The sequence below is a fragment of the Tauraco erythrolophus genome, chromosome 10 (genome assembly GCF_009769465.1).
Source record: "Tauraco erythrolophus isolate bTauEry1 chromosome 10, bTauEry1.pri, whole genome shotgun sequence".
NCBI classification, from domain to species: domain Eukaryota; kingdom Metazoa; phylum Chordata; class Aves; order Musophagiformes; family Musophagidae; genus Tauraco; species Tauraco erythrolophus.
In genome coordinates, this window is record NC_141474.1 from 8,982,399 (window position 1) to 9,270,756 (window position 288,358).

At 37.7% G+C, this 288,358-nt stretch overlaps 5 protein-coding genes and 1 pseudogene across 6 annotated transcripts; 3 read left to right on the plus strand and 3 right to left on the minus strand.

The window, feature by feature from the left end:
• Positions 1-23,045: 23,045 nt before the first annotated feature.
• UCHL5 (ubiquitin C-terminal hydrolase L5) lies at positions 23,046-43,304 on the minus strand. Of its 2 annotated transcripts, none has more exons than XM_086617069.1 (11): positions 43,217-43,304; positions 40,667-40,730; positions 38,817-38,922; positions 31,177-31,306; positions 31,034-31,094; positions 30,825-30,955; positions 29,348-29,411; positions 28,138-28,240; positions 27,563-27,673; positions 25,540-25,638; positions 23,046-23,655 (listed from the first exon to the last, which is right to left on the minus strand). In XM_086617069.1, the coding sequence occupies exons 1-11, from the start codon at positions 43,296-43,298 to the stop codon at positions 23,611-23,613; spliced, it is 996 nt and encodes a 331-aa protein (XP_086473195.1). In that variant the 5' UTR covers positions 43,299-43,304; the 3' UTR covers positions 23,046-23,610. The 2 variants fall into 2 exon arrangements, with proteins under 2 accessions (XP_086473195.1, XP_086473194.1); XM_086617068.1 differs by having other exon boundaries at positions 27,563-27,676.
• Positions 43,305-44,171: 867 nt separating this feature from the next.
• On the plus strand, positions 44,172-55,925 carry RO60 (Ro60, Y RNA binding protein). Its single transcript, XM_086617375.1, is given in 19 exon segments — positions 44,172-44,211; positions 49,297-49,443; positions 49,446-49,586; positions 49,589-49,749; positions 49,752-49,807; positions 49,809-49,848; positions 49,850-49,880; positions 49,883-49,894; positions 50,403-50,623; positions 50,876-50,918; positions 50,921-51,021; positions 52,453-52,590; positions 52,910-53,026; positions 53,719-53,790; positions 53,792-53,833; positions 54,269-54,299; positions 54,302-54,373; positions 54,376-54,413; positions 55,682-55,925. Coding segments are annotated over 18 exon segments (1,608 nt in total). The 5' UTR covers positions 44,172-44,211; positions 49,297-49,316; the 3' UTR covers positions 55,847-55,925.
• A 5,551-nt stretch (positions 55,926-61,476) lies between these two features.
• GLRX2 (glutaredoxin 2) lies at positions 61,477-66,159 on the minus strand. Its single transcript, XM_086617277.1, is given in 5 exon segments — positions 61,477-63,610; positions 64,146-64,252; positions 64,255-64,318; positions 65,531-65,609; positions 66,114-66,159. Coding segments are annotated over 5 exon segments (411 nt in total). The 5' UTR covers positions 66,143-66,159; the 3' UTR covers positions 61,477-63,478.
• Positions 66,160-69,874: 3,715 nt separating this feature from the next.
• On the plus strand, positions 69,875-178,444 carry CDC73 (cell division cycle 73). The gene is made up of 17 exons (XM_086617506.1): positions 69,875-70,030; positions 75,609-75,714; positions 76,714-76,783; positions 78,630-78,692; positions 78,781-78,833; positions 80,564-80,652; positions 83,292-83,508; positions 95,943-96,041; positions 97,302-97,380; positions 108,106-108,170; positions 160,122-160,179; positions 163,241-163,276; positions 163,668-163,755; positions 170,480-170,641; positions 172,485-172,585; positions 176,014-176,155; positions 177,414-178,444. The coding sequence occupies exons 1-17, from the start codon at positions 69,900-69,902 to the stop codon at positions 177,448-177,450; spliced, it is 1,596 nt and encodes a 531-aa protein (XP_086473632.1). The 5' UTR covers positions 69,875-69,899; the 3' UTR covers positions 177,451-178,444.
• Positions 75,764-76,194, plus strand: LOC147528171 (ubiquitin-conjugating enzyme E2 D2 pseudogene; annotated as a pseudogene).
• On the minus strand, positions 131,671-132,939 carry B3GALT2 (beta-1,3-galactosyltransferase 2). Its single transcript, XM_009993111.2, has one exon. The coding sequence runs from the start codon at positions 132,937-132,939 to the stop codon at positions 131,671-131,673; it is 1,269 nt and encodes a 422-aa protein (XP_009991413.1).
• Positions 178,445-288,358: the final 109,914 nt, after the last annotated feature.

Consider the following 288,358-nt stretch of genomic DNA (forward strand, 5'->3'; position numbering starts at 1 on the left):
TTTGATAGTTGCTAGAAGATTGCTAGCACCATCCCTCATCTCAGTGCTCTCATCTAGAAATCGTAAATCTGACATTTCCTTATTCAATGTATCATAAAGGAGCAATTACTACTTTTATAGTACTTTCACCTCATCCCATAAAAATCTGATCAAAATGAAATTTAAAAGATACTCCACAGTAACATAGCATCATTTTCTCTAGTCTCCAAACAGAAAGGAATGAAAGATTATTACACATCAGCAATGCAGACAATGGAAGCAGAGTGGAGAAAACAGATTTCTGCTCCCAAGTAGGGGACCAATCAACAAGCCCAAGGTTTTCAAGAGAACCTCATTCTCAAATGGGTGAAAAAATAGTTATGAGTTTCATTTCAGCCTTCTGAGTCTGGGCAGAGCATTTGAGGCAATCTGAATGCAACCTCTGCAGAGGCAAAGTGCATAGACGTGACTGTCTGCAGAAATGTATTACAAGGTCAGTTATATTTGCTTTTGCACACAAATGGAAATGATTCCCATATGTATTTACTGGGCTCTCTGACAATGTTATGGAATAGATTTGGTCAGTCAGAAGATCATTCAATGTGGTTCAGTGTATCATGTGCTTTCCTCAGATCCATTGCGAAACAGATAGATGTTTCTGGATGAAATATCTGAGACACAGTGAATTTCTTCAAAGAACCTTACTCCAGCAGCCCTTGGTGATCCCATCCTCCCTGCAGCTCTGGTCACTTTCCTCTCCTATCAGATCGGTATCGAAGATAAAACTGTGTCAAATCACGGAGTGATGATTATTTCAGACGCTGTTCACACAAAAGGAACAATATTGTTACAAACCTTAAAGCTATACAAGACCTGGTTCAATATCTAGACACATCCATTGAACTTCAGGTCTTTTGATACTTACACAGGACAGAAAAATGCCTGCAGCATGGGAAGGACCGAGTCCTGTTTTGGGTTACTCAAGAGAGGTACTTATTTGAAGAAGACGTTTACATAGGCAATGAACTGCACACATGGAAAAGCACTGTCTTTTCAGGTTTTGTAATAATTGGAATCCTGATTGGAATTTCCACATTCAGCAATTCTCATGCAAGAGAAACAAAATCTTAGATCAAAATGGTATAGAGATAGCTTATCTTGCTATTTGGCTCAAAGTTTTAAAATATAATCATGAGGATCAAACTCTTCTCTTTGTTGCCATGGATTTCCAAAGGATTAGGGAAGTGTAACAGAACAGGATTTGTGCCACTTGCAATAAATTATGGCCAAGTATCACTTCTTTTAAGCAGGCTTCATTTCAAGTAAATAATTAAAACCAAAACCAATCCTGGCAGTTATGCATTAAAGCCTGCAGTAAACACATTACCTCCAACACACCAACTGATGACACCAAGCAAATCCAAGAAATTTCTAGACAAAGATTTTTCGTCATTTGACCTGTAATGAGGCTTTCCTCCGCTCAGATCTGATAGCAACTTAGTTACCAAGGTGCTTCTTGAAGTAGGTTCAGCTGTTCATGTCAAAGTATTTTAAGAATCTGTCTTCAACTTATTGTTGGAAGAAGCAAAACTGTTAAACCTTAAGGCTTTTGCACATTGTGGGAACATATCAGGCCTTGAAAGCTTTGTCCACAGACCCCACAATAAGTATGACTCACAAAATGCTATTCTTTTCTCAGTATGCAAAAAAAAAAAAAAATTATTTATAGCATCATACAAACTATTAAGAAACTTTTTCTTTGAAGTTTAAGCATTGCAAGGGATTAATAATTAGGGCAAATTGTAGTATTTACTGTTTCTTTGAATTTGGGTCGCACATCGTATCTTGGTAAAACGTGGTTATGATGAAGGATCCAAATTCTTCAAAATAATCCTGACATTCACAAGTTTGTTGAGGTCTAATATCTGATTGTTTTTGGCTCAGAAGTGACTTGAGCACCAAAGTAACTTTAAGAACATGAATAGTGGAACAGTTTCCTTGCATTAGGGCTCTCGCTACCCATGCCTCATGCTCGATCTTTATGTATATCCTCAAAAAGGTCCTATAGTTCTCAAAAAATGCCCTGAGTAGGATTTGTCAGAAGCCTTCAGCACAGACTCATCTGTTCCCACTGAAGTTTGCGGCAAGAGCTTGGTAAAACCCTCTACAGCAGAGGGTTATAACAAGTTGTACGTTACATGACTGTTACTGCCGTTATCAGCTATGCACTGAGAACTTCAATCACGCAAGAAATAGCTCATCAGTGTTCATTTTGGCCCAGACTAAAAGAGATAAAAAACCCTCTTTCCAAAGACGACATCTGAGGCATAATCAGTTGTAACAAAATGTTCTAGAATGGCACTAGGTTTACGACAGATAGTTTTTCTCTGTACAAAATACACTTTTTCTGAAGCTGATTACAAGGCAGACCAGGAAGCATCATCTTTCTAAAAATGAGAGGGAACTGGTTGTTTCGCATATAGTGATCAGACAAGAAACGTACGTACAGTTCCAAATAACACAGCACCTTGTAACTTGGGCTGTAATAGGCAGCCAAAAATTTAGTAGTGTTTAAAGCCAGGCCCAAACCTTTTAGTTTCAAACCTAGTCTACTTAGGTTAAAGTCTGTTTCTCTTGCCTGCAGCCCAGTAACATTCTCAAGTCTAGTAATAGTTATGGAAGACTCATATAAGACAAAATCCTCAGTATGTGCAAAAACCTCACATCTGGTAAATTGGAACATGATGAAGCTCTATTCAGGAGCAGACATGACAAAACTGATGAGACATGACAGAACACAAGTGAAGAAGCTTGTACACCCTCTTTGGCACCATCTTCGTCTCCCAGGCTCTTGTAGTCACTATAAGAAGAGAGAAGTCTTGAACAGTAGTCCTGTTGTGGGAATAACACTAGTTCTACTCATGATGCAAAAAAGTATTCTCCTGCAGCTGTTCACGCTGCAAGACAACTTAAAAAAAGCAGTAAATGTTTAGATGAAAGATTTAAAAATACGAGTGATTTCGTTTTTGTCTTCCCGGCACAGCATGAATCCATACATCATTCATAGACCCTGACAACAGGTTACCTTTCCCCTTATAAACAGAACACTGCTATGAGATCTTTGTATTTCCCGTGTTTTCAATGCAGAGCAACGATACAGGAATCAAATGCAATAAAAAGCTGTTGCTAAAACATACACTGAAACATGACCTGGGCTGAAGGAACAACTGTCGCACTTTGCACACAATTCAGAAGGGCATTTGGGTTCCTGCTGTCACCAGAAGTTGTATTTTAATCACTACAGAACATGATATGCCCAAGATAAGCAGGCAAGAGCTGCACAACAGCCAGTATTTTTCCTCAGGTCATGTCAGGCAAAAAGTACCATAGTTTCTTTTCTCTATATCTGATTTTATGCCAACATGTACTCAGAAAGCTGTCGTCTGGCCTTTCGGTCCCTGTGATGTATTGCATCAATCTCCCAGTTCCCACAAGTTCCTTTTTAAAGAGCTTCTGTTCATTTATGTCTCCTCACCCCCTTCAAGAGTAATAAACATTCTGCTAAGAAAAGGCTTTAGCATCAATCAGATTTCATAGCTGATTAGACAGGAGATACTCTGGCTGCATTTGCAATGGGCCTCTTTCAACTGTTTTTGCTTCTAAAATTAGCTTAGCTATTTCCTGAGACGTCTCAGGATAGAAGTAGTGACACCCAGAGCGCAGTACATCTGAGCTGTGTCAGAAAGCACACTGAAAAGCTGGTCAGACCCTCCAAGGAAACTGAGAAACTGCTCACCTCCCCACCGCCAGCAGGCGCCTTGGAAGCCCCTGCCGCAAAACCCAGCCTGGAGGTCTGTCTGAAAGGCTGTACGTCGGATGCACCAAGGGAAAGCCAGAAACTGATGTCGAGGACAAAACACTGCGTGTTAAATTCATCCCCTGTACAATCAGAGCTGATGTCACTATTTATGCTGGGACTCGTTCTCACTTGGTTTGCTGCTGAGCAGCCAACACACCACCTCTGCCGACAGCAAGACCACATTTCCCGGAGATGCCCTGGGTGCAATACTGCAGCCACCTGAAAGGCAAAGGTAGCAATTCATAAAAATGTTCCCTGCCCTCATGCATAAAAAGATGCTCTACCCCGTTTTCCAGGAGTTGAATTCAACTAATTTATTCAGTTCTGTGAAACTCAGCAAATTCTGGAGCAAGGGATGAAAGTTCTGATACCCACGTTGTAAGTAATACATCCATATGCAGGCCCTATTTATATGAGTTTACATCCTTCTGACAGCAGGAAAAAGACAGGATCCTGATAAAGAGGTTACAGTTACTTTTGGAAGACACACACACCATCTCCCTTTGCTCAGACGTGCTTTCTCCCACCAGTCAGCCCATATTATGAAATATGAGACAAACATTTGCTTCAGGCCACGGTGCAGTGAGTCTCACACAAGACATTTAACATGAGACATTCCTTTTAAAATGAGGAACTGACAAAACTATGTCTTGTTATGGCCAGCTCCAAAAGGGCAGGCTGAGGATGGATATTATTGAGTTGGATGCAGTTTCTAAAAACAACTTATTAGAAGAACAAGAATAAGACACTGACTGCTTTTGAAGTTCTGCTCTAGCAGCACTTCAAGAGTAACCAAGCTGTAACAGAATGGGAGCTATGCCTAATACAAGCACATAGTTTCTTTATCTAAGATGTACTGTACAAACAGGAAAGATCCTCAGTACCTGAATGAAGCCAGCATTATAAAAAAAACAACAAACGAACAAACAAAAATATCAGTCACAGTCTAGGTTTTTAGGGAACCAATACTATACATCCTGAGCATCCCTTTCAAGTAGGATAACTTGGCAGCAATGTGAGTGGTAGTACCTTCAGGTTTTCAGACAAGGTTTGGGATGAAAGGAAAAAAGGAAAAGGCACAAGGAGATCTCTTGTTCCTTTGTTTGCTTCCTCTTTCTGACATCGTTATACCATAATTAAAAGATTGAGTTTTAACTTCCAGGGTTTTTTTTGTTGTTGCTTGTTTGTTGTTTTTTTTTAGTTCAAAACTAAGAATAGAAAAAGAGAAGGGAGCATCTCCTTGCAGCTGTCATTATTTCTACGCACCTGAGTTTCAATTTAGACAAACTAACATTGATGTGCAAGCACACGTAACAGTCAAAACTCGTTAAAAAAAAAAATCATTCACACCTACATATGCATGTAGGAATACACAATATGCACATTCATGCTAGAACTGTTTCTGTTGTTCTTCTGATTTGTTAACCCAAAACAGCAGAGGAGGAAACAAAAACCAACAGCAAACACTAAAACATTTCGCCTTCAGGAGCTTCATTAGATTTTATTCCTGCAGTTACATAAATATATGGGAACTAATGCTGCTGCAAATAAATTTTGTGTCACTGATTGCAGAAGTGATAAGCTAACTACTGCCATCTGAGATTCTTGCACTTTATTAACTTTTTTTGCTTTATGCTAGAATAGATATGGTAAAAAAGATACGGTACAACTGGAGTCTTTCAGAGACTCTTCTGCACCATCAGCTAGAGGCTAAGGATTCCTTTTCAATGTACTTATGCAAATTAATTTTTAAAAACTAGGTTTTTCCAGATTCTTCTTTTCAGAGAGGAGCTAAGTAATACTTCCAAATCAAAACATACATATTCATGACTCAGATAAAATTTTTCTGCTGAAATCAAATAAAAAAAATAAAAACAGAAGTTCTCATAACAGATTTCTGGCAGATGCACTAAGGATTAAGGGAGCAAGAACTGCCATTTCAGCAATGACATCTGTACATCAGGCTCTCGTGGCTAAACTTTTGTTTCCTATTAGTCAACAGCTCTAGGGTACGTGTTAACGTGAAGTCCATGAAGAGTGTTTGAAGCCTGTGTAGCTCTCTGTCTCCACAGCCAAACTTTACCAAAGGAATGCTACTTTGCACAGGAAACTATAACAAAATACCCTATGAGCTACGCGTATCAATACAAATAGAATATTGCACTTAAATTCCACTAAACAAAGGCATTATTCTGTTCAAGAGAGCAATGAAATAATGAAAGTTCTTCATATTTGTTGGGCACTTCACAAGTGCCCAAAACCAGTATGAATGTTGATAAACTTAATGCAGTCACTGATAAGCAAGAATGTTTTTCTGTGACAGTGGATATGTTACCTTGCTAGGAGACTATAGACTATTCTTTGCTGTTGTTGTTTGATTTTTTTTTTTTTGGTGGGAAGAACCACCTTTCAGAAGTGATAACAAAAGCATATCATTATTCATGTAAGATTTTGAACTCAAATAAAAGGTTGTTCAGAAAAAAACCCTATTTCATCAAAATGCTGAGATACTGATATTGACAATTTTAGGCCAACTTCCTCCTATCTATGGAAAGACACTAACATGACTACTTAAGAACATAAAACGTAACATGCTTGCTCACAAAGGTCATATATGATCCTTCAAATAAAATAAAATAAAAAAACCCCCAAAAACGTACAGAGAAAATTGCATTAAATAAACATAGCAAAACCAGAAAGTTGTTAGTTGCAAGTCCTGAGGCAAAATGAGATGCTGCTACAGGTTTTTTTCAGTCCTGTTAACAATTTAGGCAGTGTTTTAACTATAGGCATGACTGCTCTCTTGAATAATTAGTAACCGCCAAAGACTTGAAGGAAAGATAAAGATGCAAACAACGTGGATCATAAGAGATCTGACGCAACTGAACATAAGTGCAAACTTCCTTATTTAATGAATTTCCAAAATATAGTATAATGGTGATTTCAGCCTAATTGAGTTAATATTAACTTCTATGAGCTTGTAAGGATTTTAACATACACCCTTAGTCAGTTAAGACTTAAGACTTCTCTACAGCAGAACTAGTGCCAGCAACTCACTTCTTATGATTTGCTTGAACTGTATTAAAAAGCTCATTTTTCTTTGCATGCTTAAAGTCAAATCATGTTAGACTCCGTAAATCATAATGCAATTGTAAACAATGTTCAGTCTCATTTAGCCTACTCAGACGTCCTGCTGAAGTAGCCAGCACGGAATAGGCAAATCCAACACGCTACAGCAGTACTTCGCGGTGACTGCGTGTGAAAATATCAAGCCAAGAAGCCAGCATAGACCGAGTAGTAACTGAGTGTAGTCCCTGCACAACGCACAGCCAGTCCTCTGTTGACAATGCTGTGCGCTTTGATTCTCCTCGCTGCTGTTAATACAGATGCAGTTCCAAAAGTAGCGTATCATGGAAAACATACATTGCCAAAGAAGACATCCTAAGTGGCTGAGGGCAGTGATTTTTACAAACTCTTGGGATCCAACTCCATTAAGGAATACCAGGATTTAAGTCTATATCTTTTAGTTAGATGGTCTCTAAACTCCACAAAAGTGCCGTTCACTATGACAACATGGAGGGAGAACTCTGACAGCACCCAGACTAGCCAGGAAGACGGAGGCACCTACAAGTTGCCTATAGCAAACACCCAATGCAATGCTGTTGTAGATCCTCCCTCTCCCTCCTCTGCCAGAACAAACACTACGCTCAGGAGAACATGAGGGTGATGTGTGCAGAAAGCCCAGCACACACTTGATAAACATGTTCAAGACATTCCTTTCCAAGGAAGAACAGGATTCACGCTTTTCTTCTAAAGATGTGCAGAGGGTGACAGTGCTTACCTGCTCTGCAATGCCCTCGTGGTTAAGGCATTCCCCTAGGAGGAGAGCAGAAATTCTCTCCTTTTCCCCACAGCAAGGCCACTGGGTGTAGTGTAACTATAGGTGCAGATGTACTTTGATCTAGATAAAGCCAGAAAAATGAGAATACAATAAAAGCACAGAAACACTGTCCACTCTGCTAAGTAGCAAAGGGGCATCTACCTGTCTCTCTCCATCAGTCTCCACGTGTTTACTCCAATTAAGCATAATAAATAAGTGTGATACAGTAGCCAACTTTGGCTATGTAGATACAACCTGAAAACAAGAACAAACAGCTAGAAAGGATCCCAGGCTATCAGCTCTGTTTTCTCAGAGTTTAGGACAAAGTATACGAGGACAGGGTATTCTAAAGGTACTTACAAACCAGAAGTGGCTGCACTGCAGGAGGATCCCCAGCCTCGGTGCTCCCCCTGTCTGACTCATGCAGAAAGGAGAGTCTCATCTCTGCAGCAAGCTCATCCTCTCAAGTTCCTGACATGCGTTATCTTTGGAAAATAAAATATCCCACTTGACTAGTTCCACCTCCCATCAGTGTTGCAAGCCTTTCTGGACATGTCAGACATCATTAAGCCTGTGATGCGGTCTAAGAGACAAAAAGAATCAGTCAGTAAAACTAGTTGGCATCTATCAACACTAAACGTAGCTCCCAAAGACAGGCATGTCCAACCTTGACTTGGTCTTACACATCGTATCCTTGACACAGGAGAAGAGTTGGACTATTTGGTAAATCCTGAGGTATTTTTAACAGCAAAGCTAATACAAGTATAAACCTGATCAGCATTTATGGTTTATTAACTCTGTACATACTAACCACGTATGTGGTACATCACACACTTAAAAAGTAAAAATATACCTCAATGCTTCCAACATTTCCAAAGTCCATTGAGGAAGCTGGACAAAGAGATGAAACTATCTCTGAAAAAATGATCTTTGTCTCCCACTTCTATATAATAGTCAAAGAAATGAGGTTTTCAAATTAAAAATCTATTATTCTATGTTTTATCCTCAGAGATAAAAACACAAAAGCATACATTAGGACTGGATTAATTAATTACTACTTCATGCAAAGCAGACTAGTTTAATGTTTTGTAATTTCAAAGTAGTCTTTGCATCTACAAATATTAGTCAACTGTTTTTCTTCAACTTCGTTCTGCCATGAACTCATAAAATTAATGTATTTTTATTGATCATGATGCAAAAGAAACAAGGTCAGAAAAGCAATTACGAGAGTAACAAAGAATAAAGATAAGTTTAGGTAAAAATGAAGAACAGGGATAGTATGTAGAAGATTTTTTACTTTTCTTGTTCAATACATGGTTTAGCAGAAAGAAATAGTGACCTCAAACACTGAGCATTTATAAAGTTTGTAAATACAAAAGAGAACAGTAAAGCATAAAACCTCCTATAAATAATGGACTAAGAACAATATGGACTAAAGCCCAGCCTAAATTAAACATCTCATTTTTAATTCATCACTTTCTTAAAGCTGTTCTGAACTTAGTTTTACTTACAGCATGAGGTAACATTGGAGATATTTCCTATCTGCTGCAGTCAGATACTAGGATCTCTTAGATGAGAACCATTTAGAAATACAGCAAGTAGTTACTCAAAGATAGTGAACTAATCAAGTACATAAATTACATACGTAGACATAAGCCTTTCCACATGTCTACAGGAATTATTATGTAATAAATCTGACTTTAGTAGAACTCTTCATATGCATGTAAGTATTTGCAGAACTGGGAATCAGTCAAATGCTGGGAAAAAAAAATTATTCTTACTCCAAGAAAAAAGTATTGAATAGGTTGTGACAACATCTAAAAAAGTTGTGAAGCTCTTAAGCTCCACTGTTGATCATGACATCATCACAAGAAAGAGAAGGATAATTAAAAACTTCCTTACGTGTATACAAGACCTAAGTCCAAAACTAATTGAAACATGGAAACCATAACCAATTACACGGATCATCTTTAAAAATCCCATTAGTCCACAGTCTCACCAGTAAAACAGCAGACGCATTTGACATACTGTCTGATTTTCCTATTAAGTGTTTTTCTTTTTGTGGGGGAAGAAGTATATGAATGTATGATTTCAAAATGAAGGATTTGATATGGACACACAGCAAGCTTTTATATCAGAACAAAGATCTGGACTTTGGCTTCATCACAGTGAAGATTCCTATCTTTAGAGCTAGCCTTTGCCATATAGCAAGGGATTATATTTACCAATATATGAGGACTGTAAACTCAGGCTACCTAAAATAGAACCTGAAGCATACAATGTACCCTCTGTGTCTGCTGTGAGCGCAGTCATTAAGATTTTACAGCAGCTGAGAACTATAAACTTTATTTCCTGTACATTGTGTTTGTGTATGCGATAAAACATGCAGTAGATAGAAGTCACTGAATTCAGCTCTGCAGTGAAAGAGAAGCTGTCATCAACAGAAAGGACGCATGAATGGCTTCGTGTGCCCTTGTGTATCTTCAGCTGTTGCCTATGGTAACATATGGATACAGACGGAAAAGGAAGTTTGGTAACTACGTATTGCATGGCAGAAGAGAAGCCATCCATAACTGCTCAATGAAAAATAATCATTTCCAAGACACTAACGTTAACGAGAATTGCATGAGAGTTGTAAGAATAGCGAATGGTTCTTATTTCCTTACAACACAAAGAAACAGGGTTTGTCACTCCTCTTCCATCCAGCCAAAGCATATTTTCAAGTGTTTCTTCCACCTTCATTACAAATTTTCCAATCCCTGTCCCAGACTTCTGAGAACAAAAGTTGATGGTACTAACTTGCTTATCTCTTAGTATCTTGTATATCTAGTTGTACTCATTTGTTTTGGAAAGAACTATGGTGGAATGTATGATGCAATTATCCTGATGCAAACACTGCATGAATATTACTACAATACAGCTCCATCTAACGTGAAAAACAAGTAGCTCTAGCATCACATAAGTTCTTCCCCTTCACACTTTCTTTTAAGTCCCTTCCACTTCTGCAGAAGCTGCCAAGCAGTTGTCCGTGTGACAGAAAAGGCCGCTTTCCTTGATTTTCCAGTCTGAGTACTCTTTGTTGGATTTCAGCTCCATTTTTCAGCTCTTTGTTTTCAGTTTTCCAAAAACTCTCCAAGTAGTTTCAATTCCAGTCTTGCATACAAGCATTGCTAACTTTTCCCAAGACAGGAGAGCGTCCAGTTTCTGCAGTGCACTGAGCCCTTTCGGTTACACCTGGCTTCCTCTTAAGTGGTCACAACTTTTACCATTTTTGGTATCCTGAGTCTATGTCAAGCTCCATGCACACTTAGTCAGACTTCTGTTAAGTAACCCCGACAACGTTGCTAATGGTTTTTTGGTGGCTTCAAACTGTTAGCAGATGGCACAGCACGCAGCTTTGAGTGATTCATGAAATACAGAAAGGATAACAATCTACTGGAAGTGTCTCATCCCACTTCAAAGCCCCGAACTAAAATTCCAGCTGCACAGAGTTTAGATGCTGCTGCATCATTTCCAGGGAAAACAACATGAAAAAAATTTCATCCTCTCCTTTTCCTCACACACACACTGTTAGGGGCCAGGCCTCCAAAGTCAACCACAGATTACAGGGTCCCTTAGTGAATAAATAAAATATTTCTGAAATGGTCAGCCAAACATTCTCTTCCAGCTTTGACTTTTGTACTTGTATTTTACTGTAAAATTACATGTTTATAAAATATTTTATCAACTTACCATAAAACACCATTGCCAAGTCATATCCCATTTGGCAACTGACAAAGTAAAACCATTGAATTACTTTCCCACATATTGAAGGGGTTTGAGCACGTAAAGAAGATACAGAAAGAAGGGACATCCATGTAACACACTATTACCATGACGTTATTACAAATTTGACTTGAATGTTTTATCACTAGGACAGTTCATTTATGAAAACTACTGAGGATTGCTTTCTTGTTAAGGATATGTTACTGTATCTTGGCATTGCTTGCTAGGACGAAAGCAAAGGCTAGAAAAAGCAACATCTGCAGTACAGTGTGAGCACTGAATGGTCTCTCTAGAGTCACTGAATCTGATTGAGGTGAAGCATGAGGTGTAAGGCACCAAGTGAAGGAGAAGAAAAATCAAAATCTAGAAGCACATTAAGCTCTAGAGAGCCAGAATGACTTTGTGATTGCTATGAGAAACAGCCAACACAGAAGCAGTAATCAAAATATTAAGCTAAGAATCGGAGGACGGTGCTGTCAGAAAGCAATCTTAGTATTAAGCATATAAAGCCTATAAATACCCGAGGATTCTTTGAGACCTTATTTGATAAGCACAGATTTTTTAAAATTTTCTTTTAAAATTTGATTTAAAACCCACCAAGTCCTAGACATAGCTGTGATTTTGATGATATTCAGTATATTTAGTTTGGTCCAGGTCAACGCAGTAGGCTGTCACAGTCTGATCAGTGCTGGGTGCCGAGCAGGACGCAGCCAGGGAGCAGCGAGGGCAAGCTGCTCCGACCAGGAGGCTGGGCTGGACTAACAGCAAGGCGGGCAGGGCAGTGCCCTCACTGGCACCAGCGCACTCCCACCATACCTGGCCAAGGTGAGCAGAGCAGGTCCAGTGATGGGGGCCAGGCTCAGGCACTGTCCAGGTCTTCAGACAGGATATGAGGAAGGTCCAGTGTCAAGCCAAGAAGCTGAACCAGCAGGTAAGGGCCAGGATCAGATCTGCAGACAGTAACCAGGGTCAGGCACACGCAGGGAAATCCAGTGTGGAGCTAAGTCTGAAGTCAAGCTCTGAGTCAAAGCCAGGGGATAGATTAATGGGGTACACAGGCAGACATGAGCATGGCTGCAATGCAGGGACCTTAGATGTAGCAATGGGAGGGAAGAGGAAGGGGGAAGACACACCTGGGGCTTTGGTAAGGTCTTTTCTCAAGCCCAAACAGCCAGAGGCTTTTATTCTGGATCACGCATTAAGTGCAAGAGGTTCAGCCATCTTCACACTATTAAAACAGAAATATGGGACAGGAAGGCAGGAGGGTATGTTTCCTTTAGGAATGGAACAGACACAGTAATTTCTGTCCTCATTTGTCATGTTATTTTCCATGTTTGTTGTGCAACAACAGCAAGTCAAATGCTTTCATTTAAAATGCATGTAGAGAAATGATCTCAAAAGCAAAAATATATAATATCCTTCATAACTTGAACCATAAAGCAAAGACTAAAATTCTACACCCAAACGTTCTGCCTTTGACATTTTTCTTCTTAGTTGTAAGATTCAATTTTCAAATAACTTTGGTTATAAAGTTGGCATGTGCATAACACTTCTTACCCAGAATGCTTCCTACAATCATAAAAATCCTGAGAGCGAAAAAGAACTTGTTACACTACAAGTAAACTCAAATTCAGTTGCACTCGTCTCTTTCTTTCAAACTGCCCTCAATCATTTTCTTCAGTACTATTCCTTGCTTTAATTGATCCAACTTGTGGATGACATGTCTGGTATCTTAAGTATTAAACATTCATTCTGACCAGGAATTTGTAATGAAATTCTTATGGGAACTTCCACGAACAACTGGAATACCTTCAGTTAAGCAACTAGTGAAGAGATTCCCTAGGCAGAACCAAATCTCCCAGTTATTTTTATTGAACATCTCCATACTTTTTGCAATGGGAGGAAGACCGTTTCATGTTTAATCAATGATTTATTATGAGTCACACAAAGTGAATCAGGTTTGGTGCAACATGAATCACATACCACAGCATTACCTATTGCTACTTCCTCAGGCTAAATTTCTTGCTGCCTATGGAATTCACTGATGTCTTTATTGCCGTGTCTGACTCTCACATGTTTGAAACATACTAAGATGTTTAGATTCCTCATTACCTAACATCATGAACTTAACAGAAACAATTGCAGCAAATGCCAACAGAATTAACTTCCTCAAACAAACTGCAAGTCATTCACGTAACAGCATACTTCAGATAGGGAACTGCTTGACGCAAAACTAAAGAATGAATTTTTAAAGAGTCAAAGCTAAAGTCCAGGTTCAACATTCCCTAGACTCGAATCCATGTTACTAGATGCTCAATATCGTGGAAAAATGCAAAATAAAGTACTGAGAAGAGGCTCTATATATTGAAAAGCTACTCAAAGAAACAGCATAGTGGAATGCGTAGAAGTCTAAATACACCCAAAAGACACACACAGGATTCCTGTACTCTATAAGAAAAAGACTGAATATCTCAGGGATTAGCATTTGTAAATACTATGACAGATCAGTCAAAATTATTGCATAGATCTTCTGTTTACCATGAACAAAATTATTATCTAAGTCAAATATTTGCCTCAAAAAATATTTCAGGAAATTCACACACAAGATCAGAAAAAAAAAAATGTGAATAGCCTACATGGTTATTCCAATGTGCCAGGTATTGAATTGAAGGGTCATCCTGGTAGCTTTAAAGAGCAGCAAACGTCCTTCACCCCAAAACACTCTACATCCAAAGGCTTGACTTGCAACTGTACGCTTAGATTGCCAAGTAATTACTAATCACCTCCCGATGAGCAAAGAAAGTACCTTTCATTTAACTTTTTTCCCCTCTTCTGGGAAAAGAAAACACAACAAAAAAGAAACAACGAATGATTTCTCTGTATCTGTTCTCTCTCAGGCTTTCCCACTATTATTTCCAATTTGTTTTTATCATCTTATTCCTAATCTCCCTCACTCTCCTTTGCCAGAGCCTATAAATACTACACAACTTTTTGATGTTTTTTCCTTTTTGCCAAGGCAAACTCTGAGGCAGAAAGAGATAGTTCTCAAGATTCTTTGGCCAAGATACCAAGTTATGAAGCTGGAGATTCCAAGATCTAGCAAGGCTGCTCCTCAGCCTAAGCACACGCTGGAAGCCTGCCGTACTAGCATTTGGTGTACCAGCTGTTTCCACAAAGGGGAGACAGTTTGAGTGAGAATAATTCAACTTTCCAGAAAGAAGAATTTCTCTGTTTTCATATGGGGACATTCAAGCTCCTGTATTCATCACTGCATGCAGACGCATCTCATTTTTCTCTTAGAACTAATAAGCAACTCCATGCTTCAAGATAGGACTGTTGAACTTCAGAAAGACCTTAATCCCTGAACAGAATCCAAATTGTCTTAAAGGGGCCCAAAGTCAGTCCTGTAGTTATCGGAAAATGAGTTCTTACAAAGCATGGATTATAAGTACACAGATAGTTCTGAGATTTTAACAGTAAATACTTTACCCTTAATGGTACACAGGTAGCAGGAGAGATCTTTTCTTTAGAGAGCAATGAAAATTTCCAAGCATCTCACAGCATCCTTAGGTAATCACTACTTGTCGTCTGAAGAATAGTACTACAGAGGACTAACCCCTGGTCAATAAGGCCACACCAGCAAAACCTTTCTTCTGAATACACAGACAACTTGGACAAGCTAAGTCGGTGCATTCAGTTGTTGCATTTGTTTGCTTTTATAGGCTTACTAAACTAGATGACATGTTAGAGAGGCAGCTGCACAGACCTCCTTTCCTCCAGTGTTTTTTCCATGGCACATGTCATACTGTACAGAGACACACAGATGAGCTCTGGATAATGAGTCTCAGGTATCTGGGACAGCATAATCCTATGGTCCTTATCTCTCCATTTCTCAGCATAGTGTGAAACCTCCCCTCAGACAAGCTCTCTCTTTATCATCTGTCAAGCAGGCACGAAGTTTTCTCACTAGTATGTAGACAATGTTAAGTAATAGTCTCTGCTAGTTCCTGTCAAGTGGGACAGTAATGTCTGTCTCACTTCCATGTATCCACATTTAATTCTAATGACGTTTTTCCTTCATGTAATCAAGCAGGTAAGGCAGTGAGACACAGAAAACTCAGTACATCTCTCACTCTCCTTTTACTTTTTACCAGAGAGTTGAAAATGAGTTTAAGGGGCAGGGTGAAAGCCAAAGTGAAAAATCGATATATCTTCTTATGTTTGAACAGTTTAAATATTTTCTGAACTGAGAAAACAATGGTTTGGAGGAAGACAGGAGTTACTGTAAAGATACCACTTCTTCCCACACCACAGCTTCAAGTTAAAAGATCAGATATATGAACATAAATACTTTTGCCACCTCCAAGGCTACTGTAACAACCTACATTTCTCTTTTCCCTCCACTACTAGAGCATTTCCAGGATTCAAGTCACAGTCTGTTTGGCTAGTTGTGCCTTTCTGCTAAAATAAATATCACTCACGGACATAGTTCCTAAAAACTCATACCTCATGCTTCATCACTCTAGACAGCAAATCCCTGCTCTCCTATTATATGAGTAGGGATATGGATCTGGAAGTCAGGATGATATTTAAAAGACGGAACAGCAGAAATATAAATAAAAGCAGCTGAAGAAGCTTCACGTTTAAATCTCTTCTTTTTCTCCTTAAAACCAAACTGCATTTTCGAAAGTAATCTAGGAATCCGTATGCATGTTTAGATCAGCTCTTAGTGCTACCACATTTAGACTTCGAAGTAAACATCGAGTGCAAAACTTCCTGAAACACTCTGTAAATTTCTAAATGATTGAGAAATGACCAAAGCATTACTGGAAAAACAACAAGTGGAACAAAAAAGACACGGCACAAGAAAAACTTCATAATATTCTCTTCCACTCTTGGAAAACAATTTTTCTATTGAGAAACAAAATTCGTAAGCCATGATGCTGTTTTAGTTTTTGAAGCACACCACACAAAAACCATGAAGGGTCAAGTCAAATGCGTCTGAAATGTACAGATTATTTTAAATACTATCAGCAGAATTATGCACACGTTTTATTTCCTCAAGACTTACTCTTTGCTTTTTTATCAACAGTAAAAGCACAATAGCTTAATAATATCTTAACAGACTTGACAGGGAACATTGAACCACAAACTGTTTGGTCTTATGTAGTATAATACTGTCCATTAAGGTCAAGAAAATCTGACTTTTTACTACAAAAAACATTTTTTGGCATGTACTATGAAGAAATGGTAATTCACACAAACACTTGCGTGAACATTTATAGAAACTGTTTCAAATAAGAGGTGCCACTGGATGTTCAAGTCAGAAATTACTTTTATGAAAAATATCTTAGTTATTTCATGTTTTCTTGTTTAAACTGGGATACAGCAATTATCTTGGTACTAGACTACCATCAATAACATTAGCAGAAATTAATAAAAATATTTACTTAAAAGCATTCTTTATTTTTAATTCACTGAACTGTAAATACCAGATAAAGTTGCAGATGATTGCTTAGTTATTGTCAGAGACGTAACCCTAGCAATTAGCAATGTGTATAGTCAAAAAAAGAAGTCAAATATTAACATAATCTCCACTTGATGTAACTAGAGCATAAACAAACTGTACAAAATATGGAAAATACTTACTTATCATGGCAAAACATTTAACTAGACTAGCAAAGTGCCTTCAATATAACAAACTCTATTAGATCTTATTAGTAGAGGGAAGTGAGACTATCTAGATCAGACAAAAAGGCTCCATGGCTAAAGTGGTTTTTGCAACACTTGTGGCTGTTACATCTAACAGAGAAACCTACCTCAAGTTCACTTAACCTTTAAACGTAACTCTGTGACAACAACTTCGCATTCTCATCACTTTTGCTAAATAAGAGATTTCTTGAAGACGAGATTGTGAGTTCCTGTTACATTCTCAATGAGCTATGCTGCTATTTTTGATTCTATAGGACAAAAATACATTAAATGAAAAAAGCCAACACTGCATATAGATGACCGATTTAAATATCCCTATCGGGTGTCGCCAAAAAAAAACAACACCAAAACATCACCACCAAAAACCCCACCTATAACATATAACTATTTCCTCCATAGCTGTTTCCCTAAGGATGCATTTTATTTGTATTTTATTTGACAAGAATGCTCAGGGACCTCAGAGAAAATCCATATTTTATAATCCTGCATAGTTCCCATCTCAGAAATGCTTAAACTTTAAAAGAAAGAGGTTTCACTAGCAAGGCACAAAGTGATCAAGCCCATACATCCTTAGTGATCTAATTTTGACTTTTTTTTTTTCAACCTAAATAACTTTTTTGCTCCTTTTTTACAAAAACTATTATCTGTAACAGCTTTTGTTTTTATAATTATTCAAGGTTTTCCAAGCACTCTGCAAGGATTTACATTGGATACAGCCTCTTGGAGTAGCAAATCATGTTAAAATGCTTTTGCGGGAAAAGCAGCATACCACAGCGGTATGTAGTGAACACACGCCATAAATGTAACAATTCTTCACCCAACTCCTTTCCTATTATGCTTTTGAGGTTGAAAACAAATAAAGAAGTTCATCAAGGTTCCAAGAAACATTCTTGGTGGGCACATTTATGTTGGTCAAGGAGTAACTGCACTGTCAGTTTCACATGGCTTAGTCCTCATACTTACATCTACTGATTTTGAAGGGACGTCTTCATAGCCAAAATTCAGAAAACAGTCTGACAGTATATGCTTCAGCATCAACTCCAATTCTTCCAGAAACATCCTTGCCTTCAAGCTATTCAGGCTGATTAAGCAAGCACTATTGTCATTGAGTAGTGGAAAGAAAAGTTTCAGCTTTCTCAAGACAGGACTGAAGATGACTTCCAACTCTGAAGACGACTAAAACATTCTGTTTAACGTTCACCAGAAGCCAGAACGTTCCACATAGCTGCCTCACAAATCCCGTAAGGTTGGTTGTTTCCACTGCCATACTAAAACATGCTTTAACTTATGAAGATGTTGACCAGCCACTTGCTTACCAACAGAATAAACATGACTACGAAAGACAAAACACTGTGAGAAAGGTTTAGTACCTACCTAGTTAGGTTGGTAACACACGAGGCTTTGAAAATGCCTAGAACGTAGAATTGCTGCCCTTCAAACCCAGTAGTAAGCCAACTTTTAGGAAGCTACAGCATAATCTACTGAAAAGATTTCCACCATTACAGGAGTAGTTTGAGGGATGTGTAAGAACTATTTAATTTCTTTCCATCATCAGGTCTAATCACAGAAATCATGTTAAGAGGTAACATGAAACTGATTTACTGATACGATGTTGGGATAAAGGACATAAAGAGCTCAGTCTATGCTGTAAAATCTCACCTGAAGTCTGACAAACATGACATGCTCACTAACACATGCCCTGTCCTGCACAGGCAAACATTGTTATTCATCTCACCAATGAGTCCTGTATCACTGGCTAAAAAGACAGGATTTTTGTTTTCTGGCAAGTGAATATAACCTGAAGGCAACAGGTGATCTGGCATTTTGAAGTTTTTGTGCTAATTCTATTACTTGGTCAGGGAACAAGAGAAATACAGGTCTGCAGTTTCTCTGGATGCACTACACAAACCATGGTAAATGCTCTTAAAACAATGTGAGTTAACATAATTTTTCATGTCTATTTTCCTAAACTTGTAATAAACGCAAGGTAACAGCCTTTTACAAATTTCCTTAACAACGACAAATGCACCTATGCTTAAATATTTCATTACTGGCTGCAAGTAAAATATTGACTTGAACGTATCATCGCATTGTCAGTTGTACAAATCTTCTTACAAGACAAGAATATAATTTCAAACAGCTGCTTCACTTGCTGATAATGACCCATCTTATGTAGTGATATGACAAGATGGCCAAAGCCAACAGAAGGTATCAGGAGAAAAATACTTTTACAAATCTTAGGGATAAAAAATTACTTAGTTTAGTCCCATAGGGCTGAAATAAATACATGGTATCTATTCACCCTTTCCTATGTATTTTTCTGCTCTGTCTCCATTTATGTAGCTTTCATAACCCCACTGCCCAAAGGTCAGATCTTTGGAATATACACCACTATTACAACTAAAATAAATCAAAAACTTGTCTGTTGTTCATTCACTCTAAGTATGCCAATATTGCAGATTTAACTAAGTCACTAGGACCAAAAGTCTCAAAAAGATAAAAGACTTCTAGCACTTTAATAATCAATCGTGGAAACTCAAGGATAAATCCATTGCTAACTAACTGCTGACCTTCAATATTACCCTGCAAGGCAGTAAGGTAACACACACACAGCGTAAGTTGTGGGAAGGAAAGAAGGATAGCTTCCTACAGGAATGGTTTTGCGGAAGTATAGAGAGGATTTGTGATGATTATCTTAAAATGTAGCTTAATATAAGATTTTGTCAGTGAAATTATATATTCAAACATCATTAAAGATTTGTTTTAATTTTCCAAGTTGAAGTCAACTTCAGAAAACACTCCAGAAAGACATTCAAAAGGAGAATTTTGTACAAATAAGTGAATACAATATAATACATTTTCCACCTCCAAGAAATTTTTTTTCCAGTTCTCTCTTAGTAGTTGTGTGTGTCAGGGGGGAATTGTTCTCCCCTATTTTTTTATGGATGAATAAAAATTTCTCTATCAGAGGTTGACTTAAGTCATATCTCTTTCATCTCTAAGAGATGAAAGTCATTAAGCACTCACTTTCTGGAGTGATCCTGTTTTATTGATTACATTCAGATAAATTGTACAGGAGTATCCATAGACTTCATATCCTTCATTTTCTCTCTCTAATGCATGAGAATAAATAAATCTGCTATTCAATCTGACATTTAAGAAGTTGATATGCATCTGAACAGATAGCATGACTATTTTTCACGCAATACCCATTTATTAAAAAGAACGTCATGAACTTTAAAGAAAACCCAAATAAGCTCATTCATGCTACTAAATGAAAGAGCCAGCAGAAGTTTTCAATGTTGCAATTCAAATGGAAGAACTGCCAGTAAAAGGTTATTTTCACAAACAGATGTAAATAACTATAAACATCTATTCTAAAGATACAAAAACACTAGCCTTATATATGCCTACAAATTTTTACTTTTCAAAATCTCCCTGGCTCCTTCCACAGAGCAAGAGACCATGTCACCACTACCACAACCATCTGGATCCAGACTTTCCTCTAATATTTTGCTCCGCTTAGTGGTAACAAACTCTTCTGGTGCAAGTTCATTCTATCTGACTTTTCTCTGACCAAAATAAATTTTTTTTGAGTAATACATTTGCGGGGTGGGGGGGGAGGCAATTTCTCTGAAGCAAATACTTTATATGAGTCTAGTGGTATGTCTTACTTCTTTCTACTCGCCCTCTTAGCCAAAAACACAGAGTACTGCATTTTCATCATGCAAATTTGTATTTTAAATTTGTATCTGCATATCAAATTTATATTTTAAAACCATTCATGTACAAAATATAAAATGTTATCCAGTGAAGGAAGAAATCAGGCTACAGCAGGATTCTTAAATTTTTAGCTACTACGTTAAGACTGGCAGCCAGAGAACAACACTGCGAGATCCCACTGTAAACTTCCAGTGTGATTTTATGTTAACAAACTTTTAGCCAGTAGGAGACACACTGATCTCTTTTGCGCAACAGCAGACAGCAGTATGTATGGCAGAACTCTGCACAGAAACTAAACTTATTGTTTGTTTTCATTATAACCAAATTTCAGTTCCAATAGCTATATCACACTGTATGCTTATACCAGCAGAGAGCGGGAGCCCTTGAAATATATCAGAATACAAACCTTTCACCATCCTATACGCAACAAAATACAGTCCTTAAAACTGTAAGATGGATTAAGGCCCAAATCTCTATTTTGATTTTTTTTTTGGCACCTTTAATTTGGTAATTCATCAACTTCATATACAGCTTTATGTTCACATGACACTGTCCTAAAAGCAGCCAACATACAAATAATTGCCTTTAAACCCAGGATACATTATGAAACATGGTTTTACAAAGTTGGTGAAAACGGAAAAAAATTAGCATATGGTTTTTGATCACGAAAAAATAGATTCTATAATATCGTTTTGAGTTGTTCTACTTCTGCATTAAATACGTTTTTATAAATCCCATTTTTCACTCACACATTGGACTAACAAATTTTATTAAAACTAGATCTTTACATTCCTTTTTTTCATTCCACAAAACCAGAAAGTTTGCTTGCAACATAAGTTATTCTAATGTCTAAAAGAATTACTACTAAAATTTGTTGATAATTGCAAAAATAATTTGCTGCTTTAGCTTAATTCCTTTTCCTCTTGTACATGCCCAAGGATGCAAATAAAAGGAGAATGGAACGACTTCAGTAAAATTTAAGTTGACAAAATTTTATTGTAGAAAGTATCAAAATTCTCCAAGAATGTCAAGGTGCAGCAGAAATCATCAGGCTACCACTTAAAAAGATGAAACTTTTCATCAGGCTGCAATGGACTTTAGAGTGTAACTTTAAGATCAGAAATGCCTCTTACAGGGAAAGAGTCTTTCCCTTCCCCTAAACAATACTGCTGCAATGAATTACTGAAGCAGGAAACTCACACACATAGTTTACATTCTCAACCTGATCAATTTTGTACAAAACAAAGACATGGATCTTGCCTTCTTTTCTGAAGCAGATCTTACCTTTCCAGCCACAGCAATGACTCAAGTGGATCCTTTCAGCAGTAGGAGAGCACTGTATGTGTTTTACTTCTTCAGTCAAAATTTTATCCTGTCAATATATATGCAATACATATGAAGCACCAACAGAAAACAGAATTTGTTTCATATCAGGGTTTCAAAAAGTTCTCTAAATATGGTATATTCTCCTCATACAAGCCTACAAGACCAAAGGACCTCACAGTTCAATGAAGTATGCCTATAGGCAAAGTAAGTGAAACAAACATCATTTACTGGTTTTAAATGTCTTCCAAACAATTCAAGTTCTTTTGTTTGTTTTTCTTTCTATTTCTTGCCTGAGTCTTAAGAAAAAACTGGTAATTTTCCAAGCAAATTTATATACACTATACATTGACAGCATTTCAATAATTCAAATATTATGTGTTGTCACAATGGCCTGTTACTATTCTTACCAAAACAATTTGCCTATTCATAGTTCACATATAAGCAGCACTAAGAAGGCAGGAGACCATGTGAGCTCCATGCCCCAGAAATTGCCTTTGGTCCATGGAAGACAGTTGAACCATCTTCCATCACAATGTTGTTATCCACAAGAATCTTCCATGTATGTTTTTTCTTATATTAAATTACCTCCCAAGGTCAATTAAAAAGCATTGTTTTAAAGACTTAAATTTAACATCCTCTAGAACAGTACTACCTTATATCCAAGAACATTAACTCCCTAAAACAATAGCATGCCTTCTTTCTAACCCGAATTTAGAATGCTTATACTCAAAGGCTGGTAACTTCCGATACATCTCCTAAGCATCTTATCTAAAAATAAAATACCACAGAAGAAAGTTTGCCAAAATAAAAATGGGAATATTTATTATCTTTTCTACTAAAGCAATGCAGGTCTTTTGAGATTATACATTGGTTTTTGCAAATGTTTCTACAGCTGAATTCATACTTTTCGATTTTGTAAAAAAATTAGACACATACTTCATAAAAACAAAGACGCGGGGTATGTCACTGAACAATTGGATAGCATTATAATTGTTAGTAGGGATGAGCAAAGAAAGCTCGTGCTTATACTCAAACTCTGGCATTTGTATCATCATCCTATATCCGAGTGGGAGAAAATGGGTACATTTTCCTTGCACATTTTTAGGTCCACTTCTGAAGCTTTCAGAAACCAGACAGACTGTTAAATACTGAATTTGACCAAGAGAACCTAAACATTACTTAGCAGTACTACATGCACAAGATGCAGGGGAAGGAAGAAAATTAGACCCGTGCATACAGTACAAGACAAATCGTTACAATTGTCAAACGTGCGCTGGACAAAATTTAAAGTTTATGAAAAGTTTTATTTGTTGTCATGAAAATAGTTTCAGAAGCACATAATTGCACGTATTTTGCAAAGTCATCTTCACTTGGCGTCCTGAACTTTCTTGGCATTCTGTTTTTCTTTTGCCTAGAAAGCAAAGGGAAATGATGTTAAGCTCTAACAAGACAAAGATATTCTTTTTGGAGCTTTGAATGGCTCATTACGTTTTTGAAGATTCGACAAAACATGCTGTAGAAAGAGACATTTTAAATGTAAATCTAGACCCTTCAGAAGCATCCTACTACTATTTTACTAGGTTTATATACAAAAGCCTTTTAAGAAAATACGTAGGTTTAAATATATAAGATGAAAGAAACTCTAAGATTAGACAACTTCCATAGGGGAAAACGAGAGGTGAAAAAAAAGTATTATTTTTAAAACAATTTCATCTTCATCTTTTATACCTCCACATTCCTTTAATTAAACACAGAAATAACTCTTCATAATCAAAATATTTCATATCACAAGAAAACGCTGCATTCAAATATACTGGTTATCACAAACTAAACTCTAAAGCAACCAAGGCCTTAGTTTTTTAGATCTTTCAAAAGGACAGACTAGGAAAAAGACCCACAACAATTCCTACCAGATGTTTGAGAACAGATTCTCATAGAACTTGTATCAATTGACAGATAGTTCATATTGACAGGGAACTAGCATTTTCTTCCTTATGAATTTAGTGAAAAAAAGATTAGGCAAGAGGAGGGGACAATTCAAATGCAATACTAGCCATCTTTGCCAAAACATTTGTTCATTCTGAATCAGACTGCTGCTTGTTACCACTTATTACTGAACAGAACTGGATCTAATTCTGTGATTTAGAATTAAGATCTGTTATCACCAGCTCCTCAGGTCCATTGGAAATTTCCTTGTAAAAGCAGCTTTATGGTATTATAAATAAGTCTTATTAACATGAAATTGGATTAAAACTCTACAAGTTACCCAAATAAGGAAAAGATTAAAAACTGAATCCAAAAGTTATTGTCTTATAAACTACTGGCCTGCAAACATACTTTCCTAAGTAAATTCAGCTGAAGAACGTACTCACTAAATAATACTAACCTCTTTTCTCATTATGATAATGTAGAGATCCTTTTTCAGGGCGAGTTCAAAACTAGGGATACTGCCTATGGCACATGAGTAGATACGCAAGCCAGCACTGATCTTATAATTCAAGTACTTGACTAGCCATAGTCTGATAACCTCGCCAAAGTGACAGAAACTCTCTAACAAACAAACCTTAATAGTAAATCTGTGTTAATAGCTAGACACCTTAAAAAGGGGAAAACGATGAGCCAGGAAACCAGGGTAAGAACAGAGAAAATTAAGAGAGGAAATTTCAAGTTACCTAAATGACCAGAACCTCTGTGCAAAGGTTGCCATCTAGTGTTGACAACTGCATAAAGCAACAAAACTGAAAAGTCCAGGTCGGTAAAAGAGATTAATCTTGTACATGCACATCCGTGTACGCATGCATTTAAATAATCCTCAGTTCAAAAAGTGATATCAAAATAGCATGGGAAACTCTACCACATACTATCTGGAGCTACACGTCAAAATTTCAATAGGACTTTTAATTTCCTGTGTAGAAAAGCCCAAATCGTGTGTGTCTCATGGTATGGCATCTTACACTCTGTGATGTCATTGTGTAGCTGATACTGAATTGCCTCTTCTTGTATCACCATTAGAAAAATTTGTTTAGGTTATCAAAGAAGAGATACAGTTTGCCTTTGCAGAATAGTGCAAAGCTGGTTGGTCCCAAAATCTCCAATCTCTATTGGAATCGTGCCTCTTGGGAACCGCAAGGGACTATCAGGTAAACTAGCAATATATCTCAATGTAGAGTTTAAATAAACCAACCCATGCCATTTATGCTTCCAAGATATTTGACTGCGTTTTTAATTTTAAGTTGAAGGTATGAAGAATTATAGCATTATACCGTTCCTTAAAAGTCAGCTAGGAAATACTCACTTTTTCTACTAATGGTATTAACTGCTGGTGCTCTGCCAGAGTCTTTAATAATTCCATGATGAAAGGTAAGTAGTTATGTTTTCTTCTAATATTTTCAATCTAAAAATAAATTAAAAATATTAACAGAATTATTATATGGCTAAATGGAGATTTTTCCCATCTCCAAGAGCTGGAGTTTTTTTTAAATTTCAGCCAGCTAAAAATAAAGTTTAAGCAACAGAATTTTGAGCACATGGTGAGAAAATACATGCCACATAAATTTACTGCTTAAGGTACAAATTCTCCTTAAAGTCTTTTGTCATACTAGCTGAAAAACCCTCAATGACTAAGTAGGTTATACAGTTCAGATACTACTGTAACACTGAGAAGTATTATTATCTAAACTATTCACTTTTTTCCCCGTCTCAACTTAAATGGCAGTTTGACCTTGCACAGTTGTAGCCTCAGCCTAGGCTGAAAACGTAAACGTTTCTGTAATGCAAAAGCATAACTGGTTTTGTCACACTGAACACTTTGCAGCCTGGTTAAATGGTTCAATCCTTCAGAAAGGTAGGAGATGGATTGGTTTTTTAACTGAGATAAATAACTTCCATAGACCCCAAGTATATATCCTAAAGTAAAAATAAAAAAAAAAGAACTTTTAAGCAGTTTCCACAGTATTTCCACATAGTTAGAAATTTTAAGGTGTTTTGCCTCCCCTAATTTCATTTGTTTGCTTATACTCATGCTTGGTAAAGCATATCCTTCATGGGTTTTTTTGATTTTGTTTTGGAATTGTGGGGTTTTTTTGGTATAGTTTCTTGAATTGCATCCTAATGCTGTGGAACAGAAGGTAGAGACAATGCTTTACAGACAGATAATGAATACTTTACAATTTGAATTCAAATAGATTTCTACAGTACATGTGTTATCATTACAATTACTGAAGTCTTGGTTTGTACCTTCTAGAAACTGGTTAAAATATTTATTTTATTTTTAGTAAAAAAGCACAAAATCTAATGAAAACATTTCTTTCTCCTTTGATATATACAACTTTTATTTTAAAACTTATTTTTAATCTGGCCACTTTCTATATCCCCAAAAAACAGGTTAAGGGATTAAAAAAAAAAACTCAAACCATTTGGTTATCCCGCTTTCGTCCCCTCAAAACATTCCTTTAAAAGTAGTAGGGAATTATCAAAAAAAGTTGCAAGTGATAGTTTCAGAGAAACTTTCCCATTTTCATAAATACATGTCATTATAAAGAATGATATGCTTTCAGCACATAGACATAAAGTACTTATTTAGGAAAATGCAGAAGATGCCAATTGTGGCTTCACTGCTTCCCACACAGGAATAGACAGCGGATAAACAATAAGGAAAGAACAATTTTCTTAAAGTACCCCAAGAGAACTTCTTTACTAAAAGCTATGCAAGTGCCTATGTGTCAGATTAGAAGATGCATGTGCAAACACAGAATGAATCTATACACGAAGTTCACAGAATCTCCTGATGAGCCTCCACTATAAACTGATGCATAAACATTCTTCATCACTGACAATGACAGCTGGAAGAGCTTATATGAATGCTCTGCAGAAAAAAAGTTATGACTAACAGATCAGAGACCTTATACACAAATAATCCTACTTAGTAAGAGACCACTGTTACATATAGTCGTATAATTAGCCACTCCAGCAAGAAAAGGCTGATCAGCCCTCTAGGGCACACAGCGCAATTTCTTTGCAGGAGCTCCAGAAATCACTGTGCTTAAAAAAATATTTGAAAGTGAGAAAGATACAAAGAAGTGGCAAAGCAAAGGGAGCTATAGAGACCATTACAAACTGACTTGTAAGCCTTACGCTAAAAGAAAGCGAACTGCTAATTAACCTGCAATTCAAGAAGAGAACATGAATTTACGTAACATTGTCTGTTTAGTACTCATCCAGTTCCTTCAGATTAATTGCAACTGCCTCCCATATATATAAAACTGGCTTTTTCTTACATTTTTTCCAACAGTTTCATCAGAAAAGCAAAAGTTACATACCTTATATCTTTTTAATTTTTGGTTCTCTTCTTCAATTAACATCTGGTATTTTGCAACTTCAGACTGTATAGAACTTAACATATTACTACTTTGATCTGTATCCATAGGTTCCTCCTTCCACAAAACAGAAATGTTAAATGGATGATGTTATGGCACTTCGTTTATTTATTTAAAAAATAAATTAAGTCTTGTCCTTAGCGTATTTCTATCACAGAAAGATTCAGTTTTGTTTACAGTTATAGGAAAATTCAAGGAATTTATGCAGTTAGTTACAAGTAGATTAGATCAGGTACTAGGAAAAGAATAGCTCTATCAGCACATCAAATTAGTCAAGACAGAGTCATAATGACATGGTCATATTGCACCAAGTGCTCAAATTAGCTTACTCAGAACTAAGCTGAGCTGCATCAGCGCATCCACGCAGCACTGCACTGTGCTAAACAGATATGCAGTAATCCTTCCCTGCTCTTTTTAGTGATGCTCCATTTGGAGCAGGAGAAGGAGGTGAATGATAAAGCAGAGACACAGAACTATTATCAGAGAACTACTTCAGTAACTTAAATACCATGGCCTACCTCTGCAAGTTGCTGCTGTAATTCTGCAATCCTCTGCTCATATATCATCTTTCTGTCAGATACAATAGCCATCAAGTTAAACCTTATCTCACCTTCACTGTATCTAAATGAGGAACAAAAAAGAAAAAACCCTTTCAAAATTAATCTTTAAGGTGACAACTCAAAATCTTCCTCTACTATTTCCTTCATTATAAGGGAATACATTTTGTGGGGGAAAAAAACCACCCAAACAGATCTATTAAATTAAATTGTGATACAGATCCAATCCTGCTATGAAATAAAATCAGACCTCAGATAAGGACTATCCAGTACTCCTAATAACATGCTCTCCTAAGATGTTCCTGTCTGTGGGTACAGGAAATAGGTATTTGAAATTGTCCACAACAGAAAACAAAATATGACATAGCTAACAAAACATGCACAAGACTGTTGCACACAACAGTTTTTACTTTGTCATTACTGTTACTCGTTAGAAAATGTTGGAGACTTCTTCACACAATGTGAAAAGCACATTCACCAATTAGACTAGCAGGCTTTTCAGAGTTTAAATTCTCCAAATGGGATTTGGCAGTAATGCTTCACTTATCAAGTAAGTCTTCAAGTAAAAGACATTGAAAACTATTTTCTAAAAATGGTATAAAATCAACTTTGCTTCTAAGACGTTTGGAGCTGCAATTTGGGGCCAGGACTGAGAAGTAGAAAAACTTCTATAGTATGTTTGAAAAACTTCTATAGTATGTTTTTCTAGCTTAAATTTCTAAAACAAGCCACATCCCTAAGGAAAACCTGTTTTCTGTAAATACCAGCTACATGGATATAGTTATTATCTGGTATTTTCAATTGTAAGTACACACCTGAACTTTATCCATGGTAATGGCGCTATTAATATTCACTTGAAGACCCACAGCTGTCAAAGAGCTAATCTTGCTCTTCCTGTCTCAGAGTACGAGTGGGCTCTCTCTGTACTACATGGACATCTACTTTGATTAATCATACAGGAACACAGCATATTGGAGACTTATCTATCACCACATTTGGCTCATGTTTGGAAATAGGTTCTGAAGTCACACAGTGATACGCACATAAAAACAACGCATAAGTGTCATTCCCTAGAAATTCGGTTGAAAGCCTTTAATGGAAGGAAATCAAGAATAAGGAATTTTTACACGTATATAAGGTACTATATTTTAAAAGCATCATGAGCATTTACTTTTGTATACGTTTCTCTATGACAGGCCGTACAGCACTTATCCAGTCATCTTGATTGCATGCACCTAGAAAAAAACATAAAGAAAGAAATTAAGTTTATCTTTGCAAAATTTGTTGCAAATTCAAGACTCATAATTCAGGCTTATGAATAAGCATTTATTTTGTTGATAAAAAGAAACAATGGGGGGAAGCGTTATGTAAGATTTTTATGACACAAGAAATTAGTTGGTATGACAATATAAAAGTAGACAGCAAAAGAAAAAAGTATGGATAGCTACAGCTGTTCCATTTAGACAAAGAGTTAATACTATGTAGATGCAATACAATGTTAAAAAGTCAGACATGGAAAAAAAGAGTAAAGGATACATGATAGATAAACGAGAGAATAACTAAAGGTAACTTAAAGCTGATAATGCCTCTAACAATTTCAAGACCTTAAAGCCAATGAAAAGACTCATGATCTTGCGACCGTAAAAGATAAGTTACTAGAAGGTGTGCAGACTGTATAGTTTCCCTAGGCAGAGTAAAGATGAGATTTAGCAGCAAGCCATTATTCAGCCGAAAAGTAAACACAATTGTCAAGAAAATTGAGAAAACACTCTGGAAACACAGTGTGGAACATTTTGAGATTATGTCAGACTCAAAAGAAAGTGCAGACACATGATAGGCACTATAAAGCTTTTCATTACACAACCTGGCAAACGTATTGCAAGTTGAAAAAAATGACAAGACACGAAACAGGAACAAGTCTTACAGACACTAAAAGTATGTTAAAACTAGCTATTCTCTTTGAAATCATTGGGAACATATTTGCTAAGAAAAAGAGCAGTATGTAAGTGCCGGTCACATAATGTATAAAAAGAGTACGAGGTCAGCTGTATATATGCTCCCAACAGAAGAAACAGACAATAAAATAAAGAGACAGTTTATAATCTACCTGGAAAAAAAATAGCTTTGAAAACATGACATGGCAATTGTCTTGGGTGACAACACCACAAACGAAGACGTGGCAGAAAATACTGGCAAAAGGAATTGCACACATCCAGTAAGGGAAGCCAAAAAGATTACACAGTTCTACCATGTTTCTTTAGAGACAGCTCAGAACAATAACGTATTTCCACAGGTAAGGAGAGCAAACATCCATGAGAAGTGGGTTATATAAACTCCACTCTCGCAACAAAACTATTAAGGTTTTAGACGCCCCCTGGATTGCACAGCCTGTTCATTTCCTTACTGAATGAAAGGGGAGATAATCAGAAACCTGGAGGAAGCACGAAGAAAACTGCATTTTCAAGACGGATAAAAATAAAACACTACAAATGACCGCAAAGTATAAGCCTGAACAGTGTATTACGAAAACCTTAAAGATATGCTTTAGTTTAACAAATAACTTGGTTTGACCCTATAACATACAACCAATTTTTTGCAATAAGCTATTGTTAAAATGAGGTACATTCAGAAAAAACATACAATATTACCTAAATCAATTGGTCCTTCCCTTAAGCCATCTAGTTCATATAGCCGTCCGTTAACAGGAACGTAGCTTACAAAGTGAAACGCATCTTCTTCTTTTGCTGAAGACTTTGCATCAAATTCAAACATCTGTTGTCTGCAAAGAAAATTTAAAAAAAACCTGAGATGAAAGAGAATTTGTCTAAATTTTGCCTAGATTTAAAACATGTGTTACCTGGCAAAACTGTTGTGAACTTGTCGAATCACTTCTGAGTTGCTTAGTGCCAACCTTTCATCTGAAAGTCAATTACAGAATTAAACTGTAAGTTAATGTAGATACAACACTGTAATACTTAAAATACAGAAAACAGCAGGCACTCACCGCAGCATCAAAACTTTGTGAAAATTCTTTAAACTCTGACAAAGTCTCTCCTAGATGGATATCTTGATGAGCACAATTTAATAGCACACTTACTATGGCTTGAGTAGCACAAGCATTATTTATTACCTAGAAAAAAAACGCAAGTGTTGAGAATTTGTTCATTCAGTACTGCCTCACCACCTCCCTAAAGCAATTAATAAAGGACATAAAAGAAATATAGGGACTCTCTGATCTTAGTGGAAAGACAAATAAAGTACTATGCAAAGCAAGCTGCCCAATTTATGTTATTATATTTCCTTTAATAATAATAATAAAAGAAAAAGAAGTCAACTCCCTCAAAGAGGAGTCCTTCAAATAATCAGAATCCTACCAAGAGTAGAAGCTCAAAAAATAATCGTTTGGGGCAATAAAGCACATTATAGAACCTAGAATTTTTATTTAAAAGTTGCATTGGACGAAACATTTAAAATATCCTAGGGATAAACTAATAAAATTTCTAAATGTTCCAAGATGTAAAATTTTTTTTTTGGAAGATGGTTTGCTGAGTAATAAGCCATATAAAACTTTAAATTTTTAACTTCTTTCTTAATTTACAATAAACCTATCCTTTTCAACCTAACATTTCAGTTATTAGTTTGTATGAGACCGTTCCATAGACTTGTTAGAAAAAATAAACACAACCCTTCACATTACAGCCATGTCCTTCATGTTGCTTAGTGGTACCTAATCTAGAACACAGTATTTAGAGAACATGAGACACAGACTGTAAGGATTATTAAACATAACCTAAGATTGCATTAAAAGCACAGTAATCAAATGGTATAAGGACAATATACAAGAAAGATTTCATATTAGCAGTTTGTTCTCAGTGAGCTGTAAGCTAGGAAAAACAACGTATCTTGAATCTTTGAGACTATTTTACAACTGAAAGTGCTACTTAAACCTTAGGACTGGGAGAGAGGATGTTGATTTTGTATTAAAAAATGAAAGTTAGTTCAGGGCTATGAATGTGAAACCACTTCCAACAAGAAAAGAGAGAAAAAAAAAAAACAACTGAGAAAAAACCCAACCTGTTTTACAATCAAAGCTAGTCCCTAACAAAGGAAAACCTAGTATGTTAATATTATATACCACATCAGGTACTAGTTTTATATACTTCCAGGTGTTCTCAGTTCAGGTTATACCTGTATAGTGTAAATGATCAAGAAATAATACAGCACTTCTTAATTTAAGAAAAATACAATCTACTTGACTTAAATGGTAATCAAGGGAGTCACCTACACACGCAGAACAAATTATTAGCAACTGAAACTCAAACCAACTGCAACTATGTAAGCTAAAGGCTAGAGTTCACACGATCACAAAATAAAGGACATGGAAGGAAAATCCTTCAAGGGCAGTGAACTAATAAACAGCAGCAGGAAAACTAAAAACCACAGACTACTAGAATGACATAGTTCAACAGAATTAAAACTATAACATAGGAAAAGGAACCAAGAACTAACGATTCTCTGAGATACGACTAGGGAATGGTATTAGAGACAGTTGTAAAAGGATGAAAGAAGGAAGATCCTTAGTGGATTACAGCAGGCTAACCTGAAGCAGTGGTTACGAACATTGTAATTAAGCTGAAAGAGAAAGGAGAAAGAAGGTAGACACGCCTGTGGTGAAGAACTATTAGAATGATGCTATTAAAATGAAGGGAGGGATGTCACAGCAAACTGCACTTGTGAAATAACTAATACAGGAGATACTAGGGAGAGATAGCTCTACATGGCAACTATTCTTACTGAAAAATCAAGATGAAACAATCAGTTGCTCTGGCAGACCACTAAGCCGATAATGGCTTCAAAAAGGGAAGGCAAAATAAATACAGAGAGTTTCAGCCTAGAGGCAATATCAACACAGAAACTGTGTTGAACCAGCTGGATAATAACAGCAAAAATAGGAGGAAAAATTAAACTCGGCAGGGAATTTGTGGTCTCATCAAATATTTGTCTTTCTGCAAAAATATATTTCATATTCCAACCACAGTATAAGAAGAGTGTGTTTAAGTGTATAAAGACCAAGCTAAACTATCTTTTCTTACTGCTAGAAAACAATATGCAACAAAAGCAGACCTTAGACCAGCAGCTCCCAGGCGTTGAAATGGAAATATGTTACGGAACTACAGAAACTCTTCAGAAACTGCGAGGCAAGAAGTAAGGAAAAGGCAGCAAGAATAGTCCTGTAGCAGAGGAAAAGAAGGAAGTGCAGGTGATGGGTATAAAAACAGTGTGTTCCTGGATCTAGATGACATGAGAGAAGTGTCAAGATGGAAGAAGGAGGTACTTATCTAGTTGTAGTTCATGGGCAGGGGTAGAGCGAGGAGGTGGTGACTGCAGTACCAAACGTAGACAAGTACAAGGTCTTTTTGTCACATAGGCACAGCATCCTATCAATGCACACAGCCAGCCCAGCACTGCTATACGCACAGCTAACGAGCCATTCTAGAAAGAAATTGATCAGGACACCCACCTACCCTCATTTCCAGTGCGTCTGTCTCAACACTGTAGAAAACACTTGCTGCATTTAGATAGCATGACAATACATGCAGGTGTCCCAGAAAGGTATTTTTTTTTCCCCTTATGTTTTGACTTGAGGAAATGTAAGAGGGTTTTCTGTATTTGTCCAGAAATCCCAATGTTTCCCTGTATATTTCTGTCCAGGAAGTCCTGGTGAGATATTTGATTTATTAATATTCAGGACTCCCAACTTAAAGCAGATACCCATACTTGAAAGATTTTGCTAGCAAATCTACAAGGTGCATTTAATAATACTTGAAAGAAAATAATAATATATATACACACACACACATTAGTGAGATGATCTAAAAAAACTGAGAAAATTGCCTTTTCACCAAGTGAAGCTTAAATTAAAAGAAAACAAAAGAACCACCTGAATAGGCTACTCTGCCATACTCTTCAATTAAGATACATAAATTCATAAGCATATACCTTTCCTTAAGGATCCAATCTGAGTTTCTGGATCAACTTAAGGCTGAAGCACTGTAAGTCCTTGACTCACATCCTCTATCTGATGGATTATGCATTTTGTTTTTCAAAAAGCTGTGGACAACCCTGTCTGTAACTGGTAGTATACCCAGCAAATCTCTGGGATTAACTTACTAAGCATCTCAGTGTTACAGAACAGTTGGCTTTACAAAGCTCAACATGGAAAATTCAGCATTAAGACAAAGTTCTGAAACTTGTTCTTGTTTAAAAATCCTATCTAATTTTATTTGGTTAGATGTGTTGCAAGTTCATTTTACTTTGTAAGAAGTTAAGTTATCCCAAATGTAGCTTTAACGCAGGTATCTGGTCTATCTTAATGTTACCAAACCTGAAAACGTCAAAAATTTTGAGTTTGAAATCAAATTAAGTATTGGAAATATTAAAACAATATGCTTTCATTACTGGCACGAAGAAAAGACCAATGTTTTGTTAGTAACATTTTTTAGAAGATCCCCTTCTGAAGGTATATAGATTTTGTTCTCAACTAATGAAGTTAATGTTTTATTATCACAACTGTAATGCTCTATCATCACAATGCAGCATAAAATAAAAACAAAACAAAGAAATACCAATACTTCAGTAATAAAATCTGAAGAGGTTATAAAACTAAAAAAGTTTAGTACATAAGTCAGCAGCAATGGCATTCTTATTTGTCAGGAGACACTTCCACTTCTGCAGTGATCAGCACAGAACATAGCCATTCAAAACAGTGCTGAGGATAGCTGAATACATTGACTGGTGCAACTGCGTAGTCACTGTCTGTAAAAAGAGCAAGGGCCTACTTAAGCAACACGGAAATCAGGAAATTCAGAGTTAAGGCTGAAATTGTATCCTTAACTCACCTCATTGTGCCTAGGTATCCTAGCTCAAAGGGTATGTAAGATCATCCAGAGTTCTGTGGCCTCAGATAGAGGACCAAATCATACCTAGGCATAACAGGGAGGCCAAATTTAACATGAGTGCACATAAAAGTCACCATTAAAAAAATCCTTTAATAGGCATGCATATTAGACAGATTTCAAACTTCAACCCCCCAAAAATACTTGTGATTTAACTTTGAACAAGAGCGAGTTGTCATTTGGAATTCAACTACAGTATCACTATGAAAGTGGGTATAAGTAAAATGTGGGCATGCACGATCTCCTTACCAAAATTATGTTCCCTAATACTATTTCAAAAACATTTTGCTGGACAGTTTGAGAGCTGCAGCCTTTCACATCTAACCAGTTTCCCTCCGCAAAAAGAAAACAATTTTGAAGATGGAACATTTAATTAAATTTGAACAGAAACTGAGCCACACTGGAATAGCATCATTTATTACCCATACTAAATTGTTATTACATATTAACAGTTGCTTAGTCTTACTTATACAGGATTGAGAATGACATTTTAAAACTTCTCTGCAGTGAAACGGACTGTACCAGATCTCCTTCGACGCTAACATTCAAAAGAAGAAAATGTATGGAAAGGGCAAGAAAGTCAAAAGACTTTCTGAGACTTTTAGGGCTCCAGTGTCATGTCAGTTTTGAGGATACAGATCAACAGACCAGCAATCTTAAGTGTCGCAGAAATTTTGCTACCCCAGAAAACAAATCTATTTTTTCTGGGGTTCCAGTCTACAAATGAACATATGGTTATTTTGCTCATCACTTCTGTACTTTAAAAAAAAAGTCTTGACATCTGAAAAAAAATTCTTGAAAGGTAACAAAACTGCATCCTCAAAGCCACCATCAAAGTGGACTTAAAACATGCATAGAGAAAATAAGCAAAAGAGGCACATGAGCCCAGTTGCATGGTATCTGGGAGGAGCTGCTGCTTTTTTACAATAGAAATATTTAATATTAATGCTTGTCTTCCCTTGTGCTCCTGGGTGACTCAGAAGGATTCAGACTGAGGTTTCAAGAAACACAATAACCTCAGTACTACTACAAAGAAACTCCTGTTCTTGCTCACTTACCTTTTAACAACTTTGGCCCATATAGGCTCACTGAACAAATGCATATCAACGTGGCAGGACACCAACCCAGAAAATATCATGTAGTGATAGGACAAGGGGCAGTGGCTTTACACCGAAAGAGGGTAGATTTCAATTAGATATAAGGAAAAAATGTTTTACACTGAGGGTGGTGAGGCACTGGAACAGGTTGCCCAGAGGAGCTGTGGATGTCCCATCCCTGGAAGTGTTCAAGGTCAGGTTGGACGAGGCTTTGAACAACCTAGTCTAGTGGAAAGTGTCCCCGCCATGGCAGGGGGGTTGGAACTAGATGAATTTTAAGGTCCCTTCCACTGCAAACCATTCTATGACTCTATGAGACTAACTTCCTCCAACATGAAACTCACCAGAGCTAAACCAGTATTACAAATCCCCCCAAAATATCAAGATCAGTTTCTTTCATTACTTATAATTTTAATTTCTTTGTGAGCATTTTATTAGCTGTTCAGTCACACTACCTCAGTCCAGGCAAAACAGAACTGACAAGAAACACAAGTATAGGTATGTCTACAAAAAATGTTTTGATTTTGCTAAGCCACTACACTTGACTAACAGACAACACTGAAACATGACAAAGATACTCTAATCCTAAACTCCTTGCAACTTACTGTTGAAACATAACATTCCATGCCATCAAGTGGCATAGTTAGGTACTACTATTCTAAAAGAGTGACCACTTCTAGAAACTGCTTTCCATGCTGAAATGATGAATTCTTAGAGTCACTCTGGCACACACTCCTTAAAGGCAGCAAGTGAAGGAGGGGGAAGATTAGAAACCGTCTGCATCTCCACGAAGAGGTTTCAGGCTTCAGAAAACAGTAAAATATGAATGCTTCAAAGCAAGCTACAATATAAAGATGACTTTTCATCATTAGTATGTCTAACATTATCCACATTTTCTGACGTACACTCTCCAATCCCAACTTAAAGCTCAACAAAGCTTCTCTTAGCTACTTGTTTTTAAACACAGTGTCATGCTTCAGAAATGGAAATGGACAAAGGGGAAAAAAAAAAGCAAAGGAAACGGAGCAGGCAGACAAATGCTTTGGAACTTTTTAGTGTCCACAAGAACAGCAGTTCTGGAAGAATCTCATCTACTCAGATGAAACAAGAAAGACGAAATACCTCGAATGAGGGTATATCTGCCCTCATCTTAAAAAAAGTCTCTAGATTCATATCAGTGTTAAGTTTCTCAAGTAACTACCTTTTGAGAGTTATGTAAGGATTTTCCCTGAGGTTCTTCGCATCAACGCTATTCTGTAGCCACAGCCTACTGATCACTAACAGTGTGTTTGATTAGGTAGAAATCACAGCCTAAACAAGCACCTATCAGACCTGTCAACCTATAAAGACATTTGGCAAAATACTGGTGATGATTGTACCATAAGAATGGTGGACACTGCTTGGCAGGACTCAAGAACTGCAGCAGAGGAAGAACGAAGAAAACAGTATCGAAAAAGACCAAGGAACAAAGTCATCCACAATAGCATGAAACAGTAAGGTGATTATAAAAGAAACAAACTAAAGATGATTAACTGCCCAGCAGAACCACGTGTACAGAGCAGCCAGGAGAGCTATGGATACACCTAATGATTCCATTGTTTTCCATATTTCTATACTTTTAGCTAGAAGTGTATGCAGACTTCTTTACACCCTGAAATTTACATACAAAACACTTTTGCATTTGGGAAAAAAAAAAACCCACAAACAACCACCACCTAAAAAACCCCAAACTATAAACCAAAAAAACCCTCAAAACCAACAACCAATCTATGTGTCAGTCTACATAGAAAGACTAATAATTTGCCCTTTGACGTCAATGTTTTGTAATTAACACATGGAGGGTTACACCTCTTGTTGGACTGTTACATTTATGAGTGTTTGAGAAGCAGGTCCTTAAAAAGAGCTAAAAACATTTGTTAAATACTCATACTTTCATTCTGGTTACTTTCTCTTGCTTGCAAACAATAGGCACAACAGTCTATCAAAGCTAACACAGAGTTCCAGTACTACTCAGTATTTAATAAAACACAATGGATTACACTAACAAAAAACAATTTTTCCTGTAATTTCTAATTCAAACTCACCTATCTGATTTAAATACTCAAAATTTCCATGCCAAAACGGTCTGCAAACTCTTAAAGGAAAGTACTATCCTGCAATTATACTGCCCTGGCTGCAGAGCATTTGAAAAATGCAAGAAAAAAAAAACTGGACCAAAATAAAAATTTCTTCCTATAATTTGTTGAAAGTGGTTTCAAAAAAATAATTTGCTTATTCTGCTGAGAAGATTTACTAAGCAATTCTTTATTGCACAGAAGAGTTAACTTACTTTTATAGAAGAGGGCTGACAAATAAGAGCTTTCCTGTTCCATACCTAATGATATTTTGCCTAACTTAACAGATCAATCTGATCTACTTTGTTAATCATCTTTCAATGCACAGTTGCTAGCCTCACAGAATTTGTTAAAGTTATTTCACCTTTTAAAACATTAATTTTTGTGTACATATTAACAAAAGCTAGTTTATTTTTCAGTATTAAAATCTATGTTTCATGACATATATAGGAAAAATACTGAACTTGCCTTACCTGCTTAGCAAAAAATATTGTATCCAGTCTGGAATCCTGAACAACAGAACCTGCTGGTTCCTCTCCAGGCTGCCACTTGAAGAGGAAAATCAGCCCATGTACTGGCCTAAAAATAAAATTGATATGAAAAAAAAAATAATCACCTGTACTGATGAACAATACCAAAGCCAGCAACCTCTACTATCATTTAACTGTATGTTGGTACAGTAATTCTGTGAATTATTTCTTTCTAAACATAGGGAATTTGCACTGAAATTTTCAGATGTGGTCTTTTAAGTAGGCAGAACATACTTCAAGCTTCTTTCCACATACGCTAAACAATCCCAATCTGAATTAGCATTTAGTCAGTAATTTTTGTTAAGTCAGGACCAGTTTTCCTGGTTACTGTAACTTACAGCTGCACAACACTCTTGAATTTGTTAAAGAGCTATCAAAACATTTGCCAATCATATACAAGAGCTGGAATTAAAGTTTTGGTAATCCTTTTAGGCAAAAAAGAAGCACTCAAAGGTAAGAGGAGCTCTTGTGAAACTTCACGCTCTGAGTTACCTCTCTGAGAAGAAAGAAAAATCTATTTTTTTCTTTTACTAAATTGTGTCTTGCTCTTCAGACTGCATGTCTGGCAGTAAAAGCTGTTTACTATGCATGTTGCACTGTATTTAGTATTCTCATAAACCAAAAATTTATTAGTAAAGGAAACAATTCTTACAAAACCTACAGCTACAATTAAGCAAAAACTTAAATTCAGTTTGGTATGATGAATAAGATCATCGCCTCAAGATGCCACAAAAGGTTTATCTACAAGAGGTAAATGCACTACTGCACTGCATGAGAAATTTTTCCTGAGCTCAGACCAGAAGCCTGAGACATCTTTTTAAACAGCGGATCCATTGAGAGAACTTGAAAAATGCTACACGTTATTATATTCTTTAACTCTTAGCATTTGAGTTAAAATATTGTGTTCGTGGGAAGAAAGGAAGTTGGCCATCACTCAAGTCTAGAAAGATATACATCTGACAGTACAAGCAAGCAAAGTTGTTACTTCATGAACAAAAGAGGTAAAGCTCTGATGAAGTGTCATGAAGCACATAGTGCAGGCAGCAAATAAACCACTTCTCAAGTAAAATTTCTGCCATTCCAGTGTCACTTGTCAAATATCTTCAGTCAGACAAAAATTCTAAAACTACATCTTCTGGACTAATTGCTACATCATCTGAAAGATTAATTATAGAGGTGTAGGATATCCAACAGGAACAAAACATGGTCAGAGTCAGATGACCTTTTCCTCTTAAAATCTTGTATGTGAGCATGGATAACACTTAATGCACCATGGACAAAATGGTGAAAGAATTAATATTGCCTAATGAGGGCAGAACTGTTCCATATGATATCAGCCACTGTCAGTTATAACAAGACTATTTGCCTTCATATACATACAGAAGTGGTTCTGCAGGAAAAACAAGTTACAAGAGTATGTAAGTACAGTAAATTAAGGCAACAGATGCATGTTATGTGAGGAAGAAGGGAGATAAAGCAAGGAACAGAAGTTTGTCAAAGGATATAATGCAAGGCAAAAACATTAGAAATCTATTTTCACAATCCAGCTGCTGTTAGCATCTCTTTCCAAAACAAAAAAAACCACACTAGATTAAGTACCAAGGCATTAATAAAAAGTAATTTAATTGCCAGATATTCAATTAAATCCAAATCCTAATGAACTTCTGCAGAAACTGAAGAAAAAAACAACAAAATCAAAACCTGAACATCCATGAAAAAACACCTAAGTTTAGTACACATTCAGTGACTTCAGACAAATGTCAATAAAAAGCATGTACATTAAAGTGCCTTACTTCAACTTTTCAAAATTCTCTGGTTCCAAACTCCATATTTCTTCAACTTGTGCTCCTCTACAACCTGAAACAAGGAAAGATACAGGTTTCTTCAACTCCCCCATTTAAAAGGGACACAGCTAGTAAAGGCAGACATATGAAAGAATGTCATGGTTTTGATGCCCATCAGATGGTTCCCAAAGGACGGAGATAAAACCGGCACTGCCGCTCTGCTCTGCATCACCACTGAACACAGACACAAAATCGGTCCTGCTACCAATGATTTTATCATACCAGAAGCCAGTATCACAGAGCATAGCAAAGCAATACCCTTAACCTGCAAAATTACATCCATAATTCTAATCCAATGCCTACAGGTGGCAAACTGCGTTAAAATACTGGCAAACAGCACATACGGCAAGTAAGGTGCTACACAACACAAGTCTGAGAGCAAACAAAACAACAGTCTGGCCAGCAATGCCCAAGGCAGCATAATGAATGCTTACAGCAAATACATTTTAACACACTCTGGTTAAGTCTCACATTATCTCAATCCTTTGTGCCCCCCCACGTTGGGCACCAAAAAGGACTGCATGGCTTTAACCCAGTCAGCAAACAAACACCATGCAGCTGCTCTCTGACCCTCCCCTGCCCCCAGTGGATGGGGGAGAATCAAAAAGGTAAAAGGAGAATCATGGGTTGAGGAAAGAATAATTTAGTAACTGAAATAAAATTAGAAGTAATAATGACAAGAACAATGGTAAAAATAATAACAGACTACACAAATAAGCAATGCACAGTACAACTGCTCACCACCCACTGACCAATGCCCGGCCTGGCCCTGGCTAGCCATCCCAGAGCAGAGAAATCCTGAAAATGCAACCCCAGAAAACAAAGCGCAAACTTCCCAGCCAACCCTCATCTATACACTGAGCAGGATGTCACATGGTATGGAGTATCCCATTGGCCAATTTGGATCAGTTGCTCTGGCCATGTTCCCTCCCAGTTTCTTGTCCACCTGGACACTGGCAAAGCACAGGAAAAGCCCTTGATTTTGATGTTGAAAAAACATCAGTGTGTTAGTAACATTCTTCTCATATCAAACCCCAGACTAAATCCAAAACACAGCACTAGTCAAGCTACTAAGAAGAAAACAAACTCTATCCCAACAGAAACCAGGACAAAAAAACCCCTACGGTAACATTTACGATCTGCATGTCTGGGTCATGGAAAAGTCTATTTGCAGGATTTAACACATCTTCATTAAAAAACCAAACCAACTAAACAGGACAAGTCAAGAGAAATTATTTCAGGAATTTCTCCTGTGTATGGGGATGCTGTCTTTATAACACAGCTGCATTTAAAAAAGAAGTAGAGGAGATTAACATATCTTTGGTCACCTCATGTCCTTCGATGAACTGAAAATAATACTGTTTTTAAAGATATTGTCAGCTAATCCAAAGCAGAACTTAAACCACACATTTCCAGAGAAAGACTCATGGTAGCAGACTGGCAATACTGTAAACAATATGCTCAAGTAAGACGTTTGTGTAAGACATGATCCCAAAAGTCCAAACACTTAGTATCTGGACGATTAAATAGAAACACAAAAGGAGAAGCATGCCTGGGCTTCACTTGTGAGAAAAAGCCATGAAAAAATTACAAGTCGACGTAACCTAACATAAAATAATTTTGCTTCTATAGCCAAAATCGCGCATAGACGTACCCGTTGTTATAACCACAGTATTGTCAAAGATCTCAAACGCAACTCAACATGGAATTCAACATTCTAAAAGGCGAAGCAGCCCCTTGCAGGCTACCCAGCCCCCTGCCAAGCACTGCGGCTCAGCTTGGTCGCGTCCTCCCTCCTGAAGGCTCCGTCGCCGAACGGGCTGGCTCACGACCCGCGCACGTATCTAGCCCACGCAAACGCCGGTGCTCCCCCGTACGCGACGGGTGTTTATCGAGCTGCCCACCGGAAGCGCACGTGTGCCCGGGGCGATAGGACAGGCTCGGCCACCCCGCCGGCCCCGCCACTGGGCGCCCACCGCTCTCAAACCGGGAACACCTGGGCCGCAGCGGCGCAGCCCGACGCCGGGGCCCTCCCCGCCGCCCTCTGCGGGAGGTGGGCTGCTGCCGAGGGAGCGCGGCGCTAGGAAGCGGGAAGCGCCCGGCGCTGCGGGCACGGCGCGGGACCGGGAGCGCCATGCAGAGGTCACAGGAGACACGTTCGCTCCCGCTCGCGCCCCTTCCCCGCCTGGCCGCCAGCCCTCCCAGAAGCTCGCTCCGCCGCCGCGGGCTGGCGGGGCGCGCCAGGCCCCGGCCCGAACCTCCCCTCCGCCGTGCCCCGCGTCCCCTTCCCCGGCCGGCCGGGCCACAGCCGCGCCGCGGCCGAGCCCAGCCCACCGGGGCTGCGCACCCTTCGCCACGGAAACGGGCAGCGCCCCGCGCGCTCGGCGGGCGAGTCGGGCCCCCGCGCGGGAGCAGCCGCAGCCGGTAGCGGGGCCGCGGCCTCAGAGCCCCCGCCGCCCAGCGGTACGGCCCCAGCAGGCGCGCCCTCCTTCCCCTCACCGAAGCCCTTGATGAGCTCCGTGAAGACGCCCGGGTCGCTCTCCATGAGGCACCACTCGCCGGCGCTGCTCCCGCCCGACATGGCGGCGGCCCGCGCACTCCCTCGGGCTCGGCGCCGCCGCCGGCCGGTTAAGCTGCGAGGCCGCGGCACGCCGCTCTCTTCCCGGCAGGCCCCGCGCCCCACGCCGCGCCTGTCATCTCTATGGTGAGGCGGGGCGGGCGCAGGAAGCGGTGGCGCGGACTGGATCCGGGGCAGCCGCCCGCTACCGGCGATGGCACCGCCCCGCCCCGCCCGCGGAGGGGCCGCGCCTCCGCCCTGCGGCCCCGCTCCTCTGGTGGCGGAGGAAGCCCCCTGCGCCGCCGCGGTAGGAAGCGGTTCCGGCCCGGCGGCTCCATCCGGGCACTGGGGAGCGGTGGGCGCGGCCCCATCCGGGTCCCGGGGATGCTGTCAGGGCGCCGGCGGGGCGGGGCAGCGGGAGACGCGGCGCCTCCAGCAGCCGGAGTGGGGCCCGCCCTGCCTGCCCCCCGCGCCCGCAGCCGGCTGCGCCGCCGCCCGCCGTTCCGGTCGCCCTCCGCTCCCCACCGCCCGCTGCCCGGCAGCCGTCGCAGCTCCCCGGGGCGGCGCCACTGCTCGGCGTCGGAGGCCGCTCTGGCCCGGGCAGGCCCTGCCCTGCGGCCCCTCCCAGGCCGCGGCCTCGCAGGCAAGTCGCGCCTCCGCGGGGGCGCCGAGGGCGGCGGGGAGACGGGCCGGCCCGGCCCTGCCGGGTGGTCCGCGGCGCGGCGGGGGTGTGGGCTCCGGCTCTGTGTCAGCCCCGGCGGGGCTGGCGTGGATGGTGAAGGAATCCGAAGAAGCCGCCTCTGTAAATGGCCACCTCCCGCTCGGCACCCCCGGGAGGGGATTAAAGGGCGGGTCGTTCGCGGTTACTCGTCCGCTGCGCTGTCACTTGGCTTTATGGTCGCTAGAGAGACCGGCAGCTAAACTCACAGGTTTTCGGGTATCAGCTTTGGATGCTTTTTCCTCATGATTATGTTCTATGTCAGCTAAGCTACCTTTTCCCTCCAGTCAGTAATTTTTTTAAGCAAATAGATCTCTAAGCAAATTCTATAGCGGGAATTTTTGAGCAAACGTGTGGTTTATGTAGTCTGGCAGCTCTTGTACTGTCATCATACCGGTGATCATCCCATTTGTGATCTGGGAGATGTTCTCCTAGCATTCCTGTTTACACAGAGATCCTTATTTTCTAAAGTACGAGGACCTGAGTTGTTATCAGAGCTCTGCTGTAGTGCAGGTGTATTTTGTTACAACCGTAGCTCAGTGTGATGCTCTCTCTGCTCAAAAGCTAAAAGACATTCTTTATAATCTTCAGTTTAATGCTTATACAAAGTTTTGAGAGTAGGAGAATGCAATTTCTTGTAGAACAAAGCATATATGACTTTGAAGTATTTGAACACAATTTGAAGTGTTGTCTTGAAAATGTCAAGGCGGTTTTTTAATATAAGATCTGACTTGGCCAAAGTTTAATCCTATATGTTTTCACTACAAAGTTTGTTTCATCATAGTTAGCATAGCATAAAGAACTTAAGTTAGAAGATGTAGTTCTAGTAAAACTTTGTGCTTTTTGTATCTTTTTTTTTCATATGTGCCTGAAACTTGTACTGTAAGACATTTTATTTCTTAGGAAAACAGGGTGAATTTTAAAAGTCATAGAAAATAAAACAGAGGTTAATTTATGAAACTCAGGCATGTTATGATACAGCAACATAGAGATATTGACTTACCAATCAAGATGTAAGTGCTGTATAGGCTGTTTCAGGCCAGTCAAAGCCATATTTTACTTCTAGATTAATTTATACGGTCTTTGGAATATAAAAAACATTCCCTTACTGTTTTTTCTCTTTCATTGATAATGGTGGGCCACCATGAATTTTAGTTTAGCAGTTTTCATCATAAAGTATCTAGTCTGTGACTTTCAAGGCTTTCCATATTGCTGTTTGCATTTAAGTAGCTCAGAAATTGAAAATTCTTATGGAGCCGGAATATCGTTGAGAAATCCTCCATGAGTGTTTGAAATTCAAGCTCACTGCTGCAGCTCAGCGGATGAAGAGTAGGGTTATGGTAGAGTATACGTTAAGTGCGTGTTTGAGTTCATCCATCTGCCAGGGTGAAGGTTGTCTGTGTAGTGCAGGTGTTAAAGGAGAAAATAAGCTTGAGGTCTGGGCAGAAGAGAGGGGACTGGTGTGAGGGAGGGAATAGCTTTGAGAGCTTCTGAGGTTGAAATATAGAACAGGAGTTGGAAATGGCCAACATGATTCAAATAGTTAAACGCTGAATAACTGCTTTTCCAGCAGATCCTGGTGAAGTTTAAATTTGATACTTCTAGTGTGGCTGTTTAGTAGTGAAATTACTGGTTTGCATTGGCTATTGCGAATTTCAAGGTGATTTTTAAAATAGAAATTTATTTTTAAAGAATTTACAGCTTGTTTTAGGATCTAAAATATGATGCTGGTTTGAAGCTCTTTTTAAATCCCTGAAGCAGCAATAAGCCGTTTGAGATAAGTCTGTTTTGTATCCTACATTGTTTATCAGAGGGCATTAGTAAGTTCAATATTAAAGGTTTTAGAAGACCTGTCATAGGCATTTTTAGGGGATAAGTACTGCAGGTGTTTCGTTCCATTGTGAAATACTATGTTCCTTCCATCTGAGAAGACGACTTTGAGGGCTGAGGGAAAACAAAGCTTTACGAAAGATGGAAATTGTAACAGGATCTGTTTTAGTAGCTCATAGTGTATTCCTAAGAAGGCAAATTAAAGAGCTAGGCTTCAGAAAAACTAGAAATGTACATTTGCAACTATCTTTGGAGTATGAGTTTGTGTCAGAAGCCCATGGACGCCAGCACATACCTCTTTTCAGTGCTGTGAGTCTATACAAATGCCTAGTCCATACAAAAGTAAACATAAAAATTACGTATTAACGTGTGTGGGTTAGGTTCGTTATATGGTGTAATAGAGAAGTGCAGCAAGATAATTTTTTTCTCTGATGGTTAGCTCTAAACTTCTTTAATACAATATGATTAATATGACTCTGCGTATTCACACGTAACAATGAGGTATTGAACCATTTGCCTTTCGGGATGTTACCTTTGAAGGAAATACTGAACTTGTGTTACAGTATCTTATAAACAAATCTAGATTTCAAACCAGATAAATATTATTTGTAATTTTAGAAATGTTATAGAATCATAGGATGGTTTGGATTGGAAGGGACCTTCAAGATCATCTAGTTCCAACCCCCCTGCCATGGGCAGGGACACCCTCCACTACACCAGGTTGCTCAAAGCCTCATCCAACCTGGCCTTGAACACTTCCAGGGATGGGGCATCCACAGCTTCTCTGGGCAACCTGTTCCACTGCCTCACCACCCTCAGTGAAAAATTTCTTCCTTATATCTAATCTAAATCTGCCCTCTTTCAGTTTAAAGCTATTTCCTCTTGTCCTATCACTACACAAACTTGTAAAAAGTCCCTCTCCAGCTTTCCTGTAGGCCCCCTTTAGGTACTGAAAAGCTGCAATAAGATCACCCCGGAGCCTTCTCTTCTCCAGGCTGAACAGCCCCAACTCTCTCAGCCTGTAGGATTCATAGCAGAGGTGCTCCAGCCCTTGGATCATCTTCATGGTCCTCCTCTGGACTCGCTCCAGCAGCTCCATGTCCTTCTTGTGCTGGGGACTCCAGAGCTGAACACAGTATTCCGGGGGGGATCTCATGAGAGCAGAGTAGAGGGGCAGAATCACCACCCTCGACCTTTTATTTCCTTTAGGTTTTGCTCCCATTCTCAGGGTGGTGATGATAATGGTAGCTAATTTGTGTTAGTGAGTATGAAACTACGCGTGTGAGGACAAGTGAGACTCTCCAAGTGAGAATTAAAATAAAATGCACATATCAGATGGAACTAGTGCAAATTGAAAAACGTAGGAAAAACTCTAAAATACTCAGAGTAGTAATGGTATTTCTTAGTATAGTGAGATCATAAACGTTTTATTTAAATAAAGGCATGGTCCTTCCAGTTAAGTTTTCCCATTAGCCTCATTTTAATGTAGTAATATTTATTGTAGCAGAGGTATGAAAGATGCAACAAAAAATTATTCTCAAGATTTCATATATATGGAGATCTTGTTAATCATGCGTGATCCTTTATGCTTCCCATTCTTAATTTTACTTCAAGATAGTGGTGTTTTTCAGCATCTTTCCATGTACAATTTTTTTCTGATAAATAAACTGATGGATGGTGACTATAACTGCAGGATTTTTTGTTTGAGTTTTGTATGTTTATTATGAAACATTACCTACTGTTTCATGAAACCAGCTAATTGAAATGTATTGGAACAAAATGTATTTAGACATCAAAACCTACTGAGATGGTATTCATGCATTGCACATACCACTCTGTTATTTACAGTGTGTTTGCGTGCTTCAGATGTCAGCGAAAAAGTCGGCTCAACCATGATGTGTATTTAAATTGGTTTGGCAGGAAGCATGGTTAGAATATTAAAGCACTAAGAAAAATAGCTGAGTACTGATGCTCTGAATAATACAATGAAAGCTATTTCTTAGTTATTTTTTAACTGAAACGTGCATTTTTAAACCGAGCGTCAGCATATGGCTTCTATTTTTACAGTTTTAGCAGCACATACAATATAATGGGAGCACTGATGATTATTTATTATTTAATTCTGGATGCAGACAGCACATCACTGCAGATGGACAAGAACAGAGGAGGGGTGCACTTCTAATGTACTTCTAGTCCCTTGCAAAGAAAGGAGAATTCTGTGTCAAAGAGAAAGTAGGGAAGTTGTTTGCAAATCGGTGTGTTACCTAAACTGGGGTAAAAAAATCTGTGTACATTAGTGACATTTACTTAATGCTAGCTTATACTGGTAAATGAAGCAAAATGACTTTTGTCTTCATTAACAATCAAGCATGTTGAAAGTAGATATCTGCAGTACTTAAAAATTGTGACGTGGATTTCTTTGAATGTCATTTTGTGTGCCCAGACTTTGATGCATGCATATTTTAAGCTCTGTGTGCAATTTGATGGATTGGATTATTGGTGCTAGTTTTTGGCTTTTTGTCTAAAATAGGACCTCTTGGTGCTATTTAATGTCTTTTTATTGTTGGAGAGAACTGAGGAAACTGAATTTATTGTTGTCATATTAATGTTTTGGAGATAGTGATGATGATGAATTTTCTTTCCCTTACCCTGCAGACTTCATTTTACCTGCATTTATTTCAATTTAAATGTTATGGCTCGAATTTCACCATGCTCGTAGTTCTCCAAGTAAGAGCAGTGTTATTGCCTACAAATATTACAGCTGAACTCTCTTGCAACCCGGAGTGTATAAAGACCTGAAAGATGGTGAATTTTGTGCTGTTGCTTCTTAACCTCAAATGTAAAGCAGTACAAAATTTGTTGTTGTGTCTGTGTTTTCTTGGTTCCCACTTGAAACAGCCTATTTGACCTTATAATAAAGATAATTATTTTGAGCTACCATCAGTCATTAAAAAGCTGCTGTCTAAGCCTCACTGGTACCCAGCATATTTAAAATCTTACAAAGTCTTCTGATTAAACAGTTTTTCAGTATTTTAGTTCTTTATTTTAGCATCATGTTTCTTCAGTTGATCAGTATTACCAATTCTTCAGCAAAGTAGAGTGCAGCAAGATCTGAGTTTTCAGCAATTTAGCATGCAACCCAAAAACTTACGTATGGAAGTGGTGTCATATATTAGTGGCAAAAGGGCGTAACACCAGCCATGTTTTCTGTGCGCCACTAATTGGGGTTAAGTAGTTTCTAAGTTGGTTTTAAGGAAATAAATTTGTCATCATTGTAACTCAGAGATTTTTTTTGTTTCTTTTTCCCCTAACTGATGTGTATTTTTGCATACTTAGAGCATACTTTTACTAAATTTATGAAAGGAAAAATTGCAAGCATCTAGATAAGTGCTATTTAGTTTGCTAAGAAGCCAGAAAAGAGTCGGATCATCAGGTTTCGCAATGGTTCTTAATAAACCTCTGTTCTTTCAACAGACCTCTTGCCAGTGTAAACAATGGAGGACGAGGAAAACCAAGTGCAACTCCTGAATGAAAAGCAGGTGCCAAACTCTGAAAGTGGTTTTGTGTGGCATGTCACCGATATGAATCGACTGCAACGTTTCTTGTGTTTTGGTTCAGAAGGTGTACTTACTGCATCAAGGAGCAGAAGCTGAGCTTTGAAAATGCAGAATCTTTGATAAGACTGATTGAAGAAGGTAGAGGTTGTGAAGTTGTTCAAGAAATAAAGACGTTTAGTCAAGAAGGCAGGGCAGCAAAACAGGAGCCCCTGCTTTTGCTCTTGCAATTTGCTCTCAATGTTCTGATGCAAAAACAAAGCAAGCGGCATTTAAAGCGGTTCCTGAGGTGTGTTGCATACCAACCCATCTCTTTACTTTCATCCAATTTAAGAAAGATCTGAAGGAGGGCATGAAATGTGGCATGTGGGGGCCGGTGCACTGAGGAAAGCTGTTGCAGATTGGTACAATGGAAAGAATGGCTGGCTGTTGCTTAGCAGTTACAAAATATAAACAAAGAAGTGGTTGGTCCTCATAAAGATCTTCTGAGGTTGTCCCACCTAAAACTGCCAGTGAAGGTAATAAATTTTTATTTACCTGAAAATACTGTGTTTTAAACCTTCTGTATTTACTGTGGAACTATTTTGAAAACCCAAGTATCATTGTAGATTGATGATTTCTCACTGATGGTATCTTGTAAATTGTATCTTAAAAAACATTTTCAAATCAGAAATTGACCTGTTATCTTCAAGGTAAACAGAGTTTGTTCCTTTCTTTTTCTTCACTAATGTCAAGAGAAGATGAAATAATACAATTCCCTCCATTTGTTCCTAATTTGCTTACAAATGATGAAATAACACTTTTTTGTAATTTGGGAAGATGTGTTGGTTTCAAGTATGTTAGGGGTCCTTACTTCTAAGTAGAATAGTAATTAAAAACTACTGCTCTAAGTTTTGTGTGGCTAATCATTTTGTAGCTGGTTGGCAGTCCGAGAATGAAACCTGCTAATTCATTTGCTTGCGGGAATGATAAATGCCAGTAATAAAGACAGTAATCCTGCTTGGAAAATATTTTTCTTTTCCGTAGGAATTGCTATAGTCACTAAATATATTACCAAAGGGTGGAAAGATGTCCAAGAGGCTTATAAAGACAAAGCAGTTTCTGCCGATATTGAAGAACTTTTAAAATATCTGGAAGCTGTGGAGAAAGTAAAACGCACAAAAGATGAATTGGAAGTTACTCACTTAATAGAGGAATATGGTCTAGTTAGAGAGCATCTCCTGACAAACCATCTGAAATCTAAAGAGGTAAGTAAACTTCATTAGCTTGTATCTCTTTAGAGTAACACTTTTCAGAGTCTTAAGTCTGTATTTCCATAAAAAATAGCCCTTATGTAGTTTTTCAAGTTACTTTACCCAAGTAGCTAACTGGAAATAATGAAGTTCTTCATATAACGTGAACGTTATTTTAAAATGCACTTATTTAACTTGCAGATGTTAGTTTTTTTAGTTCGGAATCTCATCTTTTTTTTTTTTCCCCTTCTCTTTCTTTGATCATAGGTTTGGAAGGCATTGCGGAAGGAGATGTCCATATCTGTATTGTTGAGAATTTAGGAAAGCTTACAGCAAATTCAGTGCTTGAACCGCGAGGTTCAGAAGTGGCAATAGTGTGTGAAAGACTGAGAATGAGAAACTGGCTAAAAAAGGTAAGAAGCTTTTCCATAATCGCGTAGCCAGCCTTTGTCGTTTTCCAGTCTCGTCCTAAACTCTTATTTCTTCAGGCAACCTCTTACAAAATAAGAGAGATGTTCTTCGAGAGGAAACCATGTTAGTTTATTCTTTTAAAAAACTACAGTGCAGAATACCTGCACCTTTATTTTAAAACTTGTATTTATAATTTCTCATTTGACTTCTTCCCTCCACCAGTTTATGGAACTTTTGTACAAATAAGTATATTGACAGATCTTTCTTAAATTAGGGGCATGACAGGCTTTGCCTCTGGGGTTCATCCATTGCTTCTGAGTCTTGTAATTCAGAATCAGCCACATGAGCTTAAAAAGTGGGTCGAAGTCAATTGTGTAGGATCCTAGGAGGTGAATAAAGAAACTAGCATAGCAGCTGAAAGGAAAAGAAGACAGAACAAGGCAACTTTCTCCTTTTAGATTACTATCCATCAGAGGGAAGAAAATAAGAAGGAAAAGAGAGTTCTCCAAAGGGAGAATGAATTTAATGGGAGATAGAGAAGACAAGTAGCTTTTTCCAATCATTTGTGAGTTGGGGAGATCAAAATCAGGACACTTAAGTACTTGAAGACCATAGTTGAATTGAGAACAACAGTAAGTCCTTTTTTTCCCATCCCACTGCTCTTGCCTTTCTCTGCTTCTTCTTTAATCATGCATAGTTACTGAGGCACTGGAGAGGGGAAAGCAAAGACGGTGGCACAATACTTTGATGGAAGAAGAACAATGGGCAGGCATTCATATTTTCTACAGATTGCTGCTGGTAGTGATTAATGACTCAAACACCCCTTGAGGAAAAAGATAGCAAAATGTTGATAAATCCGTAAAGCAAAGATGTGATTTAGAATACTTAGCATGTGGCAGCTGCTGATTTGGTTTATATAGGGAAAGCAAAAACAGAGAAAACGTTTGGACTCTCGTCTTAAATAAGAGGAAAATGACTGCTGTGTTCTGAAAATAGTTCTTTGTCCAGTTTTACTGTCTCTGATACCAAACTGATTTAAGTTTGTTCTTTTTCCTAGCTTAACTCCTTTCCCCTCATCGGGACAGGGACTGTATCTTACTGTAAGCCTGTGATAGAAAATAGCACTGGACAATCAGAGGTAGAGGTCTGAAGTTTCACAAAAATTCTGGTGATGATGTAAGATAACATTTGGAATTCATTGGAGGATCCTGGAAAGGGGAATGAGGTCCACTACTAGTAACTGACAAGTATCAGTTCATGCAACAACTGAGTAAAAACTCCGTTAACTTTTCAAATTTAACAAATTTAAAGTAACAATATACTAAACCAGAGATTTTTGTGGTAGGATCTTATTTTTAGTTTGTTACTTTTTTCTCTTTGTTTTTTAAGCAGTTTAGATTTTCAAAACTTACTGTGATTTCTTCTGTCTGTAGGGTAGAATACATCCATTCCACATTTTGGTTGCATTAGAAACCTATAAAGCTGGACATGGAAGCAGAGGGAAGCTTTTGTGGCGTCCTGATGAAGACATTTTAGAAGCTTTAGATGCCTCGTTTTACAAAACTTTCAAGGTAATTTAGTTCTTCATTTTTTAAGCTTTGTAAGAATTCTCTGTTTTCTGAAAGCTTGTAAATGATATGGAAAAGTTTGTTTAGTGGATAACAATTTTGAAACTTTGTAACAAAAATCTTAGGACTTGTGATTTTATTAAACAAAGGATCAAAACTTCATGATATATTCATCTTTCAGCTGAATTTTCTGTCGTAGAGTTACCTGGAAAGAATTAAAAAAAGCCCCACGTCTAGAGTTGAAAGCAGAAGAAGGAAGAAGAAATTAATATATTAATTATGTGTACCTATTTTCTTTTTTATTTTTATTTTTTCCTTCTAGACGGTTGAACCAACAGGGAAAACGCTTCTTACTTGCCGTTGATGTCAGCGCATCATGACACAAAAAGTTTTGGGCAGTGTGCTCAATGCTAGCACCGTTGCAGCAGCAATGTGTATGGTGAGGCATTAAACTTCTTTTATTTATAACTATTTGCAGCTCAAACTGCTCTTTTAGTACAAAGGTGCTCTAAAGCTGGTAGAAGATGATGTGACCTTGTGCCCTCGCTGGTAGACCAAATGCTTAAGCTACTGGCAAACAAATCAGAAAGATCTATTGAAGAACTTGGTTTCCAGTATAAATCAAAGTGATCAAGGCTGCTTTTTCACTTATCTTAGCTGAAAATGCATTTTAATTTTTTTCAGAAGCATTCATAGAATAATGTAGATTGGATTAAGAAATTTTGGGATAATTCGTGTGTGCATTTCAATTACATTACGGGCTTTGTATCACAATCACTTTCCCCTCAATTTGATATTGTGAAGCTTCTTGTGTGTTTTATATAGAGAAGTTGAACTTTTGTTTGTGTTTAAAAATGTTTAGTGTTTATGTCAGAGGGGAGAGAAGAAATATGGAAGTATCTTTACTTACATTAATTAGAGCATTTCTTTAGCTCAGGTTTTTGCAATGTTTACTTGCAGTAATATAACAGTATATTTGTAGTGTAGAGTGAAGCAGTGCGTGTGAGGAGCCATGCTGACTTAAATACAAAAGGTTATGTCACGCCGTGTGTTTGGTAGGGAATGCCTTGATTCAGACCTAAAAAATTCTGAATGATGTAACTAAATTATTTTTGTCTTCCTCTTTCTCAGGTTGTAGCACGCACTGAGAAGGATTCCCATATTGTTGCCTTTTCACGTGAAATGGTCCCTTGCCCAGTGACGGGCTGATATGACGTTACCTCAAGTATTAGTGAAAATGTATGAAGTATGTAAAAAAAAAAAAATTAAAAAAAATTAAGGAAATAGCTGTTGATACGTCAGAGTTTAGAAGCCTCAGCAGTTACATTGCCTTTTCTTTGTAGTCAATTCTAGTGCTGTGTTTAGTCATTATCTGCATAGTAAAACACTGGATTTTTTTTCTCCCTCTGATTCAGAGATAGTCCAGCAAATGCCATCATTTCAACTGCCGAATATTAAACATTACAATTTAAAATGGCAGTGTTAGGTCACAAGGAGTTAGTTTGAAAGAATATTAAAAAAATCAAACAAAAAATGCTGGACAAAAATTAAATGAGTAAGTGAACTGTTGTTTAACAAAGAAGCCTCTGTGTGTAATGAACATGAAGCTTACATAATTTTTCAATGGTTTACTAATTTCTGTATTAATGTGTTCCATGTATAATTTTTTTTTTCCTGTAAGATTCCAATGGGTACCACTGATTGTTCCCTTCCAAGATATGGGCTCAAAAAACTCAGACAGCTGCTGATGTCTTCATTGTATTTACTGATAACGAGACCTTTGCTGGAATACTCATCCTGCAGCAGCTCTCAGAGAGTACAGAGAGGTAAACATGCTTCTGATTGTTTATAATTGAATAAAGCATAAAAAAAAATGCCAGTTCTAAAAGTGTTTTAGACACTGAACGAGTTGTGATTTTTTTCAGTAAATAATTCTATATTGTTAAAAACTGATATATTCTACAGTTAGACAGAATTAGTGCACATATTTAAAACTATTGAATTGCTCAAAGGATTTGTAATTATCTGACACTGCTCGTATTCAGGGAATATATTAATTTCTGCATTCTATATATAATGGATTGAATAAATTTTTTGTAGGAGGTTCTTAAAGAATGAAATCTGGCTCACAGAATTAAATTTAACTTTGATGTCTGCAGTAGATACCACAAAGTTTAGTTGAAGCAATGAAGATAAGTCTGGAGGGAAGCTGTCCATGTGATGATGGTGGTAGTATCTTGTGAAGAAAGATCATTATGTTTTAAAGGGGCTACTCTAAGCTGTACAGCTTCGTAATTTGGGATGAAGCTAAGAAAAATACTTTCTCCAAACATATTGCTGTTAGAAACTCTTATTTAATCAGCAAACAATTTTTTATGCTTTAAGGGAACTATTTTCTAAACTACAAAAAATACTTTTTGGCAAGCATGTATGTATGGACATTAGTCTTCATCTCATCCATGCAGTTGAAAATTAATACCAAAATCTGTACCTTTCCTACTGTGTTTTAGTTTTCTTAGTTGAAATTAGCTCCTGTTCCTAAATTTATGCTTTGAACAAGGAATTGCTGTACTTTGGCCTTCATGCCAGTTGCTTTGCTTTACCTTACAGCTGCAAATTCAGCTCGTTTAGCAGAATTGTCCGGGCTGCAGCTGTTGTATTTGCTCAGCCAACATTTGGAAAATCTTTGCCTCAGACAAAAACACGTCTTGAACTCCAATTAGATGATTTGATAATTATTATTAAAGTTAAAAGTTTTCTCTCAGAATGAACTGCAGAGCAGCAAACGCAATATTTACATTTGATGTAGTCTCTGAGTCTTAGTATTGCAGGAAAGTTGTGCTAATATACCTCATTGCAATTGTTTCCATTTATTTAATATATCTACTGCAGGTCAAATACAATGTTAATGGGCGTCTGCAATTTTGGTTATGGCATATCTAGTTTCTTATTAGTAGGTGTATTCAGACAGTGGTTTATGCAAGCAAGTTAGCAAGATTTGACCCTCGGCATGTTTAAGTTACTGTATATGCGTGTTCTGATTTTGGGTTTTTGGTTGTCTTTTTTTTTTTTTTTTTTTTTGTCCTTCCTCTAGAAAATGGATATTCCTGCTAAATTGATTGTTTGTGGAATGACCTCAAACGGTTTTACGATCGCAGATCCAGATGACAGAGGCATGTGTGATATATGTGGCTGTGATACAGGAGCTTTGGATGTTATTCGAAACTTCACTTTGGATTTGATTGATTTGATTTTCTAGGCATCTGCTTTTCCCAGTGGGTCCATTGCTGGCAACAGACTTCACCCTGGGAACTCCCAGCCAAATATACTTTATTAGAATATGGACATTGTATCATATCAGAATATTACCTTTCCATGAAGGGAAAATAAGAAAGCAGATGAGAAATCGCTTTCTCTTTTTTTCTGTTGCACAGAATTTAAAATAACAGTGGGAAGTTACTGAAAGTAGCTACAGGGTTACACAATACATAATTTAATTTCATTTATAATACATTATAATAACTGAGAGATTCTCCCTCACACCCCGTTGCTGTGGAATACTTGTTCGCAAGAATAATTGATGAGTGTACTCTTAGGATGGGGCAGGAAAAAAGTGGGTTTGGTGGTTTTAGTTATGTCAGTTTAACAGCAGCTTCGTTGAGAGAGATTTTTCTTTGGGCTTTTTTTTAACCTTTCTATTTTAAACTAATTATTAAGGTTCAACAGTTTCCATTGTTACGCTTCAAATCTACGAAAGAAGTATTTTCTGGCACATGTGATACCATGTGACTGTGATGCAGTATAAAAGTTACCCAGTGAGATTTTTATACTGATAAAGCTGAAAGTGGAAAACTCATGCTAATCTTTTTTCTATCTAGATGAACATCTGGGGTTTCGGGAGTAAAGTGTAATTCTCTTCAGATAAATTGAGGGGCAGTTTCTGTACAATGCCGTTTCAGGAGCACTGTTTTAGAATTAATACACTTTACAGGGAGTTCTAAAACCTGTTTTTAGTAGAGATCTTGGAAGTGGCTAGGAAGCCACTAGGCCACTTCAGTCCATGTTAGAACTTCAGGAAGCATCAGCACCCTTTCAGTGAGGAAGATCAACAAGTACATGTGTCTTGGCCTGATCTTGAAAGCTGAGTGGTAACAACCAGGAACAAATAGCTAAGTTTTCTTCAAAAGAATGTATTCAATGATACAGAAATAATCTTCCTAATAGGAGAGTATTTCATTTTTTAAAATCTTTTTGTAGATTAACGTTACTTCTGATTTCTTAAATTAATTCAAGCTAACATTTTTCAAAACTACCTCCAGTTTACAGTGACCAATTCTTAAAAATTTTTATGAAATGTACAGTTGCCTCCTTCATGTTCTCAAAATCTTGTTTAGGAAGTGATTGAAACTGGATTTTTTTTTAATTTTTATTTTTTTAGTCTGATAGTAGGAGAGTGAGTAAATAAGGAGAAAGCTAGTGAATATCTTATCACTTTGAACAGGAATTGATAGCAATTCATGTGTATATGTATTTAATTCTATATGTGTGGTTTTATATACGTGTGTATGGAGGGAAGTTAAAAGATCTCTTTAGTAGGTCGAAACCTTAGAAGATAGGAGTTTTTTTTAGTGATACTATTACAACTTCCCCTAAGACATATGTACGTCAGCCTCTTTTATACTAATTCTGGCTGTTTTAAACAGTGAATTTGATGTTAATTTGAAAATAATTATGATTTATAAAAATAACCCAATTGTGGTAAATGACGTGTAAGACTGTATTTTTCTGCCTAAAACTCAAGCTTTTAAATGTAAAATTCAAGTTCATATTATACTTTTGATACTTGTAACACTTTTCAGTATGCCTTGTACATACTGATTATACGTTCAAAGCTCGCATTCTGTAGGATGGATATCTCTTTTGGTGCTAAAATGTGAGGTTACATGTTACTGAAGGTATTCTGCTGCTCACTTATACTCTACCTTGATGAATAAATCGAAACAGTGAGAGAAGCCTGTTCTGACATGAAAACCACGGCTTAAAGAATGGATGGTAGAAATGTTATCTTTCAGTGGACGTGAATGTAGTTACTTCTGAATTATCACTGCTCTTACAATACACCTCTGACAGAATGCTTGAAGAATACAGGACGGCCACGTGATATCTAGAAAAAATGTATTCCTACAAAAGCTGAGACACAGCACTGAGTTTGAAAAGGAAAATTCGCCATTTCCTAAGGAAAAAAATCTCACCTCTTTTAGTCTCCTTTCTAAATAAACACCATGAATATGGGGAGTAAACTCATTTGCTCAGTACATGTTAATAATTATTTCAAGTAAATGCACTGATGTTTTGGGGTTGGTTTTGGTAGTAATGTGTTTTAAATTACACAGTAGTCAAACATCTGATTAGTGTTTCCTTCTAAGCTAGAGATGTGGAAAATAACTGATAGATAAGTATCTTTTGCAAGTACTTTTTCTTATTTGAAGTATTATTTGTGAAGTAATAGGCATTATTTTTGACTAATTATAAAGTGAGAACTTAAACAGGTATATCAAGTAACTTTGTGCAGTTAATTGCAGAAATTTACTGCAAGTAAAAGATTAGACTAGTTACTAACGGATTGAATGAATGGTTATAGTAGTGTTGCATCTTTGAAAGCAGTCCATTTTAAAATACAATTCCTTGAACTAGAGTGTAAGTGAAGGTGAACTTTTCAGTAGAACTTATAGAAAATGTAGCTCCCTGTATGTGAACACTGGATAGCTATGCGCGATGTTAAAGATCATCATCCATGCTGGAGTATGTAGTATGCTCCCAAATATTTACCGTATCTCTGCATTAAAAATCTTGTTAGAAATAGAATACTCGGAGTGGTTTGGTTATCCGATGTAAAACTAGCACCAGTGAGATCATGTTGTCACCTACTCCTCCTTTAAGATTTTCACAGAGAGGGGAAACTGAAGTAAATGCTGACAGCTGAAACTTTAGTGTGTGGACCTTTGTTTCTACTGTTTTCTGTCTGGTTTTGGTAGTATCTTGCAGTAAGGGGCATAGAAGAAAGGTGCTGCATGTTCCCTTTCCATAGACTGGATCTTTCTTCCCTGCCCAAATACTGAATTTTGGAGGACAGCGTAACTTGTTTGCCATAACATAAATTTGCCCTGATTTTAGTCTTTAGTTATTAACCTGATAATTTCCAAAACGATATCTGGACATGTAAAGAGGCAATAATTACTGTAATGTTTGGGGTGGGGGGAGGTGAGCTAAGACAACGTTGCTAAGCTTAAGCATTAGTTCAGCACGCAATAAATAACCTACTCTTTCACAAAAGAGCAGACACGGACTCTTTCAAGTTAATAGTGTTGTTTGCATTGGAGGAACACTCTGACTAACAAAACAAAAATGGGGCTATGATTGTGCACTGCAGATTACCAGCAAAAATTGAACAGGGACAAGTTTAAAGATAGTGAAGTTTATTCAATACATAAAAAAAAAGTCCAAATGCAGAGTGCAGCTGTAGACTGGGTGAATGCAGGTTTCCTGATATCTACCAGAATGAATAGGCTTTCAGTTTGACTGCCATTTCACTGTGACCCCTGTAGCAGTTCTCAAGTATTGGACTATTATGTCTAAGACTATAATGTTCAGGCACTTTAGCTTTAAGAAGGAAGAAAAGGATGTAATGGTTGGAAGCACAGCAGAGGTAAAACCTTCTGCAATGAAGGGCTGTGACAGGTGAACATCAAAGGTCAGTTTTTTTCATGGAAGGGATACAATCAAGGAAGTGGAGAGGGCAGAAGGCACTCAGGATTTCTCAGAAATCCTGCAATGCATACATCAGCATTGGGTAATAAATTCCATAAAGACAGTAATAATAATTTTGCCAAGAAACACAGTTTTCTTGTCAGGGATTTTAGACCTGTAGCAAGGAGGAGAGTTTGGGAAGCTGTAGAATTGGATTACAGGCCAAATATGGGGTCTTTACCTACACTTATGTGTTTGAAAAAGAGAAGTCTTTTAAAAGTAGGGTGTAGATGTGAGTCAGCAGGGCCATAATGCCCACTAGTGAGGGCCACTAATAACTGGCCCTAAAATATCTTGCTGCTTAAACCACTGTTAAACCTATTGGTTTAAACATCACTCATTAGAGGGGTTGTGTTGTTCTTCTTCATGTTTGTTGTTTAATTGGTAGGGGCTTTAAAAGCGTTGCAACAAAGGATTATTCGTGGCTTAACAAACACCAGCAGTTTCGGAAATGTATTTTTAATAATGGGTCTGTCTGTAAAAAAACACTGGAAAATAGGTTTCATCCCATTGCAAAATGCTGTGCTGCGTAATCACATGCCTAACTCCTAGCCACCGTACCAGACGCATTAGCATTGGTTCCATTTATTTTGTTTCTTTTGTTACCTTTTTGCTTTGCCTTCCTGTTCTCTGTTAACGTTGGCTTTTTTCCTCCTTTCCCATCTCCTTTCACCTCCGGCCTATACTTGTATCTCTTTTCACATACAAGCTCTCATCTTCCTTTTTTTTGCCTCTGTTCTTCTGCCTTCTTGCTGTCATTGAGTGTTCTAGCTTAGCTAAATAACTTATACCAGAACTGATGTCATAGTATTTATCTTAATTTAAAAAAAAAAAAGATAAATTTTTTCTTTCCGTTGATTATGTAAGTCTTTTATAAGACACTTAATTTGCTGTATCTATCAGATTTTTGGTAAAACTTTGTGTAAAGATCAGTGACAAAAGTATACTTTGTTTATTAACAAAAATCCAACATCTGCCTGTGAATGGCTTTGTTTTTATAAAATAACCGCTTAAAATTGGCTTTTGAAATGTAAAGCTTCTTTCTAGAGTTACTGCAGTGGGTTGGAGCTTTCCATTCTGCTAAATATTACCCAGCTGCTGTTATATGCAGAATTAGGGAAACATTTAAACTAACATTCTGGATAAATGGGCAGCTTCTTTGCGGTATTGATGAGAGAAAATCTTCAAAGAATAGGACGTAGAAGTAAACCTAAGCAAAGAATTATTTGTCTTGCTTGCGCTTCTAATTTTCTTTAAGCATTTCATCAGTTCATAGGTTTTATTTGGCTATTTGCAGTGGTTCACAGTGGACAAATATGCTGTAAGTAAGCGGTTTTAATGACTTTATTACTGGAACAGTAGAGATTTCATCTTGCCATGACCCAGGATCGTGTACAACATTGCTGAGTAGGAGTTACGGGGGGAAGGGTAGAAGGACAGTGCGTTATGTACGTGCTGCTCTGAGAGCCAGATTAAAGATGAGCTAATTTCAGCAGAAGGTATGGTGTCTTTAAATATGTGTGCTTACATTTGGATTTATAACTCTGATACTGTAAAGTGTGGTTTCTTTAGGTATTTCTGCATTCTGAATTTAAGTTTAAATTATATATATTTGCATATATATACGTGGTATGTTGAGAACTTTTACAAATGCTTCATTAACAAATAATGAATATGATAGCTGTTTTCCTAATGTTACCAGCTTCTTAGAGTTAAGCACAACTAGTTACAAATAAAATGTCTTTTCTATTACATTCTCCTATAAAAGTGCAGTTCTACTCCTTAAAATAATTCTGTGTAAAAAAAAAAAAAAAACAAAACAACAAACAGATGGACATTCACAGCTCTGTCTGCTTAGTTAAATAATTTGATGTTTGTTTCCAGTTTCTCACACTTCCTCAGGAGCACGGTGTTGAAGCTGGATGAGCAGGTATGTCTTAAGTACAGAATCTTTTAGTGGGTAATTTTTAAGGTTCAGATCCCAGGCCAAGGCGTTATTTTAAGATAAACAGCTTTGGCCTGGAGAGAATGCTAAGCAAAAAATATGGAAATTTTTAATGACTGTTTTTGAATCAGTTTTGGTTTTGTTTTTTTTTTTTTTCCTGGAGTAGAACCACACTTTAACCGCCATGTCATGTTTAAGTAACTTAAACGTAACATGGGTTTGTGCCATCCAATAATGAAGGCACTGTCTTGCTGCTACTTTCTATGAAATGATACAAAATTAATGAGAAACTATTTGGATGGGGAGCCTTAATATGGTTAAAAAGAAACAATTAACCCTTTGAGTGCCTTAAGACATACCTTCTTTAACAAACAGGCACTCGCTTGGATCTGCAGGCATGCAGTATGTTTTCTCAGCTGTTGGCATAGAATATTGCCTTAAGTGACAACGCCCTGGGATTTCTGAAACTGAGAACTCAAAGGGTTATTTTAGACTGCTGTTTTGGGACTTTTTTCAAAAACGGGGAACAAAATGAAAAGATCTTTGAAAAATTCCTTTGGATACCGCTATTATTTTTTACATGATGGATTTACCAGCTTTCAGGTTTAAAATTATTGTTAAATCTTCTGAGAAAACACGACTGGCCTAAGAATTCTATGGAGAGAAAAAGAATACTTAGTTACCACTATATGTGCAAAATAAATTGCTTTATTAAGTATAAATTTAGGGAGAAGTGCACATTTGCGTGTGTTTTACCTTGATGAGTGTGCCCTTGTAAACAAAATGTAAAAAAGGCAGTGGTGAAAATCACAAATACAGCAAACGGCAATAATAAAATGTAACAAGCTCAGTGTGTTTAATAGCTCATTACACATTAAAGATGCACAGTGCAGGCAACTGTATACTAAAGACTTTCTACAAATGATGTGGTTTAAACTTATTTCAAACTTGCATCACAAAAATGAAGCTGTTGAATTGAAATGATACTCTTACGAGTCCTAGTTATCTGGAGTTGGAGGATTAATGTGATGCTTTTTTCCCTTGAGGGGAAAAAAGTTCATGCAGTGCTGGAAGCAATGGAATACCAGGAGTCTTATTCACAACAAGGAAGTAAAACTTCATTGACTAATTTTTTTATTCTAAACTGTGCACCTTTAGTAGTGTAATGGTCCCTTTTACCGAAGAACGGGATATAATTTTCTACTTGCATATGAACTTTATGGAAATAACCAAGAGTCTTGGCATTGCCTGGTCTGACTTTGGATGTACATTGTACTCAAACTATTGAACTTCTTTTAGACGCTTAACTGCAAGTTAAATCGCTAGCAAACTGCATTCTGACTGTAGAATTTAAGTACGAAATAAACTCTATGCATATTAGACCCACTTTACTTGGTCTTAAGTTTCATAATAGCATTGGATCACAGCATAGGTTGTAGCTGCAGAGTTTAGTGACAGCAGCTGTCTGGCTCCTGCAGGATATTCCTGAATGACACTGTATAGACTGATACTTCATAGTGCAGAGTAAAGATGAAAGCAATTACCTACCCCTCTCAAGCTGCAAGAGTCTTTATTCCTTTTCTGTAGAAACTGGACATACAATTTGGTATCTAGCTGGCTAGGCACTGAAATGTAAGATAGGCAGACACGCACACAGCAGTATCACTACAAACTTGGTTTGCTTCATGCTTTCTTCATTATTACACTTGACATGCAGGTAAGAACGAAATTTAAAGGTACCATTAAATTAAACTAAACATTTATTGTAACTGTTGGAACAAAGCTAGAAAGCAGACTACTTTGCAGGAAAAAAAAAAGTTACAACAAAAAAAAAGTTACTCTTCTTGTACAGCCTGTACTTCTCCAAAGCATAGTATCAGGATGTAATAGCATAGAATGACATCACTATCTCACGCTTAGAGCCCCAAGTTACATAATGTTTTTCACCACCGCTTCAGTTGTGGTAAAGCTGAGGCAAGGACACCAACTAATTTGCCATGTCCGTGAAGCCTGTGTCAGAGAACGATCTGTAATTGAGGAATCTCATGGCCTGCAGTTGCTGAGTTCAGCTCGTGCTGCGTCTTTGTGATCTTTTAACTTGTCTGAAATTTTGTTTATTCCAAGGAAGACTGAGCTAAGCTAGATGGCTGCTGACGCATTTCTTTCCGTTTGACATTGAAGAACTAATGGAAGCAGTTTGCCTTCGTCGTGAAGCCTCTGGGTATCTGTAGCGCCTCCAATGAAAGTCCCATTGACAAACACTCTGGGGACCTATCAAGAAAATGAAAATTGCATTAGTTAGTTCCTTGAAAAAAGATAAAAATCTAAGCAAGCCCACATGGACTTTAGTATACAGACAATAGTTACATTCTTATATATGCGTATTTAATATTACTGTACAACCCATAAATTTCCGTAATATTTACAGAGATGGGGAACTTTGTTGCCCCTCAGAAGTGGGATAAAGTCACTGTATGGCAGAATGTAATAAAATAATTGAGTCAAGTGAGACTATATAAAATTCAGAAATTACAAGATGGGTGTTAAACACAATGGAGTACTGAAAACTGATACATCAAGTATCTTAGTAGCAGTATGGAAAAGATCACCTCAGAGGGACAGCCAGAGGGTCTCAAGAGAAACAGACTGTACAGAACCCTTCTGCAGTACCTTGTCTTTCATTTAGGAGCTTGTATCCCAAGTTTACTTGTCTCAAAAAAAATTAAGAACTTGATATGGTCATAACCCATGAGGAATGTGTCTAGTGTAAGTTCTTTGCTTGTTACATGTGAGAAAATGTACTTACTGTTCTGCCACCAGTCTTCTCTTCAAGAATGTCTTGGAACTGACTTCCATTTGGATTCAGGTCCAGTTCTACAGCTGTATAATTCACATTCATATCCTCAAAAATTTTTTTGCCATTTTGCAGTAGGAGCATGTTGTTTTAGAGAAAATCGCCACACAGTTGTCTGAAATAATCTCCTGTGTGTTCAAAAGAAACGTTCAATCAGCATGCTTTAAGTCGGTGTATTTTAACAGTATCAAACAGTCAAAGGAAAACAAATACAGAAGTTAAAATTCCGCTATTATGGTAACAAATACAGGAAATTACTCTCAGTAAGAGGTATTTTTAACAGGAACTGCTGAGGAGTTCCCAGCCATGCTACAGCAATGGCTTGCCACTTCTGAAGAATCCTCCAAAACACTGTACTTGATTCTCAGTTTTTTTAAGGTGAAGTGGAAAGCTAGTTTAGCTTCTAAATTTTCCCTACTTCTAATCTAGAACTACAAGACTCTTAAGGCAAGGAATGGACTACTTTTCTTTAAAAACAAGGAGCAGAACAGTGACTTCCATCAAGGCGTCTGTCAAGAAGGTACCATCACCTTACATGGTGAGTGCAAAACATCCGCCCCCACGTTTGTTCTGAAGACCTCTGTGTTGGCCTAGCACTTCCTTTAGGGATGCGTCCCGTGCTTTCACATCAGAATAAAAATTGCTTCCCACCTGACTACTGAGAAAATCAGACTCAACCTCAAAAAGTGCAGTTGCACTTGATCAGATCCCAAAGAGCATCTGCATGCAAGTGCAGTAGGCAGCAGGAACAACTTAAGCAGTTTGGAGAACTACATGGAAGATAAAAGTGATGACTCCTGCTCCACTTAAGCTTCAGTAAAAGGTACGCTGTATTCTTTGAGTAGAATACCTGGAATCAGTTAAAACTTAGCAGTATCTAACTTTTCAGGAATGCTGTGATTTTAGTACAGCTTTCCCTGTCTGTAAGGCAAATGGGATGTGCCACCAACAAAAAGGTTCTGAGTGGGAGAAAGAAATACTCCCATTACTTTACTGTAAATTCAAGGTGGTTCCAGGCTGTCATTTAGTATCAGTATGTTTACTTTAAAAAATAACTTTTAAAATATTTACTTTACTTGATACCAGTAACTTTACAAGGTTTAATCCCCAATAGTGAGAGCAGTACTGAATCTGAAAAGAGGTCTGAAAAAAACCATGAAATGGATGCAGCGTAAGGAAGATCAATTTCCAAGGCTGCGGATAAACGTTGCCAGTATTACAATAAACGTAAGAATCTGGTTCCACACGCAGAACTATTTACAGCATTTCTTTGCATAAACCAGGAGAGCTTTTAAGTAACTCTGGCTTTTAGAAATGTTGAAAGCAAGAAGAATTGCATCATGTTACCTGTATTGATTGACAACAGCATCATCAGACGACCCTGCGGAAGCAGGCAGACTGCTCCCCATTCTGGAACTAAACAGAAATTAAAGTCAGACACTCAAGCTTTCCAACAACGACACGTTTCACAGCTGACGAATTCAAGGTTGGCCTCACGCTGTTTTGAGTTTCATGTGCTTTCTCCATCACACGTAAGTTTGCTTAGGTGCAACACCTTGTCAGGAAGATGAAAATCGGGAGATGGAAGTTGCAGGCTGTGACACCTCCCCGACCGCCTGCCTTTGCGAGGGGAACACCCTTTTCCCCCGGGATAACACGGACACGAGTGTCAAACCTGCCCCCGCGCTGCGCTCCGCGCCACGGCCCGGCTCTACCGAAGGGAGCACGCGCTGCCCCGAGGCCTGCGCGCCCCCGCGCCGGCCGGGCACCCCCGCCCGCGGGCGGCCCCGGCACCTGCCGCTCCTCAGCGGCGACGGGGGTCGGCCCCGCCCCAAGGTCCTGGCGCCGGCGGAGAGGCCCCGCTCCCCGCCCCGCCCCGCCCGCGGCGCTCCGCAACGACCGACCGACCGACCGACCCACCCGCGCCGCGGCGCCCCCTGCCCGGCCATGGCTGCCGAGGGGAAGGGGCGGGGCTCCCCTGCAGTCCTCACGGCGGTCCGGCGCCGCTCGCAGGCCCCCGCTCCGCCTCTCAGCGGAGAGCGGGGCTGCCCGCCGCGCTGCCCGTGTCCCGAGGCGCCGTGTGCCCGTGTCGCGGGGCGGCGGCAGCGGCGGTGCCACGGGGAAGGGAGCGGAGCGGCGGCAGCTCCCGGGGGCGGCGGTGCGCGGCGAACGTCACCCCGCTGCGGGAGGCAGCCCTGGCCGGGGGCCGCCCGCAGCCGCGGCAGGGCGGTGCTACCCGTTAGGATGCAGCTGGCGACAGGCTGGTTTTTGAGGAAAAGCCGCTCTGGAATGCGGGGTGGGGTTAGCAAAGACGCTCCGAAGCGCTCCCGGCGGTGGGATGGCGGTTCGGAGAGGCGATAGGGAACGGGGTGGTTCGCCTGGAGACCCCGGAGCGGCCTCGGAGCCGCGGGGGGGCGGTGGTCGTGCTGGTCTCGCGCCTCTCGCGGCCGACCCCGGGCGCTCGTGTTCCGCCCGAGCCTTTGCTTCGTCAAGTGGGAAACTAATTGTCAATCTTCTCCGTCAGCGCTTCTGCCGCTCGGTTTTCTGTACGTGTCGCTCCTGCGTTGCAGGTTTCTAATCAGAAACTTCCCGTGAAACGGAGGGTTCCCGGCAGCAGACAACGTGTCAAGGGGTAACGGACTCGTCCTGCTTCCTGGGAATTAGTGCTCGCGGTGTGTTTGGGTAATCCTACAGTATGTGGAACTTTTTTAATGACTGCTGGAAAATTCATTTTCCCTTCCTAGAGAGTTAACGAATTCGGAGGGTTTACTTTACGTGGGGGTGTTGTTTTTCTTTTCTTTTTCTTTTCTTTTTCGTTCTTCTTTCTTTTTCTTCTTTTCCTTTTCTTCTTTTCTTTTTCTACCCTTCTTCCTTTCTTCTTCTTTTCCTTTTTTCTTCTTTTTTCCTTTCTTCTTCTTTTCCCTTTCTTCTTCTTTTTCTTCTTTTCTTTTTCTCTTCTTGTCTTCTTTTCCTTTTCTTTTCTTCTTTTCTTCTTTCTTTTTCTTCTTTTCTTTTCCTGTCCTTTTCCCTTCTCAGACGGTCTCGCAAGAGCTGTTCAGGAAGATGTTCATGCTTCAGCCCCACATAACTTACTACAGAGCCTGGATCACTGGTCAAACATGCCCGTCCTTGACAAGCATCCCTGTGGCACGTCCTCTGAGTCTCTCCCCTGGGCTGTAGGCAGGAATTCAGCACTGCAGAAACTTCCCTCTTTCTGTTGAGAGGATAGGTTTTGCAGAGTCGTGCTCTGGATCACTGTTCAGGAGTCGGTCTGATGTTTAAAAAGTAGTGCAAGGAAATTAACTAATAACTAATAATTATAAGCTAATAATAGTTTTGGTTTACTTGAGTATGTAAAAACGAATTCATGTGCATTCAGACATGTGTATTTTGCTCCTCTATTATAAGACTGGAACAATCCTTGATGCTCTTGATCTTAATGAATTTATCGATGATGTGAAGTTATCAACCTTGTTTTGCAACTTAATTTTGGTTTTATATAAAACGTTGCCATAACCTGTTAGACTACAGCTCTGTTAAACGAGTCATTAAAAAAAAAAAAAAAAAAAAAAAAAAAGAAAGAAACATTGTACCTATGTGACATACTTTCATTTTTCTAAACGGTAACATGTTTTCTCATTTCAGGTCGTGATTTTCTAAACTCTTGTGATAAAACTGATAAACTCTCAGGTATCTAATGCCACGTGAAAATAACTTCTTTGACGTCTCTTACCAAATCCTGATTTAGTGATAAAATAATGGTTATTTATCTCAGTATGATTCCCAGAGCAAACGGTGGGAACTATTTTGTGAACTCCTATTTAAAACTTCTAATGAAGGCGTCCTTAAACGAAAAAGTAAACCAGAACTACAACATTTTACTGAAACATGAAAATAACTTTCTTTGCAGCCGATTATATGTACAGCATAGAATCATAGAATGGTTTGGGTCGGAAGGGTCCCTTAAAGATCAACTAGTTCCAACCCCCCTGCCATGGGCAGAGAAAATCCTTCACTACACCAGGTTGCCCATCATGCTCTGCTTACTGAGCAACAGACCGCGGCATGGCTAAAATGAACGGCTTTTTGTGTCTTTGTAACATAACGACTTTGTATCTTGCTGAAGTATTATTCTTCTAATATAAAAAGGTCTAGCAAGTGCATGGGATGTGTCTCTTCACAGGTCACACTGGTTTAGGTGACGCAGTGGGGTTTTGAATGAGACATAGAAGCACAACTCGACCTGCTGGAAGCATTTCAAGTTCTATTCCATTTTGTTTTTCAGGAGAATTGTAGAACGGTTTGGGGTTGGAAGAGACCATAAAGATCATCTAGTTCCAACCCCCCTGCCATGGGCAGGACACCCTTCTACTACACCAGGTTGCTCAAAGCCTCATCCAACCTGGCCTTGAACACTTCCAGGGATGGGGCATCCACAGCTTCTCTGGGCAACCTGTTCCAGTGCCTCACCACCCTCATAGCTGTAGCTCCAGTAATTCAGAATCCAGTCCAAGAAATGACATTCTGTTCATCCATTATGGTTTTGCCTCCTAAGTACATGAAAGTTATTCTATGCCGATTGCAAAATAAATGTTGGAAGTAATTGGTATATTTCAGCGTGTTACTGGGTGTTGTAGTATATTTGTGTGTTAGACTATTCCGCTACCATATGTGAAATGTTACCCATATAGTTGCGATATTCTGCATCCGGTGCAAGTGTGACATCACACGTGGTGACATCATTGACATCTCAGAACAGGAAATGATAGACACTGTTGACTTTTAGTCTGTTTTGTAAGTCTTGATACCTGCTACTTCCAGGAAGAAAAATGACGCAGTTCTGCCTTTTGCAGATTTAACATGGGATAAGGTTTTCTGCCGATGTTGAAAAGCGTTACGAAAATTCTGAGCGTTAAAGGTCAGAATAAGCCATCACGAGAGCTTTCTTCCAGCCCTGCAATCCCAGAACTGGTATTCCCCGGGGGTTTCCAGTCTGTCGGGTTCTGCTGGGAAGCGCTGCGCCGCCGTTTTTGTGTGCTCAGCGGAAGAAGTTTCCCCGGAGCAGCGGGCGCGGGCCGGTGGCGGGGAGGGGGGCCCCTGCCGGCTGCAGCCGCGGTGGCCGCGGGGAGCGGCGGGCGCCCCGGGAGCCCTGCGGGGCGAAGCGGCGCTTGCTCGGCGGTGGTGCCGGCTTTTCTTCCTCCGGCGCGGGGCGGTAAACGTTTTCCTGATTGCTTCCTTGCTGTGGGCCTGTGGCGGATTGCTCTCGGCAGAATTCAATCGCGTTTCTGTGACTGGCGAGGCAGAGATTTTTTTTCTTTTTTTTCTCTTTTATCTTTCCTCCCCCTTTATTTCCAGGATCCAGAAGATTTTCTGGAGCTCCGGCGTTCCTCCCGGCGCGGCTGTGACGGGCCGGGCCGGGCCGGGGGGCGGCCGGTTGGCGGCGGCTCCGGGAGCGGCTGTGCCGGCGGTGTCTGTGACGCCCTCCTCGCCGCCCGAAGCCATGGCCGGAGCCCGCCCAGGCGGGGGCCGCCCTGAGGCGGGGCCGCGTCGCCCCCTGGAGGCGGCGGCGGCGAGGGCGGTGCCTCTGCTGCTCAGGCGTTCGCGGCGGGCAGCCCGGGCCTGGCGGCTGGCGGCGGGGTCCTCGCGCGGCTGGCAGAGGGGCCGGGCCGGAGCGAAGCAGCGGCGGCCGGCGGCTGCGGAGCGAAGATGGCGGACGTGCTGAGCGTGCTGCGGCAGTACAACACGCAGAAGAAGGAGATCGTGGTGAAGGGCGATGAGGTGATCTTCGGCGAGTTCTCCTGGCCCAAGAACGTCAAGACCAACTATGTCATCTGGGGGTGAGCGGCGGCGCCAGGGCGGGCGGCGGGCGGCTGCTCGCCCGCGGAGGGGACGGGCGCGGGGCGGAGGGAGAAGTTGCCCCGAAGTTGCGGGGGAGCTCCCGGGCGGCGGCACGGCGGGTCCCGCTGCCCTTCGCCTTGCGCTGCGTCGCGGGCAGAGGGGCGGGCGGGGCGGGCGGCCTGGCTGCCGGCAGGGCCCCCGCGGGAGCGCACCGGCGCGGCGAGGGGCCGCCTGCCCGCCGGGCGCCGCGTCCCGGGGCAGGGGGCGTCTGAGCGGCGCGGCGCGGCCCGCCCGGCGCTCTGCGGCCGGCACCCTTCGCGGCGGGGCGGGCGGTGCCCCCGTCCCCTGTGCCGCCGGCAGCCCGGGCGGGCAGGGAGGTCTGGCCGGCCCCTTCGGGAAGGTTCCCGGGACCGTGCCCGCTGAGCGGCCGGACGGCGCCTCGGCCCTGGGCCTGTCCGTGCGACCCGGCGGGGCTGGAGAGTCGCGGCGGGGCCGGATCTTGCAGGCTCCTGCGATGAGATGGCAGGAGGCAGCGTCTCGGAAGTTTTTCTGGGTTTCGCGTGAAAAACGGGCTTTACGTATTTACCGCCGTAGTTTATCTGGGCTGCTTGTCTTTTCCCGGTGTAGGAAAGTCGGTGGGTCCAAGGCGACGCTCCCTCTGCGGTCACCTGCGAGCCCCGCTGAACCGTGCAGGTGCTTTGCCCCTCCCCAGCCTGCCCCGAGCTGAGGCCTCTTCCTGGGCTGGACCCAACGCGGGCTGTTCCCTTCCTACCGTAACAATCGAGTGGAGAGAGTGTTCTTCTTTCCGCTTAAATGATTATATTAAGTGCTTATTCGTAGAAAACTGCTAGAAAACGTTTTGTACCTGTTGAATTTTCCAGTACGAAATGTGTTGGTTACAGTGCGAGGGAGTTAGGTCCTTCATGCTCCTCTCCTCTGAAGTTAGCGGCTGCTTGCTTTTAGTGCCCTAACCAAAAGGGCTTCAGTCGATCTCTTTTAAACCCAAAAGCAAATAATGCTTACCGTTGAATATGAGGTCGTGAACGTTTCAGGTAGTGATCAAAGAGAGTACAATAAGCTGTGAAGCTCGATGAAAAAACAGGAGAACTTCAGATTTCTCAAAAAAAAGCCCTTGTAATTCAATCTATGACCAGGAATTATTTTATTTTAAATTTTCATAATTATGATGTGAATATTAGCATTGATCCAAAATCCTGACTTCTAGTTTGAGAGAGAAAGAAACCTGTTTGTTTATGTTAACGTGTAGACAGATTGGGGTTTTTTAACTCATTTTACTTTGCACTGTGTTTAAAACTAGAAATGTGTTATTTCATTACCTATTTCAAGCTGTCAGAAACTCATTTAGGATTTATTTGCGCTTCCTGGCTGAGTGGGGGATACTGGTAGCTAGACTGAAAAGGAAGAAAAATATTTGCATAAGCAGTTAGGTTTTAAAGTTCTTGAAAAGTCTTATTTCTATTTTTGCTGAGCAACTCTGTAGACACTGGTGGTGGTTTTCTTGCTACAAGTTGCTTTTCCCAGGTAGTAATAAGTAAGGGTTAGCTAGACGGACAAGTTTAATTGCTGTTGTGCAGGGAACGGAGAAACTGATATGCTGGCCCGACTCTAATACTGCTTATGAGAGCTTGAATTAGGCCCAGGAATTGTTAACAGAAGACAAAAAGACAGTACCCTGCAGAGCAAAACTTTATTATGTACGTTCAGGCAACTTTATCTTCATGGTCGAGAAGGACCGTGGGCGAACAGAGGATACTCTGAGCAGAACAGCAGCAGTAACCTCATGATAGCTGTTTGTGTCCTCACCTCTTGCGATAGATGTGTTTTAGAATTTGGAGACTTTTTGTTTGTTTGAAGTAAGTTAGTAAATCTTGGTTTAGACCAGTGACTTCTAAAATTCTGGTAGGATCAGACACGTTCTAGTGAACCACCGTGGAATTCTGTATGTCTAATCTTCAAATTAAAGACACTGTGAAGATGAGACCAGTTCTGCAAGCTGCACTCAGTAGCTTTGACACCAGGGTTTAGGAGCAGTTAATTTGTGTAATTGCCAGATTTATGCAGAGACTTACGAGGAATGCTTTCAAAAACTTCTAAGACTTAAAACCTTTTATATTTAGGTCACTTGACAGGATCCAAACTGTGCTTGCACTCAGCAGTTGTTGGTGGCTTAGTCTTTCATGAAGCAAATCTCGAGTTCTGTTTTGGGTGTTCACAGCGTGGTTGCTGTAATTGCATCTCTGCTGCCAGTCTGGAGAGAGTAATGCCAGTCTGACCAGCAGTGGTGGCATTCTGTCCCTGCTAGAATTAGAAGTAGTCCCACTAGGCATTTAACACTCTGGCTCCTTGAGCAGCTAAGCTGGCAGGAGTCAGCGGTGCTGCCCTGCGCTGCTGCCTTCTCTCTGTGCTAGCACGAGCGTCAGCCAAACAGGGAACAGGTCTGAGGACCTAAGCCAAGTTCAAAGGAAGCTGGAGGGGGGGAAAATGAAGGGAAAAAAAAAAGGCAGAAATTAATTTTAAGCCAGGTTAGTTTCCAAATAATAGTTACATGAATACCCCTGCTGGCACATGAAGAAGGCTAGATGGCCTAAGGTTAAGTGCTTTGTGTATTTTGATCTGATGACTCTTCTGTGGCCCCTGAAGAGTGGTTACAGAATCTGTTTCAAAAGTGAAGGAAGGAATCAATCTAACAGAGAAACTTATTTGCTTTGTTTACCCAGCAGAGGGGCTTGTGTGCATAGCTGAGAAGTTTCTAAACAGTGAGCAGCTGGTCATGGTATTGTAATTTGTGTGATACTCTGCATGCCTAGTCTTGTGTTTTAAAGATTACTGCTTGCTTTTGTGGGTGAGACACAGGCCTTCAATACTGCTGTAAAAATTTGTGCTTTGAAGCATGAGAGAGGAAATAAAGCTGTTAAAATGAATAAACTCCTGAAGCCCACAGGTTGAAGGTGAAAGGATGAGCTGGAAATAAATTTCTGGTGTTAAAAACAAACAGGTGAAACTTTCACTCTTGCATTACGTAAACGTTTTCTCTAGTTTTTAAGCTGCAGTTTTATTTCAGTTAGAGATGCAACTCTTCACAGCCATTAAAGCAAAAATATAAGTTCTGGACTTTTGGAGGTCTGAATTGTAAGATTGTAATTTTTTATGAAGTAATTGATGCCATTACTAAAATGGAAAATAAGATAATTTATTTTGCTATTTTGGATGTTTGTAAATTGAGTGAAGTAAGCTGCCTTCAGATCAGCTTGCTTTTAGTTTTCTGTTTATCAAGCAGGTTCTTTCTGTCTGGAAAATCTGGCAGGAACACAAACTGATGCTGAAATGTCAGTTTAGACTTAGATTTTTTACTTGTGTACAACTGCTTGTCCAGCCGACACTTTCCCTTTTAAGTGCAATATCTTGTCCTCCTGATAACACATCCTCTTGCAACTGTAAGGAGCGTGAGGATTTCTCGTGTGTGTGTGGTTTAAGTGATGAAGTACCAGCTGTGCCCTGCTGAGCTTTGGCAATGCTTGTGGCTTTGTAATACTGTGTTTTCAAATTAATAGATAACCATTCATACTTGTTTCCTAAATTATGCCATTTATTGCTAAATAGTGTAAATAAAAGCTGGAGTAGATGACCAGCTGGACTTTTTGTATAACGTTCAGGGATATGACACACTTCAAAGAAATAATGAGTTATTCTGAAGTGAGATAATCTAAAATGTTTGTTTTAAAATGAAGTATCAACTGTATCGTGTGACGTTGACTTCACTTCAGAGCCAAGTCTATGTAGAGGAAGTTTTTGTTTCTACTAGTGCTCTAAGTATGTTTAGATACCTCCTTATCAAAGGCAGCAGCGAAACAGTAAAACACTCATACAGTTCCTTGCTGAGGAATCCAGTTCTGTTGGCTGTAGTTGTGAAGCCAGTTTTTGACTTCTTAGCAGCTGAAAGACACGTCGTCTCTCCCCTTTCCTCTCCAGCAGCAAAGCAAACATGCACACCCCAGCCCGTGCAGACTAAGTTTTTGGAAGGAAGGAGCAGTGATAGAAAGATCCTTTATTGTACTGTTCTCCTGGTATTTTGAATCACTTTTTTCTCTGCGTGAATAAAGGTATATTTGTTTTCTCAGGCATCGTTATGAAAGCAATGTTTCCAACCTTGCTGCTGGTAATGGTTCTGAACAGGTTATTAGATGCTTTCGGTCTAGATAATTCCAGAAAAACAACTGCAAGAAAAGCAGTAGTGGCTTTATATCCACAGTATGGAGAAAACAGACTTACACTTCTGTTGCGTTTAGTAGATGATTGTGTGGCTCTTTCAGGTTAAAGAATGTTATAGTTGAATATTTGTTATTTCTTCTCCCTTCCCCTGGTGAGGTTGGCACTTCGGCAGTGAATGTTTCAATGCTGGTGGTGAGCCGTGAGTAAAGCCACTGTGCTTGGAGGGAAAGCTCCTTCTGATGGTTTTAATGAAAGTATTTCTTCCTGAAGTCTCTGGTTTGATCAAAATTCTATGCCAGTCTTAAATTTTACAGTTTTGGCCAGATTTTCTGATGGGTCGTCTTCCTCAGGCTTCGAGGTGAGCTGGCTGGTTGGGGACGGGGACTGGGCAGTATGGGGGAGCCTTGTCCTGCTTGGAGCCAGCGTCTGGCAGGTGCCAGGTCTGGGCAGCGGAATCCCTGGTCTCTGTGATTTCCTCGTCCTGCTGGGGCTCTGAAACCGACGGAAAGATCCATTTCTCAAAGCAGTTGAAGTATGTAGGAAGCAGGTTTTGTTTTCAAACCGGGACAGGCATTGCTTCCCCTACAAAATCTTGTAATAACAGCATAAAGGGTGAACGTGTGTGTCGGGGAGTTATGTTTGATGCATATGGAGCCAAGCTGAAACTGCTTTTTTGTTTGGCCTTGGTTTGAGGGATGTTTTTTTTCAAATTGTTACACGGAACAGATTTCCTTTTATACTTAAAAGGCATCTCTTTCCAAGAAGCTGTTTTGAAACTGAAATTGAACTTGATGCTGTCACGTTGCTGTGAAGTGGTCTGACTCCAGTATGGGAGTTGGTTGTGATTTTGTGTTTCGTTTTGGTTTTGCTAGTTTTGTGTGCGGTTAGTTTCTAGTTGCTGCTTAGTTTTGAACCATTCCTCTGTAGACTTCATGGACTTTGTGTATTCTGAGTTCTTCACTGTGCTTTCTCTAGTGGTGAAAATTCTGTCCCATTACACAAGTTCCTTTGATAATCAGAATACGTATGTTTGAGATGGGGGAGGATGTGTTCTTACAGTTTCCCAAGTCTTGCTGCTTGTATATTTTAAAACTCATCCAGCTCTTACTGTGAATCATTTTGGGCAGTTTTTATAACTCGCTCAGTAAAGAGGCTGCAAGAACATATGTCCCTCACTCGTATTTGTCAGCACAATTGATGGTTCACTAGTTAGGAGACAGCCTGGTAACAATATTACTGCTTGTTTTTTGAACTGTCACCTGGAAAGAAGAGAGAACTTTGCTTAAAAAGTGTGTGCATGAGATGGAGAGGTTAAATTGTAAAAATTTTTGTTTTGTGATTTTACAGGACAGGGAAAGAGGGCCAACCCAGGGAATACTACACTTTGGATTCTATCTTGTTCCTGCTCAATAATGTGCACCTTTCGCATCCTGTTTATGTCCGCCGTGCTGCAGTAAGTAAACCATATAAAATTTTATTTTGTCTTGTTTGTGACGAGTAATATGTGTATAGTTGTTTTCAGGAAACGGTAGTAGCATTTAAGTGTATGAATTTGACTGCAGAAAGGGAAAAAGATATGCAACAAAGTGTGTGTGTGTTTAAAAAAGAACACCTCTACATGGGGATCAAATGACAGTCCTTACCAAGGTGGAATATTTGTCTTGACAATTCACTTCCCAACAGATTATCCCTTCAAACCACCAGATTGCATTTACAACAAGAGTCTGTCCCTCGAATAGTAACAGCATTTCTCTTGATATTCTACAGTTACAGTTGTCTCCAGCACTATTTCAAAAGTACTTTTGTCCATCTTTTCTCTGTTGTATGATCCCAATCTGGATGACCCTTTAGTGACTGAGGGGGCAAGGATCTACACAACAGAGAAAGGTAAAGCAGAGTAGCTTTGGAGTGGACTCAGAAGTATGCATGCTAATTAAAGAAATTGTTGGCTAAGCTCTACAAATAAAGATAGGGCAACTCTGAAAGAGAAAGTCCTTTTGATTTCCATTTGACTGCTTTCTCTGAGCCCACACTTCATCTTCCCCTGTGCCACATGGTTACCTGATACAGCAGTGCTGCATGTTGTATGTACTTGGAACATCAAAATTGAAATACTCTGGGTTTGCGTACCAGTGTTGACTCCTGGCAGAGAGGTGTGTGGGGGGGTGTGTGTGTGTGTTAAAAGCTAGTTCTTAATCTTACTTGCAAGTGAAGGAGGAAAAGGCTGTCCTCTCTTTCAGTTTTATAGCAGACAACATGCTTCATTTTGTGTAGTTGAACATCCTCCAGGAAGTAGTTTTGTTCTCAAGCTTGATAGTTATGCTTTCTTGGGAGGCAGGACACATGTTCCTGTCTTTGTGCGAATGAGTAGTTTTCACTAAAACTGAAAAATGTTCAGCAAGAGTCTTTATGAGGGAATAACAATTTAATGTCAAATCTTGTGTCTTTTCAGACTGAAAACATTCCTGTGGTAAGAAGACCTGATAGGAAAGACTTGCTTGCATACCTAAATGGGGAAACATGTGAGTGGTGCTTTCTTTTAACTTACACGCCTAGCGTGCTTTACTGCTTCATGTTTATGGGTCAAGTGAGGGGTAGAAGGGAAGGATGGTTAGCAATGGTCGGTTTGCAACTTGACTGAATATGTTCAAAATTCTTAAACGCAGTTAGGGTTTCTTTAATTTTTTAGTTTTGTTATGAACTTAACTGTTTTTGTGGCGCTTGGATAGGAACTGCATTCCTACATGCATGTTTAGAACTGAGCTACTTTTTTGTTATTAACATCCTTTGGTTAATAGTTATGTGTTAGAATGCTTAGTGTTTATATTTTTTCCTTCTCTAGACTGTGGGAAACTTTTGGTAGCACGTTGATCTTGATGTGATAAGCGTGTGAGATAAAATCTTCAGTACAGTAAATTATATCAAATCACTGCTTTGTCAGTCTGGCAGATTTGCCTAGTATTTCATCACCTTAAATTTTTCTTAAGAATAGTCAGAGAAAAATAAATGTGTCTTACTGTTGTAAGTTGATCTGTTTTGTAGGTGGTCTTAGAATTTTAAGTATACTGGAATATGAGATTATTTCTGTAATATGAGCAGTAAACCATTTTCTATATATATTTTAAAGGGACCAGCAGGTGGTCTGTATTCCAAAAACTAGACAAACTTGATTCCAGGCTGTAAAATAATTATCTTTGTGACTCTTGTTTTCTTTTATGTGGTATATGATATACAGATCATACAGTCATTGACTAATTTATGTTGGAAGGGACCACAGGAGGTCATCTGGTTCAGTCGTCTTTTCGAAGGAGGGCCAAGTGACCCTGGGCAACCTGTTCTAACTTTGTATTCAGTCAGGTTCTGAATCATAGAATCGTAGAATGGTTTTGGTTGGAGGAGACATTCAAGATCATCTCGTTCCAATCCCCCTGCCATAGGCAGGGACACCCTCCACTACACCAAGTTGCTCAAAGTCTTATCCCAACCTGGCCTTGAACACTTCCAGGGATGAGGCATCGACAGCTTCTTTGGGACAGGTTTCTGGTGCCTCACCACCCTCAGAGGGAAGAATTGCTTCCTTAATCTAAATCTGCCGCTATATTCAGTTTAAAGCTATTACTTCTTGGCTTATCACTACACACCCTTGTGAAAAGTCCCTCTCCAGCTTTCATGTAGGCCTCCTTTAGGTACTGGAAGGCTGCTAGAAAGTCTCCCCAGAGCCTTCTCTTCTCCAGGCTGAACAACCCCAACTTTCTGAGCCTGTCTTCATAGCAGAGGTGCTCCACCCCTCTGACTATCTTTGTGGGCCTCCTCCGGACTTGCTCCAACAGGTCCATGTCCTTCTGATGTTGGGGGTACAGCTGAACGCTGTACTGCAGGTGAGGTCTCACGAGAGTAGAGCAGAGGGGCAGAATCACCTCCCTGGACCTGCTGGCCATGCTTCTTTTGATGCAGCCCAGGATACGGTTGGCTTTCTGGGCTGCAAGTGCACATTGCTGGCTCATGTTGAGCTTCTCATCAACCAATCCCCCATAAGTTTTTCTCCTCAGGGCTCCTCTCAATCTGTTCTTCTCCCTGCCTGTACTTGTGCTTGGGATTGCCCTGACCCGTGTGCAGGACCTTAGACTTGGCCCTGTTGAACTTCATGAGCTTCTCACTGGCCCACTTCTCCAGCCTATCTTGTCCCTCTGGATGGCATCCCTTCCCGCCAGCGTGTTAATTGCACAGATCCAATGTTTGACCACCTTTGCTACCTAATGTTTAGTTAGAATTTCTGCTGTTGTAATTTGTCTGTTGTCTTTCTTCCTTTTGTACTTAAGTACTTTTGAAATATTTTGTACTTAAATTAAATGTTGTGTTTAATTACAGCAACCTCATCAAGCATAGACAGAAGTGCTCCACTTGAAATCGGTCTTCAACGGTCCACTCAAGGTACAGTTTAGCTGAAAAATAATTTTGATGTTTACTTTATGAAAGTCTACTACAATCTTACATTTTTAATATCCTCTTTTTCTCGTAGTTAAAAGAGCAGCAGATGAAATATTAGCAGAAGCAAAGAAACCAAGAATAGAGGTAATGACAGTAACGGTCATAAATACAAATTGAGGGTGGTGGTAAATTACAGCTTTTATCTGTTTTCGTAGCAATTCAAGGGCTAACTGTCCTCTGGGTGCACATGGTACTTCTGTTAATGTGAACATGAACTGGAAGGAGTTAGAATTTAAGCCTCTGATTTAAACTTGGAATTTTAGTTGCTAGGTGTGTGTTGTAGTATGAAAGGGGAAAGCTTGACCATGTATCTGTGAGCACCTGTTGCATTATAACCTTTCTGCTAAGAGCTGTGGGATTGGAATAAAAATGCTGTTTAATGACTGATTATTGTTTTTGCCATCCATGAGTTGGCATTATAACTTAAATGCCAGTCTTATCTCTGTCAATGGATAATTACTTGTTTTACCTGCTATTTTAGTCTCTTTATAGCAGTATATGAAACTGTCCCTGTGATTATTATTTTCTGAAACTGTCTTAGCTAATTAATTTAACAGTGTATTTTCACAAGTACCTCTTGAATAGAAGCAATGTGTCTAGTTATTACACACATTGTATTACTTAACTCTGCCTGATTTTAAAAACTGACTTACTGTTTTTTTTTTAACTGTGCTCATTCAATTTTCTCCTCTGTTAGTTATAAATCTGGCTGTATATATTTTCAGAGTAATGAGGCTTTAGATTTCTTTTTAGAAGAAGGGTTATCAAAATACATGAATTCCCTTAATCAAGAATTGGGTTTGAACATGGATTGTGCGTAGCTGTAACTGCATAAGAATCATAAAAACTTTGTGCATTCTTAATGGCGCATGAGCGCACGATTGCTATGAGATGACCTATTGGTGATGCATAGATTTTTATTCTGCGTTACCCTATGTGATTGTCATGCCAGTATGTTTTGAAACTGTAGATCTTCACCATCATAATTGGGAGAATCAAGAATTCTGCATATGAGCCTGATGAGCTTACAGCCATCTTCTCTTTTTTCCCTTGCTGCTTTGACAGCTCAGAGTTGTATAGTCTGCTTTAAGTTGTTCAGAGATCCTCTTGATATAGAGATTCCAGGTCTCTCCTGATACATGGGCATGACTGGTTTTGCTGTGCTTCAGCCTTTTAGCAATAGGACAGGCTTGATGCTGATTTGAGTTTTGTGGGGAAAGAAGATAGATTGAACGCAAGTGCTACCAGCATTAAGAAGCTGAAAAGTTGGCATAAAATTACATCTGTCTGCTGCTTTCTCAGATTACAAGTCTGTCTCAAACCTGACTTGAGTAACTAGAGGCTTCCTTACTCTGGACTTGTTTTTTATATTTATTAAGAATGCCATTTGTAAAAGTGCTGCGTCAAGATATAACAGTTTTGAGCAGTTCTTTTATTTGGAAGCGTCACTGGGCCAATTTGAATATCTGATAAATTTACCTTAAATCTTTATGTGTGTGTGTGTGTGTTGTCCTACCAGAATGTGTGCATTGTTTGTCAGCTTTAAGTTCTCTAACTCATTTTTCTATTGTTCTCAATTGTGGTCTGAGCAAGACTCTTTATGAGGAAATGGTAGTTTCCTTTTCATTATTCTAATTATACTTTGTGGTTCTTGACGAAATTTCCAATAGCTGTACAGTTAATGCTAGTGCATAGATCAGAAATGCAAATGGCAAAAAAAATTTCTGAATAGCTTTAGTTCTAGTTACATTTATTTTTTAAGGAGAATGCACAAGAAGTTAAACATTACAATTAATCATTACTGTTACTGCTAGGATGAAGAGTGTGTGCGCCTCGACAAGGAGCGATTGGCAGCTCGGTTGGAAGGACATAAAGAAGGTATCGTGCAAACGGAGCAGATCAGGTGGGAATACTTTTTCTTATGAGCAATGCTTAATTAAAGGACTGATAACAATTCTGGTGCTGTTCAAGGCAGCTAGTTTTACTTTTATTCAACAGCTCTCAGTGTGCATCTGAGCATCATTCTCCCTCATTTTGTTCTTAAAAATGCCAGGGCGCATCACCCTGTAAGACAGTGAGAAAAGAAATACAGTTTATGATGGCAACAAAACTAAAAGCAGTGCCATTGAGTAAAGCAAAACCAGGAAGAAAACTACATCCAACCTCCACAGCCTTTTTTTTAATTATTATTATTATTAGCATGTGGTGATGGAGGTAGCTCTTTACAGCAGCTCTTGGCAAGTGTTTTTTTGTAACACTAATCAAAAACACACAAAAAAAATTGAGTGTGAGATCCAGACATGACAACCCAAACAGAAATTCTTAAAAATGCTCAAAAATTCTGACCTCTCCAGAGGATTACTTCATGAAAATCTTCCACTTTCATGGGAATAGGATATGATTCACTCCCTCCCTTTGGTGCTATCATCAGTAATACTCGAGGAGGTGGAACCTCATGCCTGGTGAGACTTCTGTTCTTAAGTAGAAGTTCAGATGTCATGACATGGCATGAGATTTGGTTTGTCTTCAAAAGTGAGCGGACAGTTGTCTCTTCCTCCCACCAAATCTGCCAATTCTGCTTTCTTCTGCCATGTTGTTTATCTAAATAGTCCAATACAGTGAGCAGAACTGCAAGGGGAAGCTGATTATCTCTCTATTTCAAAGAAAAATAGCCTGTATTGAGGAATGTCTTGCATGCAAAAGGAGGAAAACATTGTGAGAACAGATCAAGGGGTAACATAACCTCTGTTTGACTCCCTACAGAGGTAAGCCTCTTGTGTCTAAAGAGGCAATAGGTTATCAGAGGATAATGCACTGTCATTGCCGCAACTAATAATCAGTATTCAAGTGCTTCAAAACTTGCCCATCATGTTTCCTGTTGTATTCACAAAATTCTGTTGTATCCATCCAGAATTTTGTGAAGAATAACAGCTGGTATTGAGTCTTACACCATATCTTCCTGAAGCTAAGCAGAGAGGAAAGGAAATTCTTGTAAAATCTTGTTGATGCTAAGGAACTTGGGCTTAGTAGGATACCAGACTCTAGTATTTCATTTTCAAATACCTGAGTTCAGAAGCCTTAAAGTAAAGGTAGCTGCTTAATTTCTTTAGTGTGTCAGCTCACGTACTGTAAAATGAGAGTCGCGCTTCCTACAGTTAAGGTGTATGACTATGAATTAATGTACTGCTTTGTCTGCATTGGATTTTGCAGAAAAGTCATTTTCACTTGATAAACCAACTACAGTCTTCAGAAATTTATCTTTTGAGCATAAACAATACTGTGAATGCTCATCTGTCCTTTACTGGGATCAAATTTACCAGTTAGTCTTGCAACAGTTAATACAGTAGAGTTGAGGCATTGATTGAATCCATAATTACACCTAACCACACGAAAAAGACATATTTTTTAAAGTCTTCTTCCTCTCCCTCTTGTATAGACATACTTAAAAGGAAATGACAGGGGTGGAAAAAAAAAGTAATTCTCATACCCGACTTAAAATCAGAGAATCTAAGGATCAGAAAATCAAAAAGTACACACATTTTGTATAAACTAATGGTTTGAATCCTAGCTAGAGTGTATCAGAACTTTGTTTTGGAGCTGTGAGACAATCCTGCAATGAGAATTACTGGGTATCATTTGTAGTTGCTTTATATTCTGTATTTACAAATTTTATTTTTTTAATACTGAATGTGAAAGACTGCTCTTTTAAAAAAAGTGCAAATAACATTTGTAGGCAGTGAGTTTGAACTCCATGCTTGTCACTGTTACCGCTTTGTTTAATAGCGACACAAAAAAGTTCCCTTTCCAATAGCTTAGTTGTAGAAGGACAATACTTCACAGCAAGTATTTGTTGTATTAATTTTTCAATGTAATCTCAAAAAAAATCACATGAAATTGAATTGGATATGTGCAGTTAAGATTGTGCAATTCAGTCCTTTTTTTTTTTTTTCTTATTCAACTTGTGCAAAACAATAGGGCTCACCATTTGGCAGCCAAATTCTGTGTTTACAATTAAAAGCAAACAGATAAAGTTGCTGCACTCTTGGACTGAACTGAGCTACCTCAAACACAGCTTAATGTGCACAAAGTTACTACCATCTGTTGTTTGTTTGGCATAACAGCACCTCAGCTGAAATTTAGATGAATGCTTTGAAAGCCTCAGAGCAGCCAGGGATTGATTGACTGGACACAAAATTGTAATCCACAAAAAGCAAGGGGGAGCTGAAATTCAGATGACCTTGTAAATGAAAGTGTTAGTCCTGGTGCTTTACACTTGAAATCTTTACTTGCACTTATTGTAGTTGGGGTTTTTTTGATGGTTTTTGTGCTAATACCAGATGGAGTCTTGTCAGAAGGTTGATTCTCATGCCCAAAACAGCAAAGCTAAGCTCATGTAATCTCCAAGTGTACGTAAGGTGACTGTTTTATGATTTATAGTATAGCTGTAAACTTTCAGCAGGATGAAGTTATTCATTCACAAATTCTTTCAGAAGAATTATTTGTGTAATTATTCAGTCTCTTCTGTTATTTTTGCTCATTTAGGTCCTTATCTGAAGCCATGTCGGTGGAAAAAATTGCTGCTATCAAAGCAAAAATCATGGCAAAGAAAAGATCCACTATCAAAACGGATCTGGATGATGACATAACTGCTCTTAAACAGAGAAGTTTTGTTGATGCTGAAGTGGATGTAACCAGAGATATCGTCAGCAGGGAGAGAGTATGGAGGACAAGAACTACCATCTTGCAAAGCACAGGCAAGGTAATGCTCTGGATACCAAGCTGGTTTTATGATCTAAAAGACAAACTGCGTTTTCTATTTTCTGTATCTCTAACTTGTTAGCTCTAGGTGACTGAGGGGATTATGCTTAGGGTTCTAGGTGGGGGGCTGTTGGCACAGTGACAGAAGAGTTAGTTCTTACCCGATTACAGTAAGCCTAAGATGTATCTCAAAATACTTGTTTCAGCCATTTAAATGATACCCAGTAATCACTTAAGTCCTCCTAAACAAAGCTGGTTTGAGCTCTATGGTTGGGAGGGCTGTATGGAAGTACCTGCAGGTCTGAAACAGACAAAAGTGAGAAGTAACTGATAGAAGTAGTAACATGTCTACTTTGAAAGTCCAAAGGCTGCCAAGATGTGGAAAACACCAAAGAAGTAAGGAGAGAAAATGCTAAAATGAACAAAACCAGAAAGTGTTACCATGAGGAGGCTTTTCTGTATAATTTTGTCCCTTCACGCTCCTTTAATCCGTGCCTTTAGCTGCACTTGGTTGTGCCATCCAGAACATGGTTGCAAGCACAGCTGACAGCTTGTTCTATTTGGACAGTTAGACTTTATTGCAGTGATACTTGGCACTAAATTTCTCAAGGAAATATTAAATCAATTTCTAAAAGATTGCAAATGTCTGTTTTCCTGAGTTTATTGTCAAATTGCATCCTTTGCCTTCACTTCTTTAAGTACTGTCACCGGAAAATAATGTTTAGAAGTAAATGAGGTCCTAGTTTTTATTAGTCTTAAGAATATTTTACCATAGTGCTCATTTTTGCAACCTAGTCTCATGGCATTAGTGGTAGAATAATTTGACTCATGAATTATGGGGTAATTCCTATGTATGTGGCACGTATCTGCATGCTACGTGCAGAGTGAGTTTGGCTTCCTTGAGTCTGAGAGATTCGTAGCAATAAATAGTTGATAAATTTGTAAAGGCCTTTAATGTCTTAGTGGAAATGTTGTACTGAAGGAATCTGGGTAGCTTTTCCTCCTTTAGCAATTCATTCATGGCATTTGTGCCTTTACATGTCTTCCAAGGGAAACTTGCAAAGATACTAGGGAAAGAGTTGAATGTTTTATTGTAGAATCCTTGTAATAATAGTGAGATGGCGTAGTGATTTTAAGCAAAATCTAACACAAGGAGAAAGACAAGAAACGAGATCAACTTTGTTCTTGGACCCAGCATGCAGTTACTTTGATGAGCCTGGTGGATGTGGTAGGCCTAATAGCAAGTCTTTATTCCTGTTTGTGCAGGATTGCAGGAGCATTCTTGATAACACTTGATGATTTTTGTTCATGCTAATATTTGTATTTTCAGACAAGTAACAGTGAGAGTAACAAGATGGGGAAACATCGCTTGTTACCCAAGGCTGTGATTTATTGCAGAACAGCTCAGGTTGTTTTGTTTGTTTGTTTGTTTTCTTTGTGATTTTGTTTGTTGTGTGGTTGTTTGGGTTTTTTTTTTGTTTCTTTTTTTTTTTTTTTTGAAAGAACATTCGTGAAGATCTTCTCAAAAGTTGTTAGGAAACTGGTATGTTCTCTCAAGCATATCATTCCTTATCTGCTTCCCTGTTCATTTAAAGAATTTTGATCAGGGAAGCATGATACCCCTCTGCGAATGCCTTTTTGACTTTTCTGTATGATACTTGAATTGCTAATGTGCCTGATAGTGAAAATCTACAATAAAAAGAATTATCTGCTTGGTATAGATATATCTGCAGTCTCTTGAATCCTCCTAGAATGTTTAAAACCAAAATTGACTTCAACAGTAGTTTACATACCATATAGTGTCTGACTTTTAAACATCTGAATTCCTTTAGAACTCCTGGGTGAACAGTAAGGAAGGGTGAGCACCCCAAAATGTCAATTTCATTGTTTCTTTCCAAAAATTGCTTCAGAGGCAGCTCCTCAAGCTCTCTTCTCCACAGAGGAAAACTCCAGTGTGTGAGCTTAACCAGTGTTTTCTGTAGTAAACAAAGATGCAGAGATAGTTTGAGATGCAAAAGGAAAACACTAGGAAGTGTAGGTCACAGTAAAAAGAAAATAATCTGTTGTCCTTATCAGCTTTCTAGCAGATTTCCTCTGTTTTTGATGTGTTAGAAAAAAGTACTGATTCCTCCAGCGAGATGCTCCTCAAGGTGTATGTAAATGATAATAATTGTAACTATATTTATGAAGCATTTACTGTTTCTGCTTTCGGACACATTTTCTGATTCTGAAGTTTGTTTTTTTACTTCAAATAGCCTTTTTTGCTGTAGAACTGTTCCATGTTTGTTTTTGGTTTTTTTTTTAAGTCTCCAGTGATGTAGTGTTCTATTTTAACATCTTTAAAAGTTTTCAAGATATTTGCATTCTGCCCTTTTAGGTGCTGCTTTTAATTATCTTTTTATAGCATATTCATTGTTACATAACTCCTCTTGCTGAAATTAAATAGTGGTGGATTCTTTTTTCCTGGCTGTAGGTTTGGTTTTTTTTGTTGGTTTGATGTGTTGTAGGGGTTTTTTTTGTTTGTTTACAAGAATGTTGAATTTGAGTGCATTGATACTGCTGTGTAGGATATTCTTCAGCAGCTACCTCACTACCTGTCGAAAGTAGGTACTATGGACTAAACCAAGAGATACTTTTCCTTTTGTGACTACTTTAGCTAGTTGGTCCAAGAAACAATTGCTTATCATAGCTAAAGAATTAATCGCTGCACCAGTTCCCTTCTTATTAACTGCAGTCTCTCATAATTACTTTTTCTTCTTCGGAAGTGTCTGTACTGTCCCATTCATATGGGCAATATAACTCTCAGACTCTGGTGATTTGGGGCAGGTTATCCTTCATTTACTGTCATGCATTGGTTGTCTTTCATAGTTTGTTTGACTGTAAACTTTCTGTAGTGCATGACACAGCTCTGTTACTTGTACAACCCCTCTGCTACCTTCTTGTAAGCAGATGTTGTGTTGATCCCTGCCTGTCTTTTTGCTGACTTTTGTGAGGTTCCTATTGTTTGTGAAATCAGACACTTCAGTTCACCTGTCCTCTTTCTGTTGTAAGGTTTCTAGAATTTTCATTTGCTTGCTTATTTTTGTTTTGCTTAGAACTTTTTGTTGAGGTGTTTTTCCTTAGTTTTCTGCCTGATTATTATGCAGTTCTACCTTGTTTTGGAAATAGTGTTTTAGTTGCTGGTAGATGAGTCATCCTGCACTGTCTGTTTTAAACATCTGTTGGCCTTCCCTAAGTCTGTAGTGTAGTCTTCTAGATTTTATGAATAATGTGACATTTTTATGTAATCGCTTTTCAGAGCCAAATTGCATCTGTTTAGTCTAAGGTTTTTTTCATCTCATAGTAGCTTAATTTTAGAACTATTTGAGAGGATATATTGTTTAAAGCAATTTAATTACAAGTTTGACTAAAGGCATGCAACATAACATTGCTGTTTTGGTGAGTCAACTGGCAGTCTAACCAGCTGAAAAATTAGTCAGATTTCAAAAGCAATAGAAGTACTAGAGCTGCTTCTGAATTCCTTTACCATTCTTTCCACAGCCACGATTGTTGGGGGCTTAAAGAAATTAATCTCTTCTGTTTGTCCTCGCTCTTCGTGCAGTCTAATTCTCATTCTTAATCTTCACAAACACACATAAAAATCAGGGTAAGGGAATTACTATCTTCAGAATGCTGGGGGAGAAAAGTTTAAAGAAGAAAAAGTGGAAATTACCTGTAGATTGATATTGGGACATGGTATCTTGCTGCTCTAAGTGTCTCACTTTTTTGGTGGCCTTTTTTGTACAAAGCAGGCATAATAATATTGGATGCTTACTTGCATCGTGTTAGAAGAGTGTGAATGAGTTCTTGATAATGCGGTCGTGCTGTTGACTATGGAACCTGTTTCTGGAGAACAGGTTAAGATTGTCAGATTCTCATATATGTTAAATCAGTTTGAACGGAAATAATGTCTGGTGAAGATATGTCAGAATTAATATTGGCAGTTTCAAAACTGCAAATCTTAGGGGAAAATGCTAGCAAAGTGCTACTTTTATAGCTTCTTTATTGAGAGAACCTGTGTATATAGAACTGGATATCTTCTCTGGTAGCTGAAGTTTTGAACCCGTACATAGAACGTTTACCATCATAAGTGCTTGGAGTGTTAAGTTTTGAATTACTGCTTTGCAGAGGTTTCAGTTATGTTGTGTGCATGTTTTTAGATAAATATCTGGCCATTTTGTAAAACAAAACATTGAGCACCAAGAGAAGACTGTTTAAGGTGAAATTGATTCCTTCCTTTTGTGTCCTTTCTCTTTCTTTTCTGAATAATCCTTTGATTTCTATAAGCTTCTGTAGCAGGCTTCAGCAATCTTCCCTGAAGGAAATACCTCCTTGTTCCATTTCTACTGTAAATGTGTTTCTGGCACTTGAATTCTTCCTATAGGGAACAAATTGAAGTAGCCTAAACAGGAGTTTCAGCATTCACAGTTGTATTTGGAGGGTGATTTTTGTTGGCAACTTCTGATGTTTTTGTTTTGGTAATTTTTTTTTAATCTCTCAGATTGCTCAGAAGTATTTCTTAGATAAGCAACATGGTAACTGGGTGGGCTGGGCTGAAGATGCTCTACTTCTGTGCAGAAAAATCTTAGAACTGGAATCTTGGAAATGCACTAGTTAATGCCTTGCGAATTTACAACTTTTTCAAATGAACCAGTGTTCTTATTGGAATAGTGAACTCTTAGCATTTCTGACATTTTTTAAAAGAATCTTTCATCCTTTTCTTTCTAGGAATAGGCTAGAGATTATTACTGGAACTTCAAGTTTTGGATAGCACTCTTCAGTGATATTTTCTTACAATTGCGAGTATTAGAATTACCTTTTCTTGAGTGGACTCTAACCCTGTGTACAGGAGAAATAACATAATCCATCCTGTCAAATATATGGGAAGGCTTAAAGGTTATACGACATAACCTTTCTAAATCACTTTGACTGAGAAGCTGGAACAATTGCTCTACATGCTTCGTGTGTGAGTCCATATGCAGACACATATTTATATATCCATTTGCAGCAACTGCATGGGGCTTGTCCAGCTGCTGGTTTTGTAGCTTGATTGACTACTTTTAACAGATCTGTAAACCCCTTCTTTACTGTCTTCCTTGAGCCTTGTGTGTCTTTTGAAGACTCTGCAAGGCACTCGGAGTCTAGAGTGACCTGTACGGTATCTTAACGTTACTGTGTGACTGGATATGTTCCAGGGAAAAGCACTGAAGTAGGGCCATATAAATTGGATGTGAGAAATCTGAATTTGAGGTAAACGTTTTTCTAATGGAACTAGCTGTGTATAAAACTGGAGAATGACCAGATGTGGGCTCCCTATGCAAGTGTCCGTTAATAACAGAAAACCTCTTTAGAGCATTGCAACTTGGAGTGGGATCAGAGTTATGTGAAACTCAGTCTCTCTAGCTTAGTTCATAACCTTTGAATCATGAAATTGTATCTTTTTGTCAATATGTTTCTTCATGTACATACTGCTTGCTAGGTCTAAGTTGAAATATTGAAGCAAAGGTCTCATTTATGTTGTACTTCTTGTTGCTTCCCTTCTGCAGACTGACCAATTTGGTTCTCACAATCTGGGTAGTTAGTCTTCCCCCTGCTTAATATTTACTGTACCAAGAAACTAACAGAAAATATTCTGAATTATGACTTTTAAAATATATATTCCTGTTTCCTTTCTAATAAAGCAGGAAGTAAGCCTGAATCAAATACAATGTTAGTTTTCTGCCTTAATTGTGATATTTTTATATTCTTTATTCTTATGTGAAAACTTTAGACTAGACTATCCAGCAGATATTTCTGTTAAGCTTTATGTTGAAAGCAAAGGTATCTTACTTTGTATAACAAGCAATTTGTTTAAATAAAGAACTCTCTATTTTCTTTTTAAAGCTTCATCCGTTTTCAGATTTGATATCTTTAGTTATTGAAGTCCTGTTGTAATGTTCTAGTTATCTGTACTTTGGGGAAAAAAGGTTGGTTGATGCCAATGTATTGTGTATCCATAAAAAGGATGTTAATACAGAAGGGACTGGACTCAGCTCTGACTTAATTTTATAGAACATGACTATGAGTTGTATGTATTAAATCCCATAATATTGATTTTTTTTTTTTTTTAATTTTATTTTATTTTATTTCTCCACTGCCCCCCTCCCAGCTTCTGGGTGTGTTTGTATGTGTGGTGATGAGAAGTCAAAACTGAGTAAGATGTCTGGGGTCTGTTTATAGCTGACCTAGCCATGTGGATTAGTGTTTTCTTGGTATGTGGCATTTGTCTTGGATGTAGCTTGCAATTGCAAATTTATCCAGTACAGTGTCTTGCTCTGAACTATTTCAGAATATTGTTCCTCTGCTTTTCTGTGTTTCTGTACATAAGTATTAAATAGCAAGACTTTTCGTATTCCCCAAGTGAATCTCATCTTTATGATGGTCAGTATTTTTAATTTCACGTTATGGCCTGGAAAATTCTACCACTGCAGTTAGTATTTACATACTTTATTTTTTGAATTAATGTCTTTTATTCGTGGAGTTGATCCTTTTAACAGTAACATATTTTAACTAAATGCTGTTAGAAATATTTTTCACTTACTTTCAGTTCATATTTTTGTTCCGATACCTTTTGAGCATTGTTACCACTGAAGTCACCTGTGAAGGGATTGTAACTACAGTTATAACGTAATTTCAGTAAAATCTTTAATGTGATCTTATAACTGGAAAATATTTCAATCAAAATAATTTTCTAGAAAGACTAATATATTTTAATCACTTTTGACAACTAAAAGCTCTGAGAGTAAAATGTTGGAAATTCTAAAAGAAATTATTTGATTGTAAAAGCAATTTTCTATATGGGCTCTAGGTGGCAGAATTGTTCTGTGTTCCTGCAATTCACAATAGTGCTGAATTTAATAGCAAAATTGAAAAGAGGAAGGTGTGCCAGGTTAATAGCAACTAGTATCCTCATTAGTGCTTTCAAATGGAACAACCGGATGGTTTTAGAATGGCTGTGCACAGCTATAATGGCATAGTACAGCTTAAGTTCCCAAACTCAGCTTTATCCTATATTAGCTTACATAGTAAAACTGGGAAGACCGTGACATTGGTACTGGGCATGAGTGCAGACATTTTAAATACTGCACATAAAGGAAAGATGGGACAGATTATAAAAATTGTGTTTCTACTGAGCAATACTGAATCTTGTTTTGTAAATAGGTACATTGAATTTGTCAGAAAACTGTAGGATAAATCATTGTTTCCTGAAAGAAAATTTAGGTCAGCTGTAAAGTAACTTCACCATTCTTAAGCACTACTTCTGTAACTGTTAAAAAAAAGTTTCCATATGCTGCATTCATAGCAGAAATAAACTCAGATTATGAGGGGGATTTTTGAGCAGATTTTATGCTGTGCTGTATCTTTAGGCTATTACAGTGTTGCTGCTCTTTTGTGCTTCTGAATCACCCTTTGTGCTATTTCAAATTAAATGTTTCAGTTGTCTTTCATATGATACTCTTGCTATAACAATTTAGCGAAGACAATATGGACAAGTGAGGAGTGGAACTTGTCACTGAAAACATAGTCCACAAATGCACAGGGCTGATGACTATGGTTTCAATTCAGTGCAGTAGACTATAGTAATACTTGAATGAACTTTTTGACTGAAACATAAAGAAATGTTATTTGATTCCCAGGGTAACTTTTTGTGAAAGGGAATGTCTGATCTTTATTCTTTTTCCCCAGCAGTTGGTAACAAGTTTAGTTTTGTTAATATTTTTTTTTAAACTGTCAGATTAGGGAACCTACAAAAACTAAGTCATATGCTCTGCTTCAGTTGCTTAGCTATATAAAAATTCAAGTACTGTATTGTGAATTTCTTAAACTATTTCCCTGATAACACAACTAAGATGACCTCTTTATTTAGGTGGTTCTTTTAAAATTGTCTGTGGGGTAGTATGCTTTTTGTATCACTCGTGCTGTGGTGTGACTTACTGTAGTATGGCACGTACAGGCCAAAAGGGCATGGAGAATGTTTGAGAGGTACCATGAGGTCTCCGCAAACATGCCTGTCAGTGCAGCTGAGCATCGTGTGCATTTTACCTGTTACTCAAATGAAAGCAAATAAGGAAAATGGGAGCAGTGCACGTGTACGTAATTCAAAAAGCATTTACTTCATCACAGCTGTGTCATTCATGATCATGTTTCCACCTGTGACCTTTATCTGAAAGGTTCTTATGTAAGGAGAGGAAAGATGCTGGGTCAGAAATCATGGAAATTTTTGTGGTCTGAATAAGCAGAAAATACCAATAGTTCTCACAGCCGTTCTACCAGTTTATTTGGATACTTGCAGTTGTTTGTGGCTGTCTCTTGAGTATCAATCTTGCAAATGTCTAGCCTTTAATTCTGAGGGCAACCTAGCTCAAGTATAAAATGCAGTGCTTTAGGACTATCTTTAAATTAGAACAGTAAGGAGGAGAGATGATCAGCTTCAATGTTGGTGATCAGTTTATGCATGGAAGATAGAGCTTCTTAAGCATAGGAGAGTGATACCTTAAATCGAGGACTCCAGATTTAAATATGTGCTTTCAATTTAAATGTGCAAAATATTTCTTGTAAATATATAGTTCATCAGTTCATGTTCCATATGAACAGTTTTATATTTCTGCTGTACTTTTTACGGGACCACCTGAATGCTATTTACATATTTTGTGTCATGTAGTACATTAGAACTGCTGGAAATTTGTGATGGGAATCTTGCATTTCTGGTACTGCATCATGCCTTACAGTCTGTCAGTGGCTGCAAAGGACTTAACAGTATGTCTGAGCCTATCAAGCAACGTGCAAGTTCTTTCTTCTTCAGCCCTACTATACATTTGGACAATATTTATAACATTCTAAAGTTCTTGATCATCCTTGGATACATGTCCAACAAGAAATCCTTATTGTCAGCTTAAATAAAAGTTTATTTGAGTTTAGAGGATTGTTCCTAGGTTCTTATCTCTCTGCAGTGAAATACAGAATGTAAAATCTGATTAAAAATTAGTTACAACTTCGCTATAGGAAAGTTTTGAAACCCTATAAGCCATGCTGTGTATATACTTCTAGTTGTATATGTTAGATGTAGTCTTTTATTTTTGTTCAGATGATTGAGATGAAGTATACTTTTTTTTCCTCAAGAATTGTTTTCTATGCAGTTGAAATCAATGTTTCTTCTTGATTGTTATTAGAGAAAAAATTGTGTTACTTTGCTAGGCTAATAAAGCTGCTATTGTGACTAGAAGCCTTTGCTAATGAGCATTAGGGTTATGTCTAGTTACAGAAATTAAATATAGGCTGCAGAATGAAGATAGCAATTTTTCAGAAAAAAAAATGATATATTTAAATGGAAGTATTCTTATTACAAAAGGATTTTTTGTTAGTGATGTAACTTCATTAAGTCTTCCTCAGCAGAGCAGGCTGATCTTACTTGCTCTGGTATTTCTCCTCAAACAGCTTGGTGTTAAATTAACAGCAGTGATAGTAACTTGACTTGGTGTATGTCAGTCGCTATGTTGGCAAGGGATAGAGCATCTGTGCCAGTAAATTTTGAGAATTTGCATACTGTTGCAGGCTTTCCTAAAGAACAAGTGTGACTTTTTCTGTAAGATGATTGACTGTTTATTTGACCGTAGTTGCTGTTATCGATCGTCTGTTGGCTACCATTGTTTTCCCTTCTGATTTACATCTAGTGCATGAGTCCTCTTTTTAGAGGCATGAGTGAGGATGGGCGGAAAAATCTATTATGATAGGACTTTATTTAAGAAAATATCAAAAGCCCAATTTGATAGTTGCTGAAACATTTTGCCTCTTCCGCCCCCTGCAATGTGATGAATTATTAGGTATAGATATGGTTGAAACCAACAGAGAGAGCTTCCATGGGAGTAGCAGCACTCTAGGCAGCAAGCAACAGGAATCAATGGAATTGTCCTTTTACATACTGAGGGTTTTCTTAAGCATCGTTTTTAATGCATGTTCAAATACTGTTACGACTTAGTGCAGAGACTCTGGTTTTCCCTGCTCTGTCCCCCAGATCAGAAGTTTTTGGTAGTGAAAACATTGCATTTGGTATTAAGTTTAACTAAATGTAGGGCAGAAGCTAGGGGACGTTCACATTCTGATCTCTGAAGGGACGAACGATGAGAACTTAGTGGTCTTGCAACTCTGCGGGGCTTTGCAAATCAGTCGGTACCTGCAGTGGACTTTCTGCTCGATCACTTTTCTGTCACAGTAATGTAATCTCGCATCCCTGACCAAGCCAATGAACAGCAAAATGATGGTATTATTTCGAGTGCTTGTTAAAACACTGCCCTTTTTTCCTCTTCCAAACAGATATTAGTTGTGGCCTTGGGGAACCTGCGTTTTTATGCTGTGGAAAAAAGACATCAGCAAGAACGCTTTGTAATTCCATGCTTATTAGTGACTTCTTTTCTGCAGATGCAAGAAAATCCTGTTGTTTTTTTTTTTTACCTGAAAGAATTCAAAATTTGGTCCAGGACATGCAATTTCAGGCTATTAAAATCTGAGATGCTAAAACGCCTTTGAAAAACTCGTGATTTGAGATTTAAGCTCACTTTAACAGTGCGTTAACTGTAGGTTTTATGAATGAAATATGATGTGAAAGCTGATTGTAGCTTCCTTGTGACTGAAAGAAGACTTGGCTTGTACATGGACAATCACTCTTTTAAAATTCCTCTTCTTGTTATTTAATTTGTTTCTCCTCCTCCTGAATTTTGGAAGACTGAGTAGCTTGTTGTTTCCAAGGGACAGCAGGTGATGAAGCACAGCAATGACAAGAATTGTGATTGATATGCTGCTGAGTCCACAGTTTGGGAGAAATCTCTGAATTTCTGGTAAAAGCATATAGTTAGCCTTATTTTCTGAAGCACAGAGCTGATGTTGAGTATCTTTGTATAATTGATACGGCTCACAGCTCTTCAAAGTATTTTGTTTGTGTTGTTTTGGGGTTTTTTTTCCCTCCAGGATTTTTCCAACTGAAAAAAACTTCAAATACAGTTTTGTGTGAGTTCTTTCAGTCTCTGTGAAAAGAACTGGGTTCACTCAAGGAATGGCTTTGCCTTTATAATTGGTTTCTGGTGGTCTTCCAGTTCCTGCCCCTCTGGCTTGGAGCAGATTGACAACATGCTGACTGAGGTCAAGCGAACAAGCTTAGAGAAGCTTTGCATTATAGCGCTCTCTAAAAGATTTCTACAAAATTCACCCCAGAAGTCTTTGTTCTGTAATTCATGCGTTTGTTTTGTAATTATAGTGGTGTTAATTAGCAACATTTAAGTGTTAGCATACAATACTCTGGAAGAATATAGGCGTTTGGTGAATACTTGAGACTGTTCTGAAATGGTAGAAAAACCCGCCTTCTTTAATGGATAGAAGGTTTCTTTTACTGTTGAACCATTACTGAAAATTGGCAGTGATGATGGACATTATGTACCCATATCTCCATGGCTTAAAACGCCTATTGAGTGGTAATGTAATAAGTATATGCCTTTCAAAAGTTTAATCAGTGTTTACTTTTTTGTTTATAAAAAAGCAATCCTACTAATATTACCAGGAGAAATGTATTTTTAAAACCTTGATCGATATAATTTGTTCAGTTGTGCTTCAGTGACTTTGCTCTCTGACAAAACACTGCGTGAAGTTATTAGAATTATCCTGGATCACTCTTGAAGGAAGGATTTGTGAATGTGATTTCTGTACGTGCTCCCTCCAATTTAAAAGAGAAGGCTCTACTGCTTGAATTACTTGGTGCCAAATAGAGTAAGGTCATAATTCAAAATAAGCATTAAAAGAACTGCACCATGATGTGAGAGGGCTGTGCCTAACCGTTAACAAGCAGGCGAAGCATGTTCTGCTCTGCTCAGGAGCCGTGCTGGAAGCCGCTGGCAGTGGCTGCCTGGCTGCCTTGCCTTGGGTGCTCTGTGTGAGATCTGGGAGAGCCTCCCAGGGAGTCATCAGGACTCTCCTCTAAAAGCAGCCGAGTGTGCTTGGGTGGAGGAAGACTTCTTGTAGCGCAAGGTGGGTCAGGCAGAGGGATTGTGCCTGACATCCGTCAGGAGGCCAGAAGCGAGCAGACAGCTCCCATTAGCAGATCCATTCCTTTACCTCAGAGATGGGGCTTGTCCTGGAAATCTTGGGTAAAAGATTTTCCTTCTTGCTACAGCACAAAGAGTTCCAGAGAGACCGTAAGGGCATGGTGGGCAAGAGGTTATAAAGAGATGACAAGTGCTTTGTGAAGGATTTGCTTTACCTTGTGCTTTAATGAAGCCACTTAGAGTTAGCAAGTTTGGACCTTAACAGTAGAGGGTAGCAATGATGCCTTAAAACTCTGTTTACGTTTGGATCTGTTTACGTGTTTTTCAGAACTTTGCCAAGAATATTTTTGCAATTCTTCAATCAGTAAAAGCCAGAGAAGAAGGCCGAGCACCTGAGCAAAGACCTGCACCAAATACAGCACCAACGGTAAGAGAAGCACTTTGATTAATGTGACACCAAAAGTGAGGGTAGAGCGTCTTGTCATTATTAAATACAAAGTTTGTTTTGGTTTAGTTCCAATGAACACACAACTTTCAAGCATAACTTCAGAGATATCCTTTGACTTAAATTACATTTATTGGTACTTAGAGTTGACTATGTTAGTTTAATTTGTTTAGTATGTTCTTGTTAGTTAGAGATTAAACTGCTAGTGTCAGCTTCTGCATCAATCAAATGCTAGCAACATCCTCCATCTACTGGCAAAAAATGTATTAGATGAGACTACTGCCACTTCAAACAAAATGTTTTGCTGTTTTTCTGACAGATAGGGTAGCAAATGCTTAAGAATCTGGAACATGACTCGTGAGTGGGAACAGCTTGAATCAGCTTTCTTTTGCCTGTAATAAATTAGGAGAACAGACTTAGAGCTTTATTGTTTAAGTTTATCTAGGTATTAGACAGGATTTGTTTTGTATTGTGGTGTTTACTGTTGAGTTCTATTAAATCTAATGTATTCTTGAACTCAGTGGCAGTCTACTCTAAAAGCTATTTAATCATACTTGGATTTGTTTTTGCTGCTACTGCATTTAACAAAGAACTAAATTTAAATAGCAAGATGAATTCCAACATTTAAATATTTGCTTTGTGTTGAATTTCGTAAATGTGCATGGGACTATTCATATGTCCCATTCAGAATAGTTGTGAATACATAACGAAGCGATCCACAAAAAAGATTGAATTGGTATTTTGTGTGCCTCTAGATTGGTGCTTTTTAAAAACTTTTTTCCCAGAATGCCTTTTTTTCCCTCTGAATTTGTTTTTATTCTGTAGATTTAGGAGAATTTCAGCTTAATCAGGCTGACAAGGAACATTTTGTGTGTGTGACTGAAGGTTTAATCATGAGTTGTCAGTTGATAGGTTTTTTTTCCCTGTTGATTCATGAGATATTACAAAAACTCAATGATTTGATAAAACTTACAGATTTTAGCTAACGTGGTTTGTTACTGATACTTTAGTCTTGGCTCAGGTTGTCGTCACTGCTCTTTCAGTATGTACTTCTAAACTCTGTTTCTGTAAGATTGTAAGTGGATATTGAAGGGTAACGTATCAGTTTTCAAATGCATTGAAAATACTACAAAAGTGAACTATTTTTATACTCTTGAGCAGTTCCATATAATACTTTATGAAGTTGAAAAACAATCAAATATCTTTTAGAATGTTTTACAAATCTTATTTAACCTGTTTTAGGATCCCACTTTACGAAATAAGCAACCTATTCCAGCTGCCTATAACAGATACGATCAGGAAAGATTCAAAGGCAAAGAGGGTAAGTTGACTGTAATGCTTCTTTTAAAAGAAATAAAAATAATTGGGTAATGAAACTGAAAAGTTGTAAAGTTCAGGTTAGGGGATTTTCTGTGCTGTTTCTTTTCAAATCTAAGCGAAGACCAAAAGCTGTAACTATGCCTAAAGATAGCGCTTCCAGGTAATAAAGTCTAAAAATATTATTTATTAGAAAATATTTCTACATCTTAAGAAGCAAATGGAAAGCTTAAAACTAGAACTTCTTTGGGGGAAAAAAAAAATTTGTTTGGGGAAGTTTCTATGCAATTAATAAAAAAGCAAAACTGCTAACATGACTGTCAGGTGCATAAAATGAAATAGGCTGCCTGCCTTCAAACAATCACAATTACTTCATAAGTTGCTTCTAGTAATTACAAGTAAATATTGTTAGCTTGTTATGTCTGTTTAAATTACAAAACAAAGTGGTAACAGCAGTGCAAAATATTAGCTCCTTTCAGGAGAGAAGATGGAAATAATCTACAGTATTTAAGGATTATCAGTTATTTTAAAACAGGGTGGAAGCTTGAGCTTGAATGATCATTTGTCTAAGTCAATTTTTCTTGTGCCACTTGCTTTTTTAATCTTCTGTTTTAGTACCAGTTCCACTTGTTTCATGTTTGTGTCTCGCTGTGCTTTTATTTGACAAATCTTGTGTGTGGTGTGACTGGATGTTTTTGTGTTTCTTGCAGAGGGCAAGGCAAATTTTGTTATGCCTCCTAGTTGCCTCTTCCTTCTAGTTCTCAGATAGAATCTTTGTCATCTTTAATGAAACTTCTGTGCATGCTTCTAAGGGTTTTCTTTTCTGGCTGCAAGAATTTACATGCTGCTAAATGCCATTTTAAACTGTAGGTGAGCAATTCAGCTTGTGTCTTTTAGAGTATTTGGCTTTGTCCAAGTTAATACTGTTTTTTGTTTGGAGAAACTATATACCATTCATATACTGTGTATGTGAATTCTCGGATTTTGTGGAAGTGCTGTACTGTAGCTGATGTGTTCAATTTTATATTGAAATGACATGATCGTTTTTGCTATATAAATAAATAAAAAGCAAGAGTATATTACAGTACTACTTGGATATTCAGTTTTGATTTTAACTGGGGAAAGAAGAGTGCAAAACATAACACCAAGGAGAATTTCATTATGTAAGAAATCTGTGAATGTTATGTTTTACATACACCTCATACTGGATAATGTACAAGAATTTCAAAATCTGGCTGTAGCCGTCTCTGAAGCTATTTAGGAAAAAAATTTTTGTAAATATGCATTTACTTGTGAGTACATCCTTTAAGTTTATGGGTTTGTGTGTGAACCTTACTATAGGAAATTTGGTCAGCTCTTATATTGTATCCTCTTGAAGTCTATTCCCTGTTGGCCTCAATATACTTTTATTTCAGTGCAGGGTTTTTTATTTATTTCTACTCATTGACAATTGCATGGGGGGGTAGGAGAAAAAAGCTGAAACAGGATATTTGTTAGCTTTTTTGTGCATTGAAAAATAATCTACAAATAGCATCTATGAAGAATTAATTGTTATAATAAGAGCCAAGGGAATTTGGGAAAGAAAGGAAGGGGGAGGATGAGACCAAACCAACCCTTCCATGAATATTTTTTACTAATATTTCTTCAGTTTGCTTCCGCTAATGCTTTAAATCATCAAGACTCGTGTTATCTTCCAAGTAGTTTTCCTTTTACCATTTCATATTAAGTTAAAAATAGTAAATATCTATACTGGATAGTATGAAATAAAAAGGTGGAGAAAGAAGTTAGCGGACAAGTGTAACAGTTCAAATGTACTAATATAATGTGTCCACAATGCGTATAATTAATTGTGGACTCTTTTAGAACAAGAAACTTAGGAAAAGCGATGGTCTGTGTCTTTCTAGATGACAAATTGCATAGTTCTAGTAAGCAACCAGTGTAACCAGTGTAGGCAACATCTGTACTAAACAGGTGAATGTATTTTATGATTTTACCACATGTATGTGGTTCAAGAGGGAACAGAAAATAACAGGTTTTGCATGGCAGGAAAAAGAACCCAGAAGATTTTGTCGTGCAGCTCGTCAGTGCAGGTTTAATGTAGAAATTTCTGAGCAGAAATCAAAGAAGAGATTAAATGATTGCCAGGAAAAAAAATGAATTGGTCTGTAATTAATATAAGTGAAAAATGTATTTGTATCTTACGTGATTCTGAGAATGTGGCATTGGGGTTTCTATCAGTGCTGGAATGGACTCGACAGCAGCCCTTGTTCCAGTTGAAAAGTTCGTTTGTGGTGTGGTAGTTAGGAAATGCCCAAAATGGTCATATTCTGCCTGGTAGTTATTATCACTCTGCTTCCTTCAAGGATGTGTGCCTTAACTTTCCAGTTTCTCCTACTTGATTTAGTCATGTACAGAATTAATTTTTTATGTTTCAGTTTTTTAGATGTGTTTTAAGAAATAGTACTTTAAGAATGGCACTGCTGTAATACCAAGCTAGGTAAGTGTAGGCTAGCATTGGAAATACAAACTTGAAGTGTTCAAAAGAATGTATTTCAAATACCAGATTGACTTAGGAAAGGTACTGATACAGCATTTACAGGAGTTACGTACAATTGGTAATTAACATCTGGATGTCTTAGGAGAGGACCTAGAGATATTCAAGGTATTGACCTCAGCTACAAATTAACTTTAAAAAATAGCAAATCTTATCTATTTCTGGAGTATTCTATTCTAAAACTATAACTTTAAAATTATAGTCTAACTGAAACTCATAGTGCAAGTAGTTTTCAAAAGCCATAATGAAGCATTAATGTTTTCCTATGCCATTCAGCACAAGAATGTGATGTGTGTTGGTTTTGTTGTTTGTTTTTTTTTCTTTACCTCAAGTATACACTTTACTTGCAACAGTATCACAAGTGAACTCTTTCCTTCATGGATTTTTAATTTAATTGCCCTCAAAATTAAGTTTTGGCCCCCAAATACTCAGTGCAGAAATGAGATTGCAAGCAGAAGTAGTCATTAATGTAAGTAAAATAAGGCAGTTTTTGTTCCTTAAAGACTATTTTTTTTTTACAGTCGATCTATTAAGAACTTGGAATTACATGTATTTTTGGAAAGCTTGCAGTGTTGGGGATTTTGGGAAAGGCGTCTGAAGGAAAAGAAGGATGATTACTTAAGTTCTAAATATAATAACTTTCAGTCTATACCATGGTATCTGTGTTTATTAGTAATGATGGATAACACCTGAGATCAACTTTATCTCTATAAATTTGTATGACTCTGAAGGATTCCCACATCTTATTCTCTATGACTGTATGTGTGGTTGGCTGGAGATTGTGGAAGGGAAGATTGTATCATGCATGGAGAGGCCAGGCTTTTGTCTCTGTCTCCTGTTTGCTCCTCCCTCATAGATATTGAAACTATAGGAAGGATTCACAGTAGTCCTTGCCTAGTTGCCTCATGATTGCCACTTATTGAATATCTGCAGTTTCCTCTAATACTACAGTATTCATGCAGATTTGAAGTTTAGGCGGCAAAGAGGTAAACTGGTTTTTCTTTGAATATTGGTGCGTTTTAGTACAGAATTTTTCCATTAACAGTTTTGTTCTTAGCTTAAATAATTCAATTCTCGTAGAGCTAAGATAGTAAATTCAGGAATTTTTAACACGAGATGCATTAAGTAAACTGCTGAGTTGCAGCCAAATTTCTCTGCTTCTTGTGATAGATCATTATTTCTGATGCAGTGTATCAGGGTGCCCCTCTGGTTGGCTGGCTTAAAATCTTCAGGCCCGATGGGTCAGGCTTTGCTGCTAGAATGGTTTGGATTGCTTTAATAGTAAATGTGAGGGGCTTGGTAATTGTGAGGTACTACTCTCGAGGAGCAAATAATCAGTGACACCTAGAGTCAGTGGAACTGCTTATGCAGCCCTGGGTCAGTGCTTGGGAGCTTTCTCTCAGATGGCTGTCTTGTTACTGCAGTTTTGGTTAGGCAGGAGAGAGAAATCTTTCCTTTGAAATTCTTGAACTTAAAGTTCTGTGCTATATTCCATCGGAAATGTATTAGAATAACTCTTGCAGTAAGACTCGTACGTCCTAGATGTTTCCGCAGTGGAAGAACATGTTACTTGGCAGTGTGCCCATCATGCTGAACTGCTCAAATGATTTTGAGGTGAGGAGGGGAGCACCCTGCAATTGCTTTCCTTGGCTGCTGATTCCTTCCTGTTGGTTTTGTTTCTTTCATGCTGGCAGTCAATGATGGTATCCTCTCTTCAACAACATAGAGCTCCATCTGTGCTAAACTTTATCTAATTTTCGCTTTGTAGTTTTATTCCTTTCTTTCATATTACTCCCGCTAGCTTTTTCCCCCCCACACACTTTATTAATGTAATTTATTAATATGTATTTTGGTCTGTGGTATGAATAAAATACCACTAGTAATCTTTTTCAAACTGCAGTCTGATATATCTTCTCAAGCAACATAACTTCAAAATCCTTTTCAGGATTTAAAAATCCTGTGCCCAAATGTCATTTGATGCCTAGGAAGGTATCTTGTGTTCTCTTCTGTGTGCCTCAGTGTTTGATTATTTAAATACATATTTATTGATGTATGTGGTTTGCAGCTCAGCCAGTGGTGTACCGAAACTCTGAGCTGATGGGATTGTTCTATAGGATGTTCTAGGCACTAAATCATTTTGGATGCTGTACCTTCTTTTTCCCCAGTTTTTTAGATGACCCTACCTGAGATCCTGCTTTTCAAATGCTGGTTTCTCTGATAATTTCAGAGTGTGAAATAGTACCAGGATGATGATCTTAAAGACCTAACATTTTCGTGACCCAGTGAGTGCATCTGTCACTATGGATGGCTAAAGTTTCTCTATGGTGTTGCAAGTGTTAGGTCTTTAAGACATGTTCCAGGAGCATTGTTCTTGTTTGCCTGCTGATGATGTTGTCCATTTCAACATAGCAGAGGGCAATCATAAAGAAAAAACAAACCAAACAAACAAAACCCCAACCAAATAACAACCCCCCCCCCCCAAAACAACTCAATTTTTAGCCCTATTTAGTGTAAATTGGAGAGGGTCTTAATGTACAGCCACAGGATTTCAGGCTGTAATCGTGAAAGGAATGTTGTTTACCACATCCAAGTATTTCCTTCCAGAAAGCCTGCTGTTGTCTTCCTGCTATTGTCATTTTATGTTTGAATTATTCTTGTAACTGTGTTGAATTTTCAAACATAGCTGCAGTTTTTCAGAAGTAGGTCTAGCTTTCAATCAGTTTTAAGTGTTAAGCCTAGGCAACAGAGGACTATGAAGTTTTTCAACTTGAGGTCACTCTGGACCATAAGTTATTTTTTTTTCTTCTCATGCATTGTTAAGAAAGTTTCTTTATGAAGTATTTCTCATAAGTGCTTTAAAATTGTGTGATTTCTATTTATACAAGGAGAACAGGAGAACTGGTAGCAGGAGACACAGAGTTCTGAAACTTGACTGCCTTGTTAGACTTTTATTTGTTGCATTCATTTTTCAGGATATGAGATTGTGCTGCTTTTCCTAGCAGAGAATATGTGCAAGAGATTCACATTTGGAAAAATGTTGTGGTGTATCTCTCTTTTTCCGGCTTGGTGTGACCAAGTCGTTTGATAACTTTCAGTACTGTACATTGACTTCAGTGCTGGAAAACACACGAGATTGATACTGTAATTTTTTTATTAGTACTGTGAGAAATTTTTTAAGAACTTGGTGTTAATTACTTGTGAGATTATTACTGAACTCTTACATATGAACTGTGCAGAGAAACTAATTAGTGTAGCTTGGAAATTTAGGCATGAAACTTTTTAACTTTTGCTTGTTAGGGTATAGTACTGAAAGGGAGTGTTCAGTAAACTCTTATGTAGAATGAAATCCGATGTCAGTGATTTAATTACCATGAGCGTGAAGTAGGGTAAATGAATCATTTCCAGGCAGTCTGCAGAGCTGTTGCTATCTGGGGTTTGAAGAGTATACAGCTGAAAAAAGAAGTGTGTATTCAATCTTATTCATGCACAATTCAAACAAATTTTTTAGGTTGAGCTCTCCAGTGTTTCAGAGACATGCTGCTTTATTCTGTTTCTCTTTTGCCTAGACTTCCTTCCAGAAATTCAGGTTAATTTGAGTCTTTTCAAAGCTATTATTATTTTGGTAATGTATCAGTGCTCAAGTTTGCACCCAGATTGGATGGATAGAGCTGCAGCAGGTGCAGAATCAAAATGCAGTGACCTAGATGGACGTAGAGCAGTGGGCTTTAAGCAAATGGAAAGCACTTTGAACATTAATTCTCACATGTGAGGAAATGGAACATATGCTCAAATGGTAGTGGAGAATATAATCAGTCTAATAAGCTGATGCATTAGGGTGCATATTTTCATTTCCAGGTCTAATTCTTTTAAATGAGAGGAGGCACTCAGATTGAGGCATGGTGATGCTGGAAACGTAACTAGTGATGAACTGCACTGGAAGAGTGTATGATTCTTTTGACAGTCTTTGGGACATTGAACTGTGAAATTGTGATCATAATACATGCATTGACTGGAGAAGAAAAGATATTCTTAATGTTAACTCTTGATAGCTTATGTTTTGGAGGCATTTCAGTACTAGTTACTGTGTTTAGTCTCTCAAGATGTAGTTTTTAAGACGTATGTTGATGTTTTTAACAATGCTTATACATTTATAAAACTGATTATATTTGGCAAATAGAAAAAGTTACAATATAATTTGTCACTGTACGTTAATATTGTGCTTTGCTTGCATTCTTCAGTCCTTAGTGTTAGACTTGGGTTTAAAGTGTTTAATATGGACTGCTTTTTGCCTAAAGGAAATGAGTATAACTTTGTTGTAATTTTATTGAAAAATCGCAATGTATTTAAGGCTGTCAAGTAAGTTGTGGGTTTTTTTAAGAGTTGTTCTGCATCTAATTCCAAATTTAAAAATAAGGGCCCAAAGTCTTGCCATCACGATTCTTTTATTTCAAGGGCTCTTTTCTTCTTAAATACCCTTTTCTTAGCAGATGGCTTATAATTTGAACTGCTTCCTGTATTACCGTCAGTGAAGCTGTGATTTTTGAAACTGGAGTTGCAAACTAATTCTTGGCCAGGCATTAATATTTCATCTCTGTGCTGGTGCATGACTCAGCAGCACAGGTTTGAGCTGGTTTGGGAGAGAGGGGAGAAACATACTGCTTTTGTGTTCTTAGTCAAAGGGTTTATGCTGATGTGTGCTGGGGGCATGTCCCCTGGTGCTCCAGGTTGCTCTGTGTTCTGCTCCTCTTTTCTGTGGCCAGTGGTTCCTTGCATATCCCAGGTCTGCTTTTGAGCAGCTGCATCAGGGTCAGCCACTGCCCTCGGAGAATGCTCTGGAAGAAGTGCCTCTCTGCTTTTTAGCCTGGTCCTTGAATGTCTTTTGCAACCAGCTGCATTAACCTGGCTAACACCCTCAGCAGTTTTTGAAGTGGGAATGCAGCTGTAAGTGTGGCGTCCCTGACCAGGACACGTTTGTTTTCTGCTCCACACAGGCTGTGCAGTGAGGGGGCTGAAGGTACTGCTGTATGTGGCCGAGTGTGCAGACTGTTCAGACCTTATAAAAAGGCACAGAAGTGCAAGTGGCAGGGCTTTCACTTGTAGCAGTGATTATTTCTGTAAGAAAAGTGGGTGGCTGACGTGGTGAATGTGAGAGGATCGGGTCAAAAAAGCTCTATTCTGAGAAAAGAGTGTCCGTGCTCTTAGCAGTTTAAGGAGAGGTGCTGTGGTTATCTGGAAGCTGGCAATCTCTCACTTTCTCACCAGTTGCTTGAGAGTTTGAGGCAGGAAGTTTGAGAGCTGGAGGGCAGTTTGGGAGGTGGTTTCTTTTACTCATCCCACCCTACCTGCAGGTAGCAGACACTGAGGTCTGCAGTAGACCTCATGGTGGCTGCAGTAACTGTTTGCAGGAATGTAAGTGGGTACCTAGGTTCTACTTTGACATTTAGCATCTCTTAGTTTTACATTAATAAGGAAAAGTACTATGCCATTATTTACAGCTTATCATAACTGTTTTATTTGCTACTTGAGTAGCTGCTGAGTAGCCTTGGAAGGCTTGTGTGGAACTGGAAATGTTGAGCAGGCGAGTGCCTGCTCTAATGCTTGAGGCAACAGGTGGCTAGTTGTTGGCTTCCCTGCCAGGAGGAAAGGTCAGCCCGAGGCTGGAAGCAGGAAACTGGTGAGAAGCAGAGCTCTGGTTAGTGGCTCTTGTAGCTCATTAAATGAAGGACAGATTTTATGAGAGACTTGGGGAGATTTTTTCCAAAAGATGAAACCATTGGCAGTTGAGCAGCAGCTTGTTCCCTGCCAGTTGCCTCTCTCCCCTTTGATTTACTTTCTAACTGTGCTGCTGGCTCTGTGGGTCTTTATTCCCTTTGCGATGCTGGCAGAGACTTGGGTTAGGGTTTTTAAATTAATTGAGAAGAAATGCAGAGTTTTATTAGGGAAAAAGTAGAAAAAGTGGAAAGAAATAACTGAAACAGAGAACAAACATGTAGAACTAATTATAGAACCAGGATTTGTGCTGAGAGGAAAGACACCGTTGGCAGACCAGGCACAACGGGGGATGCTGCTTTGTTGGTCTTTCTCTAAGGGGTGTCTGTATTCTCTGGAGTTTGGGAAGAACATCTGGTTTAAATAGTTGGAAATTCTCCGTGTCGCAGGTAAGAGGAACCCGTAATAGGTCAGTCTGGAAAAGGGAAAGGTTCCTCTGTTGGTGACTTTCTGAAATTCACAAACAACTGTCAGCCTGGATTATACACCTGATTTATGTCACTCCAGGTCAGCAAAAGCATCTTGTCAACTTAGGGGAGCTCTACCAAGTATTCTGCAAGACTCCAGGCACCACCTGAAATATTAATATGCTTCGTGCCCAGAAACAGCAACCTATATAGTCACAGAGAAAACTTATCCATGAAAGTGTTGGTCACATGCAACTTTACTATCTTTAGCTCAAGTTCAGCTGTATGAGCCCTGAGCTGAGACTCAATACATAATTACATCTCGGGGCTGGGGGGAAAGGCAGTAAGGCAGTATCAGTTTATAAAGGGTAGCTAGGCTTCTTTTTTTTTTTTTAGTAAAAAAGACTGCATTCATGTCTGTCTGTTCCTGTGTTTTGCTTTCTCAGAATCAACTCTGTAGTTCAGGAATGTTAAATCCGGCAGAAGGGGAGGGGTGGCCTTGAGAAGCTGAGATGAAGAAGGGCTAGAGCTGAGGTGACTTTATGTAAAATGAAACATGGCCGGTAACACGACCACGTGGTAGTTGGTGGTAGGTCTGGTAGCATTATGTAGATTCCTGTCTGTGTGGTGAGAGGAGTATCATCAGTTTTCAACTCTTGAGTGTCTTTTCCTGGGCACTGGAGAGTTATGAAATCTGGGAAACGTTTCTGCCTCGTTTCATACAAGTATCTGATAATCTTCCTCATCTAAGGAAGAAAAGGATGAGCAGCCATAGATGCTTCCCAGAGCATCTGCATTGGTTTCAAGTTTGTCTTGGTTTCAATTTAAATTAACTTACTCGTCATAAGAGCAAGAAGCTCTAACAGTCTTGAAAATCTAGTATTTTTCTTGGACTTCTTGTAGGTTCGTGTGTGAGCATTACTTTGCTTCTGCATTATTTTTAGTCTGTTATGTTTTTGTGCAGATGCATTGCATGAAGGTGGTGTAATAAATGGCAAAAATCTTCCAATTCTGAATAGCTGTTTCTGCACAGTATCAGTTACCTTTACCAAAGTCTAGTTGAAATAGCCCAAAAGTTACTTAGGTGTAGACAAATGCTTGCTTATCGTGGTTTGATTGGTGATCATCATGCCATTTTAAGTACAAATTGCTTGGCTGATTGGGTCAGTTGACAGTAGATACATGAGGCTAGGGAATTTATGAAAGGAAAAAGGTTTTCTTGCAAGTCCTGATGGCATTATTCAGGAGCTGACTTTGATCTTAGAGCACTGAGAATAGGAGGACGGAGAAGGAGTATTCAAAAGCAAGCAGGCTAGTGGCAGCAGGTTTAGTCACTGAGCACTTGCAGGCCTCCGGCACTTAGTCAGCATAAATTCATTCTGATGAAAACTGCCAAAAAACTCCCAACCCAAACCAACCCTTTTTATCACCTTTAGTCTGGTAGTGTGAATTTATGCAGATTTTGTCCTCTGTGTCATATGACACTGACATTGTTGCTCTTCCGCACTCCGAAAGTGAATTTATCATGTTAAGTGGCCACGGTTTTATAGTCAGCACGTAAACGGGTTTCTTATTAAGTATATTTTTCCATTAATACAACTACAAGTTGAATATGTTGCATTATAGTGGATTCTACGAATATAAAGTACTTCTCCATTTAGTAGTAAAGAGAATTTCTGAGACTGTGTGCGTCTTGTAACATATTCTTACAAAGATTTAAATTTATATTCTTTCTCTGGAGTGCTTTGAATGATTCCTGCAGCAGGAGAAGTTAACTCTGGTTACAGAAAGCAGAAATACCAAATGGACCTCTGTCTAAACAAAACACAGATTTCCTAATTACTAACCAAGTTTTGTGTTGTGAACAGAACCTAAACCACTATCCATAGCGAGATGTATTCTTGGCAAAAATAATTTCAAATGTATTTCCAGTGTTGCCCGTTTAGAGATGATGTCCCTGTGTTCATAAGGATTTACAAGAAACTTTTTTCCTTTGCAGAAACGGAAGGCTTTAAAATTGATACCATGGGCACGTATCACGGAATGACTCTGAAGTCTGTAACGGTAAGGTAAAAGTCTTTTCTTAAATATGTTTCATAGAAATGATAACGTGCCTATATATATCTCTGTCTTGTCAGCCTGGCCTAGGCTCTGCAATGTCAGTCTGGGTGACTAACAGAATTTACGAAAGTTCTTCTCTGGAAAGATAAAAGATGTTTTGATTTGGTCTGCACAGTTTAGAGATCTTTGCTCAAGGAGTTGGCAGTAAAAAGGTGTGCTGGGAAGGCTTTGTTGTCAGGTTGTTCTTGTGGAGGTGCAGCCTTTTTGTGCTCAACTGTACTAAGGTACCCAGATTTTTGCTAGCCTTATGTGTGTCTATGAAAGACATCTTTCATAATCATAAGTGATAAAGCTATACTCACGAAACTGAAGTAATAAAACTAAGTTTTCGAGTATTGCTTTGTTTCCTAGAATTCGACCTCTGCATTGCTGTTGAAGCTTTCTAGCCTAGTGAGATGGACTTCTTTTGTATGATTTTACAATGCTGTCAGTGGGAATTGCTATGTACACAGATGAGAGACAGGCCTTCAAGCAGATTTTTTTTTTTTTTGGCCAATATTTGTCTACTTTTGTGGAAGTGGGTTGAATGCTCTCAAACAAATGCTGTTTTGATCTGCTGGAAAGTAGGACAGATGCTACAAAACTAATGTAGAGCCCTCATTAAGGTTTTTGCCATCTGCATACCTATATAAATCTGATGAATAGACAGCACTAAACACTCCTAAATCCGTGTACTACTTCTAGTTTGCACTTCTAATTTGAACATAAAGTAGTATCTTGAATGTAAATTTCTTAAAAACATTTAGAGCTTTTTCTTGTTGGATAAAAGTTCTTGCCCAAGTTTCTCATTCCCAACCTCCTCTGGACCTAAAATACTTCAAAACAAAATAAAAAAAGGAAGGGAATATTTTTAAGGAAGGAATCTACTTAGTTCTAAACAGTGTTGTTTCTAGATGAATTCAGAAATTGATCGGGTGAAGAAAGAAAATAACTCATTATGTCCAAAGATTTTGTTCTTGAATCTTGCATGAATTTAGGGCTGCTTTATGAAGGATCAAGCAGTGGTGTTACACCATCTGAAGTTTCTCTGGCATAATGTATCCATTTCAAGTGGTAGTGACTTGAAATGACCTAGTAAGTAGGTTGCGTTTAAATTGCCCTGTGGGGATAAAAAAAAAAGAAGAGAAAGAAAAAAAGCAAGATTATAGTAAAGTAGAAATGTTGAAATGTTTTAAGCTTGTCAGTATAAAAACTTTAGAAGTGAAGAGATGCACAGTAATGCTAAAAATGATTATTTAGTTCAAGTTTGTTAAAAAATAATTAAGGTGTTTTATTCTAGGAATCCTACCTCATGCATTCAGCATACTACCTAGAGTTTTGAGGTAGAGTTATTAAACTGTCCTTGCTGGTTTCTTCTATTAAGAAAGAAAATATAACTGATGTTAAATTACTAGTAAATCTTTTTGCAACATAAACTAGAAGATTTTGAAATAACTATTTAAGAAGTACTGCATGACTGCACATAAAGCATCATCTGGTGTCATGAGAAATATTAAAACTCCATCTGTCATTTAGCGTTTTTCTAAGGAAGAACTTGTAAGGGATTTTTGGAGCCTTATTTTCCAGACTATTAAAAAGGTGCCCTAAACGTTTATCTCATTCATAAATTGCAGTGACAGGCTGACTTTTTGTTTCAGATGAGGGAGAAATAAATCTGTTACTTACACGGCACAGAAATGTTCATCTGTTTTTGTCTAAACTTTGTCACAGTGATGGACCACATAGTTCTAACCCACAGTCTTCAGGTCGTTGTTTTGTGTAGAATACTTAATCTCCTACCAGTTAGCAAAATTCACATTATGCTTTTACTCAGTTTTATTTTGTGGTTTGTGCCTATTTTTTATGCCAGACAAACTAGGGAGGAAATGGGAATTTCTTCCTCTAGAGGTTTAATGGAAAAGTACATTGTACTTGTTGGCTAAATGATAAGAATATGGAGGGTGGCATGGGAATTGCATTCTACCTACGTGACGTCATCTGCTGGCCTCATAGCATTGGTATAATCCCTTTTGTGAACTCATCAAACGTTTCAAAGGAGTTGAAGTGTTAGGTGGCTTTTTGTTAGGGGCTGTCTTGAAACTTCAGGCCTCTAATTTCCAGATGAATGATGAAATTGGAAAGGTTTGTTTTTATGCTGTTGTTCTCCTTGATTTACGTAGCTCCTCTGTTTCTTCTGTGGTGTTTGTTTCCATTAATGTATTTATAGAGAGCAGTCATATTCTCTGAAAAATTGTTTCGCTTGGCTAAACAAGACTTACTGTTAAATAAGCTTTCAATTCCCATGAGAATTTTCTTTCTCTAGCTATTCCAGATAGAATTCATCTTTTTTTTGAGCTTGGAGAAGTAAAATTTCATGGAGTCTAAGTGAGATCTCACCAATAATTTGTAAAAAGGCATTAAGAATTCTTACTGCTTCTGAAATTATAAATATTGCCTTGAGATGAATGAATTATGTATTTTACTTTATCTTCGTTCTTTATCGCTTTTTCGTATCTTCTTATTTTTGCTCTAGTTACCACTCTGGTCATGAATTGCATGTTGGAAGAGATTGTTTGTCCTAGTGTAGTGGTTCATGTGAGTGTTTAACATTATTGGTAATACCATCTACCCTGACTTTTCTCTCTGTTACATCAATTCCTTTGGCTTCCTTTTCCCACACTATCCTTTATTTTTGTTGTCTGAACGAAACAGTTTGTGGATGTATATGTTTATTACCTGGAGTATAAACTGTGACCCACTGTCTGGAGTTGTCCACCTGCTTCTCATGTAAAATTTGTAAGAAGCTTTTATTTGTTTCGTATTATATTCCCTACATGCCTTCCACTTGCGCTCTGCCTTATTGTAATTCTCTGTACTGATTTTTATGAAATGTGCAAAACTTCTGTTTTGTGTTTGTTCTTGCTGAAATGTGAGTTGTCCTAGATGCTTGTTCTTTTTAACAGCAAAACAAAAACTTCTGCATCTTGACTGCTTTCTTTTCATCAGTGTTGTTGGAAACTTTCTTAGCATTCAAAATTTGTGCCAGAACAGATGGTGAATGGTGGGCTTCTTCTGAAGTAATGTCAGCTAAAATAACTTGTGCTGCTGGCAGTTCCTCCTTGTAACAGGGTTTTTGCTTAATTGGCACACTTAGTTTCTCTTAGGAAGATCCGACTTATTTAATGAATTTTTATTGTGAAGGCATGATTTCATTATTTGGGACCTGGAATTGTTTATAACAGGACGTCTTCGTCTGAAAGCCTTATTTAATACCTGTGGCACTATCTATGTGCGTGGATTAATGATGTTTTGGAAACGAGTAAGCTAGAGTGGTAGCTCTTGCTATCTGTTTACTCAGCAGATCAAGTTGCAAATTGTGCAGCGTGACTTTCAGAATCTTACAGGTCTACCTGCAGGCTTTACTTCAAAGCATGATCCCCTGTATAGCAGGGCAACTGCTGTTGTGTAAGTAAGAAAGTTTACTGTTTGAGATGGATCAAATAAGAGCTGTGGGAGATAAGTATGTTAGTATTTTTGTACCACACAGGGTGTGAGGGAATGCTGAGAGAGAATCTTAAGCTGATATTCTAAACATGTTCCTTCTTACTTGTGTAAGTTTAACATGCTCAGAGCATTAGCCTTCTGCTTCTCTAAAGAGAAATGTTGACTTGGAGACTAAGCCGGTGTCGTCTGGTGGAAGCCTATAAAGTAGATCTGACCTTTTATATGAAATAAAATTGAATTTTGGGCTACTGGTTTCTGTAACTAGAGTATGTGAAGTATTTAACTGTTACTATAGCTTGAGATGTCAAGATAAGAGCAAACTAGCTATCTGCACCTGTGTCAGGATACGGGAGGAGTCGTGTGTTCTGTGTCTGATAGAACTGGCTTTTCTAGGTTGGTACTAAAGCGTGTTCTCTTCCAAGCCCAGGGCATGCTCTGTATTGACTGTGTGCACATGCAAATAGTGTTTGTTTCTCCATGATGATAATAGTCACGGTGATGCTGGTTTTACTCATCTTTGTGTTTTTTCTTCAAGTTTTTGTGACTTTAATATGAAAGAAAGGAATGGAGTGATAGCCTGTGAAGTTCTCTCGAATGGTTTCCTCTGAGTTCTGAGAGTCCTCGCTGGTCATGAGCTGTGATTCAGTGTGGTTATCGACTTGGGTGCAAGCAAATCAGATCTGCATAGCACTGCAGGGCGCCCTTGTAGAAATTATTTTGTTGCCTTTCCTAATTGCTACAAAGTTTTCTTGTTTTTTAGCTTCGGGTTTCTTTTAGTATTCACGGCTGCCAAAGCTCAAAAGCGTCCTTTGTCTTTTGTTTTTCTGCGAGTAATGGAATCTGTCATTGATCATCTGCACTCATAAGCAGCCAGAACTACCGTTGGCATTTCTTTCTCTTACTGTTCAGTAAACAGGTGGATACAACAGCTCTTTTAGGTTTTGAGACGATATCTTTACCAGATAGTTTGGGGCTACACTTGAAGAACCAGCGTAGTTGGTGAGAGTTTCAGTTGAGGCACTTCGCTTGTAGCAAACTCAAATGCAAATTTCTGCAGTGTATTCAAACATCTAAGTTTTATCTCTAGTAAGAAATTCTATGTAAGTTTTCAGTGCTTCTGAGTTCAGTGATAATGTTTTCCCTACAAATTAACAATAGTAACATCCATCTTTCCACTGTTTACTTCCAGGCTTTACAACAATCTTTCAGTTGTAAAATTACCCTGAGTAAATATACGAGACTATCAGTAATGAAAGAAAATACATTACATTTCAGTTGAAACAAATACATTCCATAGTCTCAATAGCAAACAACTAATAAAAAAAGAGGGTCCCTGTGTAAGCCACAGTAAAAGCAGACTTAATTTCAGAAGAATGGGTCTGTTTCAGCACCTCTAAGGTCAGCAATGTTTTTCATCAGTTTGTGGTCAGTATCAGATTTTGAGCATTAACTAATCAAAGGATGTTACTGTTATTGCCCTCAATCTTTTGACTATGATATAGTCTCAGTGATTTTATTATTTTAACTGAGAGGTTGTTTAACCTCTGGTGTATTTTCAAATGCTTAGTGTGTAGTAGAATGAAGGGAAATGCTAAGTTTCTGGCAACTTAAAGACTAGGCCATTGAAGAGGAAGCATGGTGGGGCACATGTTTTTATATAAAAGACTTCAGATAATTGATACGCTTCTGTGTAAGTAAGTAAATCCATGAGATCTTTTTTAATTTATCGTGAGGAATTAAGCTTGTGTCTCAGCACCTAAACTTGAAATTACTTTTTAGAAGCATATTGTGGAATTGGACGTTGTCTCTCAATATACAGATAAATGACACTTACCTTTCAAAAACAAACAAAAATTTAAAACATCTTAAAAATTAGATAGGAGAGATATATCTACTTATCCACATGTCACCAATTTTCTGTGTCACGTCCTAATCTCATTAAAATACTTGAGATCTGTGTTATTGAGGGTGGAGTCAACAAAACAACAGACTCTTTGAAAGCATTTGAAACAGGCTCTGAAGCGGAGCGTGATTTTCATGCAGTCTGTGCATAAGCTGGTCATTATTCTGAACGCGAGAGTAATGCCAGCCTGCCCGTGCCCCCGCTCCCCTCCGCGGGCCGAGCAGCGTTCCGTGAACTCTGTGTGCCTGCTGTTCCGTTCTTAACTGTTAAGAGGAAAGCTGTAGTAATTGTCTGTTAAAAGAGTGTGCTATAGATGATGCTGGAGGTAGAGACTTTTGTTTTCATTGGATGTGTGAATTTTTTTCATGTTAAGTATGTTTATCTGTAACTGTAATTCAGGCATAACCGTGACGTTCTTGGTCCGTGAGGGTTAAGGGCTAGGACATGACTACTGACTTGAAAAATCCTGGAACTAGAAAAATGGATGTTTCCCCAGAACAGCCTGCCGGCAGTCTTACACTGCTCTGGGGTAACGGGCTAGAAGGCCTTGTTTGTCTGTATTCCCCTCATTAGAGTGGATGAAATGCAATCAAGTTTCCTAAGAACTATTACTGTATCTTATATTTAAGGTCCACACAATTTCAGTGGTCGGCATTTCATTGCCTCATGGTGTTTCAAACTTCAAGGGAGAGTAATTTATTTAAAGAGTTTTAGTGTAAATAGTCAAGCTGATAGAGACAACAGAAAATCACATACAAATGCTGCTTTCAGGAAGATGTTAGGTTGAACAATGCTGCACTCATTTTCTCAGTGATTGTAAGTCAGGTGTATCTGTGCCAAGATAACTTGCTGTTGTAATGCATTATACAATAGAACTTCCTGGTTTGTTCCTCATAATAGGTTTTATTTTATTTTGAGACTAAGAACTGCAAATTCAAGAAACGAAGTGGGTGTTGTATAACCACTCGGGCATCTGGAATTTAGGCATTGCTACGTTCCCTGGTATGCTGCTGAACAAAAGAGGGAGCAAGACCTGGAGCCATCTAGTTTTGTTACTGAATGAATGTGTCTGAAGTCACTGTTTTGTGTAATTCTTGATTGTGTCAGCGTGCTAAGGGTGCTTGTGGTATGCCTGTCAGGTCCTCAAGTGGTTTAAAGGGAGGAGTGCCAAGTATAAGAATCTGAAGTATTTCTGAGTATACATTGAAGTGGAGCTTTAGACATCCAGGGAGCTTTACTTAAAAAAGTTGAGAGCCTTAAAAATTATTGGTATGGATTTTAAGATGACTTGCTAGACCTGTCTTGACCTAAAGCTGAATCATGCAGGTTTATTTTCTAGCTCTGTGGGTGTCCCTGGAGAAACTCATCTGCCGTGTACGCTGTGCGCCAGGACTCAGATCCTTTATGAATAGTTCAGGAGTCACTCTCATTTGGAAACATGACCTTAAATAAAAATGTCTAGGAAACTTCATTTGGGCTCTTTGAACTGGATGTCCACTTTCTCCTTGAATCCTACATAAGTGCTTAGATTCCTTTGTGTTTCTCAGGTCTTAAGATTTATGGGTAATAACTATTAATGCAAGTTTTATAGGGCATTGCTCAATGATACCAGCTGACCTTGAGCTACAGATTTTTATACTTTGTCCTAATTGTTCTGAATAATCAAACATCATGCGCTTCACGCAGCCTATATGCCACACAACGTTGTCAACATATTTCCCTCTACGAATTATCCCAGACATCTACTGAACATGGAATAGCTCCGTCTTCAACTGACAGTTCGTCGTCGAGTGTCTTCTAATAGGGACAGAGTGACTTGGCTATTATGTGGTGTTAGAATTTATTCACAGCTATTGAACGCGGTATAGAGGTCTTATGGACTCGGTAGAAATGAGCATGTGACAGATGTGGGACCAGAAGATAGTTCACTTTAACATCCCTTCTTCTCCGTGCAAATTTATCCATTTTTTGTCAAAATAATCACGTGGGTACTCATCCCATTGTCTTTGAATCCGTTTGAACAAAGTTTTGAAGGTTTCTAACACACTTTGCAATTCACAGTACAGTAACTAAATCAGAGTTACAATTCAAGTATTTAATGATCAACTGAGTCATTTATGTAACTAATCTGAGATGACTGAGTCAAAATCTCCTTCTCTGCTCAGTTGTTGAGATTATGACATTGTCGTTAGGCCATGTGACAATTTTACTACTGGATTGCTTGCTCTCAATGGAGTAATATACAATTTATCATTTGTGGAAACAAGTTTCTGCTTGGAGTACTTGGTTATATGTAACTTAGAAAACAGTATGACTATGATGCTGAGCTTGGAAAGTAGAATATCTTGATTGTTTCCCTAGCAACATCCGTCGGAACATGCCTCAAAGCCCAGTCTCACGTACATCCAGCTCATGCTACTCACTACTACTTAATTAAGCCAGAGCAAATTCTCCATTATGAGATTTTTTTAATCTTTGTAAGTTCTGTACTTTGTCCTTATTGTTAAGGCCCTCTTTAAACATTCTTAAGGACTGTTGTTTCCATTTGTGGACTTTCTTCTGGAGTTGCTGTTTTAAAAGGTCTGCCTCCTTTCCTCCTTCTTGCAGTTGTGAGTTTGTTTTGGTTTTGGGTTTGGTTGGTGTGTTTTTTGTTTCATTTTGTGTTTGGTTGGTTTTTTTTTCTTATATTGATCTCTCTTTCAGTATGTGACTGTTAGTGTTTGAATCAAACCGGAGGGTATCTCAGTGCAGCAGACTTTCTTCACAAGTGTATAGTTATTGCAAGAGTGTGTTATAGGCAGGTGTTCTTTAGGTCTCGCATCAGAATATGTAAGGCAAAGATAGTGTTTTCGAAGCACATCAAACATGCAGAGCTTGGAACCGAGACAGATCTTTGGAGGTAAATGTTAATGAAATGCTAAGGTAAGAACCCTGGTTCTCAGTCTTGTGGGAGATGGATTACAAGCGATGCCATTCAGCACTATTTCAATGTAGTGCAACCGCACTAATGAGAAGGTCCAGTTAGAACCGCAAAGTAGGTGATATTTTTAAGCTGTTGAGGCAATTTCTTCGTGCATCATTTAAGAAGCTAATAGATTAAGACTGACTATATTATGGTCTCTAACTTCATGCGATTTTATTGTTCTGTCTAAATCCAGGTGTTAACTTGCCTGTCTCTCTTCTGCAGCTGCGTGCTGTTGCTCTTGAATCTGCATCCTCACTTTCAGGATGTTTAAATGTGTTTTATTAATCTTTGCTAGGACAGTCTATAGGTAAAGTCCTGGTCTACTCGAGTTTGCTACTGGTGGTCCTGGATACAGTCTGTTTCAGTGTAGACTTCCTCATTAGGTAAATAACTGTAAAGACTATGTAAGGAACTGTGCATTAGTTATGGCTCACTCAACTACCATTTAGGCAATACTGATCATACCTTCCGGAACATACCTGTGATTGCGATCTGCTGAGCTGCCATCTGGAACTATATTTCTGTTTTCACTGAGCAATATGCTATTGCAGAAACTACTTGCATCGCTGCTGGAAGGGTGGTTCTTTAGTCTTCATTCATCTAAAACTCTCTTAAAGACACTGCTCAGCTAAGCCCAGTGAGTAAAGGGCAGACCTGCATATATATATATATGAAGGTGCAGGTAGGTAAGTGTTGAAAGTTGTATTGTCTGTTTTAATTCTCATTCACCACTCCTTATTTTCCCCCTGTTTACTCCCAGAAGGATTGTGGGATTTTCTGGAGATTTTTGGTTTGAGGGTTTTCCAAGTGACAGGAGCCTTGTGTGTATAGGACTTGAGACTTAACACTGAAGATACTGATTGAGTAAAAAACTCCATCTTGTTTCTAATCTTTGTGAGTTGGTAAATGTATAGTGTGAATGTGAATTTCTTGGAGAGAAAACATTCTGGTTTTCTTTTAAAGTGTAAAAGTGATTCTCAGATTTTTACTTGCTCCTGTATGAACATGTTAATTGTCGGTACTTACTATTTCAAATAATGAATGTTTGTCCAATGTAATTAAAATGACAAATTTATCTAAAGGAGTTGGTAAATTGAAAGAAATTGATAAATACCTTTGAGAACAACTGTTTTTTACAAATAGATGTTCTGATTAGTTAGGATATAAAACTTTTGGTTAGACTTCATACAACACGAATATTAACAAAAAAAATTGACAAAGACAGTAACTTTTCTAAAGGTTTTATTGAAATTAGAAAGTAGGTTCAAAACATACTGTGGAAGAAGGGAGGGAATGTTACTCAAGTAGGCTGCTAACAAATCTGTTTCCTGGGGGGTGGCTGTGTGTGTGGAAAAAACCCTCTACTTTTACTTGGGAATAAGGAGACTTGAGGGTGCATCATGCAGCAGTATTCATCAGTCCCACTTACTAGTTATCTTTGGAGCAGTTGATGTAAATCAGGCAAACAGATTGCAAAATTACTAAAATTAAAATGGAATCCGGTTGTCATTAAAAAAGATAACCTGCTTGATTGTTTTTTATTGTGGTTACTAAGGAAAACAAAAGAATTCTGGATAGAGAGGGCTTTATAAGGCCTTAAGCCACATATTGTGTAGCTAATAATATATACAATGTATTATAATATAGAGAATACATACAGCTACATCATAGTGCCCTATAAAATCCGTTCTGTTTTAGAGTGACATTGTATGCTGTAAGAAACCACCGATTTTATAGTAGGTTTCACATGTATAATTAGGTCTGGAAAATAATGTCTGGAAAAAGCTTCCAAAAATATCTGGACATGAACAGCAGGAGAAATGGAGATTAAAGTTGTAAAATACATATTAGAATACTAAATGGATCATAATGCTATCTTAGAAATTAAAATCTAAAGGGACTCTGTACTGCCTGGTGTAATGTTACATCTGGTTTTAAAGGATAGTTTTATAGTTGGCTTAAATTTCATATGTGACATTTGAACATGTAAATCAACTTCCTTGTTCATACCTGAAATCTTTTGAAAATTGTATTTACTTGTCTGCTACAGTTGCCATTCAGACTATTGAAAGAATAGGCTAATCAGGCAGTTTGCTCACCTTTGTTTGGATGTACTAAATATTTAATAAGGGTAACTTTCATATGCATGTTCATGTGCTACACAACAAAACCACCTATTCAATGTGTTTCTTCTATTCCTTCGCTCGGAAGTTCTCAGCAAGACTCTTAATGTCAATGCCTTTATTTTCTTCTCTGGAAAGCTGCCTGTAGTTGGCTTGTGTTATCAAACAGTGTGAACTGTAATTCTTTCAAATATCAGTGTAGGTATTAGATCCTGTTAAACAATCAGTACCGTAACAATAATCCATATGCAGGGAACATTTTACAGGAGGAAATTTACAATACACAGAAAATATATTCAAGTATTATTTTATCACTTCTTTATATGGAGCTGAGAGGAAAAGAATATAAAAGGTATTAAATACTCAACATCCTCCAAGTTAAGATGAAGAATATATTAAATTTAAACAGTGGTTACTAGTGTACTAATATTTGTGAAAGGTCTCAGTTACGAATAAGAATCATACCTTTAAGGAAATAATGTAGCTTTTTCTGATACCTCTCATAAGTGGAATGAAAATGATTGATAAACCTGACATTTAATATTTGGCAAACTTCAAGGAGTTTCTGCCTTATGTTCAGTAAAGTGATGTTTCTTCAGTGAAGCCGTATTTAAACTATATTAAAATGCATAGATATATATCGATACATCATAAGTGTGGCATAACTAAAGAATTTTCATAGCTTTGAGAGATATGTTTTGATTTTTCGGGTGGGGGGAGGGGGGACACCTCCTCCTTTAAAAAAAAAAACAAAACAAAACCAAAAAACACCAAAAGACTCATTTCGGCTCAAGTGGGCTTGGCCAGTTTCCTCTCCTACCACATTCCCCTGAAGGAAGCTAAATTAGTTATTTCTGTAAGAAGATTAAAAGCTGATGAGGCGGGCAGATGTTTTCTTTTCTCAAGGGTGAAAGAAGTCGAATAGTTCCTGGCAAGCCTGAAGATGATGGGAGAAAAATGTTCTGCTTTTAGTTAACTCGCAGTAAGTTCTGAGGTGGTCTTTTGGTGGGGTGGGAGGGCTCTCTGTCATTTTTAAACTTCTTGTGCTTTGTGATGTTATTTTGGTGGAAGAAAAATATGTATTCTGGTTTTATTTATTAATAGTTTGTTCACTCTAACACTGACCTGTAGTGAATTTGTTATACTTCAGTGTAAATTTAGGTATTACTGTGAATTGTATTTTGCTCTTTTATTTCTTTGTGTTTCACTTTAAAATGTTTAAAACGTAGAACTTTTCTACATAGAAAGGTATATGCTTATCTAAATCTGGGTTCAGTTAGTTTTCAGTTCTTTTGATTAATATTTTAATAATTTTCTGTTGATAAAGCCCTGGCTGAAGTCATGCTTAGTCCTTATTACTGAGCCGCTGTAGGAGACACTTGTGGTGGACCTTGTGTGCTTTCTAGCAGTGTTCACAGGCATTCTGGCTTTGATATAAACTGATTCTTAACCACTGTTGCCTGTCATCCAGCTGTTGTAGCCTCCAGCTTGCTGCTGACCTGGGAGCTCTTTAATAGTTTAAGTTCACAGGTTATCTTCCTTTTTCAGCATCAGGTCTTCCTGGGTTCCCATCTTGTTTAGGGATTTTGTGACAAATAGACAGACTTCTCGAAATGCCTTTACACTCACGCAAATGTTAATCAGAGAACAATAGCTGTATGTAGCTTGGGGGGCAAAACCTCTCCCATGTGTCTGAAATGTGACCTTTTTTCTTCCTGGTAGCCTTTGAGACTCAGTCAGTTAGTGCCCTTCAGGGACTCGAGGATCTTCTGGAACTTCATCCCAACCTTCTCTTGTAGCTGCTGAGCTCCCAAACATGGGATTTGTTTTAAATAAGAGTTGGAATCCTAATTTATTTTTCATAGATTTCATAGATTTTCTGGGTTGGAAAAGACCTTAGAGATCATCCAGTCCAACCGTTCACCTCAGGTCTTTCCAGGGTGGAGCTGTTGCCACCTGAGCATGGCTAGGAGTCAATAGGAAGTTAAGAGTCTTTGATAATGGTCTCCATTTTCCTGTTAAAGCAAGTGCTTCGTAGTTCTGCCATTCAGATATAACCTTTTCTCCTTAATACAAAGGATGATGCAATGTAATATGGCAATATACAAGTATTCCTTAAGGCTATATCTAGATCATGGCACTCGAGCAAATTAAAGCAAATTACCAAAGTGTACAACATCAACATTCATAAGTTATAATGCATTAAATTGCCATTGGCTGATGATGTCTTTAGGAATAAAATTACTTTAGTTAGCTGTAGTTTAATTTCCTTGGTTTACAGTGAATGAAGACCGATTTACTCCTGCATTAGAAAAATTCATGTGGGAATTTAATGTGTTTAAATGAATATGGTTTGACTTCTCACCTTTACTTGAGTCTTTATAAACCTTTAGATCATTGGTTAGGCTGTTAAATTTGGGAGCAGCTTCCCTGGACTGTCCTATGCATTTCCTGCTTCTGTTATTGCTGAGGTCCCATTTCTTAGTGCTGTGTGCGTGTTCACTACTAGCTCACGTGGGATTACGGATAGGATCTTCAGTCCAGGTAGTAGTGGCTAGATGATAGAGAGCTATGATGGTATTTATTAACTAGCCTGTGAAGACTGTGCATTTTCCTGCATGCCCAGTTCAAGATCTTCTGGATTTCGTGTTAATTCATTAGTAAATTCAGTACCTTTAAAAATTTTCATAATGTAGTTGTTCTGTGCATTTAAAAAAAAATGTTGCAGAAATCTTTTTAACTTCTGGTTTTATTTTGGTTGGCAAACCCAAGGGTGGTTGGTTTTGCTTTCAGCTTTGCATAGCGTGTTTGGGGTCTTTAAGGTGAGAAGGGAATAGGAAATAAAATTGCTGTGGATGTTTAATAGTGACTGTTTTAGGGCATAGTCCTTTCACACTTTACTTCAATTGTCATTACACAAGGAAAAACACTTGTTTCCAGTACTTAAACTGGTCAGTTGAAGCCTACCACTTCAAATTCGCATCTCATTCACTTACATAAGGTGCTTAGGGCAAAATATTTTCTCTTAAAATTTCTTCAGTGCATGTCCTGCCTGCATATTTCCTCAGCAGTGTGACTTTTCTTGGTTCCATCTTTTCTCTCTCTTCAATAGAAAGAGATGTACTGTGTAACACTTGCTGAAGTGTCTCAATATTAGAAGTTCAGAATAATGGACAGTAATTGCAATGTATTGCTACTGTTTTTGTAATATTTTTCATTTAATGTAGTTAGCCACAGCACAGTAAATTTATTGAGAATTTCTACTGCCATACTGCATATATGGAGGATGGTATAGTCTCACAATAAAACATTCCTATAATTGAATCTATATAGGTGAATTTCTGAGTTCTATGCTTACGTTTTTCAGTAAATGGGGAAATTCAGATAACATTTCTGTCAATTGTTGGATAAATTTCATCAACTGTTTAGATATGGAGTATTGGTAATAAGAGGTCATAATCAACATTTATTTATACTTAATGGATTTTCTAAAATCTGTATTGGTACGTTGGCAAACCATTGCAACAAATCTATTTGATTTGGTCTAATATTTTCTGATGCCACTGTTAAGCAAAGAGTTGGTCTGCAATATGTGACCAGTTCTCTGATGACAGCTAAAGAACTCAAGCTTATTAGTAAGCTTTGAAAATATTGTATAGAAAATTCAGAAACTACAGTTTGGTATTTATCAGAACCAGACAGATTTGTGTCATCTCTTCTGAATGGGGTCTTAATAAGTGATGTTTAAGGAGTTAATGTTTGCTTGTTTAAAACAAGACCAGTTAGAAATTTTTCTGAGAGAATATATTTCATCATTAGCCTGTTCTTGAGTTGTTTGGGTTGAGAGGGAGATTGTTGTGGGGTTTGTTTAGAGAAACACTTAGTTTTTCATACTGCATCTTGCAGATATTCATTTCTAGTGGGTTACCATGTATCATTTTGATAGCTTGAGAAAAAGTTTAGCTGTGAAGAGGTAGTTGTCAAAGGGGAGTAGGACAGCAAGAAAAGAAAACTTTATTGCCCATTATAAAATGAATCCCATTTTTGTTGACTTCCCAAAAGCCAGGGACAAACTATAAACATGGATTCTGGTGTGTGCATTGGCCACTGAAAACAACGAAATGCCAGATTTTTCAGTTGGCCATGGTGGGAGGCAGTCTTTTTTCTATGGCAACGCATCTCATTTTGATCATTTTTCACTTCAAGTAACTGACAAAACCAGTGTAAAATATGTTCAGCAAATATGTAAAGCTATTTTTGCCCAAGAGTCTTTAAGTGTCACAGAAAAAAAAGGAAATTATCCAGCACCTTACATGACACATCTGGATGTGATAAGCAGTGTGAAGGCCAGCTACTGAACCTTCTGGCATGGTTGAATCAGTCCGTCCTGTCAGAGCATGAGCACCATCCAACTCTGCAGTTTATCTTAACTTTAAAATGGATCACAGTTGTATATGCTGGAATGACTGTATCGGGGAATATTTTCTTTTCAGCACTTCAAGCTGATGGAAAAGTGCTTAGCTATCTCCTAGCTAGAATATGAGAGCATATACTGCTTTCTGCAATTCAATTGTACACGAGTGGTGAGAGGAAAAAGGAAAGGCACTTAATGCTCATGGTGATCAGTTTTGTCATGAACTTTCTAGGATTCATCTGTTCTATGAGTATTATGAATCCAAGCATTATATTAGTACTTCAGGTGCTAGTACTCACAAGTCCAAGAGAATATCGTGCAAAGAAATGGGGTGGGGTGGGAGGGGGAATCCCCTTTATTCTACGTAAAATCATTTACAATGATTTGTTTTCGTACAAGTTTCATGGATGTTTTTCTCTTACAGAACTGGAAGAGGTAAAATATTAATATTTTACTGTTTGTCATAAGGTGTCTTACATGCAACAAAAGTAGTGTTTCTCAGAAAGGCTCGATTTATGGAATGCGTGCAGAAGATGTTAGAGAAAGCGTGTGTTCATGTGCGTAAAGTTTTTTTGATGAATAGGAGGAGGAGTAGGGAAGAAATGTAATTGTGTACGTTATTCTAGTTTTTCCATTCCGCTCTGCTAGCACGAAATTTGGACAATAAATCATTTGAACTGTTTAACTTCTACTAGTAGAAAATGAGGAAATGGTAGAAGGAAAGAAAAATTTAAAAATGGTTCAGGGACCCAAACAGTGCATTTTTTTAATGGATATGCCAGCATTATATTTTCTCAGGCTTAAAGCCTGCAAATTATTGGCAGAAGGCTGTCATTCCTTTATTAACTTCAATGAAAGTTGGTGATCCTAAGTTGTTTGCAGCATCCACTTCTCAACTGAATTTCGATTAGAAAGAAAATCATACCTTTTCTGGATGTTGCAAGCAAACTTGCCTACTTTTAAAAGGGGGGGGGTGATTCGTAGCTGGATAGTATGAATTTGTAACTATGGCTTTTAAATCTGAAGAAATTATAATTTTTGTAAAGTAAAAGAATTGTGATTGTCATTCTCTAATTATTTTTTTTTTTCCATTTTGAGAATTCAGGAAAAAGACCAGCTTTTTTAAGTAACATGGTTAACTTCTAAAATAGGTAAACCATCTCAAATTTGGTGAAATGATAGAAGTAATCTGCGGCATCAACTTTTATAAATAATTTCAGATTTTTCTCATGACTATAATAGAGGCATTATTGAAAACACTTTTCTGATGAAAATACATCTATACAGGAAAAATGTGGTTTCTGTGGGTTTGTTGGTTTTGAGTTGTTTGTTGGTTTGTTTGGTTTTGTTTCCCCCTTTGGTATGCCTCTGTGCTTACAGCATAAGCTTTGTAATTTGCTTTTTGAGGAACAGATGTGTTAGTTGTCCCCTCAGGTACGTATATGATATTTACTTTTATTTTAGAGTCTTAAGTAATGTTAGGAGTACCTCTGAATTTTAGTCTTATTTTTTTAAATTATTGGGACATAAAAATGTTACCCTTTTCTACATTAAAAAACAATCAATAAAATACAATACTTTGAATTATTCAAAGATAATACAATGGGAAATTGGTTATTCTCGTGATTCAAAAGGCTGGATAATTGAGTTGAATTTTTATGTGTACAGAAATCAATGCCTAGGTGGAGTTTGGAGGAATGCCTGCAAAAAGACTGGCATTTGCATTAAGTGGCAGTACTAAATTTTTTGACTGAGTCATAAACAGTGTTTTCTAGTGTTTCATTTTTGTTTTATCATCTTGCATCAACCTATATGTTACGGCACAACAGGCTTAAATTATGACGTGGATTTGTTTTTTTTTTAATACTAAATTCATGCTTCTTTGAGAAGTGATGACATTGACATAGAAATCCTGAATGAAACCTAGAATCTCTCTCTCATTCTCAAAATATTTCTTAGACTCAGCTTGTTTAAGTGCAGGGTATGTTAAATATTTAGTAAAGGCAGTGAACAAGGTTTTTGTTTTCCTTGGTGACTTGTTTGGTGTTTTATTAACAAAGGATTTCTTGTGGCAGTTGGTTTTTCTTGTTTTAAGCTTTGAGCTTACTGAGATTTGGGAACACTTGGCCTTTCCACAAGAAAAGATGTTGGGGTTGTGGTTTTTCGAGAGTGGAGGGATTTGGTGTGTTTTTGATGGCATGGATGTTTTAAGTTGTTAATTTAATACAGAACTTTTTAAAATGTTAACAGGAAAAGAACTGGGAATACTTAACTTCTTGAGGACTTTTTAGTGTTGAAAAGATTAATCTCATACATCCTTGCAAGTATGGCTATTTCCTCTAGTCTAATTTTTTTCATCTTGGGGAATTTTAAACCTTTAAGGATTTCACACTGTTGTCAGTTTCTTCATCTTTTTCAGTTGAATTAATTGCAAGACAATATCAAAGCTAGTATCCTTAAAATGCTAGGATGAGAAACGTGTTTCACACACTTCGCTTTCTAATGAGGTAAAGAAAAAGAGACTTCTTCATTATGCCCACACTGAGCATCTGGGAGATCAGAGTGAGTGGTTCACCAGATATTGATATTAAACAGTTGGAATATCAATTAATATTAGATAAAGCAAAATGGGCTAAAAGGAAATGGATGTGCTTGTTCTGATGCACTTGTCCTGAGAGGAACACTTGCATATTCTTCAGTACACTTTGGCCTCCAGTGAGGTAAAGCAGCTTACAGTGTTTTCTTGTTTTAAAAATGTATATTGGCTACAAACTGATAAAAATTGTAGAAGAGCACCGGTTTCCTCCTCCTTCTCTTCTCTCAGGCAAATGATACCTGGAAGACAATCAGCAGCACTTCAATTCACTCTTTAGAAAGCACGTTCTTCTCTCAGGCTTCCCCAGGCGAACACAAGCCCTTTGAGAAAAATCTCTTCAAAGATTTTAGCAGTCTTGACTTCTCCACACTGTACGCCACTGTGCACAACTTAAGCATTCAAATGAAAGCCTTTGAGAGTACATAAAGCTTTAAGCCATGAGTACTCCCTGTGCTGGAAGGACTTTTTTTTTTTTCTGAGTGGTAATTCAAGGTTACTGTCTCGGTCAGAACATTTTGACCACAAGCAGAGTCTTGTGAAAAGCGAAGGGAATGGTTCGTACCTGTGGTTTGAGTTGTACACCAGTTAGCTCATGAACCAAAATGCATCATTACTGTCATCCAGTTAGTGTTATCATGAAAACTGTCAGATTTAAATGCATAAGAGAGCTCTTGTAACAGTTGCCATGGTAATATCAGAATGGCAACGTGGTAGTTTTCATCCATATCCCATGTTCAGCTAAATTCCTTTGCAGTCATTTAACTGTGAAAGGAAAGTACCATATTGCACCAGGCTGGGTTTCTTTTGAGTTAACCAGGGACAAATGAAGACTGGAAATGAAATGTAAATCGTAGCTACAAGTTACCTACTTTTCTTTTGGTTTTGGTTTGACCGTGCGCCGACAGTCCTATACGTTGAAACACTCTGTGGAGTAACTGACCTGCTATTCACACCGTCGTGTCGTGTCTTGTAATTACTTTTGTTCAGGCCATAGTAAAAAGCATGAACTGCAATCACGAACTAAAAACCTTGTTAGAAGAATGGATTTACCGAATAGATTTTTGATTTCTCCGGAAGGGGAGAAGTGCAAACACTTAGCACTACAAATTCAGCTCCTGCTTTCTAATGTGGCCTCATTTTCAATGCTTCCCCCTGTTGCTGAGCCTGCCCTATATCTTTTTTTTTAACCTTTGTAGTGTTGGATCAGTTGCTGCGTTTTTAGTTTCACTCTTCTGTTTTCTGACGTTCAAGAGCTTTTTTAACTGACCTGCTGTAAGAAGTTGTCAGCCTTCCGCCCCAGAAAGCCTTTGACTTCACTCTTGCTGTGGGTACAAAGGAAAGACAATGTTCTCTCCTTTCTGACCTACATTTCCACCGTGCAGCGTTGCAGAGCCGGCGGTGCAGCTTCCCTGCCTCCCTCCTTCCCCCCGTGCTCCCCTCGCAGAGTGGCTGGGTCATGCGAAGCAGAGCTGGGGAAGGGAGGTGGGACTGGGTGGGTTAGAGACATAATCTGTAGTAATACAGCAAATGCCGTGTCCATTAGGTGTGATCTGCAATCTGAAATCGTTGTGGTCAGCAAGGGTGGGACTGTGTGCCACTCAAATTGTGTGCTGTTTTAGAAGAATAATCTGAAATAAAAAGAACAGTAAAGCTCTTAAAATTTGATAAGTGCAGTTATTGTAGTGTGATTAAGTAATTGTCCAATATTTATTTATTTGTGTTATTTGACTGCATGAAATAGGGATTGAGAAATGAGTCTTAAAATGGGAAAAATATCTAAACAACTACTGACACTTTTGCGAATCACTTACAAGCCTGTTCTTGCTAATAGCAGAAACGTAAGAAGTAGTAGCTTCTCTATTAGCATCTTCCCTCTCCCTTTCATCTCCTCCTTGGAATTTTTCACACATTGCAATGAGTACTCATTCAAGATAAGAGTTTCTTGCACTATGGGATTACGTAGGTATTTTAGATTGAAGTATGCTTGGGTATTGTGTTAACACATCAGGAAAATTAGTCGGGATGGGGGAGCAGTCTAAAGCCTAAAGCTTCTAGGTGCTTCCCTCCCCTCCAGTGCCTGATTTCACATGGATTTTGAGACAGTCAATGCATGTCTTAACATGTTAATATTTTCAGAAAATATTTTGTAAATATGGACTGACACATTTTATATGACTGCATTACAAAGAAAAGCAAATTTTAAATTACTATTCTAGTAAGGTTATCCTGAAAGCCAATCTGTCTCATCTCTTCTAGATCACTGCCATTATGTAATTTAAATTTATAGGACATAAAAATAATTTATAACACTTAAGTGAAGATCTTAATGGACACTGAATTTTCCCTCAGACTAACCACTGAGGCTTGGAAGTACCTTTACCTGTTATTTTTTTCAGACTAGAACAGATCATGAACTTTACCCATGAAAAATCTGTCAATGACTGGGGATAAGATCAGTTGCATTACACCAAAGCCTGTAGTTGTGCATTTTCCATGCTTGAATCTGTCGATGTGTGATCTGCAAATAACCCACATCACTGATTTAATTGGAGACGCGAAAGGACGAGTTCTGTTGTTGGTGAATAATAATTTTTTGTAGGACTTCACTTTGGTCATCTAGTATCAATGTGTAAATCTTTATTTAGCTGAAACAAAAATAAATAGGGAAAAATTATGGAATTCCAATTTCTGATTTTTGTTACCATGCTTTACTTTTCTAAGATTTTTCTTTGCCATAATGGTAGTACTGATGATGTTGCCTTTTTTTCTGTAACAACCTTTGAATCATTATGACTTTTTGTATTTGTTTTCAACCTGAAGCAGACAGAGAAGTAAAAACATTTAAAGCAAATATTATACAAACTTCTGCACCTTAATGAGTAAATTAGTTATATCCTTGTTTTACTGCATTGCAGACATGTTAGTCTTCTAGATACAAGCTTGTATCCTATTGCTAAAGAAAATGCCTTTATGAGGAAAGGAAGTGAGAGAACTTGTCAAAGATTTTAATGATATAAATAATTATTGCACTATTTTTAACATGAACTGCTTTTATGCTCTAGTAGAGTGAGCAAATAGCTTAAACACAAGTTAGAACACAATAAAAACATTCAGAGAATGGAATGTAGATCTTTCGTTCTGTAGTTGCATATTTCATCATACAAGCTGTCCCTCCTGCTCCTGAAAGCTTTGTAACAAACTGTGCAAGAAAACAGTACTTGGATACAAACGATTTAAGTAGCCTTTGCCAGTCTTGATAATGATTCAAATGTATTTATAAAGCAGTTTCAACTTATACCCAAACATTAATACAAATTTTTAAAAGGGCATTAAAAATGGCTTTTTATTTTACATCTTATACTCCTCACTAGTATTTTAACTAGCAAGAAGTTTGATATGCTGAACTCGTAGGCATTGTACCGTAATTCTGCCAAGCTCGGGCAGATGGGCATCATGCATGAGCTCCAAAGTGGAGTACCCGAGAGGTTGTTTGGCTGCCAAACTTTATGATTCAAGTGCCAAACTATTTAAGGTTTAGTTATTAACCTCTTGGATTATACCCAGAAGCCAGTAACAGCATTTTGAACTAGCCAGAGTTGGTAAAATCCAAGTAGAGTACATTACAGTCTAGCTTGAAAGTGCTGAAGGCAGGAAACAGTGTTGAAGTCCTCTCCAGGAGGATGGACTGTGTTCTTGGCCAGCATTACTCGGGGAGAGGCCACTTATGGGATTGTACATCTTCCAGAACTGAATACTCTTGAGTAGTAGCTGGCTTTCAACACTCGCTCTGGTTGTCCAGAACTTGCGCTGTTGTATAAAGCTTGCCTGTAGTTAACTTCAGCCAGGTGGCTTTCAACTGGGATATTAACTGTGGCCTGCGTTAGCTGAAAGGAAGCAGGCAGATTGAGTGTGAAGAATACTACAAATGGGTGTTGAAAGAACACTCCCACAGACTTTCTCTAATGCAGCTTGCATCTCTCTGTCACCTGAATGCCAATAGTCATCATGTAAACTAAGTGGATGCACTTTCAATCTAGTTGGAGAAATGTCTTCTGCAGAGAGTTACTATTTTTTATGCCCATTTACTTTGCCCAGAAACAGACATTTCTACCATTCGAAGTATCTTGGAAATGCACAAATGTGTAATAATCATACCTCAAATACAACAGATGACAAAATTTAGTAGAGGATCACAAAAAAAATGATGACGAGCAAATTTCCATACCCATCTTCAATAGAAGCTCCTAGAATTCGTTCTGAGGGCCGCTCCAGTGCAATACAGTCTGTTCCTCTGTATAAGTTCCTGCATACAGGCAGCTGTAGGGCTGCTGAGAGTGCTCAGTAATATGATTAGTCTTTTCATTATGAAGAAAATAAAACTGCTGTATTGTGCATGATATGAAAACTAGGCTTTAAGAAATAGAGAACACTAGAAAAGTCAATGCTAACGCTAGAAACTTATTTCTTCCTGAGCAGCTTTTACATAAAAAGTGAAGTCTGAAGACCATAAATATAATCAATTTTATTAAATAATAAAAGTACATCAAATATTTGTTTTATCCAATTAAAAAGTCCCAGTCAAACAGAAAACTAATCACAGTTCCGTCATTTGCTGTTAAATCAGAGGTGGGTATTGTTTACCCTGGCACTGCGACAAACAGTAATAACCTGAATCTGATACAATTCTGCTGTAACTCTGTTGGAAAATAAGCTTTAAAAGTTCTGTTTGTTAGAAAACTGGAAACCTGTAAATAGATTTAACTTACTACTCACAATGTATTTTCAGTGGTACCTGTTGTGGCTTTAATTTTTGAAATTGTTTAGATTTCATTCTCGCCCATATTGCTACCTGGAACTCTCAATCTTATTGTGACCTAGTCTTCCCCACCTATAAAGTAAGGTGTGTGGCTTAATTTTCTCTAGCAGACTGACTTTTCATTAGAGCTGATCCTTTGTTTTAGGCAGGCAGGAAAGAGCAAAATCAACAAAGACTTGATTGGTTTTCTCCCTTTTCCCACCAGATGAAACTACACTGAAAGATTTGGAAGTTCCATTTTGCATTTCTGACCAGCCTTTGAGCTAATTTGAGAAATTAATAGCAGATTCAATGAATTTGCATGATGATGCCAAGATAAATGTTTCTTGCTTGCCACCGGATTTTAAAGCTTACCCTATGACTTCTAGAGAATTAGGTAACTTGTAGTCAGCTCTTTGTGGAGAATCTAGTTGAATCTATGGGTGAATCTAGAACACCACGTGTTTTCTGAAGGTGATATACAAAGTGGCAGTTTTCTGAACTTTGATTTCATTTATCCCTCTTTTCTAACCAAAATAAGCAACCTTCCCAAAACTGTTCCTACTTTAAGGGAGTACTTTCTTAGTGTTTTAGAGTTCATTGGTAGTGTCTTACTAAATTGTAAACGTAACGTTCCTAAATGTGTTGTACATTAAGGAAGCATGTAATAATTTTAATGTGGTATTAGAAGGTAAAACTGATCTGCCCTTTGTGCATTTCCTTTGTTTTTCATTTTTCATTTTATAGCAATTCTGGATAACAAGAAATTGTTACATTTAAGAGAACTAGAGCTATGAATGTGTTTTTAAAAATAAAATTTTAGTGTGGGAAATATGCTCAATCATATTTTATTGGCACATAAATCAGCAATTGTACCACCGAAGTGTGCATGCTTATTATTGCACATTAACACAAAAATCCTTATATACTGTCTTCTTTTTTCCTCGAATTTGCTGGGAAAACCTTTTGATTATAGTTTCATAATATTAGTGTTATCAAGAACTATACTTTTTTGAACTTAAAAAAATAATTTTCAGACTCCACTATGTGATGGGGATCAACTAAAGGCTGTCCCATTAAGCTCATCCATTTTCACTGTACATGCGTTCAGCGGTATTTACAAATTGCACATGGAATACGTTTGCCGGAGGGAGCATCGTCCCTCTAGTGCAGCTTACGATGGCGATACCTGCCTGCTTTCTCTTTTGCTGCATTGGCACAGGCATTGTGCTTATTTTGTTGTAAGTGGTTCCAGTATTTGATCAGTTCACTAGGTTGGAACTGATGGGAGGTAATTAGGTGGCTATATTTACAGCTGGAGTAAGAAACCCGCCAGTGATTGAAGACAAACTCATTGGGTGGAGGCATAGGGTCAATTCGCAGCTTGGCAAGGCAGATCCCCACATAGACATCCTCTAAATGTAAACGTCTGATGCTTAAGGAGACTTTAAAGATTTTTTCTGCTAAATCTCCAGAAAACACATAACCAGTTCCAGAGCAGAATACAGGATAACGTTCACTTGGATACAAATCAGGCGGCATATACCACTTACTATCCTTGTTCCTATTAGGTGCATAACCTCTCATTAAATAACCTGTGAAATACTTGTGCCTCGGAGGAAGTTCTGGTTTCAGAAGCTTGTGTATTAAATATTCAGTATTGACAAACATATCACTGTCAGTTTTCATAACATACGGAACATGTGGACAATAAGACGCAACCCAGTTCATTCCCATCAGAGTTTTAATGGTTAAATTATAGTAGGTGTCTAAGTATTCCTGTTGAATGATGTCGTGGTACTGTCTGCTTTCCTCTAGTATGGTACGCTGGAGGTATCCATTTATCTTGATGCTTAACCCCAGCAAAAATACACGAACAATTTGGATGCCAGGTGTCAGGCTTTCGTTGCCCCAGGTTTGTCGAATAGCTTGTCTGGCTTCCACCTGGCCTGGCTCTGCAGCTATGAGCAGTATTAGAAAAGGGGTCTTCTCTTGGCATTTCTCAGGCTCGTTGAGGATGTATTTGAAGTGATACGAAGTCGGATGCCCGGTGCCTTTTTCATTGTAAATACTTCCATTGGCGCTGAGTGTATTTTCCAAACCAGTTACTCCTTGCAGCGACAGATCCGTGTTGTTGGAGTTGGTGACTGTTTGAGGCCTGAGCGTCTGAGGTACGGCGTCTTTCCACACGTTCCTTAGAGAGCTGTGGTTTGTCTCGCTTTTTGTAGATCTAAATCCTCGTATAGTGTAAGCCATGGGATTTTCTTTGAATCCAGCTCTGCCCGGCAGCCAGTCGTGATGATTAAAGAAGAGAAACATAGCAAAAAGAAATACGAGAGAGATTAGGCCAATCAGATGGGTGCGAAACAGAGACCGTTTGGTATTCCAGGTCATCTTTGCAAAGCAGCAGTGTCGTCTTCTCCACTGAAGCATGTTGTAAGAATCCAATGATGGGGTATGAGACAATGGCCAAGCGAAATGCTTTTCCGACCGTTTTCAAATCCGCTGCTATTCTTTGGTATTCATTTTCTTTTGTTCATGTCGAATAATTGTCTGCAAATGGCTCACTCTGAAAAGATGTAAAAAAAACAAAATCAGAAATCTCTTCATTTTACATGCTTGTAATAGAAAAGGTTACAATGAGAAAGTAGATATAAACGTAAAATTGAGTTCATTTTTTTTTAAAAAACAGCCCATGGTAATATAACAAGATTTGATTTTATGCTAAAAGCCAACCTTCTTTTATGATTAGAGTTGACTTGATTTGTTAGCTTTTAAAAATACTTTTTTCATGGTAAAAGTTTTGACAAACATCCTGAGTACCAAAGATAAAAGGAAAAAGAGAGTAAATTGATCATGTTAGCAGAAAAAGCATGAAGTAGACGTAAATAGCTTCACGTATACTGACTGTGAAATCCTTCTGCAGTGTTTGAGGAGGACTGAATGAAAAGGCCTTGATACCAGATGGAAGGTTTATTGGCATTAATTAAAATTGATTTGACATGCAGAGGCTAGTACGGCTCACAGTTTAAAAACCTTTTTTGTAAAATGGTCATGTATCGGTGGTGGGACAGACGGTGCAAGGTTGATTATGGCAGAGTTGTGTTAGTCACAGTACACTGCTTGGCGTGTTTCCACCGGCCCCAACTGCGTTCAGAAAGTCAATGAGAAGATGCACCTGTCAAAATTAATTTTCAGGGTCCAGTAACCTCACTGCACAGCCCTCACATGGTAACGCAGGAGAACATTTTCGGTCACCTTTCAGGCACCTTTAACCTTCTACTCCACAATGAAGGAAACCATTGAGTGGAGCACTCGGCTGTTGTGCCAGGCTCATGTGCAGTTGGTGTAAAATTAAGCTGTTGATTGTGGGTAGACGGAGATGTTAGGTAAATGTTCGTAGTAACTTGAAGTAAAATTGTGCAGCACCGAGTTTTTGGCAAACTATCTAATTAACTTGATTTTTTTTTTCCCCTCTATAAATTTATATGTAACTACTGTACTTCTGGTATCATACAGAAATTTCAAGTATTGTTACTAACAGCTGTAACTGTAGGAAAAAGTGCCAAAGTAGTCAGTGCTTCATTTTCTCTTAAATTTTTTTCATATTCAAGAGCAGAGTCAATATGGCAGCTTCATGATGCTGCATATTAAAAGCTGATCACATCATCTCGTAAATGAACCTTTCACTGCACAGTAGCAATTCGTTTGTGATTTTCAATTTGCTCTAATTTATTTCAGGGCCCTAGGGTTTTGTATAGGGAAAAGGATGACGGTTCAGCAAAAGTCCATAGAAAATGCTATTTCTAATATAAGTGTGTAATATATTAATTGCTCTGCTATCTTCTAAAACCAATATTTGGATTAATTTCTGCATTTAAAAACTAAGTGACATGTTATGTGGGAAATTACAGGATTTTACATTGTAAGGAAGTAATTTAAGATGAGATGGCAGTTGAATAATATCTTATTAAATTGTATAAGTGTGACTTACCATTCAATCCGCCTGGTTCATGTAAGGGCAAATTTGTGTTGCAAAAGGCAAGGGAGAGATATATAACTGAGATCTATTTTAATTACTATACATCAGCTTATATATGAACAAAATACCGTGTGTGCAGAAGATGCCCGGTTCCCGGTGCTGGGAAGCAAGGGGGAGGCAGTTTTGCAGAGTGGAAACTGTCTCTCTTGCCAGCCTCCAGCAGGAGGAGCGCGTAAGCGGGATTTTGCCTCTGGTTTGAGCCAGTGTAAACGTAGTGGGAAGACGACACTGCTCCTCAATTCTCTTTCTGAAATGGCAAAATATTTGCCTAGTGATCTATTAAGCTCTTTCCTGTCGTTGTGCTGTTACACAGCATTCGTGAATTTTGTTTTCAAGCTCAATGAAAGTATTTCTGCTTTTTATTTGAACTGCTTGGGACTGATGCCACTTAGCAGAAACGGAGCTATCGTTCTAAAAATTATTTTTCAGTCTACAGCTGTTAAACATGTGTGTCTAAAGTATGTAGCTTAAGAAATAACCTGAAACTTCACATTGCTCTTTTTATGCTGCTTTAACTCAGACAGTATCCTTATGTAAAACAAAATAAGCCTCAAATGCAGAATACTTCCGTTTATCTGACCACTTGCACCTGCTTTTGCATGCTTAGAAAATAAAAGCCTGCCCTCAAAACTAGTAATTTTTAGTTTCTCTGCAGTGTGCAGTGAGTTTTAAATGAACACTCAGCTATTTGGGAAGATCTCTGCTTAAGCAAACATAAATGTCACTTCAAAGGATCCTCTAGATCTCAGGGAAATTAATTGTTTGGTACCAGGTTAGAGGGCAACAGTGGGAATGTTTGATTAATTATCATTCCATTGCATGTGTATGCAGTTTAGGAAGAAAGTCAAACCCAGAATTCCACAAATGTGGAGTTGCAGCTAGAATTCAGATTAATTTTGTCACACTGAATTGTTCCGCTTCTAAAACTGCAGTCATTAGATGCAAACACTTCATCAAATCTGCACTGCACAACTAACCTGTGTTTCATTTTTGAGGTAGTTTGTTGTTGTGCACCTGCTTTCATATGGCAATAAGTGAAAGTGAGAATCTTAAGTTATATAAATATTTGTGTAAACTGAAAAACTGTTTTCAGATGCTGTCCTTACATGATGCACTGTGGAAGTGTCCCAGCAAAGGCGGTTATAATGGCTGAAACATTTTTTTTTTGTGTGTGGTGGCTTTTTTTTTTTCTTTTCCCAGGCTGCATGCTCACATTGTACACATTAAAATAAGTTTTACATTGAGGGGTGGAACTAGAATCATAAGAAATTTCAAGAGAGTCATTTGTCACTTATATTTTTCCTTGATTTTCAAGGTAGAAGTTTCCTAGAAAATCTTCAATCTCTGTTTGCCCTTTAAAAAGACATTGTATGGATAGGGGAGGGACTCACACTTATTTCTCAGCTTCATAAAACTATTGACTGAAAAAGCCCAAATAACTTTGTCTCATTTTCTGTGTAATTCAGGTGTAGAACGTTTCAAAATATGCAGTGGGTATTAGGCATTTGAGATATAGCAATAGCACCTTTGAAAAAATGCTACATGCTAGGACACATTGTTTAAAAACAGTGCAAACTGTCAATATATATTAAATTGACTATCAAATAGTATCATAAAAATATTATTTTCTCTCACTTCAGTTAGGGTTAGAGCGTTACTGCTTTTGCCCAAATATGCCAACCATTGGCAGTAGATAAGAAAACCTAAATATAGCAAAAGGTCTCTATACAATCACCTTGTCCTCTGAAAGTGTGTTGTTGCATGTAACTCTGCCATTTGAAGATATGATTTATAATAGTTCTACTTCATTTTTGGCACTTGACTGTGCAGTCACTGGTGCATTATCAAATGCCAAATATATAAACTGTGAATGCCTCTTGAATTTTTATTTGTGGTCTGTGCTCTGCTAGTGTTTTGCTTCCTTGTACTTTCAGTTCTGCTCTATAATTATAGCTTTGCAGATTGAAGTATTTGACTTCCTAGTTACACATCCTGGATTTTCATATTTTGATTAGCTATGTGGGCAAACTACTTAATTAGAGGGAAGGGTTCAAAGGCAGCCGGAGTCGGTATTCTGATAAACAGCAGCAGCAGTTGCATATTAGGCCTCACGTAATGTGCCTGAGTTCACTTACAAACTGCATTAATCTATTGCACAAATCAGTACTCGGGGTGATGAGGTTTGGTGAGCAGGTTTTTAAATGTCAGGTAGGAAAGTGGCACCGCTAGCTAGGCATGCTTCTCCAGGAGTATTGCTTGAGGGTAGATTTGTTTGTTTGTTTCAAAAGTTCTGGAAAGTGACTTTATCTTCTAAACGTCGTTAAAAGTGAGCTGAAACTGGTGACTGTTGTGTGCTGCATCCTTAACTATGTGAACTCCTTCCAGTTGTTTTATTGCATGTTAGCATTGCCCAAGGCAAAGAAAGCACATTTATATTGACATCTAATGATTTGTTATACCTTATTGGCAGATTCTGCAGATAAGCACTTTCTTTCTGTAATGTATCAAACTACTATAGATTTAGGTCTTAAATTTGTATTTCAAATATTTGTCTTGTTTGTTTGCTGCTAGTGATAAAGTATTTAAATTTCAACAATAAATAGGAATGAATGGCAATTAGATGGAATGTGATTTTACAGTCTAAGTTAAACAGTCAGTGTTTTCATATTAAACAGAAATCGTAATGATGGCATGAGATAGGTTATGTGCTCACCATTTTGAGTGTATAGTGTTTGAAGGTTTCCTTTTGGGATGTCAGGGGAGCCTGATGTTACTTGTAAAATGTGGTGCCTGATTGCACTGCTGATGGTTTAAATCATGTCCAATCTTTTGCACACTCCCGGTTTATGCTTCGCTGATACTAGCCTGATGACATTTTGCTTGTCTTTGGGGAGAAAGAAGCAAGTGTAAAAAGGTCTGAAGGTACTTTTAAGATAATGTAATTTGACTGCGTGGTCTGTTTTGATGGTTCAGTGCTCTCAGCGTGTCACATCATGGACATTTTACCAGTGCTTTAAGATTACTTCAAATAAGGATTAATTCTGACCTAGTTTGAGAGGATTTCTGACTGGTTTTTGGTTTGAGTTTTTAATTTCTCAGTTAAAAGCAATCATTACAGTAGCTACATTATCCCTTTAATCCCTCCTCTCCAGCCACACCAACCTTGTGCAGACTGAAAGCAATGCCTTTAGTAAGTGTAAGGCAGTGACATTGTGCTGTGGGAGAGGAAAACCTGCTAGGATTCTTTCTTCCTGTTCAGAGACACGTTATCTCAGGGCTCTGCAAATTAGGAACGATCACTATCTGTAGCGGCTGAAAAGGTAACAGACAATCGAATGAACATCACGCACGAGGATTTGACATACCTTCCTTGGTCAGGCCATTTATGGTGCGAGGATTATACCCACAGAAAATAGTTTTGGCACGCCATCACTTCAGCAAAAAAGATGCTATCGAACATGCGCACATCCCCCAGCAGTCTGCTTCCTGCGATTGCTTTTCACGGTATCCGATCTGTCCATCTGTCTGCTCGTTGCTGTGTTACCTTCCTTGCTCATGAGTGTCGTCCTTGTCTCGGGGCTTTTTGTTCATCCTTTAAACAAAAGAGGAGTAGTTCTCGTTCCTGTTCTGGTCGGGGCTGTCTGGCGGTCGCGGCCGATGTATCGGAGCTTTTACATCTGGTGTTTCCCTTGTCGGACAATGCAGTGCTGTGTTCTCCTCTCCTCAGTATCCATATTTCTAATGGTAATGTTAGCAGGGAGTGCTAGCGCGTAGTGGTTCAGTTGCCCTCAGTAATAGGATTTCCCTCTGTTCCTTCCTTCATTGTTGCTAGGCAGTAATAGAAATGGGTTTGAGCTGTTTTAACCGAGAATTCTGGTCTATAAAATCCATTCTGTAGTTCTTCAGCTGCTGCACAGGCAGGCAGCAGTTTAAATGTGGGCTTTGACAGATGCTGTCTTCTGACAGAGCAGAATTTAACGTCATTGCTTGGCTGAATCCCACGTGATTGTTTGCATTCATTTTGACTAAATCCGAAGGCAGGCAGAAAGCTTTACAGGCTCTCGCTCCTATTTGATAAATGATACATACTCAGTTCAAGCACAATAATAGCTGAATAGTATAAAAATGGTATGATTATTAAATGAATGATTGAGGGCTTTTTCAGATTGTTTTCACTTTTCCTGGACACTGTAACTTATGGTTCTCTAGGGGATTTTTAATGCTAGGCATTCTGTTCCCGTATTCCAAAAGCTGTTCTGCAGTGCAAAGGAATTAAAAGCATTTAAATACTGAAGCTCAATTTAACCCATTTGGCTCTCTTCGAGTACAAATCTTTTGTGCCTTCATGTCAAAGAAAAAATAAAAATATATTTCTTTGCTCATACCTCTCTTACGCATGCTTACTCTATAAAAGCTGCTTTTTATTATCTTAGGTTAGCAATTAAGCTGGACAACACTAATGTCTTAGCACATGCTGTTAAGCTGCCTTTCTGCTGTGAATGGCTTTCTTCCTTGGTAAAGGTCAAAATCTGGTATTGCGGAATCGGGGGCACTTGATTTCAGTTATTGATATATCTAAAATGTCTTTTGTCTGTTACAGACATACCTATATTATAAAATTTGTCTTTCTGGTCCTAATGAAACTTCTGTTCCTTCCATTTCTGTCCTTTCAATGACTGACCCTTCTATGCTGAAGCATCTTATTACATTTAGTATATGTTATAAATAAAATATCACAACAGATATCTCAGAAAATAGAAAGCCAGCAGCATACTTATCCAAGTATTTATTAGTCACTGTGTTTGTCCACTCTGTTTTGGAAAGTTAATGGTTAGCTCTGTAGGCTTTTTTTTTTTTTTTTAGCCAAAGGATAAAGAAAATGTAATTGCTGTATCAGATGGTATCTCTGATTAGTAGGATTGGGGGTAGGTACGTCCTTTACTGGCAAATAAGGCTTCCCCAGGCAGTCAGTGTGTTTTACTGCCCTGGAGCTATATTCTGATAATTTACTAGAAATGTAATCAGATTTATATGCTCCTAACTAAATCATCTATGTAAACTAACTTTCTCCATTAATTTAGTCTTGGTTTTAATGTATGAATTTCCTATCCTAATGACAATTTCCACAAATCCTATGATCCTATTTGAGGATGTTTCAGGAGCATGAGCATGTTCCCTAAATATTAATTATAAATATAACGTGTATCAGTCAAGACTTGTATCTCCTCCACTCTCAAAATTTTGTGTTTAAAAAATGGAAGAGGGGTCAACGGGGCGTTGGAGCAAGAGGAGAGACCTGTGTCCAGCACCATTTATGGTTCTGGGATGTTTATGAATAATTGAGAATCAGTGCTTTGAAAGGTTGCATGTGTGCTCAGTCTACTGAATTTTCCACTTAAACACACAAAGCTTTCTTATCTTTTCCGTATATAATATACAAAACTTTATATAATCTGTTGCAGTATGTATGCAAACACGTGACAGAGTTTAGCTAGGAGTATTGTCAATGTGCTGTGTTCTGGGCTACAAGCAGGAATTCAAGTGAGATATTCATGTAGTTAATTTACATAGAAGCAAGTAATGTTTTTTCAAATACCAGCATGTCTATCTGCCTCATATTTTTGAGTTTTCAGATAAGACACGTAACATTGTATCTGGGAGATGAGTCTAAATGGCAATGGAATGGTTATTAAAATCCATAGTGTTTCAACTTTATTTATCTACTACTGCTTTGCTATACCTGAAGTGTACCTCTGAAAGTTTGTGAGTTATAGGTGGTATGTTTACATATTGGGGTGGGCAGAGCTGGTTTTATTTTTCTGTAAATGCTCATTAGTAAATGTTAAAGATAGAAAAATCCCAAGGGCCATTTTTTCTAAATAGAATCTGGTTTAAAGTAGATTTAGAAGGGAACAGACATCAGCTTTGGCTTTTAATTATATGACCATATAACTTGTACATAGCTTGTAAAGTTCAGGCAGAGCTGTTGCCTGTCGATATGTGTAAAATTTTTCGTCTTGCCCTGTGAACAAACTGAATATTCAATTCTTAAATCTTAATGAACAATTTCTTTTGTTCATTCATTCCTTGCTTTTAAAGGATGAGGAAGTCTTTGCTTATCTTACAGAAAAGTAAAGAAAAGCTTTGGGTTTTATTTTTTTTTTTACTACTTTCTATCTGGGTGTGACTGATGTAGCTTTAGGGAGTGAAAGTTTGAGAAAGAAATTCCTTTTCTTTTATAGCACTTTCATCTTTACTACTTCTATATGATACTGTGTGTTTCTGGGTGTTTCAGGAGGGCAGAGCTTGCTTTGTACTGGAAATATGACCTGAAAGTTTTGGTAATCTTGCTGGGCTGGAGGTTGGAATGAGCTTTATTTTGGCTAAATCTCACCATGGAAGGGTCAGTGGACTGCCTGTTCTTGATCCAGAGAGTAGTATGTTCTGTAATGTTACTATGGTTACATCTTAAATTAGATGCTGCAATGTTAGTGTTTGAAATGCTGCCATCTATTAAGACTAAGAAGGAGTCACTGTGAAGTGAAGATGTGCAACCTGTGTGTAAGGAACACTACGGAGTTACCGTGCCTAGTGAAAGCCTGACTGTTCAGTGAGTTGTGCGAAACTAGAAGCAGATGCAGAGAGCAAGAAAAGATGTCTACTTAAAATAACCTGTGCACATGACAACTGTGAACTAAGCAAAATATACTTTTATGAAACAAAGGTGTGTAGGTATGGAATATTTTCTTCAACATTAAACTTCCTACATGTCATGTTGAGAGGGCATCAGCAGAATCTTGTCTAACTCGTTTTAAAATAAATCAGACTCTAAGGTTGAGCCATTAAATAAAGTTCTATCTTGACAACATTAACAGAAGTTTCTCAAACCAGTCTAGAGTGGTTCCAATGGTCAGGTGTGTGCTGCTTGGTAATTTTCTGCCTGGTGGCCACGAGTACTGTGAAAGTTAAACTAAATACATGCATGATAGCTGATCTGTCAAGTGAATATTCCCATATGGACCATGTGTTCTGGATACTCTATAAATACTTTGCAACATTTATTCGATTTTTATCGTAGTAAAATATAGTATTATTTCAGCTGTAATGTGTTGAAAAGCTTTCAAGTGAAAGTTCAAAATGATTAATGACAATGTTTTCAAGGCTGGTTATTTTTGCTTTTAAACTTTATTTTTTCCTGCTGGAAATGTGTTAATACAGAATGCCATAAATCCTTTGTTTTAATTTTCTGTGTTAAGAGCTATTATGTATATGGCCAGTGGCCATTCTTCTCTTTGCTTCAAAAAGAATAGTTCTCCAATAAGTGAGAGTGGAGAGGACAGGCTTTTACAATACTCGTAACTTGCATGACTACTTTGTGATCCCAACATGTTTCTATCACAAGCATGTTGGTAACTCAATGAAAAATAACAGTCTAGAAATGACCACTGTATTGCCTGCCTTAGTTGCCATAGTAGATTTTCACCATTTTTTAGCTAGCAGTGAAACCCAGATTATGCTTGCTGTGGTTTTCTTTTTTTAATAAACGGTCAAGATTTTGCACTCTGTTCTAATCACACCCAAGGCATAAACTTAGTGATTTAATTAATCTTTGAATGTGTTAAATTTAAAACATACATGCAGTAATATAGATGAATCTGAAATGGTGGTAGAACTAGAAAAAGTTTCCACTTATTCTGAAATATGCGGGTTTTTGTTTGCTAATGAGTAGTTAATTGTTACATCATTCAGTCAGGAATATAAGCACGTCCCCTAACTTGGCACATCCCCTAACTTGGCAAAGTTGTGAGAGAGAGAAAAAAACAGGTGATTTTTTTCAAGTCGGGAGGGTGCTTCTTACTCCATCTGCCTTAGGAAACATTTCAAGTGAATGTTTCATAATAAAAAAACCACGTTTTAGAATTAAGTAAACTGATGTTCTAGGTATCCAACTGGAATTCCATCCGTTCTCCTATCACAGCTGCCTTTAAGGAGCACAGGTTTGGAGTGCCTCAAACTTCACTTGAAAAGCCAAAATACAAAATGTTTTCGGTCTACTTTGTTTCTGTTCTGGTTTTGAGTATTGTGCAAATTTTACATATTGGACTACTGTCCAGACACGTTTCTTTCCTCAATTGTTCACTTTACCACATCTACTTTCTTTCTTTATTCCAATTTTTCATGTCTTCCCCCAGGCTTTGCATGCAATTATTGCTGATCTCAAGTGCTAAATGCAGATATCTTTTTTCCAGGGGTTGGACAACATAATTTCGTTTGTTTTGTGCTGTATTTTTCGTTGTGCGGTTCTCCCCTGATGAACTGACAATCTGGTGCCAGCAGTAATATTTTCTGCCTGTCACAAGTGTTTCTTTTGCATTTTGAGAAGAGCGGGGACTTTATGAAGCTTTGATTCAGCACAGCAGGGGAGAGAAGGCCAACCAGCAGAAGTACCAAATGTTCACAGGCAGTTTAAAGAACAGCTGTGGAAAATACACTTGTGTGTTTCCCCTTACCTTATGACTTGGTTTATTGGGCCTGCCTGCACTATATGGTCAAGTTACCCCAACACCCGCCCTCACACCCCCAGCATGAGAATTTGAAATGAAGACTGAGGTTCCTACAGAAAGTGAGACTTCAGGGAAGAACTGGTACTACGTATCGTATCTCTTAAAGCAGGAAAATGACATCCTGTGGGAGTTAATAGGCCGTCAGCTCTAATGCCTAAAGAGAAAAATCCATTGTTCCAGCTGTTACCATCTGTCCAGCCCCTTCTCTCTCTGCCAGATTCCTTCCTGCAGTAGGCACAGATAGACTCTTTTCCCTTAGGCTATCTTCAGGCTCTTGAGGCATCCAGCACTTTTCTCCCAATGATCTGAGGAGTCTTGGCTCATCAGGTTCATCACCAGGATGCAGACCTCCTGCCCAGCATTCTTTCTTGGACTGCTGGATGAGTTACATATTTTTTGTTTGTTTATTTTGGTTTTTGGTTTGTCTTTTTTTTTTTTTTCTGGTGAGACTGATTAAGAGATTAGCAGCTCTAACTGTTCATCTGCTCGCTAAATTTTTTTCCCAGTGTGTATGGTTTGTATGTGAATATGGAGGCATTTTGTCAGCCTCAAAAATCCCTGGTTTTGAAATTGAAATTGATGATGCAGATGTTGCGTGAATGTTAAATAATATGAAATTGAAAAGCTGGACTTCCAGAGCTGTCAGAATTTCATGTGACCTGGGGTTGAGACCTGTATTGACTCTTTCCATCTGTCACATTTCTTCAGTAGCTTTAGCACATTAATTCCTACAGCTCCATCCTGTAGGTATCCTCATTTACAGCTAATTCTGTGAGATGTGCAGGGTTTACAGTAGAAATTACAAAGGTTTAGCAAGTGTCCTAAATGCCTGACACTTTTTCTTGAAGCACAGATGTTTAAACTAGGAAAAACAACAAAATCTGTGGAAAAATCCTTTCTCCAGTGATCCAGGAGGCTCTATCCCTGTAATAAACTTAAGCAATATTTGTTCATATCCAACAGAAAACCTGGCTCATAAAATGAGTAATAAGTTCCCCTTTAAGAGCAGTTCCCTGCTGCCCTTTCTTTGACGTGTTGAGGAACCTAAAATTACTCCAAACACCCTGTGCCACCACCTAGTTTGATAGAACTACTTCACCTTGGCCAGGCAGTCTGATGTATCTGTTTTGTCCTAATGTTGTTCCATGTTAATGATTCCCTCAACTCGAAGTAGTTTCCAGCCAGTGTATATTAATGAAAGGCTGATTTTAATATGGGCTGAGTTTTATGATGTGGTGTGTTCAATATCGTTGAACTGATTTCTGGTTATTTCAAAGTAAATTCTGTTTTGTGGCAAAAATCCTTTGGAAGTAAACGTTTATTTGTATATACTTGTGATGAACAAAGAAATCAAGTTACCGTACAAAATGACTTTGCATACCCCTAGTTGCCATTCTGTCCTGCAGACTTTCTCTTTCTGCTTTTGAAACTCACGTTAAGCTTAAATGACAGCATCTCTTTAGTGATTTCCATGGAAAAGGAAACTATACTGTGGAAATCATGCTTTTTGTCTGAAGAACTGTGTTTGTAATTCCTTCTGTAATCTGTGCAAGAGTCTAGATTAATTTTGTGAGCCTGAGGATTTTTTCACATAAATTACTAATGTAAGTCAACGTCACCAGGACTTTTAGTCCTAAAATACACGATTTAGAGGAAATCCTTAGATGTTTCTATTACGTTAATTGACAGATAATATTGGTTCAGAACTAGAGAATTCTTACTCTTTTTCAGCTATCCTAAACTATATTTCAAACTTAAATTCCAGGTTTTTTATTTTCTGTAATTTAGTGGCTTCTACCAGAGGCAGAAATCAGAGAGAGCTCTCTTGCATCTTGTCTATCTCAAGACATAATATTAAGAATCATTAATGCCTACTGTAGGGAGTTGTGTGTTTAACGGAAAAAAATACTGGATATGTTTAATGTAATAATGCTAAACTCATAAAATTTGGCCTAAAATTCAAGATTATATCTTTCTGTAATATAGAGAGATATAGTCTTGTAACTCTTAATCAGCATCTGCAAAGCTTTCTATCACTGATCCGTTTTACTAAAGTAGAGTAAATTTATAGGGAGCATCTGTCATCTAAAAAAAACCCCACCTCTTAAAACCACAAAAAACTGTCATCCTCTTAAAAACCCCACAAATCTTATGACCTGGGATGATGGGTTCCACATTGCAGATTCTTTTAAGTCTTCTCTTCTCAAGGATTTGCGTAACTAAGCGTTCAGATTTCTACAAATGCTTTTTCTGTAATTTTTGGTTAATACACATTTGTGCTATATTCATGTGGAAGTATTTTGATTTACATTGCAGAAGAAAAGAAATGACTTTTGGGAGACCAAACCTGACTTTTTTTTTTTCCTTAAATCCCCGCCCTCCCCTCCTCGGATCTTTGAAACTCCATCTTACTGTTTTCCTTGGAATTATTTATTTTGCTAAATATAAAAAGCCCTGTAATTCTATTAATACCAGTTAGAAGCATAATAGTGTAAAAGCACAACAGTTTTCTATTTCTGTTGCATTTCTAAGTAAGCAAGCAAAGCAATAAAATAGAATAAGAATTCCTTCTTAATTTAATGAGGCCTGGATACAATACAAAAAGGGAATCCCTGTTTTTCAGAATCTAGGTCACCTCACATGGAGAAGATTTCTTTGCTGAGAAAAAAATCTTTCAGGGTTTTTTTTGGGGTTTTTTTGTGGGTTTTTTTTGTTTGTTTGTTTTTTACAGTTGACCCTACACAGCATTGTCTGGAGCTATGCACCAGTATCTGTACTTTTATGCTGGGTTAGTCTAATGACAAGAGGAGATTTTTTGTTATGTATAATTAAATTTCACTTATCTGAGGTGCACTGGGGGAAGGGAACGGGCAAGGAGATATGTCAGTAACGTGGGAAATGGATGCAGCAAGGAAAGAAGTTAGAGCAGGTCTCTTGAATCTGTGTGCTTCTCTCAATAGCAGGTTGGTTGGGACCAATGCCAGATTAAAATTGGATCTGTGTATTCACATGATAATGCACACAATCTAATAAGCCTTGTGGAATGTCGACCATTAGGGAATAGATGCATCAGCCCACTCTGAATGGTCTGGTGGAGTTGGTTCAGGTCCCGTGTGGCTGGAGCTAATAAGTTCTGATGACTCTGTGTAGAATTGCTTGCTTGTTCTTGGAACAATGCTGCAGCATACATGAGATGCTTGCAAGATTTATAAATAGTAGCTCACGCTGCGCGGTGGTGCTGCTTCTGAAGCCCCGCTGGCCTGGGAAGTAAACTAGCTGTGTTTCTACCAAGCTGCCCTGAGCTAATGAAATCCCTAAATCTAAGGCACCTCAGTCATCTCGAATGGAAAATGTGCTGCCTAGAATCACTGATCCCAGTTGATTGAGATCTGATGGCAATAGTAAGTTGAGGGTTTTTTAGAACAGTTCTTGTACTGGTAGTGCATAGTATTATCTTCATCTCATTTTCAGATGTTTTTCTTCAAACCAGGCACTAGTCAGTGACAAAAAGTCTGTTTGAGAAGATAAGGGTTTTTGCTCTTCCTTCAAAACAGGCATACATTTGTTTAACTGAGAATATGACAATGTAGAAGCAGCAAAATAAGGAAGAAATATGTAGTCTGGCATAAGCTCTTGAATAGTTGGATTTTCGTGCATTTTCAAAATGGCTCTTTAGAAGATCAGGAATAAATAGAAAAGTGTGAGATTTCCATACTTACTACCAGCCTGTTGAGCTACACGTAAAATTACTGTGCTGCCCTTTCTCAAAAGGTGATGCTGCTATTTTGTTTTGGTGTTTTTCTCGTAAAAGTAGAGAACCACAAGATTTAGACAAGGAAGTTATTGGATGAGACTCAGTAAAATTGAATCTATTTGTGACTGGTGAAGCCCTTCTAAGCATGTACAGAAAGTTCCAGGATGTTGTAACAGAGGAATCTTGTTACACTTTAGTTTGTTTTTTTTTTTCCTCACAGATCATTCTTGGCGATGGAAGCCTAACTCTCTTCCAAAACATTGTCTGCTCTTAGTGGCTTACTCATTTTTATTTCCTACCACCTAAGTGCTCAGTTTTCCAGTGAGAGGATCTTACTTTGCAACAGATTGCTGTAGAAAAAAACCCTCTCGTTTACTTTTTAGCACTGACAGTAGGCTTTTCAAAGGCGAAACAACTATTTGAAGTAACAGGGCAGATGTGAGGGCTGAAGGAGGGCTGAAGAGGTCTTGCTGCCTAAGGCAGATTTCCTTTGGATAAACTGTGATATTCGCAGGTTTGTTATGGATGACTGATATTTGCTAACATGCGAGTAGCAGAAATAATAGTTGCAGCGAACTCACCTGTGTCTGTGCTGACTGGCATAATCTGTCATCTTAGAGGTTTATTCACAGTGGGAAGTTGTTAAAGATGAATTTGTGTGTGTATGTACGTGTATATACATAAACGTGGGGGGGTGTGTGTATATGTAGAGAGAGAAAGAGAGAGGCAGCCATGTGAAAACTTTGAAAACCTGTTTTAAAATACACTTTTGAGTCTGCTCATTTAGTCAGGAGGTTGTTTTTCTGCAGTAGTGGATGAAGGCTGTGTAAAAGTCATAGCATAATAGGAAGATCCTAAAATTTGTAGGTTTTGTACAGCTTTCATTCTGTCTTGATCTTTGAATAGAATGGCCCCAGACTGTAGGAATGAGACCTTGTCAGTTGACCTTCATTTAAGAGGACTGCATTTCTGCACTACCAAAAACACAGCTGTGCCATAGCCATTTCAAAGAACAGTTGTGTTATAAACCAGATCTCATAATGCATAGATAGACTATCTCCATGCTTCTATCTGGTGTATGGATTGTGTATAAAATGAAAAAATAAAAGTTGAATGCTGTCGTCTTAGTGCTTGAGAAGGGCTTAATTTAATCTTCTCTGCTAAAGAGAGAAGAATAATGGGGATTTTAGATACAATGCCAAAGGAAGCTGAAAGTAGAGGCAGAAGGCCAAATGGAAAAATTCCTCTTATGTGATACAGCCAGAATCCTTCCTGTCTTTTAACTTAATGCATGATTTATTGCCATTACAGTTAGGTTTTGATATAGGTGTATAGCATTATTGGCTTTTATATTCTACAATAGGGTGATATGAATTATATGTTAATTCAGGATACAAATACCAGTAGCAGTTTGCACAATTTGGTATGTAATATTGTAGCAATAATACACACAAATTCTGTTGCATGCATGCTAGTGCATGGGAGGAAATGTTTTGGTCTAACTTGAGTGGTCCTTCATAGTTGTAAATAAAATTGTGCTTTAATTAAAACAGAATTCTGGAATGAGAATTCTACAATGATAAGTATGTAGTGCAGTGGATCTCACTGGGAAAGCTAGGGGGAGAGAGAATTGGAGAAAGGTGCCATAAATGGCATGTAACAGTACCAAAAGGGTTGCATTTTTATCCTGGGTGTTTAATTATGATGATGTGTGTGAAACTTTTACATAATGTAATCCAAGGAAAAGATCTAGGTAGTCTAGCAGGCAGTTTCTCAGAGCTCTTGTGACTGGTATAAGTGGAATGCTATTATTGTAAATTTTGGAAATGCTCAGACTTCAGAATCTCATACTGAGAAAGATATGGTAATTTTTACTGGTGGTGGGAGCAGACGTTTGAGGACACTGAAGCGCGCAAGTTTTTTTTTCTGTGACGTTTTACTGTGTTAAATGTATGAAGCATGGCAAGCTAGAGGCTACGGAAGTCCTGAAGTTGGATATTAAGATTGAAGTACTGTTATTACAGTGCTTCGGAACTCGTAGGTTTGGTTCTTGAAGTTTGCATGTATACTTGTTTGAATCCCAAGTTGTGTTATATGTTCTGAGTTAAAATGCAGGAAAGTGCTTCCAAGGATCTGTTTATTTTGTTGAAGTCTGAATGTAAACATTTTGATCCAGTAGTAGATGTGTTGTCTTCAAAGTTAAACCTACTGAAATGTTTTGTTTTACTTGATACACATGTATGAAATCACCAGGCAGAAAGAACCATTGCAATCAAATGTCAGCTGCAGTCGTAATCGTTTTCAAAGTAGTGGGTTTTTATTTGGCACCGTATAGCAAGCCTGTACGTTGAAAATGCAAGGTATTGGGTGTCTGTTCAAAATAGTTGGTTTCTCTTGGATTCAGTGTTTTTTGCAAAATGAAAGTTTATTCACAAGATGACCAACAACTTCGCGTTTGGGGACAGATTGTTGTGTGTCAGATTTCCCAGCTTCTTGTAACAAAAACTGAGTGTAGACCAGTTCCTCCGAATAAATTACGGATCTGTTGACAAAGGCTGTAATGTTGCCACATAATGAGGAAGGGGGTTGGGGAACAGAACCTGGCTTTAGCAATAATGCGAGTGCATCCCTTGCCATCCCTCCTGGCTAAAGGTGCTTTTATTGCAAAAACCTTTGAAGGCTTTTTTTGCTCTTCCCATGCGTTTAACCTTGAATAATGCTGTGTTTATGTATAGTGCTTGGCCAACATTTCACAGGGGCTTTTCTGATTGTACAAACTGTAAATGTAAGGCTTAAATTAGACATTTGAGAAAGGAGGAAATGACTGAGTTTGTGTTCTTGCCATGGAGAAGTGACACCTTTGGCTGCCATTATGATCAAGGGTGCTTGGCTACAGTGTTAAGAAGCAAACAAAAAGTCTCTTCCCCCATCGTCCTCCCACTACTATCCACCAAGAAACTCTTCTGCATCCTGGTTGGATTCACTTCCCATCATGATACACAACGTAACTTCTTCCTTTCAGTCTGTGTTTTAAATGACTTAAAAGAAATGAGATCTGTAGAGTAAGAGCCTGACAAAGTCTGGGGGAGTTTTGTGAATATGGTGCTTCTTTGGTTAATTTTCATTCTTAGGCATAAATTTTTTTTTTTTTCAAATAATGACAATTGAAAACAAACCTATGAACTTATGCAGCTGGGGCAGAACATGTGTTTAGAGTATTCTGGTTATCTTGTAAGCAGATGAAAATGTCCAGTCTTCCCAGTTTGGGGGAATTACAGTGTACGGATAACTGCAGCATGTGCAAGTCTAGAAATCATAAAGCTTTCATGCTGGATTACACTCAGAAATTTTTGCAGTAAATTACTGTTCTAACTTGCTTGTCATGTTGTACAGAGAGCTCTTGTGTCTCAATATTTTGTCAATATTTTTATCACCAGCACCGCAGATATATGAATCTGCTCTGTCTCAATGGTCAATTTTTTGATATGAGGGCTTTAATAGATGTCATGCTGGAAGCTTACTACCCTGTTTGCAAATGGCACAGATAACTTATATAAATACACTTTTTTTCTTTTTATAGTACTTTTTTGTTTCTTGCATGTACAATTGCTATCACTTAACTTTCCTGTAGCCAGTGCAGCAAGTGGGTGTCCAACAAGACTCTCTTCTGATGTCTTAGTGTACAACTCAAAGTAAAGAAATATAAAAAGAGCTAAGAAGAAAATTCCAGCTAGCATACATTTCATTACCAATATTACTTGACTGACTGCACGGGTCTGTACTTTAGTATTACTAGCAGCCTGTTCCAGTTACAACAGGCCTCCAGATCATCACCTTTTGTGGTTAAAAAAAAACAAACCACCTACTCTTTTGCAGCTGAAATTGCATAGTAGATTAGATGTTACTCATGAAGGAGGCAGCCTTTAGTGTCAAGACAATCTGCAACCAGAACATTTTTTCTAGACTTTTCCCTGGTCTGTGACAGTTCAAAATAGCCCTTTCCGCATCGGAGTGGTTATAGTCTGTTGTATTCTTATAATCATCACTGTCATCTCTCAAGTTCTCTTATCTCTTGGCTTGTTTATTACAATTTATTATAGCTGCAGCTAAAGCGTTTGATCCTGAGAAAGCTCATTCTGGTTTTGAACTCAGCAGTTACTTTTCTAGGCAACACAAACAACAAGAGTTCATTGCTCCACTGTTCAGCTTTGTGCATTGGCTTCTCAAGGAATACTATTTCAGGATTTTCTCCTGATATTTTAAGTCTTCCAGGATGATCTCTTGGAAAATTGCTTTAATCTCTCTGGCCATAACCACCCATGATAACTGTTTTCTTGTAACATAATGTAATATATAACCATAATGCTGAGATTGCTAAGGCTGGTAAGGTATGGAAGAACAATATTAAAACTTTTATTTTTTTCAGTGAATAGAAGGAAACAATCACATCAGGATGAATTACAACTGGGGAAAAGTGATGCTGGATGATTTGTTGAACAAACAATCACGAAATAACCTAAGGCCTTTAATATCTGCCTATGTATTAGGATCCTAATATTACAGGATCTCCTGTTCTAGCAACAGGATTCAGTATAACCACGAGGAGTCTGGAAAAAGCCTCATTGGTTACTGTTGCATTGAGATGTAGAACAGCATCACATAAAGTTAATCAATTGCGGGGGTCTTGGTTCAGTTTGGGATTTTTTTTTTCAGAAAATTTCATGCAGAAGTTAAGGATCCATCTGTATTCATTTAGGCACCTGCAGAGCTTATAAAAATATTCTTCACACAAAACATTTCCTGATTTTTTCCAGAAGTTGCAAAGGAGCCTTTTGAGGTCTTTTAAGCCTTTTCCTCTGCAAATTCATTGCTCACTGAATGCAGGTGTAAGTGGCATCTTCCTGTTGCTCTGTACTGAGTAACATTTTCTTTAATGTACGTATGACTGTCCCTTGAATACCATTTCCGAAGCAGGATCTGAATAGAAAAAGAGCAGTGCTTTTCTACTAGAGTTCGCATGTCAGCAGTGCTTTTATGCAAATGAATAGTCTGAGCCCCATATTCTGTGATGTTTCTTGTGAAAAACCACTTCGTATGAGTGACTGATACTTGCGGTTATAGGTAGTATTGGAACTGGAGGTTCATGAATGTGTGAAAAGTTGGAGACTAAAATGTTGGCACATCAATTAAACAGGACTGGAATGTGCATAATTGTGAATTTACTGTCATGTGGCATGTTCTGATTTTAGTACACAGAAAAAACAGTAGTGTATAAACCTCTGCACCTAACTTTTGAGACTGATGAAACAATCTCGAACTGTGTTTGTCAAAAATCTTACTGATTTTTGTACAGTAATACACGTGAGGCCAGCTCAGATAATTAACCCAAAGGGAAAGAATTCTAAGCAAAAATAATGTTTTAGTGATACCTACTTTTGTTTTCTTGTGCATTTCAAGGGAGTTAGTCATTTAAATAAACATAGGTAGGTATATTATAAGCAGGCCTTTATTTTTAAAACAAGCAAACCAAACCTCTGGAGTTCTCAGGATTAAGAGGAGTTGTTTTTTGATGAAAACGGATTATCCCCAGGAAAATGGAAGTGCTTACATGTTTAATCTGGCTTTGTCACCAACATTCCTCTTCAGCTCAAAATTGCTATTTCAATAGCAACATTTTGAAATTACACAACTGACGTAAATTCAAGATGAAGATCTTAATTTTACTGATTTTTATTTTGTTCGAGAATAAAGATGAGAAAAGCTCTAGCACGCTTCACTGAAGACTGTTCAGGAATGTTTTGAAAGCTTAGCTTTGGGGGTAATGCTTAAGTTTAAGTTAAAGCATCTCAGTAATTGTTGCTTTCATTAACTCTTCCCAAAAGTATGTCCAATAATTTCTATTATTATTATTATTATTATTATTATTATTATTATTATTTTAGTATGCTTATATGGGTTTGTCCCTAGTTGATCACTAGGCACTACAGTATTCTTAGTTTGTGTTTCTTAGAACCATTTTCCTTGCAGAACCAGAATATTGCCTAAGCTATATATAAGCAGTCCAATTAGTTCAGTCATTTTTTTTCCATGTTTAAACTGAACTACATTTAACATGATTGTAATAAACAAGAAATTGCAGTAAGTGTTTTTCGTGTCATTCAGTTTCACTGATCTCCAGGCCTAATGAACTACTGAAAAAAACGATCAGTCCTGTTCTTTATTATGTTTTACAGGGTCAGTGTTTCAGAATTCAAGTAATCTATCAATTTTAATTTTTTAATAGGTTAATAAAGGACCAGATTGGTAAACAAGAGTTTAATTTGAATGCTGTAGAACAAGTATTAGTATTTGTAAGTTTCAGTTAGTCCTTTGATGACTCAGCATAGTTTTATTTGTGCCACCCTCCCTTGCCTCTCCTTTCTTCTCCATCATTGTAATGCTGTACTCATTCAGAAGAGACTGTCTACATCCGATTTCCGTATACTTCCAAAATTTGTTATATGTACTAACTTTAACGGCATTTTGAAAACTATAACAAAATTTGCCTTATCTTTGTAAGAAGACGGGCATCAATTTTTCTTTCTTGCAACTGAATTTTAGGATTGGCAATCTTCCATGGCCATTTTTCTTTAAAATATGCTTGATGAGACATGATCTGCAGTATTAGCAGTTTTGTATTTTGAAATAAATATGATTTATATTAGTTTTGCTAGCGCCTTTTGTCTCATCACATCCATTTTTTAGCTGTTGAAGTAGGAAATAGTGAAGCAATGGTGTTACTTTCCTTAGGCAGTTGATATCAGAAGCCTTTGATAAATAACGGTAAATTTTCCCCCTTTAAAAATTCATTCTATAAAAATATCTTTAATTCTGCTTAAACTCCCACTCTCTTTTCTAGACTATAAGGAAGTTGAAACAATGTAAACAGTTGAAATGACCTTTTTATTAATATTGCAAGCAATGAAGATGAAACAACTGTGATATTAGCAGTATTTGCACAATAGTTAAGATCCTGGTATCAAATTCTATTTTATTTTACAGCATTGTTTAAAATTAGAAAGGCAGTTAAAAGCTTGCAATTTATTATTTAAATATCTGTCTTGGGGGACTGCATATGCAGATTTGTGTGTGTAGAAACATGCAAATAAGCTATACCAGTTTCATGTGTAAATAAAATGATGATGTGAAACACTAGTTAAAATATTATTAAAATTTTCTTGATATGAACACAAGTCAGAGAATTATCAGGAAGACTTCAGAGGCAGAGCAACTCAGTTGGATTGTTTTGCTTGGTTCTTTGGTAGATTCCTTCCCCACACACACGCCTCAAGACTTTTAAGGGCTTTCAATTTTTAGAACGAAGCTCTGTGTATTCAGAATCTAAGCAATTTATATGAAATAGATAGATGTTTCTATCTAGCTCAAAGTAGGGCATCTGGACTAGACATTAGATACCTGGTTTTGAAGTCATCCTGCTGTTTTGGCTGTTTGTCATATATTGATGTATACGAGATTTAGTTTCTAGAAAAATATTATTTTTAACTATGCAATCGTTTTAGGCTTTGTCGTAGTTTTTAAGCTGACTTTTTTAGAATTTTAAAATGTCGGATACTTGGGCAATGACAGTATAGTTGCTGGTAATTAAAATGAATTCTTACAGTCTCTTCTGCCCTAAATTGAGTAGATAAACTGAAGTCTGTTCTTAAAGATAACTCTACAAGCTTAGTATTCACATGTATTTATTTTCTTTCTCATTTGAGCATTGCAGTTTTACTACATTCATCTTTAAGAACAGAACAGTCTTTGGTTGAATTGTCTTCTGTCATGGATGGCGGAGCTGAAAGCTGCTTTAGTTTTTCATATGCAAGCTGTTGCTAATACTTCTTGCAGAATCAAATCTTACTTTTTACTTGTACTACTTCTGTGCAGGAGTGTGCAAGTTACCTAATAATTTTTAGACTTTTGGGTAAAGATCTTGTACTAATTTAAATGTTATAATGGAACAAGACAAATTAAATTTGCTAAGTTAAAAAAGCCACAAGATGGCATCAAATTATCAATTCTATCTGTTGCTCCTAACATTTTTTTTAAAGGTCAAAATATTAGACTGCATGGATCTCTACACAGAAACCAGTTGGGATAGTGAACGTGCAATGAAATAGAGTTTGAGGTTTCATTATTTGTACCTTGTGAAGCCACAATAAGAAACTTTTAATAGCTTTTTTTGTGCTTCAAGAGAGTAAACTAACTGGGGTATATGTGAAACTTGACTCCAAAAAATTGTATCAGTATAACACATTTTATTGCTTAAAATATGAGAGTTTGTTTCCTAAAACAGACCGAGTTATGTTCAGGCAATTTCTGATTCCAGTTGAGAAATGAGTGAAAGTAACTTAACTGTGGATGTTTAATGCTGATTTAGACTTAAGAACAGTACTAGTTATATAAACTATAGGATTTTTTCTAAAATATAGAAAAATACTAGTAAGGTCCTGATATCAGATGAATATTGATAATTGGTGATTTTTGCAAATTAACACAAAGAATGACAGATTATTGTTTTTAATTGAAAAGGTCAACAAACATTGCAGAAGGTTTTAAAAGCAGTTAAAAAAACCCCAACAACCAAAAAAAAAACCACCCCAAACAAACAAACAAAAATATATAATAATATATATAAAATAAAAAAAAAAAAAAACAACCAAACAAAATCACCCACTGTTGGGTAACTAAATACAAGTATAGATTGACCATAGTCTGCTTGTTTTGTTAGGTGTTTTTTGATGTCTCTGTAGATGGCATATCTCAGATTTAATATTTAAGAAATAGATCTTTTAGAAGTTGTTGAACTTTCTACATTAAAATGAATTGAGGATGCAATATGTTGGAGGACAGATGAATGTGATGAGAATCTGTCCAAAGCAGTTTGCATCTTAATATATTGCAACTTATGTATAATGTAGAAGAAGGGAAGAGAAAATGAATGCACTTGTGAAAGAAAAGGTGTGAAGTAAACTGTTTACAAAACGTACAAATTTAAGGGACTTTAAGATAGACCTAAAGCTTCTCGTTGTAAGCATGGTTTACTCTCACAAAACTTATCAGAGCACATAGTGGCGTCTGCATTTTTAAGACAAACATAGAAATTGCAGGAAGGAATGAGGGAAGAAAAGAACACACTAAAAGCTGAATTACCCGGGCATACAATAATAGCACAAGTCAGTTATTCTTCAGGGTGCGGTGGGTTTTTTTTCCTTGTTTGACTACAAGTGGGAATATGAATTTTTTCGCATATACTAACCTGTTCTCTTCATGCATGGGTTTGCAAACTCAATATTTTTGGTGTTTAGGTAGGACAATGCCAAATAGCAAAAGGCATAGGCTAAAATAAAAAAAAGTATTGAGCAGACATTTTGTAAATGTCTAATGTGACAGGAGCCAGTACTGAAATGGAATGAGTTCCACTGAAAAGTATGTACAGTTGCCTATCTAAATGATGCAGTGAAATCCAGGAAAGCATGAAGCTTTCGGTGTCTGGTTTCCTAATTTCATTCTATGTCAGGTTGTTGCTTCTGAATGGTTAAATACTCATATATCTACTGTAAATCATAAATAAACTATATGTAACCTTCTGTGGTGAATTAGTACAACTAAACCAAATAATACACTTTTGATTAAAATATGATGTTAAGTGGTTGTCTTAAGATTTGTATTTTTTAAATTGCATGGTTTTGTTACTAGATGAGTTTCAAGTTATGAATATTCATAATATGCTCCTTAAGTCTCAAAGGGCTTATGCATAAGAATTAGGTATGTCATCTTCGAGCAAAACCGTGAAGTATTCAGAAACTTTGAGGAAATGAATGCTCTTTAAATAGCTGAACAGAGGTTTCTGACGCTCAGGGTACAGCTGCACAAACAAAAGCTCCCCTCGCTGGAGTTGGAATTCGCAGTGTGCTAGTTACTTAAGAGTATCTTTCACCTGAAAAACTTCACATCAGAAGATTTGAAATATCTTACTGTGCACTTGCTGAGAAATAAGCTACTGCCTTCACAAGGAGTTGGAGCGTGCAAACGAGAAGTTACCTCCGAGTAGCTAACAGGCCATAAATTACCAGCAGCACTTACCTTGGGTGGTTGAATGAACCAACAATGAAGCTTACTTCGTCAACTTAATTTTCTTTTCCTCTGGGAGAAATCCTAGCACTTAGTTCTCTGTGGTTATACCTGCCTTGTAAACAGAGCTGGTATCATAAATCAGTGCACTGTCAGTGGAAAAACTCGGGCCTCTGTCTGAATGCTTTTGAAAAGCATTAATTTTGTATCTAAACTCAGCATCTTTTGTTTTCAGGACAGTGTGAAATGTTAGCAAAATTTTCCTGCTAATTACTCCCGTATTGAAAGCAAGTTTCCTTCTCCACTTAGTGAATCTTGTCAGCCATCACTGCTCTGTGCTTTTGTTTCTTCCTCACCTTAACAGTAAACTTCTCTCCTTACAAACCATTTAAGAAATGTGGGGTTGAAATATCAATCAGAGCTTCTTTTGCTACACTGTCTGCAGTTTTCACAGAATAGGAGGTGGCGATTAGGTCATTGATAACCATAAAGAGAGAGGAGATGTAAATCAATTAGAAAGGATGGATGTTATGCCGTCAGTAGTGACAACCGATATTCTGGCATTGTAGCACAGAAGCTCAAGAGTTGTAAGCTGTGGTTCATCCATGAAATTATCACAGTCTAAGGCAGTGATTTAGCTGTGACTTCCATCACTGATTGATTTGCAGAAATTGTTCTTACAGATAGAAAGGTCGTAGGCATGGAAGTGGTAGCCATCTTTTGTATCTGTTCATTTAAATGAATTCAGTTTCTACCATTAATCAGATATTTTCATATGATTTTTCTTTATGTGCTGTTGCTGTTGTTTTGGGGTTGGTTTTTTTGTTTGTTTCAGTTGCAGTGTTCTCCAAGCCCTGCCTTTTTGTGTTAGGCTTCTGCACTGAGTTTCCCACTAATAACTTTAGAGAGATAATTTAGGTGAAAGTATGAAAAACCCCCAAGTAGATCATTTGCCAATTATTTTGTTAGGCTTGATTCTGTGTATATTCTAGTGCTTTACAGATGTTTTGGTGGGAAAAAAAAAAAAATCGCAAGCACAAGTCATATGGAAGCCAAAGCAAGGCTTTGATTTTAATTTGATTATAATTCTTTCCAAGCTGCAGAAAAACTCCAGAACCTCCAAAGCAGCTCCTGGGTCCCTCCCTCTGCTGCAGCTGCCATAGGTCCTACAGGGTCTATTTAAGATACGGGAGACACTGAATAAGTGGAAGAGGAGGCTGAAAAGTTGCATTACTCATTCTAAGGGGAGGGAAGAGGAATGGACATGTGGGACTGCAGACAGTCATAGTTAAGCATCCAAACAAACTGAATTGGATTTAGAAATTCAAAACTTAGCATTTCAGGAAGTGACATTTCTTTCGCTTGATGGTTTGGGGTTTTTTTTCCATTTCATAAAGTGCCTTGAATTTTAAGAAAATGTTATGGGATAGTTTTTGGTGTTTCTTCAACGTGTGTAATTAGTACACCACAGGAACAGTCTTTTCACAAGAAAATGGCATTTTTCTATAAAAAAATGCAAAATGTCTTATTTCTGCTTTCTTGGCAAAAAGAAAGGTGGTGATGTTTCGGATAATTGCTGTTTCTCAGTCACAAGGCTTCTCTCAAAGGTAGTCTCTCCTTCCTGCTGCTCTTCCTATAGACTATGCTATTTTGATTTTTATCATTTGCTGAGTAATTATTGTGAAAGGACATTGGCAAAATACCTTTTCTCAGGTACTAAAAAAGTAAGTCTTAAAATAACAGTTACTGACTCAAGTGCCCTACATAGATGCTGGTAACTTAATAATCAGAAAAGAGTGCAGCAAAACTCTAGTTTAATCTGTTTCTTGCAATGGGGGGGGGGGGTGTGGTTTAAATCCTTATACTGAAGGATATACTAATAGGAGGCTGGTACTAATAGGAGGCTGCTGACTGTAAAAGTTAAAGCTGCGTGCTATACCAAATGTCAGCTCCAGCCTATTGTAACTAATCACGGGTGGCTTTGACAAAAACTCAGGGAAGAGATATTTTGAGTAAATTTGTGTTTCCTAAGGGCTTGTCAAGTGATCTTCTCGTGTATTTGTACTTCACAGTTTTTGAGATAAAAACAGAGTTTTAACTTTCATGGTGGAAACTTAAAAGCAGTTTCTTTAAGTGTTATTTAAATCATGGAACTTGAGGATGCTTGTTTGTAGTCCCTTGCTCATTAGCTTTTTAAATTTTGAATTACAGAACACATTTATGCGTGGACATACGAATGCGATAATGCCATACTGGAGTCCTTTCCAACAGATTTTCCCAGAGTGGGATCACTGACCTTTCTGAGTGTCTCACAGTTGAAGGATACATTTCACACAGTATTTTAGTAATTTTCAGATAAAACTCATGGTTTCATGTTAAGGTTTTCTGTCAGCCTTACAAACTGAAGTGGCTGAAACATATAGCGTTTTTTTTACAGTATTAGTAATACCATTAGTAATACATATTTTTTTCAGTGAGGTTTCACAGAAGTAACTGAGAACAGAATTTGTTCTTGCGGGAATTTAATGTTGTTTTGGAACCAGATGTGTGTGACCTCGCTCTTCTCTTACGTGGTGTGTTGACTCTGCAGAGTTAACAAGAATAAATAGTAGTGCAGGTCTTTTGTTCGTTACATTAAGGTAATTGGATAAGGCATGAGCAGAACTAATTATCATGAGAGTGCTATTTCTAAGCACTAAAACTCTTCGAGGCAGGAAGGCATTGCAGTTTCTTGGTCCTAGTTTTCCATCCAGAGCATAAGCAGATCTTGTTTTGAAATTTCTATAGCCAATTGCTTACATTTACATTATTAACCCTTGGTGAAAGTGATCATAGGTGAAATGAAACAATACTTTAAATACAAAAGATTTCTTTGAATATAGAAAAAACATTTCTGATTGGCATTTGATGATTAAAATGCAAACCTTGAGCGTAAAAGCTTATGAGGTTATCTGCCCTCCCCAAGTCTAAATCGGAATCTGTAAAGAGTTTTGAATATTTTAACTATTTTCTTTCATCTCTTTAATGGAAATATAATGCTCTCATTTTCATGGTACCCTATGTAGCTCTGTGTTCATTTAAAAAACCCAGGTACCTGACAAGGCCAGCTGTTAATATTATCTCTTCTGTCTTTTAAAAGGAAGGTGCTTCTGCTCGAAAAACACAGGCTCCAGCAGCACAGCCTGTACCACGCCCAGGTAAGGTAGCCTACCATCACTTGTGCTTCTGTTCCAAATAAGTATGAGTTTCAAAGAAATACTGCTTAAAACTTTAGTTAGCTGAAGAAAGAAGAGGGGATGATTTATTTGTGGCCTTTAACTGCACCTGTATTGGAAATAGCACATAACTTTTTGGTTAATGTTATACCATGGGGCTTGGATTCATTTTCTTCAGTGTGTCGCTTAATTAGCCCATTGAAAGGACACGCTAGTGAAATTTTTTAAAAAGGGACAAACTTCTTGGTTGTCAGCTTGGTAGTTCATAAATGCCAGCTCAAATATATAATAAGAGCTGGTTAATACTCTGAGGAGAAACAACCGAAATAAAAGCTAATCTCAAAAAGAGATCTTTTATTACTTCTGTTATTAATACATCAGAAATAAGTCTTTCTCTGAATGTGTTATTACTTCTTCACACTTCTTAGCATATTAAGGTATTTGTACTGGGACCAGAATCCTCAACTGGCTTTCTAATTCCCAGTTAGTAGACTTGAGCTATCAAGCCCATTTTGTATGTCAGATGGAATCTCAAATTGAGATTGAGATAGAATGATATAAGTACGTTGTTTTGTTTTAATTAGAAACCCTTAGAAAGAGTTTAAGAGTTCAGACAGTATATGAGAGGATCAGCGTTTCCAAACAGCTATGTGCATATTTACCCCTAGTTTACACACTATGGGAATTTCTGGTTTGATGAAAGAAAGGCTCGAGTGAAAGGTGGTGTTGAAGAACGAGATGATGGTTATTGTTGTTATGGAAGTATTGGTAAGGGTATTGGTTTGGGGCTTTTCGGAAACAAAACTGCCTTTTGAAATGCATGTACTTTTTCTAGAAGTGCTGCTGGAGTACCGTATATTCTTATGGAGACTACTAAATGCTTTCGATGTGTGCTTTTCTAATTCCATGAGATTTATTAGTAGGATTTAATGCTAAGACTTAATATTGTAAAAACGGTTCTTTCCAAAAAAATCTATTGTCATATTGAGTATTCTCAGCATACTTAAACGCTGTTGTGCACAGATTCTTCTGTTTGGTTATTTTGGTACTAAAAAGGTCATGCTGCCTGTCATACTTATCTCACTAGTCCAGTTAAGCATAATAATGCAAATGGAGTTGACAGACAGCAGTATGAAAAGGGTAGAAGTGGCAAGAGCAGAAATTTGTCATGAGTTGTCACAGGTCCCTACTGCTAGCTGTGACTTCATGGGTATTAACTGGCAGAAGTGTATTTTATACACTTTTTAAAGTGTACTTTATGCTGGCTATGCTGATATCGCCCTTCTCTAAGGCCAATCTAATCCAGTATCTTGCCTCTATATTGTAAGTTGAAGAGAGAATAAAGGAGAGGTATAGTCTGAAGAAAGCTTATACTGCTTCATTCAAAAAAGAAAAAAATTATATTTCTGCCTGATCTAGGATATTTAGAGGTTTAGAACTTGTAAAAAAATCAGTCGTTCTGTTCCTAGCAAAGTATTTTAAACATGCAATTTCTAGGAGGATGCTGCTTTGCACATAAGTTTTAGTTGAATTGGACAAAATAGTTGTCTAATTCTGATTTGAAAAAATATCGGAGATGTACTTTTAATTTAAGATATTTTTTTCTGCACCTTTCTGCAGCACCTACTTTTGTACTAGCCTGTCTTGGTACAACTATCAAATTTCTTACAAATACTTTGCCCCCTTCTCTCCCTATTTTTTTTTTTTTAGGGTAGCTGACACTGCCTCTATATTTCAGGAACTTTTTTATGTTAAGGAGACACCTAGATTTAAAAAAATAAGTAAATAAATAAATTAAAAAATGATTGGGTAGGTAAAGTTCATGTAGTTCAATATAGTGTTGCCAATTATATCTGTGCATTTGACAGTGTCTGGAAAGATAATTAAGGATATGGTCTCAATATTTCAACAATGGCAACTATGTGTTGTGAATATTTATACTGTTCCAGGCAGTTTCTGAAACAGTTGGTTGTAAATAAACATGAGCAAGTTGGTGCTATGAAATTGGGAGTCAATTAAATTTGTCATGCATAGTAGCAGTTGAGACTTGAGTTAGTCTGCATCAATCTTTCTGCTACTCACCATATTCTGATTTTGTGAATTAGGACAAACACGTATGATAATTAACCAGCGCAACAGGTCTTTCCTTACGTTAGGACTTGTGAAAACTGAACTATAAAATGTTTATTTGAGGAACCCAGGTTATTCAGTAGTAGCACCAAAGTGAAGAAGCATATATGCTTTTCCAACTTCGGACTGAAGTATATCCCATATTGAGGTCACAACTTGGAAGACTGAAGTGGAAACATTTTATTAAAGCGGGTGGAGGGGAGGCAGAGCGGGGAAGCATGGGAATTCTTTGGTTTCTATCTGGGCAGTGGCAGTTTGTGTGGTTTTGTTTGGATTTTTTTTGTTTGTTTGTTTGGGGTTTTTTTTGCTTGAGTGCTACCATGTCTGTCAAGTTTCATTTTTTCTGGCACCCAAAGAGCTTATGTAACTCAAACCGCAATCCAAAATTAACTTGAATAAACCTGAAATTCAGATTTCGATTGTTCAAAGTTCTATATGTGTTAAGGATAGCTAAATCTTACAGATAGAATCTACAATATTAAGTACTAATGAAAAGGTGAGGGTCTGTAAAGATTAGTTTGTTGTGAAACAGTCTTCCTGTTGGTTCAGCACTATTGAACTTAAGATTTACAAGCAGCTTTTCTCAAGATTGACAATTTTTGTCAATGCTGTAGTGTCCCAACCTTTTGAAGAGGATGGAGATGGATGACTGGATTTGGTAAAATTGGGAGAGATGGACTCACCTATTCTAACATCTATTTCAGATGGGCAAAAGCTGTTTGTCTTCTGAATAATGAAGCCCAAATTATAAGTCCCTTCTTTGACTTTGTGTATTGCATCTGTGAAAATGATCTAATGACTATAGTGTGACTCTTCTCTGTTCACTCCTGCAACTAAAAACACTGAAATGTTGCCTCACGACATTTGTATTTATGTATTAGTCATTCTGCCATATTTTCTGGTTTTTTCTTAGTTTCTCAAGCAAGACCACCTCCAAACCAGAAGAAAGGTGAGTCCATTTTAGTATACACGATCCTTCTTATTTTTCGGTGAATTTTTCCCACTCTTATCTTTTACTTGAACCACAAGCAACAATAAAACAAGCAGCAGAATGCAGACAGTATTCTCTTTTGCTAAATATGGGTCATACCCCCGATATTTAGAGACTCCTGATACCGGGGTATGCTTTTTTTGATGAATGAAAACCTTCAGTTTAGGAAAGATTTACTACAATTTTCCTTGAGTATTTTTCCATTATTTTGATCTGTTAAGCAGGAGTTCTGTTCTTATGTACAGTTCCTTTAATGTAAAAAGGGCAGAGGGGGGAATAACCAACCAAAAACACACACACACAAAAAAAACCACAAACCCAGGCGAATGTAACTTTATTATCTCTACAGGATCTCGAACTCCCATAATCATTATTCCAGCAGCCACGACCTCTTTAATAACGATGCTTAATGCAAAGGACCTTCTGCAAGATTTGAAGTAAGTAACTGATGAGAACATACTGTAAAAAGAACTGTTTTCAGATATAAAGGTATGCCAGTACCGGATCAGTAATTAAGCAAGAGGGAATATCTACTGTCTCTTAACAAGTTAGTTTACAGACCAGAGTATAAAGGAAATTAATGCCTCTTGAACAGCAGGAAAAAAGCAAAAACTTATTTTCAGAGTTTTTGCACAGTTGTGACCTATGGGCCAAATGGGTAGATTGAAAAGAAAGTCTTACAGTACCATTTCTAATGTTTGTAGTGGTTCTCTTCTATGTAACGTGTATGCACAGATGTGCAACTGATGTGCACTAAACCCTTACAATGGAAGAAGGCTTAGAGAAGATGAGCAAGGGCAGTGTGCTCATGAAGCTGAGAAAAGGTTTCAGGAACTGACCACAGTTATTGTAAAGGAGAAGGGGCCAGAGGGTGTCCTCTCTTTTAGATAAATGGCTGCATCAGCTGAGCAAGTCAGCTGGTTGTGTAAATAAAGAGGTGGGGTTTTTTTAAGTTAACATACAACAAAAATAAGAATAAAGCATTGCTGTTAAGTATTGATGCAAATTAATTCAGGGAAATATTAATGAGTTGCTAAAATTTGTTTATTGCATCACATATCTGATTCAAAGATTTAATTCATTATGACTGAATGCAATCAACACTGCAAATTACTTTGTTCATGGTAAGGTAAATTTGCTATTGTGGTAAAAAGCAATAACAACAAATCAACCTAAAAAAAAACCAAAACAAAACCAAAACCAAAACATCTTTCTGCTTGCCCAACAGATCATGGTATTTAGAGTTGCCTACCAGTTAAAACCAGTTTTGCCTTCTGAAAACAAGCATTTTCACAGAGAAAGACACTTTTATAGATTGTCCACAATGGTATGTTCAGAAAACGGAGAGCTCTTCCTTCGTCCCTCTTCAGCACTTTGCTTGTCCTTTATGACAGACTATGCTCTGCTTTTCTTCAAAAATAGGCTGTCCTTATTGTGGTGCTACAGCTTTCACTGGAGTTGCCCTAGAATTTTTTTAAATTCTGCTGTAAGATATCAGGTGCCTTTTGATCTCCAGCCATTTCTAGTTCCTAGATTACTGCCACGTATCATCAAACATCCAGTAAGCATACTGGACTCTTGGTGCTTCTCCTGAAATACTTTATCAGAGAGAAGGCTGGCTTTTAACATTATAGTTTAATGTGCAAGCAGTTACTGGACTGATATAATTGTGTTGACAGAAGATGTTGCTTGTTTGTGTGGGTTTTTAAGAAAAAATTGCACAACTACAAGCCCTGGATTTTACATCTATGTAATTTGTGACTTTCTAGTACAGGAATAGCTATAATGGAATAAAGCACCTGTGTGTCATGCCTAAGTATATCTGTGCTAGGAGACTTGGCACTGTTTTCAGCTCCACTGGGGCAGAGCTATAGTTAACTTCTCGAGACCTTCCCCAAGAGGATGCTGATCGTGAGTGCAAAGAACATGATCCAGCAAAAAATGAAGTTTGAGGGGTCAGAGGAGGACACTGATGTAGTTAACCAGGATGAAAGGCAAAGAGAAGAAGCAAGGTATGTTAATGAATCAGGAGTGCAATAGCAGAATTCAAAAGAGTAAAATATTAATTTAGCCATGACAGTTCTAGCACTCTTTTGGAAAATATGCCACCTGGCCTGTATTTTTTTTGCATTCATATTTATTGAAGTAGTTTGTTTAGGAATGACTGCGGGGTTTGTTTTTACTGTTCAGGTGTGCAGAGTGTAAAACTAGCCTTGATGTGGAGTGTGATTGATAGATATGTGATGGTTTTCCAAGGGAAGAACACTGACCTAATTTCTGCCTCTAAGTCACCGCCTTCTTTAACTCATGCCCCGCTTTCAGCTAAATTTGACAGAAGAGTAGAGATTTGGAAGACACATGTCATTGCCACAAGTTTTGTAATAGGGAAATATTGTTCAAATAGAAAAGACACTCAAATTAATAGTCCTTCCCTTACTCCTCCTGAGGAAGATGAAGGTAGATTTGAATTTCTTGTAATCCTAGAGATAATCAGCCTGCTTATATTAGCCATCAGAGGAGATCAATGATATAGCAGAAGAAGGGATTTTTGGAGCTGATAGAGTAAGAGCTATTGCAAGGGAGACTGTTAAGAAATGTAGGAGAACCCTGGGAGAATAAGACCCCCAGGATTGCATTATTATTATTATTATTATGCAATCATAATTAGTGTGTGAAATGTGACTTTCCAGACTAAGTATTTGAGAATGTCTTAAGTTAGGCTCTTCAGAGGCAATGCTTCTGCTTTACATGGAACACAAGCGAGGCAGGAATTATATCAGGCAGATGTAAATGAGATGATGATGATTATGTATTTTTATTGTGATGATGCTTTTACTCCTGGTATATTTCACCATATGTGGCCAGGCAACTCACTGAGATTTATCCAGCTTTGATACTGAGCAAACTATCTGAAAGATTCAAGGGTGATGTATTACAAAGAAAGTATTGTTCTCTTGCAAAAACAGGTGTATGAAGCTTTTGATACTGTAACAAAAATATTGAGGGGTTGTTAAAGTAAGTCTCCAGTTCTAAACACAATCAAATGTATATTACGATGACTTCTGTAACTGTCCAGCGTTGGAGTTGCCCGGTTCTCTGTTCACGCGTTTTTGGGTATGCCTGAGTTGGGGGCCAGAAAACGCTGACCTGGCCCCAGTGACAGTGTGTTAAAGTGAGTGCTGGCAATTGATTTGAGTTTAGAGCCCAGGCACGCGCAGCTCTGGCAGTTCAGTGGATAGCGTCTTACCAGTTACCTCCCAGAATTTGATGTTGTTCAGTCGCTTGCCTGTTACTGTAGGAAAGGGACCTGCTGTCTTTGTAAAGCGAGACAGCGCATGAGTGTTTATGTGAATAGTGATTTTGGCAATTAACAGCAAGAGAATTGAGCGTTGTTAATTTCCTGGTAGGGGTATAAAAATGGATTCTAAGTAGATATGTGATTTTTTTTTTTTTTTTCACTAAAGAAAAATAATCTGGAGAAGCAACAAAAAATGTAAGCTCATGCACAGTCAGGTTTCAAAACACATTTCTAGTGTATTGGTTGATTGAAAAGGTGTCAAGTACAAATGTGTAGTTAAGCCACCAGCTATAGTATTGTGGCAAATAATTCCCCAGAGAAGACGGGGTTTTGCTGTTTTCTTTAATACTCACATTTCTTCTGGGAAGAAGTTTTTCCTCAAGTAAGGGTAACAGAACACTGGAACAGGCTGCCCAGAGAGGTTGTGGAGTCTCCTTCTCTGAAGATGTTCAAAACCTGCCTGGACGTGTTCTTGTGTGATCTGATCTAGGTGTCCTGCTCTGGCAGGGGGATTGGACTAGATGATCCTTTGAGGTCTCTTCCAATCCCTAACATTCTGTGATTCTTAAGCTTGTCTTTTATGCCCAGATATTGATGGAGTAAGCCATGATTATATTTATAATCATACAGTAATTTCTATAAATTCTTTATTCTTGAACACATGGCATTTATTATACTTACTGAATTGATGGTTCCTGAAAAGGCAAGCATATATTGCATAAACTTTGTGTAAGCTCTCATTTATTCCTGTACTTTGAGTATGTACATATATGTAAGCATTTCCTTCAATGCTTTCTTTATGGCAGTCATCTCTACCTGTTCCATGTGAATCTGATCATTGATTTTTTTTTTTTTCTTCAGAAAATTCAGATAACAAGATATTTTATGTTCTGTCCTGGAGAAATGTGTTGAAAAACATTCAGATTTTTACAGGAAATAAAAGTGAAGCAGTTGTCTACAAGATACCTAACTGAGGCACAACAGAATGGTGCCTTAATGACTGTAACAATTTATAGTTGAAATGGAGAGAAACTGTCAATAAACTAGAGTTGAAATGAATTCTTAAACACATAAACATTTAAAGCTAGAAGTAGAGTTGAGAGTGCCTGTTTCAGCCAAATTGGGGGGGGTCTCAGATATAGTGGTGAAATTATACAACTCTTTGTAGAACAGTAATGTTGCTTCGTAGCATCCATGTTTGTCTAGTGTGGCTGGGGGGTAGGTTTCCTCTGTCCTTTTAAAATGTTTCCTTTCTTACACTTACAGATTAAATTAAAAATATGACCTTTTAGATTGCTGTTCATATGAATATTTCATGTAATGTGTATGTGGCTGTCTGGTTTGGTTTTTATTTACGTATTCTGTAAGAGTTTTGTCTTATTTAGTGCATGAGATGTGTAACAAAGAACAAAATTCTTCTCCAACTATCCACCATTTTAGGTGATCCTGGCTTTTCATACAGACCTTGCCACTTGGGTAAAACGTGTTTGAGGGGCTTTTTTTTTTTTTTGGCAATTTTAAAAACTATTTTCTTTTAAAAATAAATTTATTTCCATCTTTCCAGCCCGGATTCCTTAGTTCTGATGGGTGAGGAGAAACTCATGAATGATTTTCTTAAAATGTAAGGCCACCAAGCAGATCTTCATTTTAAATTATAAAAGTTTCCTGTCAGTGAGTATTGGCAAAGCAAAGTCTGCAACATATTGGCAGGATAGGCCATTAAATACGCTCATGATTAAAGTTGCACCTCACTTAACGTGTTTTTAAATTACCAACTCGACTAGAAATACTTAATTCTGATGTCACATTTCGTAGCTTTTTCCAAAGTAGAACTATGGTGAGTGCTTGTGTGTAGCTCACAGTTGTATGTGTCAGTCAGGTGTGCTAGATAAAATACACGTAAATGTTAACTGTTTGCAAATTACTTCAGTTATCAGTGAAATGACTATCTTAATGGTTTTGTTTAAATAATATTCTAGGTGGCCTAAGTGTACTTTTTCCAGTGTATAGTGTATAGCTTTTTTGTCTATGTTTTCTTGAGAATGGTATTGCTTTGCATGTATTAGACAGATAAGCATAATTTAATTTATAGTTTATCATTTAACGTCTATAATGCTTTCTCTGTATTTGCAATACTAGTCAACTTTCATGCACAATTCGTTGTCATTTGCAGGTTGTTTTTTTTTTTTTTAATTTTCCAGTGCAGTTGTATGCATTTGGAGACATATTTCAGAAATTGTGACTTTGTTTTTAAAATACTGTTAAATCATGAAGAGTTTAAGAGGACTTCATCTGTTTATTTACATTAGGAAAACAGTTTTGTTTGAAGGTTTATTGACAATTTCTGTGTGCTGCTTTAAAACATGTTTGGTTGGGCTTTTTCCCCCAAAATGCTATTTTCTCATTGGATGCAGGATGTTAGCAAAACCTAGCATTTTCAAGTTGGCTGAATAATAAACTTATCCTCGTATTTCATTTTTCATTCCTTTTTTCTATTTTTTCAGCAATGGGAAGTGCAGTCTGCCTATTTAAGCACATTCAAATTTGGGTTTAGTATTCAAATAGAAATAGATTGAAGAGAACAAATAGAAATGCTGCAAACAACTTACACCCAAAATGTAAACTTTTTAAAAAGCACCATCTGTGCTATAATGAAGAGAAATGTTACCAATTATGTAGAGTACTGTGGTTTTAAAATGTAGCACCAATATTCCTGATAACTTTTGTAGTTAGGTGAAACAGTGTTTCTTTTTATCAGAATTTTTGGAAATGAAATGTCAGTGGCAAAAAGTGCAGCTTGGTGGCTCTGAATACAATATTAGGAGAACATGGATCTGAGCTCTGTTCTTTTGCTGACCTCGTAGTGATACTGGTCACATCAGCTTAACTTTCTGTGACATAGTTTTAGTTCTATAAAAAGCACAATTTTGTTATCTTTCCTTTTGACAAAATCTACTGAGATTCATCAGTAAAAAGATTTACAGTACTGTCACATCTATGATGGCAATTTTGAGAACTGTCCTGTGTATTTTATTATCACTGTAAAGAGACTCTTGAAATGGAATTTAGGTTTGGTTTTGGGTTTTTTTTTTTGGTGAGGGACTGAAAAATCAAAGATCTATAATTCCCTTGGGGGAGTCACATCTTAAGCATTTATTTTTGTCGTACGGAGATCACGTAAGACTTGTGGATCATATTGTCCTTATTTTCCAAGCACTCAGTCTATCAGAGGAGCTATTTAGGAAACAACAAAAAAAAAAAATCCAGAATTGTAGTATCATACATTATAGTAACCAGATGAATAATTGATAATGTAAAATCCCCATCATTCCAAAAAGATGAAACCTCATTCAAAAATGTTTTTGACAAAAAATCTCAGCTTTCTTGAGAAAACATAATTCTGATGGCTCCAAGAGCAAGAGCTCTAAAATTTGCCTCAGGAGGCAATTGTTTCTTAGTGTCCAAGCTTCCCCATGTTACCATTGATGACTAAAAATAATGAGTTACAGCCCTTCATTGGGTTGTGATCTGGCTCCTCATCTGCAAATGTATTGGGTAAGGTTGGCAAGGAGTGCCATGAATGTATAAGAAAAGGTCTGGGTGTAGTTTTAAGGGGCAGAGGACCTTTTAGTATGGCTGTTTTTATCATAACCTTTTAGTATGGCTGTTTTTATCATAAGGGCTGATGAAATACTATTCTTAAGTTTTTTGCTGCTCTGAATGAGTAGTGATGGAGGTGTTGCATCGGGAAAATGAGGTGGCTTCAGCGACTGTTGCCAAAGTTCTGATAAAGTTGTTACTTTTTCTCCTGATTACATCAAACAAATTGCTTTTGTCTACTGAATGTTTCTTTATTCCCCAAGGTTTGTACCATCAGATGAAAAGAAGAAACAAGGCTGTCAACGAGAAAATGAAACTCTGATACAGAGAAGGAAGGACCAGATGCAGCCTGGGGGAACTACAGTCAGCGTTACTGTACCTTATCGAGTAGTAGACCAACCTCTGAAACTTATGCCACAAGACTGGTAAAATAGATTTCCCCTTCACAAAATTTCTGAATCAGGAGACTGCAGGACTTGGAGGGCACCAATAAAATTCTACTAAATTGCATAAAAAGATATAGATAAAAGAATGGACGTGATTATTAACTGTATAGGAGTATTTTTTCTTCAGGTTAAAATCTGTCACTTAACTTCTTAAAAGAAGTTTCTTAAGAAATCCAGCATTCTACATGTGAACAGAATGAGTGACACAACTATTTTTATTAGGTTTGCCTGAAATGTTCCTGAAATTCAAACAGGAATATTCGTACGAGTTTTCCAGTTTGCGATACTGTAGTGTCCAAGTCAGTGAAACACAATCTGAAAGAAAAGCCCTCCTTTCTCGCGTGTGTTTGGAATGAGATCTGTTAGAAAGATATGTTTGCAGGCCTTCAGCATCTGGCATCCTAACTTTTTTAATAGTTAAAGAAAGAAAACATGTCAGACAGTAAAGACAGAACTGCGGTTTCGGTAGTGAATCAAATTGATTGAATTGGATTCAATGATGGAAGCTTAATTCTGAAGGGAAAGCCCCAGTTGCGAAAAGGGGATCACAGATAGCTTTTAAGAAAAAACTGCAGATTATTTTGTATGTAGCCCATTCTTTGATGCTATGAAAAAATGCTTCTCTATGCATAAGAACATTCTGGGGAAACATCTTTTTGTTATTTGATGTAATGAATTAGGCAACATTTTTACTTCTTCCTCACAAACGTGAGGATTTTAGACATGCATGATGACATTTTTGGTGGTTTTGTAACTTCCAAAGTAGATTTTAATGGAGAGGAATACTTTGAAAAGATCCTGTTTGTAAATTAATTGTTCTCTGTAATAAGAACTTGAACTAATCAGAAATCCATGGTTTTGAAAATCTAAATGTTAAATAATACTTAAAAGTTTGATCATTAAACATTTTAAGAACCATCTAAAATGATTCCTAAAGTGCTGCTGACATGAAGTGATGTGGGGTTTTTAGCCTGTTTTTATCCCTGGGAGAATCAGATACTAGCATCTAGATACTAACATGTTGTTGCTGTTTTTTTTTCCTGTTAGCCATTACAAAACCTGCAACACCATTTTAAATGGCAGAATTCAGTCTGTCTTTTAAAAAACAAAAACACCCACATAACTCCATCTTGATTGTTCTTTTCCACTTGGAGTTCAGTAGACATTATGATGAATTAAATTTGGGGATTGGATTAGGGAGATAATTATTTGTTGTAGTAGTTGAGAGCTGTGGTCAGATGATGTAAATGTTCAAGAAAATGATAGACCATCTTGGGAAGGGCATTTATTCTCAAAGGTGTTTTTTTTAATTTTATTAATGTAAAAAGCTTCATCTTAATCATAAATTTATTTTCTTAGACTGCAGGTAATGGTTACATACCCTTACAATAAATGATGCACTCTGCAGAAATTTAGCAGCTGTCTCTTCTAATAAATTTTTAGAATAGAACTTAACAGTGTTCAGAATAAAGGCTTTTAAATTGCAGCATCTCAGTTTGCAGTGTTTCTCGTAGAAGATTATCTCTAAAATATTGGAGCACTTTTTAAAAAATAATGACCAGAAATAAACACTGTTTGACTTCTTAAGGATGTAACATGAGAAACTGAGCTGCATTCTGCAAAGGCAGAGAGCTAAAAAGTCCAGAAAAAATGCTTGATTTTTTTTTTTTTTTAATGTAACAGAAAAAACTGTTGCTCTGGAGGTGTGGTGGTTAAATGTGGTATACTGCTGCTACTAAAATAAGAAACTATGCTAAGGTGTACTGCCTGTAATTCAAATGTTCAAGGCCATCAACATGTCCATCTCTTTCTGTGTCCGTAGGGATCGCGTGGTGGCTGTCTTTGTACAGGGCCCTGCGTGGCAGTTCAAAGGCTGGCCTTGGCTCCTGCCTGACGGATCTCCTGTTGATATCTTTGCAAAAAGTAAGGGGATTTTTTTTTTGGTTTGCTTTTAAGTGTTTTGGGGCTTCTTATTCTGTTTGTTTGTTGTGGGTTTTTTTTTTGGGGGGGGGGGGGGTTCATGCTTATGCAAAGTATTGCCAAATACTGTCCAAGTGCTGTTGGACTCGGGTGATTGAGAAGACAGGGGCTTAGGTTTTTACACATATGGCAAATATTAATGTGTTGTCTGCAATTCTTCTGTTCTGACTTGTGGAAGCTCACACAATCTTCTCAGAGCTGTCATCATTACAAGAGGTTCAGAAGTAGCTAGTGTATAAATTTACTTTCCAAGCTTCTAAAAAAAGGTGAAAAGACAATGTGTATCATAACACTTCATAGATAATAGGTTTACAGACTGTCTTCAGATTTCATTGCTACTTTGAACAGAGGATTAATCACCTAGTATTTTGCTAAGAAAGTTTTACAAGTATGATCTGGTGTCTGACAAAAACTTGAAAGTTTAATAAGATACAAATACTTTTAAGTTGTGAGCTGGATACTACCACCGTATAGATCTGAACAGGTTTTTTGATCTGAACAGTTATGCCCAGTATGCTTTGAGACACTGCACTTTTCTCACTCGGTTCACTTTTCTGACTGTAAGGTGTATGATAATATCTAAAGAAACAGACAGTTTCTGTTCTCTGTTACTTCCTTGTGAAACTGTCTTAGAAAATAGACCTTTTTATAGTGTCCAGTGGTTTCTGAGCTACAGAGTTAAAAACACCAAACCAATACATACACACAAAGTCAAAAAAAAACAACCACAAAAAACAAAACCAACAGAGAAACCCCACAAAAATAACCCACTGAAAAAACACCTTGGTGTGATCTTGCAGTCAGTGTGATGAGGAAACAAGTTTGATCAGGTTTTGTGTGCAAATATTTGGTATGTGAAGTAAAAGCTGGAAAGAGAATGCTAGTTTGGTAAGGAGGAAAAAAAGAAAACAGTGAGGGGGAAGGCTAAGGATGTATCTGTGAACAAGAAAATAGAATGGATTGCTTAAGGGGGGATTGAGAAAGGGCAAGGAGAGAGTGAAAGTCAAGGTAAAAGAAAACATACACCACAGGAGAGAGTTTAACGAAAGAGACTAATGAAAGAACACAACACTTCAAAATGAAGGTACAGAGAAAATGGAAATTGTGAAAAGCAAAACCAAGAAAAATGCAGTTAAATATTTAAGGTCTCGCTAGTAGTAGCATGCTAGTTCCTATTAATTTTGACATTATTTATATACAAATGTATAGAGGGCCATAGGAATTGTTATGGCATGCTTTGACATTTTGAAGTTTTCGCCATGCCAAAACCCCCAAAATCATAGCCTGCATAGTTCAGTCTGAAGGTGTACAAATTCTTACATTTTTCAAGCATAAGAAGGATATCTGTTTTTACCTTGACTCATAAAGGTACATTGAAACTGACTTTTTTTAATTTTAGAAATGCATTCCATTGTTTCAAAGCAGGGTATTTTGAAAATATTTTCCTGATAAGACTATCTCTAGGTCTTTTTCCTAATGACTTTACTCACTCTTCGAAATAAAAACAGTATAAATGGAGAGAGCACAGGCAGTGTCAGTTTGGTCATATGTGTTTACCTTTTCCTGAAGCTATTGCTTTGCCCATATTTATAGTCTTCAATAGTCCTCATAATGTGGTTTCTGGGATCTGCAACAGTTGATTGTTTCATCTGCAGTTTGCATTTCTTCATGTGAATCACTTGGTCCATAGTGACTAACAACTGTTCAAAGTCTATCGCTGTTATTCTGGAAAACAAGCAGGTAGCTTACCATGAAGAATTCTTCAATAAAATTTGTATTAGACCAGAGCCTGTCAAACTGGTTTTATTTGTTAAATTGCCATGTCACGTAGCATTTTGGTAGTTGAATCTGTAAAATTGTTCTCTTTAGTTTTCTTTACATGTGGTCTGAGTGTTTAATGTTCACATAGCAAACAAGCTTCTTTTGGCATCTACAAGTGAATGTTTCAGGTAAAATTTTGAATTATGTTACTTTAATGAGCAAATATTTAATTTTGAATACCTTTTTAAAGGTCTTGCTGCTAGAGCACATTAATGCGCTTCAGAATCGGAAACAAATCAGTATTAAAGTGGATTGTCTTCTGCTCAATGTCATTTAACCTTAATGCAGAGGCTTTGTCAGGTGTTGAGTAAGTTTTCTGTAAGTGCATGGCCCCAGTACGGCTTTATTCTTTCTCTGGACTTATTTTAAAGCATGCAACATTGTATGGAAAAAATAATGTATGTGTATTCTTAGTTTTCATTCATAAAGCTTGGAAATTTATCTGACAAGCCAGATGATCACTTCTTTAGCTTAACTGAAAGAAAAAAGCTAATTTCAGATACCAATCTTCTAGAAAGCTCCTAGGTATATCCTTTTATAGATCAACCTGTATCTGGAAAAGGGGACTGATTTTATTTTTTCATTGTTATTATTATTTATTTTAGCCACTTGGCTAAAATAGTAGATGGATTTTGTGAAAGTAAAAATGAGGAGTGTGGTATCAGAAAAGATATGACAGTGGCATTAAAAATAACTAGTTTTCGCAAGCCTAATCAAATGCTTCTGCTTTACTTCTCCAATAATATCCAAAATAGAAAATGCATCAAACTGGTTACCAGATAGGAATTGTACAAGACTTAAATACTTTGCACTGGATTATCTTAAAGCTATGATTTGGCTAAGGAAATCAAGAAGAATCAGAAGACTCTTACACTCACTGTGTCAATGCTTAGGCTTTACATAATTCACATGTGACAATACTTCCCAAGAACAAAGTAACTGTTAATATTTTACCATTTTTAACTGAATACTAGATCAGGGGAAATTGACAGTTGTTAAATTTCTTACAATACTTCATGTAGCTTCTGGGGGTTACACTGGCATTCTGCTATCAGTCTTCTACACACTTTCAGGAGATAGCCAAACTCCCTTCTCCGTCGTCTCAGAAATGCTTGTTTTGTTGTTTGGTTTTTTGTTTTGGTTTTTTTTTCTTTTTTTTTAAATTTTAATTCTTGAGCAGTTCAAAGATTTTTCAGAAGGGATATCTTTGTTTCCCAAAGAAAATGTGCTTGAATTGGCAATGAGTTTCTGCTATTCTCCTGGAATCTATGAATCTAAAAATAGGGACTGCCCTTTCACTTAAACCTGTAATAGCATGAGAGCCTGAAAGTGGCCACCAACCACTACGTTTAGCTACGTGCCCTTTATTAACAAGTTGACTTTCTTGAGAGATGGGCTCATTAATTTTATTCTCAGGCTCTATTCTGAAAAAAGAGGGGTGAGGTCGGAGTTCTCTTTGACTAATAATTAAAATTCGTAAAGTCATCATAATAAGTAAAAATTGTGAAGTAATCATGTTTGTACACTGAGTGCTTTCCTGTTTCCCGTAGTTAAAGCTTTTCATCTCAAATATGATGAAGTACGTCTGGATCCAAATGTACAGAAATGGGATGTAACAGTGTTAGAACTAAGCTACCACAAAAGACACTTGGACAGGCCAGTATTTCTACGCTTCTGGGAGACTTTGGACAGGTATGTTTCCTGTTGAAAACTCCTCTTGCGCATGCTTTTATGGTGTTCGTTGGGAATGAAAAGTTATGGCAGCAAGGGAATTGTATAAACTTAGACATCCGAACAATGTTTTAGCTTGAAAATACTGCTTGTTTAGATTTTTCCGTGATGCGGTTAAAAATCTACCACTGTATTTTATTATCAATTATAAATAATAATCTTCAAATTTTAATATGCATGGATTTAAAGGAAGGGTAGTTACCACTAATCATCAATTAGTACCATGGTTCCCCACCTCCCTTTAAGTAGAAGGAAATGAATGGAGAGTGAACTAAATGGTGTAGAGTTTTCCTTTGTCCCCCCAGCCCTTCCCCGGACTTCAGTTCTGAGCTAAGAGCTCTCCTGCTTTCTCTCTCCAGCTCACTAGATGACAGTGTAGAAAAGGTGAGAAACTACCCTCAGATGAAGAGCCACAAAGGATTATCTTATCCTCATGCCCTTGAGGCTGCAGCACTGGGTAGAAAAGGAAGGAACTCAAAAAGAAGATATGGCACATAATGAGTTTTGGACTAGTGATTTTTCTGTATCTTAGGGGCCCTTCCAGTATTTAGCTCTGCCTTTCATGAGAAGTGAGGGATGAGGGAGCACCAGCAGCTCTGTGAAGAGCAGCATTGCTTCTGACTGTGCTCCTCTGTGGTTCAGAACCCTCTCCGAATAGGAAGTTCATTGCAATACCTTTTTATGTTGTAGAGAAGAAACTTTCTTATCATGAAGTAGTTGAAGAAATATTGAGGGGAGAAGCTCATGCATTTCATGAATGTTTAATTTTTTCATGTTGATTGCACAGCAAACTGCTTGAATGATTGAGTGAACTTCAAAAAGAAAAATCCTGTGGGAATTATCAAAATAATTCCAAGTATCAAACTTTCTATGGCTACTTATTTAAAAGTCTCAGCCTAAACTATGTATCTGAATTCCCAGAATGAGCTAGAGTTATCTTTAACAGCAGTCTTCCAATGTCAGAAGTCATGTGATGCTGTGGAAAACATGACTTTGAATTCTTCAAAGCAAAGGTTTTAGCTAACTGTCTTTTAGTGGAACAAATATTGTACAATACAGAGCTATATGGCATATGAGACATTGCATCTCTTTGGTGACTTGCTAGTTCTCCCAAGAATTTTGTTTTAACAAAGTCTGTGCACATTATTCCTGAGAGTAAAATTTCTATAAATACCAAAAGAGTAGTAATGTTTTCTGGTTTTTTGTTTTTCCTTTTCAGGTATATGGTAAAGCACAAATCTCACTTGAGATTCTGAATCCTTCAGCTGCCATTTATTTCCTGAAGTATGGATTGAGGAAAAAGAAAGGGGCTCCAGTTTGGAGACCAGAGCTCGCACTATACGATATGTCAAGAACTTTACAAAATGAAGAAGGGTCACAGTTTAAACTTTTTATAAAATCTTGTTTGGATGCTTCGTGCTATGGCAGGTTGACACCTGTTGTTATTCAGAAGCAAAGGGGTTTTGCTTAAAACTATTTTTTTAATGTTGTTAGCCTTCTAGTCTGCAATCCAAATTGTATATTTTGATAGCAGCAGTTTCTTCTCTGTTTTGTTAAATTAGCCACATTTTTAAATAATGTGTTTTGTTCCTTATTAGAAAATAGATTGATCTTCACTGCAGGTTACAAATGTGTGTGTGTGCATGTGCGCACGTGTGTGTATATATATGTGTGTGTGTGTCTATATATATAATGTATAAAAAAAAAAATTATAGACACACTTACGCACACATAAATGTTACCAGGCTTTCTAAACCACTTAGCTTCTGAGCTTAGTTTTGGTTTTCTTTGCTTATTGTTTCACTTACTGAAAATATTTTGTTGTGAATGATATTACATTTTAGTCAATAGACTTGCAAACTGAGCAAAGTGAAACTTGTTTTGGATAAATCAAAATGTCAACCTGTATATGTATATTCTGTTAGTCTTTGTTGAAAAAGGGAAGATGAAAAATCTAGCAACACTTTTTTGGATTTGTAATGTCCCAGTTTACTAAAACTTTAAACTTTATTATAGGAATACCTTGAAGTCATGTTAACTTTAAATTACCATTCTCCGCACAGGTCTCTTTATTTAAACTGAAAGTGTGCATGTGTACATTCCCATCTATCAAAATACCTTTCCATACGAGTCCAAATGTTACCTAGATTAAACAATGAATAGAGAAGGAGAGTCTGGATTTTCTTTTTTTTCCTGAAACAGCCACGGCAAGGAATGAATAATTTTAACTTCTTTGCATTTATACCTCTAGTAGCACCTCTAATAGCATTTTCTTGTGACAAAAGTAGCCCAGACTGTGTCTACAGGAGCTGTAATTTTCTGAGATGAGTGGCTAATATGGCCTCTTAACAGTCCTGCATTAAAAAGGAAAATTGAGCTTACTCCAGTTACCAAAGAACAGATTTGCTTGATCTACAGTATGAGTATAACTGAGGCCAGAAGACCCTGGTATTTGTATGAATTTATGGTATCTCTGTATCTATTGAATAACATTAAGTTGATGTCGCATACCAGTGGATGTAGAGAATGATCAAATACTGTAACACCTGCATGAATTTTTTTCTGGGATGGAAAATACATGTTTATATTCTTGTTCTTGAAAGTCCAAACCATGTTTTTTTAATATACTTTACATTTAAGGTTTGACAAAAGTAAAATGTTCTGCCTATTCTTCTTTAGTTTTGCTTTTTATTTGATGTTATCTTCATTCTTAATAAAACCAGAAGGCACATCTCCTTAAGAGGTTTTTAAAACTGTATGGTAAACTTGAGGACTGTGAAGTGTGACTTTTATTATAGGTTTCCATCTCTGCTATATCGAGACTACTGTTGGAGTCTTAATGGAATCGTAAAAAAATAAAAAAACCCAAACCACCAAGCAAAATCTGCAGTGCCTCCAGGATTAGAAGTTGACACTGGATTTCTGAATGGATTCTGCAAAGTGATGGAGAAGAGCAGGCAATACAGAACTACTAGAAAGTCTCCTGTTTGTATGGACAGTTTGTCAGTACCAAATGACTGTTTTCCCCAATACTTAAACTTATCATAGGTGTATTCATGTTATACATGACTGAGCTCAAACATTCAATACTCTGTTTTAACCTGTACTATAATTAGGAAAGCTGTAATGGCTATCAACACAGCAATCGCTACCATCAGGAAGTGGTTCAATTTAGGGTTCATTACTGCTTGAAATAGTAGGATAACAGGAATGGCTTTTTTTAACTCTCAAACATTTCTAATGAGAAATGAAATTTCTTTTGGACTTAATCAGTACTTCACAGCCCTAGCAGTTTTAAAAAGGCTTCTGCGATGGGCAGCAAACTTAAAAAGGAAATTCTGAAGAAATCCGTGCTTCGTGTGCACTGTGATACACAGAATATTTAGTGGTCTTAAAATATGCAAGGTCCAATTATCTTTTCTCATCCTGTATTTCACTTGTGTTTTAAATGCATGTGTAATCCCAGATCCAGCATTGTATACAGGAGATGGCTTGATTTAGATGTAAATTTATGTATATATTGGGAGCAACTCCTCTGAAACTAGTGAAGTTTCATGGATGTGAAACTGGCAGAAGAGCAAAATCCATGAAATCTTTGTATGAACTGTGCTGGTTTTTATGGATTGAGCATAGACCTTTAACATCTTATAATTTTGTACTTGCAAGGAATTTACGACACAAGTTGTAAAATATGTATTTGTGAAGGAGTTGGCACCTGATCGTGCATATTTTTGCCGGTCATAAAAGTAGTGATGTTTATAAAATGAGCCATTTTGCAATCAGATTCCTGCTGACATTATTGGAAGTTTAATTAGGCTGTCAGAATAGCAATCCTGCTGCCTTCATAAATAACTGCACATAGATTATGAAACTACTTGGACTTAAAAATTTAGCCTTACAGCAGCATTTTGCAACACAGCTGGAATTTTAGACGCTTATGTTATGCTTAATTTATCTACAAGTTAATGTGGAGTCATAAAGAAAACCGATACTAAAAACTGGGTAAGCTGGAGGATCAGACATCTGTTTTAGTGAGCTGCATTCTTACTGTTGAGCAAATTTGGTGCACTACTTAGAGGTGTATAAAGTGTGTAAATTGTACTCAATTAAAACGTATAACTAAAACTGAGCTATTTCACTGGCTGTAGTTTATTGAAGAGCAGAATGATACCAGCATGGGAATCAGATCATCAAATTGGCTGTTTCTAGTAAATATCTCAAGCGTTGTAACTCTACACTGTTTCTTAAGTACAAGATGAGCAAGGCGAAACAAGATAAAACAAGACAAAAACTGGTTTGAAGTCTGCTGTTGTGCTCCCGTACTCTCAGCGGATGATTATTTATTTTAGTAGCAAGGTTATAGGGGCCAGTAGATCTATCTGAAGTAATGATTTTATATTAAAAACTAAAATACCTATTATTTATACTGTTGGAGCTTTCTGAATGCTGCCCTGAACAAAGCAGGCAAAGGGGGAATTTTTTGTAAGGTAAAGTGGGGCAACTGCAGGGACTTGCGTACCTGAAGAAATTGCAGATCAGCATCCTCAATTGTGAGTAGGCTCAGCTACTTAGTTATTACGTGGAAATTTTTGTAGCAAGATAGTTTCACAAATAGGTACTAAAGTCAGTGCTTGAGCTACACAATTTATAGAACTGTTCTGCAATGCTGTAAACCTTTTTATTTCTGAATACAGAAGAAAATGTAGATAGCAGATTGTGTGTTAAGTTGCCCTTGGTCATAATTTGAACTATTTTGTGGTATTTGACAGATAAGCCTTTATCAGAACAGCAAATTTGTTTTTGGCTTTCATTTGATATGCAGCCAGTGTATAAAATATTACTATTCTCTGCAGAGACCTGCAAAAAAAAAGTTTTATTGGTACAGTTTTTATTCTGCTGGTGAAATATGCACTTGGTTGCTAATTCTTGCAAACGCCATATGAAAAAAAAATGGTCAAAATTAATGGCTTTGTGATTTTAAAATTTAATGTCATGAATGCATTTTAATTCAAAAGCCATATCTAATGCCAAGTACTTTATTAGAGCAATGTGTTCATGAAAAATTAAAATCCCTGCCTGAAGAAACTGTTGGCCAAGTAGGTTACAGTTCAACTAATCTGTGGAAAAATGTGCCACAAACTGGAATCTCTGAATGTCGTATTCGGAGTTGCTCATTTGTTACTTGATCTTTTTTGAAGAGAGATGGCAGCTTTGCTTTCGTTTCCTAAACAGTTACATACTTCAAGAGCAATTGCATAGCTTACCGCCTTTGGTTTGGTTTTACCTTAAGACTGTTAACGTAACTCTGAAGCAGTGACTGAAAACAGATCACTTCAAGTATGAAGTTAAGTGGAACTCGTGCACTTGACAAAGATAAAGATGGTTTTTTAATGGAACTGTGATCCAGTGGGTAACATCGAGTCCATTGTTCAGCTGTCATTGACTTGTCTGTAGATCATTCTTCTCGGTAGTGATGCTATCATAGAGGGCAAGTTTGAGAATAATAAGATTTTATCAAGAAAAATTCATTGTTAGGTAGTACGCAGTGACACTCGTGCATCCAGATTGATTTACTGTGTTAATTTTTCTTTAAACAAATTTTCAATTTTTTAACAAGAATGCAAATGCAAAGAACAATCTCAAATGTTTGAAACTTTATTGCAGTGACTAGTTCACATGTAAAACTGAAAGATATGAGGTGGTACATAAAATCTGTAAGAAAAATATATTGGTTTATGGTTTTTATTTGCATCTGTAAATTCTTTTGCTCTAGTTTGTTTTATTTCAAATTCAGAAAAACTAGTTCCTTGCTTCACAAGGTTCCTGCATGTATCACTGAAAACTGTCAGAGGTAAATCTTTAGCTGCAGTTGCTTGAAGGTTTGGTTAAATGAGTTTGTGGTTTATAAATTCTGGCCTGACTGTGGCACTGGGCCCAAATTTTAACAGTGGTTTTGAAGGTTCAAGTTAAAATTAAGTCTTACAGGAATCTGATGGGGACAGCCACTATTGAATGAAAGAAGAGGACAAAATTCTCATGAGGTTAAGCCTTTAAACTCACATAACGGTCATAAACTTGTGTTTAATGACTGTTTTGATAAATCTTAAGTCTTTGGATAAGTCTTGGCATTTGACTTATTGCTTAATATCTGGACTGTATTACTGATGTTTTTACGGACTTAATAGTTTAGTATCAGCTCAAGTCCAACTTTTGAAAATTCTTAACAAAAATATCTTCAGGACTTTCAAAGGTGGGATGTCTCTCTAAGTGCAATAGTCAACTTTGCTGTGAAAGAAGAAACAAAAAAAAAACGTTTCTTCCATTCCTATCAAGACTAACCCTGTAATTCCATAATACTAAACAGATTTTTGTTGGTGAAATAGTATGTAAAAAATACCTTAAAGAAACTGCTTCCTTCACTTGTTCCTGCCCTCTCAAAGTCCTATCCAGGTGACTCATCCAACTCCTCATCTTCTTCCCTGACTTACGTCTCACAAAGTGGGACTATTCCCAAACCTGCAGGCTTTCTGAGGATCTCAGCTCAGTGCACGTCCATGAATTACTCCTCGGCCCCATCTTCATCAATGCACAGACAGGGCAGTGGAAGCACAAGAAGCACAAGCTCCTTCCGATTTACATATCAGAGTTGGCTACAAGCTTAAAAACAAAACAAAACAAAAACACTTAAAAAAATACTCAAATATGACCTACTGAATACTTCATCATGCTTCTTTCCAGTTTAGTTTTAACCTCTAGTAATGAAGCTTTGAGGTTTCGAACATAAAAATATTGAAGTTCTTATTTCCTTAATTACTATGTCTCTAATTATTCTCCAAGGATCTTTAACTGTAGATTTCTCCGTGTTACTGCAGGTAACTATTAGGAGCAGAGTGGTGAATGGTAGTCCTGAGCTCCACCGAGTTGAGTCAATCTTAACCTGAGGCTGAATGAAATCTAAATAATTACCTGACAGCCTTTGTTTGACAACTGGCAAATGATTTGGGGAGCACCACACTAGTTTTCTTTGTTATTGATTTTTATGAGAGAGAGATCTAATGTAACAAAATTATGAGCAGTACAGAAAAAAAAAATTGATGCTGGTTTTTCAGATGCTGTTTAACACTTGTAATAGTCAAAGCCATTTGCAATTTTGTAACAATTGTGATATGACCACAGCAACTAATACTAATCCCAAGAGCATTTCTACGGCTAGGAGTAATCAAGAAATTTTGCTGCATACCTTAAAAAAGTTCAGATAGTCACAGAAAAAGATAGTATAACTGAATGGTACCTCACCAGCTGCCTGTTGGTATGTGGTGGGATATCTGGCTGACTCCTTCCTTAATTCAAGCATTGCTACTCAGGATGACTGCAGTGAGGAAGGAGGTTCTCTCTTACATATTCAGATTTCCTGTTGTGAAGCTTGTTTTGGTTGTCTACCTGGCATTCCTCATTCTGGTGTTCTTGCGAAGGGCTGTCATGATTTTCTTGATGCTAACGTGCTACTGAAGGTGTGTCTGTGGGTTTTAAAAAGATACAACCCAAATGAAGGGAATAAAATTATTTAGCAGTGCTCCACTTGGTCTTACGACAAATATTACTGCTGAAGATCCTGCTAATAACATAGGCATTAGACTGGAAGATTAATTTAATTACTTCAAAATGTTATGTATAGCCACTTTGTATGGTAGGTATTTTCAGCTATTCCTTGACCTAACTGTTTAAATATACTTGTTGCACATTTGTGTGGAACTTTAGGTTGCAGGTTCCACTGGAGAGAGGAGCTCTTTTTATTCTGTAATAAAATTTTTATGAAAGAGCCTCTGTTTTATGCATGATGGAAGCAATTAGTCTGGTTGCTGAAAAGTTGCTAAAAAGGGAATAATGGGATTAAAGATGAAAAAAAAAAAAAAAAACACACAAACCAGCCAAACAAAAAATAATCAAACGTAGAAAAGCTTTCTAAAGTGAGATTACTGAACTGAAATACAATTCATTGTGAGGTCTGTATAGAAAAAAATTTATTTCTGTGTTCAGTGGATCAATGCCCTAAATTACGTTCCCAGTAATCTTATTTTAGCTTTATCAAATCAAATGATCTGTAAATTCACTCAATGGTATAAAATCTCCCTTAAATTTGATGAATTTTCACTTTTAATCCTCTTGATTTTTCTGGCTTTGGTCAGTACCTGTTCTGTTTATCTAGCCTTTTCTTTCCCCCCTGTATCCCGGCAGCTGGATGATCTTCTAAGTACAAAATTAAGTAAGTATAAAATCACAGTTGATTTTGTGTTTATATGCAGGTATTTACATTCTGTTATTATTCCACTGAGAAGTGTGCATCCCTCATGATCTACGTCATTTTTTACATCATTACTTTTGTAATGTATTGAAATTAAAGTGCAGTGCCCTCCATATGTTGAAAGCTTTTTTCAGATCAAATTTGACGTTTGGACATACAACAGGAGACAATAATCAGTGCGGTAACTAAGCTATGTAAGAAATTATGGATCAGGAGAGCTCTGCGTTTAGTAATTCGTCTCTCAGGAGGCTTATTTTTACTGATGCAGACTGAAGGTGCCTGTGTTCCCTAGGCATTCCCAAGATCAAGAAACAGCCTTTGAGAACTTTAACAGAACAAAATCTGCCAAAAATCGGCTAAATGCATTGAATATGTCAGGGATTTATCCATTTAATAGGAGATGGTCCTGAAATGTCACACAAGTGTCTTCAGAACGTTTTGTCACACAGTCTACCGGTCGAAATGATGATGAATTTGCCATTGCTAGCCCAACAATTCTGTGTGCATCATATCGTGCAACATGTTTCTTTTCTTATATTCTGGAATAGTGATTTATACTGTTATTTCTGGAATTAATGCCTTCAGATGCATTACTAGTCACATCAGGGGAGGGAACGAGTGTAAATATTTTCCAATTTTCATCTTCTTATTAAGTAGACAGTATCTCTTGCAACAGGAAATAATGTTCATTGAAGGTGGTACTGTATCTGGGAATCGATGCATACTAAAAAAGTAGGGGAAAGAAAGGTGGATTGTGATCAGTGCTTAATAATTGTATTTTTGGGGCACAATAATACAAATGCATGATAAGTAATCATTCCCACACTATCTCAACCTGTAGCAAAGTTTTCCTACGTCCTGTGCATTGACTCTTTCACAGCATTTACCTCCAGTTGTTTTCTCTGTCTCCTGAGTCTTTCTACTGTATTGCAGTCTCTGCTCACTTTATATTTCTGTAAAAATAATTTAGCTTTATAGGAAATATATTGCCAGCCTTGTAAACAGTCATTGCCCATATCATATCCAGGTAATATTTTTTTTTATAGTAATAAAATATTAGGTAAAGTTTATATCTGAAATACAGAGATAAATGCCTGGTTTTCTTTAATGCAGCTCTTAATGTTCCACACCACACTTAGCAGTGCAGTGTGTGGCGTTGTCTGCAGACTGGAAGACTCCTTAAAAACCAGCAATAACCTTGAAGCTTTTAGCAACAAGACAGACAGACGGGAGTTCCACTGTGTCATAAAATGATGTTAAGGTGAGGAGGTTCAGGACCATCAAAGGAGTCATATTTCTACAGTGGCTACAGGCAATCATGATTTAGCTTACCTTCATTTTTTGTTTATTTTGTTGTGGTTTTAGCTCTGGAGATTAGAGGAAGTGATATGTAGTTTCTCTATTATTTGAAACATCAGAAAAAGTCTATATGGGAACTTTCAGGTTAAGATGTACATGTTTAAAATGATGCAACTTTCACATTATGCCACTTCCTTGATTAGAATATGCAACTAAAATAATCTTAATGAAGTAGTCCTCTAACTCGGCTAACTATCTTTCTCCTTGCATAAGCTAGCTGACCCTGCAAAACTCTAGTTTAGGTCATGAGGTAAATTGACATAGCTTTTAAGTTAGCAAAGTATGTTGTTAATAACAGCTAAAGACAGCATTTTTTCTACTACTGGAAATTGATCACAATGTAAAAAAAATTATCAAGTAATTGATAATTACTTGATAAGCCTTTCTTATGAGGACAGGCTGAAAGAGTTGGGGCTCTTCAGCCTGGAGAAGAGGAGGCTCCGGGATGACCTTATAGCGGTCTTCCAGTACCTCAAGGGGGCCTACAGGAAAGATGGGGAGAGGCTGTTCAGGAGGGCCAGTTGTGATAGGACAAGGGGTGTAATGGTTTTAAAATAGAGGGAGGTAGATTCAGGTTGGATATTAGGAAAAAATTTTTTACCATGAGAGTTGTGGAACACTGGAACAGGTTGCCCAGAGAGGTGGTGGATGCTCCATCCCTGGAGACGTTCAAGGCCAGGTTGGACGAGGCCCTGAGCAACCTGATCTAGTTGGAGATGTCCCTGTTCCTTGCAGGGGGGTTGGACTAGATGACCTTTGAAGGTCCCTTCCAGCCCTAACCATTCTATGATTCTTTAAGTATTTTAAAGTTAGGAAAAAGCTGTAAGTCCACACCTGTGTCTGAGAAAACAGCTGCTTGCATAGGACCAGATTTGTTTTGCATCATCAGTGCCGTAAAATGGTTGATATAAATGATATTTTATTCGTTTGGAGATGGATTACTTTGAAACTTTAAATTTTCTGGAAATTCATTGCTTTTACCCAGTGACACCTCTGTGTGGTAACTTCTTTGCCTTCCTGTGAAGCTAGCAAATGCAGACATTGTATGATATGCCCGGAAGGCAAAACTTCTGCCTGCTCTCTGCTGGAGAGCGTGAATGGTTGCTGCTGACACCCACGCCTTGTGTACTTCACAAAAATTCTGTACTATTAACTTTTGCCTTCCTGTTACACCCCTTTTAATTCCAATTATTTGAAGTAATATGTGCATCTTTCAACAGAAAGATAAACCTGATTTACAGAGTTGCAGCATAAAATGCAAACCTCAATATCATTGTGTCATGCAGAGCTAATACAATTTTCCTGTAATTTTCCACGTCTTTCTAACTATTATGCTCACAAAAGAGCATGAAGAAAGAAATTAATGATTCTAGATCAAGTATTTCCAGTTTTAAAGTGAATTTATCTAACTAAATTAGATGTTGAAGGCCTACACAGTGTGAAGTAACAGTGCAAGCGAACTAGATGGAGAACATTCAAGTTTTCTGTGGGAACATGTTCCTCATCCACACTGCAGCACCAGTATAGGTGCACCCTTTGAAGCTCCCTCTAGATTCTTCGTAAAATGGTCAAGAATGGCCAATGCATATTTAATGAAAAAAAATCCATGAAACTTAAGCTCTTGCTAATGTTAATTTGGTTGCTGTGGAAGGATCTTAGCCTTCAGGGTAAGTGAAAGGCTTGTAGTCCTAGTCAAAAACTTGTGTTCATCTAGTAGTCTTCCTCTCGAGTTTGATCCTGCAGTGGTGAGGGTTGCTTTATGAGTCATGTAAGCCATGCTAACTAGTCCTTTTGGGGACTTCTCTGTTATATAAAACGTTATTTTTAAAATGGAGGTTATAGTAGATCATTCAATGTAAACAGATTACTTTGTTTTCACTTTTCAGGGGTACAGGTATATTTTGTCAACATTAGTGTTTTTCTTTCTGAGAAGGATGTAATTTGTTTGAGTTTTTTTGTTTGGTTGGTTTTCTTTTGTTTATGTAGTATGTTTCTCCTGTGTTGTCTAGACTCTCCATCTGACTTCAGTGTTGTTTGTTTCATCACTGTAAGAGAAGTGGGGTTTTTTGAAGGCTCAGGGAAGATATACTGTGTTTTCCAGTACCTAAAAGGTAGCTGAAGAGCAGACAGTGGTTCGGTCTTCACAAGGAAGCACAGTGACAGGACAAGAGGCATCAAGCTGCTTCAGGGGAAACCGTGTGGAGAAAAGAAAAAAAGAAAAAAAAAAATTTCGTTAGGGCAATTCAGCATAGGAATGGATTGCCCACAAAGTGGTGGAAACTTATTTCCTCACTGGACGTACTAAAGATTTGGCTTAATTGGGCTTTGGATAACCTAGTCTATGGTACTGCTTCCAAGAGGAGATTGGACCTGGGGGCCTCCAAAGACCTGGACTTTTCCATGAGCCCACAAATCCCCGGAATTGTCTCCTTACTATCTCATGGTGTTCCAAGGCCACTGATCATGCTCATAGCTGGTAGAGGTGTGCAATGTGTCCTTCAGTGTCAGGACCGAGTCACTCGTGTTTGTGTTTAAACAGAAGCACCTAAATTTAGTCACGTGCTGGTGTTCCTTACTGAGTCGAGAGCTTCCATGACAATAGTCTTACGGGTGCTTTCCAGGGAAAATGAACAATAACCACTGCTCCAAAGCAACAACGCTGACTCCCTCACACCCCGACAGCGGCAGCAGATTGACGCCCTCCTGTCGGGATGGGGAGGGCACCGCTGCCCGCATGAGGCCCTGCTGGGCTGCAGCGAGTGGCGTCCTAGGAGCCCCAGAAGCCCCCCTGCCTCGGGCGCCCCCTCCTCAAGGGCTGCCCAGGAGCCACAGCCCAGCCTCAGCGTGTCTCCCCTCACAGGCCGCCGACCCTACAGCCCCCCGGCAGGTTTAGCAAAACCAAAGTTATTTTTCCCTCTCTCGTGTCACCGTGTCGGCGAGGTGCCCGGCCAGGGGAGCAGGAGGCGCTGGGACGCAGAGGGAAGCGGTAAATTTTGGGCTCCGTGCCTGTTACTGCGCTTCACTTGTCTCCTCAGTTTAATCAGTCGGTTTATAATTAGCAGAAGATGGTGTTATTTAACTGTTGTTCTGAGTAATCTTCAAATAATGGCCAGGACGATTTTCCTAGGTAAATATTAACAATCAAGTTCACTTGCTGATTGTCTCCCCTGCCAATTAGTAGCATTGCTGAATTCACACCTGTCTTGGCTTAAGCAGAAAAGCACTTACAAGTGTTGCTTTGGATTTTTTTCAGATTCAGATTGAGAAAGTTGCTTTTTCTGATGCACTTTAACTATAAACCTGTACCCATAACAGTAATTTTTTTGTGGAAAAATGTATCGCTGCCTTTCTTCAAGCATTACCTACGATTTTTCCCCTTGGTTATTGAGACAATAACAGGGTTTTTTTTAATTGATATCCAAACATTTTAAGAATAATCACAGTGGTTTTAGTCTTGTCTAAATTAATATTTCTCTAAACTTTCCCTCAAACTGGTGTGGTACGTCTTTATATGTGGAAATGAAAAGCACGCCATGAAAACCCATTTTTAAAAACAAGGCTTTTATAGAAATTTCATGTATTTTCAGAGTTGCCAAGATAATTTAGATAGGCAACTTCCAATATAATTAGCCCTCATTTATCTTCATAACTCTTACATCTGAAACACTTCATAAGCAACTTCCTAGTAGACTAAAATGATAATTTCTCACGGAAATGGTAGAACTGAACCAGGTATTACTGCAAGTTGGTGTGCTACTGGCAGTAGTTGTGGGAGATGTAACTGTCCTTCTCAAACCTTTAATGTATTTATATTCACAGGGAAAATAACTCTTTCTGCATGACCAATAGACTGGGCAGAGAAGTGAAGTAAATTCAACTTTTTTAACTTGAAGTCCAGATTAATGCTGAAAGCCTTTTAATGAATAATATACTCAGAAAAAAATGACAGTGGGAGAATAAAGCTAATTTTGAATCAAGTTGAATATAGAGACTGAGGTGAAAAGAAAGATTGGAGGGGTGAATACTCAGATGCATCAAGCTCCTGACTCTTCTAGCAGCTCGCTGTAGTGGGAATTGGGTTAACCTTGTTTCTGTAGCTGCCTGGACAGTTTGACAGAAAAGGGATAGCAAAGAAGGGACAAGCTCTTTGAAATCCTTGGCTTCAAATACTTTCCAGTATATTTTCATCCTCTTTTTTTTTTTTTTTTTTGTGCCACACTGGTCCCCATGTTTGCAAAGTCCTCCCTACCTCCCAACTGGTTGTAAGCCTTGACTTGTTACTGTACAATTTTGATAGTCATTGAAACAGTGATCTGCTTGAAGTGCCTTGTTCCTTACTAGCTGCTGTTCAGAGTGTTAGATGCTTCCTTAACCAAATCTGTTTCCACTGCTGCATCTGTCCTGGGATGGGAATTGTATTCAGAGAAACCTCATTGCAATTATCAACAGTGTTCAGGGCATTTCAGTGTTTGGGGATTTTTTTGAGTGAAATCCAAACAAATTGATCTGAATTTTTTCCCTCTGCCAGAAATTAGCTGAGTTCTGAGCCTTGTGTAGAAAGAATTAGACCCATTTGCCTATTGGTTTACCTCCTTGATCCTTTAACCCCACTGTTGAATGAGTTGAATCAGTCTGTGCTTTTTCATAAGTGAGAGATTCTGCTGTCCTGAGGACGTTTTTTTCAAGTTTCAGATTATTCCAGCAGACTTCTGTTTGTCTCTGATAGAGTAACAGGTTAGTCAGATTTTTTTTTTAAATCTGAAGCCTGATGGTCAGTAGTATATGCCTGTTATCCTCCTAGTTTAATTTAGAGTATGTAACTTTTTCCCATCCAGCTGAAGATATTGATTGATGCAAGACATAGGGTGGCTTCAATGGTTAAGGTGAGACACAAGGGAAAAAACTGTTATTCAGGTAGTTTTATGGATCTTACGAACATTCAGAGACATTGTTTTCTTCTCTCAAATCTCACAGAGGTCTTGAAGTTTCACTGATCTGGTCTCACTGTTGTTTGTCTCATAGAATCAATCTTTTTCTCAGTGTTACTGCTCCTCATCAATAAAGGTGCTTTTCACTAACAGTAAAAAGATCTCTGAGATGCATGTGCCTCACAAAGTGAACCAGGCTTTCAGCATTTCTCATTACTGGAACTGGGTACTGAATGTTTTGGATTAATTAAGTTTAGAGATCTCAAATTTCTCCCTTGTATGCCAAGTGAAATTTAATAGAGATCTTTTATGTATCAGCCTACCCATTTCAGAAAGCATCTGTTTTTTCACCCTATTGTTTTACAGTTCCCGAGAAGGTCAACATTAAAGATAACTGCCAAGGCTGTTTTGTGAGGGAACTCAATATGATTACACTTGTTGAACCTTCATTTTAACCACTAGTAACTTCCTTGCTTACCTTGCTATTGCACTTTCCTGTAATGATATCTTTCCCCATAGCTATCGCCTCTAACTAGATATTTGAGGTGATTTAATCCTTCTGATGAAATATCTTCATACAAAACAGGGTGTGTGTGGGGGTGTGCATGCTTTGGTGTCCCTCTGCTTTTCCCGATTACTCAGGAAATTAATTTGTCTTCCACAGATTATGTCTTTGATGCGTAGTTCTTCATACAGGGGAGGTCAGGAAGGCTTTCTCTTACAGAAATAGATCTTTCAGGCAACTGTCTGTGTTGCTGGCTGGTAAATCCACAACTGTGTTATTGCCACAAGCCTGTTTCAAAGGCATAGAAGATTTTGCCAGCCTGCAACAAGGCTGCCGAATGGAACCTCCTCTTGCCCTTGTAGCAAGTTCCTTCTGAGCTCAGGCAAGGTCGTGAACTTCCTGAGAAGGATCCCCATTCCTAACACAAAAGAACTATTCAGGATAAACTCAAGGCTATCACGGTGCTTTCTGCTATTGTTGAGGCACGAAGGACTGATTCAATGCTTGGTAGGGCAGTCCTTCAACTCTTGTTTGCATGAAGTACATACACCAGGATGTCCTGTCTGGTAAATATGAAGGTGTAGGATTCTTGCTTGCAATGATCAGTTGATAAATGGGTATGAAAACTATTACTCAAAGTCAAAAGAAAAACTCTAGATTGTTGCTTATTAGAGATCGAGATTCTTCAAGATGTACATAGAATAATGAGTTTTAGAGATAAATTAGATGTAGGAATTACAGGATGAAATTCTCTGATTTGTTTTGTGGGAAGCTGGATGATTATCATAGTCTTGTCTAGTCTTAAAATGAAGTGATTTTTAGAATGGTTTGCTTTACTGTACAGAAAAAAATTGGAGAGATTTGCTCTACTGTACCAGAAAATACAATCTGCTGTAACTGTCACAAGAACGTAATTGGTTATTAAAGTAGCTCAAAAAAAAAAGAAGAAAAGGAAGAACATATGAAACATTTACATAATCGGACAGGTTTATTTGGACAATTTTAGAAGGAAATTTAGTAGAACAGGTTCATGCATGTTAAAAATAACAACAGTTGAAAATGTCTTGCCCCTGAAAGATGTTGAACTGGTTCTGGAGTTTGCTCATTTGATTAAGACAATCTGTTCTCATTATAGGAAAATGCAATGGATCAAAATGAAGAAGTGAATTCCTGTGTGAGAAGGTGGCAGAAGGTATGTACCCATTTTAAATGAAGGGGCCGTTACCTGACTTTCTTTAGCTGATAATGGGCTCTGGAGTGATTTATCTGGGGACACTGGTTTTGATTCGGGGCATTGGCTTTTGGGTTAGACCTGATACTTTAATATGATTTGCTTGGTTCTTAAAGTAGAAGTGCTAGAGGTGAAAAACAGCTGTGCTGCCTTTCCAAATAGTAATTACAGATGTTATCAGTATATTTGCATTAATTAAGTCTGATGTCTTTGTATAAAACACTTAAAAGTTTCCACCCTGAACTTTGCAGAAGTATTTTGTTACGTATTTCTAATTGTTCAAAAGCAGCAGTCAAGAGAGTTTTAGTGCTCTGGAATTCTGTAGTTATCATAATGCAGATAAACGACCAAGCTGTAATAATCAAATTGTAACACAGATTAGAAGACATAATCATAGTTAGAAAACTGCCAATTATCTCTGACCAGAGTGAAGACTTTGTGAAGTGATACGGTCCTGATGCGTGCTATGCTTCAGAGGCAACCAGAAATTATGAATAAAATTAAAGTTCTTACTGGTGTTGAATATTATTAGCCATTAATTTTGAGCAGCAGGTTTCTTTACAGGTGTATACATTACCTTGTAATTGCTCCATTATTTTAACTCCAAATTAATAAAGGACATGCCCACACAATCTGCTGTATTTTATTGATGCAGTAGCATAATGTGTGAAAGAAGATTTCTGTGAATAAGAATAGAGCAGAAAAGTGCAATAGGTTTTTTTCTCTGTAAAAATTTCTCCCTTTCCCAAATATTGTTAGAATAGAGACTTTAGAAAAGTATTGCAAGTCAAACTCTTCAAAACATTTGATAAATGCAGCTGCTAAAAGCTCTCAGATCCAACAGTTGTTCTTTTGTTAGACTGAAGCCTGCCTGTACTTACTCAGTTCGTCTCTGTTGCACACGATCACTGAGCAAGTCAAAGGAGGCAGGACAGCTAGAAAAATATGTGACAGAGATATGTAACATTTGGAAGGGCCATTTCAAAGCTAAAGAATGACACAGGAGTTCTTTAATAATACCTAATTGCAAGAACAAAACACTCCTCTGCTGAGTTTTCTGGGGGAGATGTTTTTGTTGTTGTTTTGTAACCAGGAAGATGCTTTCTAGCTGGGTCCCCCCCTCCTCAGGGTGGTTTCTGTCTTATTGCTCAGATCAGGGGAGGTTTGCATCTGAATAGAGATGAAGAGCGTCATTGGCAGCTAAGGCCACCATGGGTTGCAGCTGATTCATGAGGTAAATGAGCTTTTGTGCTGGGAAGTAGTTCATGCTTTTATAGGAATAAGATCTAGCAGTCATCGGTTGAGATAGCAGCAGTTGGTGCTATTGTACTTCATTTAGGAGATCGAAAGCAGTTTTTCCTTCGGAAAGGAAAGGCAGCTTTCTGAACCAAATCTTTAGCATATATGCATGTGACAATATTGGTAGCTCTTCGTGCAACGAGATTCATCTCTTCCTAAAATAAAAACAGCACTTTATGGTAGCAACATATGTTTAAAATTTAATTTCTGCCAGAGACTAGCGATTTGATGTGACTCAGTTTTCTCAAGAAGTGTCAGACTCTGTATGGTATCCTAACACAAGAGCCCCAAATCAACTTTATAAATATTTTGCTATCCTGATAGCTGGAAACAGCTGAGCTGAAATATCAGGCTGATCTCAAATTGAAGAAGGGGAGTGGAGTGGGGGCTGTGCCTTGCTGTATCTGCACAGGTTTTTCCTTGTCTGGAATAACTTCAATCTCCTGATCCCTAGGGCTGTCAATCCAGGACTGTAGTGCTTTTCTTCTGGCACTAATCTCAGAGGAAGGCTAAAGAAAGGGCTAAAGACAGCAGACATCACCTTTTTACATGACAGCTATTTATCTCATGTGCATTCCTCTATGGAATTAAAGGCTGACAAAGCTTTGCTGTCCCTGCAGTGTTAAGTACATGAAAAAAAAAACCAAACCCCAAACCAAAACAACACCAAACTACACAACCAAAACACAAAAGCCACCAAACCCACAACTTGGAGGCTGTTTGTGTCCCAGTAACACCTCATCTTCAGAAGCCGTTACAGAACTTGCAAATACCCAGGTGTTCTCTCTTTGCTTGTGAGCTATTTCTATACTGTAAGGCTATTTTCCCTCATTTCTAGCTTCAATAGCCTTTAAATATCAAATCTTCACCTTCATCTGACCACTGTCTTTCCTCAATGTAGACATTGTGTGCTTTGCATTAATACACAATGTTTTACATAAAAGAATTCATGTTGAGATGCTGGTTGTCTGCTGAAAGATTCAGCTCACAGGACCATAGAAAAATTCTGTTTACAGAAAGAAGAATGAATAGTTTTATAGGGCATTTTTAATGTGATTGTTTCTCCCTACAACCCCAAAGGAATTAAAACAAATGACTTTCAAACTCATGAACTTTTACTTCACATAGGTGGGATGGCAAATTAAAATCACTCTTTGAACAGTTCTTGTATCTGTTCTTCAATGTCTGAAAAAATATGTAGGAGTTTTCCTAACAGGTGACTTCTAAGGACAATTTTTGATGTAAAATGATACAGCACAAGGAAAACATTAGGAATTAAGGAAAGGAGACAGAGGAGAAATCTAGGGAGGAAAAGGGAAAAGTACAGAAATAATTTCACAAGGGGCTTAGAACTTAAGTCATTATCAGTAATTTAGTATAAGCAGTGCTACTTTTCCTCTTTGTCCGATCTAATACGAGATAATTCTTAAGATTTAAAGATCTGTAGTAAGACAAAGTGATTAACTTAACATAATGTATTGATTAGGACTAAAGTAATAACTTGGTGTTTCCAAAAAAGGACAGTAGACATCATGTGTATGTTGGTTTGCAGATATGGGGCTTCTGGAAATAGCATCATGAGTCTGAAAAGAAACACAGATCAGCAGACTGTTAAGAATAGCTCTGTCAGGCCAAGGTGTTTGTTGTTGCTTTATCTTTGTAAACTGACGTCACTTTATATTCAGCATAATATGGTGTTCTTGGTTACACCTTTATTGGATACACCTGTGTGTAACTCCACTGATTTCTCTATAAGTTAAGCAGTTCGTTCTTGCTTATCAAAGCAGCATGGCTGATTCAGAACAGTGGAAAATAGTTTATTTGAACAGTTTATTTTCATAAGCTGAAGTTCTCAGTGTTTGGACAGAAAAAAAAAAGAGGCTATTTTCTCATCCAGTTTCTATTCAGCAATCATAAAACAAAATTTTCCCTTCACTTCCCTCTTGACAGGTATATTGGAGCTCTGGCTTTTTCTATACTCTTTTCATATGGAGTAAAAACTGAGCACGCCATTTTTCAGTCATATGTATTTTGTCTTGTGATTATGAACTTGAAGCACTAGAATATGTCAAACTTTTGATCTGCATAGAAATTTGCATATGCAAACAATAGGAGAAATGAAGGACATAGCTAGTTTTAAAATAAATTTCACCTTGAGATTTAGGAAGAGAAAAATGCATGCTTGTTTTAATAGCTTTATTTGTACTCCTTTAAGGCGTAGTAAAACTCCCAGTATTCAGACACAAGCGAACAGACAAATGTTCTCTAAAACCTAAGGAAACCTAAAGAAAGCAGCAGTACGTAAAAAAAAAAAAAAAAAACAAACAGCTGAGAGGAAAAAAAGGCAAAACTGTCATCTTAACAAAATCAGGCATAGACACTAAGCTTACTGGAGTTAGTGAGATTTTTCTATTTATTTGTAGGGGTTGTATGTAACACCTTTATCATTACATTGTATGTACCAGGTGCTTCTCTGCTGGACCTTCTAATGAGTTGCCATTTCTATTTTCCAGCACTAAGGACTAAAAAACCAACAACCTACAAGATTTTAAATATGCAATAAGTTTAGCAGGGAAGTTTCTTTATTTGCCTTCTCCTTTGAGGTTTTTAAATGGAATTCTGAAACACTTTTCAATATAAGCAGAAATTAATTTTTAAGTTCAAATCCTTGAAGCTATGGGAATAGCAGGAAAATGAATTAGTATAACAAAATTCAGAAATGTTGACTGAAATGTTAATGTAAAATGGTTGAGCCAACACTAGTATTGATATTTTAAGTGTTCATAATTTTTGGAAAGAATGCTTTTCTGCTGGAAAGCAACAGTCACTGCTTCAACCTCGTCTAGTAGAAGGTGTCCCTGCCCATGGCAGGGGGGTTGGAACTAGATGATCTTTAAGGTCCTTTGCAACCCAAACCATTCTGCGATTCTATGAAAACACTACATCCTTGAAATTGTAATGTTCCCTAGGAATGCTTTGGTTTTGCCTGAGCTTCCAACCGATCACCTTCCTGCCATTTACGCAGGGAATTTGGGTAACTTTGAGAAACCAGCTTTTAGAGGCTTAGATCGAAGGCCTTTGATTTGAAAGAAATGTGGTATACGGGAAAGAAAAAGCAACAGTTCAGTTTTTTGTGGTGTGCGTGGTTTTCTTTTTTTTTCCCTCGAGTTCCTGTCACCCTTTCTTCCCATGCTCAACTTTGACCTTTTGTTTAAGACTGGTATTTCCACACTTGCTCCAACAAAACTGGACAATTATTGTAAGGAAACCTTATGATTTTTACCTCTACCTTGATCTCTTAAAAAGAAATTGTTCTTTATCAGTTCTTATCCTTCCACACATCCCCCTTCTTGTTTTTGAACAATCCAGACTTGTTTTACAACCCATTCAATCATTTTCGTGAGCAAGTGTAACAGACAAGAAACTCTTAAGAGAATCATTGCGACAGCTAAAAGGACTAGGCCTAAGATTCCGCTGAGCAGGAGGATGTCAATCAGCAGGGTCATCGCGGAGAAGGGAGGCAGGCAATGCACCTTCAGGGCGTCCCCTGTTTATCTGTAGCCTCCTTCCGCTCCGCTCCAAGCCATCTCTTTTATACCCTCAGCAGAGTCTATGAAAAAGATACCGACTGGGCGTTGCTGCACGCGTGGCCAGTGCGTGCAACAAGGCTGCCAGGTATGTGCTCTGCTGGCCAACAGCGGATTTTTCAAATTGCATACAAGCAACACCCACACCTGCAATACACCAAACAACAAGAAACATAAAAACAGTTTACATATTAACATGAAATCTTCTGAGTCTTTTGAACCATTTCTTGTCAGTAACCAGTATGTATCTGTGGGAAGAAGCCACATTCTAGTTTCCTTCGGGTATATATGGTTTTACCCACTTTGCCAGAACCCACAGTGGTCCGTTTCCTGTAAGTAAACGCATATATCCTCTGCCTGTTACTTTTAATTCTACTGGTCCTTCCCACTTCCCTGTTTTTATATAGAGTACTAGGCCTTGCGTTTTTTCTTTCCAGAACGAGCCCATTCCTTTACTGTGTACTATCATAGGCGGCTCATCACTGTTTCCTGTCACCCGTAAAATTTCAGGACATACAACGTTTTCATTAATCGATCACTGGGCAGCCAACCCTGAGTTCCCACAATTAAAGCATTTCTTTTGCTTAGCTCCTCCCCCTTTTTGTTCTAATAGAGGACGAACAACACTATATACCGCAGCAGCAACTAAAGATGCAGGATCGGTGGTGCGTTCCGTAACTTCTAACACATCTGCCACTTGGGCATCTCTAGGTAAAGTGCTCAAGACCCTTTTTCCTTTATCATCGGCATTCTCAAAGGCAAACATTTTATAGACTTGTTCCTTCATTGTCTCATCCAAATCAGGATGACTTCGAACAGCCTGATGTAAACGATCAATAAAGGAAGGAAAACTTTCCTGGGGTCCTTGTTTAATACTTGCAAAGGAATATACTTTTCCCGGTTCTCTAATTGAAATCATTGCTTGATAAGCTAATTGTTGTGACAACTGCAACACTTCTCCCAGAAACTCTTGCTGTAATGCTGTATTTGAAAAAGGACCTTGACCCATCAGCATTTGTGCTTGAACACCATATAGAGGGTCTCCCTGCTGCTAAGGTCGTGCAGCTTCACGTTCACATAGCTGTTGCCAGGCCCTGGAAAACAAAAGCTGCTGAGAAGGGGACAAAATATTGGCAACTTGTTGAGAATCATGTGGTATCAGCACATCTGCTGTGAAAATAAATTGCAACAGTTGTTGAGTATAACTCGATTGAAGCCCATATTGCGATACCGCAGAACGCGCCTTTTCTAAAATTTTCCAGTCAAAAGGTTCCCATTTTCTGTTTCCCCCATGGTCTGTGATAATGGGAAAGGCAGACGGTAGAAAATTTCCTTCAATTAAGGCTTCACGAATAACTCCCTTCCATCTTTTGCTTCTCTCTTCTTCATCCGGTGGCGCAAAGGGTGGTGGGGCAGTCGGCACTGGCAGCAGTAACGGCGTAGCAAAAGGATTAGGTGTATTATGGAGATTTTTCTTCTCGTCGGCATCTGTTGTTTTCAATTCCGATAATTTGTCCATAACTTACTGCAAGACTTCTTCAAATAGTTCCTTTTTCTGTTTTCTCCCAAAGAAATCGGTGCGGACAAAGGTTCCTCCACCGGGTGGAGCTCTCGGCGGGGCGGTGGGAGGTCAGGGTAGAGGCGGGACTTAGGCCGGCAGGACCGTCCGCCTGTTCCCCCGCCCCTTTGTAGTTCTTCCGCCTTCTCGTCCGAGTCCCCTTTTTCTGCCCACGTGCTGCCGCCATTTTGGCTGCCGCCATTTCGGCGCAGTTCTAAGCACGTGGTCCCTGAATTCGCAGTTTCTACTTCGATAGCAGGGGGTAATGGTGGTGTTACAGGCACAGAAATTCGCGTGGAAAAGATAGAGGAAGTGTTCGGTAAAGAATCAATAGGAGAGGGGGTAAAGGCAGCAAAAGCAGCAGCAGCGACAGTTCGTTCAACTTCCACGGTATGCAACGTTTCTTTAATTAACTTCCACAGGGCAGCATATTTATTCGCCTCCTTCGCACTCGCTCCCCCCGAGCTGATATCCTCCCATAGCTCTCTGCCTATGGCTTCCCACGTAGCGAGTTCAAAAGCGACTCCTACTGAGGGGATTAATTCTTTGTTCCCTGCCCATATTAACAGCCCTTTAAGAGCCGAGGATTCATATTTAAGTCCTCTCACAGAGAGCATGTGTTGGAGCAGATTTAGGACAGCCTCTTGTTGCTTATCCAACCCCATCTGTCTCCCCGACCGCTCACCTCTTCTAGGCGAGATTCCAGTGTCGATCCAGCGACTAAACAGGTGCACCTTTTTCCACTTAGTGACTGGGCAGGTCTCTGCTCATTCCACCGGGGCAGCGGATCATTCAGTCGGCCTTCCACCCTCTTCCTCGCCAAGTCTTGCAACTTTGCTGTGAGGACTCTGAGGGTCCCTGTTCGGGCGCCAATTGCGGGAGATGAGTGAGGTCACCTGACACGACCAATGTGATCAAACAAGTGAACCTTTAGTTGCATACACTCAGCGTGCTTTATAGCTTTCTAAACGAGACTTGGCAATCTATGATTGGTTACAATACAAACAATAGCCCACCCGTTAGTATGATCGGTTGCATCCCGGAAGCAACGTCATCATGGTGTCAAATTCCTTTTCTGCATCCAGGCACGTGCTCCCAGGAAAGGCTGGATTGTTCACATGTCCGTTGGTTTTCAGGTGTCCTTCCCCATGAGGTGTAGAGTACATTAGCCGACATACCAAAATTTGCTTGTGACAAATCAGTAGCAGTAGGGAAATTTGAAATGGAATAAAAGCCAATCTAGAGGTGACTTTTAAAATAAATAATTAGTGACCTAGGTGTACTTTACACAATATTAAATAATTTTGTTTAGGTGTATATTTTTCTTTTTTCAAATACTATGTTACTGGGTTAATGATTACAAGAACCTGCTAGGCTTTAAGATACTGCAAGAATATTTAAGTTGGACACCCTTATAAAACTAAGGCTTGACCTGAGCACTATGGAGGAGTTGGGATGAAATTTAGTTTTGGAATGTGCAGTTTTAAATATTGACTTGAAAAAATCAGGCTCCTCTGAGCTCAGGTAAGGGTGTTCCCTGTGAGGCTAGATAATTGCTCACTTATGTATGTTCTTGCATCAAGTGAGTAGATTAGATTATGAGGAAGCAGGCAACACAGGAGCCTTTGGACTTTTGGTATCATTCCTGGGCTCTGTCTAGGTGTCCTCTGTTCTGTGACAATTGATCACGTTATCCAGTCCTTTCTTTCTCTCCCACTTTCCCAGTCTATGATGACTTTTCGTATTGGTTTTGCTCCATGTTTGCCCATCTTACTTTTTCTTTTATTGCCTTTAGTATCAGCATCCTCTTTTTCTTCACTTCTCATTGTCTAACTTATCCCTAGCTTACTAATCTGTTCTTTCTTCCAAAGAAATAAAGATAAATCCTTGATTGCTCTGCTTTGTGTTTATATTCTTTTCTCCACACTTTATCTGTTTCGTCTGCTCAGGCTGGATGCTCTTTGCTGTAAGGTACTAATCTTTTACAGTGTTTCCAATAGTGAGTCCTCATTCTGCCTGGCCCTTAAACATAAGTTTTATGGTTACACTTAAAATAATTAGAGAGCAATTGCTTAAGGGTATATGTAAATGCTAACTGCTTAAGTGTCAGTTTTGACTTTGAAGAAATCATTTGAATAAATGAATGTTCTGTAGAATTTAAATTGACATAGTGAATTGATCACTTATATTCTGTACCTTAATAATGAATGCTGTGATTTTGGGAAAGTGACTTTAGATCTCTAACTTGGAAGTAGGAGCCCTGATTATCAGAAGTCGGATGTTCCGTATCCTCTGGAAAGTAGCCTTTGAGGGTCCTAATGTGCCCAAAACTGAATGCTATCAAAATTCCATTCTTCTGCAAAGTATTGGCCAACAAAATTGAATTCCCTTTAACTCCTATTAACTTAAATAGAACGATTACAGTGGTGTGTGATTTATTTGCCCATTTTCTTCTTTAGGAAGAATTCCTTCTTTAGGAATTCAAAGTTGCTTCCTCACTCCACTGATTTAATCTCTACCTTTTCTGTTGGTGTTGAGTTATTGTTTCTCTAGTTGCAGAGCTGTATCTATTGCAAAGAAGCTGAAGGAATTTGCTATGTGGGCCTTTTTTATTGAGATAGTTACTGCATGGATGTCAGTAATTATTGGTGAGCACATGATCCCTCCTTGATTCTAGGCTGCACTGGACCACAACATTTCGTATCAGAGATATGTCCTGCTCAGAACAAGATTAAGCATAGCAGCATAGTGATGAAGGACTCTTACAAAAATGCTCATTTTATGGCAAAACTCCGGTGCTCCTACTAGAGCTCTGTTGTATATCTCTGCTTCCTGTAAAAGCAATTGCTAATGAATCTTTTCTCTGGCAGATGTTTCTGCAGTGTAAATGGGTCACAACTGTGTTTTGGTGTTGCAGGAAATTGGAAAGCTGAGAAACAGGACTGACTGAACTGGTGTGTGACCTGAGGAGCTTAGAGCAATAGATGATATAGACAACAGGGTTTTAATTTGATAAGTCCTTCTGGAATTGGCTCAGCCCTGTATGACTGCATTAGCCATGTGCAAATATCCCAAAACATGAAAGCATAGTTATTTATATCAACATTAAGGAATCTTTGACAATTTTGATAAAAATTTATGCTTTATTAATTCCTTTCTATGTATTTTATTCCATCAGGGGAATCTTGTCATAATCCCCAAAAGCAGAATCCTATGTGCCTTTCTGCTCCCTCAGTGAGAGAGAAAGTGACTAATGGTAGCAAATGAATCCCAAGTGCATGAGTTAAACTAATGGGACATCAGCTGTTGCACCACTGGTAAATGGGAAGAGAAACTTTCCATCTTCCAGATGCTCAAGAGCCCTGCTTCATCATCCTCTTTTTCTGCCTGTTTTCATTGCAAAATTCTCGTTACAAAAAGTAGGAGCTGACATCTGCTGGAAAGAGTTCTTATGGATGTCAGGGTTTTTTGTTAGCAGAGGTAAAAACCTGATGGAGGAAAAGGGAAGGAAACTATATTAAGATGCTGTTTTTCTCAGACTTGAAGAGGGGGAAACCAACAATACAAATGAAAAGACTTCTTTGTATTTAGTGGAGGATAAGCATAGCTAAAAATTCTGATAGCTCTATCCCTATCCAAGGGAAAGTCAAATCTGCTTATATTTCATGAATGGTCTAGTTTTTCCTCCGAGTATCCATCTTCAGGGATGAAGAGCGATCAGAAGGATGATGACTGCTATGAGCAGTTGGAAGGATAGGCAGCTTTAGAGGAAGGAAAAACTAAAAGCATGGAGAAGTGTAAGAAGGGGTGACAGGAGAAATTAGTGGAGGGAAGGTGCGTGCTAGAGTGAGGAATGGTCAGATTTCACAAATGACTGAGAGGAAATTACTTGAGAAATATCCAAACTTCACAGATAATTGCAAAGGGAACCTTCTGGGGAGGACAATCTGGCAAAGCCAACATTACCTAGGTAGCCATATCTGTAATACCATATAAGATTGAGATAACCTTGGTGATGGGATGAGAAATGCCAACTTTGAGTACAGACAGTACCTTGATGTAACTGTATTTCAAAGGAGATTAATGGGGAGTTAGGTGAGAGACAGTGAACTTCACAGATAATTGGAGGGTAGTACTGGGAATCTTTGAAGGAGTGAAATCTTGCAATGCCAACAGAACTTAGGTAACCCTGTCAGTACACTGTAGAAAGCTTAGATGACCTACCTAATGGGATCAGAAACAACAAACATGGGCATGGATGTAACAAAACTGGGACCAATGGGAAGAAGGTATGTAGGAGTGGGTTGTTCATTTGGAGGGAGATAAGGGCAGATAAAAATGAATGGGGAAAGAATAAGTATGGAAAAGTAGAGAGCAGAGGAGATAAAAAGGGCTGGTTAAGTGCAAGCAGGCTGCTGGTCAGTGCCCTTGCCTGGCTGAGCACTGCACTTTGCCACCACAGCTTACTCTGTCTTCTTGCTAAGCTCCGTTCCTGTTTTCTCTATCAGTGTGCTCTCTTCTGTGCGTGCGTGTAGGTGCACTACCAAACTTCAAGCTGGACTAGCAGGCAAGTAGAATGAGAGGTCTGGGTGCCAGCAACTGGAGAAAAGGTTGGCAGTCATAGGGGCTGATAGATCTAGGGGCTAGCATCCCAGAGGGACAGAGCTCTGGTGACCAGTGGCAAACCCCTGCTCTGATCCTCCTCAGGCAGGAGGAACAGGATTGTGAGTGCACTGCTCTCTGACTGATCTGCATCACTGACTGCATTAGTGTTGTGTGTGTGTGTGTGTATCTGTGCCTGTGGTGTACACGCTCAGCCCTGCCACTAGCCAGACCTACAAATGGGAATTGCATCAGCCACCTGTATCTGACTGGGATGGGAGAATTCCTGGGTTGGAGACCACCAAGCCAGGGAGGAGAACTCTCCTGCATCATCCCCAAGCCCTTCAGGTTCAGCTTCACTTTGCAGCAGGGAAAGTGTAACTTGTCGTGTAGAGAGGGTAGGATTAAATGTGAATAACCATCCCCGAGTAAATTTCCTGTCTCCTTGGACAGTGTGCTGCATGCATCAGTAGTGATTGCCATGGCATGTTACAGAAATAGCTCCCCTCCCTCCCCTCCAGGAACTTAAATTCTTGCAGCTGGGTGCACAGGTGTGACAACCTAGTCTCAGCTCAGCTCCTCAGGGCAGCCAGCCACAGGCAGACTCATTTCTCGCTATCACTGTCTGTACCACTAGTCAGAAGGGGCTTGCAAGAGCTCCTGTTAGAACCAGATTGCCCCAGGACCTCTTCTCTTGATAGTGTGGCACAGGCATGAGTCTGTGCTATTCCTAGATATGCTGTGACAGAAACATCTTGGTGTGCTGGAGGTGATAGCAGCATGTGAAAGAATTAACAGTCACCAGAAGGGAGCTGGGGAGGCAGGTAGGCATGTTATGGTGAGTACTGCATAGGCAGAGAAAGGAGGTCATCTCAATAGGAGAGAGAAACTGGGATTGGAAAACTGTAGGAGTTTGGGAGAGGATGTCATGCAAGAACAGAAGAAACAGGATATGAAGATTTGGAAGGCAGGTGAATCAGAGCAGTGAGAGCTTGGTGATGCCAAATATTTTATCTCATAAGTCTATGTGCCTTAAAACGTCAGAAAAATTCCATTCCTCCTCTGCATGGTTAGGATCTTCCAGCCTGTTTTCTTTATAAATGTCTGAAGCTTGTTTAAAAAGCACTAAACCTCAGATCCAATACCACTGCTTTCGTTGCGTTTCCTCTTCTTGTTTCCTTTTTCAAATTCACCTGAAGATGTTACGTGGTGTGTTTGTTACTCAAATATCGCGAAGAACTGGGGACTTGTTAAAAGTGGCTCCATGTCCTAGTTGGAGGAATGAAGGAATATCTTAGGCTTCTTTTGTGGTGAGAGGATTAAATAGGTGCAAGATCTATTCCCGACTTGCCAAAGACTTATTTTGAGACTTAACGCAAAACATTTGGATATGTTACTGGCTAAAGCTTTTCATCTATGAACTATGATGATGGGAAACAAGACTAATGCTTGCTAATTGTGTTTGGGGTATTGGGTGAATATGACATTATTTATGTGCCAAAAAACGCACAAAAGGCATTATTACCTTATATCTAGTGAGGTGTACTTTTTTTTTTGCAGTAGTTCACTACTAAAGTAATATATTTCTGTAAGTCGTGAGCAGCAATACTTGATAGTGTTATAATCTCTTTATATTAATTTCTGTTACTAGTACCTCTCTTGGAGGAGTGGCTTGTTACCTCAGTTAAGATTACTCCATCCATCCTAAAACGTATGGAACAATAATTTTAGCCCATTCAATTTTTTAAATGCGCAAAAGCTGTGGTGGTATGCAGGCTTCCTAATCGTAGAATAGAATCATAGGATGGTTAGGGTTGGAAGGAACCTCAAAGATCATCTAGTTCTAACCCCCCTGCCGTGGGCAGGAAAACCCTCCACTACACCAGGTTGCCCAAAGCCTCATCCAACCTGGCCTTGAACACTTCCAGGGATGGGGCATCCAAAACTTCTCTTGGCAACCTGTTCCAGTGCCTCACCACCCTCAGAGGGAAGAATTTCTTCCTTATATCCAATCTAAATCTCCCCTCTTTCAGTTTAAATCCATTGCCCCTTGTCCTATCACTACACGCCCTTGTAAAAAGTCCTTCTCCAGCTTTCCTGTAGGCCCCCTGTAAATACAGGAAAGCTGGAGAAGGACTTATTACAAGGGTATATAGTCCCATCATGATGTCAGGAACATAAGAAGAGGTCCTTTTTGACACTATAAATAAAAATGACAGTCCACTTAGATTTCTTTGCATGGTTTGTCACTTCCAATTCTTGTCCACGTTTCTAAGTGTTCTCAAACATGTCGGGATCACAACATGCTTTGAATAACTTACAAAGCATGATTTAAAATCTAAAAAAATCTAGAGATCTGCACTCCAGTCTTACTGCATCTTGTGCTTTGTGTCAGCTGTGCAGAAAAAAGTCCTGACTATCCATGGACCTGTACTTTTTCTCATTGTTTTATACACATACAACATTGATTTAAATCTATTTCAAAACCTATCAGCAGAATGTTTCCAGCCACATTGTACTAACTTCATAAATATTAGTGTAGCTGCAACATAGTTGAGACTAGGACATTTCCCTCCATGTCCTTGAATTTGGACCACATTACAATTAGTAACAATAAGATATTTTGTTTCTGGTATTAAAGACATATAAAGATAGTCATTATCTACACTATTCCATGAGGCAGCATGAGCCATAGACTTTCCCTTCAACTGGTCTGGGGGATAAACACAGGTTTTTTTCAGAAAGAAATGCAGTCGTGATTTATGAAGTCTGAATAATGGAGATGCCAGCACATGCCTTGGTAAGGTGCTTCAGCACCTGTTTTATTCTCAGTAGTAAAGAAAGTGTGACTTTCTTGTCATTAATTTTGCTGATGCTAGGTATTGTGGTATCTGAACATCCTGATTATTGCAATGATACTGAATATTGTCTACTAGATTAAATAAGCCTTTTCATTAGAAAAACTCAGTGTTTTTCTTCTTTAAATGTGTGAAAGCTTTACCATCTTTTATAAAGCTTTCCTATTCTTTTTCATTCACCTGTAAGTTAAGAAATGTCAGTAAATTTGGCATATTTCAGTTGAACCAGTGGTTTCATTTGACTTTTTAAAAGCATCCAAAAGTTGTCTTTAGACTATCAGATAGTTGTGCTTTGAGTAAAGAAGGTCCTTATACTGATCTGAAAACGTCCTGTGTTTGCTTATTCTTTATTTTCTTTTTCTTCCTGTAAAATCAAATTTTGAGGAAAAAATTTAAAGGGAGAACAGAATTTTTAAAATGTCGATAACTAATAATCTCTTTTCTAATTAAGTGTAGTTTTAGATACATTTTAATACAGTTCGTTTCATAAGAGTAAAGTTAAGAATAACATATAGCACAAGTCTCTTGTAACAGTGCACAAAAAGCAGTAAGTTCAGAAAAATCTGAAGTATACCTTTAAAATAAACACAAACTTACTAAAGTAGGCATTATTATGGCACCCAAGCAATCTTTGTTTTTCCTCTCACTAATCATTTAGTAACCAGAGGGTTCATTTTTCTTAATGTTTCTAAGCTGGTTTGTATGACATCAACTTCAGTTAAGTATTGGGTTTTCCTTGACTAGCACTCGTAAGAGTGAGGTCAAGCTGTCTTTGGAGAAGACAAAGGTTGGGTTATGAAGAGGAGAGGCAGACAAACAGGTAAATCAGGATTAAAGAAGTAAGTTCCTTTTAGTAGAAAACAGTAAAAGCTGGTAGCTGTTTCTAGACGAGTTTTCTTCAATATTGCTGCTGCTAACTCTGTTACGCCAAGTGGTCATGAGAAAGTATCAATTAATCAAAACATACCACCTGCAAGTGTTAGTGAGTTCTAATTATACACAGGCTTTCCTGAAAAAATGCATTATTCTATTATTGAGATTTGAAAAAGGTAGTGAGTTCGAGTAGCCTACTTCTTTAATTTAAAAATAAATGCATAAATTATTTTATAAGTTATTTTTCAGTTCTCCTTGAGAATGGGAGACCACTGTTGGGTTGTTTTTTGTGCTAAAAAAAAACAGGCTGAAGCATTTTCTTTGGTGCGAAACTCAACTCAGTCTCAGTTGTAAATGTCTCGGTGACAACTTTCCTGTTCCAGAAAGGACAATGAGGAATGAGAGATTTTAACATCATCCGAATCTTAACTGAATGGGATTCAATGCTATCTGTATTGGCTGATGATATTCCAGTTCTGCTTTACCCACCTGAAAAGGTTACCAGATGATGCTCATCTCCAGGATACCTTACTATAAACATTTATCTTCCTTCAGTTATAGTTTGTAGTTTGAAAACTGGAAGCTATGCAACAGAATTAAACAGGAACAAACCAGTGTCAAGGCATAGGAAGACTCTTCCAGAACTGGATATCATATAGGGGTGGAGAAGCAAGGCAGCTGAGTTAATGAGGCCAGAATGCCAAACTGGCAACTCTGTGCATATGAGTGTCTTAGAAATTAACTGCCTGGATAGAATGAAATGATAGTATCCAAGCAATAATATTGTAGCAGCTAGCTATTTTGGCAAATGATTAATTAGATCAACTAATAATTTATTAGTGTGTCAATGAATGAGCTAGTTCTCATTGTGCTTGGTCATTGTTGTGTATCAAAGTTCTTTGGATGAGTGAAGGAAAAAGAAAAAAGTATTAGGAGACTCACAATGGGTCCAGGGGTTAGAATCTCCTAGGTAATGGATGGCATTTATTTTCAGCCAGTAAGATTTTTTTAATTAATGAACTTTTCTATAACTCTTTCTGCTTTTGAATAAGTACTCTGCTTTAACATCTAGAGACAGAACAAACTTATGTTCATTGTGATTATAACACTGAAATATAAAGTTAGAAAGCTAATTCAACTAAAATTAGATTTATCACATAAATGTTCATGATGGCAAAAATGGTCTGTCTATGATGTGTGATGGTAGGTTGCCTGATGACTTCAGGAAGAAACTGAGAACTATGTGCTGTAAAATATAAAGATATTATGAGTAGAACGAAAGATTTGCTTTCAATCTTAAATTAAAAAAAAAAATATTTAAAATACTTAGCAATCACAATTTTCTCTATTTAGATACACTTTTGAACAGATGTCTAACTCTCTTCCTCTGTAACCCTAGCTTGCCCTCAGCCTCTTTGAGGATTTGCTGCCTTTGTACCTAGGCATAGACACTAACATTTACTGCTATATTTTTTTATTTCAAAAGTGATGTAACTGTGGAGAAGCAAGTAATACAACAATAGTATCTTGCAAAGGAAATTGATCTTTTATAATATTCTGTCTCAATTTGATTCAAAGAAATTGATGATCAGGTCTTTTAAATTTGCCAGAGCAACACTGTGCAACTGAGAAGTATCCTCCAGCTAGAAAGAAAATCAATAGAATGTGAATAATAATTCCAGTGAAATATGATTTTTTTACAACTCAGCATTACACTGTTGATTGTAGCTTTCAATGCACCCATGTTCTTGTGATTTACAAGACCTTATGTATGTCCTAAACTAAGTTTTAAAACTGATACCGTACTTGATATTGGAAATTACAGCTCAAAACTGTAGCATGGTAAGCATAAGTTGTTTTTCCTGTTCAAGAATCTTCTGTGGCACAGCTGTGCTCCAATATTGTATAGTTAAATATTCCAAATTTAATTTAAGTTCTAAACATTCTCATTTTAGACTAGTTGTCTAACTTTCAAGAAGTAGATTATTCTGAGCAACTGCTTTTTTAATAGATACTTTTTTGATCATAAAAAACATATATTTTATATGTCCATATTATTGTAACTTTTCATTCTCAGTTTCTTTTTAAAAATGGGTTAATTTATCTCTGACTAAACTGAAGCACAAAAAAAATGTAATAAAAGAACTGATGTACATATTGCATGTATAGTTGCACTGATATTCAAAGTACTGCAGAAGTTACTATCAAATATTCATTGCTGTCCATGTTCACAAGTTTCACAAAGGTATTTTCCAGTAATCACGTCCTTAGTAGTAAAATCTGGACGGCTGAATTGTGTACTTCTATTGTTATTATCTTCCCTTGCTATAAAGGGAGTTCTTTAGTGGATAGTTGTGACTGTTTCCCACTGGTTGTAGTCAGTATAATCTTAATACATTCAGGCTACTCTCCCCCGTTTGTGAGCTTTTGTTTTAGTTCAGACAGACATTACTATGTGGAGAATACTGCGGCATTTTTCAAGCTGCTTTTTGAACAGCTAATACAAAGACAAAGGAATTCTTAAAAAAAACCCCAAACCAATCCAACAACAAAACACATGGAAATGCTCTTCGTTCTATAGGTTTTTTGGAAAATGGTTTTCAGCTATTTGATTTTTTTTTTTCTTCTCACAAGCTTATATGATAGAGCCTCATATCTCCATAACAAATATCTACTCTGTGCATGTGTTCATTTGTAACTTCTACCATTTTTCCTCCTCCATTTTTCCACAAGAAAATCGAGAGTGATACAGAAAAAAAGAGGTAGAAGATTGTTTAGGGGAGCTTCTGGAAAAAAAACATTTCTGTTTTCAAATAAAAATCACCTAACAGACTCTGCTTTTCAGTGATGTGAATTAATTATTTTTTCTTAAAAGTAAATGGAAGGTTTTGATCCATTTTGATGAAAATAGGAGCCTTTTGATCCCTGCTGGGAGCCAAGTTTCTTCAGTTTCGGTAGTTGGGCTAACACTGCTAAACCATTTCTAGGACTTGACCTTGGCGTCAGTTTGGAAAACTATTCATGGCATGTTGTCGTGCAGGCTATAGACTAATTGCTTTCGAGTTGAATCTGCTTCCAGGAGTCTTTGTAGCCATAACCAATACAATCTGGATTTACTAGTACTTACAGAGAAATTGGTAACTATTGCCATACTGGTCATGCTTGGATATTTGCTCCTAAGTTCTAACTTGTCAGAGATCTCATTGCTGCATTTTTTCAAGTGGGGTCGTTGGAAATAAAGATAGTGTTGTAGGAAAAATGAACCTGCAGATGAAGGCCAGGCAATGAGCTATGTGTGAACTAAGCAGTATCTACATATTTTCCTGTATGTTTTCTTGCTTTTTTTTGTGATGCTTTTGCTTAACAGTTGCTGTTTGACTTTTCATCTGACTTCTCATCTTTACATCTTCACTGTAATGATCAGTAGTTTTCTGACTTAAAAAATAGCCTATTGTTTTCTTACAGGAAAATGAACTATTTATCAGTGAGAGAATGAATTTAACATATTCTTCCAGCCTTTTAAGAGAACAATAATCCCATATCCTTATACAGAAGAGAAATTTTTATGCAACATAAGGCATTAAAGTTCTTTTTTTTTTTCCCCTAAGACAAAAAGTAATGCTGCACGTAGGTGTATTTATATAGCCATTAGTTTTCATTCTTGGGTAATCCCCAGGGAAACTTGCAAGTAAAAATAGAAATGTAAGGGCTTGATTTGCTCTCTGACAGGTTCCTCGAGATGTTACAGACGACCGTCTCTAGCAGGATGCCAGCTGTCTGTGGCTTAGACCTCCCCTTTGTCTCCTCCGGAGTGGATTACTGCTTACGCTGTCAGTGGGCTGCACCAGATAGCCATTTAGAAATTGCAGTGGCTGCAGACTGAAGCAGCTGTCTGCTTAGCGTGTTCTCTCCAGAAAATACCATTTAAGCCTGCATTTCCGGGAATTGTGCCAGTTTCTTATTGATTTTGTAGGTGAAGTTCATGGCGTTAGCCGGTTCTCATTCCTCATGACAGTTGTGAGCATACGGTGCTGGAAGGAAGGCTCGGTCAGAGCATGGTTCCTTACTCTGGAATGTGCTGTCTGCATGGCCTGCTAGCTCTGTCGTCTTGGGAATGCTTTCTGAATGAGCAAAGAAGTGGTTTTATATTCTTTTGTTTCTGATTTGAGATACGCCACAAAGTAAAAATTCTTGAGTGTTTGTCCTAAGCTGTACATATTTTTATTAATGCTTTTTGCAATATCAATGTGTTCACCAATACATGTGGAATAACCAGTTACACACTGAATAGCTGTGACCCAGGACTATGCAAAGCGTTGGTGGTAATGCCAAAGTTACCTGTTGCCTTCTCACCTTAGGTTGTGTTGTCTTCAGAAATTGTAGGGGTATCAAGCATGAAAAGCACATTATCAGGAAAGTTCAGGATGTGATAAAATGGTATCAGTTAGACAGTGTGTTTCTTTTTAAGGCCATTAAAACAAAGCAGGAATCCTAACACCTCTCTGATGTCAGAAGCGCCTGTGTTCCCACAGATACCATTTTTATATATCTTTTCATATTATGAGGCTTTGACTAGATGAAATCAGTCAATATCTGATTGCACCTTAGAGGAGTCAGTTATGAGCCCACTTTATTTATCCATGCCACTTTCTCTGTTTCAGCTGACCAGTGTTTTTAATTTCCTGACCTGAACTGACACTTGTCATTGCTGAGCGCTGCTAACTCTCAAACCACTCCTTCATTTTTCTAATTTAATTTCTGACTTTTAATACTGTAATTATCCTGAGGATATCTGAGTGACTGATTTACAGAGACAAATATGTTTCTTTTTTTGAATGAAATCATTCAGGTCTTTCGGCATATTGGGATCCCAGGATGCAGCAGAAGGATAGTATTACATTCTGCCAGCAGTGGCATTTGATTAGAGAATTGGAGGATGTATTTAATAAAAATAATTTTTTTCCGATATGACTTGATTTTGCGAATGCAGTCAACAAGGTGAACACAGTTTTAGAATTTTTTTAGAATTAATGGAGAAGAAAACAGAAGATAATTGTCGTGTTATTGTATAAATCCGTGAATGTCTGCTTAGTCCACCAGCTGAAAATGTTGAAGATATTGGCAATATGTAGTAGAGATCCATAAAGTGTAGCAAGAAGGACAATAAAACAGGGGAATGCATGGAATATCTTTACTGCTAGAAGAGATTAAACATTTGCAGAATTTCCAGCTTGGGGGGAAAAAAAAAAATTACCAGAGGGCAAAAAATGCAGTGTTATGAGTAGCCGAGAGAATGAATAGAGAACAATTATTTCCTGTTTTGCCCCATACAAGACCTAAGGAAGATGAAATGAATTGATATAGCAGACTGATGAAAACTGGCTAAAAACAGTGGTGAAACATGTTTGTTAAGCATCTGCTTCTGCTATGATCACAGTCAGGATTCAGGACTTTGACATTGCTGTTTTAATATTATGCTCGCACTGTGAGGCAGAGAAGTGATACAATACTCAATTTATACAAGCGCTTAGGAACTGGATGCCCAAGATCATGATGGGAATTTGAGACAGAGCAGTACTTTTAAGCTCGGTCTTTTTAAATCCAAGGTTAGAGCCTTAGTTGTATTATTTTTTTTCTTTATGTTTTGATGAAACACCCCCCCCCCCCCCCAATCCTTTGCTTGAAAAAAACCCCTCTTTTTTTAAAAAAAAAAAAAAAAAAAATGGACTGGGGGAATCTGACCCAGTGTGGTTTTGAGTCATTAGTTCAAGGGTGTTCAAACACCATGCTTTTTGCAGAAGGCAGAAACTAACCCCTGTTCATATTGTTCATGGCTTGGCACAAACATCTGTGAAAATGCTTCTTGTATTATTCTGGTTCTCATCTCTGCTAGCAGCTTGTTTCCCTAGGTTGTTGGGCTGCTTTCATTGTTATCTGAGTATTATGAAAACTAGAGGCTTGATAATTAACTGCCTTTAATTACAGAAGTACATGAATGGTATAGAATCTACTGTTGAAATCTGTAATATGTCATGTTCCAGGTGGTACCATGACACACATGACTGAATGCCTGAAATCAGGCTAGAGCTCTGCAAATGGATTTTAAATATATTTTGCAGGCTAGAGCTCTGCAAATGGATTTTAAATATATGAGGGGAAAGATAGGTCAGTGAAACTTTAGAGTAGATGAGAACTGTGTTTCTTACCCGCTATTTCAACCAAGGAATGTACTTAATACTTGTGTTTATATGTTCTATTTGTGTCCTACTGGGAATGAGTTCAGTATGCAGTCTCATTTTTTGTCTCAGGGTTACCAGGCACCTCTGCTAGGAGTGCTTCTTTGTAGATATACCCACTTGGAGTATTGCAAACCTGCCTGGTACATACTGGAGCAGCTTTGTATTTGCTTTATTTTCACATGACAATGTCTATTATCTTAAAGAAGGTATGAGAAAAGCTACAGGTTGTTGTTTACTGGTATAAACTCGGTCTCATCTGAATTCATCTTGAGGGACCTTTGTGTTTGTGCAGAATCTCTGCCCAGGCATTCTAGAGCAAGAATCTTTAATGGTAAAGAAGAGTCTGACTTCCCCTAGTGAAAACGTGTGTAAACCCTTACAGCTTTACAAGTCAGGAAATCATCATGAGACGTTAATTTTGCTGACATAGCCTAAGGCAAGTAATATTTTAAGCATGATCAACATAATGCATTACCATTTGATGTTTGATTGTCCATAGAGATCTCATTTCTTTGTACAAGAATGTGAGAGAGAATAATTATCCAATGATACTAACAACATTCAGAAAGCCTGAAAGATTTTTTTTCCAAGCTTCTCTTTTGTTGTTTTTTTTTTTTTTGTTTGGTTGGTTGGTTTTTGGATTTGGTTTGGTTTTAAGTAGAAGTGTGGAGGAGGACAGTGATCTTCTGGATGTTTAAGAAGAAATCAGTTGTTAATGTAAACATTCAGTGCCAAGTATAAATCAAAAATCTGAATTAGGATATGAAGCTATTACTTTATGAATATAACAGGAAAAGTAGGAAAAAGAGCGTGGATATACACACACACTGGTAATTATTAATATGTACTGATAATTATTATCAAAGTAGTAGTTAAACTTTGGGCCTGACTGGGTCATTGACAGCTGAGTCACCTGAAAGTACAAGCCTTTGTTGTTTCAGCTAAGAAATGTAGTTCTGTTAAATAAGAAAAAAAAAGTAAAACATGCAATTTAAAAAATATTAATTGACGTTAAATCTTCCTCCCTTCCCTTTTCTAGTTTTTCTGCCTCAGATCACTATGTTGAGTGAAAGACAAGTAGGAAAGGTAGAAACGAAGTAGTACCAAATATTTCAAGGTTACTTTGACATCCTAAAACCTTCAAAGTGTTTGGTATGTTGAAATTTGCACTAGAATTTTGTTTGAACAACTATGAAAGTTTTAGTCAACAGATTATTACTATGAGAAGAAAGAAAAAGAAGGAAGGAGGAAAAGGGAAAGAATAGAGTATCTCTGGGCTGTAACAATACTCTCCACTTAGTCTTGTATTTCACTTGCTGTCTCTGACCCTTGTAGAGAAATCTTCCTCTGAAGTTTCTAGTCATGCTGCCTTCATTTTCATATTAAAGCAATCCTATAACAGTCACCATAACAATAACAGCATCCATGAAGAACATTACTATACTGAGAAAAAAATTAATTACTGCATCCCTGGAGACAGGCAATAAAAATGTTGTTGCATTTTAATTTTTCCCCCAGGAATTCAGACCTCGAACACTGTGCAGCTGTAAAGGTTGTCTCTGGTAATCATAGATTATTCTTTTTTTTTGGCTGAAGGGAATGGCGTGAAGTCCGTGAGGTACAGACTTAACCTTGTGTTTTAATAAGTGTTACCTCATTTGAGGAAGAGTTTATAAAACAGATTGCCGGACAGTCATAGTGGAAGATAAGAAAAAGGGCAAGGTAATATTTGAAAACAAGAAACTGTGCTTATACAGCCCACATAAATGGCTTGCATCAAGCTTTTGTAATCTTACACCTTAAGTGGAATTTGCTGGGATAACCTTTTTATAAACACAGTTGTCCATGGAAGTAAGATTGAGCCCCAGTCACATAACAAGAACAAATTGAAGAAGGAATTTTTACTTTCTTCTGAAAATTTGAAATATCTGATGAAAGTAAATGTATTGATGAGAAGGGAAAATTGCTATGTTTCAGAATTAATTTTAGTTCCTGGAAATAACTGGCCTTTGAAGCATAAAAACTGGCTTATTACAAACCAGCAAAAACATACACCAATTTCCCCTCATCCTGTTGTGAAGATTAGCACAGAAGCCATTACAGTATTGGTAAACTCAATAGTATTTGTAGCGTATAGACTCTTTTATTCAAGACAATTTTTTATGTAGTTTTGTATGTCCATCGCTTCGGCGGAAAGAGTAGATAGATGGTGAAAAACATGCAGTGATGTATAGGTTTCATGTTTGTGTAATGAAATGAGTGATCTACTTCTTGACACTGAATAGGGAATTTTACCCACGTCTTTACCATCATGCCACTATTTGACCCTGTACTTCTGAATAGCATTATTAATCATATCATAATAAAACCTTCATTCAGGCAAGTCCACCACTAGTTCAGTGAAAGTTATCTTGGCAGATTAATTTTTACCCATCTGTGTTTCTGTGTGTGGGCTGTAAATATTGTCATAAACCTTTGCAAAAAAAAAACCCCACAAACTGAAGCTGCTCTTTCATTTAAGATTATTTTATGGTCCATTAAAAGAGATCGCCACTTGCTACTGAAGACTGCTACTGCAGTCTTTGTTTACTCGGCTGAACTGTAGCTTGTTTAGATGTGCTATATTTTGTGAGACTGTCTTGTTACATATATTAATCCAGGCTGGGATTTTTAAAGGATGCAGAGGTGGCTAATTCCTGTTACTGTTATCTTTATAATTGATTATCTAAGAGTTTCAGGCTTTACAGAGCTATACAGTGAGATTTCAAATTTCAGGACTGCCCTGCAAGAACTACTTCTGATATTGTTTGTGTGGGTTGGTTTTGTTCCACACCCCCCTCCTTTTTTTCAGGCTAGATGAGAGAGGCTTCCCTGCATCAGTAACAAACTACAGGACAGAATGAGCATATGAGCCTGGCTCCTGGTCAGTACTTGTTTGGTAGAAGCATTTTATTTAGCCTGCACTACATACTGAGCCATTTTTCTTTGTGAGGAATTCCATTATAGATCATATTCATAGTTCACCTAATAGTGGCCCGTACAGACATTGCAATCAGGTCTTGAAAAATATCTTAGATAATGATGCAATCTTTTGCACAGGTGACTCAAATTCAAGACTTTCCAGCAGTCTGTTTATAGTAACGTCCTGTAGTGCAAGTCAGCCTGAGCTCAGCAAAGGCAAGTTAAGTGTTAGTGAAAAATTGTTGCAAGTTGGAGTTCTTTGTAAAACAGATGTGCAGATGGTCCTTTTAAAGTGGATGTGTGCTTAAAGCTCAAGTTGGATATGACTGAATTTACTTTTATTGTACCTTAGATATAGGAATATTACTGATTTTAACAGTTGGGAAATATTATACAGGTTTAATGTCATCAGAAGTTACTAGATGTTGGAGTAAAAGGACTTTCATTATGAAACGATAGGTGAAACTTCTCAGAGAGGAAATGATGGTGTGGTGCTTTGCTGAAACGCTTCGTATCATTTTGCCTCTGGCCGCGTGGTTGCTGGTACCGCAGCAAACTACGTTTTTGTGTGTTTATTGTCGGTGACAGTATCTGTTTCTTGCATGGCTTTCTAGCTGGTATGTTTTGTGATGATTCATGCTGGGTTACATCAGTTTTACTGTGTTACCTCATTCGGTGAGATATGAACTGACACAACCTACTGTAAGAGAAGCTGGAAATTTTAGAATAAACCAAATTTTTATACAAGCCTAGTGATTTGAAGGAAAAAAGGTTTCCTTTTTTGTCCAGAAACTTCTGAGCTTTCTGTATCTGAAAGATAAATTTGGAGATCACTTCATTATTCAAGTATGTCTAAAGTATAGGAGGCAAAAACCATATTTAATGTTTGTTTATGTAATTAAATGTATTTCTAATTGACAGCATGTCTGAATGTAAATAAGACAAATATGTATCAGGATGTAGAGAGAGGTGTAGCAAGGACTGTGTAGAAATGATAGAAGCAGAGGTGAAATGGAAATTTCTCTTCACTCAACTTGCCTTCCTGCTAATTTTTGCTCCTTGTGCCTGAGTCTGATTGCAAATTGCATGTGAGCGGTTGCTTTATAAAGCAACCATTGCAAGTTGAGCTTGATTTACAATTGCACTGGGCTTACGGATACAAAACCTTCCCAACCATATAAGCAGGAAAAGAACATGTAAGAAGTCCTATACAGTGACTAGAGTAATTAGTTTTGTCTTTCTGTCAGGTGTTAATTCTGCTGTTAAATGTTAATGCTTTTGGACCTACTGTTTCGGTTTCTCAGGCATAGGCTATTCTGTACCCAAAAATGAATGTAGAAAAATCTGTGTCTCACAAGTAGTGATGACAACATAGCACCATCGTCCTTGGCCACTCCACTGGCTATTGCTCTTTGCTGGTTTTGTTACACAGAAAAACCCAGGGGTGAATGAGAATTAATGTTGGGTTTTAGTGAAAGGGTAAAGAAGGCAATTGCTACTAAAAATGTTCTAAACTCCATGTCCTGTTCTGCTAGGAAATGTCAGGCTATCCTCTCTGTGGAAATATGAGCTGTGAAAGAAATTCGGAGTGGATGGCCATATTGGATTTTATTTTGAAACTGGATGTATGTAAACTTTGAAAATATTGGAGTAGAAGTAAATCCAAAAATTCTGCTGAGTTTATAATACTCTCCCAAGTCTATGCAATTCTGCATCTTTATTTTATTCCTTCTAGGGATACATAATATGAATAACAATATCCCTTGTTCTTTGTTAAAAACATTTTTTGATATATAAGGAAACGAAGAGGCTTCTCTTTGGTTATTGACAGCCAAGCAGAAAGTGAGTTACTGCTGCTTTAGAAACACCAAGAAGTATGAAAGGCTCTTAGGAACATTCTCCTGTCTTGGAGAGATAGTAAACCACTATCCATATTTCTTCCCCTCCCTTCTCATATTCAGGATGACAGCCTCATCATAATGTGGATGGGAAATTTGTCATAATCAGAGAAACTCGTCTTATGGCTCAAACTCTTTCATGAATATTTATTTACTTTACAGTGGAAATTTCTGTTTCTCATCAAAAAGAAAGTTAACAATCTTAAATATTCTTTTCTGACATCTCGATATCTTTATTCCCTTATTGTAAACCATATTTTGTCAGCATACTAATGTTATCCCTAGCTGACCTCGTAAGACAGGTATCTTGAAATTTTATTATTCTACCTGAGGTTTGTGAGTCTGAGGTTGACCTTCATGCAAAGCTGAGAAAAAAATTACCCTGTAGCCAATGCTACCTTATTTTAGTAAAATTAATTTTTGAAGTCAATCTTATTCCAGAGCTGTCTTTGTTCTCATGAAAGATTCCATTGGGAACGGATTTCTGTATTGGTCACGTTCATTTAGTACTTCACTTCAGTGTTACATTTCTAAAAAAAATATTTTCTTTCACTTACATCTTAATTTCTATTTTGAACTGTAAAATTGAGGTTTTTGTCTTGTCACCATTCTTTTTTTTTCTCTGACAATCAAACTTCACAATAATTTGTCAGAAATCCAAAGTCATGTGGAATATATGTTGGTAACCAAAAAGGTTGAGCAGGCTACCATCATTGGCTATCATTTAATCATTGCTCAGCAGAAACTATAGCAAGAGGATGACTTACCTCACGTCTACTGCTAGTGCCCCAGTTTAGATATTTGCAGCCTTGATCTGTTTCTAGGAATAGTTTCAGAAAAAATGGAATATACATGTAATGATACATTGCAACATTCTAAAAATAAGTATTTTTCTAGTTTAGAACAAAACCTGAGAATTGTGTAATTTGTGTGGGAACACAAATACCAAAGGGAAGAAACTAAAAGTGTAAAAATGCTCTATTTTCAATAGCATCATATGCTATGATAAAGCCTGACTCTGAATAAAGCTCTTTCCTTTTGTTAAAGTGAATGACCGTTGGGGAGGAGGGATTAAAAGATAAAATGGTTTCTTTTAGCATGATCATAGTTTAAAAAGTTAAAATTTTGAATATTTTTATAAAGTTACATTTTTATAACCGGAGATATTCCTTTTCAACATCCTGTCTGACTATTGCCTAGGAACAATGATGTAGAAAGGAGTCTGTATAGATTCATCTAATGCAATAGTGATCTATTTTCCTAATATTTTCTTTGTATTTTTTGCACTTTGTCGGACACTTACCAATATTCAATATTCCATACATAACTTTTTGTCCATCCTCTTTGATTCTTACTGTTCATATAGTGCCTGCACTTCTAGTATGTGATAAATAATTTTCAGCCTATTAGTTTTCAGACTGTAATCATCATTTAGAATAGGAACAATTCTCATGATCATGTTTTGCTCACACTTAGTTCTAAGAACAAAATATATTGAAGTTTGAAGTTGTATTGAAATAATTTCATTATCACAATTGAATTTACAGTTGTCATTTTAAAACTGTATTACTAAGCCATACTTTTAGCTTTTATGTCTTCTTTCCTTAACAAGTTAATTTATATAAAAATTATATGTAGTTATCATAAAGGTGAATCACATGCTAAATGTAACCTTATTGAACATAAAAGTGTTATGGATTGCCCATGAAAGAACATTATGAAAATCAAATTTCATCATGATCATTAGAGGTCAATGGAGCTTTGTGAAGTGAGCTTACTAACATTTTACTTAGACCTTGCCACAGACGGAGTAGAACTCAAGAAAGACTTGTAAATTAATATTTAATAATGTCAAACTTTCATGTTTTATTCTATAAATGTAGGAATATGATTAGTATTCTGCAAGGAAATTTAAATCAGCCAACAACATAGCAAAAGCTGTCATAAAGTTTGCCAAATGTGACTTTTGATGTTAGTACAATTTCCATATAACCTTTTCAAAATTATCAGTACTGTTATGTTAGTAATTTATATAAAATGTATTTCTGTGACAACTGAAAGGAAAAAAGAAGAAAAAAACAATCAAACTTGGAAATAAACTTTTTTTATAAGGTATTTTATTTCCTCAAAATACCGGGAAAGAAGCAGAGCTGACATTCTTCCCTGTGTAGTCAGTTCTATTGCCTCTCATCCGAAGGATGAAAAGGATCTCAATGAGCTCACTTTGGGGAGGAAAATTCTTGTTAATGTAAATTAGTGTTTAGAAATACTTTCTTTTCCAAAAGAACATATATCAGATGTTATTCACAAAGATAAGTAAATTTGCCCGACGGCAAGTTAAAAAAACCCCACCAAACATGATCTTTTAGAAGATTCGAATATTCCAACACAAATTTATAATGTGCCATTACACGTTATATAGAATTTTATTAATATAAATGCGTAATATTAGGTTCATTCCTATTACAGGACTTTCAGCTGAAACAAATATAGGATAAAAATAAAAATAAAAATTGTAATGATACTAAGTTTAAAAAAAAATAATCTTCAAGATGCTAATTTGCATTTTACAAATGAACTGCAGGTTATCTATCTGCTCATGCACAGGTCTCTGAAAATAGTTAACATGAATCCTGGTTACTCTAAGGCTTGTATAGTGCTTTGAATAAGATGACTCAAAGTCCCAAGAGATCATAATTTTCGTGATCTGTAAAAATAATTGTGGTTTAAAGTATTTACAGTGGGATGAGGCAGATGATGAAATTAGTAGCTCCTCACTGTTTACTGCCTTTTATGTAAGGAAGCTCAAATTTTGGCAAGTGAGTAAACACTGGAGTTATATGCAGACTGTTGATGTCCAACCTGAAATGCAAGACTGTGCTCAGAGGAAAATTACAATGCAATGAATTTATACCTACAATTCAGAAGGCAAGATTCCCTTTAATCCTTGAATCGTTTCCTCTTAAACTGGGGACTTGTGCTTCTCAGCAATTAGTATGGATGGTATTTGTAATGTCTACTAACTTACATCAGTGTGTTTGATGGTAAGCCCCTCTCTCATGGTGCAAGATCTAAATAACAAGCATTCTTAAGGGAAAAGGATTGCTGCCTTCTCTGAATTTTTTAAAAATCAGTTTTCCTAGGGATTTTGGTAGAACAAAGTTTATTTCAAATCATTGGTTTCTGAAATAAGGAGGAGATATTAATGCTTTAGGAGATCCAGTGGACCTGTAGGGAAGCCTTTGAAAAGATATAGGGCTTCCTTGTCAGAATAGGGCAAATATCATATCTTTCCCACAGTATACTCTTGTGGTTTCTTAACAAGTTATTTACCTGGAAAGATCAGCTCTCACAATTTGTGTTACTTTCTTTTAAAGTCTTTCAGAAATCCAGGCAGACTCTATCATTTTGATCTGCCTTTTATACATATAGACTCATTCAAGTAACTCCGATGTATTTGTGAGACAAGATTTTGCCAATAACTTACTCCTTTCAGTGTATCAGCTTTGTCCATATATCCATTGGCAAAATATTATGTATTTTATTTCCTACCCCTTTTCCCAGTAAGGCTGCCAGTCTTTCAGGCTGATCCATTCTCTATAACCGTCTGAGACCATTCTCAAAATTTGGCATTGCATTTGCTGTGACTCAGAGGCAGTTGTAATGAAAAGGTTATTGTAAATTGGTCAAACATTTCATCTGTGAGTTCCTTTAGATGTCTTGGATGAATATCATATGGTTCAGACAACTTACTAAATCTGTTTTCTGTTGGAAATCTTGTCACAGAGGAAAAGAAATATTGGATTAAAATGTTTTTTATTGTCATGGATCCAGACACTGCTTTGCTGAAGAGGATAGGAATTTTACCAGTAAATCTGGGAGGACAATCTTAGGAGTATTTAAAGAGAAAAATCTTACTGAATAAATTTAAAGTAAAGAAATTTGAAGTAAAATACCAGTGCCTGGGTCTGTGACAAGACGGAATAGACTCAAATTGCATAAAGAGAAATGTAGTACAACAGGATTTCTAAGGGATAGATTGTTCTGTCCTTGAAGGTTTTTAGGAACAGAGCAGGCATGTGCCTGTTGCGACTATCACAGGTAAAACTGATCTTTCTTGAAGAAGGGGGAGCGGAGAGCCACCTCTGGAAGCAGATTATGTTGTTGTTGCTGAAAGTGCTGTGAATGGATGTAAAACCTCAAAAGGTGATATGTAGAACTGCAAAAAGTTGTGAAATATGCATGCAAGAACTGCAGTGGATAGATGGCTAATGGCACCACATACCAGGGATCAAGCTCTTGACTGTTGTCAATGCCTGATTGGTGTGTCATGACAACAATAGCAAAATGTATGATTTTATAAAAGCTATAATATTGCATGGACTGATATGCCAAGTACTGATTTGTTTTCACCTCACTTTCTCAGCCTTCAGACAATGAGATATATAGTATGGCTGTAGATCATCTTTTCTCAAAAAAAAGTCATGTGATCCATCAATCCAGTTGAAAAACTCTGATGTAGATTATTTTTTGAGGTGATCACTATATTCTATAATTATGTCACACAGAACTAGGCAATAGAGCTGATCACTTGTTTTTTAGTTATAAATGTTTCTGATAACAGAATACGAATTTCCCCGAAGGATTATTTTCCACTGCAAGGAAGACGATTGTTTCAGCATCTTTTCTTTTCCCATGTTTTCACTTTTTCTTCTTATTAATAGTTCATGGATTCTGATTTGAACTGCACTTATGTTTATGTTTAAGGTCTGATTTGGAGGAAGGTAGAGTTATCTGGAAGAGAATTAGTCTTTATGCTGTCTTTCCTTCCCAATTGATGGTTACTTGGGTTACTCCCACAAACTAGTGAACCTAATGCATAATTTCCCATTTGTTGAACTTCAGATCTGCGTCGAAGAGTTCAAACCCAGTAACAGTCAGATTCTAGCAGCAGTATTTTGAGCACATCACTGGGTAACTAATACTTTTTATATATTTATGAAGTAAAACGTACATTAGAAGTTAGAGTCAATAATTTTCTCAGGGGTGGAATGGGGTAGTTTCTTGTGGAAATCTTCTTAGAGGAAGTTTATAAATCAAATCTTTTTAGACAGTAAGAAAGAAATGTTCCTTTTTCTCTTTTTAAACCCAGAAAAAGGCCTGCTTAAACCCTAATTCTCTTTTTAGCATGTTGAATATTGTCACAAGACTTAGAAGGAAATGTATTTTTAATGCCTAGATGAGATGGTCAGTCACTCTCTAGGAATCTTCAACAAAATCCTGGTTGGTTTTCTGGATTCGTTAAAATCCTCATGTTCTTCTTTTGCAAGCAGATCAGTCCAGACAATTACACAGTCCTGAATTTAGGCTGCCTCTCAACATATAAGGACATCTTGGCATGGTTGTTATAATAGAGATAATTGGAGCCTCTTTGCTTATCTATCATGACAAGAGAGAGTTTGGTTGGAGGAGTGTGGAATTAGAGGAGTGTATGGTACAGTTATTGACATTAGAGGCAGCTTAGTAAGAAGCAGTGATAAACAAACAGGAAAAGGATGATGTACTATAATGACATTCTTAGGTGCCATAATTATTTCAAAGTGAGCAAAAGAGTGTAACAATGACGGGATATTTATGTCTAGAAGACAGGGAAATACCACCCTGTGTAATCAGCCATTCACCCTCCTTGTAAAGATCAATTGCCATGTACTGGTAGCACTGCGGAATTTAAGAGTAATGTCAAATTTACTGTCTTTCTATATGACATATTCTTCAGCTAATTGCTGTCATGTGTTTCCCATGAATTACTCCACAGTATGAAACAAAAATCCCATAGACAACTGGCCATGACTTTTTGAATATATATTATGTTTGAGAGGCAAAACTTGTTGATATAGTAGGATCAAAGCTTTTTGCAGAAATGTACCTTGTTGGTAAAGCTTTTACTGGAGACATTTCTTAAATTCAGGAATGATAATGCAAAGGCAGACTAATTCAGTGTGGAAGGCATCTGTAGTAGGAAGAATACCTTCCTGGGATACAGATCCTGGTTCTGTGGTGAAGTTTCAGGAGATGGCTGATAGCCCATGACTGAAGATAGGGCTGGACTTCTTTCCTCTCCTGCTTCTGTGAACCTAATCATTTATGTGAGCTCTTGTGTTCATCTGACTCCTTGGAGACCCTGCTAGTGTTCCTGAGCTAGAAGAAAAAGACATTAAAAAAAAAAATTAGCGAAATGGGCTCACTGAGAAGCCAGGCAAGTAGTAGAGATACTGGAAAGGAAAAGGAGGCAGTTCAGGCCTAGGAGGATTATGAAGGTGGATTTCCTCTTTGACAGCAGCAAACTGTTGGACTAAAAGTGAGATACCATTAGAAAATCTGCTGATCTACTCTTTTGTGCTGTATCTCCTATTAGCATGGCCCTTTTTAATATAAATAAATCATAATTTGGCTAGAGAGCTTGTCTAACTCTAAAAAAGCTGTGGTTATGCCATTAACCAGACATGTAGGAGAACTTAATTGATAGACTTTGGTTTTATGACATTTTCTTAATGATCTCTGTTCTCTTCTAGTAAAAGAAACGCTTTTGTGTATTTCGGATGTATTCTTCCTGAGACCTCCCAGTGATGTGGCTGGTCTAGCTCAGGAAAACACGATTTTCAGAGCTGGTTGAATGATTTTGGCCTATAAATGGGTTCTGAATCTCTATGAAATACCGTAAGACTGGTACATAAAATAGCATCAATTTCTCTCATTCCTCCTCACAAAAGTCACAACTCTGTATCAGCCTGAAGTTTTATGTTTTTTTCTGTCTTGATGCAAAACTATTGTTTCTTTCTGTCACGTTTCTGCTTTTCAGTATATCCTTTCCAGAAATATTTTTACATCTGCAGTTATGTCTTGTTTGTTCCAAAATAATTTGAGACTAATTTGTGGTAACATTTAGAATGTCACTTGTTTACATAAGGCTGCTGACTGACATTGCTTTTTCTGATGCTGCTTGTGTGTAGCCTAAGAAACTGGATTTTTCCTGTTATTTATACCATCCTTTTCAGTGCTGTCACAGGGGAATTTTAGTGAGGTGGCCACACAAGCAGAACCACACCACTGAAGGACTAGAACAACAGAGGGCTTTAAACTAAGTTACTTGAAGAACAAGCTGTTGAAGTAGAATGCTTCTCCTGTTAGTCTGACTGCATCTGCTGGAGACTTTTGTCAGTCTGACTATTTAGGTGGTTCTAGTATGAGTGAATCATACCCCCAGCCCAATCTGTCAAGACTTTTAAGCCTAGATGTGATGCTGAGGCCAGTGACAGCAATGAATGCTGAGTGAGACCAAGTCTAACTCTTCATTGTGGAGGGATGGGCTTTTTCACTTTTTGCCCCCCATAGGGATTTGTACTGATCCCTGCTCCACTGTCAGAGGTGAATTAGGTACTGCAAAGATTCTATTTTACTGATTTTGTTTTAATGTTTATGAGCCACATTCTGCTGTGAAATGTATGACCACTTCTTTCACTGAAACAAATACAGATATAGAAAATGTTTTGGGACAAGAGTAATCTAAAGCGTTTCAATCTCAGACAGGATTCTTTTACTTTGCCCTGTTTCATTTTCTAATTTGGTGATGTTTTCATGTGCAGATCATAGTGGTATGAGTGACCTGAAAAACACAAGACAGTTGGAGGATTTGACTCTGGGAGATTTGTTAGAACAAGGACTGAATGATTTGGGCTACTTCCTTTTAGGTCGTAATCCCTGCATTTGAAAACAAAACAAAACGGAAAATGTTGCGATTTTTGAGTACTGTATATGCAAGGTTATCTTAAAACATAATGGAAAACACGTAAGAGAAATGGTGAAACAGTGTAGTGTTTGGATTGATAGGGAATCAATAATCAACTGATGAAGCGAGACCAATTTCCCAGCAACTGCAGAACCAACATACTTAAAAGCACGTTATGGCTGTTGTAAACTAGTTAACACAGGTTATAAAAGAGCTAATCCCCTTGAAACCTAATGTTATATGTATAACGTTTTTTTTTTCTTTAATGTGGACTGGCTTCTGGTCAGGTAATTAAAATAAATAATAAACAAGTAGTTAATTGTCCATAGTGGCCACTAATGCAGGGATTTCCACTTCAATTATTGATAACGTGCTCTTTGCTCGTCATCCTGGGTGTCTTTTACTTCCTGCCCTTCTTCTTCCCACTTGTTGCTTCATTTTTCTGCATTTTTGATAAAGAGTACAAGTTTTCGCTAGTCTCTTACTTTGTTTGACATTATCTCCATACTGTAGTGCTGTTTGTCCAGCTCTTTCAGTGGAACAATTTTTGTTGCTGCCTTTTCTTTGTATTCACTGATAGTTGTCACAACTTTTTCTGCCAGGTAATTACCACAGATATGTCATTGGATATCTCTTCTCCTTTTCCAGTGTTGTGTTTTTTAAAGAGTTCTGCATAATAGAATCTGTATTTGTAGACTTCAGTGGGTCCTATAATAGACCTCCAGGACTGTGATTCACAGCCTGTGTGCTGGAAATTTCCACTGGGCTGTTCTTAACCTTCTCAACAAAGCCAGAGGGTCGAGACAAGGGACCAAAAATTATAACAAAATGAAAAGGTTCTTTTTACTAATTTAATCCAGAAGTGTTAAGTGCTGTGTTTACAAGTGCAGACCACTGCCGTATTGCTATGAAAGTGATTGCACTTGACAGGGTGGATGGAGATAAAAAAAATCTCCCCCTTTTATATTTTCATAAATAATAAAAGAGATCATTGATTCTGTATTTTCTGTTTCTGATTTTCCCCTAGGTTTTTGTGCCTATGTAGTAAGCCACGTGTGTGCTGATTGTAGAAGACAAAAAGCTTGTACTACCCTTTTGGTGGCACCAACCGGGCCTTGGAGGGTGGTTTTTTTTTTGTTTTGTTTTCTTTGTTGTAGGTTGCTGATAGTTCACATCCTTGGAAACTATTAGAGATTAGTGGAGTAAGGAAAACACTTCTTATGCTTTCTTGATGCCCTAGTGTGAATAAAGTGAAGAGGCTCAAAGGCCCTCTGATGCAGGTTACCCAATGACCTTTCTAGTGGCCTGGAATATGAAGACTATAAAGGGGTCCTTGATGTGAACCGTTTCTCATGGCTGTGTCATTTAATGAACATATCTTTCTATAGGAGTGTGTTAACTTAAGCAGAATTTGTATCTGCATGTAAGTTTCGACCTTCCGAGCTGTGCTAGTACAATTGTTTGTGCAGCTGTATTTGAAAACAGATATAGGAAAGATTTGAGGTTAATAGAAAACGAGCTGGAGAAAAAGGTTGTCCCAGATCTATTACGTATTTATTTTCATTGCACAACCACAGAAATTGTTGTTCAAGTAAGAAGTAAGACTACATTTTGTGGGACAGCGATTGAAGTAATTTTTGCAGGTGCTGCAGCTAAAACAAAAGCTGGCAAAACTGCAATTTTCAGGCATTAAGAAAGAGTGATGCAGTATGTGCTCTGATGATTGTACATGTCCTTTGGATACCTTTGGTGGAGTGGTGTCCCACTGTCCACAACCAGTATGTGTGAGTAGCTTGAATTGTTGTTATGAAAAAGCCACAGATAAAAGTTTATAATTTCTTGTTTATACGTATTCAATAGTTTCTACCTGTGTTCTTGGTGCTACAGATCGTTCATACTGCAGCACCTTTGTGCCAGCATCCTTTACACTGGAGTAAAAAAACCCAAACATTTATGAGTTAGTTGTGTTACTGGTTAAACTACAAAAAAGGAAAGAGAGAAAAAAAAACAGAGCACTTTCACTTACAAGATTTTGGACTATTAAACACAAGAGCTTGTGTCATCCTTTTATTTAATAAAACCCTCAATTTTTCATAAATTACTATTTTAATTAGACTTTGCTTCTCTGATCTGAAACCCGATCTTCTGAAAGGAGATGTAGCTGTGTTATCAATTGACAGGTTCAAACATGAGAAATAAGATAATGAACGTTGCAAAAAGTAAATGAAGTGTACATAATACACCCAAGATTATATATAATTTTGTTAAATTAATACACCATGTCTTAAAGGTAGCAGAAATACTGTGAAATGTCTTGATGAAATGGAAAAAGAAAATGTTTCATATTAATGCCATTCTAATGGAAAACCACTTAGAGCAAATAACTGTAATTTGCATTCTGATCCCTGTTCTGTGAAGTGGCTTATCAAAAAGAAATACTCCATTACTTCTCTATAAAAGTTCTGATTTTGAATTAGAAAATACTTTTCAGGTGGATCATTAGAACAAATTCCATCCTTTTAAAGCCTGTCTCCCTTATCAGAGTGCAACTTGCAAAAGTGCATTTTAAACAATTTAATTCTGTACATGACAGGCTAATTTTTGTGTTCAGGGGTAATTATTTAAACTTGTAAGATTCCTGCCCATTTTTTTTTTACCTTTTTGCACACACAGACACTAAATTACTTTAGGAACAACCTTGTTCTGTTTAGAGAAGATTTTTGTAAAAGAAATTTTTTTTTTAAATCTCGCCACAAAATTATGTTATTCAAAAAAAGTGTGCAGAAACATATTAGTGGAGACAACACTACAGCTAATAAGAATTTAATAATTACCTATTCTTCATTTATGAGCACATTAGAAATTTATGCACTTCAGTTCTTATATAGACTTTTTTAAGTCACGGAGTTCCCACTCATTTTCTTCCTGTGAAATAGCTCAGTGCCGATTGTCTCACCTTTCCTTTCCCCCTTTTTCCCTTTTTTTTTTTTTTTTTAAATGATTAGTGATTTCGGACAAGAGACTCAATTTTTTAATGGTAAGAAGGTGATTTGGGTCTGGTTTGGAGAAGGGACATAATTAGCAAATGATGTTGGCCTTAGGAGAACTGCAGATGAACACCCAGAAATGGTCAGAGTAACTGCGCATATGAAACCTAATGAAGCGGGTATAATTCATTATGGATTGGCTATGACATGGAACATTTTAAGATTTATGGACTGTACTGCATGAACAACCACAAGTAGGCTTTATTGCAGCTGCCTTTATTTTTGAGGAGCTGAAAACCTGCTGTGATCATCTAAGGGCAAGGGCTTGCTATTACCATCTCTTGTTTTGACAGGCATCATGGCTTAAACAAGTTTTTACATTTGGAACAAATGAAATGGCGAATAATCACTAAAAATGAAAGTGAGAAAATCAAGCTGTTTAATTTAATTTCACTAATTATTGGTAGGTAGCAGTGGAACGTAGCGATCAATAGTTGCTTTGATCTTACAGCGTAGAATAATGTTGTTGATTTGTTTACTTTAATGTCCAGCCTCTTTGTGATGAAACAAATCTTACCTGCTCTTTCTAAACTAAAATATTGTTCAGCCAGTGCATAAAACATTTTAAATGCTTGGCTTCTGTTGATAGCACTGTAATGAGGTTGAAAACATACTTATCTGTAGGCATTGTATAAAGCCTAAGTGTAGCTGTCAGGGTACCAGCAATTGCTTTGGAAAACAGATTTCTGAAACATTTAGGGCTCTGCTGAATGCTGAATCATTTCTGCTTTCTCTGTGAATGATTGCTAGAGACGTCGCTAGGGCAGCCAAGGGGCCTGGTTTATACTAGGAGGGACCTGTGGCTCAGCGTAGGACGAACCTGTACCAAATGAATGACTTGTGTACAGCATGCTCATGTGGGAGAAGGTGTATAACATGGACTAAGCAAACACAGCAAAACAAAAGATGTTCTAAATTAATAACCATATCCTAAATTAATAACTACGCACCCATTTCAGACTTAAGAGAGGGAGGAGAAGCAGCAGCAGCAGTGGGTAGATGGTTTGGAATCTCTTCAGTACAACAGTTTGAAATAGTTTCTTAGAGAAGCCAAATTTAGATGCACTTCATGTATTGTTCTCGGTTGAGGGTCACAAAATTTACCAGAGCCTTTGTCAGCAGCCAGGAGGAAAACAGTCATATGGTTTGAAAGACAATTCACACTGTAATGACAGTTTCTTGCAGAAATGACTGATGTTATTTAAAATACACAGTCAGGAATGGATGTCACCAGGGCTAAAATCTGTGTGCCTCTTTGAACCAACCTCTTATCTTTAAATACGTATTTGAGTGAAAGGAAAGCTTGGAACTTTTGTGACTGAATTTTAACTAGTGCCTGAGTTTTGGTAAATACTACTTTTACTTTTTCTATAATCCATTAAAGACACTGCAGTTACCTGTACGGATTTTGATATAATAGCCACCACCAGTTTTTATCTCCATCTTCAGTGGTGAAGATGCAATTAATGAAAGTCTTGACCTTGCATAACATTTACTATCGCAATAAATAAAGTACCAATTAAATAAAATGTTACTTAGAAGATTTGAAATAAAGTAATGGAACATTAATTGACAATCGTGACATCATTTTGCTGAAGGGACCAATATATTCTTCAGAGAATGGCTATAATGAAGTTAGTAGATAAATCCAGGAACTTGAGTAAATACCGTTTATTTATTTATTTTATTTAATTTAATCTTTAATTTATTTTAATTTAAACAGAAGTGTTTATTAAAAGAATGAGCTGGATTGTCTCTTTACAAATAAAATCAACTTTTCCTTGTGATGCTTGTCGCTCATCTTTGGGAAACTTTTGGATGGGTGACTTATTCCTGTGTTCTCGTGAAGATAAGTATTAAAAATCTGGTTTTCGTGTTTACTTTTATACTTGTTGTAGGTGAATATCTAGGGTTTGGAAAAATTTATTTGGGCTGAGCCCTATTCACTTCAAAGTACCAGTCCACTAGTGACATTTCAGTAATACAGGGTGTTTCTCTTAGCTGCTGTGTGCAATCCAGGCTGTGAATAGCATCCTTCTTTTCCCTTGGCCCAGGAAGCATCTCGCAATTGCAGCCTCTGCTTTCAGATGCCTTAGATCATTCCTCCCACATAAAGGATTCCAGGCCTTTATAATCAGCTGAATTCATTAGTATATCACATCGGGCATGCTGGCCAAATATGAGGATAGCATTTTCAACAGTGTAGAGCTGGATTGAATGATCCAGTTAAAAGAGAAGGATTGTTTTTGATTTCCTCTTTCTCTCTGGTTTTGGAAGTGCTTCTCTATTATTCTTTCTGTCCAAACTGGTATTTGAAAATGCTTTTTTAATTTGGCCAAAAACGCATTCCACAGAAAGGACCAAGGTGACTGGATCCCGAGTAATGTGCTGCGAATTGCTCTTGTTTGGAGATGCCAGGTTTAAGTGAAACCCTACCGTACAACATATGTCAATACTGATGCTTTCAAGACAGACTCTTACTAAAAGTTATGCAGTGAAGCAGTATGAATTATTGACAGACTAACCCCATGTCTGTCACATGCTACCTGCTCCAGGTGCCTATATCTGCAGATCTAGTAGACTGGATTGATTCCTGTTTTTGCTCCCTCTGTCTTTCTTCATCTCCAAATGCAGTGATCATTGCCCAGCCGCCGTCTTCACAGTGTGTCCCTCCAGTAGCCACCTTGTGCTCTGTTTGCCACCTTTAGCTGACATTATTGATTGCTATTTTTCTCAGACTCTCTTTCAAAAGCTTGAACAGTATACAAACCCACGGAGAGCTTAAATAAGTCAAAAGGAGAGAACCCCTTTCTTTCATTCTCCACCCTCAAAAAACACTTAAATTTGTGTGTGTCCTTGCCTCAGACAGATGTTATTTCTCCTTGACTTACCTCATTTCCTTTGAAAAAACCAACAGAATCTCAAATATTAACACTGGCAGCTTGCAGTCTTGTGTTTCTTCTTTGAGCCTACAGGGCATACCTTAGGGAGTTTGTGTTCCCTTCCAAGCGAGGCTTAGCGTGGGGCTTATTCCCTAGAGCCCGAGTTTCTATTTAGTGAACAACCTCACTGCAGCTGTAAAGAGGAAAAAAGTCTTGTACTGAGGTAAGCTGGGGATTTTTTGAGCTTGTAACTTTCTTGAGTCTCACCCAGTGTTATGAAAGTAACAAAGATGATTAGGAAATCTGGAAGAAAAGGTGGTGTCTTGGATTTGGTCATACCCACCCATCAATGCTCTCTTCTCTTTCATGCTATCCAGAGGCTGACACCAAAATGGCAACTAATTAAAAGTAGAAACATTAGCATCTTTTGAACTTGAGTGATTCTTCAGAGATGAGAGACATAGCAGTACTTGATATTTTCATAGCTGTTTCCTTTTAACTCTTAAGCCTGCTCGAAGTATGTTTGTGTTGTAAGTTAATATTGTTGGCAGATTTATTCTGAAATAAAGTACATCTACTAATTACATCCTCTAACACTTGCAGTGTTAGATAAGGTGCTTTCCGCCCCACCCACTGTCCTTTCCAGAGTCTATAATTTTTCCTTCTTCCCTAGAAATTACAGCAAAATTCACCTCACAGTAACAGTAAGAAAAAAAAGTATCTAAAAACCCAAAACCAAACCTGCATTCTGATTCTCAGTTAGTGTGGATTCTGGTGGCTTCCCTGACATCAACAGAGGTTTGGTTTTGGATTTTTCCTTGTAAGCTCATCATTAATATCCTTGTAGTATTTTGATATAGAATTCCTAATTGCTGCTCTTCTTGCTTATAAGAGGAAAAATGTGTTAAATGAGAAACTAAGACAGAAAGTTCCCTTTAGTATAGGTTGACACAAAACTTAAGATACTGCTTTTTTCTTCTTTAGGACGATTTTTCATTCAGTGGAAATGATTTGTACAAACATTTGTTTGGAATAGATCATCTGTTTCCCTTAATATACATTCCTGTCGTATGAAGGGTAACTGCTTATTCTTAATTTGTTGGGGTTTTTTTCGCTGTGTGTTTTGGTTTTTTTTTCCCCGCGTATATGTGGCTCTGTTGCTACTGGCCTAATCATACACACACGTTTATTCAGTACTTTTCTTTTCAGGTGACTTCTGCTCAGTAGTTAGAGGTGAAGCAGTTCTGTACGGTCACTCTTGCTAGCACGGGTTGTTTACCAGAATACATTTTCATAGTATTTCTACAGGGTATTTTTGATTAAAAGGAATCAATTAAGTGTATTGGGGAACTTCTCAAAAGCTGAAGACATTAAAATATATTTCATGATATCCATCACAACTATATTGTTCTTTATTCCTTGTAACTCCTAGTTACTCTTTCTTCCTGGTGCTTTAAAATATTTGTAAAGAATCTTCTTCCTCTCTCACTTCCCTGTTCTCCTTATAAGTATGTTGCTATGCTATATAGGTGTGTATATTGCTTCTTTTAATCATCCTTGATAATTAAGTCTAAGTTGCATATCTATAAATTACGCTGTTCTTCTCTGACTTCTCTTATATACTGATTTCTTTGCACTAGTGAGATACATAGAATATGATTAAGTTCAGAGTGCATTTATTCACATTAGAAAAATGTAGAGAAAAACAGTACTTGCATGTTTCTTATTGTGTTCTCTACCTATATAGTCTAAAATTGCCTCTCATGTTTTTGAGGCTTTATTTTTTCTGTCTGTTTTGCTATTTTGCACATGTGCCCTTACCAGTGAATTTCACCTTGTTGATCCAGACGTATTTTGAATCTAGCTTCTGTTATTCTAGCATTGATCTTTGACCATTCTTGGACCTTAAACCTCCTAGATTCATAGATTTCTAGGTTGGAAAAGACCTTAGAGATCATCGAGTCCAACCATCCCTAATCCCCATTAAACCATATCCTCAAGTAGATCATCCACCCTATTCTTAAACACATCCAGGGATGGGGACTCAACCACCTCCCTGGGCAGCCTATTCCAGTGGCTGACAACCCTTTCAGAGAAGAAATACTTCCTAACATCCAACCTGAATCTCCCCTGACTAAGCTTATGCCCATTTCCTCTTGTTCTATCACCCATCACTAATGTAAAGAGCCCTTCCCCCACCTTCCCACCATCTTTTCTCAAGTATTTATAGGCCGTAATCAGGTCTCCCCTCAGCCTCCTCTTTTCCAGGCTAAACAGCCCCAACTCCCTCAGCCGCTCCTCATAAGTTTTATTTTCCAGCCCCTTGACCAGTTTAGTCGCCCTTCTTTGGACTCGCTCCAGGAGCTCAATATCTCTCTTAAAGCGAGGGGCCCAAAACTGGACACAATATTCCAGGTGCGGCCTCACCAGTGCCGAGTACAGGGGCAGGATCACTTCCCTGCTCCTGCTGGTCACACTATTCTTGATACACGCCAGTATCCCATTGGCCTTTTTGGCCACCTGGGCACACTGCTGGCTCATATCAAGCCGGTAGTCAACCAAGACCCCCAGGTCCTTCTCCGCCAGGCAGCTCTCCAGCCACTCTTCCGTGAGCCTATAGCGATGCTTGGGGTTTTTATACCCCAAGTGAAGGACTCTGAACTTGGCCTTATTAAAGCTCATGCCATTGGCCTCAGCCCAATGATCCAGTCTGTTCAAATCCCTCTGAAGGGCCTCCCTACCCTCGAGCAGATCGACACAGCCTCCCAGCTTGGTGTCGTCCGCAAATTTGCTGAGGGTACATTCAATTCCCTCATCCAGGTCATTGATAAAGATGTTAAACAGAACTGGACCCAGCACTGAGCCCTGGGGAACCCCACTGGTGACCGGCCTCCAGCCGGATTTAGCCCCATTTACCACCACTCTTTGGGCCCGGCCATCCAGCCAGTTTTTAACCCAAAGGAGGGTGTGCCTATCCAGGCCAGCAGTTATCAGTTTCTCAACCAGAACACTATGAGAAACTGTATCAAAGGCTTTACTGAGGTCTAGGAAAACTACATCCGCAGCCCTTCCCTCGTCAACTAGGCGGGTCACCCTGTCATAGAAGGTGATTAGGTTTGATTGGCAAGACCTGCCTTTCATAAACCCATGTTGACTGGGCCTGATCACCCGGTTAACCTGTATGTGCTCATTAATAGCACTCAAGATAACCTGTTCCATGACTTTGCCCGTCACCGAGGTCAAACTGACAGGCCTGTAGTTCCCCGGATCCTCCTTCCGCCCTTTTTTGTAAACGGGGGTAACATCCGCCAGCCTCCAGTCCAGCGGAACTTCCCCAGTGAGCCAAGACTGCCCAAAGATAATGGACAGGGGTTTGGCAATGACATCCGCCAGCTCTCTCAGGACTCTCGGGTGGATACCATCAGGCCCCATAGACTTGTGGGCATCCAGCCGAAGGAGCAGATCCTTGACCCATTCCTCTTGGATCACAGGAGCTTCGATTTGCTCTCCCTCCCTGCTCTCAGACACCGAAGGCCAGCTCACCTGGGAACTGCTGACCTTATTATTAAAGACTGAGGCAAAGAAGGCATTAAGGACCTCAGCCTTAGATGCGTCATGGCCAGTCCAAACACTCAAGCATCATGAAATGAAAGGAACCCAAACTATTATCCTTTAATCTGCTCTTATATTGGATTGTCATCTGAGCTACAGATTCAGATTTTCCTCCCAAGTCATAACAGTACTAAACTTTGCATTACTTTTAGATAAAAGCTGGCTTGGCTTAGAATCAAATTCCACAGCTAGTGGTTTAGTTATTGAACCACTGTGATGGACACACCGATGGATTTAATGTAACAGTGATATGTTTCTAGGCTAGTCAAAAGTCTTTAGAGTATATTCTTGTAGTGGTTAACTGGAAATGGATTGAAATCCTCACATTGAAAAGTACAGTACTATTTACCCTGCTTACAGTTTCAACAGAGAAAAGAATGCCTTGTGTAAACTCTAGCAATTATCCTGTATATTTTCTTAAAAGAAAAAATCCTATTTAGCGTGTGTTGACTCTGAGCAGCAAGTAATCAAGCCTGGATAGTTAAAATTATAGAGTGAAATGTGTAAATCCCAATTCAGTTGCTATGGCTTAGAAGCAGCTTATCTGTACTGAAAAGAAAGAAGAGCAAATGAAAATGCTTTTATGAGAAAACAATGTTTAAGAAATATATTGATCCATGTACTCTGCTAGATGGCCTTTGTTTTAAGATTTCTAGTAAACACAACAACTTTTTAATGAAAAGGAAAACAAAAAAGCTTTTTGAGTGTCCAATTAAGCAACAGTTTACCATTCTAAGAAGGAAAAAAAAATAATCTATCTTCTTTATAGCAGCTGGCTTTTAAATACAGATCTGGAATGACTGTGTTTTATAAATAAGAACATGGGAGAGAAATCCATTTTAAGGAGAAGACAAATTGTTTAATTCCTTTGCATATTTTGGAATTATTCTGGTTCAGATCCTTTGGTATTGAGGTTTGGTGTTTTTGGATGTGTGTGTGTGTGTGTTTGGTTGGGATTTTTTTTTTCTTTTTCCCTTTTTCATTTATTTCTATTTCCTTCTTAGCTCCTTAATACCACCTCCTCACACATGCTTTGCTCATTGTCTTCCAAGCTGTATCTCCGTAGTTATGGCAGGGGCACTCCACATCAGTGCTGAGGGAAAGTGGAGGGCTGGAATAGAATTCAGACCTTTTCTCTGAAGGAGGGACTACGGTACGACAGCTAAAGTAAAATGATTGTGCTTTAGATGGCGATACTGTCTGTGTCTCGGAAATTTCCTTCAGTGCAAGGTCCAGGGCAAGTATATGGCTCCCATGTTCACATGAGAGATGTGTACCAGCTGCAGGTATCCCACTGGATGATCTCAAGGTCCTTTGCAGATCTGTATTTCTGTCATCAATGAGCTTTGGGTTTTTACCTTAGTTTTCTCAGGAAGGAAAGGTAGAAGTAAGAGCTCAAGCATATGGTTAGATAGTAGACAATCTGCAAAGAGGAAGACGATGGGAAATCAAGATTCAGAAATTCTGCTGCTGAAGAAACTTTGATAATTTCTGTTGTGTTTGATACTTAATTGTAGTCAGTTGGCTGGATCATAGTGAACTGACAGTTCAATTTTCAGCAACTATCTGAGCATGCTGAACGCTTAATAAGAAATTGATAGATATGAGAATATGGACATGTAGTGATGTCTCTACATGTGAAGAGCAGAATGACAAGACCAGAGGAACAGGTTTTCCAGTAACAGAAGAGAAAGTAACTGGTGAACATCGGATTTTGTGAGGAAGTGCTAATCATTTTAATCTGCACTCTAATATACTGTAACTGATGAAAAAGGATGAATATTTATTTTAAGACTTGCCTTCAATCTCAGTTCTTTGGTCACCAGCAAATCTACTTTTAAAAAGAGGGTGGGTTTTATGAATGTCATGGTTTTAGCTCTTGTAAGATGCACAGGCCAAAAGGCTCAATGGCATTTTGTTTTTCACTATGGGGTGAAATGTTGAACGGAACATGATTTTATTATCTTCAATAGAGCAATGAGTAATTTCAAATATCTTTATTCTTTGTGTTGAATTGTCCAATAATTCAGCCCGTGTGGATTTGAGTAAAAGTATATGGCTTTATGAGCATGTATAAATATTAAGATGTTGTATCCCCCTGTTATTTCTTCTCAGTTGTCTGGAATGAAACAAGTTTGCACCCTCTTCATGCCAGCTGGCATTGTGGCTTCTCCTGTTTGTCCTTTATTGGGATATTGTCCCTTTTATGTTTGACGTTTTGAGGCTCAGATCAAGTAAGGAAACAAAGTATTCAGAGAGATGTCTGTAATAGGGCTCCTACAATACTCCTAGTTTCTATTTGGCACTGTAACATGATGAATATATGGATGTTTTCAAGGTGATGTCTTGAGTGATTTTTAGATATGCCAATCTGTGAGTGAACAAGAAATTTACCCAATGTGGATTATATTATGCTTCTTTTTCTTCAGTCCAGTTTAACTTCATGTTCTCTTAGAATATTTTTCAACTTATTTAGGTTAGTTTTGTTCAATCCAAGTTTGGGTTTTTTTTACATCAGAATATTTGGTTGATGATTAATCACTATTCCAGATTATAATTTAAGATATTTTCATCCAATACAAAAATAACCATAAATCAGGCTTTAAACCCCAGCTACAGCTTTTACTGATATTCAATCTGGACTTTAACTTTGTGTTGTCTTTATATAAGCATTTGCAAAAAAAATAAAAAATGTTTCTTGTAAGAATAGAGCTGAATGGTTTTCCTGTTCTGTGAACATTTCTGAGATTTAAAAACTTTTCCTGATCTGTACGGGGGTCAACCAGACTCTGTTACAAATTTTCCATAAAAAAAACCACTTGAGACTGGGGAATGCTGGGACTAGGAGGTTACTCGTTCTTTGAGGTAGGTAGCATTGATCCTGCCAGAGCCATTTCATAGCTGGCTGAACATTGTGTCACAGAGGATTTCTCTCTCTAGTTAGCTCCACTCGTCTGCTATAAGAAACTGGAGTTCAAGTCCTGAGGTTAAACAGGACTGAATATGATCCTGACATTAGGTCTTCTCCATCTGATTCCCTTTAAAACCAATATCCTTGTTCTGAATTTAGTATTTCTCCTTGTTTGACCAGACATACCATTCTGGATCCAAGGAACATTTTTTGATAAAAATGTCATCAAAACTTCTTCTATTAAATGAATTCTTCTATTACAAATAATTTTATGGGAAAATAGCTAACCATCACTGTTGTCATCAGAGATGAATTTTGGCATATTGTTAACATAATTTAGTGTTAAGCATATAGTGTACGCTTCCCCCTGCCTAATTATCTCAAAAATTTTGGTTGTGTGTTTTTTTTGTTGGATTTTTTTTTTTTTTTCAAACTTCTGTGATTTCATGGTTGTTCTTCCACAGCACTGGCCATATGGAATATTCAGGGATCATGAGTCTGCATCCATTGAAATGCAGAACATCCCACCCTGGGTTTTAGTCTGCAATCTTGCAATCTGCCTGGTGGGGAGGTGTGACAGCAGATAATTGCAGTTACTCAGGTGCAAACCACAGAACAAGTTATGGCTCAGTCATAACTATTTTCGTGATCCTTTTTGTGGTGGAAGCAGAAAAAAGGAAGAAAGCAAGTTCACATCAATTGGCTTGTCTCCTATTGCCTCCTGGATATCCACACCAGAGCATCTCCCACTTCTTCGCTCAGTCCAATCTTTTACCTCATCCTTGTTAATTCTAGTGATGAATATTCTCTCTTCTCCCTCTAAGGTCAGAAAACAAAGTGTAGAGCTCAGCTGTTCCTATTCCCTGATGTTGCTACGTAAGACCAACGCTTTCCAGCTCTGAGTTCACTTACTGTTAAGCAATGCTTAGAAAAAAAGAAAAAAAAAACTAAACAAACTGTCCCAACCTTTCTCTGTTAACAAAAATAATTGGTAGGGCAAAGTATTATATGGAAAAGATTACTGAAGACACTGTAGGTGTATGACAATGGAAATTGTAGCTAAATTGCAGAGTATAGAAGTTTAGACTGAACTTGATGTAACACAAAAGGTTAATAAGGTACAGAAGCTTAGTGGATATGTACAGAGTGTGCGTATTTAAACTCAGCTGCTTCTAACTTTTTTAAACTAAGAGTGGCAGCATTAAAATAATCGTCTTGACTGACAGCTAGAGTGTGTTTCTATTTTTATATTTTCCCTAGAAACAGCACAAACCTGCAGTTTAATAAGCATTCCTTGATTAAACACTCACTGAAAGCCTGTCTGTTGTAATGTGGGGCTAGACTGAGCAGAAAGCAGACATACTCCTGATAATGGCTTCTTGTGTTTGAAATGATTTAATTTGATTCAAGCATGGGATTCAGCAAGGCCAAACCTGCCAGTGTAAATATATTTGCAAGGACATGTTTTAGAATAGTAAGTGGGCTTGGTTGACCTCCTTGTCAGAGTCTCCAAGAAGAAATCCACTCAGGAATATGCTCTTACAACACAAGGACAAAGTCACAGAATGTCCTGTAGTGTGCTACGATGTTACACTACACTTCCACTTATTACAATTCTGTACATACTCATTTAACTTATTGGTGCCAATCCTCTCTTTATAAGTGTAGTTCAAAGATTTTGAACAAAAATCTCTTTTGTGCAGTGTTTAAGCAGTCCCTCTTGCAATAAAGACTTAACCATTGTCAGTGATGTTAAAACGAATGTAATTCTTGGTGCCAGGGATGTGCAAAAAGGAGCTGTGCTGCTGTTTTAGAATCGTACACGGCCTTAATGCATCCCCACATAGTTGTTCTATATCCATGGCAAAATTGTGCCTGGCCCTAGAGAGGTAAAGGAGAATATGAAATTCCTGCATTGCTGTAAAAACACTCACAGAAGCACATACTTTAAAAAATATTTAAGCAAAGGCAAAAATAAACATCACCGAAGTGTAAATTTTGACAGTAATCTTTTTTTTTTTAAATGAGTCTGTTACAAAATTTAGTCCAGATTCTGGATACCTTATTCAGCCTGCTGAATATTAACTCATTTCAGTAATTCCATTGTCTTCAATTTGTTCTGCATCATGAAATGAGATTGTAGCTGATAGATGTTTGAAAGTCTAGTCACTTGAGTAACTACGGGCAGAGGGATGGAAGTCTACGCTGCTTGTCTGTGGAATAAAATGTTCTGCCAGGTCTGAACTGTGGGGAAAAAAAAAAAAGAAGACGGTAACCTAATTTAGCTGGAGTAAGGTAAAATCCTGGTTGTACTTTCACGTAAGTTAGTCACCTGAGGGACAAGGACATCTGACTATAGCTGAATTTTTGCTCAAAAAAACACTTGTCTGCCTGCCTTTATATTTTACTGCTGGCAAATGAACTTCAGTTAAATTTGCAAAACTTTTTTCCTTGTTTAGACAATTTTAGTATTACGGTCTGCTCATGTGACCATAGTTTAGGCTGAATACTTTCCTCTATTGCTTGAGTAACGGGCAGATTACTAATGGAGACAAAATTCTTGCTGATGACTTTTAATTTTCATGATGTATTTGTGTATTATATCTGAATAGATACATTTTTGCTGGGAATGCTTTCACTATTTAATTTTGAGTAGCCTTGCAACTGAGATGAGACTACCAAGTGAAATCTGTATGTGAAGACCTGCATGGGAACACTATCCTTTCTCAACCATTCCTGGGAATAGTGCTGCCTTTTTTTCTATTCTGACAATCTGGGAGAGGTTGTACTACTGCCCCGCAGAAAGAGAACATTTCCTCCTCTAGTATCAACCCTGAAAGCGTTGGGCCCAAATGAGGCGGTCGTAAATGCAACTGGAGTCTGATGGTAAAATGGAATTTTGTTAATTTTTTGCATTCTCCTTTTTGCTGTGGTAACAACTTCAAAATAAACTTATCCTCAAGATGTACTGTATATATTCTTGATTTTACCTTACCTACAAGCTACCTATGAGAAAAATTCATCCTCTTTCTCTGTCTTATTGCATATAAATATTTTTGCTCCCAGATATATCAGGTAACTTAATTCTGTATTTTCAAGTCCAGTTTGTTGACAAACATATGCCCGTAATGCTGGAGCTCTAGGAATTCTCTTGGGTTTCTTTGAATTGCACACAGTTAATTACACCATTGGCCTGTATTAGTTTTTAAAAAAGCAATGGCTCAGGAGCAATTGCAGCATTAACTTTTAACAGGATAATAAACTTGCAATGACACAGTAAATAACTGCACTTTGACATACTACGTAATATGTTATGTGGATTAAGAATGTTTTTCAGTTAATATAAGTTGTGTAAAGCAAGCTTTTATCCATTAATCTCAAATGACCAGCTAAATCTGAGAGTAAAACCTACTAGATGCTACAAAAGAAGTATTAAATAAAAAGGTTGCTTTTAACTTCAGTTTGATTAAATCTTTACTTATAGGAATACTTAACTGCTCTTGGAATAATAGTTTTCTAAAAGGATGACAAGCTCCTTTCATGCTGCCACAAGAGAAATATTTAAGACTTACTTTTTATTTGTGTCTAGATAAGGTAAATTCACTAAACTATTAAGTCGAAATATGTGATCTGATGATGTTACAATACCATTTATATTTTCATAAAACCACCTTGTCAGAGAACAAAATAACTATTTTACAAGTCTAAAAAAAATTCCATCTCTTTTGGAACCCTCTATTTAAAATGGCTAAAACCAGGTATCTTGAAGGCAGCTGAAGCCTCCTGTTTCTAATCCCCAGAGTATGCTAAACGGGACGTTTCTTTAATATTTTCCAGTGCATTGTCCTGCAGTTAGAAAACTGGAGAACTACTTTTCGTAATTTTAACCCAGTTACCCCAGGTTCTGGTGTTCGTTATTCATTATGTACAATATACACACACATTAGCTATATGCATGTATATACACAAAGCTATATCTTCCCCTACAATACGTCTGTGGATGTTTTACCACAAACTGGACCAGAAAGGGCAGTTGCAAGGCTGCTGGTAATTCTTTTTTGTCTGAAGCCAGACACTACAACCCACTATATACATCCTGCCATTACTGTGAACCTGAGGGTGCTCCACACCTGTTCGAATATTCTTTGCATGTGGCAAAAGGAATTTGCAAACTTTGTGGGTTTTCTTTCCCTCCCTTGAGGCCAAGGAAAAGAGAAGTGATCATTTCATAATCCCTCACAGAGTGTAGAATGATCATATTTACATGCAATTAAACATGAATGTTCTATTTAATTCTGTAATAGCAAGCTAACTTTGGAGATTGGATGTTTTAGACTACATTTAGTCTAGAAGACTGTCAGATGGGAAGGTAACGTGACAATGGAGGCAATCACCATAAGTGTGCTGACTGATCAAAGTCAGGTATCAGTCAAATTGAATTCCATAAAGCCTCGCTTTGTAAAATGTTTTGAGGTTTCATGAAATTACATTTTAAAAATTCAGACTTACAAGCAGGATAACTGGTATTCAATTCCTTTTTGAATATAGTATTTTTCCAATAACAATTTCTTTGACAGAGGCATTTATAGTAGGCTTGACTTTGCAACTGTAGTAAAATACCAATGTTCTCGTTCCCTCTTTAAAAAGAATTTTATGCTGGGTGCATGCTGTGTGATTGTTTCTTAATCGCTAATGGACCTGAGGGCCTGACTGGTTGCAGTTGCATTAAAATAAATCCATACTCACCTTACTGAAGGCAAAAGGGCAGACTGGGTTGTTGCTGGACATCACTTCCCTGTGTCTCAGGACAAAGGTGTGACTACTTTGCTCTGAAGCATTTCTACTTTTAATCCCCAAGGAAAGTAATTACTAGATGACCCATGGGTGAGGAGATGGTGAAGGCACCATTTTCCCCAATATCCTACTGAATTGCTTCAATTTACAGGCGAGTTCTAAAGATACACAAGTAACAGATCCTGCATGTAGTTACCTGGGGAAAAAGAGAACAAAAGAAGTTGACTGTTGTGAGGAAAGCAGTTGAAAGGCAGCGTTAGAACTGGCCTCATCCTTATGCCGTGTGTGCTGCAGTTTCCCATCAACTGCGTATGTGGAAAGAGGTTGTAATGGGAATCAGTCACTGACTCAGATACCTAGTAAGGTTTGATAAATCATTGTCAATATTTTGTATGATCTGTTCATTTGTTTCTGTAAGTTGAAGAACACTATCTTTTGTTATACAGGTGTTCTGAACAGCTTTGCCGATTTTTTGTTACCGATTTTGCTCTTCACACACAGCAGAAGAAAAAATGTTAAGCTAAGAGTTCCTTAGTTATCTTTGCAGTGCACATTAATATGCACATATTTTATTTGGTGTGGAGATACACAGAAGATAGTGGCAAAGCCCAGGGTTCATAGGGTTCTGCTGTATTTAAATACTATCTCAAATTTTAGTGGCGATAAAAGTACTCTGTAAAAACTTTTCATGCAGATTCCTTGTGACTGAAACTCTACTAGAGGATTTCCTACAGAAGGGGTTAGTTTGCACCAGGTTAGTTGCACTATTTAAAAGCAGTGATATATTGTATGTTATCAAACAATAGAAGGAAGATGAAAAGGTAATTTGAAGATGTGTGGTTTTTTGTTTGTGGGGGTTTTTTTTGTTTCTTAAACCGGAGTAACCATGCTTTCCATTTATTTGGTAGGTATAGAGGGAAATTCTCTACTGCAGAGCAGCAGCAGCAAAATTTTATCACAGTTTTAACTTGTAAGACTTCACACATTCCCTTGCCCTCATCCTGCCTTAGATAGGTTATCTGTGGTATTTTTCTTTTGAAAGCATATTGTTTCTTACTTTACTTGATAATTATAGTTTTCAACAGCAAAAATATTTTTGAATATAGCTAACACCAATCTGTTATAGCATTAAACTCATTGGCCTTTTCCTCTTGATATTTAACCATCAAACAAGTCGTTAACTATTATTGATTATTTAGTAATGGCTTAGAAATTGTGACCCAATTTACAATGTGTCAACAGCTTCTAATTTGATTTTTCCCTAAGTAAAAAACAAACAAGCAAACAAATCGTAAGTTTTAAAAATTTCACTTATTAAATTTGTATATACAGCACTTTCACTGAAACTGATGTGTCAGGGAATCTAGAGAGAGAAATTAAGGTTGCTGGACGGTCAACAGATGATGTAATTCATCCACTCCTGGCAGCCAGGTCTGGTTTGTTTTTTCACAGAGCAGGACAGCACTATGAGAGTTCATTTAGAGGATGATGCATGTTAGCTTTCAGTTGTGTCTGAAATGGCTTGTAATTACAGCTCAGTTAGACTCCTTTTTAGGGAGGAACTGCCAGAAACAACTTCTTTGATTATGCATGAATCGATTAATCTCTTTTCTACTTCTGTGTTCAGATGTAAAAATGAAGGCAGTAATATGGTGTGTCTCCTATTACTGTGCTGCTTTCTCCTGTTGTACACCTATAGTTGTTTTCTAGTGCTTGTTTACACGTGCATTTAGCACAACACGGTTCTATTTCATGTGGGCAGACTTTTGAAGCAAAAAAGAATTACCCTTAAATCTAATTGTCTTTTAGCTATTGTCAGGGTGTCTGATGAAAAATAATCAATAATGGTTGCCTATATTTTAACTTTGCTCAGCTAATATCAGGGAAGCATTCTCCAGTGGTCTTTCTGCTATTGATAAACAACTTCCTGATTATAACCATTTGGAGGATGAATGCATTTATCAGTCATGCTAAAACGTGCTTTGATTGTCATTAACCCTCTACAGCAGGGTGACTGTATTCGTGTAGCAGGGGATGTGACCCACTGGCTCTTTCTAGTGTGGTGAAAAGATAGGCAGAAAATATCTCCAAGGAAACCGATGAAAATTCTGAAGAATTTGCAAAACTCTTATCAGACATTTTGCTAAATTGTGTTGGTATTTTCTGACACAAGTACAAATTATAAGAAAGTATTTGATAAAACACCAGATAAATAGTTTGGCTACAAAACTAGAATATTTGCAAATATAGGAAATAGTATGATGATAACACAGTTATTCTGTCTTACATGTTGTATTTATGTTGTTCTGATGGGGTGAAGCAAGCCTTTTCCACGAGATATAAAAATGAGCAAGAAAAATTCACTGGAAACAACAGTACCTTTGTTTCTTCAATACGTTAAGCAGACTTCAAAAGCAAATATTATTATTTTTTTTAAATTCCCCGCCCCTCCCTCCCCCCCGCCCCCAAATCAGAGCTTCGAACTCTATTGGAAGAAGCTGTCTTCCATTTTGGGACTTTTTCTCAGCTGCGGGGCCATTAATACATTATCTAAACCTTGTACTGCACATGAAGATAAAGACTGTGCCAAATCAGGTTCAGGTGATAAGCCAGCTACTGTCTTTGATACCAGTGAACTCCTAAATCACCCTGTATAAAAGGCATGTAATGCTTCCTGGACTTAGTATCCTGTTTACCTGGGAAATTGTGTAGGACTGCTGCTTTGTCTCTTTCTCAAGAGGTGATCAGAGTCCTGGTGCCTAGATATATACCAGGAATGTCAGCAGATTTGCAGGAGGAATCATTAGCAGGGGAGCTGAAAGTAAGAAGAAAGAAAATAGGGAGCTGCCTGGGGAGGACAATGAGAAATCAGTGGAACATGAATGGGTGTCAGGTATTACATGAAGCTTTTCGTCAGGGAAAATTTGATAGGGAGAAAAATTGCAGAAAGGGAGGTGAATGTATGTAAAAGACGTGCAGCATCATTCACATCTTGAGGGCTGAAACAAATAATTAAGTCACGTTTCTTGTTTTACCTAAGCAATCTATCCATCACTGCCTTATTTGTGTGTGCTTAAGAAAATACTAGTATATCATCAGCCGCAATAAATGAGGTACCATAAGCATACCTTTGAATATCCTGAATATAAAATTATTGAATCAAACTCTGTGACTTAAAACAATATTTGAAACGTTTAAATCAGGTTAAGCTGTCAAAAAAAAAAACAAAACAAAAAGTAAAAATTGCAATTTGTAGTGATGTGTACTGCTCTGAGGCTATATCAAGTGTTTTGATATTTATTCAGTAGCATTTTGCTGTATGATTTCCTGCTTTCCTGTGAGTCTTATCATCAAAATTCCATTTATTCAAGGGTTCTGTTTGTTGTTATCAGGCTGTTCTGTGAGAGTTTATCCTATTGCTCCCTAAAGATCAAATTTAAGCATGAAAAGAATTGCTTGCTGTTTCTGGAGTGTTTAAGGTTTTATATAAAATTCTTGTAATTTGTTTGCTTTCTCATGCTTAAGAACACCGCAATCTGTCTGACAGATGTGCTGAGAATAAAGTTGATATGAAAGTAGGAAAATATTTGCTAGGACCATGCAAGTTTGATAAAGTGAAACTTATTTGTTCAGTTTTTCTCATCACCATAAGTTCTTATTGATCACCCATAAGCCACCACGCTCAGTGATCTGAAATTGCCTTTCCCTACCTTGAGTAAAGCAGAGTCTTCCAGTTCAGTATGCATCTCTTTCACATAAGAAAATAGGTACGATTTACTATCATCTCTCAAAAGAAATTAAATTAATAAAATTTACAAAGCATGTATTTGGAAAAAAAAACCATAATTTTGGAGCTTGTTTCAAAGAGGAACTGCACTCTGCACTTTTACACAGTCCTTCACATGTCAAAAACAATCCGAACCCTACCAGAGAAGTGAGATGAAGACTAAATATTCATGGTGCATGTAAGTAATAAAGGCAAGTGCATGGCTCTGCTAGCCATATCTCCGTTGATATCCCATGAAGGAGCTTTGGGTTGCACCCTACACGCTGTTTATTGCTCTTACCATGCTTCCAGCATGACGCTTAGCTCGTAAACTTTCAGATCATTGCCTGCCCTTGGCTTGTCTACACCAGGCAGAGTTCAACAGAGAGTAACATTCAATTTCACTATTGTCTATGGATGCCTTCTAAGGATTGAGTATCTGGATTCTGGAAGAGCAGGCTGCCCTTTGCATGTCTTTCCATCGTATCATCTATGTATTAAAAGAGTAAAAGTTCAAATGCTTCTTTTTGACTTTTTAACTTTTTTCATTACTGTCTTATTTGATCCTTTTTAGGTATATTCACAAGATACAATGAAGGGTCACATGTATCTTCAGCACAGCTATCATAACATTTTGTCCTTCTACACAATGTAGCAGTGCCACTTAGTTAGGAGCTCACATTTGGCAGATAGAACCAGATTAGTATTGCTATTTAGTATGTCGCATCTCTTGATCAGCCTCAGCAGCAGTGCCATGCTAAGTGTCTACTTCTCTAGCGTCTCTCTCATTTGGCCCTGGCTGAGGACTGTCTGCACCATGCAGTGTTGCACAGTGTCTTTATATCAGTATTGCACAGTAATTGTATTACTAGCTGATGAAGCCATCCATTAGTAAAAATGCAAGCTTTCTTGTTTCTATTTTGGGAACAAACTTCAGTTCACAAACGTTATACAGCTTCATTTTATAAACTTTTCAATAGACTGTTGTATGAGATGTGTCGTGTAAGTACTTCTGCTCCCAAAGCCAGATAATCTTCTGCACAATTTCTAAAATGTGTTCCAAAATTACGAATACTTTTGCAGACCTTCATGAAAAAAATTAACAGTAACATGAATGATATGTCAATATCCATCTCATCAGCATATTTGCTGAAGTTCACTTCAGCATGCTTTAGAGAGCAATTTACTAGTAATTTCAAGGAAATATTAGCTAGAAAATCATTTACCCCTATTTATGTTACAAACAGAAAAAAAGCAAAGAGCATCATTGTAGAATTATATTGCAAATAATGCTATTGCTTTACAGAGCCTCATACTTTTCTTCTCAATGCCCTTTCTGCTGTTTCGTGCTAGTTACCTTTCAGTTCCAGTAATAAAAGATGATGGATTAATTAGTGCAAATGTATGATAATTATTGTCAGATGAAATAAACATAAAACACAAATGGTTTATAACTAATCAATAATTATGTACTATGCTCAATCTTCAATATGCAGGGCATGTCTAAATAGCGTCATTATAATGAAAATCAAATTATTGCACAGCTGTGTTGATTATGGAGCACCATTATAACTTTCATCCTCTTCATTTGATTCCTGCTTAAGTCATGCTTTTGTGCCCACTTCTTAATACTGGAAAATGTCTCTGTCTTCTGTGCATTGATTTATAGTTAATATTGAGGCATAAAATTTCCTATTATTTTGGCTTTCTCAAGGTCTTTCAGAGATATTACACAGACAGTCTCCAAATTCTTTCACTGCAATAATGTGGAAGCATGGAAGCAATATGAAAGATTAAAGACAAACTTAAATGATATATGTCTCTGTGTTTGGATTTAATCTGTGCCTGAAGATATTTTGACCTAAATTACCAAATGTATTGCAGTTTCATAAGAGGCAGCTGCAGCCAGCTCATTCTGAGCTACTCAGATTTGACTTCAAGGAATATGGAACAGGTAAAATTATTTATGACCCATTCAGTCTCTTGTTCCTGCTTTGGATTGGGAAGAAGTCTATACATTTGTATTTGTATGTCATTTGATCATTATCTTGCTTTGCCTAAAGAATGAGAAGGAAAAAAAAAAGCTTAGTATTTGACAAATCTTCAAAACTAAGATACTGTAGGAATGAAATAGTTGTGATATGTTCTTTTTGTTAAATGTTCAAGTTTGTATATAAAGTTTAAGACATTCTCTGATGAAAACACTACCAAAATGTGCTCTCATTTGAAATCCAAGCCTTGCTCTGCACCTGAAGCTTGCTTGCAAATGGTCTCTTACTTTATAATGAGGAGCCTATACCATAGTACTGCAGTAAAAAATCTCTTAAGACGAGGATGAATTTCAGTGTTCTTGTACACTTACTGTTTGAGAAGAAATAGAATTATACTTCTAGGCATTTCTTTTAAATTACCATAAATGAAAATATGGAACTTGTTATTTCTAAGGTATATAGAAAAATTGTAGTACAGAATGCCAAAAGATTTTGTGTTTTCCTGAGAGCTGAACATTGACAAAGACAGTTAGTGCTTTCTGTGAGAATAAACAGGTGACATTAATCATTTGGTCTGGAAGGAATCAATAAAATCAACAGTTGGCTCCCATTCTGCCCAGCACATTTGCCTTGGATGTGGTAATCCTAACCTCTCTTAAAAATTGTGGCTAAGGTGGCAGTTGTTTACCTAATGAGTGACTTTTCGTAGAGCTTAATGAATGAGGCCATTTCCCACTTGGTATCTGCTTGTAGGCTGTGCTGTCTCTAACTAGAATTGAAATTCATCAGTTCTGATTTAGGTGGTAAAAATATTAGGAAACAGCACGTTACTAAAGAGCTTTCCAAACATACAAGCTTTAGAATTGGTATTGACAGTATTGCTAACACTTTTCAGAAAAAAAAAAAGTGATTCTTCTACTGTTTTCAAGTGGGAGAAAAAGAAAAATGAAAAATCCAAATCCAGATTTTTGCTTTTCCTTAGGTTAAATGTTCGCAGAGAACTTCCCTGCTTTCCTTATTTCATAACATAAATACTACCTCTTCCCCTTGGCCTCATCCTGTTGTCTTTTAGTGAATAAAACTGTTAAGGTTTATGTTGATACTATCGATCTGGCTCCTCTACAATTAAAATATCTCAGAAGTGTGATTGTGGGAAGTGATTGCTGTAAAAGTCAAACATTGAATTTCCTTCCAGGGTACATTTTAGTTTTATTCAGTTATTTCAAAGGTATCTAATGGGGACAAATATGGAGACTGGGAACAGATTAGTCTATGGAGGAGTCTAACAACTAGGGCTGCCAATTTTCTCTGTACTATATCCACTGACTTTCAGTGATGTTTTGCCCAGAATTCTCTTTTGTCCTTTTCTGTCATTTTAATTTAGATTTTGGTTGAGATTTTCTGTTTTTATGCCTTTTCCTCGTTTAATGTTCTGCTCCTGTGACTGTCTGGAGGCAAATTTTGGTACGAGTCTGGCATGAGGCTCAAGCTCACAAGTGTGGATGCTTTGGAGAGATGCCTTCACAGGCCCGTGACAAGGTAGCGTGTTGCTTTTCACTTGAATGCATTCCAATGTGTGCTTGTTGCTAGTCAAGGGGCACTTCATTAGCAGAGTCCCGAGCAGCAGGCATTGGGCTTCACCAGCATCTCCATCTCATTCTGCGTGTCTCAGGGTTTCCTTCATGACTCCGTACACTTTCATCCTGTGGCCCTTATTTTGTGGTCATTCTCTCCTGAGATTTCAAACAGGTAGCTAATTTGCCCACCTGTTTGAGCCTTAGAAAAATTATGACAAAGATGTGCCTAACGTGATTCAGTTAGTCTTCTCTGCCATTTTTAAAAACAGAAATGAAGACACCTCCTATGGAAAGTATAAATCACATGCTTTATTTATGTCTTACTTGTTCATTTAAATACAGTATCTTAATTTAGGAAATAAATTGAATGAAGAAAATGAAGGAACTATGCTACCTGAGTAATTAATTATGTAAATAATTAATTTTAGCATAGAATTGCATCTATTAATACACTATCATGTATTCCATTACACACAAGATTGAGGTAAATTATTTGGTAATGTTTTTCTGAAAATAAGCATCTAAATGGATTTAAGCAAAATCAGTTAAATACCTGAGATGACTGGAAGGCAGAAGCTAGCACTGTTGGAAAGAACTGTTTGGTCTTGAAGAGACCAGATACCAGTCAGATGCCAAGAAGCGTATCTGTGTGGACATACGTGTCTGCCATAAGATTTTAATCCCAGAAGTGATGAGTGTCTTCTTTGAGGTCATCTACCAAACCACCAGGAGAATTCGCTTTAAGCGTTCTTTCAGAATATAAGCCTTGAACTGTAGTAAGATGCTGGAGATGTTTCAAGTTTTTGGTTTTGCCATATTACATTAGAGGCATATTATATTTGTCATTGACTAAAAACTGAACAAATCTGTAGTTGAGGATAAAAGCAAGTTATGATAGTTTTGCACAAAAGGATCAGGACAGGTTAAAGATCCACATTCTTAAATCTTGTATTAGACTCAATTTCTGTATGTTAATTGAAGCAATAATTGTATTAGTAAGAAATTTACTTTAAATTAGGGATATATACATTATTCTGAAGTTATTAATTTTAAATATTTGACTAATTTATTGCCAAGCAAAACCAAATATGCTTACAGAGAAGTACCAAATTCCACATTAAATTCAAATTTCCCTATTATCTTAATTAGTAATGGTTTTACTTAGGAGTGTACAGTGCTAGGCAAACCTGTGTAAGTTACAAGGCAGACAAGTGTCTAACTGGGGATTCTATGATTGTAGAAATTGTGGGAGGAGTATCCATGGTGTTAGAGGTGAGGCTACATGTATTAGTCTATATTTCAGACACCTGTGTGTAGTCTTCTAGTTATCTTTTTGTGCTTAATATTTGTTTTCTTTCTACCTTGGAATTTACAAATATTCTTAGAGGAGTTTACTGTTCGGCTGAAATAAGGTACAGATAGTCAAGAATTCAAGAACGAGTAGCGTTTCTTTAAAAAATGCTGAATGGCTGAAATTGGAACATTTTGTCTGTGTTCTGTAGTCTCGACTGAATTGCATTTGCCAGGCACGCATCTGTCGGGAACCAGCCTGCTTTCTGACAAACTCACCTGGCAAGCTGCTAGGTTTCCTGGAGCTGCAATACTGAAACAGCTCTACAGTTTGGGCTGCAAGGGCCAGGTATTGTGCATTTGTGGAGCCTCATCATGCAGAAACACTAGAACTGGGAACTCTGACTTTATTCCCAGCTCCTCCACATAAACTGCAGAAGTGTTTGGAAGAATCCCAATGGGAACTTGGGCTCTCAGGTAGCATCAGCTCTTGAAACTACAGCAGTAGGCTCTGGGCAGACTGACAAATGTCCAGTCATCAAGGGCTTCAGGTTTTGTTTCATTTAAGAAATAGAGAATTGACACAGTTAAGTATTTTGTGCAGACGTATATTTTAAAGTTCCTTTCCTTTCATTCTAGGGCACAACAAATACTTTCACAATACATACTTTCCTAATGTCTTACCTTTCCATAGGGCTGTATCTCTTACCCTTTTATGTTTACAGCGCAGTTTTGACAGTTAATCCATTTTCCTTTTTATGTCTTCGTGAGAAAAAAGATCTCTCTGAAAATGCTTATTTTTCTGCCCTGTATTTCTCGCACTGCCTCATACCTCTTCGGTCTGTCCTCTTCTGAGAGGAGCCCTGGAGGAGCTGATTTTGTGTCATGTCCTAAGGGGTATCATTTCTGATGGAGGAATCTGTTCTGAGCTCAGCGCTTCATTTCAGCAGTTCTGCTATGAATTCATGCTTGTAAAAACATGTATTTCCTGCTGGCTCGCAGGCTGAAATTTCCATATACCCTTCAGAGCAAACCTAACGGATGACATTATTGCTTTGTCTGAATGATGAGTTAGCCTGCTGGATAGGTAAAGTCTTGCAAGCCACATCCTCAGCTAGGATACGGTGGTATAGCTTTATTTGAAGTCAATGGAGCTGTGACATTTCGCATCACTTGGAAATCCCTCCTGTGAGTTTTAAAGGCTTTTGTGTGAATCTTCCTGCCTTGTTAGTATGTCTCATGTAGTGTGAAGCAGACCCATTGGAGATGGTGATTTTATGCACTGAATAAGATATTACCTAGTGTGAGCTGGGGTATTTTGTTAAAGGGGGGGAAGAAGATGCATATAGTCCAAAGTACTTCTGTTCACCTTAGAAATTCATCTATTATACAGATTTGTTCCAACTAGGCTATGTTGGTTAGGGATGTTACGAGACATGGTTTATAATTAATAATGACTGTCTAAGGCACAGACTGAGATTGCAATTAAGTTTTTCTCTCTAATCCTTTGCTTTAACATTGGCTGTGCAAATTTGGCTTTTTTTTTTTTTCCTTTTAATCTATTTAGTTTTGATTTCAGTGTCCATGTTAATTTGTGTCTAAGAGCAGCAGGTGTGGATGTCCTTGGGAATGTTTGAACTTCAGCTCAAGTTTCCTATGATGTCTGAGAGACTCTCCTTTGTTTTAAGTTCATTCTTTGTACTGCCTTTTATACAATACATTTTCATATTTATTCTCTCTGTATGGTTATACAGAGGACCGGGGAGATGTAAGAAAGTCCTGCAACTTTCTCCATAATGTTTCTGGCTCAGGAAATTTGAAAGAGGTGTATAACTATGTTACGTTTGTTACGTTCAGAGCTTGCCAGCAACTTCGCTGTCCTGTGTGAGACTCAGGGAGAATAAAAGAAGCCTGAAGGAAAGGGAGGCAATGCAAACATAAATAAACTTTTTCTAGTCTTCTCATTTGCTTCTAGTAATGATAAAAAGACATTGTTGCATGTGTTTTAGTTAAGTTACTCTTGCTTCACAATGAAAGGCAGAGAAACATTTATTCATGCAATGAAAAAAGATTGTTCAGAGAACAGCTTATGATTATTAGAAACATTAGGAGTATAACTTACATTTCTGTAGGTCAGCCTTTCTATAAGCAACATAGATTTTATTTCCCCTTCATATAATAAATAAGTGCTTGGACATTGCAGAAATATTTATTAGTTGTGTTGGATTTAGAATTATTTCTGGTTTGGATCTGTAAACCACCAGTGGGTAGAAATTCCTGAACAAGAGAGAGAGATAGAGATGAATGACTCTGTGCTGGTAGAGTGGTTTTTAAACTATTGAGATAAATATATGTCTCTTTTCCTAAACAGAAAATATCTCAAAAAAGAACTTCTCAAACATAACTACCTGGCCACCACTGCCTGGAACAAATAAATCTATGATCCTAGGGAGGAGACAACTGTGCATGCAAGTGATCACAGCGAGATTTGACACATGATGATGTCAGTGCAAGAGTAATGCTATGCAAAATGTTGCTAATGAGGGATAAAGGTTAGAAAGACAAAACCCAAAATTATACATTTGAAAATGGCATTGTAATTAATTTTTTTTTGTTTGAAGTTACTTTCATGTGTGTGTTTATAAGAGACATGTAATGAAGGAAAAGCAGGACCATGCCACCAAAATGTAGGCACTCCATTATTAGTTTTGTATTGATATGCATATATTTATACACATACTCAAATCTGCATTAGTTATTCAGATTGCATAGAGCATTCAGAATAGGTGGCAATAAACCAAACCAACATACTTTGAAACCATACAGTAGTTTGGATTCATTTTACTGAAAGCCTTTCTTGAATGCGTAATGCTCTGTTGTATACAAATAAGATTAGAGTCATGATTCTCTGTTTTGGCTATCAAGAGTTGGGTGTGTATGTGAAATGTAAGTTATTCTTTAACAGAACACTGACAGTTTTAAGATATGCCTGAAACCATCCAATTTTGATGGAAAGTTTTAATATTCTTGTAGATGTGGAGTTTTTTTTATTTAAAGGCTGCAAGAACAACATATTGTAATGCTAGTGTTATCAGAGCAGTAAAGAGACTCAGTGAGATAGTTCCAATTGTCTCCAAACCCTCCACCTACTATGACATTTTTAGATATCAACAGTGAAATCTACACTTGATGAAAGAGAGCAGCTGACTGTAGAATACTACAGAATAGCATCAGTTAAACTAATCTTGTGCATTGTAGTTTGTAAGTATTGCCTGACTAGGACAAGTCTTTAACACCAACAGCATTAAAGGGGAAAGTGAATTAAACGAAAGTAGTTATGGAGTAATGATCGTAATGAGTAACCAGGAACAAAAATTATGCTACTTTGGCCAGTTCAAATGTTCTTGAAAGTAGCATCAACACTAGAAGTAGTCCGTTAACTAGATGTTCAAAGAGACCATGACTAAAACAAATTAAGTGAGATGAAAAAAATTCATGAATAAGCGATGCATCATCAGCACACAGAGGTAATGTGGCTATGTGATGAAGTCATTGATATGTAGGCAGATTTAATTAGTGCAAAAACATATGATTCAAATGTCAGATCAGAACTGAATAATTTTTGAGCTCCTTTTTGCATGGAAGGAATGCATTATGAGACAAGGAAAACAGAGTAGGTGCTTTAGTCTGCTGTCTGAGCGGATTTTTTTCCATGTGGGATTGGCTGTGCAAAAATTAGCAAAAGTGTTTTCTTATCTGTACTGTGACCTTACAGTATAAAGGTTCATTTTGAAATAATGCTAGAACAATATGGAAAATCAGGATCTTGCATGTAGATTGAATTGCTCATCAAAAAACATACACATCAGAAGGAGTCTGAAAATAAAGAGTATCTGTGAGCAGAACCTTTAGAAGCCAATACTTTTATTTAGGAAAAGAGTTACTCTATAGAGAATGAAACATTAATACAAGGCTAGTTGTCAGTTCCTAAGTAACACTAGTGCTGTAAGTACTATTTTGAGGAAAACCCTCTTGCCTCAGTTTGCTTTATGTTTCATGTGCTCTTTACATCAAAATGAATAGCCAACCACTGTATCATGTCACTTCCTCACTTTCCAGTTATGTCTCTCAGTTTCATCCCATTTAGAACACTTTTCCCGCACTCTATCCTTTATTCTCACATATTTTCCTAGGGTAGTTGGATGAATTTTTGTCTTTTTTCTCTGCTGCATAAGCTGGCACTATCTCAAATACTCACATTGTTGTTCTCAGCCGGTTTCCTCTCTCTGTGAAATGTTTGTTGTGTATAAGAGCTTTGTTTCTCTGGCTGAGATGATTTGCTTAGATGGCTCAGAGCAATGCCATAGGCCAGTACATTTCTGCAGGAGAGGTTCTGCTTTCTCTTGGTGACAGAAAAAAAGAGAAAGATCTGGCTGCTTGAAGCTGCCATCTTGTGCTGTGCTGAACGGGTAGGTAAGGTAAGAGAAAACTGGCCAGCACTATGGAGCTTTTCTTGCAGCAAGAGAGGCTTGCTCACAAAGGGCTGTGTAAAATGGGCTTATGTGTACAGGGAGAGATTAAAAAAACAGTAGAGATGATCTTCTAAACCAAATCTGTCAAAAGCTTCTTATTCAGAAGCGTGCATCCCAAGCCTAAGAAATGGTTCCTTTTAGTGCCTGCAAAGCTAAGGCTTATGGAATTATTCAGCTCTTTCTGTCAAAATATGACCCCTAGGTTTTGAGCTTGTGTTCTGTATCTGCCTATGTATCTCCACACTCAAACCTGATCAAGTATGTTTCTGCATCAGATCTTTTTCAGTGCTAACAGATATTTTTGCTTTGACCCTTGAAGTGACAAAGCTGATTTCTGCCATTGATTAATGGATGCTTGTTGTGAGGGTTTTTGTTTGGTTCGATTTTTTTATATTGACAAATATAAATTTGAATATCTTTAGTATAGATCTTAATATTGATTGTTAAGTATTGCTTTGACAGTAAACTTTCTACTAGCATCTGTTGTGTGTATTTGCCTGTCTATCCACTCAGACTTCTAATGCCAAAGCATGTGAATGGTGCTGCCTATGTACACAGGTGAAAAACAGCTGTATAGAACAGAGCTCTTACAGAGCACTTGTTATTTAGTTTCAAGCAAAGGGATAGGATGGGACAAGTGGAAATGGTTTTAAACTGCAAGAGTGTAGATTTTGATTAACTATAAGGAAGCAATTCTTTGCTCTGAGGGTGCTGAGGCACTGGAACAGGTCGCCCAGGGAAGTTGTGGCTGCCCCACCCCTGGAAGTGTTCAAGGCCAGGTTGGATGAGGCTTTGGGCAACTTGGTCTAATGGAAGGTATCGCTGCCCATGGCAGGGAGATTGGAACTAGGTGATCTTTAAGGTCCCTTCCAACCCAAACCATTCTGTAATTCTATGATTATATGAAACCTTACTGTTATTTTCAGCTATTGTGATTCACAAAGATTTTAGTTGTTATTTATGGTAGAATAATAATAATAATACAAAAAGTTCTTATTAATTCATTCTTATTGATTCATTTTGTGGTTGCAAGCAGAGCTTTACCTAAGGTGAAGAATTTTTTCTACTTTTAAAGGCTAGTGAAGGAAGAAGTATCAGAACACCAGCTTGGAACAACAATAAAAACTTGTAAGTTTATAGTGAGACAAATAATTCAAGAAAATTAGCCACCTGTAATATCTGAGTCCTGAACAATTTTGTTGCATTTGCATAGAAAGATGTACTGAGTCAGGACTCATGCCTGAATCTTTAATCCAGTTTCTTAGTGAGCTTAAAACCAGATGATGGAACACTTGTTAATAGTGCATTAGTCCTGGTCCTGTGAGGGCACATAGACATATAGGAGAGATCAATCACAATTTAAAAGTCGTCCATTTGCACATGTCAATGCATCCATTTAAACTTCCACTCTGGTAATTGACTAAATTTTTTTTGCATTTCTGTGCCTTTTGCAAAGATGACGAGAATGGGAGTTAGCAACAGCAGGAAGCAGGAGGTGTTTGCCTTGTTTTCTAGTATGTACAGACTTCAGCTGACTCTACCTGGTACGGCCAGTGCCCACCACTTTTGATAATCAGGACTTCTGTAATTGTAATTTTTTGTTTGTTTGTTTTTTGAGTTTGTTTTGTTTTTCTGGTCAGGTGTTTACTTTAAATTTTCATGATGTCCAAATGCTTGAGGACCATTTTTGCCTAACTAGAAGAGATGTGTGTTATGTGTGTGCACAGATGTTTAACGGGAACATTTGCACGTTTTTTTTTTTTTTAAATTTTATTTCTATTACAGCTTCCTCACATAGGATAAATTTGCCGATATCTTAGCAAAGGTTGAGTATTTTTCACAGTATATATAATCATGAGAACAGGCTTTTTGTTGTTGAGATTTTGTAAGCTTTACTAAGACACCACTAGAATGGGAATGTGTAAAATCTTGCTTTCTTATTTGCTCGCATTCTATGTAACAAGATGAGAAATGTTTTTGTATATATATGACCAATTTCGTATATATATTATGTATATGTATTACCAATGTTATGAAGGTAGTTTTGTGGGTTATTTTTGGCATGGTCAGGGGTCAAATATCTTTCAAGAGTCTGAGAGGGAGATATTGGAGTGGAAGTTAGACTCAGTGACCTCATAACTTGACCATGTCTGTAAGAGATGCTTTATAGATAACAAGGATTTTATTTGCAAGCTTGTTCTTATTCAGCATTGAAAATTTGAGATGCTTATCCTTCCATCACTATATATGGTGGTATTATCTGCAAATAACCCAGTTGAAAGGGAAGCTATCACACGAGCCTCTCTGCTTATTTGTGGTTTTATTGTGCCTTACATTCCCAGTCGAAGAAATGTTTAATTGTTGGGGAAACTAAAGCATAATGAGGGTAGGATTTGCCTAAGGCCATACAATAGAGTACTGATAAAAGTGGAAACAGACATTAGACTTCTGAATAGTCTTTCTTGTATTTTTATCCATTGTCACATTCTGCACTGAAAATATAGCCTAAACCAAACTTCATCGATGTCAGAAGAAATGGTCTCATTGACTCTGACAGGTATTAATTCAGTTTCACGGTATGTGGCCTAGGATGCACAACACCCTAGAAATAGAAGATGTTCACATTAAGAGCAGAATGTATTCTCCAAACACTGCTTTATTTTCATAACTCAGCCTCTCCCTCTTTGGACTTCCTGTAATATTAATTTCTTACAAGACACTTAAGCCCTTTGAAACTTTTGTGGGATTGTGTGTAGAATTAGTCACTTTTTGTAAGCCTGGTCCCTGCTTCTATTACTACTGCTTAAAACCAGACATTTAAACAAAAGCAGATTTTTTTTTTCTCAAAAAAGATTCTATGCTACTAAATACTTGCTTGTTTGTTTTCCTGTTTCTGATTAATACAAGCCTATCTCAGACAAAAAGGCAACAACAATCATGTTTATAGCACCGCATGATACATTGATCCAATCTTGAAGGTTGCCCTTTCAGTTTGGCAGCTTCATTGACTTCTAGATAGTATCCATTTGTATTTCCAGGCATCTTAGAGACATTATTGCGGCCTAAACTTTTAGACTGAAGGTGTACAAGATTATATGACAACTTTAGCATTGACTTAGCACTCATTTTAGATCAACCATTTGGAATACCTTGTATTTCATTCTTTTATAGGCTCTGCACCTGGGGAAAACAATGCATAAAGTGTCTAAGAGGAGGAAAAAGCTTAAATAATTTTATTTCATTTGTAATAACTAGAAATGAAGAACTTCCAGAAGCAGTCTTGGAATTAGATGCCTTGAATTCAGCTTCTTTCTCCAACACAGACTGGCTTTATAAACAGTTTAGCTTTCTTGTGTTCCTGCTTGCAGTGGGTAAAAATGAAGGTAATGGATCCAAATCAGATCAAGCAAATGGATGACTTTTAGCCTGTGAATGTAAATGTTTAAGCATTTTGTTACAAAAGGTCTAACATTACTGATCCCGGAGAGTTATAAAGCTGAGGCACGTTTCTATGAAGAGTTCTGGGATCTTCAAGTTATAGAATCAGGCAGTTGAACTCCTGAGAAGCATTATTAATAGCTGTGGAAATTATTCTCTTGTATAATTCTGAAATGCCTTTTATGTATTTAAAAGTAATGATATAAGCATACGGAAATATCTCAAAAGGGTTAACAAAACTCTTCATGGAATAGTGTCCAAAAGAGGTTAAGAAATCTCTCCTTGTATTTACTCTCTATTGCATTAGAAGGCAGAAAACACTGTTGTATGTACTGCAGTAATCATGTATATTATTGAACAACTATTGATTGGTACAGTGTTTGGGAATAAAAAAATCCTTGACAAAGCTAAGTGAAAAGGCAGATGCTGTTACTCAAATGGAAAAACCATCTATCTCATTACAAAAGCATTTTCAAGGACATAAAAACTTCAGTCCTGAATGGAAGTGTTTTATTAGGTGGCTAAACTTCTCAAGTTTTCTGCAGATTTTTCAATTTTAGACTTAACTTCCTTTAAAAAAATATCTCTGATCTCAGTAGGATTCTTCAGCTAATTTTTAGCTTTAATTTTCTGTGATTATAATATCTTCCAAGGAAACAGAATAAGGTAGAGACAGAATAAAAGTAATGAAGTTCTAATTCCTCTTTGTGAGAGTCAGTTTATTGATCACATTGCTTCTTGTCTTATACCTTGAGCTGCCCTACAGGGCCTGACAGAATTTTTCAGAAAACCGTTTTCCATGAAAAATCCTTTTGCAAATGTCTTTATTCTTTTTCATTAACACGTGCTCTAAAAATTTAATTTTAAGAGCTTTCTCTATTCCAAACATTTCCCACTTTTTTTACAATATAGTTTTTCTTTTTAAGTTTACATTTAGTAGGATCAGTTTCAATTGGCTTGACTTCCTATCCACCTACTGGGAAAAGTAAACAGGGAAATAGTCCTGCTCCCAGGAGTGTCAGACCCTCTCACTTGTTACTTCATGTGGATATGCAACGTAAGTCACTCTAATGGTAGATGATGGTAGGTATCTCTATTTGGTTCAGCAAACTCAATTGGTCCTGTAATATTGGAAAAAGATTTTTGAAACCCCTCAGGATGATTGTAATGTTAAGTTAAATTTGATGAGATCTGGAATTATCATCAGGAAATGGTAATGGACACATGTTTTGAGGTCTTTACAGTTTATTACGCACAAGAATGTCATTGCAGTAAGTGAAGCTATAAGCATAAAAGTTGCTTAAGGAGAAAGGGATCTCACTCAATCGAAACACTCCTGTAAATGACTGGAAAACAACATAGAAAGATAAAAAAAAAAGGCAGAAGATCTCATTCTTCATTCTGCTGAAATAATTTTATATTGTGCAACATCATGGGTAGCAAGTTCAGCCAGGAAGTCCTTTATGATGGAAGAGGTATCAGAGATATAATGTGGAAGAATGTACAATGCAAGGTGCTTATAAAAATGAAAAAAATTTCACATCATGCTTTTACAGTACAACTCTTTTTTGAGAGACATCAGCAGACATGTCCAATTCTACATTAACTAGCAGCACTATCCTAACCAAAAGTAGTTTTATTTAAAGACATAATTTTTATGAGTGTATGAGCTCTGTAAATACTTCCTTATGCATTAATATAAACTTAGAAGATCTACAATAAAGAGGAGAATGATAAATGCAATGAAGCTTCACAATATTGAGTTCTAGGGTCATGTCAGAGCCCTTACTGAAAATCATTGGTATTTTTCCTTTCTGGTGATAGGCACAATCTTCAAGCTCAATTGATTGGAGAGAGTTCACAGCTCTCACTTTCTTCAGGATGTTCATGCTACTCAGAATACAAGATGGTTTCCACTGGTTGTATGTTATTCTACTAAATCTTTTCTCAAAGTGTACAAGATGGGACAGCTTCCATTAGCATATTGATGCCACTGAAAGTTGGGAGGAGTGCGTAGTTTTATAGGGAATGGGGGTTTTACAGAGCAGTGATGGAAGAGCTATATTTTTTTTTCTTCATTATTATGGAGTTATGGAATTAAAAAAATATTTCTCAACTTGAAGGTGAGACAGAATAAACTTTGATATACTAGACCTGAAATGTATATGTTAAAGATGATTTTTTTGGCAGAGAACAATAAAGGACCGAAATTACTCCAGGCAAAGTTGGCCGTATGTCATCATGGAAGCTGGGTTTCATGGTGATTATCTAAATACTGATTTCTTGAACACTGAAATTTCATTAAAAAAAAAAAGTTACATTTTCTCTAGAGTAATTGTGTGATAGACCATCAATACAAGTAGACTTAGGTACAGAAATACTTTCTTGGTTCTGAATTAGAAAAAAACATGTTAAGATATATTTTCAAGTCTGAAATTATGTTTTATATGTACTATTTAGAAGGTCTTCCCTTTTGAAATGCTTTATCCTTGTTTTCCAACAATATTTCCAGTACTCATAGACATAAATTTATAGCCTATAGTAATCTTACCGAGTCATGCATGCAATTATGAACAGATGTGTTGTCTGAATTGGAGCATAAAACACCAAGGGATAAAGTTGTTTGTGTGATGAATACACTTAAGGCTTGATTTTGCTGTCACAAACTTTTCAATTTCCTTTTGTTACAGTTTTAAAATTCAGTGAAGAATAAGAAATAATAACAGCAATAAATTAGAAATATAGAAAGAATGTGCATCATGTCTTGGAAACATTGCTGTAATGGAAATACCTTATCCACACTATGGATCTGTTTTATCTCCCCCTTTCTTACCAGCTCTCTCAGCTAGCAGATAATTTTTTTTATTGGAGACATCTCCAAGTTCAGTGATAAGTCACTGTCCATATCTATATATATGAACAAGGGTGACATCCTTCCTGTGCAATCTGTGTGAGATAAGACGTGTTTGTGATTCATGGGGTGAAAACTGGGACGTGGACTTTGTGAAGTTATATCGTGGAGTGAATTAATTACAGGGATGTCATAATATAGATATAATGCAAATAAGCACACATATGTTGAAGTCCAGTTCTGTTTAGCAAAGTATTTTGGACATGTATTCAAATTCTCATTTTCTTCAGTGAGACATCATCATGCTTTGCAAATTAAGTAAACCAAGGCACACAGTGAGTAACTGAGATGGAAAGTACTTTCTCTGCCACTAGAAAAGGAAAGCCATTAAACACAGGCAGTTTTGCGTCGTTAGTGGAAAGGGTGAGGTAAGAGGCAGAACAGGATCGATCCTGTTTACTCACCACTGCAAATCTATTATACATTAATGACTTAAAGGCAATGGTCTCTGTAAAGATAGGGGCCCTATGAGAATTATTAGCAATGAAGACGAGCACTTTACCACTACCGCGATAACAATGTAATTATTTTTGGATAGCAACTAATAAGTTCTATCTGTTTCTGCCACTTTCGTGTTCTAATTTCTTTAAATTTGCTGTTCAGTTATAGGCAGGGGCTAGCAAGGAATGCACTGTTGTTTACAATGCTCAATAATTTCATTTCATAGTGGTTCATCCTAACTTGAAGAAAGTGAGATGCTCCCTTGTACTGAATGAGTTTGTGAGACTCATGTAGGAAGAGAGAGAAAAAATTTGAGTTGGGCATTAACTCATTAAATTGCAACTAACAGGCATTTATGAAATGGTCCTTTTAAATATGAGTCATGCCCCATTTAAAATCTACCTGAAATTACAGCACATTTCATTAGGAAAGATAATTACCAATGCGTTCCTCCCTAAAAAAGTAGGTACATATTACAACACACTTAAAATCTACCTGGACATTTGGAAGATAAATATGGTTTCTGTGCTATTGGCAAAAAAAACCAAACAAACAAAGCACTGGAAGGTATATTATCTTTTCCCAATTTTCATTATTGGAATGGAAGGCTGGTGTCAAAGAAGAGAAAATTAAATGGATATAAGTTTATCTTCCAATATCATTATAGAATTTTCTAACAATCTCAAGTTTTTTTAAAAAAGGGGGAAGTCAGCAGTGTCTACTGTCTTCAGAAAGTCCATGTTGATTTATGGTAACTAATGACTAGCTAATTGCTTGTTTGGTTTCACTTGCATTCTTGAATTAGACTGAAAAGCTTTTTAAAGACTAGAAATAAAGAGTAGCACACTGTTTTTAAAGAAACTTCAGACATACAACTGAAATTAGAGGCACTTCTACTTAAGTTTAAATGTGATATGAACGTAAACTCTTTTTTGTGAAAAATGGAAAATGACTAAATGTTCAAACTTTCACTCTGCCGTTTCCATCATACTGAGTAAGAAAACCATTTTTAACCATTAAACTCTGAATACTCATCACTACCAAGTTTCATGAGGTCAGCACTGCTTCTGCTGCTTCAAGTGCAGATTCTGTGTAACATCGTGTCTTACCAGGTTATGTCCAGTTATGAAATCCTGGCAGGTTTATTCATATGCTCTAGCTTTTTAAAATAGTTTTGGTAATGCACAAAGACATAGAAAGGGCAAATCTGCTGCTAAGATAAATCCAGAGAAGTCAAGGGAATCGTGCCAGCAGAGATCTGGGCCTGTGGGAATTTAGGAGTTTGCAGCCACAGGCTACAGAGGTCTTAAAACCCGTAGTGGTAGTTAAAAGGCTGAGAACCAACCTCCCTGTTTATGGCAACAAGCTTGAATAACAAAGTTGCTTTTCCCTCCCAACAATTAGGAAACAGATTGTCCTTGGTACTTAAAACCTTTTAAAATTATTTGGGGGTACTGTGTGTGATAACAGTGACAAAGGATGGGGGAGAAAGTCAATACTGAAAGTTGCAACAAATATACTTTGAAGTCGGTTGAGATAACAAGGGATGAAAGTGATTTGCTGGTGGAAGGACTGGAACAGATCTTTTTGTTTCCCCTGGCATTTAAGAACTCAGCTGGCAGAAGAGATTGGTAAGAGAGTAGAGGCAAATGTAATCAAATTCCCCTATAACGTTTACAAAAGTCCAAAGGAAAGGACTTGTGGTTTGGGAAGGTAAGTACTTTGGTGATATTCAGTGATATAACCTTGGAAAAAGAGAGTTTAATACCTATTTTTCTGCTTATCACTGACTTCCTACAGTGAATATAGAATTTTTTTTTCCACTTTAAGCAGATTTGTCTAGTTGTAAACGAGTTGTGGCATGAAAATAAGGCAAGGTGGGAAATGTGTGAATTAGGTATGTGACTTGACTTGGTAATTTTCTGCAGTTTCAATAAAACTTCTGAAACCAGTCAAGACTGAAGAATTTGTGTTAAAATCTTTTGTGAGCTGGATGAATTCTTTAATTAAAGGCAAGACTTTCTCAGCCTAGCTGTGAAGGAGATGTAAGACTGTACATGTGAAATATCTCCAGCAGCTGCTTTCTCTCTTATTTAGCCGCAAATAGACATATAAGGGAAGGTGTTAATGTTTGGAGAAATCATTACAGTGAATGCTTGAACTATACCCTAAAGTTACAATGGCATATTAAACATGAAAAGTATGCAAGTACTTGCACATTTGCAATTTGGTACTTGTTGATCATAAGAATGGAAACTGGCAAACTGAATGTTTCTGTGAAATGATTCAACATTATACGTAGCCTCAGTTGCAAAGGTGTTTCTGCACCTAAAGCCTTTCTCTGTCTCTGACCCTACATGCATGTAGGAAAAGGAGGGTATGATACAGAAAGAAAGAGGGAATGCAGTTCTAGAGTTGGTTTAAATAAAATCTTATCCAGTTTAGAGGTTGAAAATCGCAAAGTAATGATTTTATTTTATGCATGTGAACTCTGTTAGGGCTAGTGAAAAATCTTCTGAAAATGTTTTGTCCTGATGTTTCCAAGAAAACTAGCAAAAAAATCAAGAAGGGAAAACTAGGAATATTAATTTTACATGAAAATAATCTGTAAAATATTTTTCCATAATTGACTGCAAATGTTTTATTTATACAGTTTTGGTGAAAAGTTAACGTGTTTCTACTGATAGTTCTTTCTCAAACGCCCTGTGGCTAAAGGAAAATGAAAGGGAATGTATCTTGCCTCCAATGTCTAACTGAGTGTCTGGGAGCACGATATATTTGCTAGAAATCTGACATTAAGCCTAATTTAACAACCAGGGCAGAAGGTGGGATGATGAAACCACATAGCAATAAGATGGGCCCCCTTGCTTGGTCAGAGTGACTCTTCCTCCACTTAGCACCTCTCCAGCTTTGTGCCTTGTCACTATGGACTTACCTGGCCATCACTGGAGCATGGCCGAACCTGCTTCTGGCCCTGGGCCTGCTCTGCTCACCTTGCTCAAGAGCTGAGGGACTGTGTCCCTGTGCCGCTTTTGGTGGGGGCACAGCCCTGCCCGCCTTGCTGTTACCCTTTTGGCTCCTGGCTCTCCTTCCTGTGCAGGGCAGCACCTGCCCGTCCTGCACCCTCGCACGGAGACTGCAAAGCAAAACAAAAATCCATGGAATTAGTACTAGCTAAGGACGAAATTACCTTGGGAAATAGCTAGCCCTTTTAGGTGCATTTAAAAAAATTACAACCTTCAAATACAATAAATATTTCACGGATGTCTGTTTTGAACAGCATAACTGAACTAGCACTAAAATAGGGTAAACATTCAAAATCAAAGACACATTTTACCCACTTCTGGTATCTCTTGAAAGTTTCAGAGTAAAAGGGGAGAAAAAGGGTGAAGTGATTTTAATTTTATTTGCAAGAGTCCTTGCAACTATCTTGAAAAAATGGTTAGTCTAGAAGCCAGGGCACTAAAATAGGAGTTCAGAGACATGAATTTTAATTCTGTCACTGTCCTCCTCTGTGATCTGCAGCTCATTTTATAGATCTAGTCCTCACCCACATGGCCTTGACCTTGCACCTGTTTTTATATACTGGAGTGTGCTTGTATGTCTTTGTGACACTGCCCTAACTGGCCATTTGGAAATACTCTGACTCTCCTGTGAAGAACAGCAAAGACTTCTTTTGGCTGATGGTGTTTTCTAGGAAAGAAATACAACTTGTTCACTTTACAGAAGGTTTTGTTGTTAAGGTTTTTAAAAATTTGTGAGAGAAATACCAGCGCTAGGAAGGTCATTCATTTTAGATAAATCTCCTACTTTTAAACAGGCTGTAAATATTAAATGATTATTGGTGTATTTAGTAGCTTTTCCTGACCTGCATCTAAAGTAATTGTGATGCTAGTGAGAAAATAAATTTGCAGTTGTTTAATGTATTCAGCAGCAAAATTAATACAACGGCAGTTGTCAGATAATTTGAACATTGAATTTATAGGAGTAATTTTAATTTACATCAAGCACTGTAGGCAATTTTTACACATCAATTTGCATTTCACTGATTATACTCAGCTGAGGCAAAATGGTGGCTTTTTAAAAGTTGCTTGTATTTCAACCAAGATGTTTAATGCAACATTGCAGGGACTGAGGAAAAAAAAATATTCTTTTTGATGCATCTTAAAAACTAATGTTTTCAGGAAAAAGAACAGTTTAACAGCACTTCATTCGTTTCAACTGGAAATATAAATAGTTCTGTTTGTATCCCATAATCTATGAACTATCATGATGTTTATTTTGCATTTTTAACCTGCTGCTTACTTTGTTAATTGCAAATTGGGATGAAAAGATTTACCTAAAATACAACAAAAATGGTCTGCAGTGTTTGATTCACACTTAAAATGCAAAATTTTTGTACTGACCACATTAAAATTTGAAAATTACAGATGAGTGGAAACCAAGAAATCAAAATTAATGATAGCCCATTAGGAAAAAACCTTCAGATAAATTATTTCTAAAAAATTTTGCTATTACACAACATGATAATTTAGAAAATCATATCTCAAATTGGTGTAAAGTGGTATAATTTCACTTAAGTTATTGTTACTGGTGAGAATTCCAGTATCTTATTAGTACTTACTAGTGTCTTATTACCAAGATCCTAAAAATGAAGTCTCTCCACACTGCAAGCACAGATGCCTATGCAAATACAGGAAATATACATACTGGGAAAATCGTGTAGATTTTATGGAAATTTTCAAGATTATGATACTGGAAAAATTCCAAGTTAGCTCTCAGAATACACACAGCTGGCCTTTCATTACAAATAAGGCTTCAGACTATATTGCTGCAGTTAATGTGAATCTTACAAATGAGACCTGTGTTGTAGCATTGGATGACTTGATGGTTCACATTTGCTTTTGACTTTGAAGTCCAAATGACCATAATATTTTATGGGACCTCATTTGACAGATTTAGCTCAGTCTTTAGCCCCTCCCAGTCAATCCGGGCCTCCTGTCAGACTATCCTGTAGACATAAACCAGTATGAAGGTTGTCACACTCTATGACATACATCCTTCCACGGCAGCCTTAGATTTTGCCACAATGGTGGTAGGGAGAGCACTACCAAATCTCATTGGTACTTAGAGGAGTCTGTCTCAAGATCAAAGTGCATCACACATTCCATAGGTCCATGTATTTCTCTTTGTGCAGCTTGTAACTAAGCAAGGTACTTTCTGCATGATTAATGCTTCTTTCCCAGCATGCCAACAACTGAACATGAATTTAGGTACAACACTTTTCAAGTTTCATTTTAGTGGCCATAACTGTGTTTCATTCTACCTGAATTATGTTTACCCCAGCACCTCTAATTAAAATGCACTGCTGGAGGGGGTCCCTTATTCATATTATCCACTCCCAGCTAGAGACAGACATAAAAGTCCTGGATACTCATTCATTTAGAAACATTATCTTTCTCTCTATTTTTCCATAGTAGAAAGCCATAGTGAAAATAAATGGCCAAGGACACACAACAGGTTTAAGACAGGCTAAATAACAGCATTACTCTCTAGAACCCTGTGAAATGGCTTTTATGGTCTCCAAAGTTGTACGTACTCAATTTGTCTATGGGAAATAATGATAGCTTACATGTTCTCATTTGCCACTACTCTACTCTACTGATCCACTGTGGAAAGGCTGTAGTAAACTCAGAATGAGTTCTGTTTGCATCCTCAGTTCTCCAAAGAAGATTATGTCATTACAGAAACCCCAACTTCTTCTTTTTTAACTCTATTCACAAATATAATTTCTTTATATGTTTACCGAAAATGGTTTGTTACAGTTTGTGTTACAGGGCTCTCCAGGTACGCAGACTTAAAAAACTGACTCCTCTAGACCTAATGATTTTTTTTTTCATCCAATTTTCTGTCTTGGCTAAAGGAGATAAAAGAAGTCCAGCAATAAAACCAGTCCAATACTGTCTAGGTACCTAAATACTGATACTCTGTCATTTATCATTCTCTCTTTGTTTATAGTCCCTTAGTCAGTTTTCAGTCTGTGCTCATGAACAAATCAATGTGAATGATTTCTTTTAAGGCAGATTATTTGACACATACTTCGATTTACTTAGGTCTGCTGTACTCTATATCATTCGAAACTGCTCTATGCCTTTCATCCATTAACTTATAGAATTATTTTGGGAATGCATGATGTAGTTTTCATGGCAATGTTTGCTTTTTCGCAAATCCATGCTATATACTGTATACCTCTAACACTAGCAGCGCATACATAATTTCGGGACTGACTGTTTTTTAAGCACAGTTTTCAATTTGGAAGGAACTTCTAGGGCTTTGAAATGTTATGATTTTGAATTTTGTTTTGAACTTAAAAAGTTTTAAGTATTTTTCCTATTAACAAATGAAGATTTTTAAAGTTATTATTATTTAGCATTTTTCTGAGGAAGAAATGCTAAGTACAGAATTTTCAAGCAAAATTTTTTTCTGTCTTTCAGAAGCATTTACTGTGGTGGGATTTGAACGCGATATGTTCTAAAGAGATATACAATTGGATACCTACATCTCAGTCTACACTGAAGTGGAGAACCTCTGAGCTTGCACTACCTGAAATAACTCCCTGGCAAGAAAGGTAAATAAAAAGAACTCAACATATATCTAAATATTTTATGGTCTGTACAGTTTTAGGATTTTGACGTTCTCAAAGTTAGCGGTACTAAATATATGTGTGGGAAGCTCTTCTACCTCTACCCCAATACTTCCAACTTTCTCCTAATTCCACAAAGCTTTACCTGGACTCAGTCCCTACTATTCTTCAGATCCTACTTTTAATCTCATCTTCTCTTCAAGATCTGATGGCTGTCCCAGCCTTTTTATTTATCTTGAATTCAGACTCATTCCAATGATTCTCTTAGCCCTTACATTGGAGACTCTGCTCTCAAGTAGAACGCTCACTCACTCAGATGTCAATATTCTCCTGTCCTCGTTCCAGATCCTCACTGTATCTAGAGCCTTTTCCTTCACATAATCTTGATAAGGACATCAATAGCTCTTCTTACTTCAGTGTGCTTCTTTCTGCTGAGTGAGTATATGTATTGCCTTCAGGATTGCAATTAATACCTTTGGAGTTTATAGGAAATGTTACTTCCAGAGTCCTTTGGGGGAAATCTGTTAGAGAAAGCATGGACCAGGATCTGGTTGATTTGTCTGCAGGGTTACATTTGTCATGTAAGCCCAGGACTGCCCACTGATTCTCTAATACAGGGCAATGTAGTCTTATTTTAAAATTGTTGTAACTTCTTTTATGTTTTACTTATTCCTGAATGAGGTATCCGTTATTTCTCCTCTTCTCCTTTATTTACTTTCATGGTTCTTTCTTGCTGTTTGCTGTCAAATGTCATTCTGTGTGCACAATATACACAACATGAAATGGGAATGTTAATTTTTTTTAGATAAATACTACAGCTCACTTAGCCAGTAAAACAATTTCTGACAAACATATGGTCTTTTGGGATGTAAAGAGGTTACTATTTTCACAGAGGAAAGTAGATTCTGTTAGAGGAAGGGTCAAACTTCCCAATATATTGCTCTGATGATACTTAACTTTTTTTTAGCTAACTTTAATGCTTTAATAATGCATTAAAATGTACGAGACTTTGTTATCAGAAATGTAAACAGTGCATAAATACTCACTAAAGTTTATCAGCTATAAGCTAATTCCAGTAACAGGAGACTGTTTTCTGTAGAATAATACCTGATGGTTAACTCCTAGGAGTACATGATGAAGAAGAAACAGATACTGGCATTTTACAGCTTGGTCCTGTGCTACATGTGCTTGCTTTGTTTAATAAGATATCAGTATCTCGGTTCACAAAAACAGATGCAAAATTAATAAGAATTTTACTCACTTAGCTTTACAAGACTAATGATCATTACAATTTCATGGGTCAGATGACTAATGAGGTTGTATGTTTTTATCTTTATTTATATTCAGAATGTTTTTTTTTATGCCAATAGGAACAGCATATAAAATAAGAGTATGTCCTAAAGTCAGTTCCTGAAATACATAATATGGTAAAAACTGACACTGCTCAATACAGGAATCCATTTGCATTCACAAAAACATATAATATGTGTATGAGTTTGGGGCAATGTATTGATACAGGCATGCATTCATACCTTTATTTGTTTAGCTATGTGTTCATTTAGGTTAACTTTCTAGCAATTTTAACATGATAAATAATATTTTAAAGAGATACCTGAGGTAAGCCTCTAGCAATTTTTTTTTTCCTGTAGAACTGCACTGCTCTGCATATTTAGGATTAAATTTACCATTAAATTAACACAGTTGGGAGACATTATAATCTCTATTTAAGATGATGATTTGAAAAGCTTCACTATAGAAAGGAAACCAAGAAACCTAGTCCGGCCGTGATGGTAACATTTTAGCAGTAACTAAGCCAAATTGCTCTCAGTAATTCAGGTGAAATCCCTGCTTTAGATATTTCTTCAAAATTGGGTTATATGTGGGAGCTGCAAAATCAGCAACTGCACTCCACATCTCCTGATTATATAAATTAATTAAACTTAAGCTAGTTTTAATCAGAAAAAAATCTCTAGCACACATGATTAAAACACAGATCTGCTTAATGTTATTTTCGAGGCCTCTGTGGCATTTTCCTTTTGCAAATAGATGTCCTATGTTTTTCTACCACCAAATTAACTAAGAAATTTAAGTACAGCAATTGGACCTAAACAAATACTGAGTAAGTGATTTCTTCCTACAACTACTAGCATGCAGTGTTTATCAGCCACAGGCAGTAAATTTTAGCTCAAATCCCTCCTAGGGATCAGCTCCAGTGATGGTGGCAACATTAGCAGCTGTTATGTCAGCAGTTTCGGGTCCCCCAGGCGGTTACTTGTGCTTTATTTGGTACGGACCGTGGCCCAGAGGAGACATAGTTACGTGCTTGGCACATGAACTCACAAATCTTTATTCTGAAGAATTTCCTCACTTATGCAAGAGTCTTCAGCAATCAAACCTGACTAACAAAGCACACTTACTACATCTGTGATATTTACTGAAACGTTGGAAAAGGTGGGACAAATACTGATTCTTTTAAAAAGCAAACTTGATGTCAGTCTTCATTTGGCTCTGATTACCTCAAACTTGAATTTGACCTGCAAATATGAAGTCATATTGGTGTATTCAATATCGCTTGTATGGCGTGCACAAGCCTGTGGGTAGAACGTGTCTGTCTGTGCAAAATGCCATTTTTCTGTGCTTCAACTGAACACTGTGACTAATTTAGTTCTATGAAATAGAGTAGGGAATTGAATAGTAGTTGGAGATTTATATACACAAACATGCATCAATTGTGCTACATTACAGTGTTGTTATAGCTTTCCATTAGGTGTGTGTAATTCTTGGGAACTTAAATCAGACTAAATACCAATAGTGTTCATTCTGCCTGGAGAGTAGGTGACAGGTGTGCGGAGCATGGAGTGTGTACATTGGAAAAGCTCTTCTGTAATTTTAAGAATGGGCATAAAGGAAAATAATATAATATTTTAAACATTTCAAATGCCAAGATTCTCTCAATGTGTCTGACAGGTCTGCCTGAACCTGAGAAGTTGAACTAACTAACTGGGCTTCTCTTCAGCCTTGTGGCTTCTACTGAATTCTATGGTTCAGCTTTTCCAGGCAGCTCTTCCCTAAACATTAATTTTAAAATCTGACTGTTAAAGCCAGTGGCAATCATAAAGAAGACATTTTGCAAATTGTTTCATCAGCAGTTTCCCGTCAGTGTGATTGGTAAGATGCGCTGACATTTTTAAAGCTCTTTATCACATCCTTCTTTTGTTACTAAGGAAAGACTATGTCTTTGTCCATCTACTTCCAAGCTGAGTATGCTCCTGCCTGAGCCATGGACAACTTAAGAGACAGTCCAGGAGAGGAGTGGCAACTGCATTCCACTTTATCTCCTAAGGAGTGGTCATCTTGCTGCTCTCCAGAAAATCAAATAATCTACATTTTCTCATTGTCATTGACTAGCATGCCTGGAAAGCAGAGACAAGCATTTGCTCACACCCTGTCCTCCATCTTTTTCCTGTTTAAATATTAGCAAGTTTTCAGAAATAGTGAGTATTCAGACCTTGTACTGCACCTAAATCTCAAGTAAATTGAATGGGAGAATGGAAGTGTGTGTATATGTTCGTTCAATGCAGATTTACTTCTTTGCATGGCTACATTAGGATAGTTTATGATCATCTTTAATTTTTGTCATAAAGTTGGTACATAATAGCATAAAGATACTATTTCCCGCTAAACTATCTTATATCCATACTTCCTGTTCACTGCAGGGGCATATTTTGCAGTTGTATCTCTGAGTAGTAGTATTTCTGTTTGATATCCTTTAAAAAATATATTATTTTGTGTCTTATGCCTTTGTACAAGTTTTGTAACCTCTTTAGGAATTACACTTTTCAGCACAAGTGTATATAAATGACTAATGTTAAAATTACAAATTTTCTATGCCTGAGTACTACCTTTCTGCTCTCTAGTGCCCCGTGCAAAAGCTGGATGTACATAGCATAGTTGCATTTGAATGAAATTCAAGAAATGAGCCATGTAAGATATCATACCGTATCATTAGCCTGGGATATGCTTATTTTTCTTGAATGCTTTCATTAGAGCCCTTTTCAAGTACAAAATACGTGAAAAGCTTTTGTGTCTTGCATTTCTGTGCTGTTTTCAAATGATATGTCTATTCTGTATGTTTCCAGAAGAAATCCCACTTCTACTTTTCAAAATCCCTCAATTCCCATTCCTGTTTATTGGCAGGATGTAGTGGAGCTTGAATACATTTTCATAAGTTACAAACTCACTGGCAACAGACAACTGCAGTCTGATTTAAAGGAATGACTCCTACTGCATGATGAAGTGAGGACAGAAAAAGAAATCCAGAAAAAGATAATGACATGCCATAAAATATAAGAAACAGAAAGGCAGCTCATTACAACAACAGACATACAACCTGGAATGAATACAAGGTCAAGAACAGAATTGCCGCTTAGGACCTCAATTTCAGGAAGCAAATCATATATGACCAAGATGTTGTCCTGAAAGTTTATTTCTTCCCCTTCATCAAACATTTTATTGTATTTTTGATTGATTGCCTCAAATGCAAACAACTACAGTACCACACCAGGCAAAATTACTGGACACATATTTAAATAGCATACAGATAGGTGTGTTAGGGTGCAGCTTAACCCATCAGCCTAGAGCTTTAAAAAACAATGGGGTTTTTTTGTGCTTATGGCCTTCGTTATTGCAACTGGAGCTTTCTGTTTTCACAAAGGGGCTATTGGATAGTGGTGGAGGCATTACTCAATTTATCTGCTCTTTCATTTTCTTCATGCTTCTTTTCTTAAGTCTAATGTTCCACTTATGGATTTAACAAGAAGTTTGAAAGCTCGGTGGAAGTAGGGCCTTTATTTACAGTAGACCTTCTCTAAGTCAAGTGCTATTGCTTTTTTTTTTTTAACTTTTCATGGGAGGTTTCATTTACATTTCTGCAGCAAGATAGAATAACAGATTAGTTTTGAGGTTTTCCTAAGTCCATTTCTATGATTACTGCTGTTTCTGTTTTGCCTTTTTTTCGTCCTAACCTTACACGTTTTACTTGCTCTGGCTTGTATCATCTTTTTTTCTTTTTCTGTCTCTCTCACTCCTTTCTTCATAGAAAAGGTTCAACTAGTGATCAGTGTTTATTTACATCCCTTTTATACTGTGAATCATCTTAATTCTCACAGCAGGAAAACTGCTGGGGAGGGGAAGATGATTAACTAGCATTAAAGAGAAGTTTCATTTAAGTGACAGTGAGGTCTTTCTCCATGATGTAAGGGAAATTACTTCATTGTTAGCATAGCTAACCACTCTGCATATGTGTGAGGTTCCATGCTATTGCTTAGGAGGACCTGTATGTGCTGCCCAAACCTTTAATGACTTGTGAATCCTTTGTTCACACTAGTGAGCAGTTACTGATAGAAGGAACGCCACTGGAGTGAAAGCAACTGTTCAAATATATTAGTAAGAGATGTGTAATAAATCCTCGTGGGTGTAATGCAGGGTTATTGCAATAGTTTAATTATGCAACACTTCAGTGGGAAACTTTGAAACTTTATATATATACATTTATAGGCTAATGATTTTATGTTTCTTATTTTAATTCCATGTTGAGATATGCAACCTGAACATAGGGTTTAGCTAAACACAAAGGTTCACTCTGGCAGTTTTCTTTAAAAGCATTGTGTTGCATGCATACTCTCTAGAGCAGTATAGCATCCTTATACATAACATACATAACTCTGCTCATGTGAAAGAGGGAGACATAATGTCGTGGTTTTAGGCTGATCCAGCAACTAAAACTCACACAGTCTCTCCTTCTCCAATAAAGTAGAGAGGAGAGGGGAAAAAAAAAACAAAAGGACTGAGGGTTGAGGCAAGAACAGAGGGAGCACCCACCAACCATGGTCCTGGGCAAAACAGGCAGCGCTTTTCTCAAAGCAAAACAGTTTATTAATGATTACTTAGAAGGACAAAGGGAAATAAAAAACCGATTACTTGAGAGGACAGAAAGAAACAAAACCAGATCTTAAAACCGACACCTTCCCCCCCCCACCTTCCTTTTCCTCCCGGCTCTACCTCCTCCCCCCAGCAGCACAGGGGGCAGGGACTGGGGGAGTGCAGGTCAGTTCATTCCGTGCTGTTACTGCTGCTTCTTTCTTAAAGGAGAAGGAGTCCTTACACCCTTTTCCCCTGCTCCAATGGATCCCCTACCCACGAGGAAAAATCCACAAATTTCTCCAACGTGAGTCCAGCCCACTGGAAACAATCCTTCCCCACAGATTGCTCCGGTGTGGGCTATACCACAGTCTCGGGTACTTAGGGAGCTGTAGCCACTCGCTCCGGCGTGGGTCGTCACGAAGACTCCAGATGCCTCTCTGCCTTGCCGTGCCCCCAACACGACCATCCTCGGGCTCAGGCATCTTCTCCCCACGGGCTGCGAGTGGGTTGCTGCTCCACCGAGGCCGTCCTGGTTGCAGGGGGGCAGCCTGCTATCTCACCATCAGCCGCAGGGGAAACTCGGCTCCGGCACACCTCCTCCCGCTCCATCCTCACTGACCTGCTGTCGATGCAGCTGTTTCTCTCAGATCTCAGTCCTCTCCAGGTGAACTCAGCCCAGTGGGCACCCTGGGAGTGGGGTGCCCCCGAGTTCCCCAGCTGGCTCCGCCGCCGCCATTCTCCGTGGGCGGCGCCGGCCCGACGCAGGCAGCCGCCCGGCCGGGAGCCAGGGAGCGGGGGCAGTGCCCTCCTCCCTTCTCTGGTCGATCCTGGGCGAAACACCTTTTCCGGTTCCCTTGTCCTGACTTAAATAGGGCAATTCGCAGAGGCGCCCTATTGGCTCAACCCCGAGGGGGATGGCAGTCTGATCCGGTGGCCAGAACTAAGCCTAACCCGGATCCAAAACCGGGGAGGTCGCAGGGAGCAAAATCCCTCTCCTGCCACCAGAACCACCCCCCCCTCCACATCAAACCATGACACATAACAAGGAGGATAAGGGAAGGTGGGAAAAGGGAAAAGAAGGAATGAGGAGAAGCAGCAGCAGAGGAAAGATGGTGTGACAAGTTATTTTCACTATGCACCTAAGATAATTTTTGGAGGTTTGCTTAGTGGAAAGTAAAATAAAATAAAAGCACTAAACCTTAGACTGTAATGTGTACAAACGTGAGAGTGTGAGAGAGAAGGAGGACAGTAGCAGCGAAAGCGATCTCACTTATGCTTAGTTTCAAGCTTCTGTTCTTTTTGGGTCTTTCCCCCCACTATATATTTTGTGCAAAAGCAGTCAGCAGCATAGCTTTTGCTGAGCAGCTCATAATTTAGAAGACAAACTTGGAAAACCTCCAGTATATCTGCCACTCTAATTTATACCTATGAGGATTAAGATGTCCAGAAAAGCCATGAAAATGACTAAGTATATTCCCACTTGATCAATTACGTTGTCTCATAAGAAAATGTAGGGGTAATATCTACACATATATATTTAATAGATGTCATATACAACCTGGGAAATATGCATCAGTGGTGCGTATATTAATTTAATAACTCGGTTAACGTTTTCATTAAAAGTAACTCTTAAAATTATTCTTTAAAATGTTATGTCAGGCAAAGCAATAAACACAAGCTAATTCACTGCTGGGTCAGACCCTGACTTTTTGATACAGCTGAGGTTTCAGTAGACCATGTCACTTGTCAATTCTTTGACCTAAGGTGAGCTGAGAGGAAAGAATCTAGTGAAAAGAGAGAGCTGGATCCATCCTTTGCTAAAGTCAACTGCAGTAGCTTCATTGACTTCACTGCAGTGGCAATAATTTCTATAGGTAAAGATGTGATCTGGAATCTGCTGCAAAGCGTTTTTGTTTTCACGCAATTTTCATTTCTAATCTGCTTTTTCTTTCCCCCTAATGTTTTCATGATATATATTTTTTTTTTACTTCCCCTCTGCTACTTGGAAGAAAGAAAGTTCTTGTGTTTTTTTTAAGTTTCTATTTTTTTAAACTATATCTAAGAAAATTAAATCATCATGCTTTAAACTAAACAGAGGTGATGGGTATTTTTTTTCTCGTTTTTTCTTCTTTTTGCAGTCTTTTAGAAAGAGGAAAAACCTTAAAATTTTATTTTACCTATATCATCACAAGTATTAAATCTTTCGGTAGCTGTTGCCTCCTTCCATATGCCAGTGAGAGCTGCATAATTCATGTGCAGCAGGTTATTCAGCCAAGGAAAAAGTAGGCTGCAGAGGGAAAAACTGAAAAAAATGTTTCGAAATGTTTTTTATAAGTTGATATTATTGCATTGGCATTAAACTTCCTCCAATTCCAATTTAACAGACTAGAAAAGGACAATAAAAGTAGTAGATTTCAGTAGCCAGATTTAACCTTTTATGTTTTGAGTCAATGCTAAATATGGGAACTGCTAATACTGTAATGCTTATACATCATTTTCCCTATGCTTTTGAGATACTAACTTGTGGTTATAGAAAGCTTAGGTATTCAAGATAACTTTTTTCAATTTAAGACTTACTGTCTTCTCTCTCTAGAATGCCGAGAGACACACAGTGGCATAACTCTGTTAAAGATCCCTTAGTGTCAGGAAATGCTATTTGGGAAATGGAAAAGAGACGTTATTATTCCAGCCTCCTGCATAGTGGGAAATGCTACTGAATAGAGCTAGTCAGATCAGTTTCTAATTTCAAATGTGTCCTCATACTCATGCAAAGACTCCAGAGTTAGATGCAGTGCCTAACAATTACCCGAAACGTGGCAGATCAGAACTAACAAATGCAAGATATTAATTCTTTTGTATACATTATTCTCTGTAACCTTAATACCATCATTCTTTATTTCTGACATGAACAGTGCTCAATGGTAAAACCAAGGGGATATCAAATTTGAATGGAATGTAGTAAATTGGAAAGCCAGACATAGGGTTATCAGATAGGAAGAGACCTCCGGAGATCATCCAATGTCCCACTCAAAGCAGGGCTGATTAGAACAGGGTTTCTCAGTGCCTTGTCTAGTCAAATTTTTGATATCTCCAAGGACAGAGATTCACCATCCTGAGTGACCTGTTCCAGTTTTGAACACGCCTATGTAAAAAAAAAATAAAAATTCTTGTATTGAGTTAGAATTTCCCACGTGTACCACCTTGTGTTCATTTGCTCTTCTTTTCCACTCTGAGAAGCATCCCTGTGCCCATTTGAGAAGAGTCTGGATCCATCTTCTCTGTGCCTTGCCATTAGGTTGTTGTAGAGAGCAATAGGGTTCCCTCAAAGTCTTCTCACTTTAAGACTGAACAACTCCAGTTCTCTCAGCCTTTCATCATACGTCCCACGTTTCAGCTCCTGACCATCTTGAAATTTGCCTTCTCTCAAAGCTAAGGACTATATCAAGGTAAAGATCATGTGTTGCTTGTGTCTAATTCCCCTTCATCTGCAATTACCAAATGTTACAATTTGGCCTGTTCAAACCTCTGGATCCTAAAACATGGAACGATGACAATTTTTTTTAGCAAACAGTCCTAAGGACATCTCTAAAAGCTCTACCCAAACTAACATATATTTATTTATCTATTGATTCATTCTATGAGTCTAAATACATGTGAGAGAAGGCCTTTTCCCAGTAAAAATATTTAAGATGTAATGCCAAACTCCCTGTGGACACAATTGAAGAGAAGTGTAATGGTATGGCTACAGGATGATCAATATCAACATTTAAAGAACACTAATGCCATGTAAAATGAAATGGGATTTTAAACTAATTTTCTGTTCCTAAGGCAGAACCTTGCCTAAGTTTATTTTTTTTCCATTTATTTTTTTAGGAGAGGGCTGGAGCGCCTCTCTTATGAAGACAGGCTGACAGATTTGGGACTGTTCAACCTGGAGAAGAGAAGGCTCTGGGGAGACCTTAGAGCAGCCTTCCAGTACCTAAAGGGGGCCTAAAGGAAAGCTGGAGAGGGACTTTTTGCAAGAGCATGTAGTGACAGGACAAGCAGTAATGGCTTTAATCTGCAAGAGAGGAGATTTCAGTTAGATCTAAGGAAGCAATTCTTCGCTCGGAGGGTGGTGAGGCAGTGGAACAGGTTGTGCAGAGAAGTAGTAGATGCCCCACCCCTGGCAGTGTTCAAGGCCAGGTTGGATGAGGTTTTGAGCAACCTGGTGTAGTGGAGGGTGTCCCTGCCCATGGCAGGGGGGTTGGAACTAGGTGATCTTTAAGGTCCCTTCCAACCCAAACTATCCTATGATTCTATGATTTTTTAAAAGTAGGAAAAAAGAGTACAAAACCAGATGCTTTTCTAATGCTGACTCATTCAGTAGCAATCTCTATGAAAGAGGCGTTTTGCCATGGTCTATTGGACAGAATGAAGAACAATGCTCTCCCCAATGTCATTGTTCATTGATGTATTCAGTGATTGCTACTTTTTGATTGGGAATTTGTTCAATCATGTAGTAGGCAGAATTTCATCTCTCAGATTGAGCTGTTGAAGTGGAGGTTTTCCATTTAGCTAGATTCAAGAGCAAGTCTCGGGAGCTTTCAAAGAATGATTAAAGTGAGTACAAAATATCTGTGTACTAGAGAGTGATCTTTTCGCCCTTTTATGAAGTATTAGAAGAATAGTCTACAAAGCAGACAAACTGATGTGAAAATTATATTGCGAGTCCTAGAATGCACATTCTGAAAACCCTAAACTGCTATAGGAAGAGCTGATGTTGTGGAATCACTAGTCTAATCTTATAGACAGCCAGAGATATGTGCTGATTAGGCAAATCTTCGGAAGTTTAAAATTGCCATCAATCAAAACCTTATGAATTACTAGTATCACATTTTTGGAAGTATGTGTGTGTGTCAGATAAATTTTCATGCACCTTTATTGTGCACATGCTAATTGCAAGACAGTTAATCATCAAAGAAAACATAAAAATATCTTTTCCTTCCTCAAACATATAAAATGATAAGAAATTTATATGTAGAAATTTGACATTCACTTTTTGTACATGTGAATTACATACAGGTCTAAGCTGTCATTCAAATGCCCTATCTGGACAACTCGTACATATACTGTTACTCCTACTTGTTTTCTGTGATTACTGCTAGAAGAATTAGCTTTTGCAAATGATTACGTCTGAAAACTGAAAGTGAAAGTACAGCATGGATATTAAAAAAAAAGGAACTGGATTTTTGACCTTCTTAAGAGATTTAATCTGCATTCATTGTGAACACTTAGTGAAACCTGCTGCAGCTTCTTCTTTTATTTTATGTGGTTTTCTCATCTCTAGTTAATTGGATGCTCAATTGGACACTCTGAGTGGAAATTTGGATGAAAATAATCATTAATTCAAACAAACTGTGTTTTTTTTCTTTGGTTAGTTTAGTCCTACATTGAAATAAAAGGTTACCAAGCTGATGGGGCTGTGTGCACCCAACTGCACTTAACTGATATGTAGGAAGGATTATGAGAAGAAAAATTAGAATTTTATTCCTAAAATGAGATCCAACATTTAAGATTTTTCTGAGGGAATAGGAGAAAGGAAGGGAGGTGTTTATGACTCATTCACCTTGTCCTTCCTTCACTCAAGTTTCATGCTTGTGTTTCTAAATATGGCAAAAGAAAAGTCTTTCCTCGCTTGCAACTTTCTGAACATTTTATTTGCAGTAAACTCTGGTATATCAGCTCTATACGAGGTTTATGGTACCTGGAAATTATATACACCATCTACTACTGGAGTCTGGACAGAGATACAGTAACTGCAGACTGTGTGTTGGCTTAATTGGGCTGCTGCTAGTATTTATCTATGCCACCATCTGCAATTCAGTTTTTTTATGGACTGAAGGCCTATTTTCCATTTGAAATAATTCAAAACAGCAGATAACATAATAACAAAGTACTCTTTCTAACCTCTAAACAACTCTTCTGTATTAGTTCTGTAAAAAATTCGTGTGAAAAGTGAAGGTAGAATTCATAAAACTAGAGTGCACTATCCCTCACAACTTGCACAGTGCACAGAGTTTCAGCCTTCAGGAGTGCTTGTATTTTTTCACATCTTTCATTTATTTAAATTATTAGGTAAAAAACTTGGGACAGTACCAGGGCTTTCATCTACTCATTTTTCTTCCTCTTCTGTCCCCAGAAATTTCTCTGACAAAACAGAAACACAAAATGGCTCTCTCTTCCACAGATATCCTGAGGGCATATTTGGAGGTGGCTATGCTGCCTGACTGGGAGACGGTGATAACTGGCTCAGAAATAAGATGTTATAGCCTTCCAGCCAAGAAAAGTTGCCACAGCAATGATGATGCTGTGAATAGAATTTATGGGCTATTGTGTATTTATCAACTGTCATTGCTAAGCAGTGCAAGCAAGCTAGCAAAACTCCCGTCAGCCATAGCATCTGTTAAGCTTTAAAGCATAACTTCAAAATTAGACCCTGTTTGCAAATCCAGGGCCATGCAGAAAGTGCCATCTGGCCTAGATCTGTCTGAGAGTGAATCAGTTTATCTTGTGAAACTGAGGAGAGACAGACCCAAAAAAACACAAGGCATTTGCGTTGAGAATTTAGAGTAGTTGACATAGACACAAGAATCAACCACTTCTGTGCACTAGGATAGTGTACAACAGTGCACTTGATCACACTATGACTCCAGAATAATGTCAGCAAGAGGGAAGAGGAATCCCTATTGGGCTTTTCTAAAGTTTTAGCGAGGTATAAGGATGTTTGAAAAGGGGATGGATTTCTATAGCGCATAATAAAATGAGGCACGAGTCCTAAAGTATCCTAAAATCACATGATTAAACTATGTACCAGAACAAATAAAGACAAAATTTTTCTGGAAATAAACAGCCTCACTTTACCTTCTGTAACACCTGCAAGATGGATCAACTGCCTTGTAGTGAGAAAAGAATTTTTCAGGCAGCACAAAAGTCATCTCTGATCGAAAAGCACCGAGCAGTACCAAAAATGTCACAGGTGGTCAGTGATTAGTTCGTGGTGATAGGAACAGCTTCTGGAGTATTGAACGGGTAACCTTTATTTGACACTTTTTGAGGGACTTCAGATATATGCCAAGAGCTTGAAAAATAATAATTATTCTAAACTACAGTTATTAAAGAAAGTAAAAAATTTAAATTCCTGGTCAACTGGTTTTCTGGGTTCTGCACGCACAAGTGAGAAACCCTGGAGATAGTATTCGAAGATACAGACCCAAGGACTAGCATTAAAGGAGTCAAGAAATAATATACAAGTTATCAGTCACAAAATATTTCAAACTTACAGAGTTTTTAACTGATAGTAGAGCGATGCCTTAGGAGGCAGCCTAGAAACAGCACTGATATGAAGTTGATGTTTTCCAAGTGAAGCTCTGAGAGGTGCTAAATGCAGCTGTGCTGAAAGGAGAAGTTACGCCTGGCCACGCTTTTTGGAATGAGACAAGTCAAGTCATTTTGAGGGCATGGTGGCTGTGCAGCCTCATCCCAAGTCTACAGGATGCATCCTGAAGAAGCCGCTGCTGAGGAAATCCAACTGACCACACTGAGATTTTCAGGGTCTTTGCATTGTAATGAGAGGAAAATCACACGCTAACGGGAGATATGTTCAACTTCCGCCTTCCAGAGAGAAAACAGAATCTACGGACTAGTCAGTTCTGGATGGGTGGCCATTCCAGGCACTCTAATCTATGTTCCAGGCAAACAGGCAAAACCCTGCTAACAGCATTTGGTGAGGTGGGCACTAAATTGGTTCCTACTTCAACAAGTAGCACGATCTGAGATTTGTGAGAAATGAGGATTTCTTTACAGCAGGCTAGGCCATAACCTCAGCAGAAATCATGAAGTAGATGCACGCCTCACAGCTGGGAGAAGAGCATCCTGGAATAAAACAAGGACTGTATTTACAAGTCAGATACAAGCACCTGAGAACAGGCATTAATCAGAGGAATTTTTGTACAGTGGCTGATAATGGAAAAAAACTCTTTCTTCAGCAGCTCTCCCCTTAATATCAGGAATTTTGAAGTCGTGCTAAATTGTTTCTCACAAATCAGAAGTGTGATATGGAAATGGAGGGCTCATTTTTCGTTCCAGGTTACCATGTTCCTGAGTTTCTATGTTCAAACCATGAGACACTGTGCTACTGCGTGGTTTCCCCAGTATGCTGATGAAGTAAATGGGAAGATGGTCTTATCGGCATAGAGAATCTAGCAACTGATGAATTGCTGGGATCCAGAACTTGCAATTTTTATCCACTGTCAGATATAGAGATTGACTAGTCAGTAAACCAAATGACAGATCTGTGGGGAAAGAAACTGTTAAGAAAGAGCAAGGAGATGACAATCAGGTGACTGGGAACCTGGAGTTCTTTTGTTAGGTGGTCCTTTTGATTTTAATAATTTTATCTCTTTGTATTTGTGAAATATCACCTCTGTTTATTCATGTTAAAATACATACTGTCACAAGACAGTTCTTTATTTTTTATTAACATCATATGCTACAGCGGAAGCCTCTGAGCCACAGCATCAGAGACAAAGGTAGGGCCGTGGCACAGTATGTGTCTATTCTACATAGTGGGATTAGGAAGCCAGTGGATTCCTGGAGAATTCCCAGGCAAATGTCATTTGTGCTCATACCTTGCAAGTCTGATGTTGATGAATAGTGAGCTCCTGCCACACAGCAGAGTCCCACTACTTGTCTGTGGTGTAACATACGCATATTTAAATGTAACAAAGTTAACAATTTAAAAAATGCTAATACTAAAGGGATTTCTTTGAAGTGGCACCCATTTCAGACTTCAAAAAGTTACTAATAAAAATTAAGTTTGTTCCTAGTACTCTGCAAGATTTATAGATTCTTCGCTTCAGACATGTGCATAGTCTTATTCTAGCTTAAGGTTGTGAAGGACTGAGATCTTATTTTTTAGTACAGTAGGTCTTGCTTATGCAGTTTTATAAAATTTAAATAAGATATCTTAGCAATTGTACTACGTTAAAAATTATAATTTGGTGCATTATGAATTAAAATTTAAAGTTGTAGTGGCATTTTTTTTTCCACATTATTTTTATAAAGCTCAGACCTAACATAATTTTAAATCAAGCAATTTAAAAATCACTGATTTGAATCACTCCCCTACTGTTTTGGTGCTTTCAGGAGAGACAGGATTAAAGAGTAGGGTTTTTTATGAGAGAAATGTTTGAAAAAGTTTAAATGTGACTGCTTGGTAAGGAACTCATGATTTATAGCATTAAAGAAAGAGAAGAAAAAAAATCTTGCAGCAGCGTTGTGGCAAAGCTTTTAAAGACAGAACAGTCAGGGCATGTAAAACTGCAGTTACTATAGTAACAGGATCTTAGTCCTTTATAAATGAATGTGGAGAATTTGAGGATGTACAATCTGACATAGCAGCACTGTGAAACTCGTCACATTCATCACTCTTACCACAAATTTGTGTTACAGTAGAATGAAAAAAGCCCCATCTGCAGCGGAGCACGTAGAGAGGGTAAAAAGGATTATGCTAGGGATTATGCATGTGTATGAGAAGATGGGTATTTTTCAGAGAGTGGATAACACAAATGTTCAATGCCTTCGTGTGATTTCCTCAAACAAGACTCCTAGATTAATTGATGGAATCAACAGACTCACAGATAGGTTTCTTAGGAGATCCTGCATAGAAAGAAGAGGACTCAGACACTCAAGTAATAACTAGAAAGAAAATTGGAGAGACATGGAAAACACTCCTATTCTGAAGCTTGCACTTTGATGTGTCTTGGATCCGCATTTATCACCACTAGGTCCATTTTAAAACAAAGAATGTGTCATCTTCTGAACCATTTGTAGCCTGGGTTAGGTGAATAGGAGTTTGTTTTGTTTTGTTTTTTGAAAGAGTAGCATTTGTTATATTACTCATATTTTCTCCTGGGGGCATAAAGAGAATAAATTGGTGGGATTTTTATGGGTTGTCAGGTGTTCTGTTTAAAAGATGTGTTTAATAAGTGTTAGATAATAACAGTCAGTAACATGTAAACTACATAATGAAGTTAGAAGCCTGAAGCTACAATTTTATAATAAAATCTTTATGATAAATGGTTGTTAGTTACTAAGTCTGTTATAGCTGGAGTCTGCTATAACCTTCTAAAGCAGGTTTGAGAAAAGAAATCTGTTCCACCTCAGATTTCCTTATGCTGTATGAACTTGAATTTACAACAGTTCCTTTGTGTAAAAGGGAGAAAATAGTAACCCTAAAACACAGGGTGCTAAGAAAATACAGGTATTATAGAATCTGAAGCACTTCATAACATGTTTACTTAGCATGCTTAGAGTAATTTAAATGAGCTTAGAGATATCCTAAAATAAATGTACTTCAAGATTTTTGTGCCTTGGAAATGTTTCCTGTTAATGGAAACACGGCTGTACCTACCATAACAGTACAGCACCATGTAATGTTATGGAAGGAGGGAGAGAAAATTACATTTACTTTCCTATTGAGTGAGTTCTGCCAAGGCTGGAAGAGAGAGGAAAGAGGAGAAAAAGAATTCTTTTTGTTTTCTTCATGTGCTCTCCATTCTTTCAAGTTACTGAGTTCCTGAGTTTAACAGGAATCTGCTGTGAAGGACGATGAAAGATGTTCGCATCAGGAAAGACACAAATGAGTAGATGTAAAGGGCATTATCTGCTTTATAGCCAATATGTTGAACTTAATTCAAAAGGTTTCATTAATCTAAGTGGATTTTTATTCAGAGTTTTTCCCAATTAAGAAGCAATAGCGTTTCAGAAAGTTATAACTTTGCCTGCTTCTTTTCCCTCCTAAAAGAGTTTCACAGTATGAATGGAGTGTGTAAACTTTTCACAATAAAATAGTACTTGAAAGCTCAGGGGGAATCCCTCATCCAGACTGGCTGCTGGGAATCTTCATAAGGAGCCATTCGGAGATGAATATTAATTACATGCTTGAAAACAACAGCAATATTGCAACGATACGTCTCAGAGGCAGGCGTGAGCTGAGCTATTGTGATGACTTGCCATAGGTGAATAATTAAAGGCACAGGTTAAATGGACAGGCTAATTAAACTGTAATGCATATTATTTTGGACATTAGAGCAGTGAAGTATGGTGTCACAGAGCCCATTGGCCTTCCTTTGTCATCTTCTGTTTCTGGTCTTCTTCTAGATATAGCGTGCAGCCTGTCATTAGTGTTCCATTGTTGTGGACTGTGAAACTTTGAGCCAAGTTAAAAATGTGCTCAAGGAGATGGATTATTTTAGTGATGCATTTACGAGAAGAAGTTTGAAGATTCACAAATCTTTACCATACAGTTAATATGAAAAAAGAAGGGGAAAAAGACAGAAAGAAGAAAAAAATTCCCTTGCTAACCATGTAGATAAGATTGAGGAAAGTTTAAAGTAGTAATAAAAAACATTATGAGCTGTTGTATTCTGACAACATAGTCACTTAAACTTCAGTATGACTAGAATGAAAAGCTTAAGATAATAAGGATGCTATTTGTCACCATAAAGTAGGAATGTGCTGTCAATTTTATAGAATTCAGGTTGGCCACCTATCAGCTAATGAATGCAAAGAGTATTTTAAACCAGCATTACAGTTAAACAAATTAGTCAATTGAAGCTACTGTTACTTGCTCACTAAAAATAATGTACATTCTGTGGCCTCTAAGTATTCGGGGATGGATCCTTCCAATTCTTCCTGTTCAAACAGTTTCACTTTGTATAAATTGAGCATATAGACAATAACTACGACTTAATGCTAAGTGTCTCCATTTTCAGTTATCTGGAAATCTCACCTTTACTATCGAAAGGAAGATACATAAAGGTGATATAGGTTTGAGGCATGGAAGATCCAAGTAAGTATTTTAAAATAAAATCAAATAAATTAAAACTCAGAGTTAAAACAATTTTTGAAAGGCTTGTGGCAATGTGGTGTCTGATCTAAGAGGCAATGTCTTCTGTCTTATCTTTTTGAATGTCCTAGAAATTAATTCATCTTATGGATTTATTAAGATTTCATACAATAAGTAATACTAGAAGTCTAAGGACTGTGACATTTAGTCATAGTGACAAAAATATAATAATCTCTTATAAGAAATATTAGAAAGCAGACAGGTGCAGGTGATATACTAGTACATGTGTAAAATTACTACCAGATGAAGTACTGTTACAGATTATAGCATGTATAGACCAGTTTATAATGAATATATGATCATATCACAGTTGGCAAAAACCTTTCTAGGAATCATTTATTCATTAAAAAATTGAATTTCAGTGCAATACAAACTGTTTGCCATCTTGACCCAACTTCAAGGAACAAACTTAGGCAAAGGAAAGTAATACATCCAGAAAAAATTGAAACAGCATTATTCAAAATGAAATGT

Coding starts and splice junctions, on each gene's coding strand:
- B3GALT2 (XM_009993111.2), bottom strand. CDS start 132,939: ATGCTTCAGTGGAGAAGACGACACTGCTGCTTTGCAAAGATGACCTGG.
- UCHL5 (XM_086617068.1), bottom strand. CDS start 43,298: ATGTCGGGCGGGAGCAGCGCCGGCGAGTGGTGCCTCATGGAGAGCGAC. Junction 40,731..43,216: donor GGAGCTCATCAAGGGCTTCG/GTGAGGGGAAGG, acceptor TCCTTGTTTCAG/GTTGTAGAGGAGCACAAGTT. Junction 31,307..38,816: donor CAATATTTTTTGCTAAGCAG/GTAAGGCAAGTT, acceptor TTTTTTTTCTAG/GTAATAAATAATGCTTGTGC.
- CDC73 (XM_086617506.1), top strand. CDS start 69,900: ATGGCGGACGTGCTGAGCGTGCTGCGGCAGTACAACACGCAGAAGAAG. Junction 75,715..76,713: donor TTTATGTCCGCCGTGCTGCA/GTAAGTAAACCA, acceptor GTGTCTTTTCAG/ACTGAAAACATTCCTGTGGT. Junction 83,509..95,942: donor TCTTGCAAAGCACAGGCAAG/GTAATGCTCTGG, acceptor CGTGTTTTTCAG/AACTTTGCCAAGAATATTTT.